This window comes from Physella acuta, unplaced genomic scaffold (genome assembly GCF_028476545.2).
Source record: "Physella acuta isolate Inbredline_101_S28 unplaced genomic scaffold, ASM2847654v3 ptg000453l, whole genome shotgun sequence".
Lineage (NCBI taxonomy): Eukaryota > Metazoa > Mollusca > Gastropoda > Physidae > Physella > Physella acuta.
The window spans coordinates 658,235-946,592 of NW_026731972.1; the positions used below are offsets into that span (position 1 = coordinate 658,235).

Sequence of the window (288,358 nt, forward strand, 5' to 3'; positions counted from 1 at the left end):
GGAGCCAGCTTTGAGAACACCACTTACTTTAGTATGAGGGGTGGAGTGTGACGCCCATAGTGAATGCATGTATGGTAAGTGTTTAAAATTCCATTTTTTGTGGACATTGCAGATGGATAATTCGGGTCTTTTGGCTGATCTGATTCAATAGAGTTTACTTCTCATCTTCTAACTAACATTCAAAAGTTATAACAGAAAATAAACTCTACTTTAGCTACTGTAATTATATTTGAAAAAAAAATGCAAAACTGAATCCATTAGATTTGGATGGATGGAAGTCAAAACTTTGGTTATGGTTTATCAAAAGTAATGTGTATTGCTGGAATTTATGAGATAAAGTTTATGTGCTAGTTCAATATTTTGAAAAAACTTTAAAGACATTCAATTGAGGTTTAAAAAACACTATCCTACATGTAAGAGAGAAGAGTGGAAAACTGCAGGTTTTAGTTTTATAACATTAATTATATAATTCTGGCATTAAAACGAGGACTTTAAATTATACAAGTGACTTATTATCAAACTGAAACTCTAAAAATGAGCTATAAGGTTTTACATGATTATATTTCAATTCAACCATTATAATTGCACAGATATATTAACTTATTTGAAATCAGACAAAAGTGTAACAAATTGATTTGCAAATATTGCAAAAAAAACCATAGTATAATGTAATAAATATCTATTACTTTCACAAAGAGTGAAGAAAATTTAGCTTACGCTCAACACACAGATTAGTTGCAATCAGCTGTTTGTATGTTCACTTATTAAGTGCACAATATCTTCTTTCATTCAATAACTAAAATAACTTTTTAAACATTTTAACATGTTTCTAATATACAGCATATGACATAACTTACACACCCTGATAGTAAATGATAAATATTGACAAATTAATAATGACCAGAATCTTGTGATGCCAATAGTTTTTGCTGTCTTTCCTGTTCTTTGACCTGTTCTTGGGCTTCACGTTGCATTTTTTCCATCTTTTCAAGAGTGACAGATTTGAGGGGTAGAAGTTTGGGTTTACATAATGCAACTGTTGGGGAATCTTCTTGAAATACCATTCCCCTTTTTGGCAACCATTCAGTGAATGTTTCTTGAGACATCACTAGAAAGATGTATTTTAAAAACAGAATTATCACAACAATTACTTTATAACAGCATAGTCATTATAAGATAATTAAAATTGTAGCTAAGAACTTAGAAAATAATATATTGTTGACAGCCATTTTCATGCTTGTATATATTGCTGTTTACAAGGATTGTTAATGTATAACTTACTATAAAAACAATGGTATTTGATATTTTTTATGCATACATGTATATTATAATTAGTTAATGCTGTTTTTGAAGTTTAAATATAATTAACTTGAAATTTTGGAGTTGATAATCAGTAAAGAAATACCACAATACAGTTTATTAATAATAATTAATATCAGCAGTTTTTTTTCTGCCAATAGATAAGATTAAGAATGATATCAATAGGGTAGGATATTGGGTTAGGGCGGAGTTAGCCCATTAGGGTGGCAGAATAATTGGCGTTGATTAGCGTAGAGCACATTCATAAAATTATGTGCAATGCAACCGACTATGTTCTAGACTTGGGTAAAACCTTAGTTTAGCGTTGTAAATTCCAACGAAGCAAATAATGAAGTGTGGAGGTAACTAATAAATATTTCTTTTTCATTTGGCTATATTTATGACATATTTTACATAATATAACAGATAATTGCTATTAATATTAAAATATACGAAAATATAGGCCCTACCGCCCTACTCATAGTTAAAGACTTAAAGACATATTAACACATTCATTAATTCACTCTCCCCCACATTTACATTACTAGTTTTGGCAGAATTTACGACGCTAAACTAAGGTTTTACCTAGATCTAGACCTGTGGCTGTTAGTTGTTACATCTATACTTGTCGTCATTAATCATTTATTTATTAATATTAAATGATTAATGACCTAGTAGTTAGTAGTGCTAGTAGCCTAGAGTCTAAGTCTAACTATATCTATACTAACTAAAGCTAGTCTAGTCTCAGTCTGTCTGTAGTCACCAGTGTCATTTAAAAAATGCTAAAAATACGACGTTGAATTATAAATATTTCTGCTTACGAATTATAGATCTAGTTATGGATCTGTAGAGAAAAATAAGTGTTTCATAAAGTATTCTAAACTTAAGATAGTGCTAGAGTAACAGAATAGGTTGATAATAAATAAATTTGGTTGCAGTGATTGTGAATATCCTGTGGTTGATAGGAAAACAAACGCTTTTAATTTTCGCAGTAGGCTCCCTTGAAAATTCCGGTGTTTTGCATTTTATTTACCTAGGAAATGTTTCTATAAATGAAAATGCGTAGTCAGTAAAAATTAAAATTGAATAAATGAAGCCACACACTACTGAGAGGGGGCGGCTTTTTATGATGTAGGGGGAGGGGGGCTAAGAAAGTGTTATGACACACTTTTGCATTTTAAAAATGTATTTTTTTAATTAAAATTTAGTGGATCTAGATCTAGTGTTTTACTTTTTGTTTTAATTAGGCCTATGTTAATTGACTAATAAACCTAATATTTATGCAGGTTTGTTTGAATTTTAATTATTAAATAGTGAGTAACGATGTGTAAGCTTACATTAAAAAACCCAGTTTGTCTAACTAAGTTATTGAATTTTAGTCGCAAAGGGAAATAACTTCATTAATATTTTCTGCCAAATCAGGATAACTTGGTGTTTTCCCCTTACTGAAACGAAAATACAAAGTTATAACAAAACAAAAATATATTACAATATATATAACAGCTAGGCATGTCATTGTTACGTTTATAAATAATTTGCCATCACTAATTTAACTTCAAAACAACAAAATTTATGATACAGCAATGTAGTTTTAGTACAAGCAATTCATCCATTAGGCTCTATGTTCCATTGAGGGCTTTTGCCATCTTATTTCCATTTGTGCTTTTCTTCTTTTGACTTTCTAAATTATTGTTAAATGCAAAATTTTGCAAAGTTTAGTTCTCGTCAGTTATTCTTTAATTAGGTGTTTATTGTTCAACATGAATAGGTCACACTATGGTTAATGACTAAGGGTTATTGTCCAAGAGCCCTGTTTAGAAACATACATGATTTTTGATGATTTTAATGACAGGATTCATGCATCATCCTTATTTAATTTCTAAACATGAACACTCCTCTATTTAGCACAACAGCCGTACTTATCCTTACCTAACCATACCTCCCCATCAATGTTTTTGTCACCACTCCACACATAATAATGGTATATGTGTTAGCCATTGAAGAAGATTTTCAACAGCTTTAAGCAATGTTAAAATGTTAATTGTTTTAAAAGAGTTTGCAGGTTGTATGGTAAGCTAAAAAAAATTGTCCATAAATGACCTTATGCTATTTAACTGACTCAAACAAACCTACAAGTTTGTTTACAAAAATTCAGATCACATATTCTAAAATTACACTTATTACTATTTACTACTAAAAACAAGCAAATCTTGGTCATGTTTCGATACAAAAGACTAGCAATGTGTGTAAAGCCATTCAACAGTTCTACTTGTGTGTCAAAAAACTATCATGTGTGTATTTATTCCCTTGGTTACTTAAAAAACAAATATCAATACAAACACTTGGGATACACTGCAGTATAGTTATATGTAGGCTATACACTCACTGCATGAATTTACAATTGTAACATTCATTTAAAGAAAGTAAAAACAAAATTTGATAAAATATTCAGTTTTATTAATTACAAGAGATGTTAAAATTTGCCTTGCTGCCATTATATAAGTTAGTTACAACATGGTTTTACTATTTTACAAATATGTAAATGCCAGATGTTCATGTCATTAAAAACTTACATAAAAGGTTATTTCATAAAAATATGCACAAATAATATTTACGAAAACAAAAGCATCAAACTGTTCAAATTCATATTATGGACTAAACTTAAACACCACATTTGCATTTAAATAATAAAGGCACATTAGATATTCAAATACAGAAACATCCTTAGATTCATCCCTAGAAAAAAATAGTGTCTTCTTCTTCTTAAGTATTTTTAAAGTCTTTTTTTTGTTATACATAAAAAAAAACAATGAATAAAACAATTTTAAAGTGGCATAACTTAAAAGATGTAATTATAAACACTTGTTTCACTATGGTCATCTCGTCTTTAGATATCCAACCTAGTGAGACAAAGAATTTTTATTGAAACATTTCTGAGTTGAAATATTTATTACAAGATTTTACAAGACATGGAAAAAGCTAAAAATTGAATAACTATTTGTAAGGCTATCAAAAATGTAAATATTTTATTATCAAGTGCCTTATAAATCATAGCTATTTGGTGGACTTTAAGGAGTTAGGGATAAGATTTTGTATCAACAATTTTTTTAAATTGCCACACAAAAAATGAGCACTTACATGAAAACCATTCAAGTTCCGCTGGGAAAGGGTAAGTTGTTTAGTGCTGGATATCAATAGGCTGACCAATTGCTTACACAGTGGGTAAGGGAGAGAAATGCTGTGGACTGTATTGTCCTTCTGCCAAGCATTGAACACATCTGGGGTTAAACTTTTTCTGAAGACAAGAACATAAAATATTAATTATAAAAACAATTACGTATAAATTATTTACCCTATTAATGGAGCATTTACTAAACTAAATATTACAATTATAAATGTTAAATTGCTTATTAAAAAATCACATTAATTATTCAGATGAAAAAACGTACACAGGTTTTGAATCCTCTATTGGCAAGAATGTTGCTTTATATAATAGCTTCATGCTAGTACAAGGTAAAATATTTGGCACAGAATAATGATCCAGATGGTTATCTCCCTGCAATGAATCAGGTGAAGCTACTGGTGTTTTCTCAAGTGATGATGCTGAGAACACTGCTAGTTCTTGGTCCAATAACCATAGCTGTGAAATAAAAAGTCAAAAAAATACTAGATCATGCAAATTAAACACAACAGGCGTATACGACTACACAATAAAGCATAGCATTAGGAGCCAAATGCCACACCTTAACCACCACATACTGTTATGTAAAAACCACAAAAACACTATATTTAAACTTGGTCATGTGTTCTTGCTTGAATTCTCTTAACTTTTTAAGGTTTGTTTTACAGTTTTAACAAGCTATCAACAGACAGGTTAGACAAATTTTGAAAAACACCAGAGGTTTGCAATCTTACCAGTATCAAAATCATGTTTTTACCATCACCCTGTAACGTTGAGTCTATGATAAATCGGAAGCTGGTAAAAAGACGGCTTTGGTCCTTAAGAAGTGTTGAAATAAAATCTTCTATTGATAGTTCTCTTTCACTGGTGAGAAAATAAGCTCCACAATTTAAAAAAAAAAGATTTTACAGAGCAGCAAATAACAAAAAAAATAAAAACAAATAAATAAATTTTACTCTTTCTGGTTAACAACAGAATCTAATGGGGGAATAAATAATACAGAAATGTGTTTTAATGATTTGTTAAAGCTTTCACTGGAACAATTAGAGTACCTAATAATTTTTATTTACTTAACCAGTTAAAAGTGTTGACAAAAGATTTTAATGGCCTTTCAAAGCTCTATTAAGCCTTACTTATTGCCCAATTTAGAATCTAAGTCACGTGGCACTTGAATTTCACATACAGGGTTTTCAACTTTTGCATCTTGGAAGCTTATTGCATGAAAGTACATTTTGTACACACTATTCAAAGGATCATGAAAAAATGAATGAAGAGTTTGATCTTTGCTACTTGAATCTAAAAAAAAAAAAGTAAAGGAGTTTTATTAATAAAAAAAAAAGATAGTTTTGGAAAAGTATATTATAATAATACATAAAATTAAGTTAAAATATTACATAAATACCTACATGTTTTAATTTACAAATAAATTACCAAACACACCTCATACCTCCAAAATAAATAACTAAAGATTTTAAAATTTATTTTTCACTTACTCCCAAGCTTTACAAATCCCACAAAATTGCCACATCTTTTGCACACCAGTCTGTCTGCTGTACATATGAGTGCACCAGGCTTCACATGCCTGGCACTAACAAGCATGTACAAACTACTGACTAAGCAATCTTCTGGTCGAGGAGTTAGTCCTGTGACTTTAATTTGTTTATACTGTTCAGGCAGAGTGCTCTCCCCTGAGTGGTTATGACAGGAATGATTGGATTCTGTGCCATCTGTGTGATTATGACAAAACCAAATATCTGCAAAATCAGACCAGTTTTCGCTTGGCAGAGGAAGAACTCGCTTAAACTCACTGAAATACAAATGTATTAATTTGCTTTTTTTTTAAAATATTTGCTCTATTATAATGGGTCATCCATTATGTCCACTGAAAAATTAAACAATTCACATGCCACCCAATTACTATTTGCATTTATTAATTCTTTTTTTTTAAAAATAGATTATATGATTCTTTATACCATTTATATTTTTAAAATAAGCCTTGTGTTTAAATTAAGTAATTTTGTTTCCAAGAAATATTTAGCTTTTCTGATTATAAGGATATTGATGTTAAATTTGACAAGTGAATTTCCACATGAAGTCAGAACCTCCCTCCCCACTAATTCCTATATGTGAATGTCATAATGGTCATCCCTATTTGTAAAAAAATATATCCTTTAAACGTAAGGTTAAAATGTTTTGAAAATTACCAAGTAGATTTTAACAGATGAGCATCACAACCAGCGCAGTAACATCTTGATTGTGATGACTTGATCTTGCTGATGAGTCTGTCTTGATTGTAGGACTGAAACTCTTTCTTAGCAGCAAGTATGTTGTCTGCATCACCACTGTTCCCCTGGATGGTTGTCTGGTGTGAAAATGAAATGGTTGCCAGAAATACTATAACTTTTTATACAACTATTCTGATCAGTTATACATATCATATAGGTGACCATGATATATGAGAGAAAATAGATGCACATATCTACATTAGTAAAGAGATGTTGAAGATACTGGCGGAAGCAAGAACTAATACGTTTTAATTATTTTGTTTTCTTGTTGTTCTATCACTGGCGGTTCATTTTCTATTATTTAAAAAAAAACTGTTTAAAATTTAACGCAATATAATTAGCGGAAACAAAACTAATTAAAATACTACTGCCGTTGAATCAGGCTTTATTTATAATGAAACTAATATTGAAAAAGAAAGTAGCTCTTGTAACTATGTTGTACTTTTTCAGCATTTAAAATACATTTTTTATAGAAATAATGTCCCTGACTGTAAAGGGTAAAAAAATTAAGATTTTTTGAAGACCGTTATCTAATGTTTAAGAATAGTCATACAGGAATACGTCTAAATGTCTGAAAACCTTTTTAAACAACATACCCATGCAGCTTGTAAAGTGAGTTGAAGTTCACTTTCACTGTTCCATCTCAATCCTCTACATGATGATGGATTTATTGTTAAGTGAGATATTGGAAACTTCATGTGCCATTCAGTTGTTTCAACTGAAACACTGTGAACTTCTACTGTAACTCTTGGGAACAAGTCAACCACACAGCTTAAACAAATAAAGTGCAGGAATTAATATTGTAAGACTCAGATTTTTTAATCACAAAATGAGTTTATAGTTTCTATAGTACACTTTTAATAGACCAAATCAGTGTATTTTTAATCTTCATAAGACAAATTGGGGGATTGTATTAACTCTCTTCAATCTTTAATTGGAGTACGCTGCTAAAAATATCATTTCTTTAGATCTATTAGAGCCAAGCCAAATTTTGTAATTTAACTTTTTTTAAAATATTTTCATGAACGCCCTGCTGCGGGGCATGAGATGGGTCTACATGTCTGTTTAGTTTACGGTCTAAATAATGGACCCGAAACAAGAATAGTCTTAAATTTAAATTATTTAAAAGGCCCATTAAATATTTTAAAAATCATGTAGGAAGGTATTAAAATATGGTTAGGCCTATAAAAATCCGACTGTCTGATTGTGTTGGATGTAGGCCTATTGGATGTTTTTAGTATTTTTTGTAAATAAACACAACTTTTAAAAAGCCAAAAACAATTTGGTCGTTTACATATCACAGAAAATAATGGCAGAACTAAGTCATGTGGTTTAATAAAATAAGTTTATTTAAAATTTGTATCGAGGCTTTCAGAATATTGATCACAACCAATCAATGTTTGCCTTACAACAGTGAATCTTCAAGCAATAATAAATAGAAATTCAACCCTACAATAAAAAAATAATTTCAAGTTATCTCGATTTGGAAATCTTATAACATTGATTCTAAAAATATTAGGCTAAATTGGCTGAATTATTTTCAGGTCCAAGTTTAAAATTTTTTTTTTGTAAAATCTTAATTAGGCCTAATGAATAATGATAGAAGGATTCTTATCAACTCATTGATGTTCATTCCAACAAGGCAAGCTAAGACTGTTAATCTATCATTTTAGGTAACCATAAGTAAAACTGGCTGAGGCTAGTAATGTGAAAGAAAGGTGACTCATTAAATTTTAGAACTTATTTAACATTTTTAGAATGATTTATGTTTTAACAGTTACAAAAATGTTTCATGTAGGGCCTACCTGTTTTTGAACAATTTTATTTAAAGTTTTATTTATAGGCCTAATAAATAAAGATTAGCGATGTTTTCATCCGATGAAACCAAGCTCGTTTACTTTAGCAGCCATCTCGTTCAAGTTTTGTTTGGTTAAAATATAGTTAGAGACTCAGAGAAACCACTCTAATTTGCAGGTGGCCACTAATTATACTAATTATATAGCAAATCTTGTTCTCAAACACTACTATTTATTTACAAATTTACTGTTTACAGTTAATTTCTGGCCTAGGCCTAATGATTTATTTTGACATTGCTTTTGATTTCTTATTCGATTTTCTTGGCAGCGGCATTGGCTTTGCTAATATTGTCAATTATATTTGACACAAATATATCACAATATTAAAGCAATATTAATGAGTCACCTTTCTTTCACATTACTATTAGTTAGTAAAAACAGTACTATCAGTAGAACTACTGGTAGGCATTTTAATGAAAATCTCAAAATGATTTTTTTATTAAAAATGTATCAATAATAGCTAGCAAACTAGTAAACTAAGCCAATTTAGCATATTTTAACTTTTTGTGCAACATCATTATTACTGAAAAAAAATTCCTAGTCAGGTCAGCCTGTGGCATCCTCCACTGAACTTGACTGAAGGAAAAAATACTTGACCTGTGACCTTCATTAAAACAGAATTTACTTTTTTTTTTATTAGTACTAGTAGTAAAAATGTGCTTAATCTTACCCAAATAAGTAATAAAATTAGAAAATTAATTTCAATTACTGTTGTAAAGTGGGATAAACATCTTAATAAACACGTGCTTTTTGAGGGGGGTGTGACCCGGGTGTGGCACATCGCAATTGGAATTTTATATTTCTGTATTTTATTACTATATTTGTACACAATCAGCATTCTATGCTTTTAAAATTGATAAAGGGTAAGTATACCAAGTTACAAAACCTGCAATCTAACTAATAATTCCAGTTTAAAAAATAAAAAAAACGATCATGAATGAAAAAAGCATAAACATTCTATTTTTAGGTATGACATGACATAAAAAATGGTCATAAATCTAGCCAAATAATTGGATTCTAGCACAGCACAATTTTTTTTTTGTGCGCCTCGTTTTCACCAAACAAGATTATAATAAAATGGCATTGTTGAGGGGTGATCATTTCTCAAAAACACCCTAAATTAGGTCAAAAGTACATCTGACAATTCTTAAATAACAGACTTAAATAGAAATGGATAGATCTAGTTCCAATTTCTAAAATTAACGATGGCTACGTATTCATTAGTTTATCCCTCTACCGCATAGTGAAAGTGAAATTGGCCGCCATTTTAGTAAGCGCATGAGCCGTGAGATGGCACGAAAACAATAAACCGGGAGGATTTGAACTGATGGTCTGCTACTTCCCCAGCCTGCTACTGACTGGTCACTAGTGGTAGATTACCACTTGACCACTACTAGGACCTAAATTCAGTATTTTCAAAAGATTATGCAAGATCTAGACTAAATTTTTGTAGGCCTATGCAATAATAAAGAATATTACCTTGGAAGGTCTAGCAGAATGTTAACTACTGATAAAAGTGGTTTGAACTCAGCACGGATTGTTATCGGACCGCTCGACATGACCGACATAACTTTCCTATTTCCTCAACTTTCCTGTTAGAAAATTCCCTATTTAAAAGTTTCTGACATTGTTAGCATCATATCACAGATCTAGAATTTACATTTAAATAAATACATCAATTTTTTATAATAAATACTGACAGCATTGCAAAATTATTTATTAAATGTATCTTTAAAATGGTAACAATTTGGAGTATTGAGGAAAGTTCTGAAATTTGTACGAATGTCTGCTATTTGTTATTACAACAGTCCTAGCAGTAAAATATTGTTAAGGATTTAACTCGATAAAAGCTGTTTCGCAGTTTTATTTATTGAGTAAATTTGTGTTAAAATCCAATCATTTGCATTAGGTGCCTAGCTTTATAATAGATCGACATAAAGGTTAACTCTAGCCTACTTTTATACCCTTACATGTCCTCAGTTTTCAAATACAAATTTGTCGTTTAAAGTTCAACATTCAAACCGTGAATTCAAAAAATGCACCAAAAAAAAAAAAAATAAGAAGAAGAAGAAGAAGAGGATCTCGTTGTATGTTTTCTTTTCTTTTGTATCCTTTTCTGGATTATTCTTAGACCCAGTGGCGTCACCAGATCGGGTGTCACCCGGTGCGGCACTTCATATATATTTATACATATATATATATATATATATATATATATATATATATATATATATATATATATATATATACATATACATATATATATATATATATATATATATATATATATATATATATATATATATATATATATATATATATATAAATATATATATATATATATATATATATATATATATATATATATATATATATATATATATATATATATATATATATATATATATAAATTGTCGAAGTCCACAAATCTACTTTGTACTTTACTACATACCCCGCCCCCCCCCCCCCACCCCCCTTAGAAAATTTTAAGTGCTACCCCCCCCCCCCCCCCCCCCCCCCCCCACTCCCAGGAGTAAAAAGTCGGAAAAAAAAACACTACAAAATTCTTGTAGTGTTGGGCTCTCTGCAGTCCTCCCAAAGTGAGTTCCAAAGCGGAACTCACCTGTCTGAAGCTTGACTGTCTTTAGTTATAATTGTAAAATGTCTATGTTGTGTGATTATGTAACGATGCTTTTGTTTTTGAAAAATAAAAGGTTATAAATCTTATAGATTCCAGCCCAAAATTGTTATATATGAATCCTTTAGGAGAGGGTGAAAATATGAAAAGACAATTAATTAGATGTTTAATTTACGACTAAGACTGTATGTCTGCTAACATTAAGTATTTCAATTTAAAACGGCTACTGATGTATTTGTTTATCAACTTGCTAATGCTAAAAAAAAAAAAAACTACCAAACTATTTTGTTTATAACTTAATCTCTATATAATTTTTACAATACCAAATAATAACTTAACGTGCACATAAGGTGCAGGAATTTGAAATGAATGTAAAGTTAAGCAACGAATTATCTCCCATTGGAAAATACAAATAACAAAATTGTATTCAAGGGAAAGAGCTTTAACAAGAATTGCTAAATTAACCAAGTGTAACTAAGACATGTTGGGAAAACACAACAAAACGCTCTAAATTTCATTACGTAATAATTATAACATTTTTTATATTAACTATGTAATCTTGAAAAAAATAATATATTTTAACTGATGAATACTTAACTGTAGGTTTTAATTGAAAGTCTAAAAATAGTAGCTTTATTATAACATACTATTATTCAATTTTTATGGCATACATTTATATGTATCTTTCAACCTGTTAACAATACAAAATTTTGGATCCCCAAAATAATGGGACGTCTTTCAAAAAATTAAACACGGGTAACTGTTTTAGACATTGCTCAAATTATTGATTAAAAATTATAATTTAAAAAAAAAACATCAAAGTTTATGACTAGTTATAAATTACATCCTATTTAATATTATATATTAATACTTTAAAGAGTGGGAATATAGATTCCTAAAAAAACTAAAGATTTTTCAATTGGAGAACGCCTACATTTCTTTGTAGTGTGTTCCGTACTGAATTGAAATCATCCTTAATACCACAAGAATCAATACTCCCGAACTCCAGAACTACGATACTTCATCCCCTGCATTCTCATTTCTGTATTACCAATCAGATTCCACTAGACCTTCAACTACAAAATAGCTGAATAAAAAGTATGACATTTTAACACTTCAATACTTTATATCTACGAAACCATATCAGCAACAGCCCTCCGCCGTTACTCCCAAATCTAAACGATTCATCAAAATTTACCAAACAAGTACAATACTTTGAACACACCGTCATTACAAACTCTATACACCAGGACAGATTTCTAATTCAAAGTCAGAGAAAACGAGACGTACAAGACCTATTAAAATGTTCGAATTTTAAATTACGAACTTATGTAATCGTTTTCTACATCAAGTATGTGACACCAAATTAAAAATTAAAAAGGCAAAGTGACTGGTAAAAAGCGCCCCGAATTTTCCAAATTAGGGAGGTGGGGTTGAATTTTCACCAACGTGAACAAATATAGGCCTATATAGGCCTAATTTTGGGATGGGGGCGCAAAATTGATAGTTCGTTCTCGGTGCCGAAATAGATCGCTATTCCTTTATAAAAGTTATTAATTATTAGGTACTTTTTGATAATAGCGATTAAACCTTTTGCGCCCCCCCCCCCAGGAATGGCGTCCTAGGCGACCGCCTAGTTCGCCTTATGGGTAGCGCCGGCCCTGGTTCTTAGACCATTTTGTTTTCTCCATTTAATTACTATAAATGCAATTGTTGTTCATGTCTTTGATGCTGTGTAAAACCATCAAATAAAACCATCAAATAAACCATCGTATATATGAAACTTAGTCAATAAAACTACTGAAACGGTACTCAAATAATCGTGTTCAAAAAGCTTAAGTTGAAAACAAATAAAATGAATAATTTTATTATCTGCAACTCTGTCAAGCATTGTTTTAAAGGCAATAGCTGAGATTACGATAGCGACACAAAACATCACGTGACGTCCCCTGGCGAGAAACGGGTTCAAGTTTCCAATGCTCTATAAAGACCATGGCTCCGAAACAATATTTAAACAGGGATTACATCTGGTCCTGAAAGGCTTACGTCAAATTATTACAAGGCTTCCCTTTTTATTGAGACGTGATCAGGAAAATGCTTTTAATAGAGTGTCACATTTTTTTAAAATTGAACACAATACTATCTAGCAATGTAGGAGCCGACTTTTATACATGTATGGGGATCATTTACAAAATGCATTCAACCATTTTGTGATCATGAAAAACTACTAATGTCATTCTCAAAACGTAGCAAATAACAGATTACCGCTAGCCTCATATTCGTTGAATTGTCAAAGGTAATACACATGTGGACAGTAAATAATGTTCTTGGAATCTTTAGCCTTGTTGACAATAGGTGTGATCCGATACCCCCCCCCCCCCCCCCCCCCCCCGTGTTTGTAACGCTAAAAAGACTAGCAGTATGAAGTATTATGCATAGTTTAATTTTGAAACGTTTACTTGCAAGGGAAATAACTAAATCAAATAACTAACTCAAATACGAATCGAAAAAAAAAATACGCCATAGTTATAAGAGTTTCCAAAAATAAATGTATACAATTGTGCAATAATCCTAATAATGTGATCTAGTTCTAAATTGATAGAAAAAACAATATGTATTTTATTTTCACTTAAAATTAAACACCTTAACTTCTTTTTAATAATCCTTATTTTAGTATTGTTAAATTACACTTAACCAAATCTGATCCCATAATGAATTTTTAAAACTATTTCTGGATCCCTTACAAAAGGGATAAATGTAAATTAAAATATTGGGTGGTGAAGTTTAATTATAGTATGGATTAAGTAAAGAGCCGAAGTGTCAGGATCTCATTAAGTTACCATTATTTTACTAAAGCTAATGGGTCGCTGTCGTTCTGTCAGGGCCCTCTATCAAATCAGACATGTCGAATATGTTTGTGGTGTAGAACTGTCTCATTAGTTAATTATGTGTTTAATGTATAAAGTTCAATTTTTTTTCTTACTGCCCATTCGAGCCAGTGGTTTGCATAAAAATGCATAGAGAAAATAAAAAAGCATTTATACATTAGTACATTATCATATTCCTATTACTAGTATTATTCATATTATTTACTAATCGAACATTTGACAAGTGGGAGTTTTGAATATCTAAGCTTAAAAATGGGTTGATATGTTTTTTCCTGGTGGAAAACTAATGCAAATGGTATAAAAATGAAAGAAAGTTGATTTGTTAGGGCGAAACGTGAGCGTTCATCTTCTAGAGCTCCGCTGTAGAATATTTGTTATGCAGTCTTTGTGGGGTCCTTTGTTTATTCTGTAGTAAATTTCAGCATCGTATGGATACTTGTGCTTTATGTGCAGTTAAATTCATTTGAATTGTGGGCAGTAGCGTAGCCAGGATCGTCTCATGGGGGGGGGGGGGGCAAATTTTTTTCAGCATTATATATATATATATATATATATATATATATTTTTTTTTTTTTTTTTTTTTTTATTGAACACAAAGCCTTAAGATCATTCTCTGCTTGATGAAAAATCACGCGACATTTTTTTTTAAATCGATGCACACAGTACCTTTCTAATGGGTTCACCAAAAAATTTTTTACCTGGGACCATACCAGAATTTTTTACCCGAGACCTACAGAAATGTTTACCTAGGGACTAACCGGATTTTTCCCGGTAGACCGGCGGGCCAGTTCATCCCTGGTCTCTCTCCAGTCTTGTAGCTGGCAATAGCCTACACACATGCGGTAACAGAATGATCTGAACTGGAAAAAAACAATATAATAAAAAAACTATTTTTTTTTTTGTCTTGAGGTCTTATGGCCTGGTAAATAGATACTGGTATATTGGGAGTGGTATATTTGGAGTGGTATATTGGGAGTGTTATAACGAGAGTGGTAGGCCTATATTGGGAGTAGTATATTGAGAGTGGTACATTGGGAGTGGTATATTGAGAGTGGTATATTGGGAGTGGTATTTTGGTAGTGGTGTATTGAGAGTGTTATATTGTGAGTGTTATATTGAGAGTTGTATTGAGAATGTTATATTGGGAGTAATTTATTGGGAGTGTTATATTGAGAGTGTTATATTGAGAGTGTTATATGGAGAGTGTTATATTGAGAGTTATATTGAGAGTGTTATACTGGGAATGTTATATTGAGAGTGTTATATTAGGAGTGTTATATTGAAAGTGTTATATTGTGAGTGGTATATTGTGTTTAGACAATGTAATATCCGCTGATGAAGGTCCTGCATATTCTCGATTATAGCTCCACTTGGTGAGGTCTCCAATTTTGTCGGTCTCTTTTCCTTCATTTCTAGTACTTACACATGTGCCATAAATTATTTTCTCGTTTGTACTGAAAATCACAATGAATACATTTTCATCAATTTGCTCTGGTCGAAATGACTTTCGGAAGTTTCTGGTGTCAATTTGAACAAAGTATTTTTAATGTGAGTAGAACATTATCCAAAAACTTACTCTTAAAAGTATTTAATTTGTGAATTTGCTTTGATTGTTCCAGCTTATACACCTATTGATTGAAACAGGAATATCACAAGAATCAAGTGGTGGTGATGTTTTATTCTTCATAAGTTCTAAAACAAAGGCCGACAGCTCTAAAAACATTAACAAGTCATTCGTTATTCAAAAGTTTCTTTCAAGAGACTTGAAGTCATTTAGTTCTCACTTCAGCCTTTATCGACAATGAAATAGTCAAGTGTTTCAAGTATCCCAAATTACGTATGATATCCGTGGTATTAGGCAATATCAAATATCTTGGAACAGTTGTGAATGAAGGATCTTGTTATTAAGAGGGTTTCAATGTTTTCCTTTATAGGTCCTATATACATAGGTATATATATATATATATATATATATATATATATATATATATATATATATATATATATATATATATATATATATAGGCCTATTTTTACTATCATGTACAACAGCAGATAATTTGAGATACGCTATTAAAACCATTTAGGGATAAAAATGCCTACTTATTATTGACCACTTTTCCTTGTTTAGGGTCTAGTTTAAATAATTTAAAATTTAGAGACAATTTTGTAATCGATATGTAAAGACTTAAACTCTAATTAAGTACATTGAAAGTTGAAGAGCATGAGATGGTCTGCGTAAATTGGTTACATCTCGTAGACTAGCAAAATACTTAAATAGGCCTAGTAGATTTACGCCGATTAACGTTATAGATTTATCAGCAAAATGTAGACCAATTTTAGCTATGATTATACAGCGCAGATTGAAAGTATCCAAGCCTGAAGTTATTTACATACAATTGTAGAACTAGCTAAAAAAAATTCTCAATAGTACACAGAAGAAACTACTAAACTATAAATAATTATTTTGAAAATTATATCAAGTTACATTTTTATTTAGAAAACAAATCTATAACACTTATTTCTTGACAAACTGAGCTTCAATTAAATAATTACAAATAATGGGAACAGCAATTTCGCCATTGGTGACTTTACCACTTTCATGATGGCGCACATATTATATATCACGGTGTGCGTGGGGTTGTCTATTAATGTATAAAGTGTTATATTGTGTTTAACGGCGGCGTTGGTCAAGAGTTGTGTTATAAAAGAAAGTGTATTTTCATTAGCCAGTGTAGTCCAGTGTAGTCCAGTGTATGCCAGTTTAGCCCAGTATAATCCAGTATTTACAAATCTGATTGAAGTCAATAATTCCACACACCGCCTAATTGCCTCGCATTTAATAGCAACATCGGTTCATATACTCTGTCATTTTCTGTAGCTTGGTCTATTTCGAACTTTAAACAATACTGAATGTCTAATAGTGCTACTTCGATAGTTGGAGGCAACTTTTATTTTAAGATTTTTAAGAAAACAATTAATTAGATGTGGCAACACAGTTTTTAATATGATAAAAAGTAAAACACACAATAAAAACAAACAAAAGTGCTGGAGTTTTAAACATTCGGGAAGTTTATTAACTACAGTTTGACTTAAATTAAAAATCTAATAAAATTAGTTCTGGATAAACTTGATTAAATTTTGGAAACTTACTGTTTAAATATTTTAATTATAGCACTGGCAACACTGTACCACTATACAGTTGCAACATTTTTGCAAAGTTGTTGTTTAGTCAAAAGTGGTGTGTTATATCCCTTTAATCTACAATACTTTTCACAAGGGAAACAACACAATGTGTCATTAATTAATTCGTCTTGGTGCATTACCGGATACCTGCTCATTAATTCATTCACCGGCTCACCGTAAGACCACATTAAATAGTTGCATTTTGATTTCATTATACAACTGACTAAAAAATATTCGCTTTAACCTTTTATTTTTAATTATCTTTCCTTGTTTCGTCCTTAAAAGCCGTTCTCCATGTCATTCAATGCGCAGTCTGGCAACACGAATTTGTTCTGTAAACTTGTATCTGGCAGCAATTTGTATCAATCTTAGCTGCTTTATTCTCTTTCAAACAAACGACTTTTACATATCGTAAACAATTTAAGTAACAGAACACCTACATTACACGTTGTGTTACATAATGTGTTATGTATCAACCTACAGATGTGATCATATTTTTTATCTAAACAGTGCGGCTAATTAAAGCAACAATTCAACATATTTTGTATCGTTGCACGTTTTTCTTACAACTTTTAAGATCACAAACTGTCAACAAGGCAACAATCAGGGGTATGGCGGGATGGGTGGGGAGTGGGGGGATCAACCATCAGGATCTTTTTTGTTTAACAGATCTTTGAGGAAGGCGGCGAACTCCTCCAGCTGATAGTACTCGGCCTCCGTGAGCAGCTCTCTCCACATGGTCTCACTCACGGGCAGGGTCCCTTCCTTGATGCAGCCGTCACGCAGGTAGTTGAGCACGTACCGGAAGTACGTCCCGTCTCGGTCGATGAAGTAGCTGCCGTCTGCTTCTGTTTTCAGTTCGTGTCGGCCACTGCAAGAAAAATTTCAACTTTAAAAAAATTAATCACAAAGTAAAAACTAAAGAAATGAACGAAACTGGTTGCAACTGGATATAGCCAGACTGTACTATAAAATGGCTAAACTATCTTGTCGGTTTTTTTATCTGTATGGTATAATTGTTTTGATGAAAACTTCTTATAACAGTATCAAAGCATGTGTTTAAGTTTGAACTATATCCGATGTTTTCTTAGAGAAAAAACAATATCAGTCTAAGTTCGGTAACTCTGAAAGCCTGTTTGTTTTCTCGATTGACAAATCGTGTTTGATCGACCATGGGAGATAACTCGCCCAGGAGCGTCGAACGAAGCCATTGTTAACTTACTTGACGTATTGAACATTTAATTAACTCTAGGTATAATCAACGTTGACACTAATTACACGTGGACGCTTTAGGCAAGGCGACATGTAATTAAGTATTTAAATTTAATTAAAACTTTTTGGGGAGAAATGCAGTGTTGTTTCAAAATTTTAAAAATGAAAAATCAATAATAAAAACTTTAAATTTGGATTTTGATAATTGCTGTGTTTGTATAGCGTATATATAAAAAAAAGCGAATTCAAAATAAAAACCCAAAACAATTCCACTTTAGATAACCTTGGACAAGTGCTTGGAGTGTTTATTATCTTGTACTTTTACAAAAACCTTGAGAAAAAATCATTTTCAGAGCATCATATTTTATAGTCAATTTTAATCAGTCATGGACCGAGAAACGCTAACTTCGAGCATGTTTTTACTGAACAACTCAACAGTTCCCCCAAGTAACCTCACGAATTCTACAACCACAGAAGTGATGGCGTCTAAACCAGACGACAGTGATTTACATTTGTTTCTTGACGTGGTCAAAAGCGTGGCATCGTGCTACACAATGGTGCTCATCTGTGCGGGCTGCGTGTGCAACACACTCTCCATCAGCGTGTTCAGCCGCAGGTGTTTTAGAGAGAGCGCCATGTCGCTCTACCTGAGATTCTTATCTCTCATGGACCTGGGCGCCATCTTGACCGGCCTGACCCGTTTCTTCCAATCGTCCACGTTTAACTACGACGTACGAGAGGAGAGCCTCCTCTCCTGTCACGTGAACTACTGGTTCATGAACCTCTTCCTCTATTCCAGTAGCTGGACACTGGTCATCGTCACGACTGAACGAGTCTTCGCCATATTAAAACCCCACCCCGTCAACTCTACGCGAACCCGGACACGAACCAAACTTTTCATCCTCGCTATCTTCCTCACCGTCGCCGTCATCAACATCCCGGTCTTCTACATCTTCGGCAACTACCAGCTGGTGCTCCAGAAGAGCTCAGGTGATATCTTGGTCAACTCTAGTCTGACCAGGTACTGCACGGTCGCCATAGCCAGGGAACTATCCAGCCCAATTTTCTGGTGGCTAGATGGGATCATCTTCGCCTTCCTCCCTAGCGTCATACTTGCTGTCTGTAACGTCATCATCCTAACCAGCGTCATCAACAGCAGAAATCGTTTAAAGAAAATAGATAAACGTACCCACAGTCAAACTTCAGCTGAGGTTACTTCTCATATAGAAAATAATGTATTTAAAATTGAAAAGAAAAAGTCGAAACGAATTGCAGGATCAGGGAAAGAAACATCGCTGACAGTTTCGCTGTTTTTTATCAACATCGCGTTCGTGGTGTGCAACTTCCCAATATGTTTCTATGACTTGGGCCCGCATCATTTAACAGACAGGGGCCTGGAGCAGCGGGGTGATGCCATAGAGCAGCTTCTGCTGATGCTCATGTACACAAATAACGGTCTCAATTTCGTCCTCTACTGCCTGACCGGGTCCAGGTTCAGACAAGAGATTCGGGGATTGTTGAAAGAAATAGTTCAATGCCGTTTTAACGAAATATTTTGATATTCTTCTACTAAAACGACTGTAAGCTATGTTATTAGGAATGCTTAAATAATGGAAATATGATAATAGTTAACCCTTTGTTGGTCAGTCAATACATTACTAACATTTTTTTCCGCCAGGGACACCACTTTTGATTGTCTAAAATTATGGAAGTATCGAGATAGTTAAACTTTTATTGGCTAGTCAGTACATTACCTAAACATGGCCGCCAGCATAGAGTTGGGGTCTTTAGTTAACGTCAGAAGGGATGTGGTGAACTGGTTCCCGCCAATGTCCAGTTTGATACGGCTCTCCTGTACCTCTCTCAGGTCAGACATGCGCTGTTGAAGTGTATAGTTGTATATTACAGATATGCGTTGGTGGGTTTACAGTATTACATAATAGACACGTTAGAGTTTACAGTAATACATTACACACATGTTAGAGTTTACAATAATACCTTTCAGACATGTGATGTAGAGTTTTACAGTAATACATTACATACATGCGGTGTTTAAATTTACAACAATACATTAAATAAAGCATAACTGGATCTTGATGAACTATTAGCACTAGTTATTTGAGTGAGCTATCCGCAAATGTGTTTTAAAATTGTACTGTGGGTAATCATTCAGTGAATGAAATAGTTACAGTTAAAGAACGAATTTTAATGTACATTTTTGGTCTAATTAAAGTTGGAGTTGCTGCAATAAGCTGGCATTCTCCTCTGTCTTTACTAATTAGTCTAATTACTGTAAGCGGATACATTCTCGAAGCGTTTTTTTATAATTTTAATTGGAAGCCAGGAATCGAACTTTTTTCAAACGTTGTGTGCTGCCAAATTTTGTTACCACACCGCATGTACACCACATGTACACCACATGTACACCACATGTACACCACATGGACACCACAACAGTGGTGTAGCGAGGTCGGGTGTCACCCGGTGCGGCACTTAATGGTGTCACCCCCCAGAGGCGTTGCGACCCTTCCCGGGGACAAACTTTCATGTTTTCGATTTGCACCCCCCCCCCCCTCAAACTATCGATTTGCACCCCCCCCCCCTCAAGTTTTTGATTTGCACCCCCCCCCTCAAACTTTCGATTTGCACCCCCCCCTCAAGTTTTTCTCTATATATTTTGCTATTTTTTGCCTTGGTGTCACCCCCCTAAATGGTGTCACCCGGTGCGGTCCGCACCCCCACCCCCCCCTCGCTACGCCCCTGCACCACAAGGACACCACATGTACATCACATAACACCGAGTCGACGTGGGACAGTGACACATAGACACCGCCGACCGGTCACATAGAAACCACGCAACACAACATAGACATAAGAACACCATATACACACACCATCTAGTTAATTAAGTAGGCCTACTTTAATATTTATGAGAAGTTATATTTTTTTTTTACTTTAAGGATATGAGTAAGTTGTCTTGTCTGAACACCGTTGTAAGCTAATGTATGTATTGCCTCAGTTGGCGTAATGAAACCTATCAGATTCCATCCACAAAGACTGAATGAAATTTTAATGTAACCAATAAACGAATTATGTGATTGTACAGTACACATTTGTTTGATGCTCTCTATAACAGTACATGTACCGTATCTGTAGATACAAATAGATGTAAAATACCTTCAGCTCCTCTTGAAATTGTTCCTTCTCTGCCTGAAGTTCCTCCTGTTGAGTCTTCAGTTCCAGCTGTTTCTCTGCTATTTGTTTCTCTGCCTCTTCTTGCCTCTCTGTGAACTGGCGTTCTAGTTCTATCCGTCTGCTCTCGTATTCCTGTACACAGGTGACATTAAACTTACTCGTTGATCAAACAACGTTTAGATTACATCTTTTATCAACCTAGATTTTTAATAGAGATCTTTTATCAACCTAAATTTTTAATGGAGATCTTTTATCAGCCTAGATTTTTAATGGAGATCTTTTATCAACCTAGATTTTTAATGGAGATCTTTTATCAAACTAGATTTTTAATGGAGATCTTTTATCAACCTAGATTTTGAAGGAGATCTTTTATCAACATAAACTTTTAGATTGATCTAATATTAGCATACAATATTAAACCGTGTTGTTTTTACTTCAGGTTTCGGCACCAGTTCTTATACATTAAATTTGTATTAAAACAAGGCGGTGTGCGTGGTCGAGTCGGTAAAGCTGATGGTTACTAAACTAAAAAGTCTCGAGTTCGACGCCTCACTGGCACATAACCAGTCGACACGTATACGTAATTGTATTCGAGGGGATCAGAATGTAAATCCTAACTCATATGTAACTACTCACTTGCACCCAAAAAGGTATCAATAGAGTTAAGTTACGCTTAAACACACAAAGAATTATTAAGGGCTGTTAAAGAATTAGTTGTTTTTTTTACCGCCAATATAAGGTAGGAGAAAATTTACCTTGATTTTCTCCTGGCACCTGGCCAGTTCCTCGTTCAACCTGTGCTCCTTCAACTCTAGCCTCGTGCCCAAACGTTCCGTCACCGACTCACGCGCACACACTTGACGCTCCCTCTCCCTCAGCTGACACTCACGCGCCTCCATGTAATCTTTGGCTCTCTGGGTCGGGATCAACACAAGTTTGTTAGATGGGGTTCAATCTTGACATTTGTCCAAGTGTTAAAATCAATTTTGTTGTATTGCAGCGCACGCAGATTGTGTATTTTAATGATGTTAGTATAATGTCATAAAGTAGGTGTATGTTTGAAAGGTAAATGTTGTCTGTATGTTATAAGATTTTTATGGTGAATGATTGCTGTGTGTTATAATATTGGTGTATGCTTGTACGTGTATTGAGAGTAGGCCTACACATACTAAAACGTAAACGCTTTTTCCCCATGGATGATTTAAAAAATTGTGTTTGAGGGATTTTTTTTAATGTTACAATTAATACATGTTTAAATAATATTACTATGAGGTAACTTGTCCATCCAGCTTCATATTTGAATTGTTAAGAAATATTAATAGTAATAATAGTAAAGTACGTGTTTTTTTTTTTTTACAAGCTTTTATTTAACTCACTTCCTCTGTCGTCAGTCGTCAGTCTGTCTAGACGGAAACGCAGGAGTGAAAATTCGGACAGTTCTACTTGACCGATACGATTCACAGTTGGCACGTGGGTCAAGACATGAAGACAATGCAATCTGAAACTAAATTTGACTTAATTGGATGCCTAATTAATTTTTTATGAATTAATTAAAATTTGGACCGAATTAGTAGGCATGTCTAGCCAACCACACCACACGCGTCATCAATAGCTGCGCCATCACGACCACGTAATGGCTGCGTTCAAAAACCATTGCGCGCCTACTGAACGTGATATTCTACTGGCGCGCAATGGTTTTTAGTCATGTAACTCTATTGTAGATAAAACATGTAAAGTACTGAAAAAAAATTCATAAAAAACGTTTTAATAACAAGCTTTTATGTAATGATGCACTAAAAAGTAGAAAATAAATTATAGACTACTATTTAAATAACTATAAAGAAAAGCGTGGGTGTCTTCCTTAACATTAGTAAAGGTATCCAATAGATACTAAAGTGACCCACGCTTTTCTTTATAGTTATTTAAATAGTAGTCTATAATTTATTTTCTACTTTTTAGTGCATCATTACATAAAAGCTTGTTATTAAAACGTTTTTTATGAATTTTTTTTTTTTTTTTTTTTTTTTTTTTTTAATCAAATGAAAAAGCGAAAATCTAGCTGGTGATACTAAAGCTGGCTAATTAGGGGAACATATTCATTATATCATTAATTTAAAACGTGTGCCTGACATGCAGTAGAAAAAGAACTTGCAGAGAGAGAAGTTGTCAAACCTACCTGAACGAACACGTTGAAGTTCCCGTGAAGCTTCTCTAGAAACGTCTTCCCGACGTAGTCCAGCTGCTCATGAATGTCCAGCTCCCAGGGGGTCGTCACGTCCTCGAACATGCTGTGCTCTACCAGCTGCCCGTGGGTCTCAGCCTCCTCCGTCAGCTCCATGTTCTCGGGGGCTCCCGTCCACTTCCCTTCATCGTCCATCGTTTCCAAGGCAACCACCGGCCTTGTAAAATCAGAGTCCATATCCAGAACTACGCCGATGGATTTATCGCGGTAAAACAACGGCCTCCATTCGGTGTCTGCCTCTGGTTTTGCCCACATCCGGGACTTCTGATGTGCTGGAATGGAATACAACTGCCGAGCTTTGAACTCAATGTGACCCACCTTCTCCATCTTGCTGAAGCGAACAATGTGAAAGTCCTCTGGTGGTGAACTGCTAAGCATTATTTTAAACGAATTTATATTATGTTCAATTTCAGGTCCTCGTGCATATTTATACACTACAAGCTTCATAGCCTTGTGGCCTTCAGCAAGTCCGTACCACTGTACAAGCATTCGCCAGGCATCTTCATGTACCACATCAACAGTGTGGGCGTAGTCTCGTCTCGTCACTATAGGACCTGGTGGAGACGATGCTCTTTGGCCGTAGTACTTCCTCGAGCTATTGATACCAACGAACTTCTTCAGCTGCTCCAGCCACTCGGCTACGATGACATACCAGAAGTCCCCTTCAACCAAACTCCGATCAAAGAGATGTTCTAGAAGAACCTTCTGAGCCTGGAGGTCCGGCGAGAAGGGAGATCCCGATGGATGAGCGGTGCCGGAGGATGAAGCCGGAGCCGACGTTGGAGACGATGCTCGAACTCCGGCGACGGCTGCCACGGGGACCCCGCTGGAACCACAAGAGGTAGGCGAAGACATCCCGAATCGGCGCTCACTGTGTAACTGGCGATGAAATGACGTCACCGTCGAAGGAAGCATAGATTTTCTGGAGTAAACACATTATATATATACGTTAAAAACGACTCACTACGGACCCGTGTGCAAAACGAGGTTGCGTGCCAAATGCGCAGTGTTTACCTGGGGTCTCGTCTGCGCGCGTGCATGCGTCTGGCAAAGATATAACCACGGGCTCCTGGCATTTGACCTTTGTGGAATGACGTCTTAAAATAGATGAAGTAGACGTTCACGTGTTCTTGTTTGCAAACAAGGTGGTTTTAAACAAAGAGAAAATACTCTTAAGGAATCGAACTCTCAACAGTATAACCGAATTAGAACTTCGCAATTATGGTTCTTAGAGGCTGGTATATTGACTATAACTAATTAAACCTTTAGTTATTAACAATTATTCGATAATTTAAGTTAGGTTTAAAATCTTAACAACTAATCAGATTTAAAAATAATTTATTTAAAAAGATAATATTATAATAATTAAAATGTATATTATTACTAAGAAACACTAAAACAGTATTGGTTTTTATTGCAAACACCTACCTGTGTTTGATATCTGTTTAATATCGGAGCAGGTTCTCCGTTAGAAAAAAAATACGAATGAAAATTGTTAAAGAAAGTTCCTAAATGAAAAGTTTATATACTCGGATCTCCACGTGACGGCGAGACCAAATCGAGGCTGCTTGACAACAAGCCAACTCTTACGTCACGGTTCCAAAGTTCTCGAACTTCGCAGATTGCTACCCTGGTTATTTCCTTTGTTTTACCTGCCAAATCCAGGTGTGGTCTGGCTATTTATAGTTTTTCTCTTGACCAATAATAAAGTCCTGACCAAGGTCATTAATAAAAATAGATTATCCACAACAAAAACAAGCAATAGGAAATTTATTTCATTTTTTTAAACTTAATTCATATTAAAAAACAATAAATAAAAGAAAAACAAAACTTTTCCGTTATCTCCTGCAGACATAATTAATTAATATACTAATTATTTGTTTGCTACCGTGATTGTTTTCATCGCGTGTATTTATGAAAGCGTAAAAAAAATGTAAATATAGTACCAGGTAGGTCTACGGTATACGGGTCTTGTGCTGGAGTTCACCCTGAACTTGGGTTGTCTGGATTCGAGGTGAGCTGGGAGTGACGGCCCTTGTACGTGGCGAGTCACCGAGTTCCCCCTCAACTGCGGGTGTCTGGTGTGTGGTGGGGATGTACCGCCCTTTTTCTTAGGGTTAGGGTAGACATGTAGCTAACGATGTACATGGGTAATGAAGTGTTGATACGGCAATCACGGTTGTAAAAGCCAGAAGAAAAATGGGGGGGGGGGGCAGCCCCACTTTATAATACGTTACTAGGTTCAACCTATGCCGTAATGTAATTCGAGCGGAGGAAAGGGAGTAGGCGTGGGGGGGTGGGGGGGGGTTAGACACCAGTTTGTAATGGAGCTAAGGAGGCGAGGGGTGTTATCAAGAGTTCTGAACGTTACGATGATTTTTACTTTCTCGTATATACGAAGTATAGAGAAAGTATTGTAATCGTGCACAAAAATCACTTGAAATTTTAACAATTTTCACCGTATTACACCTCAGTCTTTCATCACATCCGAAGTATAGAGGACTTATTTTAATCGGGCAAAAATTATCAATCCAGATTTATCAAAAGTAAGAGGTTTTATGCGTAATCCAGTCTGAAAAACTGGGCTTTGCAATTCTGTCCGTATGTCTGTGTGTCTGTCTGTCCGTGTGTAAACACGATAACTTGAGTACCGTTACAGCTAGGTTGATGAAATTGCATATATAAGTATTTTATCAAAATCGTAGATCCTTATCAACTTTTGAGCGATTTCCGATAACCGGAAGTGGTACTTTTCCTACTTTGAATTTTTCAAAAGCCTATAACTTGAGTACTATTTCAGATAGATAAATGAAATTTCACATGTAAGTAAAAGATCTACATCTCTACCTTCTGTTAAATTTTGAGTAATTTCCGTTGACCGGAAGTAGTAATTTACGCTACTTCCGATTTTTTCAAAAAACTAATGTAAATTTTTAAAGTACTAATAATATTGCGCGCTATTGTGCACTTTTTTATTTGGCGTTCACTAGTTCACTTGGTGTGCAATTCTTTTGTCTACGAGATTTTATTCTATTTTTAAAACTTTAAGTATTTAAAATGGATTAAAAATCATGTCTATAGCCCGAGCTCCAATCCCCTGTTATTTTATATAAGAATATTCGAGAAAGTTTTGGGGAGATCACTCCCGGTTTATTTAAAAATCTATATTAGTTTACAGTATAAAGGCAGTGTGCATTTTGATACCTTTACTCTGATATATTTTATCCTTTTGTTGTTTTGTCTGATATATTTTGATATGATAACATGCGTAATGTAGACATACATACATACATATATTTATATAATATATATGTATGTATAATATACATATATATATATATATATATATATATATATATATATATATATATATATGCAGTGGCGTAGCCAGGTTGGTTTCATGGGGGGGGGGTAAATTTGTTCCATCATTAAATATATATATATATATATATATATATATATATATATATATATATATATATATATATATATATATGTATATATATATACTAGCTGTATGTCATTGCTTTGCTATGATGTAAAATAAATTGAAAGCAGTACTCTAAAGAAATAAGAAAAAACACACAATCAAGGCCAACAAAACAAAACAATTTATCACTTTAAACTTTAAACAAACAAAAACAAGCAATATATACACACAATACAACCAAAAAAAAGAAACTAATACAATTTTTACTGAATATATTAATAAGTATTTAAACTAGCGGCCCACGCTTTTATTTATAGTGATATAAATAGTAGTGCATTAATATATTTAAAGAAAGTAATTTTTTATATTTAAAGTAACCGCAGATTTATTATATTTTTAAAAATTATTTTATATTTAATAAAAATTGTATTATTTTCTTCTTTTAAGTGCATTTATAAAAGCTTGTAATTATAAACGTTTTGATGTTTATATTATTTAATTTTTTTTTAATTTAATTTTTTTTTTAAATATTTTTTTTAATTATTAAAAATATTGGATTAAAAGGCAATTTTCTTAATATACAAAAAAACAATCGTCCTGTTTTGTTTCTTTGATTATGACATAAAATCTGCGTTTTGGTATATCTGAAAATGAAAAAATTAGATTATGGTTTTAAAAAGCTGTAAAATTTGAGACATGCTTAATACATTTATATTTTATAATTCTAAAATTGACATTAAAGATAAGTGTATTTAAGTTATATTTATGCTAGTAAACATTTTTATTTTGTTACTGACTACGAACCAAATTTCTTCTTTACTTCCCTTGATTAATAACTTCGTGATAAATTTAAAGGGAAATAATTCTTAGCTTTTCACTAATGTATAACAACCGATTTATTAAGGATCATGCTCATGTCATATAGCACTCGGTGGCTAACTATCTTTTCTAAACAACTATTTTTGATAAATTATGTGCTGAATATATATATATATATATATATATATATATATATATATATATATATATATATATATATATATATATATATATATATATATATATATATATATTTATATATATATATATATATATATATAACAGTTCTACGTATTACTTCGTTCACAAAATAATACGCTTTCACAAGAAAAGAGTAAACTGTATTTTTGGGAAATTACTAACGATTACAGTTTCTTCTATCAAGCATGGCTTAGCAAAACAATGAAATGTGTTTAACAGACTAACTAAATATATATATATAGATATAGGCCTACATTGAATGTAAATTTATGCGACAAGGAAAGTCAAGAAGAAGGTTTACAACTCTGTTACTATATAACTAAAGTCAAACGTCAAAATTTAACACTTCTATAATTAATTAAATAAGAATGAAAGATTATTCAAACTGTGTAGACATGCGATCAACTGCAATCCCCCCCCCCCCCCTCTAAGTCTCCATATCTCTTCAATCCTCTAACAGCTCTACAGAGTTTCGTCTATCAATAGTTACATTACTTGATGCTTCTTGTAATGTTAGGAGACATACACAAGAATAGGTTTAGGAACTTATGCATAAAATAAACCGGCAGATAAAAGGTGTTAAATTTCTTTAAGAAACGATCTATGCAAATTTTGAAAACTGTTATTATGTGGTTAACTGTTAATGTAAGATGTTAACTGGACATTCAACAATATTCATATAAATCTTTGCTGCAATACGACAATGACTAATTACAATTTTACCTAGTAAAACTTTAAAATTAAAAAAGACCTATTAACTTTATCACGAATTATCCGAAACGAATCCAAAAAAAAAAAAAAAAAAAAAAAAAAAAAAAGAAAACAAATAGTCCTAACGAGAATGTTCTTAAACAAGTGCACAATCACATTTTTAATGTGTAACTGATGTCACTCATACGCTCACACCTACACACATGCGCGCACACACACACACACAAACTCCCACCCACACAGACACACACCTCCATATTTGAAAGCTGGGGTGTGTGCTTGATAATAAATTTAACATTGGTCAATCGGATAAATATGGAATATTAAATGATAATTTGGTATTATACATGGTGTGATACATCGTGTGTTTAATTTTCATCAGTAATACAAATGTTAATGTTTGTAATGTAACCAGACACCCCCCCACCTCCCACCCCCATTGTTTTGTCGGATGGTGCCAGAAAACTTGGGCACGAGATAAATATTTTAAACCCAGCCTGATAAAGCACAGTTTCCTTTGTAGAATGAGTAATAGTGTTTAGCGTCACGCATTCTTTCACCTCTCCACCATTGTTGCAGTTTTCCATTTGTGGTTAACTATCAAATTAACTCTCTCAGTTCTAATTCTCAAAGATTTTTTTTTTCATTTTTCTCGAACGAATGTCACATCAAACCTAGTTTAAAGGATGAAGTGTGTTTTTTTTTTAAATAATTAAAAGCTAGCTAGATAATTATTTAATAGGGGAGATAACAAGATTAAAAAATATTTTTTACTACTACCAGCTTAAACCTTAGCAAGGTTACGGTTACATCCAACAATTTTTTAGTGTAATTTTTATTTGTGATTTTTGTGATGTTTATGATTTTTATGTGTCAAGGGTGAATTTAATAGAAGAATTTTTCCGTTAAAAAAGATATTTTATGTGAGAATTATTTCAATTATTGCAACCTCATCCAATTAGCCTTCCTTTGTCTCATGACAACACAGGCTGACCATTATATATATATATATATATATATATATATATATATATATATATATATATATATCATTTAATTCTTGTAAATATTTGCCCATCCGCCTCCTGTATTTTGAATACATTGATAAATTAAGAATTTTGGCGACTGGGAGGAAATATAAGCCGATGAAATTACTAATTGGCGTTGTGATTAAAAGCTTCCATTAAGTTTTAAAAATAGTATTCAGGGGAAGTAATGTGGATTTATTCGACTTGTGTAACAGAAAAAAAAAATACGCATATGGAAAAACTATAATACCGTGAATTTTTTTTTATGAAAACGAGTCAAATTGTAAAGATTTTTAAAAATAAAAATTATTTTTTTTTACAGTACCTGAAAATAAAAAGCAATTATTTTCTTCCGTTATTATTATTAAATATCTTATTTGAAAACAAGTAAATTGAATTACTTTATCTCGTCATCTATATATAAATATATTGTTAATAATAATAAACTCCATTACAATGCAAACTACATACTTTACACTATGCTTAAAATGGTGATAGTAACATTAAAAGAGTTTTTAAAAAAGGATTTTAAGCTAAATTAAATGACATTTGCTTCAAATGTTTCTATTTAACAACGTAAAACTACATTCAGAGAACCTATGTCCGTAGTCTATATACACAATTGAGGTCACACAGCACACGTGATCTATTTTTAGATACGTATACAAGCCCAGGCCCTACCTTTGCGTTTATGCTCACACGAGCACGTCAATAGCGGGGGGGGGGGGAGAGGATGTGTGAGCCGTTAGAACAGGAAATAGGTGGAAGTGTTCTTGTAGCTTCTCTTCATGTCTGCACACTGATGTACCATTGCCGGTCTTTTACTGTGTAAGCATTCCTAAATATTGGTAATTAACTGGGTCTATAGTCTCATTAAGTCGTATTTATGTTGCATTAATTAGGAATCATGTCGAATTTAGTCTTTTTTAGATATATTCTCTTTTATAAAGTCTATTTCAAGTAACATTAAATAGATCTTACTCAGCTATATAGTATATTTATCTTGCATTCAATAATAATTTAATTGGACACATTGTTAGTTAAATGAACTACGACAAATTGGACAAATTGTTAGTTAACTACGACAAATTGGACAAATTGTGTTAAATACAAAAAAATTAATCTTGGCTTATAATAAAAGTTGTGTACTGGTGCCATTCTGCAGTCTGTGTTGGCTGTATTGTTACATATTTGTTGACTAGAGCAAGAACGTGTTTTGTTTTTCTTGAAATTTCCTTTGTTCTAATAACAAATACGTCAATGTATGATAAAAACGGCGGTCAGTTTTTGGTTATTTAAAACTACTTCATTAAGTTACCGCTGCTTAACTACGTAACTAGGCCATATCAAAGGTCAAATTTAGTAAACATTGTGGTGAGTAGACAATCAGCATGTAACGTTTTATACGCCTGTCGTGCAGATATTATAATAATAGAGTTTGGTTATCACAGCGTTGACTTGGGGTGTATATACCACAATGTTATTATTTTTTTTTTAAATTCTAAATTTAGCAAATTTCTAATTTAAAGATTTTGAGTGGATTAACGGATACCTCTGGCTTGTACAATCTTTTGTATACAGTATAAAACTTATTGATCTAATTCACATTTCTTATAGTACCTAATAGCCTTGTTTAAGGGATAGGATTCCGAGAAATGAGCATTGGTGATCAATGAAAATAGTGTAGCTTAAAAGTTCTTAATGGATAAAGTGTCCCATTTTAAAATTTTATAATATCTGTTCGCTAACGTCAATAATAAAGCTAACACTTATCTGAAATGTAATTTCCAGATGTACTGGTTTTATTTTTAAATTTACGTTTTGTTTACATTTCTTTATTTGTGTTTACTTTCTATAAAATAGTGTCAGAAGTCGAACTACTACAATGAAACAATACCACTAACTACTGGTTAAGCTTGTTGTATGATCTATATCTGAGATTGTGAATCAAGATCACACACGTTACCATGGCAAATGAGTATGACATCATCAGACTGTATAACCCTCCACATACGTGTGGGGACGGCAGGTGCGATAACTCGTTCATGGAATTTATTTACTGCGTTGCTGTTCCTGCGGCTGTTGTGTTGCTGTTGCTGATGGTTCTGGCGATAGTCATGTGCTGTAACTCGAAATCATGGTGAGTTGTCGTTCTTGATGGTGTTTCTTTGGTACTAAGGTGTATCAACTCAGACTCCTTGAGTCCACTCAGCTGTGAGGGTTTTCTGATTTGAGTCAGGGATAGGGAGTCCATTTAGGGGTCATCCACTGAGGCAGTGTTTCTTCCACACTTTTTTATCGAGGAGGGGGGGGGGGCACTTGATATTTTCGGGAGAGCAGTCAACATTTGTCGGGTGGGTAGGGGGCGGACACTAGTAAAATTGTATATTTACTGTATAAAATTCATCTCGTTCGGGGATGGGGGGTGGTAGACTATCTGCCCCCCCCCCCTTCCCTGCACTGAGGGGTCATACACTTGTTATGTCCACCAAAAAATGGAATTTTAAACATCGCTTCCTGTGCATAAGTGTTCACTTTGGAATATGACTAACATGTAGCCTATTTTGGCTATGGAATAGTGATCTATTTTCGATAATTTCTGTTAATTAATACGAGCTGACCCGCGACGTAGCATACGCCGCTATCTAGTTGTTTTATTTTCTACTTATCAACAATTCATAATTTGTGAATTCGACATTACCCCCCCCCCCCCCCCCCAACCCTACCCCACCCCACCCAGCCCAGTGAAAGCACCCGTTTACATACGACAATGAAAATATCAAGCGGAACTTATTATCTCCCCTTAGTTTCAAATCGTTTAAAAACTAAATTATCTGCCCCTAATTGCAGTCACCTAAGCTGCGTGGTGTTTTCTATGGTCTCCATGAAGAGAATTATATATGTATGAGCTGACCCGCGACGTAGTATACGCCGCTATCTAGTTGTTTTTTTTTCTTCTTATTAGTAATTCATAATTTGTGAATTCAACACCACCCCCCCCCCCATCTCCCGCCCAGTGAAAGCAGCAGTTTACAAAGAAAAGATCAATCATAAATTGTTACCTCCCCTTCGTTGTAAATCGTTTGATACTAAAGTATCTGCCCCTAATAGCCGTCACTAACCCGGCTCTACTATTGTAAACATTCGGAGTGAACAAGAGCTCACCTGACAGGTGGGGATGAGGGTAGTGGCTAAGCTGCGTGGTGTTTTCTACGGTCTCCATGAAGAGAATTATATATATAGAAGATGAGATAGGTTAAAATTAGACAAAAAAATTAAAATGTATAAAAACAAGAGAGAGTTACACATATGTGTATGATTCATATATTTTTTCATATCAACCAACAGTATTCACATAAAGTTCACTAATTTTTAATGGTGACAAGTGAAGTATAGTTCACTGTTTCTGTGAGCTCGGTGAACTGACTTAAACGCGGATTCGAACTCGAGACTTTCGGGATAGTAGTCCAGTGTTGATATTGTAAACTTTTTCATTGGGTATTTTGGTAAATCATTTTTCCTTCTCTCCGCTCCTTATCCTGAAGACCATCACAAAAGTCAGAGTACCTCAATCATTTATATCAGTGACGTCATTTATAGACACCCCCCTCCCCACTTAAAAAATGAAGAACGTCCGACATTTATCGATAACACTATAGCAACAAGGCAATGTAGATTCTAAAATTTAATTCGAAATTAAAACCATTGTTTAAAACTACTAACTTTAAAATTATACTGCTGTTTTTTTCTCTTCCAATGACAGCAAGTGTAAAACTACGAACTTTAAAATTATACTGTTCTGTTTTTCTCTTCCAATGACAGCAAGTGTAAAAAGAAACAACAGGTCGACGATGGCAAGTGAGTAGCTATTGTGGACGTGGATAGTTTAGAAACGAAATCTCTTCTTAGTACATATCTTATAGTAGCAATATTACTTAGATGTATTTACTATATTTTCTTAATTAAAATAGTCTCTTCTAGGAAATGAAATTTTTTTTAATACTTTTATTTTCCGTTTTAAAATAATAACATAAACATTATTTAAATTTTTACATTGAACGTTTATAATTGTAGCCCGTCTATTGTAAAGAAATGTTTCCAAACCGACAAGTATTGATAGGTTCAAGATCTTTTTACTGTGACTGCACCAATGGTTGTTTCTCTTTGTCTACTCTAACAATGGTAGTCTACCTTAGCCTGCCGTAATAGTGATTACCTTCCTTTGTCTGTTGTAGAAATTACTGTTTTATGCTATTGTCTGCTGTCTCGATGGCTATTTCCTGTTGTTAAAGTGATGCTTTTCCCGCTTTGTCTTTTGTATTTATAGTTGTTTCCCTTTGCCTGCTGTAACCATAGTTGTTTCCCTTTGTCTGCTGTAACGATGGTTGTTTCCCTTACCCTCACACAGTGACATACAGCTGGAGAACTACAACTCTATCCGGCGGGCGTCGGTCAGCCTGCGGTACATGTCACAGCACCGCGAGACGCCCCTGATGGGGAGCAGGGCGTGTTCCATGACCTTGGACAGGTCAAACAGGCGAAACAACAGGGCGCGAGATTCGTGCTACTCGGCGCCAGGAACTTTACAGAGGTAAATGTCTGGTCACGTGACGGTATTTACAGAGGTAACGGGTCACGTGATGGTATTTACAGAGGTAACCGTCTGGTCACGTGAAGGTATTTACAGAGGTAACTGGTCACGTGATGGTATTTACAGAGGTATCGGTCTGGTCACGTGATGGTATTTACAGAGGTAACGGTCTGGTCACGTGATGGTATTTACAGAGGTAACTGGTCACGTGATGGTATTTACAGAGGTAACCGTCTGGTCACGTGAAGGTATTTACAGAGGTAACTGGTTACGTGATGGTATTTACAGAGGTAACGGTCTGGTCACGTGATGGTATTTACAGAGGTAACGGTCTGGTCACGTGATGGTATTTACAGAGGTAACTGGTCACGTGATGGTATTTACAGAGGTAACCGTCTGGTCAATGATGGTATTTACAGAGGTAACTGGTTACGTGATGGTATTTACAGAGGTAACCATCTGGTCATTGACGGTATTTACAGAGGTAACGGTTTGGTCACGTGATGGTATTTACAGAGGTAACGGTTACAATTTTCAATACAGTGGTGACTCCTTCCGGATATAAATTAAAATAAAACTTTTAAGTTCATGCTGTAGTTAAAAAAAAAAGAATAATATAATTTTCTTAAAATACATTTCATTTATTGTTTACTCTATTTTCTGAAAATTATTTGCAATATATCAATTTTTGACGGGAACCTCAGATGCTAGAATTAATATGCAAAAGCTAATGCTAATCAACAACTCATCAACTCAGGAGTGGAGATCAGAAGAAAAAAAAACTCCTGGATTAGCCCAACATTTAGCAATATCAAAAAAGTACCAATAACGTTAAACGCCGACAGCAAATTTTAATGTAAATAACAAAACAGGCAACTGTTTGTTTGTTAAATGCTGTTTTTAATTTATTTTCTTGCTAAAACAACTGAAGGACTTATTTGTGAATCGTAAATCGAATTGTTTATTTTTTATAACTATTTTTTGCTTTTTTTTTATAACTATTCTAAAATCAAATGATAAATAATTCAGTATCCTTCACATATATGCCTATATAACACACAAAATATGCAATCCACTACTCTATGGACATTTTACACAAGAATAAGAAAAATCAATGGACATTGCTTGTTATACAACATAACAAACATTTAGCTTCATCCTTACACGTTATAAAACATACACGATGTCCCTTAAAATAAAATAAAATAAAATAAATTCACCACTCTATGAACATTTTACACAAGAATAGGGTGAAATCAATAGACATTGCTTGCTATACAACATAACAAACATTTAGCCTCATCCTTACACGTTATAAAACATACACGATGTCCCTTAAAATCAAATAAAACTATCTTCTATTTTGTTAATATTCGTTTTATTTTCTACAGACAAGTCCGAAACCGGCCAGTTGACCAATCAGGACTGTCTGGCAGCGATGACCGAAACCGGCCAGTTGACCAATCAGGACTGTCTGGCAGCGATGAAATGGACAACAGGGCTATCACATTACAGTAAGAAACATCACAATTGAGCCAACTATTCATAGTGATAAAAACTTGTATTGTGATATGTGGACCATTGTCATTGTTTAACAGGCATTGACAGTGTAGTTGAATCATGATATAGACGCGTGTATGTATGCAGGGAAGGGAGTATAGCGTAGCCTTCCATTTTAGTGCTTTCGTTATTTTAAACAACGATATTTTCGTTATTTTCATTTTTCTTTCTTTAAAACGTGTTGCTATTTAATTAATATTTTTAGAATGTGCTTTATTTAACTTTGTTGCCCAATTAATTAGTCAAAATTTTTGTTTTCAGTTTTAAGTTATTGTTTGTTTTTTATTTTTAAATTAAAACTTAGCCACCAGAGACGGAGCCAGCTCGCTGATACACCCAACACACCACCTCCCCCCGCCTACAGTACACATTCAGATTTTCCTTTTCTAGGGTAAACGGTTCTTTCTATGTGTGTACATGCTAACAAATAACAAGAGGTGTACTGAAACAATATGCTAATTAAAAAAAATGTGTACAGACAACTTGCTAACAAATAAAATGTGTACAGACAACTTGCTAGCAATTAACAAAATTGTACTAACACAACAGGCTAATAAATTTAAAAAATGTGTACAAACACAACATGCTAACAAATAAAATGTGTACTGACACAACGTACTAACAAATAACATAAAATCTGTACAGACACAGAGTTTCTTCCAGGCAACTCTTCGGGGAGGGGGGGGGGAGAGAGGCTTCGGCCCCCGAAGAAAGTCTACCGCCCCCACCCCCCCCCACCCCGAACGGAATGGAATTTATATAGAAAATATATACTTTTAACAGTGACCGCCCCCCCCCCCCTCCGAAAATTTCAAGTGCCCCCCCCCCCCCCGCCCCAGAGAAAAAAGTCTGGAAGAAACACTGGACACAATATACTGTTTCTTCCTAAATGTCCAACTGTATCTCTTCCTTAATGCCCTATTGAATATCTTCCTGAATGCCCTTCCGAATCTCTTCCTTAATGCCCTATTGAATATCTTCCTGAATGCCCTTCCGAATCTCTTCCTTAATGCCCTATTGAATATCTTCCTGAATGCCCTTCCGAATCTCTTCCTTAATGCCCTATTGAATATCTTCCTGAATGCCCTTCCGAATCTCTTCCTTAATGCCCTATTGAATATCTTCCTGAATGCCCTTCCGAATCTCTTCCTAAATGTCCAACTGTATCTCTTCCTGAATGCCCTTCCGAATCTCTTCCTTAATGCCCTATTGAATTTCTTCCTGAATGCCCTTCCGAATCTCTTCCTTAATGCCCTATTGAATATCTTCCTGAATGCCCTTCCGAATCTCTTCCTTAATGCCCTATTGAATATCTTCCTGAATGCCCTTCCGAATCTCTTCCTTAATGCCCTATTGAATATCTTCCTGATTGCCCTTCCGAATCTCTTCCTTAATGCCCTATTGAATATCTTCCTGAATGCCCTTCCGAATCTCTTCCTTAATGCCCTATTGAATATCTTCCTGAATGCCCTTCCGAATCTCTTCCTTAATGCCCTATTGAATATCTTCCTGATTGCCCTTCCGAATCTCTTCCTTAATGCCCTATTGAATATCTTCCTGAATGCCCTTCCGAATCTCTTCCTTAATGCCCTATTGAATATCTTCCTGAATGCCCTTCCGAATCTCTTCCTTAATGCCCTATTGAATATCTTCCTGAATGCCCTTCCGAATCTCTTCCTTAATGCCCTATTGAATATCTTCCTGATTGCCCTTCCGAATCTCTTCCTTAATGCCCTATTGAATATCTTCCTGAATGCCCTTCCGAATCTCTTCCTTAATGCCCTATTGAATATCTTCCTGAATGCCCTTCCGAATCTCTTCCTTAATGCCCTATTGAATATCTTCCTGATTGCCCTTCCGAATCTCTTCCTTAATGCCCTATTGAATATCTTCCTGAATGCCCTTCCGAATCTCTTCCTTAATGCCCTATTGAATATCTTCCTGAATGCCCTTCCGAATCTCTTCCTTAATGCCCTATTGAATATCTTCCTGAATGCCCTTCCGAATCTCTTCCTTAATGCCCTATTGAATATCTTCCTGATTGCCCTTCCGAATCTCTTCCTTAATGCCCTATTGAATATCTTCCTGAATGCCCTTCCGAATCTCTTCCTTAATGCCCTATTGAATATCTTCCTGAATGCCCTTCCGAATCTCTTCCTTAATGCCCTATTGAATATCTTCCTGAATGCCCTTCCGAATCTCTTCCTTAATGCCCCATTGAATCTCTTCCTGAATGCCCTTCCGAATCTCTTCCTTAATGCCCTATTGAATCTCTTCCTGAATGCCCTTCCGAATCTCTTCCTGAATGTCCCATTGAATATCTTCCTGAATGCCCTTCCGAATCTCTTCCTTAATGCCCTATTGAATATCTTCCTGAATGCCCTTCCGAATCTCTTCCTTAATGCCCTATTGAATATCTTCCTGAATGCCCTTCCGAATCTCTTCCTTAATGCCCTATTGAATATCTTCCTGAATGCCCTTCCGAATCTCTTCCTTAATGCCCTATTGAATATCTTCCTGAATGCCCTTCCGAATCTCTTCCTTAATGCCCTATTGAATCTCTTCCTGAATGCCCTTCCGAATCTCTTCCTTAATGCCCTATTGAATATCTTCCTGATTGCCCTTCCGAATCTCTTCCTTAATGCCCTATTGAATATCTTCCTGAATGCCCTTCCGAATCTCTTCCTTAATGCCCTATTGAATATCTTCCTGAATGCCCTTCCGAATCTCTTCCTTAATGCCCTATTGAATATCTTCCTGAATGCCCTTCCGAATCTCTTCCTTAATGCCCTATTGAATATCTTCCTGATTGCCCTTCCGAATCTCTTCCTTAATGCCCTATTGAATATCTTCCTGAATGCCCTTCCGAATCTCTTCCTTAATGCCCTATTGAATATCTTCCTGAATGCCCTTCCGAATCTCTTCCTTAATGCCCTATTGAATATCTTCCTGAATGCCCTTCCGAATCTCTTCCTTAATGCCCTATTGAATATCTTCCTGAATGCCCTTCCGAATCTCTTCCTTAATGCCCTATTGAATATCTTCCTGAATGCCCTTCCGAATCTCTTCCTTAATGCCCTATTGAATATCTTCCTGAATGCCCTTCCGAATCTCTTCCTTAATGCCCTATTGAATATCTTCCTGAATGCCCTTCCGAATCTCTTCCTTAATGCCCTATTGAATATCTTCCTGAATGCCCTTCCGAATCTCTTCCTTAATGCCCTATTGAATATCTTCCTGAATGCCCTTCCGAATCTCTTCCTTAATGCCCTATTGAATATCTTCCTGAATGCCCTTCCGAATCTCTTCCTTAATGCCCTATTGAATATCTTCCTGAATGCCCTTCCGAATCTCTTCCTTAATGCCCTATTGAATATCTTCCTGATTGCCCTTCCGAATCTCTTCCTTAATGCCCTATTGAATATCTTCCTGAATGCCCTTCCGAATCTCTTCCTTAATGCCCTATTGAATATCTTCCTGAATGCCCTTCCGAATCTCTTCCTTAATGCCCTATTGAATATCTTCCTGAATGCCCTTCCGAATCTCTTCCTTAATGCCCTATTGAATATCTTCCTGAATGCCCTTCCGAATCTCTTCCTTAATGCCCTATTGAATATCTTCCTGAATGCCCTTCCGAATCTCTTCCTTAATGCCCTATTGAATATCTTCCTGAATGCCCTTCCGAATCTCTTCCTTAATGCCCTATTGAATATCTTCCTGAATGCCCTTCCGAATCTCTTCCTTAATGCCCTATTGAATATCTTCCTGAATGCCCTTCCGAATCTCTTCCTTAATGCCCTATTGAATATCTTCCTGAATGCCCTTCCGAATCTCTTCCTTAATGCCCTATTGAATCTCTTCCTGAATGCCCTTCCGAATCTCTTCCTTAATGCCCTATTGAATCTCTTCCTGAATGCCCTTCCGAATCTCTTCCTGAATGTCCCATTGAATCTCTTCCTGAATGTCCCATTGAATCTCTTCCTGAATGCCCTACCAGAGGCGTAGCGACCCTTCCCGGCGCCTGGGGACAAAATTTCGATTTGCACCCCCCCCCTCGAACTTTTCATTTGCACCCCCCTCAAACTTTCGATTTGCACCACCCCCCTCGAACTTTTCATTTGCACCCCCCTCAAACTTTCGATTTGCACCACTCCCCTCGAACTTTTCATTTGCACCCCTCCCATTCAAACTTTCAATTTGGCGCCCCCCCCTAAGGTCGGCGCCCGGGGACATATGTCTCCCCCCCCCCCCCCCCCCCCGCTACGCCTCTGTGCCCTACTGAATACCTTCCTGAATGTCCAACTGAATCTCTTCCTGAATATTTGTTTTTTAACTGAATATTTTTCCCAATGCCGCACTGAGTCAAACCTTAAGGATTTTTGTGTTAATAACAAACGTTGGACATCAACGTACGACTAAGAATTATACGGGATTTAAAACTAACAATCAATATTAAGCAAACTATTAGCCAATAAGTGTATTGATGATTTATTACCATTACCGCTATCATTTTTTAAATACCTAATTGTTATTTTAAACCCACAAGATGTAGTCAAACTAGCAGACTGCCTCTGAGTCTGTGTAACATTATTAAACGTAAATGTTCTCTAACTGCCTGCATATTTAAAATTAATTTGGATTTTCTTGCTTTAAAATTAAAAATGTTATTGTTTTTCCCCTCAGAACGGATCTAAGTTCAAATCGACCAGCAAGTTCTCAATATGACGAGAGCCCAGTCCACGATTACAATGGGACGCAACCGCTCCTGTTTCACCGTACCAACGAGCAATAAGTCCTAGAACTAGATCTAATTATTTTTAAATAAAAATTGTATTTTTCAGATATATTATTATTATCTCACAATTTATTATTATTTACTTTGTGCAAGAAAACTATATTTGGTTGTGTTTTACTGTATGAGTTCACCCAACAGACACGTTACTGAAATAGAATAAGGTAACAACACATAATCTATAGATTTTAGAGTAGTTACTACTGATGTGGACTGTGGAGTGGGGGAGGGTATTATTTCATGCAAACATTCTGCTCCAGAGGGAGAGGGACGTCAATGGTACATCATTTTCCATTTAAACTTTAGTATCTATTCCATGTGTAAAAGGGGGGTAGAGGGTGGAGCATGCTCCGACAATGCCCCCCCCCCCCCACCTCTGGAGAGACGACTGTATTACAGGAGGTAGGGATGCCTCCTTATTGAGCCTCACACATTAAATAATAGCTACCATATAGGCCCACTCGCAGTTTATACACACACACAAGTTTTAATATAGCCTGCAAACAAAATGTATTACTTAATATTAAAGCAACTGTGTTCATGTTTAAAATAAAAAGTTAAAAAGCTAATTAAAATTACTTGTCCTCGGCTTATGTTTAAAACATCATTTGTTTCATAATTTTAAATTTTATAAACATAGTCCTAATTATTGTTCAAAACTAATTAGAGTGTTGAGTAGGTTGCCTCTTGTGCTGACTTGATTCATTTAATTTGTGCTTTTTCTAAAACCAGCCACATTTTTAAAATGATAAACGTCTGTTATATTATAACGCAGTGTGTGACTCAACAGGACTAAATAACTGTAACACTGTCTCATCGTTTATCTATTCACCGGTACATTTTTAAAATTCATTTTCGTTTTTAATATTTTTTTAATTAAAAGATCAATAAAATTATCCTGGTGTTTGTCTTTAATAATAAGCTGACTGAGAACTATTTAGTAACAATGTGAGAATAAGACTCGTGCTTGAGTACGTAACATAAGTATTAAAACAGAAAAATGAACCAAGATGGCCGAAAAACAGGTAAGTAATGGGTAATAGACTGTCTCCACACACATAGAGAGTAAACCTAGGCGCCTCCATAAACCTACTGGTAAATGCAGACACTGAACTCCTCCCCTCCCTCCAGTGTTTCTTCCAGACTTTTTTTCTCCGGGGGGGGGGGGGGCACTTGATATTTCCGGGGGGGGGCGGACACTAGTAAAAGTATATGTATAATAGATTGACAAACACTGACGAGGAGCCACATTGGTTGTTAACAGTCTTTATTTACAGCCATGAGGAAAGAGGAAGAGGAAGTACGATGCACAAGGGACATCACTCATAATAATAACAACATTATAAATATAACTAATACAAGAAGAGTGAGTTCCCTTGACCTCACAATTATCTCAATCTATTACATCCCTTTACCCTTAGAACACAATAACACATCTCTCAATAGAACAATTGATAGTATCCTAAAATCACCAATTATATTGTAACATGAACACTATGGTAGATTACATCCTTACAAACAATGCACAATATGTTACAACACAATTAAAATACAAACAATGATGTCAAAGTCCTTTTGACCTTTAAAATCATAGGTCTAACTTATTTGGGACTTTGATTGTCCTGTTTGACCTTCTCAGTGGCCTTTGATTTGGTGACTCAATATTCTGACCATTTGGATTCTCTATCTCAGGAGGTCTAGGATTTAAATCATTAACTCCAGAATTTACATTTTCTGACTCCAGACAACTTGGTTCACTCATATCAACAGAACTTGGTTGTGGAACAAACTGAGTTGGTGTGAACTGTTCAGATTTGGTGGGATTGACAGATTCACACTTATTATCTGCACAAGTTATTTTTAACTTTATAAGACACAGGTCCTGTACATTGAACAATTTGACCTGGTATCCATTTTTCCTTTCTCCCATAATTTCTTAGATACACATTCTTATTAACACCAAATTCTCTTTCAATGCATGTGTTGTCATGATTTAATGGAACTATTTTTGAATTGGCATCTGAAAGTATTAAATGGCAAAAATCTTTTTCTTTCTTTTGATGTTACCCTTTTAGTTTCTTTAAGTGCTAATGATGTTAGCAAGGTTGTTTGATGATCACATTCCTTCTTACTAATGTATTTGAAATTGCCATATCACCATAATCATTTATTAAGTTACAAATACTTTGTTTAGGCAACTCTGACTGATAATGGACTGTATCTTCTCCATCTTTTATATTATCTTCACAAAGGTTTTATTTCTTATTTAATATGGCCTTAAGTCATCATTCACAGACTCTTCAGGCCAACCATTCTTACAGTACTCATATACTTTTATTAAGCACTCATCTTTTTGTGTTTCTCTTTTAATATCATTCACATTTATATTGGAGTTATCCATGATAGTGAAGAGAACAAATACATCTTCTGGTACATAGCTCAGGCTTTGGTTTTTTAAAGGTAATCTACTAAGACTATCTGCACTATTCTCAGATCCAGGTTTGTATTTCAATTCATAATTGTATGCAGTTAGTGTGATAGCCCATCTTTGAATTCTTGGTGAGGCATGTTCAGGTAGGGTTTTGTTTTCTCCAAATAAACCTAGCAATGGTTTATGATCTGTAAAGATGGTGAACTTCCTACCAAACAGAAACTTATGAAATTTCTTAACACCAAAAATGATGCCTAAGCCTTCCCTATCTAACTGAGAATAATTTTTCTCAGCCTGGTTCAAAGATCTACTGGCAAAAGCAATGGGTCTGTCACCCTTCTCATCCATGTGGGACAAGACTGCTCCTACACCATCTGGTGAAGCATCACATGTTAATATAAGTCTTTTCCCTGGGTCATAGTGAGTTAGTAAGGTGTCAGAAGACAAAGCCTCTTTTGCTGTATTAAAAGCAGTATCTTGTTGTTTATCCCAGTGCCAAGTTGCATTTTTCTGTAGCAGCTTGTACAGTGGTGATAGTTTATCAGACAGATTCCCTATGAACTTTGCATAGTAATTTATCAAGCCCAAAAAAGCTCTTAGTTGTTGGGTATTTTCAGGTTTGGGTGCTTCTTTAATGGCTTTTGTTTTCTCAGGTTGAGGTCTGATGCCTTGTTTGCTCAATATATAACCAAGAAAACTAATTTCTGTCAACATGAATTGACATTTATCTTTGTTTATCTTTAAACCTTTTTCACCAACAATTTTCAATACTTTATCAAGTGTTTTAAGATGTTCAGTGTCATTCTTACCAGTTATGTACACATTGTCAAAGTACACACAAACATTTGGAATGTCCTTAAAAATACTGTCCATGACAGCTTGGAAAATTCCAGGGCTGGATGATATGCCAAAACATAGTCTTTCATATTGGTAGAGTCCTTTATGTGTGTTTATTGTCGTATAGACTTTTGAATCTGGATGCAGTTCTAGTTGAGTGTAAGCATGACTAAAGTCTAATTCAGTGAATTTGTCTCCTCCTGCCAAATTCAAAGAAATTTCCTCAATGTTAGGTATAGGGTACCTATTTAGCTCTATTTGCTTATTCAGTGTAGTTTTATAATCTCCACAAATTCTTATAGAACCATCCTTCTTTAACACTGGCACAATGGGCGACGCCCAATCGGAATAGTCTACCTTCTTTATGATGCCATTAGATTCCAATCTACTTAGCTCATTTTCAATTTTATTCCTCATTGCATAAGGTGGAACTCTAGCTTTGCAGTATCTTGGATTTGTGTCTTTAATGCTTAACTTCACTGTTCTATCATTTAGTAAACCTGAATTGCCAAAAACACTTTTATTTTCAGATATAACTTTATCTAGTGAAGTAAGACTAGATTCTTTTGCATTGGTCAATAAACAAATACTCTCCCAATTTAACTTAAGATTACTTAACCAGTTCCTACCTAGTAATGGTGGTCCATTTCCTTCAACCACAAGAAGAGGAAGTTTAACACTTTGACCATTATAACTTACATGAACCATACACTCTCCTATTACCGGAACATTGTCACCAGTGTATGTTGTTAGACACTTGTGACATGGCTGTAGAGGCACTGATCCTCCTGTGACAGCGTCAAAATCTTTCTTTGTGATGACTGTTAGAGATGCTCCAGTGTCAAGTTGGAAGCTGATGCTCTTACTGTTGATATTAACTAGTACATTGATGGGAGCATGACTTATTGATTTCACAGAGAACAGGTTGAAATCCGGCTGCGAATCAGTTTGAGCATTTTCACAGGTAGAGTGGTTCATTGGTTGGGTTAGGTAGTCTTGGTGAGAGTTAACATAGTGCTGCCTTTGGTTGCGGTACTGTCTTGACTGGCTAGATTTAGCAACAGACGAAGACTTTGCAAAGCAGGCCTTGGCAATGTGACCTTGCTTACTGCACTTATAACAAGTTGCTAACTTGAACTTGCACCGATGAGATGCATGGGGACCTTTGCATCGATGACATTTTTGATAATTATTACTAGATTTAGATCTAGGATTTGAACGAGCAGGCTGTTTAGCATAAGTTGAAATGCTCTGATGGGGTTGATGTTTGTTGACTAACCTGCTGTTTACTGCATGGATCCCTGAAGGCGTTAGAGATTTCGCCGCATCTGATGACTGCTGGATTGAAGTTGCGAGTTGTATTGCTTTTTCTAATGTTAGATCTGACTCGAGCAGCAACTTTCTTTGAATATCAGGGCTGTTTACACCTGTCACAAACTTTTCACATAGTCTGTCAGACAGCGTATCGCCGAATTCACAAAATTCACTTAAATGACGTAAAGCAGCAACATATTCTGATATTGACTCGTTTGGTTGACGAGTCCTACTGTCAAATCTAGCTCGACATAGAAACTTTGATGGGGTAGGCGCATGGTGGTCTGTTAGCAATTTGCTCAGCTCGTTAAAGCTCTTGGTAGTTAGACTAGCTGGTGCGCATAAGTCTTTTAGTAGCCTAAATTGTTGAGGCCCTATGACTGTTAACAAAACAGCTCTCTTTTTGGCTTCTATCGTCACGTCGTTTGCTTCAAGGTAAAAGCTTAACCTATCTAGGTAATCTTGAATGATTTCATCATTCGAATCAAATTCTTTTATTTGGCCATACAGCGCCATTATTCTAGAAATACTTAGCTAATATGCTCTAGCAAACCTCTTTTTTGCGTAAGTAGGTGCTCTTTCTAGTGGATTATTTATCCTTCGTCGCCAATGTGATCGATTGGCAAACACTGACGAGGAGCCACATTGGTTGTTAACAGTCTTTATTTACAGCCATGAAGGGAAAAGGAAGAGGAAGTACGATATACAAGGGACATCACTCAAGATAACAATATAAATATAATACTAATACAAGAAGAGTGAGTTCCCTTGACCTCACAATTATCTCAATCTATTACAATATGTTTACTATATAAATTCCATCTTGTTATGTTAAGAGATGCCTAGAAGAAACTCTGCCTCCCACTCCCCTAAATGTGCATTATTTACACCTTGATTGTTTTAGTTACTCTTCACGGTCTGATCATGTTGTTGTTTTTCTGTTGTTTTTTTTTTAATTTTACGCCAAATGTGCCACTGTCCTAGAAATGCTTGCAGGCTGCGCCCCATTCCCTGCCCCTTGGATATGCCTCTACCTCACCTGTCCCAGTGTTTCTTCCAGACTTTTTTCTCCGGGGGGGCACTTGAAATCTTCGGGGGGGCGGTAAACTTTCTTCGGGGGGGCGGACACTGTTAAAAGTATATATTTTCTATATAAATTATATAAATTTCATTTCGTTCGGGGGGGCGGTAAAAATTTTTCGGGGGGGCTTCGCCCCCCCGAAGAGATGCCTGGAAGAAACTCTGCCTGTCCCCTTCTTTAATAAAGCCGGAACCTCCACTCTCCATAGGCCGCCACAATTGGCGTCACCTTTTTTTTCTTTGGACATGTATCCCCTCCCTTATTCACAAAAAGACTCCACCCACCTTCCCAAAAATAAAATACAAGATCATAGTTCTTAAGTCTTATAGTCCACTACCTCCACCCCTATTTTGTTTTATTTCCGCGAATTAGCAAAAAATTATTATCTTTTCCCTTTGGTTAAAAATACGTGTTTAAAATATAAAATAACTGCTTCTTATGTCCAGTTGTGGGGAAAGTTGTTTTTTTAAAAATATATTTCAAGGGATCCATCATTATAAAACAAAAATGTGGAGTAATGATTGTTTTTAAATACAGGAGTAGGCCCATCCATAACTTAACTGTACAACTCAACATAGTAACAGTCATAAAATAAATTTAATAAGGGACTGTATTTAAAAGCTTTCGTTTGGGATTTTCAATAAATTGAATTTTGATACTAGATCTAGGTTTATTGGTTTTTAACGAAATTGTGTTATCTTTATATTATAGTCTTGGACCTTAGTCACTGTTTCAGTATTACTGCCTACAATAATCGGACAGCTTTCCTTGAATTGCTCTATTTCTATTCTGGTCAAATTCAGATCTATCCACAAAAGAGTTCTGTTGATATGAAGCACTCGTTGCCTTGATTTTAGTATTTTTAAATCTAGAGTACGTTCCCTTGCGGTTTAGTCATTCAGTAAAATTACATACAGGCATTATCACAGCTGATTATCAACTGGTGATGCAATGGCTATAACATGATTTAGTATAAAAAGTATTACAGTTAGAACTTCTAGATATCAATTTTTAATCATTCGTATTAGAATTACTCAATTATATCTAGACCTAGATCTAGATTTAATTTACTGCTAAGCTTTGATTTCATTTGTAAGCCTACACACTACACAATTAATTAATAATTAGCCTAGGCCTAGAAATTATTAGTAAGATTATTTTGTAGGCCTAATTTAAATTTTTATTTAAAACTTTAAAACTGATAATTAATACAGTAGTAACTATACATTTTAAGTTTGAGGAGCCAGTTATAGCAGTATCAACATGAGAGGACCTAGGTCACCACAAAGGCAAGCTCTTGATGGCTATTCTTGTCACTTATTGTTTGATGCCGAAGGAAGCAAAAAATTGCAGGAAATTTCAATTCCCGATGGCAATCCTAGTGTCAGTTTAAATCTTGAGAGAGCAGAAAGGGAGACAAGAACTGAAGGTATTGTTCAGTTTAGTTGCTTTGTTTTATTGTTAACTAGGCCCTTATTTCAATTTTTTAAAGTTTATCTAAAAATGAATACATTTTCAGATTTTAAAAAATAATTTCATTTTATGTGTTTGTATTTAAAAAGAAAATAAATTACTGTACGCATACTCTGCCTTAAAAAGTTTGTTTTTTTTACTTTCCATTCCCTTACTAGATGTTGCAGCTGATCTTCAACTTAAACTTGTGACCTCTGACACTTTGTTTTGTAATTGTTGCCAGACAAAATTTGCTAACAGAGAAGATCAGGTAGATAAACACGGATTTACATTTTTTATTTTTTATTTCTTAAAATTAAATTTAATTAATCAGATTTTACTGTTAACTTTGATTTATTACATATTATAGAAAGAACATATTAATGGTTAACTGTACTATAAAATTGCTCTTATTTTATTTTTGATAGCTTGAACACTACAAATGTGACTGGCATAGATACAATCTTCATCTGCGATTAAGAAATATGACTTCTATTTCTGAAGAAGAATTTGAGAAAATTTCCGGTAACATTTTGTATTATTGATCAAATAAAACAGTTTATCTTTTGCTTTATAAATATAACAAAACTCAATTTTTTTGTTACTTTTATTTTCTTTACTTTGAAAAGGTGACGTTTCAAGTATATCAGGCTCTGATGAGGATGATGATGATGATGAAGACAATGAAAGGGAACAGGTTCCGGTAGCAACAAATGATTTCGAAGAAGAAACTCCCAAGGAACACAAATACCATAAAGTTTTCTTTAAAAATAAAGATGACGAGCTTTTATCAGTGTACAGATGCCTCTTGCATCACAAGAAGGTAATAAAATTGTCAATATGAGCTGACCCCCGACGTAGCATACGCCGCTATTTTATTGTTTTGTTTCCTTTTTTTATATTTTGTGAATTCTGCGACTGAAAATATTTTGCTTTAAAACATTCTCAATAGCTAGAGAAGGACGATTATCCTCACCTTCACTTTCCACTCCTCTCCCCCTCCCCAGTGAAAGCAGAAACCCGTGACGACAGTTTACAGACGACAATGAAAAGATCAAGCAGAACGTGTTATTACCTCCCCTTAGTTTCAAATCGTTTAAAAACTAAATTATCTGCCCCTAATAGCCGTCACTAATTCGACATGATAGTAAACAGCTCACCAGACTGGTGGGGGGTGGTAGCGTGGTGTCTCGCATGGTCCCCATGAAGAAAATTATATATATTGATCCTTATCAATTTAAATAATTTTTGTCATTGTCTACATATTAGCTGTTTATTGCTTTTTAATTCCTTAGAACCCTTTAGAAAACCATGAAGATCTTGTCACTGCAATTAATCAACTACCAAAAAAATTCAAATGGATTGTTTTGATGGTGTCATCTGGCCACTTTGCTGGTGCAGTGTTTTATGGGTAAGTTGCCAGTTTTAATTTTAGCCCTTTACTATTTAGGTTTCAAGACTATTCTTTTTAAACCTAATCTATTGGATTACATTGTTTTACTGTAGGAATGAAGTAATAGAGCACAAAACCTTCCATCGTTACACAATTAGAGCTAAACGAGGCACTGCCCAGTCTAGCAAGGACAGTCAAGGCAACGCACCAAAAAGTGCAGGTGCCTCATTAAGAAGATACAATGAATCAGCATTAGTTCTTGTAAGTAGTGACATATTTATTGAAAATATAAATATTGCTTTAAAGACATTGAATAATATTTAAAATTTCTACTAAATAATAATTAAGATTTTTAGGTTAAGTTTCATGAGAGATTTTATTTTGACCAATCAAAAGGAGGTACAAGAACTGATGTCCAGCTGGTCAGAGCACATTAGACAGTGCGACCTGGTGTTGATGAGGGTGCCAGTGGCCAACAGGGCCATGTTTTTTGGAGGTAAAGATCCAGGGCTCAAGAAAGATGATCACAGAATTCGGGTTATTCCAGTCACAACAAGAAGACCAACATTTAAAGAAATCAAGAGAGTTCACCAACTACTGGCTACTGTAGAATGTTATGGTTAGTTTGACATCAACAATTGAACAGATTTTCTAAACTTTTTAATTATCCTGTACTATTGGATATTTAGATATAATCAATCAAATTAAATTTACAATTTTTAATATATTATAGGCTAATTTCGATGCATTTTTACAATTTTAATGGCCGTATTTTTGTTATTTTCAAGTTAAAGATTATGTTTTGTTTACTTCATACACCAATATCTTTAAATCTTATAGGAAAGAATGCAGAAATCGCTGATTTGATCCCTAAAGCCTTCCAGACTAAAAAACATGCTGAGCAGTCACATGAAAAAGTTTCACAAGACAATAAAGAGAAACAAAAGAAAATACCACAAGGTCTATATTTTAGCCTGTATTTATGTATTTACTTCAGAAATTTTTAAGTGTATTTAAAATGTAGAAATTCTAAAAGAACGTTGACATTTCATATTTTGCAGTAGACAGCTTTGTGAATGACCATGAAAATATGTGTGATACAAAATTAGACGAGGAAACAGATCACAAACCTCGGGAGGCAGAGATTAAAAAAAAGTCAAAGAAAAAATCCAAGAATGTTTTAGTGACAACTGAAACCTCAGAAGAATCTAAAGAAACTGGTACAGAACTTTACTTCCATTTTTTAAAAGTTGCTAGTTAAGGTACATTGTAAATCATTATTAAACTTACAAGTCTGAATTACTGTTTAAGAAAATAATTTTTTAATTTCAAGATGAGGAGACAACTCGTGTGAGAAACTTGCTATTCACTGCTTGTAAAACAGGGGATTCACAACTCCTAGAAAAAACTTTAACAGAGTTTGACAATTCTACAACACAACCACCAGCAGATGTCAGTCAAACAGAGGTAAATCTTTGCCATCAAACCGAGGAAAAGCAAGTTCAGGAAACAGCAAGTAATAATTCAGTTGAAACAACAGATCAGAACAAGCCGACATTAGGAGAACCGAACTCAGTAGAGACAGACTCTTCTATGGCTACTGGTGACAGTACAAACCTCAGACAGTACTCTGCTGCTGTTGTCTCCCTTTTAAACATGCCAGTCTATGAGAGTGGGACAACATTTTTACATATTGCCTCTAAAGAAGGTCACCATGACACAGTCAGGATTTTGTTGGAAGCGGGATCAGACCCCTCTATAAAGTAAGCTACAATACCATACTATGATACAAGTAAGCTACAATACCATAATATGATAAAAGTAACCTACAATACCATAATATGATAAAAGTAAGCTACAATACCATGATTTGATTCTAAATACTTCAGCTTCTACTTGTTCAAATATTGAATACATCAAAATGTGTTACCCATTAGATTCTGACTTTCATAATTTATTGCAGAGACAAAGGTGGTAAAACACCTTATAATTTTGGAGATTCAGAAGTCAGGAATACCTACAGACGTTTCATGGCAATGTACCCTGACAGATATGACTATACCAAAGCTCAGGTATGGTGGCTACTCTAGTTATGCTGCATCTAAGTATTTGAAACTATTTATGTTTTGATAAACCAGTTACCAACCTAAAATCTGAAACTGTTACTCCAGCTCACAAATTTTATTTTTTTAAATTGCCAAAAACAAGAAAAAAAGTTCATACTTTATGTCTATCTGTGTTTTTATAAAAAAATTTTTTTTACATATCTTCACTTGCAGTTATCATTGTTTTCTGCAAGCCATTTGACAAAGAAATTATTTTTATGCCTTCTGTTGTGTAGGTTCCAAGTCCTCTCACAGCAGAAATGGAAGCTGAGAAAAAACAAAAAGCAGCAGAAAAAAGAAAAGCTAAGAAAAAAGCACTCAATGAGAAAAACAAGGTTGGGAGATTACATGACCATTATGTACATTTTTTTCTTAAACATGTATATTTTAAATTTTACCATGTGTTGTTTTTTAAATAGTTTATTTGTAAAATTTATTTATAAAATTTGTAGGAGAAAAAAGCTGCAGAGGCAGTGATGAGGCAAGAAAATCAGGAGAAGGAGAGGTTTCTGTCTTTATCAGACAGGGAGAAGGTCAGTCCTTTCTAATTCCAAGGCTTGTTTTTTTAAGCAATTAATTTTTAAAGTTTAAAATTATCTGTTAAATTCGAGTACCAAGTGGAAAACTTTTTTTCTCAGCTATTTTGTTTCATTCTTTAAGGTTTGTATAAAACATGAATCTATTTGGTGTGAGATCATCTTGCTTAAGTCTCCTTGGTTCAATACATCTGTCACCTCTGTTTCAAATGTTTATCAGAACTTTTTTTTCCACCATCAGATCTTTCAATGCATTCCCTCTTAATAATTGATTATTTCCCCTACAAGCTCCCTAAATTACCTTGTAATTAAAAAGTTATTTTGAATAATTAGCATTGAGAAATAATAAATGCAATAAGTTTAATATTAGAGTAGTTATTCAATTTTCAATTCATTTGTATATTCATAATTAAAAATTATAATTGTTTCAAACCTAACTAATTGTTTACTTTTACTTTATCAAATTGAAAACAATGTTTGAATGTAGGCCTACATTTTAATATTCTAGTTTTTTAAAGTTAGTATTTCAATTTAAAAGAAAGTAGATAGGTTATTTATATTTTATGTGTTTTTTTTTTAAAGTTTAATTTATCATCTATTTTCATTAAATTTACAGTGTTAGGTTTATATATATTTTAATTTTTAACATTTCTCAACATTGGACAAAACATGTTTTTACAGAGCTAATTAAAGTCAGATAAACAACATTCCAATGAACTTAAACATATTTTTTCAGCTACAATTGGCTTTGAATTTTACATAATTTGGCACTTTTGTATTGTGATAATAAATGTTAATCATTAGTTAGAAATTCTAAAAAATTAATTTTGAATTTTAGCGAGCATTGGCTGCTGAAAGAAGGCTTTTACAGCAAAGTATTAATCAAGGGTGTGTAAAGCCAGTTCTCAGGTGCAGTAGTTATCTAACTTTGTTTTTTTTAATCTTTTTTGTTGCCTCCTTTATTGAGCAGAAAATATTTAGAATTGCTTTTTTTTTTTTGTAAATGTTGGCATTTATTATAAATAAATTTATTATTTAAAATTACTATATAGTAATTATACCTTTAAAATTTTTAATCAACATAAAAACAAAACAAGTAGCATTACATTTTTTGACTAAGTAAAGTAGCCTACTGAAATTTTTACAATTTTTTTTTAATAAAAGTGCATTTTTTAAAAATGTTGCTTTTAAAAACTGTTCTTGTACTAATATTTAGCTTGCCTTTCAAATTATTATTTATTGAAATAGTTTAATTTATGTTTGAAATAGAATTATTAAATTTGTTTCAGTCGGTGTTGGCAATGCGGAACAGACATCACAGGAAAAGTACCCTTTGAATATTCAGACTACAAATTTTGTACAACAAAATGTTTAAGGGAACACAGATCTAAGCCATCCAGCTGATAATTTTTTTTTATTTTTTGTTCAAATGACACAGAGATTATTGGAAATAATTTACAATCAATATTTAATTAGTCATTTTAAGCAATAATATATAATTTAAAAAATATGTAAGATTTAACATATGATAATTTTGAGAACTAAATCAAATAAACACAACACTTGTAATGGTATTGGTGTGTTAAAAATCTGGTAAATGGGATGGAAAGTATAACACAGAATTTATTACAACCCTGGTGATGGAAGTATGTGATAGTTTGTTTTAAATTCTCCTAAATTGCATCTAAAAAGGAAATTTTAAAACAGGTTAATGGAAAAAGTGTGTAATAAATATTGAAAATCAAACTTACATAAGCTAATAAATAAATTATAAACTAATATACCATTTTTCTAACCAATCCATTGGTAAACAATGTTTAAAACATAATTAAATTTTCATTATTGTTGTGTATATTGTTTTAAAACAAATGCTTTCCTTGTAAACAAATTTATTTGTCTAAGCTAGAAAAATAAAAATGAACTGTGTGATGGTCTTTTTACTTTTTATCTCTCATAGTAGCTGTTCTAATTCAGACTCTTGTGTCAGAGTTTGTTTGTTGATCCAAAAGACATAAAATTTCAAACTTAATTTTGTGACATAGGTTGCTCCCCTGAATGAACTCTCCCCCCCCCCCCCTTCATCCCCACCCAATCCAAACAGGGTGTTGTGATGCACTGTGGGTAGGATGTAAAAGCCTAGTTCAAGCAGCTGGAAATGTTGGTGCCAGAAATACCCATTCTACATCCTGTAGCATTCACCCAAGGGGTCGTCCATAAATGACGTCACACTCGTAGGGGAGGGGGGTCCGTATTTTTGAGGGGGGGGGGGGCGGGGTTCAGACACACTTTTACATTATAAAGAAGCAATGTTAGAAAACGAATTTTAGACGTTATTTCGCGTTTTAGAAAACTGTTTTAATAAATTTATTAAAATAATCTATTTTGACAGAGTTCAGACAAGATTTTGGAAAAATATCGATGTTTAAAAAAAAATTCAACTGCAATTTTGAGTGGGGTTGTAGGCTGATGTGTGACGTCATTTTAGGGGGAGGGGTCTGGCTTTTAGTGACGATGTGTGGGGGAGGGGGGGGGGGGGGGTAAAAGTAAAAAAAAGCGTGACGTCATTTATGGATGATCCCCAACCGTGTGACCTATTAAAAGAAATTGTTATTTTTAACTGTTGGTGTTTTTTTTTAACCCCATAAAATCATAGTAAGAAAGATATCCCGCCTGATGTTTCAGTTAAAATAAACATTGAATCAACTTTCAACTTGAGTTTACACAAAAGTATTTAGAGGCAATACAAAATAAGTTTTGACACATTCTAAAAACACTCCAATATCATATTTATTGATCTAGTAATATGATTAACGGAATATTTCGTCATGTTATTAGCATAGTTTATGAGTATAAAGATAGAAGATTGTAATGTAAAGTAAAATACTGTATACATAGGTGTATACAAGGGTAGGGAGTAGTGAACAAGACTAACATTAATTTAAGTCCCAGATGTCACACATAGTAAAAGATGTAATGTTTTTTTTTAGATTTTTTTATTCACTTTTCTCCATTGTTGCACTAGTTGCAAAAAAACAGACTATATACCCCCCCCCCCCTAAAATACAAAACACCTTAAACCAAAAACCAGTCATCACCCCATCCCCCTATGAGCTCCAAAAAAGCACGGAGGACAGGACGACCCCTGCATGTTTATTTTCTTTACCATGTCCCTATTCATGCACACTAAATAAACAAAATCCTCTCCCTCGTTTCTATCAAAACCAACTCTTCTACTCTCACTCGCTATACTATTTAAAATCTCTGTTTCTTGCTGATCTGTCCTTTAGTGCTTTAGTCTTGCACGCAAATTGCTGACATCTTTTGGTGCAATTGTAATGTTCTGATTTTTTTTTTTAAATGACAACACGCACATCTGCGTTACTGATAGAAACAGAAGTGCACTGGAGGGGGGGGGGGTCTCGCGTAAATCACCGGGGTCATGGCAACACGCCGTCTTTCTGGTAGAGCATCTGCCATTGTAAAAGAAGTAAGAGACCTTATGAAAATTAGCAATGCGAAAGCTAAAATAGCCCTGATCGGAAAACAACCCCCCCCCCTCAAAATTGCAGTTGAATTTTTCTTAAAAAACGATATTTTTCCAAAATCTTGTCTGAACTCAGTTAACATAGAGTATTTTACAATTTATTAAACAGTTTTCTTTAAAAAAAAACGCAAAAAAAATCGTTTTCTAACATTGCTTTTTTTAAATAATGCAAAAGTGTGACGTAACGCCATCTGACCCCACCCCCCCCCCCCCATCCCCTCCCCCTCATCACACACCGTCACAAAATTACAGACCCCGACCCCGCCTCACCCCTACGAGTGTGACGTCATTTATGGACGACCCCCCTCCAGATTTTCTTCCAGGCATCTCTTCGGGGGGGGGGGGGTGTTGACCCCCCCCCCCGGAGAAAAAAAGTCTGGAAGAAACACTGCCCCCTCCCCTTAGGAACCTTTTATAAAAGGCAAAAAATAATGCTGCGGCTATTCGTACTTCACCACGAATAATTTTAAGGTGTGTCTAACTCTGAGGTCTATTTTATAATGTGACGTCCAGAGGCGTATCCAGGTTTTCGTTGTAGGGGGAGCGGAAATAGCAAAAAAAGGCGCCGAATTTGTAATATTTTACTATATAAGTATATATAAGTATATAAGTATATATATATATATATATATATATATATATATATATATATATATATATATATATATATATATATATATATATATATAAAATATATATATACATTAGCTGTATGTTATTGCTTCGATGTGATGTAAAATAAATTTAAATTAGCACTCTGAAGAAATTTAAAAAAAAAACACACAATGTAGGCCGACGAAACAAAAAAATATGGTATCACTCTAAACAATATATATATATATATATATATATATATATATATATATATATATATATATATATATATATATATATATAAACACTACAACCAAAAACAATGAACGCGGCATAATCTGTTTCGTAATTCTTGTAAAAAAAATACATAATAATTCTTGGGACATCTATTTAAGACTAGCGAAAAGGGGAAATAATCAATATCTTAGTATAAATATGAATATGTCTACACATTTTATTATAAATATCAAAGCAAATCAATAATTACTTTAGAATCTAATAAAGTAGCTTAACTCTATTCGCTTTTACAAAAATATTTTGTCTACAATCAGAATTAAATATATTGTCATTATAAATGCTAACGTGTTAAATCATAATGAAAGTTTTTTTAAAACAGAGTTGATATAAAAGCCAGCTTATCAAGATAGTAGAAAACGTTCAGAATGATATCCTATAACGAAAATATTGATCTTAAGTTACATTTCAGATTATGCATTTTTTAATTAGCTACTGACTTTTTGTGTTCTTTAAAGATACTTTTAACATAATGAGAAGGTATGGGTTAGATCACTGTATTGCTCACACACCTTTTACTGGTAATTGAAAAAACAATATTCACAGAGATTTACGTTTCAAATGTGCCGACCAAAGATAATTTTTTAACAAATATCAATGTTTAAAACTTTGAGTTTAAAAAGTTTCCAGAAAGGCGCCACTTTGCTAAAAATGGCCAGAGGGGGAGCGGCCGCTCCCCCTGCTCCCACCCTGCGTACGCTACTGGTGACGTCGTAATGTCATTTACTGCCATCCCTAAATAATGTTATGTAGTTTCCTGAGTTTTTTTTATTGGGGAGGGGGGTAGGGGGTAGAGATAGAACTTGGATAGAAAATTTAAATGTAATCAATTAAGATGGTCAAAAGTTTGTGCAAATTTAAAAACAACAGGTTCCCAAATAGAAGTGTTCAATTCAGGAATTGTATACTTTATTGATTTCAGTACTAAAGAGTGCCCTAAGACGTGTCCGTAAACATAGTATTTTGTAATTTTAGTTTGGCTTACTGTGTTTCATGGTCTCCTAATTGTTATACACAATAATGTTTCTCAGAAGTTAGCCATATTTGAGTGGGACATCAGTGTTAAAATTTAATTTATAATGTTCAAAAATTTAAAAAAGAAACTTGAGCAGGGAGTTGCTCAATCTAAAGCTGCAGTGTCCGGTTTGGCTGCAGCTGCAAAGGTAGACAGAAAATAGAAAAAATTAATATTTTAAGTAAAATAAAAGTAAAAAACAATAACAAAATAAAACAAAAATATAGGCCTAGATCTAGATCTAGGCCTAAATTACTAACTATGGCTATAGCTCAGGCCTAAATATTATTATTAAATTAGGCTAAAGTAGGGCCTAAATAATATAAATATATTATTATTAGGCATTATTAGTAATTTATTAGTTAGGGCCTAGGCCTAAAACTAAATATTAATGAATAATGATACTGATAGGCTAGGCCTCAACAGTAACACTACAATTTATTAGGCTAATTAAATTTTTAATTATTAAAGTAGTTAGGCCTAGATCTAGTACTAGTTAGTTAGTTAGTAGACCTCTAGACTCAGCCTCTAGCCTATAATAGTTAGACCAGTCTTTCTAGGATCCTAGACTAGTTACTAAAAAAAGTAGATTCTACCATCCATAACTTATAACTACTAGGATAGACTTTACGACACATTCGTCAAAAATTATCTGGGAATGTTTGTTGATGTTAGTAAACAATAGAAACTGTAGGCCTTTAACTTATGGTTTATTTGCGTGTTGAAATATAATTAAAGTTGAGTGTACTAATTAGGCCTAATTGGTAACTTTAATAAAACATTCGGCTAATGTTTTAGGTTTAAAGTTTAATTAAGGAAACATAAATAAAAACAATGTGTAGAAAAGTAGAAAATCATTAGATCTAAAAAAAATTTTAAACACAGAAATAAAGCACCACATCTGAAACAAAGGTCATAAGCACATCCAACAATTCTTCATTAACATTCTACAAAGTGCTTCCACAAAACAAACCCAGAAGTTAAATACATAATAGCCTTTAACTTTAGTGTGATCCTTCATAAGAGCAGCTTATTATCATTATGACATTGAATTAGCAATATGATTCCACGTGGTACTTAATAATAATTATTTCAATAAGTATTGTTCAATCTCTTTATTTTATTAAAAGCCTTCTGAAAGTGTATGAATTAAATCTAGTGTAAAATTTCAGAAACACTATTGGAGCTGTTAAGTTAGATAATAATCTATCTAATTGCTAGATACACAATGGCTGATAAATCATTATAAAACAGGCTTGTAATGTGACAATAGTGACTGTTAATTCTTACATTATTGCTTGAAATCTGCCATCTTCTAATTTATTCTGTAAGTGGTGATCTATGCCTTTGGTTTAGTGGACTGTGACTTTGAGCAGAAAATAAACACAATCCAAAACAACATGTGCTTTAAAAAGCTTATTTAAAAATAAATGCTTGATACATTCATTTATTACAATATTTAAAAGCGATTGGTATTTAGCTTTTTTATTTTTAATTGATATGATTTATATATAAAACATTCATTATATTCTCCAGGGGGATGAGAAAAACACATCAACTGAGTCTTTAGGCAGACCTCTGGCTGAAAGCACACCGAATAAAGATGGGGGCCAAGCTAGAAGCAATGAGCATACAAATGGTTCCAGTACCTCCAATGTTCCAACTGGTCAGCTGGTTGACATCCCATTGTTTGAGGGCTCTGACTCTACTTATTATGAGGTACAGATGTCAAGTAGATGTCAATCTCTGATGTCATTTTTGTAATGTAGTGGGTCAGATGTTGAACTGTTTTGCATTTGGTTAATTAAATATTGGGTTGAGAGTAATCTTTACAAGAACTATGTGTATAGATTTGCAATCAATGCTATAACAACAATAAAAACAAATTATACTACTTATCCAACTTTTTAAAAAACAAAACATTATTTCTGTCACCAAGTTTATTAAAATATTCAACACTCTATTAATGAAGAAAATACTTAAACTCATTGCATTAATTTTTGGGTTGCAGTTCTTGTTAAACTTGTACTCTTTTTTTCATTAGCTTCCATCGTCAGAATGCCTTACATGTAGGAGTTTCATTCTCTTTATTTAACTTTTAAGTTGCCTTAGCCTTTAGCATCATATTCTCTAACTTTCAGACTGCCTCAGATATCAGCTCTGTCCAAGGAGACAGGACCCCAACTAGATCTAGAACTTCCTCTATCAGTTCTATGACCAGTGAAAATTCCTTCTTCCCAAATGTCAGCTTCTCCCACAGCTACTACATGCCATCAGACGCAGAAAGTGAAGTGGAGGAAACATCTGTGAACCTTTCTTCTATCTCTAAAGAAGATCTTTATGCTTGTGTTAAAAGAGTTGAAAGAAGAGCTTTTAAATACAAATCCAAATTCATGGAAGTTAGTGATAGTATATTTTACATTTAATTTGGTAACAAATTTTACTGTACATTTAACAAAGCCTAACAGTTATTTTTATATATAAATTTGAATTAGACATTTTGAAACTGTGTAGTTAACACTATTAATATTTATGTGCAATTATATTTTTTTTAAGCTTGCATCTGCTTACAAAGATATGTTACAAGAAAGAGAGAAGTTGAAGGTATAGCTTGTTTAAATATAGTTAAATAAACTATTATTGAGCACTGTAAAATGAAAATGATTTAAACATAATATCACTTTATCATTAGTTTCAGCTAAATGTGTTGTAATTTTTTTTTTACTGCTGTTCTAGACCACCATGGCTCAGTGTCAGGACAGGGCCTTCCGTAGAATGTCTGAACTCAGGGAACAGATTCAGCTTGACCAGCTAGCCAAGAGGGACCTGGAGGTGAATTACAAGCTGTTGCTGGACGAGAAGGATGAATACGTTAAAGTTCTCAACACTCAGGTTTGTCTCACTACAATAGTTTTTATAAACTCTTGTTTGACATTATCTTTGCGTTTATGCTAGTATGTAATTAAAAATGTAAACATTAAGTTACATAGTATTAGTTTAACTCTTTCTATGACCTCACTATAAGAAGGGATATATTGTGGTAAGCACTATGGCCAGCCACTACAATCCCTCCCCCTGACTATAGTAGCCCCATCAGAACTGTGTGGACTTAATGATGTCTAATGAAATTAACTTGCATGAACCTAACTAATCTAAATAAAACTAATTTGGCTGTTTGTTTTGGTTAGATTAAGCTGCTAAAGGAAGGGAAAGACATTCCAGAAGAACTTTTAACCAAGCTGTCAGTCACACAAGCCAAAGCTGAAGCTCCTCCCCCATCAGCTGGAGGGGACAACAAAGGAAAGATAACTCAAAATGAAGAAATTGAATTGTTAAAATCCAAGGTAAAACTGGCTAAGATAAGTTTACTATTTTGATGTCATTTTAAAAATATTATAATGTCCAAGGTTTATTGAAAAAATGTTTTGGCTACTTTGTAAACAAAGTGGTAAATTACTACATAAATTTTGTTTTAGATAAAAAGACAAGATGGACTTTTACAGAAGTGTAAAGAAACAATAACAAGTTACAAAGAGAAAGTAACTCAGTTGTCACATGATAAACAAGAACTATTAGGGAAATTAGAGTTGTCTTCCAAGGTTTGTTTAAAATAAATTTTTAATCTGTTTTGACAAAATTTAATTTAATCTCCTTTTAAGAGTGAAGTTTAAAAGTTGGACATCTTGAAGTTTAGTTAATTGCTTTAATCTTTATCTTTTAATATTTAAATAATTTGAGAAATTTTGACCATCCAGGGTAGCATTCCAACCAATTCACAAGAAGCCACTGAGCAAGTGACCAAGTTACAAAATCAAATAAAAGAAGCAAAGAAAGTGATTGAACAGCTTGAGACTGACAGAGAAGTGGCTATAGCAGGGGTCAAACAGCAGGTAAACAATGGTTTTCATAGTTCATAATATTCATACAATTTTAAAAAAATTACCAAATTGTTTTTTATCGTTATATTCATTTACTAAATCCTAAGTATTTATTTTGATAAATACTTACAGTATTAAGTCTTACAGTATTAAGTTTTTTAACTGTTTTGTCTCTTCTTTCTCTCCCCACCTCACACACTCCCATTGTATTTTAACTTTTCTCTTAGATGCACGAGGAGATGGAGAAGAGAGATGCTGAGGTTGAGAATGTCAAAATACAAAATCAAAATCTCTTGTCAGAAAACAACTCACTCAAGCTGGAAGCTGAGAAAAACTTGAATCAAATTGAAGACTTGACAAAAACTAGTATGTCTTGCTTTGTTTATCACTAGCTGTGTGATTCACACCTTCAACATATATACTTTTTGTTTTGTGCATCACTAGCTCTGTGGCTCACACCTTCAACATACATACGTCTTGCTTTGTGTATCACTAGCTCTGTGGCTCACACCTTTAACATACATACATCTTGCTTTGTGCATCACTAGCTCTGTGGCTCACACCTTCAACATACATACATCTTGCTTTGTGTATCTGTGCTTTGTGGCTCACACCTTCAATATACATACGTCTTGCTTTGTGTATCACTAGCTCTGTGGCTCACACCTTTAACATACATACATCTTGCTTTGTGCATCACTAGCTCTGTGGCTCACACCTTCAACATACATACATCTTGCTTTGTGTATCTGTGCTTTGTGGCTCACACCTTCAATATACATACGTCTTGCTTAGTGTATCACTAGCTCTGTGGCTCACACCTTTAACATACATACGTCTTGCTTTGTGTATCACTAGCTCTGTGGCTCACACCTTTAACATACATACATCTTGCTTTGTTTATCACTAGCTCTGTGATGCACTAATTTAAAATCAACACTTATTTTTACAATTAAAGTTAAATTTTCAGCAGTTTCTAAAATTATAATTAATGTATGATTGTAATGATGAGCTAGTAATTAACCAAATTGATTTGAGTGCATGATGTCCATCCCCAGACAAAGAGCAGCTGGAGAAGGCCAGGGAAATCATGAAGAGACTGAAAGAAGAAAAACAACAGGTGATGGAGCAGGCAGAGGCCAAGATCAAACAGGCTGAGCTCAGCATGGAGGAGGAGAAGGAAAAGATGCTCAAGGATTTAAAGAGAGGAAAGTCTGAAGCCTTTTCTGTCATGCAAGTAAGTTGCAAGTAGCTAATGCCTAAGTAATAAGTTACCTCAGAAATAAGTTGCAAGTAGCTAATGCCTAAGTAATAAGTTACCTCAGAAATAAGTTGCAAGTAGCTAATGCCTAAGTAATTAGTCACCTTAGAAATAAGTTGCTAGTAGTTAATGCCAAAGTAGTTAATCACCTCTGAAGTAAGTTTCAAGTAACTAATGCAAAAAGTAGTTAGTTACCCTGGAAGTAAGCTTCAAGTGTAGTTATTGTCAAAAGTAATTAGTCACCTCAAGTCAGTTACAAGAGGTTAATACCAAAAGTAATCCATCTGCTAAATTTATGACACTTACTATTTCCACTGATAACTTAACATAAACATCTGCTTCAGTACCTAGAAGAACAGTTATATAAAGTAGAAATTAAACAGAAATAAAAAGACAAAGTTTTGACTCAGCACTTGTGAAAACACTGACATTTAACTCCACTGCTAATTTAATCAAATGTTAAAGTTGTAGACTTAGTTAATAAAGAATTTTGCATAGCTTTATTGTTACTTCTTGTGCCATTGCAGCAAGAATCAGAAAAAGCTTTTTCCGAAAAGTTGGCTCTTGCGCTAGAGGAATGTGATATCAAATGGAATGAAAAGATGGCTACCCAACAACAAGCTCACAATGAAGAGGTGGCACTAAAAGTAAGCAGGATATTGAGGCTCAAACATTAAAGTTTTGTTGAAATACTTAAGTAAAACTATTTTCTTTTAACACTTAACATCAAGTAATTGATATTCTTTAAGCTGTAATCTTTTGACTGGATCATAGCAAAATATGAAAATCATGTTATGTTTTTGAGTTTGACTAAAATAAATGTATTGTTTTTGTGTTTGGTGGAATTGAATGTAATTTTTTCTAACCAGGAAAAAGAAAAAGAGCTGGCTCTGAATACCATGCAGATGGAGGTGCGTCAAAAACTGCAGGAGAAAGAAGAGGAAGTCAGGCTGGCACTGGAGGAGAGAGAGCTCCAGAAAATGGCTGCCGTGTCAGGGCTGGATGAACAGAAGGATGAACTGCTGAGACGAATTGAAGATTTGAACTCGGTATGTTGCAAGCTTTGTTTTAGTTATTTGGTAGATAATATCTGTATTGTGTTTGATCATTGAACATGGGGTGGCATGGTCAGATTGTAGAGTGTTCAACTGCTAACCTGAAAGTTTTGTAGGATGTCCATTAATCTACCCAGCTCTGACAGATACCTGACTAACATTAAGGAAAGTAAAGAGGGCTAAGCATAGGGCTGACCACCCTACATATGTTGAGGTCACACAAATGGATGAACTCTACTTTATTTACCCCATGGACTGTCAGGTTTGAAATGGTAACTTAAGTGGGGATTTTTTCTACTATTAGACCATTGAAAAGTTCATCCTTTGATGGTTCTACAAGAAGATTTACCAGAACATTTATGTCAAGTTAAAATAAAACGTTTTATTTAACCATCCCTAATTTCATCAAAGCATAAAACGTTTTATTTAACCATCCCTAATTTCTCATCAAAGCATAATTTTAATTTTCAAACTGCTAATTATCTTTAAATCAATATATGGGTTTATAATTACAATAAAAGAAACATGTCCAAATTATGCCAGGAAAAAGTGGAGCTGAGTAACAGGATAGCCAAGCTCCAGGAAGACATGAAGCAGGAGTTGTCTGAGCTGGCTGACAAGCTGAGCAGGGCAGAGCAGGAGCACCAGCAGCTGGTAGACAACCTGACAGCCAGTCACCAGGTGGCGCTAGAGGATGTCAGGACACAGCTGACACAGAGACACACGGAGGAGATGGAGATGTTGAAGCAGAGACACACGGAGGAGATGCAGTCATTGAGTGACAGACTGGACAAAAGCATACAGGTCAGTGGCTGACATTTTCTTGCTGTTATCTGTGCTGAATTATATACACATATTTATAGTGAGAAGAATGTAAGAATATTTTGTAATATTTACCATCATATGGGATGGTGTGGCCTAACAGTAAGGAGCTAGACTGCTAACCCGAAATCTCAAGTTTGAATCTGGGTTTAATTCAGTAGAATGACTCTGAATACACCCAGCTCTGATCAGTATCTAACTCATGTTAGGGAAAACAAAGGCAGCTAGGCATAGTGCTGACCACACCATCCCTTCATATACCAAATTCTCTGAAGCAGACAAACTCTACTTCATCTGCCCCATGTGTCTTGTGGATGAACGGGAAAAGATGATGATTTACCATCATGAACCTCCAAATATCCATATAAATTATGTTATTCTGATTTAGATCTAATCCTTTTTTCTTAATTTACTTCTTGAAGTTTTTAATATTCCTTGTTTAGAGTATGTTTTTGGTTTGAATCTAGGACAGTACCAAAGACAATGAAGCGTATTACAGCTCTCAGCTAGACGCTGTCAAATCTGAGATGGACAAAGCTTTGAGTGAGGCAACTGGTCAGCTGGAACTGACCAGGAACTCTCTAACTGAAGCCTTGACCAAGTTGTCTGAAACAGAGAGCAGCCTGTTGACAACCAGGGATGAGCTGGCTACCAAAGTTAGAGAACACGAGGCTCAAGTGGAGGTATTTGTACATTTGGTTCAACTTGACTGGACTAGACACATTTCTTGAAATTACTTTAGTCTTTTTTTTAAAAGTTTTTGTGAGCTCATTTTTTGCCATATAGTTAGTTGATCCTTGGCTCATTCATAAAAACCAAGAACTAAATGAAATAAAACATTCTTGGGTATTTTCGATGTTGGTTTACATTTTTGCCAGTTGAAGCCTCTTACACAAAACTTCATTGTATCCCACAGGAACTTTACGCAGCCATCAATGGTAAAGGAGAACAAAATGATGAACTAGTTAAAAATTTAGCAACCCTGAAATCACTCTTGCAAGAAAAGGAGCAGGAAAAAAGTGAATTAATTCAGAGACTTGATACACTGCAGGAAGAATGTTCTAGATTAAAACAACAGGTAAAATGTCTACCACACAGCAGGCATAGCATGATGTAATAATTTTTTAGTTGATGTAATATCTTCTTGAAAATGTGCTCATCATTATTGATCATTAAATATTTTAATCTAATTCATAATTTCAATGTATCTATTTAGTTTCTGTCTACCTTAAAACTTACCAATCAGAGCATTCTTTATCATACATCTTTAGAATATTCAGTTTGATTTACTGAGTTTTTCTATGGCAGGGGGAGACTACAGAAGGTGAAGCTAAAAATAGACTGGAAGATTTGTATAAGGAAAAGGAAAAATTACAAGATCAGGTAGAAATGTTGACGACGCAGCAATCAGAGCATGAGGCAAAACAACAATCACTAGAACAGGCAAATAGTGAGTTGACCAATCAAAACACAGAACTGGTCAGTCAGGGCCAGATTTTATCAGATGAGTTGAGTTCAGTGCGAGATGAGCTGACCACTACACTCAACCAGGTGCGGACATTAGCCGCAGAGAAGAGCAGACTTGAAGTGGAGTTCCAGCAGAAGTTAACACAAGCTGAGCAAGATAAGGATGCCGTCGACTCCAGTCTTGTGATGGTGAAAGAGGAGAGGATTAAACAGTTAGAAACTGAACAAGAAAGTCAGATTAAAACTTTAGAAACCAACCAGATGAAATTAGAAGAATTAGAAAAATATTTCAATTCTTACAAGGAAGAAACAAGTAATGAGAAAAGGGAGTTAACTTCCAAATTAGAACAGGCAGAGTTGGAGTTGACGCAGTTTAAAGAGGTTATTAGAAGTTTGGAGACGTGTCAGGGAGTGGTGGAGAGAGAGAAGGCCCATCTGGAGGAGAAGCTGACCAACCTGGAGGACATTGTGGAGGATTTGAAACACTCCAAGGAGGAGCTGAGCCAAGGACAAGCAGCATTCATGGAGAAGACAACAGCAGAAAAACAGAGCCTGGAAACTATGGCTGACGAACTGGCGACTCAGCTTAATATTTGTAAGGAAGAAATTCAAGAGCTAAACAAGACAATCATCTCCAAGAATGATGAGATTCTGGCTCTTCGGTCCGTGTTAGATGACAATTCAGAGTTCATCAAAAGTTTAGAAAGCAAAAATGAGACATTGTCAGCTGAGTTGCAGGCCAAGGTTGTCACACTGGGGGATGCTGAGGAAAAACTCTCAAGCAGTATGGCCAAGTTTGAGAAACTAAAAACAGAGGCCAATGTCAAGGTTAAAAGTTTAAAAGAAATGAAAGATTCCTTGATGGCACAGTTGGAGTTGCAACAAAAGGAGTTTGAAGAACTGTCAGCTGCTAATGCTGCTGAGAAAAAACTGCTGGAGACAAACTGTGAGGAAAAGGTGAAAAACTTGCAGGAAGAAATGAAAGCTCTGGAACTTTCTTTCAAGGAACAGTTTGAACAGAAGCAGGTCAAGTTTAAAGAGATGATGACCAAGATTAAAGAGCATTATGAAGAGAAGCTCAAAGAAAAAGATTCCCAGTTTGAGGATCGCCTCAAGGAGTTGACCTCCCAGAAGGACCTTGGCCTTGAGGACATGACCAAGCAGTTTGAGGCTGTGAGAGAGGAACAGCTGAGGAACACAGAACAAAAGTACCAAACAACCATCACAGAACTGACTGCAGAGTGGGAGGCTCGGTGCAAGAATCTCTCTGATGATCACAGTGACAAGCTCAACTCCTTGGCTGCTGACCATCAGAAGACAGTCAGTGAGTTGCAGCAGAGACAAGCAGACGCAGAGAGCCAGGTGGTTCAGCTACAAGAGCAGCTCAAGTCTGCTGAGGCTGAGCTGGACATGTTGAAGTCTCAGATCAAAGAACTCTGTGAGAAACACGCCCAGGAAATAGAAAATGCCATTAAGTTCAAGAAGGATGTGGAAAATCTGAATTCACAACTGGCCGACCAGGAGAATGTATTACAAGAAGTGAGAACCAGTTTTGAGAGTGTGACCAAAGAGAAATCAGAGCTTGGTGTGGAGGCAGAGTCCCTGAGACAGCAGCTGAAGAGCTGTGAGAACAGGCTGGAGACCATGGCTGGAACCATCTCAGCTGAGCAGGAGCACCTACAGAAACAGTTGAACCTGGAGGTGGAGCAGAACCAGGACCTGACCAGACAGAACGCCTCCCTCCTGCAGCAGCTGAGCCAGGTGGAGGAGAAGTTCCAGACAGAGCTGCAGGAAAAAGATGTGTTGCTGCTGGATGCCAACCAGAAGCTCTCCCAGCTGCAGGTGGAGCACACGTCCATGGAGGAGATGCTCAGGGCCATCAATGATGCAGCTCAGCAGAAAGACTCAGCTTTAAATAACTTACAAGAAAGTTTACAGTCTGTTACTGGAGAAAAAGAATCTGTCATTAAAAAACTGGAAGAAGAACTTCAAGTTAAATCTGATAAAATTTTAAAGCTACAGGAAGAAATAACTGTCAAATGTAATGAGATTTCCAAGTTGCAGGAAGAATTATCAGTTAAAGAGCAAGCAGTAAATGAAGTGAAACTAAGTCACGCAAACGAGATGGACGAACTTAAACAAAGGTTTGAGTCCCAGATAGCTCAGCTGACATCAGAGACCCAGGCCTTAGAGAAACAGGTTCAAGAGGTCACAGAGAGAGAGCAGGAGGCTGCCAGCAGACTGGAGGAACAAAGGCTGGCATCAGAGCGCCAGGAATCTTCTTTAGCAGAGCAGGTCAACGTCCTGAAGCAGCAGCTCCATGAGAGCCAGAGACAGGCTGAGCTGTCCTCCACTGAGCTGCAGGCTAGTCTGCAGCAGAGGGTGTCAGAAGGCGAGGAGAAGCTGTTCTCCCAGCTCAAGCTTCACCAGGAGGAGCTGGAGAGTGCCAGACTAGCAGCAGAGCAGAAGTTGAAGGACCTCAAGCAGAAGTATGTCATCAAGCTAAAGGAGATCCAGGGCCAGGCCAAGTCAACCATTGAAGATTTAGAAAGTACGTTGAGGGCAGAGAAAACTGCCAAGGATGAGATCCACTCTGAGCTGACCAGAGCCAACACACGACTCCTACAGCTGGAGGAGAACTCTGGACTCTCACATGACACCATTGTTGATCTGGAGCGAAAGGTGGAGGAAATGAAAAGAGATATTTCTGACAAGGATAGAGAGTTAGCCAAATTGAATACAGATATAAAAGAAAATGAAAAAAATATGCAGGAAATTTTAGATGAAACACAGACAAGTTATCAGCAGTTGAATGAAAAGTTGATGCACACTGAAGCCAAACTAAATGAACGTGAGTCACAGTTGGAGAAAGTTGAAACAGAGTTGAAAGAAAAATCTAATTCACTTGTAGAGAGTAGTTTAAGTGTGGAAAATTTAGAGAAGAAAATTAGTGAGTTGACAACAGAACATTTGCTAGAAAAAGAGAAACTAGAACTAAATCTACAAGAGACCAACAAAAAACTGTCAGAATTGGAACAAGAACTAAAGGACAGAGATGGCAGAATTGTAGAACTCGAGACATCAATCCAAGTACACAGTAACAGATGTGCTGAGATAGAAGCACTGCTAGACAAGACACAGAGACTGCTGGAAGAGTCTGAGAACAGACACGTCGAACTGGAGACCAAAGTCCAGTCTGCTGACACAGCTTACTCACAAGTACAAGAAAATATCAAGCAGGAATACGAATCCCAGTTGCAGAAATTAAAAGAATCCCACGAGGCTGAGGTGTCAGAGCTGACGTCTAAGATGGAGGCCCAGAGTAGTGCTAAAGTAGCAGAATATAAAAAGAAAGCAGAGGCTTACATTTCTCAGGTAAAAAAACAACTTCAGGATGAGAAGAGTTCCACTACTGGACAACAGCAAGAAATCATTAACAACTTGGAGAGTACAGTGTCCACTTTAAACTCCGAGATTGAAAATTTGAAGCTGTTAAAAGACAAGCTTATAGTTGATCATGAGAGCGAAATTAAAAATTTGAAGACTTTACACAATGAAGAGCTCCAGTCTAAAGAAGCAGTGATTAGTAAATATGTTGATAATGAAAACAACTCTCATCAATCAGAATCAAATCTTAAAGAAGAAATTGATAAGTTGCTGTCTGAAAAATCCTCTCTTTTAGAAAAACTCAGTGATAATGAACGTGATAAAGACAATGCTAATAAACAACACCTAATAGACTTGAAGAACTGGGAGGATAAATATTCTCTACTTGAGAAAGAGTTAGAGTCCCTTAAAATAGAAAAAGACGAGGAGTTGTCAGCCCTTGAAAAATCAGTGTCAGAAAAGATGGAGCAGCTTGAAAAGAAACATGAAGCTGCTCTTGAAGAGCAGGCGAGTGACCATTCCTCTAAGTTGAAGCAACTGGTCAAGGACCTTAATCAACAGCTGAGTGAAAAGGAAAGGGAGTTTGAAGCCACACTAAGGGAGGCGATAGGTGAGCTGAACTTTAAAATTAGTTAATTAACAGATGAGAATTTTCTTTTCACTATTGTTTATTGTATTACACCATCTGAAAATTGTTTCTTTAAATGGGACTGTTGTATTCCTACATTTTATTTTAGAAAAGAGTGAAAGGGGAGAGCAGGGCTTGATGAAGGAGCACCAGGATGACCTGACTGAGTTGAGGAAAGAAATTTTAGAGAGAGATGAGCGTATTCAGGATCTTCATGTGGAATATAAGGCTAAACTTGAGGCAAGTTTATTGATGATTCTAATTTAATAAATCCTTTTTTTTTGGGCTTTTTAAAATTTATTTTCCTTTTACTTAGAATAGAGGTCAGCAACTGTAAAGAGACATTATTTTGATTATATATGCAATAAATAGATTTAGGTAAACACACAGGAAATAATATTCATTTTTGTGACTTAAAATTGCCCAAACTGGTTGTATTTAAAAGCTTTGTTTAATGACACATTTTTCACCATTTGAAAAAAGCTGTTTTTAGTCATGCAAAGGTTAGTGACCCTGACCTAGAAAAAGAGGTCAAATTATTTTTAAACTTATTAGTACTGCTTTGTTCTCTCCTTAACTTTTCGTGCTTTCCCCTTTATTTAAAATGTGTTGACTTAACTTCACAGGCCCTTGAGGAATCTCTTACACGCAAAATAAAAGAACTTCAGGCAGAATTAGTTTCTGCTAGGCAAGAACATCAACAGGTAATTGTTGCTTTAGAACAGAAATTGAAATCAGAGCACCAAAAGTTACTTCAAGCTAAAGAGAGCTCCCATCAGGAGGAAGTAACTGCTCTGACTAAAGAGTGGAATAATGAAAGGAAGGTTGGTTAAAACCTGCATGCTGACACACTGTCACTGCTAATTGGTTGTGTCCCAATTTTTCCTTTTAACTCAATGAAAAAGTTAATTGGAAAAAAAATTATCCATTGTGTCTGCACTGTTGTTGAACCAAAAGTATTAAAATCACCAGAAAAAATTAGATGAGAGGTGATAAGTTTGGTGTACATGTTCTGCATGATTTAGTGCTGGCCATATATTGATTTAAAATAGCATTGATAAAGCCAATAAATACCTGGCCACATTTCACTGTTCATGCAATTTTTAAATTTATTATTAGATGTGTATGTTAAATTATTTTTCATAACATTCTTCTTTCACCATTAATAATTATTTCAAAATGATTATAATTTAATTTGTTTCTTTGATAAAGTACACATATACCAATTTTAAGAATATTTTAACTTCTCATATATTTAAAGTAAACTTGAATTCATTCATTTAATACAAAATTCCTCTCCTTACATGAGATTTATTGTTGTACACTGCTGCTTATGTTCCAGTGGTGTCAATATTTTCCTGTATCTACCTATGGTGACATGTAAATTATAATTTGATTACCAGCTAATGTTTTAAATTTTTAATATAATAGCATATTTTGTAGCACTTGTCATCCATCTTTCTATTGTTAAACCATGTCTTGCTTCTGGTAAAATGTCTGCCTCTGTGAACCACTTTGTCTGCCTCTGTGAACCACTATCTGCTAAATGTTCACTGCACTGTTGATTGTATTCTCTCCCATGTCTTATGTTAGATGGGCATGCAGCACCGGCTAATTGATGAGCAAAGACATGATAAATTAGAGGTATTGTTTCTCTGTCACGTCTCACATGCTATGCTATACTTAAACATAAAATAGCACTCAAATTAGTTTGGCATGGATGTTAATTATTTTCTTAACTTCACTAATTGTTTAAAAAAAAATAAAGCCATTGAATTAAATCTAGTTAATTAAATATAATAAATTTTAAACATTAACCAAAATAATTAATGGATAAAGCTACAGTCCAATCTATTTTTATGTAGATCAACCATTACATAGATAAATCATTAATAATAGATAGTTTTGTAATGTACAAACAGTAGCGGAGTGTACTCACTGTGTTGATTAAGTTTGGTAATGAACAGATCTTAGGCCAGCTAAAAATGTTGATTGTAATTTTTTTGTAGGAGATGGTTCAGCAGAATCAGGTTGCTCTGATGGCATTTCAGAAAAATGACCAAACATCTCTGCAGAAGCAGGTCATCCATCTGACTCAGCAGCTGGAGCAGTTGAAGCAGAAGCATAAGTATGTATGTGTAGTATATACACACAGCATATGCATGCACAGCACATATACATACACTGCAATATACACACAGCAATATACATCAACTGCACATACACATAATTTTCCATTTTTATAATAAAAAAAATAAGTTTTAACATTAGAATGTAATTAGTTTCATAGTTTTCACCAGCTAATGTGGCCCTTATATTCCCATTGTGTTAACTTAGACTGGAACTTGCTGAAGCTTTCAGCAGAGCTGAGATGGTGCAAGGCTCTTTAGTGCAGCCCCTGGTGGCAGCCCCTGTGTCACTGTCTATGGAGGCATCCAACACAGACTTCTCTGTGGAGCTGCAAGACCTAGAGCTCCACAACATTGACTTGCAGGTACTGGCCAGATTTTTTAAACACTAGTTGGACATTTTGGTCCTGCCAGAAAAAAATTGTTAATGGTCAGAATAAAATAATTTTACAGCCAGTTATTGCTAGATGAAAAATTGATGTTTACTTGAATGTAAAAAATGAAGCATGATAAATGCATCTTAAAATATTTATAATACAATGTACATATTGTAGTGGATATTTTGTTAAATCATACAATTTTAAATTTTTATGGTTTCTAAAAACAAAGTTACAAAGAAAACTTCAATTGACATCTGAGTTGAAAATGCTGAAAGAAAATAGATTGTATTTAAGAGAAAAAAAACTTGTGTATGATTTAATTGCAGGCACAAGTGTCACACTTAAATGGGGAATTAAGTCAATATAAAATTAAGGAGAGGGACTTGTTAAGAAAGGTGATACAAATTGTTGTGCTTTACAAATTTAATAGGCCTATATTTATCTTTTAAATAAATCTTAAATTACTCTACTGGTGATAAATAATCAGCTATGGGAGTAAGTTTATCTATTTTTAAGACGAAAATATTTTATTTTTGCTACTTCAGTTGGAAAAGATGGAAAGATCAAACAAAGGTATACCAGATGATGATGATCCCCCATTAAATCTTGATGGCTCCTATCTAAACCATGATGACTCGGCTGTGTTTAGAGAACCTACAGAGTTTGAGGTAAATGGCTTTAGGTGGTCTACAGTGCATCTGGTTTGACACCTTTCTTTACATGACTAGCGAACAAAATATTATTCTAGCTGGGATTTTGCTGAGCTATAAAAGTAATAAGTTATTTAAAGAATGTTACTAATTCTTTTTTCTTCCAGTTTTTTAGTTTACTTTATTTATTGGTTTCAGTATCTGAAGAATATATTATACGAGTACATGATGGGTAGAGAAACAAAGGTTCGTATAGTTTTCTCATAAGGTTTTTTTATTGTAGTGTTTATATTTTTATTTAGTTCATGTATTTGGAACTGCATGAAAAACTGTTCCCATTTATTATTCCAGACCCTGGCTAAAGTCATAGCCACAGTTGTAAGATTTTCTGATGAGCAAACAAAGAACGTCATAACTAAAGCTGAATCAAGATTGGTAATACAACTTTAACACTTGTTTTCTTCAAAGATTAGAACGGATATCTCAGATATCTTTTGAATGCATCAGCTGTCTTTTATTTATTTTTTTCATATGATGGCTAGTCAGGAGAGTCTCTGAAATAAGCCTTCCCTTGGTGTGAAAACTTTACTTATTTCCTTTGATGTATTCATCTATTTTACTGTGGTGGAAGTTTTCCCCTCTCTTTGAGTTTACTCCCATTTTATTTTGGTGAATGGGAAATTGTTATAATTGTCCATCATTTGTTACAGATATGATGTGCATCTCACAACAAATTGGGTATTTTAGTTTTCACACACAAATTCTGAATATTGTCCCTTTTAATAACCAATCCTAGTTTTGCACGCTGTCATGAAAAAAAACATAACTCATATGTCTTATTGCAAATATTTTTTTTTCTTGTTGCTTGGGTATTTTCAATTCTCTTTTGGTTATTACTTATCATTGAATGGCTTTTTAAAAAATAAGTACTTGCACAAATCTTTATTACAAATAAAAGCATGGATATTTTCAAATACAAACTAACATATAAATATGGTAGTGAATGTTGTGGTTTGACTTCAGTTACTGGAGGGTTAAATCATTGTATCTTTTGGCATTCTGTTTGGAAATTACATTATATACATTAAACCTAAACATAATCAGCCTTTAAGGGTTACTGCATCATGTTTGGTTCTTTGAATAACTACATATGACTACATGTTGTTGTCTCTAAAATATGGTTGATTAGATTGGATTAAAATTTCAACGTCATGGGGAAATTTTAATTTTCTATTCAGCCTTCTTTCTTTTTTCTCCTATCATTGTTTATTACTATACCCACCTACCTTAAATGTAAAAAGATTTAAGTATTTATAAACTATATCAGCACATTGATTCCTGATTGTTAAAATTAATATATGCTTACAGCAAAACAAATCATTTATAGAAAGTTTCTCAACTGTAAATATATTATAATACTTGTTAAAGAGTTGATTGGTAATTCTTTTTTATCTATTAAATTCTTTACTGATAATAAACATAATCATAAACACCTAAACATTTGTTAGAACAACTGTTTCAACTTTGCAAACAGCTTTATTTATCAACTGAGCAAAATGTTTATTAAACCCATGAAAAAAAATCATTTTATATTTCAGTACATTTGTGTATTCTAGTGCTTGTATTTTATAAGTGTTATTAACATTTTACACTTTTAGGCTGTTCTACAAAAGTGTGATGTTTATCTTTTTCACCTAATGCTAGTCTAGTTTTAGATTGATTGTTAGCTTTTAATATGCGTTCAATTGATTTTATTAAATTTAAGAAAATAAATGAATGTGAATTAACATTTTTTTTAAGAATCTTAAAAAAAATGTAATATTTATTTTTTGCTTTGCTCCGTCTTTGAATCTTCACAGACTTTAAGTTAAGGCCTGCATATTTTATTACAAGAAAATATTATATTATTGTTAAAAAATGTTTTTAACCATTTTAATTTAATAGAGCACTAAAAACTATTTTAGTCTGTGTAATAGTTACAACTTTGTTGTTAAGTGTATTGTTTTCCTTACCTGCTTGACATAATAACATGACATCAAACCTTATTTGATAATTTTCTAATAGCATTTATCCCAGTTTAACCATACTTTATCTCAATATATTTCTAACATTTTTTATTCGACATTTACTCTTAATTCCTAAGAATGAAGACGTTTTAAAGAACAAAGAAGCATTTCTACTACTAGAGTCTTTCTTAACAATTGTTGACCTACCATCTATTTCAGAAGTGGCTACATTCATCATGATTGATGGGGAAATTCAACTTAATTATAACATTCCATTCCATGAAGACATCACCAATCCCTGAACTGTGAAACGTGTAACAGCCTTGAAAAGAAATGTTTGAAACACATGCATGACACAGCAGAATGTTCCTGCTCTTGTGACGTTGTCTCCCTTATTTATGCATTGTATAGAGTTTCTATAAAAAGTGTTTGGGTACTTGTACATGACAATACTTGGGATCTGCTTACTATATTTAATAATATAAAGTAGGAGCACTTTATTTCTAGAAAATACAGTTTATGTGATTATCAATACCATATTTCATATGTACAATTGTATCTAAGCATAGTTTGTAATCTTTTTTTTTTATCTATTTAAAATTGTGATATTATGTCTATATTTTCTTATCTGCTCAGTATATTTGGAATTTTAATCTTTATTCAAAGTTTCAATGGAATTTGAACATATACAGCAAACATTCATCATGTAAATATTATATTCTTTGAGAAAAGTTGTCATTTTACAGAAGGTAAAAAGATCTTGACATAATTTTTTAAAAGCGATAGAAAAGATAAAAGTTCTTTTCAAACTAGTTAACAGGGTTTTTATTTCATAAATATTTGTTTTATATTTAAAAATTTCTTTAACAAATTCATACATGACACAATTCAAAAAATCATAAGCATAATAAATTACTGAATTTATGATTAATAAATTTGTGATGTACATTTTGGGGACTATATAAAAGAGTAGATAAGCTCTTATTAGTTTCTGACAAGTTGTCTACACTCAACATAGAGTGGCATTTACTCTGTTTTAAGGCACCAATTAATGCAGTTTTAAGTATCGCTAAAACAAAGCATGTTAACTTTATACTGCAGTCTTAAGACTCCCTAATTCAGTATGTGAACCCCACACAGCAGTCTAAAATCTCCCTAATTCAGTATGTGAACCCCACACAGCAGTCTAAAATCTCCCTAACTCAGTATGTGAACCCCACACAGCAGTCTAAAATCTCCCTAATTCAGTATGTGAACCCCACACAGCAGTCTAAAATCTCCCTAATTCAGTATGTGAACCCCACACAGCAGTCTAAAATCTCCCTAATTCAGTATGTGAACCCAACACAGCAGTTTAAAATCTCCCTAACTTATATCATGCAAACTTGACTCTTGTTGTGTGTTTGTTGCAATCCTGGTGTTGTTGTTTCTTTTGTGTGCCTATTATATTGTTACTAACCCAAACTGTGTTTTGCTTGAACCAGTCACATAGCTATTAAACTGTGGTATTTGGTGTGTATCAGTCACATTGCTATTAAACTGACATATTTCTATTAAACTGATATATTTGGTTTGTATCAGTCACATTAGTATCTTTATGTTTGTTTTAATGTTGACATATTATATGTGTGACTGTGAAAGCTGAATGTAACTGTATATCAAGGGAAAGCTTCATCTCTTAAGTGTTGTCTGGTGATTCCTTTGTTTGGTGCTGTTTCATGTTCCTAGGTCATGATAACCTGGGCCCCTCCCTGACCACTGCTTAAAACCAAATGTGCAATTTTGTTGGAATCGTATGTACCAGTTTGTAATTATCTTTTTCCTTGAAATTTCTTACTTTTTTAATTAAGTTGTTTTAAGTTTTTTTTAAACAAATTGTCCTTATAGTAACCTCAGATGAATGTTTTTTAAAAAGTTTAATCATGTTTTTTATAGTTATGGAAACACTACCTAATTCTTATGCAAAATGTCTGATCCATTATTGTTCCAAGCAAATATTCAAGTCTGTAGATTTTCTTTTTTCAATTTATTTTATGCCAGATTGTACAAACTATAATTTGATTGATTTTGTTAATTAAGTAATTGTTTCAGCCAATTTTTTGCTTGGGTATTTATAATTACCATTAGCAATTGTTTGTTTTAAAAACCATCAGTCTGGTTAAACATTGTGTTCAATTATCAACACAATGCCTTTTACTTGACTCTAAATAGGTTTATAACATTTATTTATTATAAAGATATAAATTGATTTTCAATTATAACATGAAGCTACAGCTTAGACTGTGTAAACTTGCCAATTTTGGGGATTAACTTGACAGTATACTTGGTTTGTAAATTCTAGTATGTCTGTTGTAAACTTGCCAGCATGTGTTTGGTAAACTTGCCAGATTGTTTGGTGTAAACTTGCCAGTGTGTTTGGTGTTCACATGCCAGTGTGTTTGGTGTAAACTTGCCAGTGTGTTTGGTGTGTTTGCCAGTTTGGTGTAAACTTGCCAGTGTATTTGGTGTTAACTTGCCAGTTTGGTGTAAACTTGAGGTTGTGTAAATATTGTGATGTCTGCTAGCAGCCTGTGATTAATGTACTTGTGAATATAATTAAAAAATATAGCATTATTTTATATTGATTTTGTTTTTATAGTATTCACCTTTGACCATTTCTGCTTAATTAAGTTGTGCTAAATATAGAAATCCTGTCTTTCTATTGAAAGTAAAGTGGGAGGGGGGGGGGAGAATTTAGGGTGCTGTGGTCTTGCATATACCATATAGTCTATGTACTTAGTTGATCTACTGTCCATCTATATCTATCTATATATATAATTCTCCTCTGGGAGACGCTAGAAAACAAGCTGTAAGCGCGCTCCCTACCACCCCACCCCTACATGGTCTGGTGAGCTGTGGTTCACGCTAAATGTTTACATTCGTAGAGTCGGGATTAGTGACGGCTATTAGGGGCAGATAGTTTAGTTTGAAACGATTTTAAACTTAGGGGAGGTAACTAAGAGGAGGCTGCTTTCGCGGGGGGGGGGGGGTGTAGGGTAGGGGTTGGGGAAAAGGAGGGTGGGGGTAGTATCGTTCTTAACGACCTACTGATAGTGTTTTAAAGCAAATATTTTCAGTGGCAGCATTGGTACTGTCGAATTCACAAATTATGAATTACTGAAAAGTAGAAAATAAAACAACTAAATAGCGGCGTATGATATGCCGCGGGTCGGCTCGTATATATATAATTCTCTTCTGGGAGACGCTAGAAAACAAGCTGTAAACGCGCTCCCTACCACCCCCACCCCTACATGGTCTTAGTGAGCTGTGTTCACTCTAAATGTTTACAAGCAGAGCCGGGTTTAGTGACGACTATTAGGGGCAGATTATTTAGTTTGAAACGATTTTAAACGGGGGGGGGGGGGGGGGGGGGTTATGGTCCTTAACGAGCTACTTATAGTGATTTAAAGAAATATTTTCAGTGGCAGCGTTGGTATTGTCGAATTCACAAATTATGAATTACTGAAAAGTAGAAAAAAACAACTAAATAGCGGCGTATGTTATGCCGCGGGCCGGCTCGTAGTCTATAATTTACTAAGAATAGTATTTTACAGAGCCGGCGTTTGGGGGGGGGGGGGCGGACGCCCCAGGCCCCGCGCCTGAAGGGACCCCGCGCTTCAGCACTGTTATTGTTATCTGAATTAGTTTGTAAACTGATATAATTTTTGCTGAATTCGCTTGGGAAAATCGAAATGGTTGAATGCCGACGTTGTTGATTGTTATAACTGAGGCCCTGGTTGATGCTAGTGAGTTATCACCCACCTAAACTGGGACAGGCCGTAAATTATAGTGTCACACACCTCCATGTGTGAAGGGTACGGTCGCCTCGCATTTGACCTGAGGTGACTGGGGATGGGTGGACTCGAATTAGCGCCCGACCAGAGCAGGGAGGAACATTTGGAAAACACGTAATCAGATACCCTATTGTATGCGGCCCGATGAATACGTTTTGTAGTGAACAGACGGGATGCTTGTAGTAGACAGTTAGTCAACGCTAGTCCTGACTTTCTTGTTGTAGTTGCCATATATGTAGGCCTACTTGTCTTGGTATAACAAAATTAACATTCATTGGCTGGCATAGGGGGTGGGAGGAGGGCATAGGGGCGGGGTGGGCGATCCACATCAGGGGAGGGGGACATCCAACAGAGTGATTTTTTTTTTTTGGAAGAAAGTAAAAATGTTGTGTTGTGTCATCTTAAACATTCATCCGTTCCCAAACAGAATTATTAATTTACCGAATTCATTCAAATTGTTATATACAATCGTTTCCAATGGTGCTGACATATTATAGTCATCGAATTGTCCGCGTCGCACAACGTTTTTGGAGGAATGGGCATCGTTGAGGGGCTGTGATATAGTCATTAATAAACGTACATTTTTTTAACTGCAGGATATCCTAGTATTTTACTATGGACATTGGATCAGCCTCCAACTATTTTAGCGTGAATCGTGTATGAAGCTAACTTGTGAATTTAAGAGTTTGACTCAAAGCTTTCTCGTTTAAAATATACAAATCAAACAAGGAAACAAATACTTTTGAATATGAATCTTCCTGAATCTCCACACATTGAAAACATTTGTTTAAAAAATCAGACAGGAAGCACGTGTGTTCCCATTAACAGAAGGAAATGTATCTGTAGTGATAATGGATTTCATACACCGGTTTACTAAAACTTAATTACTATACTAGAGTTAGGCCTAGATCTACGTTGATCTTTTTATTTTAGTATTGGATGTTAAACGAAGATCCACGTTGTTTTTAAAATGTCAACATTAGTTTATAATTAGGTTATATTAACTTGTGAAAATCTCAGGATCTTGTCTACATCCTTCTGGTGAAATCTAATCTAGAAGATCTATAGGCGACTGCATGGTGAAAAATTCCTGCTAGGATATTTATAACTAGATCTATAACCGACCTTGATTCACTATAATCAGAGTTTATTCCAGGCCTCTGCCCCCCCCCCCCCCGAACAAAGTCTACCGCCCCCCCGAACGAAATTATACTTTTAACAGTTTTCCGCCCCCCCCCCCCCCGGGGGGAAAAAAGTCTGGAACAAACACTGACCGTAATTAACCAAGTTAATGTGGGTCATTCGTGGTCGTCTAGGACTCAGCCACATTTTATTTTCCCCGGTGTATACAATAACAGATATAGCCTCTAACCTAGATCTAAATAATGTCAAGGACACTTGTAAAGGACATCGACATAATGAAGATGTTTAAATCAGTATTTTCCAGCTTGCGAAATTGGACAGTTATTTCATAATGACAGGGCCTATGTATTACTGCCTGTAGGAAAGTCCTTCAGGGTTTGAAGCAAACATAGCACGGCCTAACGGCTAACAGACTGACTCCACCTGTCACGGCGTGTGAAAGTTCCTGGTCGTCTGCATACCGTGCGTGCACGCACTAGCTCGCGTCGTGTTTATAGGGCATAAATACGACACCGTCGTCCTTTGTTTGTTGTTTTTGTACAGGTAATTTATCACGAGGGGCTTCGGATTTAGAATAGGCTAACAAAAACCTAGCATTAGAACTAGTGAGGTTTAACGCAGAAGTGGGCGCGTCTGTATGCTATTTTGCCATAATATTGCAATGGCTGAGTGACTTTGCCTGTTTCATAAGGAACGATAACTCGAATAGGGGTTTCTCCGGTTCCATTTATAGTTGTAGGGTAGGTTAAACAAAAAAAAAAGAATGGTGGATTGGGGGGGGGGGGTCTAAATATATACGTTTATTGCTTAAGATATCTTTTTCTGTGTTTGCAATCAGTTGCGCAAACAGAAAGGGGACGCTTGAAGTATCAAAGTTGAATTTATTACCTGCAGTTTAAAGATAGGGTGGCGTACCTTTGATTTCTGTTTTTGATCTTTTCTAGATAAGCTTGACAGTTAACCCCCGCCACCAAAATAAATCTTCAAAAAAAGAGGATATTAAACTTTAATTTAGTTTTTAATGAAGAGGGTGAAATTATGACATGTGAATAATAGTTTGCATTTCAGTACCCTTGTCTCCAAACGAACTCACATAAGTAGCTGTACACTAAAGATTTATGAAGCTTATACTTATAGTTTTTATTGAAGATGGTGAAATAGGGAATATCTTAAATAATTTGCATGAAAAAGTCTGTATTTTGGTAACTTTGCCTCCAAACGAACTCACATAAGTAGTGTCAACTATCGGTGTGTGATGTATTGAGCTTATTCTGCATCTTGTAGACGTGCCAGAAAGATTCGATAGTATCCATGAGAGCTCCGGCCGTTGGATCCAGTGTTTTTTCCAGACTTTTTTCTCCGGGGGGGGGGGGGGGCGGACAATCGTAAAAGTATATGTTTACTATTATAAATTCCATCTCGTTGGGGGGGGGGGGGGGGCGGTAGACTTTCTTCGGCTCTCCCCCCCCCCCCTCCCGAAGAGACGTCTGGAAGAAAGTCTGGTTGGATCCACAGCTTTCGGTACGATGAGCTGTTTGATAAGTAAAATACGTGCTCAGCATCGTCTCATTTCCTTGGTACGATGCCCACATATCTGAAATAATGATAGAACCGGGAGCGATGCAGACCCGGATTGTGTCCAGCAGAGGCCGCAGTTCGATCTGGCACTGCACACGTTAACACTTCTTTAGTCTCCCCGTAAATCCCTCAGAAAATCCACTGCTTGGGAGGAACTCGCCCTGTGTGTTTTTTACGGCGAGATATTAGCGTTTCATCGATCTCGATGTAGAACTGGACCGCCGACAATTGTTGGAATCTGCAAAATCCACCAGACGTTTGTTTGGGGAGGTGGGGGTGGGGGCTCTAGCTCTAGCCCCCCCCCCCCCCCCCCCCCCCCCGAAGAGATGCCTGGAAGAAACGCTGGTTAATTGTAGCCTATGTGGTCGCCCAAAAAAAAAACGTAACACGCTTAGGTGTTATGTTAGTAAGATGTATACTGTGTAATTTTAAAATGCAGAAAAAATGAAAACCAAGTTAGTTTCCAACAGCCTAATGATATAACTAAATAGATTTAGATCTATATGGCATTGGAAAGCTACTATTGTGCGACGTGAGTCTGACTCACTTTTTTTTTACAGTTTACAAACATAGCCTTAAAAAATTTCACAAAATCCCCCCCACCCCCATTTTTTTCTCCAAGAGTGTGAGGTCAATTTATAATATATTAATTCTTATGCAGGATCTTTTAGGCCTTATGCCTTATACTAAATGACTTTTAAGCGCAAAACCGAGAGTTCTTCCTAGGCGCTCGACGCAACAGTTTTTAACTGTCCGACAGTTGTTTTTTTTCCGAATAACACAGCGTAAATGACGATACTAAACGTTCTGTTGTTTTCTTTGAGCAGGTGAATATTTTTCACTACAGTAGTCTACTGAGTAGGCCTATCGTGACACTGGGTCAAGGTTCAAAGGCTATGAATACACAAATTTCGCCTCTCAACTCCCTTCTCCCTTCATCTACTCCCAGCCTAACTAGATTAGCGAGCTGGCGTACCAACAACCAGGAACTTTAAAAAAATAGGATATTATTTATTTTAGTCGGATGTTTACCAAACGTATTTACTATTTTGCAACAATTGTGTGTAGCCTTTATTGTCGTTAACTCGTGTTTTCAAGATCTCAATTTTCAGGTAAAACAAGTCTTGATAAATTGATATTTGATATGTGATAAGTTTGTAGAATTATTTATAAAATATAGATCTAGGAAATCTATATATTAATTATTGTATAAATAATTACGACCACATTCATTAGGGCCTATTTTTTTTAATTAGTTATTAGTTATTTATTAGGGTAATCTATCGTTTTGGGTACGTAAAATCGCCCGCGGCTATTTATGTACGAAAACGTTACCTCATTGTCAAGGCTTTAATAGACGTATATTGTCATACTTTTGTGTCAAATATTATAGATAAATGAATAATAAACCTAAATCAATGGCTAAATATATCGATATAGGCCAGAAATTAACTTTAAACAGCAGTGTCTGAGAGCAAGATTTGCTATATAAACAGCAGCCATTTGTAAAATAGAGTGGCTTCCCCCTGAATCTGGCGCTAAAAGCTTATAAAAATAAAACTTAGACAAGATGGCTGCTATAGTAGATGAGCATGGTTGCATCTGTTGGAAACATCGCTAGTCTTCATTTATTACGGAATAGTTTTAATTCAATTGTTTAAAAACAGGTACATAAATGAATCAAGGAAACATTTTTGAATTTTTTAAAACATAAATCCTCCTCAAAATGTGAAATAATTATTAAAACTTAAGGAGTCACCTGTTTTTCACATTACAAATCGCGGGCGATTTTACGTACCCAAAACGATAGATTACCTTTATTAGTAATATTAGACTATACTGTCACTATATACTATATACTATAGTGTCACTATAGGCCTAGATCTATATTTTAATATTATAATAATTATATATAGCCTAATAATTAGTAATTAGTAATAATTAATAATTATTATTATAATATATAATTTAATAGGCCCATATATATATAGATCTAGTATTAGTCCTTAGGGGCCTATAGGCCTACTTTTTTCTTTATAGGAATATAATATACTGTAGTAAAGGCATATGTAATATGTAATGTAGATCTATAGAATACTATAGATATTCTATATATAAAAATTATATATCATATAATATTATAGACTACTTATTATGTCTATGACTCTATAATTAGTATAGAGTCTATACTAGTCTATACTATATTACTATACACATAATGATGTCTACTTCACTTGTTTTAGTAATTGTTTAAAAATCAAACTTGACTTCATACTTTATATACATCTAGGCTACTTTTTATTTATATCTTAGAGTTGGGTGATACAGAAGTCAGTGTTGCATGCTAGTGATAGTGCAAAGCTACTATCATCACTATGCCCTCTGACAATCCTGAAGATGTTGAGTGCTGGCAAAAGAAATGTGCTGAGCTTGAGAATATTATTAAAACTTTGTCTACGCACTGCATAAAAGGTATTGTTTTAGAATAGGCCTAATTTATTTTTAAAAAAAATAATGACTTAATAAATAAACTGGGAGTGATCTCCCCTAAACTCTCTCGAATATTCTTATATGAAACAACAGGGGATGTGAACTCGGGATATAGTTATGATTTTTAATCCATTTTAAATACTTAAATTAAACTTTTTAAAATAGAATAGAATCTCATAGAAAAAAGAATTGCGCACAAAGCGAACGCCGAATAAAGATGTGTATAATAGTGCGGGATATTATTAGTACTTTATAAATTCACATTTTACTTACATGTGAAATTTTATTTATTTATCTGAAATAGTACTCAAGTTATAGGCTTTTGAAAAATTCAAAGTAGAAAAAGTTCCACTTCTGGATATCAGAAATCGCTCAAAAGTTGATTCGGATCTACGATTTTGATACAATACTTATATATGAAATTTCAACAACCTAGCTGTAACGGTACTCAAGTTATCGTGTTTACACACACACACATACACACACACACAGAGACATACGGACAAGATTGCAAAACTATGTTTTTCCAACTCAGGGAGGTGTAAAAAGTCCCGATTTTTTTTTTTTGCACGATTACAATATTTTCTCTATACTTGGTATATAAGAGAAAGTAAAAATGATAAAGAATAAGTAATTCATACTAATATTATTTGGGAAGGTTTTTTGTGGTTTTGGTTCATGCCCTAATAAACAATATGGCTATTGACAGTTATATATTTACTTCAGATATGGGGGCTTAAGCCCATAAGTTATAGCATATTGGCTCCCATTAAAATGAACCCTGATGATTCAGCTCTGGACAAATGTGCAGTTTCTTACAGGTATCTCTTCACCGCCTCTGTGGTGGGAGAGGTGAGCACATAGGCCTACACTCCTCCTCCCCCCCCCCCCCCAACAAAAGAGAAAAAAAATTTTTTTTAGAAAATATTTTTAACCAGTGTCCATCCCCCTGAAATCTAAGTGTGCTCCTCACCCCCTGAGAGTTGCCCCCCCCCCTCCCACACACACCTTGGAGAGGGAGCAGTATAGACTGGAGCCTTTATGTTGGGTACATTATTGTCAGTAGCCATATTGACACAATGGCAAGGTTCTTTGGGTTAAGGTTAATATACCAGCTAGTAGAATAATAAAATTACATTATTTGGAAAAAATGTTAGTTTTTAATTAGACTGCATTAAGTTTTATTGTTAAGAATCCATTGTTGTATATACCAAGAGCTCTATAGACTGGTTCCAAAAACTAAAAGTAGGCTACCAAAGGTTCAAATAAGTAACTCTGCTTATCATTTTGTGAGATTCTCCCCCCTGAATAAAAAACATTGAGCCATCACATTACTCACTATACAATAGTAGTGCTGCTTTTGTTATCATTAAACCACTTAAATCGTAAAATTAAAAATACATCTCCCATTTGCTTAGGAATTAAAAAAAACAAATGATAATATGCGATTCGATTTATCATTTAAGTTTTATAATGCTTTATCTTAATAATATTTTTAAAAATGTTACAGTTGTAGAAAAACACGAAGAGCTGTTAGTAAATTACAAGAAAAACCAAGATCAGGTATTAGTGCTGCTTACTTTGTTAATTCATATTGTTTATTTTATTTTGTTATTTGGTGTTATATATTCTGGAAAATTTTAAAAAAAGAAGATAAGAACAGAATTTAGAAAGTTTGAGTTGCTTTTATTATTTATAGATGGCAGAAATTTAGGCTATGCATCTAGCTAACACTGGTACATTGAAACAAGTTGTGTTTACTATGTACTCACTTAATTTCTTTTTTCAGTATAACATCATAGTTCAAAAACTGAAAGAAAAGGGAGATCAAATTAAAAAAGCTAAAGATGGTAATTACTATGAATATACTTAGTTGTTATATTTTTTGGTTGTTTTTTTCCTGACCCCTCCCTCTTTCATCTTCATAAAGTGACGTCAGTACTCTCTGGGGAATATTGTTATGATTTTGTCATCGAATGCTAAAATTAATATTTTTAACAGTTCTGGGCCCAGTAACTCAAGAATATGAGGCTCTTAGAGAAAAATATGAGATTGCTGTTCGCTGCCAGTATGAAGCAGAAAATTTTGCATCAAAGGTAGTTGTTTAAATAATCTTTTATAAAATAATCTTTTATGATTATATTACTCTTGTTTAAATTGTGCTGTTGTCTCATTTCTGTATTTCTTCACAGTTAAGTTTTATATTTTTGAAGTCGTAACAGTTGAATTTTATAGGATGATTCATATTTGCAAGATACATATGTTGTATGAATTCTATTTATAATCATGTATGTTTTTTAGAAATATTTGATCATACTATTTATTTTGATCATACTAAGTAGCATTATAAAATGATTATCTTGGAATCTTAAAAATTATTTATTTATATTGACTAAAAGATAGTCTAAAGTAACATTATTTTTGTCAGGTGAATAACAAAAACAAAGTCTTGAAACGCCAGAGCCAAATGCTGCTGGATAAAGTCAGTGGTTTAAACGTTGTAGAGATGAACTTTGAAGATGAAACTGATAACGTTGAAGAAAATGAGTATATCAAAAAGCTAGATCAGCAAATTGAAGGTAATTTCATCAAGAGTTAATGAACCTTAATTTTTAAATTTTTTTTTTTTCTGAAAAAAAATTTCAGGTTTAAATTTTAAATATTTTTATGTTTGTTTGATGCCCATCCTTAGATCTTGAGGATCAGAAAAGTTCCTTGAGTGTAGAGCTGAAAGTTCTGAAGGAAGATTATGAAATAGAACGAAGTGCTAATGAAAAGCTTAGAGAGCAAGTAGAGTCTTTAAGAGGAGAATTGAGCCATGCCAAGAAAAACCTTGTCATGCAAGAGAAGACACTGCAGCAACTGGCTAAAACTTCTGAAGCTGCTTACAGTGAATACCAAAGTCTGCAGGATCAGTTTGAAAAAGAGATAACAAGCCGCACAACAGTTGAAAAATTGGCTCATAGTGTATGTGATTCACAATTTTTATCATGTTTTCTGTCATTTTCATTACTTTTTTCCATGTGTTGATAGTACGGTATGCAGAACTTCTATGGCTACATGCTTACCTAATTTGACAATATCTAACGCAATAAAAGAAAATTATTAAATTTTATCACAGGGAACCCTAATACTGTTAATAAAAAAGTCATCAAGTTGTGAGCAGCAGAAATAATCCAACAAAAAAACCCTTTTTTTAAGCTTGTGTAGTATAAAACAACTGTATATCTTAAAACCAAAAGAGTGTGAAATTGCAAATACATTGCACAAAAAGCTAAAATGTGATTTAAAAACTTGTAGTTGTATGCAGAAAGAGAGGCTGCTAGACGCCAAAGTGCCATGCTGATGAAGGACATTGGCAACCAACACAAGCTGATGGAAGCTTTGATCCAGGTGGAAGAGCTGACAACAACAATGGAAACTATAAAAGCTGATTTAAATTACAAAGTATGTTTTATGTTTGGTTGATTTTTTTATAAGTTAGTTTTAGAAATCATTTTTAAAAGAGTTGATTAGGTTTGATTCAAATGATGGTTGCATACATTGAACTAATATTTTAAAATGGTACAGATTCAACTTTTGGAATCAGAGCTCCAGTCTCAAAAAGAAAGTTCAGGACAAACCAGTTTAGAAGAAGAAAACAATAACCTAATACAGGAGAGAGATTTACTTCAACAGAGACTAGAGGAAACAGAGAAGTTATGTGAACAGCAAAGGTCACAATATGACATGATGATGAAGAAATGTAAATTACTTCTTTTATTATGGAGTTTAAAATATTAAAATTCTTTTAAGTGGCACTAATGTATTTGTAATAAGATTAGCAAATCATTTTTTTTGGTCCTTGTATACTTCCATCTTTATAGTTTTAAAAAAAGTTATTGTTCACCCTGAAGCCACACGGCTCTGATAGGTACCTGACTCACATTAGAGAAAGTAAAGTAAATAGACCATAAGGTTTGATAGTGCATTTAAAAAAGAAACTGCATTGTTCACTCAAATTTAATTTCAGATGCGGAACTTGAAAATAAATACAACTATGCAGTGGCTCCTCCCCCACCTCCTCCTCCTCCACCTCCACCAATGAGCAAGGCTGGCGGGTAACCAACTTTATATATTATACAGTTTGGTATAGTTAATGGAAAATATTTACATTTACTGACACCTAGTTCACACCTAGTCTTTACTTAGTATTTAAGCTTTATCCAACATTTTTGTATGTTTGACTTTGTATTTTCAGTTTCCTTTCCAAAATTACTGGTGGTGGAAGGAAAAAGCAAAGGGAATTAGCCCAAAAAAGACGTGAGCAAAATCTCTTTAATTCCTTTATTTGCTATATTACAGGTTGAATTAAGTGTAAGTTTGTCTTAGACTGCTCCTCATAATATTGATATAAATGTTAGTTTAATTATTGAATGTTGTTAAATAGAATATTTTAACTCATTTTAGTACAATTAGGAGGTGCACCTGTCAATGCTGACTATAATAAAGCAGTTGAGGAAATGATGAAACGTATTCAGCAAGGAAATATTGGATTAAGGCCTGTTTTGAAAAAAAGAACGGTAATTTAAATATTCCAAAATTTATAGATACAATTATAGTAAAATAACATTTCTTTTATATATTTATAAATTGTTTTCTATGATGTTGAAATTGTTGTTTTAAGAATTGCAGTACATTTAACCTCAACTTTTCCTTAAGCATCTCAACTTATATAGTTGAATAAAAAACAAAATTTATCTTTTGAAATTTATAATTGTAATAAGAATACCATAGCTTTTTTTTTGGGCAATGTTTTACCAAAAACAAAACTATTTAAAAACATTACATAACTTTACTATTAAAAATTTTGATTTTACAAAGGCTTTTGCTTGAGGTAAGTAATTTTTCAGTGTAACCAGCATCAAAGATTGTGTCATTAGTTTTTTATAATTTTTAATTTAATAACACTTTTGAAATAAGAAACTATTGTCAATGTTGTGATATTGTTTTCATTTTAAGGCACAAGAAACTACTTCTTTGGTATATCATGAGTTTATTTGGCATGAACTTTTACAATTATTTTTTAGATTTGCTTTTCTCAGCTTTAAGTTCGTGCATGTAATCACAATGTTAAAAATATATGTTGCAGCCTTTTTGAAAAAAATTTTTTATTTAAATTATTATTCTAAAGTTGTGGTAAAATTTTGACTGAGATAGTGAAGCATGTTTAAAAAGAGCAACTTTTTTCTTTAAAACTTTAATTAACTCATCAAAATGATGCATCCAGTGATAGTTTTCTGCAATGGCGTTTCAGTAAAAGAGAACTAAAGAGCTAAACTTAATTTATAAGTAGGGGCATAGGTGCACTTGACAGAATAGGCTTTTTAATCATTGTAAATTTCTTTTATAACTACATAAGAGTGGTTTATGTTCATTGATTATTTACGTTAATTAGCTTACTTGTGTTTTTTTTTTATGCACGCAGAGACATTTTATTTTAAGCATTTTAAAATTGATTGAATTTCTAATACAAAATACTTTCTTAAAAATATACTATTTGCTTGGATAAGTCACTATTTGCTGCACAATTTTGCTGTAAGATCAAACATGTTTTTAGATTGTTAAAGCAGAAACAGTTATAAAATTCATATTTTATATTCCATATTAGTTTATTCAGTGATGGTTATCCTACTCTAAAATATAGTTACAAGAATTATATTTAAATCACTATTGGTAATAATGCATTTTTAATAAAATAGTCTATATCTTTAGCATATGCAGCATTGTATCTTAATTGAATATTATTAATATTGATTGTATTATTTTTACAACACAGCAATCCTGTCCTGAAGAGGATGAAGGAAGTGCTATGAAAGAGCTCCAAGGCATACTTGTAAGTTTGGTTTGATTTGTTTTGAACTTTTTTTAAAATGATCTGACAGAGTTTTCTAAGTACCTTTTTAATACTCCTTTTAATTACTTCTTCAAAGTTCCAATAACTTTCATTTTGCTAACATTTAACAGACTAAAATGAAGAAATCAAGAAGTGAAGAAGACCTTTTGGTTTTTGATACACCAACAGTTGATGAAAAATCAGAATTGGGACAGGCTTTCCTAAAGATACAAGCAAAACAAAGTAATTGATCATTTTTATTTCAATAAAACTGCCCTTATAATTATTTAAGCTTTAACTAAATATAATGTAAACTCTTTCTGGCAAACATTTATTTTCAGTGTGAACAGCTTTATTTTATTTGTGCAAAGTAAACTTTTTTTTTCCATTTGTTAAAATTTCATATTTTGATTGTTACTTAATTTATGCAGACAGTTTTTTTCACATCTATAAATATCTTCAGGTGCTCCAGGAAGTGATAAACCGAGACCAGCTCCTCGTAAGCTATCTGTAATAAAAGATGAAGAAGAACAGTAAATTATTTGTTAGTAAGTTAGCTGCTACGTAATATTTTTAGGTGTAGAATATTTAAATCTTCTTGTTTTCATAGTTAATAAATCAGTGCACTCTGTGGAAATACTCAATTACTAACTCTGAAGTCCTTGAGTTTGGTTCATGTACTGGTCCAAAAGGGTTCCTGACTGTAGTAAACACTGAAAAGCATAGTGCTGACCAAATAGTCCATTATATACCTAGGTCTAAGAAACAAACTATACATCATCTGCCATATGGACCATCAGGTCTGAGGAAATTTGAGTTATCATTTACGTCTCATTTAGGTTTTATACATATTTTTAGTACGTTACATTTTGGTTTGTTTTTGCTGGCCACACAAATATTTAAAACTCCTTTCTATGCTATTATTAGTTTAATTAATAATTTGTTTTTTTTCCCCCAGAAAGCATTTCTTTTTCATGAGTTGTGTTGTGATGAGAGAAAACTACAACTTCGATTCTAAACATTTTTCATTACTTTTCACTGAAATTAAATAAATATTTTTCTAAACCACTGGCTGTTGTCTTTTTTTATAAGCTAATTTTGTACAAAATTTTACAAAACCACATTGCTATAAGTGTTGTTTTTAATAATGTACTTGATGTAAGGATTTCAGAAAAACAAAACAAATACTAATATAATATTTCAGAAAACAAAATTGTCACCAGTTTTTAAAAGCTAACAAGATATCTATTAAAATTTCTTAATAAAATTATCTTTTCCAATTTTTAAGCTATAAATTGTGTTACAACAAGTAGCCTGTAAGTCTTTTTTTTTAAAAAATAAAGTATGCTTATCAGTACAGTATGAAATAAAATCATAAGCCAAATTTTTTTTACTTTGAGTTCTTGTAGCATAAAAAATGGTTTAAGAACTTGGTCATAGAGCTATCACCTCTTAATGTATTTCTCAATAATATAGAGAAATTTTTAACAGAAATAATAGGACTACTTTTTAAAAAATGCTAAGAACTGTCAGAATCCAACTTTAAAACAGTTAAAATCATATATCCTTAAATCAGTTATAAAATCTTGATCTCAAATGATTTACAGCATCTGACTCTACTGTTGTTGAAAACTTGTTAAACCATTTGCTATAGTCCATAGTAGCTTTATAATTTCTATAAATGTTCTTTTAACAAACGTTTCCCAATTGTTTGCTAACAATTAAAAACAAAAAAGCATCTGAAAGACCTTAAAGAGATTTAGTGGAATCACTCAATCCCTTCAAAAGCAAAGGTCAAGAAACAACTCTCATTTCATCTACCCTATGGATTGCTGTATTTTTTAAATCTAATATGGATCCAGGCCATGGAACTGAGGTCATTACGCAACACCTTGGGATCTCATACATACAAAACAAAAAATGAATAAATCAGTGAATGGGTTATTAATGTGATTGATCCCTTTGAGAACTTCTTGAGATTGTAAAGGCATGTCACATGAGCCAACTATCAAAAACAATGCAGGGAGAGAACTGGGAAGACAAAGACTACATTGGTTGGAGGACAACCAGAGTTTCTCCCAGGCCCCCCCCCCCCCCCCCCCGAACGAAATGGAATTTTTATAGAAAATATATACTTTTAACATTGTTGTCCGTTCCCCGGAAATTTTACACCCTTCGGCGACCGCACAAGTGTCAGGGGCGCTCTGGGGAGCCTTGGTTACACCGTAACACTACAGCACGGGCGCCAGGTACGGCCCTGATTTGGCTTATCGTATTGTTCCTATCGTATTGTGCTGTTTAAAAAAAATGTAGGCGCCATAGTGCTCGCGGGGGACCCTGGGGCGTCTAATTGCCGACCCTTCGAAATTTACTTTTTTCCGCAGAAACCTCCCAAGGAGTATTCTCATCATCATCCCAAAGGCTGTAATGCATAAAAGTCAAACACGTAGACAGACTTTCATTTTTATAAGCACAGATAGATTACCAATAGCTATTTTTAGAAATGTAACTTTCTGACGAAACTCAAGATTTGTGCTAAAAGGTATTACGAATCACTTTTTTTTTAGAACGGTAAACCCATCTCACGCAATGTTTGTTATAGAACTTTTATCGTCAAAGGGAAACAACAAAGTTAATATTCTATGCAGAATAATCTGAGCCTGATTACTTCCTTTTAATTTTCAAAATTCAATGATATCTATTATTTTTATTCAGGGGATGTCGGGGGCGTTTTTGAGCCTTCTGTCTGGGGGTCGTGATTTTGTTTTTCTCCCCGCAAAAACCTTTTCAAAGTTTAACGGTGAAGTGATGAAAGGCACATATCAATACATCTAAGGTCTTTTAATTTTTTTAAAACAGTAGAGCCTAACGAAATTTTTTATTTATTTTGCTTTTTATGTTTAATTTAAATTCGGGTCGATTAACTTTTTGAAACATTTAAATAGTACTTTAACAACAATGACAACAAATTTATGGGATAAATAATTTAAAATGAAAATTAGGGCCTAGATCTAGATTCTATATTGTTGTAATAATTTTTGTTTCGTAAACGTCGCTTATTTCCGGGAACATATTTTCTATTTAGCATCAGGGGCGGTAGAAAATAAACAAGAAAATAAAAATTCGCCGGTGTAAAAATACTTAAAACTTTTAAAACTCCACAATAATCTACCTCTAGAATCTAGATTGAGCTAACGAATTGAGGTAAATTAAGATGATATTTATCTATTTCCCCCATTTAGTTCTAGATCTAGACTCTATATTAAGTAAAACTATAGTTTTTTAGACTCTAGGCCTAGTTAATTTTATTAAATATTAAACTCAGAAACTGGCCTGGTACTTTGCAGCTTTTGTGATGATTTGATGACGTTTTTATTTTTTAACGATTTTTTTTTTACTTAGGCTTCTAGAGTATTCTAGACTAGATCTAGATCAGATCTAGAGATCTAGATAGATAGAAATAGAGTCTAGATCTAGATCTACTCTAGCTAGATCTTGATTTTGTACTTAGATCTAAGTATAGTTAGTATAGTATAAGGGCTATAATACTCAGCCCACTGTGAATAGTGAATACTGAATAGCAACGGCAATTCCCACTCAGCCCACTGCTATCAGCAGCTCTGTTTATGAACTTTTGGGGAGTTTACTGAGTTTAGTAACTTAGGCCTAAATCTAGATTTCTATTTATTTAGGCCTACTATTAATATTATTTAGTAATATTTGGGCCTATCATATCAGTATTTTAGTATTTTTAATTTTTAGTATTATTATCAATCAGCAGACCTAGGCCTAAACTAAAGTCGAAATTCTTATTTAGTTTCATGCAGAGGCCTTCTAAAATAGGCTAAGTAAAAGTAAAATAGGACTGGGAATATCTTGCAATTAGAGATCTATAATAACAAAACCCCTAGGATTCCATTGAACCTAGAAATCTAGGTTAAAGATCACTGATCTAGATTTGAGTTCTATAAAATCTAGATCTCTAGGCCTCTAGTATAGACATAGTACTTGATCTAGTATAGTTTAGTTGTGTACTAGTTATAGTATCTAATCATCTAGATCTAGAATCTAAAATTTGATTCTAACTAAACTCACTAGAATCTAGTGTGTAACGTCCCCTATCTATCAGCCAGATAGAAGGTGAACGTCCCCGGATTCTTTTTTCGGGGTCATATGCAAATGCCTTACGGCCTAAATGGATGAACACTAACACAACGACACACTAGGGCTCGAATTCGATGTCTAGGGAAAACTAGTGATACTATTGTAATTAACACTCATCCAATCTACATACAACCTTTAATAAGCGAACACAGTTGTGGCAGAACACAAGGTTAAACTAGATAAAATATTTAATGTATAAAATATCAAAACCCAACTTACAGAGTGTAGGAAAAAACACTATCACAGATTTCTACACTGCCTAAAAAAATAGCCACAGGCCACACAACACTGCTATAGCTTCAAGAATTACTTGGCGACAAGTAATATTATACTAGAAGACTAAATCAACTTAAGAAAGCGTAGCACACACAGGACTCAAGTTCTCTCACGTTCAAATGGTCAGAATCTATTGCCGGACAATATGGACGGCCTGGTATAGACTGTTTGATCAAGGTAGACGGCCCGATCAAGGTAAACTGCCTGCGACAAGTCTCAAATGGAGACTCACAGATCACTCAAGGCCACTTGAGCTACTGTTCTCGTGCTGGTTGTGTTTCCTATGGTGTGACACTTTACGTGGTTCTAACCACTAGGCCACTAGTGGTGTTCCTAACCACTATGCCACATTACTCGGCAGCAAGCCGAGTTTCTAAGCCACTAGACACCATAGACTCTACTCAGTTTCTCACCGAGTATTCGACCCTCGGCCGCCGCCGTGGCGCGCCGAGATCCTAGCCATTGAGCTATGGGGTAGTCATCTGACCAGAATCATTCAATCAGATCTTAATGGAAAATTTCTATGTCTTAGACCCCTTAATAAGTCAGTGGAAAAACCCCGGTTGTTGCACAATCACTCCATATAAGGTATTATACAATGTCAAAATAAAAATAGAACCTGACTCGACCTAAGTAGGTCACATCCCCTCCCTTTTTGGAAGTGACAGATAGGTTCCACAAAAACATACATAAGGAACCAATCTGGCAATGAAATAAAAAAAAATGTTTTACAAATGTAGGCAATCAAAATCATAATTCCAGATGAAAATATCCCTGAACATAAAAGGGAAGTAACTCAAACTTTTACAATTAGTGAAAGGGAAGTAACCCTTCAAAAGGTAATTATACATCAAAATCCCTCAGAAAAGGGTATTACAAATATTTCCATGTGGATATTAAAAGTGGTAAACCCGCCAGGGTAAGACCTTTATTTCAATGACTAGCTACAATATCAATTGAGTCATCTGAGACATTTTATTATAAAAGATTACATAGAATCAAAAACCACCTTTAATTAAGGTTCACCTGAAAATAAACAAAATATTCAATAGAATTGGAATTTTGTAAAAATCAAAAATCATACCACTCATTTTCATGTGAAAACACAACACCAGTGCATGGTCCCAATGAACCACAAAACATGTCACATGATCAATGTGTGCAACAAGATTTTACATCCTTGACAAACAATCAGCCACAACATTATCACTACCCTTAATGTGTGAAATTTCCAGATTAAAATTTTGGAAATATAAACACCATCTCAATATTCTTTGATTTGTCTGTCCTAACTTAGAGGTAAATTTCAGGGGATCATGGTCAGAAAACACTCTGACTGGATTGGTTGAAGAAGAGACATAGACTTCAAAATGTTGTAATGACAAAACCAAAGCTAAAGCTTCTTTTTCAATAGTAGAGTAATTCTTTTGGTTCTCATTTAACTTCCTGGAAAAAAAGGCAATGGGATGGTCAATTCCCATGTTGTCTTCTTGAAATAGGACTGAGCCAATGGCTAAGTTGCTAGCATCAATGGCAAGTTTAAAGGGCTTGCTGAAATTTGGTGCAGCCATAACAGGAGCATTAGATAAAAATGACTTAATGGTTAAAAAAGCTTCTTGACATTTATTTGACCATTCAAACTCAACACCCTTTTTCAATAATGCAGTAAGAGGTTCAGCAATAGCTGAAAAGTTTTGACAGAACCGCCTATAGTAACCAGCCATCCCAAGGAACTTCTTGATCTCTTTACAATTTTTGGGAGGTGGTAACCTTACAATAGCCTCTACTTTAGCTTCAATGGGCCGAACTTGGTTTGTTCCCACTTGGTAACCCAAATAGGTAATTGAAGCTTTACAGAAATCACTTTTATGTAAGTTTACAGTAAAATTCACTTCAGACAATTTTCTAAAAAGGTTAGTCAACTGAACAATATGTTCTTCAAAAGTATTAGAAAATACAACTATATCATCTATGTAGGCCTCACATTGGTCTATGTCAGCAATGACAGAGTTAATGACCCTCTGGAAAGTTTGACCAGCATTTCGCATACCAAAGGGCATACGTTTGTATCTATAAAAACCATTAGGGGTTACAAAAGCAGATATTTCTTTTGCACGGTCAGATAAGGGGATTTGCCAGTATCCTGAAAGTAAATCAATTTTGGAAATTATCTTAGCCTGACCAACTTTATCAATAACGTCTTCTATCCGAGGTAATGGATAGGAATCAGCTTTGGTGAGCGCATTTACCTTCCTAAAGTCGGTCACAAACCTGAAAGATCCACCGTCTTTCGGTACTAGGAGACATGGGGAACTCCAGTTGCTGAAACTGGGCTCAATGATATCATTCTTGAGCATATAATCAATTTCATCTTTTATCAAAGCAGCTTTTTCCGGGTTAACTCTATAGGGGTGTTGTTTGATGGGTTTTGCGTCACCTACGTCTACATCATGAGGTGGAACCTTCGCTTCTTTGGGGACATCCCCAAAAATAGAGGGAAATGTCTCAAATAACTGAGACAATCTATGGCTTTCCTCTGTGGACAAATGCATAAGGTGGACATTCAAATTATCTAAAAAGGAAGAATTTACCAATTTTGGGGGTTTCAATTTATCATGTATCACATCATCAGAAACATTTGAACATACAGGTAAAGTAATTTTAGCTGTGGAATGAAAATTGTTACAATTATCATAATACTTTTTCAGTGAATTAACATGATACACTGTCTGTTTCTTTCTTCTGTCGGGCGTATTGACAACATAGTTCAAATCACTTAATTTTGAATGCACAGTAAAGGGTCCACAATATCTCAAGGATAACGCATTGTTCAGATTAGGCACTAGCACAAGAACTTTGTCGCCTGGATTGAATGTTCGTTTACAAGAACTCTTATCATACAGTCCTTTCATTCTCACTTGGGCCCTTCTTAAGTTCTTGTGAGCCATTTCGCACACGGCTTTCAGTCGAACGTGAAAATCATCAAAGTTTTCCACAGGATGAACGCTGGTACCTGTCCACTGTTCGTGGATCAGCTTCAGGGGACCTCGGACAGAATGTCCAAACACAAGTTGAAAAGGAGAGTAGCCTAAAGAGTCCTGGACACAGTCCCTCGCAGCGAAAATAATCCAAGGAACAGTCTCATCCCATTGGGTGTTACTGTTAGCGAACGTTCTTAGCATGGTTTTGAGGGTTTGGTGGAACCTCTCAAGTACGCCTTGAGACTGAGGGTGGTAGGCTGAGCTGGTGATGTGGGTAACGCCTAGCTTGGCTAGTGCTTCCTGAAAATGGTGACTGGTGAAGTTGCTGCCTTGATCTGTTTGCACGATTCTAGGTAATCCAAAGGTAGTGAAGAACCGGGTCATGGCTCTGACTACAGTCTTTGCCTTAATGTTCCGTATGGGAATCGCCTCGGGAAAACGGGTACTTGAACACATAAAGGTAAGTAGGTACTCGTTGCCCGCCTTGGTTTTAGGCAAGGGACCTACACAGTCCATGACGATTTTAGAAAAAGGTTCTTCTAATACAGGAATCGGACTCAAAGGGGCCTTAGGAATTGTCTGGTTTGGCTTTCCGGCCAACTGACAGTTTGTGCAACTTTTACAGTAACGCGACACATCATTTCTCATTTTGGGCCAAAAGAACAGTTCTTTGATCTTCGCCGTCGTTTTAGAGACTCCTGGGTGCGCTGACATTGGATGGTCATGTGCCAGCTTAAGTATTTCATGCCGATAAGGTGGAGGGACCCACAGCTGGTTTTTACCCAACCATGGTTCGGCTGGTGAGGCATTCACTGGTATAGCGCGACGAAAGAAGAGGCCGTTCTCGGAGAAATATTCTCCATCGTCAGATGAGAGAGATTTTTCGACCGTTGCTTTGAGTTCCGCGTCGACTTGTTGAGCTTTAATGATGTCTTCCTGAGATATTCTCAGGGGTAAGCCCAGGCTTGTGTTTTCTGGAAGCATAGACTCCAGTTTGGGAGTTGAATTTCTTGACGATGATGGTAGGTGTGGTTCAGACGTTGTGTCAGCCAATTGTTTGGTTTGGCTTCTTGTCACCGCGCATGCAGGATACAGTTCATTATCATTATCTGGAACTGTTGACAAAGGGTCTGAAACCGTACAGGGGTATACTTTGCTTCCCGCAAGGTCATTCCCTAGAAGTAGGTGTACTCCTGGGACTGGAATACTATCTATCACACCTAAAATGACCTCACCTTCGACGAGATGATGTTTCAGGGCAAACTTGTGTAGAGGGACTACAGTAGATTTTGTCCCTACTCCCTGGATAATGGAAATCCTTCCAGTGTTCGTTTCGGGTGTAATGTCCATTGAACTTTTCAAAAGAAGTGATTGTGACGCTCCTGTGTCTCTTAGGACGGTGATATTCCGCTGAGACAACGGATCACCTGGTTTGCTAATGATGGCTTCGGCAATAAAAGATGAAAAGTCAACTTTTCTCGATCCCTCGAGATCGGTAGACTCGGAAGAAACTGGATGGTGGCGAGAACAGTCAAAATGTGACTGCACATAATGTGTGGGGATTTGACTACCTTCTTGCGGACACTTAGGGTTAGAGTCCTTTAGAATTCTAGAGTTCATAGTTAAACTGGCTGCTTGAGGGGATAGAGTATAGTGCGCAGAAGTACGCACCACCTCTCTGTTATATTGACGACGTTTGTAACAGTCCTTAACAAGATGACCAGGTCTTTTGCAGAACTGGCATACCGCTCGACGATTGAGAGTTGATCTTGGGTTCTCTCTGGACTGTGATGCCTTCAAGTGTTGGCCAACAGGAGGATTGCTGCCAAAAAGGGGAAGCACGGGGTTGAGGCGGTTTCCTGACACTGGTGGTTTCTTATGCACCAACATATATGTGTCAGCCGACTCAGCAGCCTTCCGGATGTCAATTATCTTGTTATCCAGTATGTGTAGTCGTATCTCTTCAGGCAGGGACGTTAGGAATTCTTCCCTTAGGATAAGTGACCTGAGTTTCTCAAACTCAGAAACTTCCTCAGAGTGTAGCCACCTTGAGAATATTTTCTCCTTTTCAAAGAGAAATTCCACATATGATTGAGTGGGTAACTTGCGGAGTGTTCGGAATTTTATCCGATAGGCCTCGGGCGTCAGTGCGTAGGCCTTCAAAATGGCAGTCTTGACCAAACTATAGTTATTTTGAACGTCGTGAGAGAGTGCCTGGTATGTTTTTGCAGCTTTCCCAGTAAGGACCGAGCTCAATAAAGCAGTAATGGAAGTTTCGGGCCATTCACATGTCTTCGCTAAACTCTCAAATGAGTTAAAGAAAACGACCAAATCTGTTTCATCAAATTTAGGAACTAATTTCCCAAATTTGGCAATCACTTGCCCTACCGACAACTTTTTTGGATCTACCAGAGAAGTGACATCACTAACTTGACCAAATTCTGATTCCAACCTCCTCCTATCTAAAGCAATTTTAACCTCTAACTCCTGTTCTTTTAATGCCTTCTCTAAAGCAACTTTCTCCTCACGGAGTAACACACCAGCCAACAAACTTTCATCAAATACCCCTTCATTAATAAAATGAACAACAATTTTATCCCTCAACACCTCTGACTTCTGCGTAACAGAATAATCCAATTTCAATTCCTTAACAAGACTAATCAAAACTTTTCTACTCAACTTCTCGACCTCCTCAAAAGTGGGATTAGCCAAAAAAGACTCCATAACACTAACTTTCAAAAACACAACAAGCCTAGATTCACTAACTTAACACTGAGCGTTGGGCCGTGTACTTGACCTCTTATCGTGACACGTCTGGCTGTTGACCTAGATACCTCTAGGCTTGCGCGCGCTGTAAGAACACGGCGCACTGGATAGAAAAACAACCAAATCAAACTAAACTTAGTGCTTACTGATATAACCAACAACTGGAACGACAGATTAAATCCCGGACGAGCCCCCACTTTGTAACGTCCCCTATCTATCAGCCAGATAGAAGGTGAACGTCCCCAGATTCTTTTTTCGGGGTCATATGCAAATGCCTTACGGCCTAAATGGATGAACACTAACACAACGACACACTAGGGCTCGAATTCGATGTCTAGGGAAAACTAGTGATACTATTGTAATTAACACTCATCCAATCTACATACAACCTTTAATAAGCGAACACAGTTGTGGCAGAACACAAGGTTAAACTAGATAAAATATTTAATGTATAAAATATCAAAACCCAACTTACAGAGTGTAGGAAAAAACACTATCACAGATTTCTACACTGCCTAAAAAAATAGCCACAGGCCACACAACACTGCTATAGCTTCAAGAATTACTTGGCGACAAGTAATATTATACTAGAAGACTAAATCAACTTAAGAAAGCGTAGCACACACAGGACTCAAGTTCTCTCACGTTCAAATGGTCAGAATCTATTGCCGGACAATATGGACGGCCTGGTATAGACTGTTTGATCAAGGTAGACGGCCCGATCAAGGTAAACTGCCTGCGACAAGTCTCAAATGGAGACTCACAGATCACTCAAGGCCACTTGAGCTACTGTTCTCGTGCTGGTTGTGTTTCCTATGGTGTGACACTTTACGTGGTTCTAACCACTAGGCCACTAGTGGTGTTCCTAACCACTATGCCACATTACTCGGCAGCAAGCCGAGTTTCTAAGCCACTAGACACCATAGACTCTACTCAGTTTCTCACCGAGTATTCGACCCTCGGCCGCCGCCGTGGCGCGCCGAGATCCTAGCCATTGAGCTATGGGGTAGTCATCTGACCAGAATCATTCAATCAGATCTTAATGGAAAATTTCTATGTCTTAGACCCCTTAATAAGTCAGTGGAAAAACCCCGGTTGTTGCACAATCACTCCATATAAGGTATTATACAATGTCAAAATAAAAATAGAACCTGACTCGACCTAAGTAGGTCACATCCCCTCCCTTTTTGGAAGTGACAGATAGGTTCCACAAAAACATACATAAGGAACCAATCTGGCAATGAAATAAAAAAAAATGTTTTACAAATGTAGGCAATCAAAATCATAATTCCAGATGAAAATATCCCTGAACATAAAAGGGAAGTAACTCAAACTTTTACAATTAGTGAAAGGGAAGTAACCCTTCAAAAGGTAATTATACATCAAAATCCCTCAGAAAAGGGTATTACAAATATTTCCATGTGGATATTAAAAGTGGTAAACCCGCCAGGGTAAGACCTTTATTTCAATGACTAGCTACAATATCAATTGAGTCATCTGAGACATTTTATTATAAAAGATTACATAGAATCAAAAACCACCTTTAATTAAGGTTCACCTGAAAATAAACAAAATATTCAATAGAATTGGAATTTTGTAAAAATCAAAAATCATACCACTCATTTTCATGTGAAAACACAACACCAGTGCATGGTCCCAATGAACCACAAAACATGTCACATGATCAATGTGTGCAACAAGATTTTACATCCTTGACAAACAATCAGCCACAACATTATCACTACCCTTAATGTGTGAAATTTCCAGATTAAAATTTTGGAAATATAAACACCATCTCAATATTCTTTGATTTGTCTGTCCTAACTTAGAGGTAAATTTCAGGGGATCATGGTCAGAAAACACTCTGACTGGATTGGTTGAAGAAGAGACATAGACTTCAAAATGTTGTAATGACAAAACCAAAGCTAAAGCTTCTTTTTCAATAGTAGAGTAATTCTTTTGGTTCTCATTTAACTTCCTGGAAAAAAAGGCAATGGGATGGTCAATTCCCATGTTGTCTTCTTGAAATAGGACTGAGCCAATGGCTAAGTTGCTAGCATCAATGGCAAGTTTAAAGGGCTTGCTGAAATTTGGTGCAGCCATAACAGGAGCATTAGATAAAAATGACTTAATGGTTAAAAAAGCTTCTTGACATTTATTTGACCATTCAAACTCAACACCCTTTTTCAATAATGCAGTAAGAGGTTCAGCAATAGCTGAAAAGTTTTGACAGAACCGCCTATAGTAACCAGCCATCCCAAGGAACTTCTTGATCTCTTTACAATTTTTGGGAGGTGGTAACCTTACAATAGCCTCTACTTTAGCTTCAATGGGCCGAACTTGGTTTGTTCCCACTTGGTAACCCAAATAGGTAATTGAAGCTTTACAGAAATCACTTTTATGTAAGTTTACAGTAAAATTCACTTCAGACAATTTTCTAAAAAGGTTAGTCAACTGAACAATATGTTCTTCAAAAGTATTAGAAAATACAACTATATCATCTATGTAGGCCTCACATTGGTCTATGTCAGCAATGACAGAGTTAATGACCCTCTGGAAAGTTTGACCAGCATTTCGCATACCAAAGGGCATACGTTTGTATCTATAAAAACCATTAGGGGTTACAAAAGCAGATATTTCTTTTGCACGGTCAGATAAGGGGATTTGCCAGTATCCTGAAAGTAAATCAATTTTGGAAATTATCTTAGCCTGACCAACTTTATCAATAACGTCTTCTATCCGAGGTAATGGATAGGAATCAGCTTTGGTGAGCGCATTTACCTTCCTAAAGTCGGTCACAAACCTGAAAGATCCACCGTCTTTCGGTACTAGGAGACATGGGGAACTCCAGTTGCTGAAACTGGGCTCAATGATATCATTCTTGAGCATATAATCAATTTCATCTTTTATCAAAGCAGCTTTTTCCGGGTTAACTCTATAGGGGTGTTGTTTGATGGGTTTTGCGTCACCTACGTCTACATCATGAGGTGGAACCTTCGCTTCTTTGGGGACATCCCCAAAAATAGAGGGAAATGTCTCAAATAACTGAGACAATCTATGGCTTTCCTCTGTGGACAAATGCATAAGGTGGACATTCAAATTATCTAAAAAGGAAGAATTTACCAATTTTGGGGGTTTCAATTTATCATGTATCACATCATCAGAAACATTTGAACATACAGGTAAAGTAATTTTAGCTGTGGAATGAAAATTGTTACAATTATCATAATACTTTTTCAGTGAATTAACATGATACACTGTCTGTTTCTTTCTTCTGTCGGGCGTATTGACAACATAGTTCAAATCACTTAATTTTGAATGCACAGTAAAGGGTCCACAATATCTCAAGGATAACGCATTGTTCAGATTAGGCACTAGCACAAGAACTTTGTCGCCTGGATTGAATGTTCGTTTACAAGAACTCTTATCATACAGTCCTTTCATTCTCACTTGGGCCCTTCTTAAGTTCTTGTGAGCCATTTCGCACACGGCTTTCAGTCGAACGTGAAAATCATCAAAGTTTTCCACAGGATGAACGCTGGTACCTGTCCACTGTTCGTGGATCAGCTTCAGGGGACCTCGGACAGAATGTCCAAACACAAGTTGAAAAGGAGAGTAGCCTAAAGAGTCCTGGACACAGTCCCTCGCAGCGAAAATAATCCAAGGAACAGTCTCATCCCATTGGGTGTTACTGTTAGCGAACGTTCTTAGCATGGTTTTGAGGGTTTGGTGGAACCTCTCAAGTACGCCTTGAGACTGAGGGTGGTAGGCTGAGCTGGTGATGTGGGTAACGCCTAGCTTGGCTAGTGCTTCCTGAAAATGGTGACTGGTGAAGTTGCTGCCTTGATCTGTTTGCACGATTCTAGGTAATCCAAAGGTAGTGAAGAACCGGGTCATGGCTCTGACTACAGTCTTTGCCTTAATGTTCCGTATGGGAATCGCCTCGGGAAAACGGGTACTTGAACACATAAAGGTAAGTAGGTACTCGTTGCCCGCCTTGGTTTTAGGCAAGGGACCTACACAGTCCATGACGATTTTAGAAAAAGGTTCTTCTAATACAGGAATCGGACTCAAAGGGGCCTTAGGAATTGTCTGGTTTGGCTTTCCGGCCAACTGACAGTTTGTGCAACTTTTACAGTAACGCGACACATCATTTCTCATTTTGGGCCAAAAGAACAGTTCTTTGATCTTCGCCGTCGTTTTAGAGACTCCTGGGTGCGCTGACATTGGATGGTCATGTGCCAGCTTAAGTATTTCATGCCGATAAGGTGGAGGGACCCACAGCTGGTTTTTACCCAACCATGGTTCGGCTGGTGAGGCATTCACTGGTATAGCGCGACGAAAGAAGAGGCCGTTCTCGGAGAAATATTCTCCATCGTCAGATGAGAGAGATTTTTCGACCGTTGCTTTGAGTTCCGCGTCGACTTGTTGAGCTTTAATGATGTCTTCCTGAGATATTCTCAGGGGTAAGCCCAGGCTTGTGTTTTCTGGAAGCATAGACTCCAGTTTGGGAGTTGAATTTCTTGACGATGATGGTAGGTGTGGTTCAGACGTTGTGTCAGCCAATTGTTTGGTTTGGCTTCTTGTCACCGCGCATGCAGGATACAGTTCATTATCATTATCTGGAACTGTTGACAAAGGGTCTGAAACCGTACAGGGGTATACTTTGCTTCCCGCAAGGTCATTCCCTAGAAGTAGGTGTACTCCTGGGACTGGAATACTATCTATCACACCTAAAATGACCTCACCTTCGACGAGATGATGTTTCAGGGCAAACTTGTGTAGAGGGACTACAGTAGATTTTGTCCCTACTCCCTGGATAATGGAAATCCTTCCAGTGTTCGTTTCGGGTGTAATGTCCATTGAACTTTTCAAAAGAAGTGATTGTGACGCTCCTGTGTCTCTTAGGACGGTGATATTCCGCTGAGACAACGGATCACCTGGTTTGCTAATGATGGCTTCGGCAATAAAAGATGAAAAGTCAACTTTTCTCGATCCCTCGAGATCGGTAGACTCGGAAGAAACTGGATGGTGGCGAGAACAGTCAAAATGTGACTGCACATAATGTGTGGGGATTTGACTACCTTCTTGCGGACACTTAGGGTTAGAGTCCTTTAGAATTCTAGAGTTCATAGTTAAACTGGCTGCTTGAGGGGATAGAGTATAGTGCGCAGAAGTACGCACCACCTCTCTGTTATATTGACGACGTTTGTAACAGTCCTTAACAAGATGACCAGGTCTTTTGCAGAACTGGCATACCGCTCGACGATTGAGAGTTGATCTTGGGTTCTCTCTGGACTGTGATGCCTTCAAGTGTTGGCCAACAGGAGGATTGCTGCCAAAAAGGGGAAGCACGGGGTTGAGGCGGTTTCCTGACACTGGTGGTTTCTTATGCACCAACATATATGTGTCAGCCGACTCAGCAGCCTTCCGGATGTCAATTATCTTGTTATCCAGTATGTGTAGTCGTATCTCTTCAGGCAGGGACGTTAGGAATTCTTCCCTTAGGATAAGTGACCTGAGTTTCTCAAACTCAGAAACTTCCTCAGAGTGTAGCCACCTTGAGAATATTTTCTCCTTTTCAAAGAGAAATTCCACATATGATTGAGTGGGTAACTTGCGGAGTGTTCGGAATTTTATCCGATAGGCCTCGGGCGTCAGTGCGTAGGCCTTCAAAATGGCAGTCTTGACCAAACTATAGTTATTTTGAACGTCGTGAGAGAGTGCCTGGTATGTTTTTGCAGCTTTCCCAGTAAGGACCGAGCTCAATAAAGCAGTAATGGAAGTTTCGGGCCATTCACATGTCTTCGCTAAACTCTCAAATGAGTTAAAGAAAACGACCAAATCTGTTTCATCAAATTTAGGAACTAATTTCCCAAATTTGGCAATCACTTGCCCTACCGACAACTTTTTTGGATCTACCAGAGAAGTGACATCACTAACTTGACCAAATTCTGATTCCAACCTCCTCCTATCTAAAGCAATTTTAACCTCTAACTCCTGTTCTTTTAATGCCTTCTCTAAAGCAACTTTCTCCTCACGGAGTAACACACCAGCCAACAAACTTTCATCAAATACCCCTTCATTAATAAAATGAACAACAATTTTATCCCTCAACACCTCTGACTTCTGCGTAACAGAATAATCCAATTTCAATTCCTTAACAAGACTAATCAAAACTTTTCTACTCAACTTCTCGACCTCCTCAAAAGTGGGATTAGCCAAAAAAGACTCCATAACACTAACTTTCAAAAACACAACAAGCCTAGATTCACTAACTTAACACTGAGCGTTGGGCCGTGTACTTGACCTCTTATCGTGACACGTCTGGCTGTTGACCTAGATACCTCTAGGCTTGCGCGCGCTGTAAGAACACGGCGCACTGGATAGAAAAACAACCAAATCAAACTAAACTTAGTGCTTACTGATATAACCAACAACTGGAACGACAGATTAAATCCCGGACGAGCCCCCACTTTGTAACGTCCCCTATCTATCAGCCAGATAGAAGGTGAACGTCCCCAGATTCTTTTTTCGGGGTCATATGCAAATGCCTTACGGCCTAAATGGATGAACACTAACACAACGACACACTAGGGCTCGAATTCGATGTCTAGGGAAAACTAGTGATACTATTGTAATTAACACTCATCCAATCTACATACAACCTTTAATAAGCGAACACAGTTGTGGCAGAACACAAGGTTAAACTAGATAAAATATTTAATGTATAAAATATCAAAACCCAACTTACAGAGTGTAGGAAAAAACACTATCACAGATTTCTACACTGCCTAAAAAAATAGCCACAGGCCACACAACACTGCTATAGCTTCAAGAATTACTTGGCGACAAGTAATATTATACTAGAAGACTAAATCAACTTAAGAAAGCGTAGCACACACAGGACTCAAGTTCTCTCACGTTCAAATGGTCAGAATCTATTGCCGGACAATATGGACGGCCTGGTATAGACTGTTTGATCAAGGTAGACGGCCCGATCAAGGTAAACTGCCTGCGACAAGTCTCAAATGGAGACTCACAGATCACTCAAGGCCACTTGAGCTACTGTTCTCGTGCTGGTTGTGTTTCCTATGGTGTGACACTTTACGTGGTTCTAACCACTAGGCCACTAGTGGTGTTCCTAACCACTATGCCACATTACTCGGCAGCAAGCCGAGTTTCTAAGCCACTAGACCACTAGACACCATAGACTCTACTCAGTTTCTCACCGAGTATTCGACCCTCGGCCGCCGCCGTGGCACGCCGAGATCCTAGCCATTGAGCTATGGGGTAGTCATCTGACCAGAATCATTCAATCAGATCTTAATGGAAAATTTCTATGTCTTAGACCCCTTAATAAGTCAGTGGAAAAACCCCGGTTGTTGCACAATCACTCCATATAAGGTATTATACAATGTCAAAATAAAAATAGAACCTGACTCCACCTAAGTAGGTCACAAGTGTAACTGAATTACTAGACTAGATTTAGATTCTAGACTGATTTACTGAGTAGATGATGTTTGGAAATTTTATTTAAAAAAAAGAATCACAAGTCATGTTTCAATATAAAAAAAAAATAAAATGTAAAAAAGACACTAGTACCGGTTGTGCTAACCCCGGGTTCAAACTCGGCGCTCCAGGTCTATGAACTACAGTCTACAGCTGGTACATTGTTGACACCGAATGTGTTGAGGATAGGAAAAATAAGCATTTTCATTGATTTTCAATCACAAGATGAAAAATTCAACCTGCGATACGCATAGTCACTTCATTACGGGCCACGCTCTGCGAGACTTGTAGTCACTTCGAATAATAACTAGTTACATCTATGATGATTAGGTAGTGTATTAAATCTAATGTAATATAGACCTACTAGGCCTAAATATTAATTACTAAATATAGTGTGAGACAGATAATCTACTAACTTAGTAAATTACTGAGTACTAAAAGTAACATAGACATCTAGATCTAGAGCCTAATCCCCCAAAAGTGATGACTAACAGAATAACACTTCTAAATACAAACTAATGAAACTTAAGAGAAAGTATTTATCTATTTTAAGTAATTTAAGAGACACATAGAAATGAAAGTCCCAAAATGCAACCCCCCCCCCATTATTGCATAGTTCCACCCACCCCTTGAAATAACAACCATTTGTTTTATATTTTCACCATTTAATGCAAAAAAATATATGATGCTTCACATTCATTTCATGACCCCCTCAGACACACACACATACCTACACCATTTACTTTATCACGACTTAGCACACAAAAAAATATGGATGACGCGAAGGGCTAGTTTTGTTCTTAGGGGTCATCCATAAATGACGTCACACTCGTAGGGGGGAGGGGGGTCTGTAATTTTGTGACGATGTGTGATGAGGGGGGGGGGGGGATCAGATGTTGCGACGTCACATTTTTGCATTATAAAAAAGCAATGTTAGAAAACGAATTTTAGACGTTATTTCGCGTTTTAGATAACTGTTTTAATAAATTGTAATAGTTTAGACAAGATTTTGGAAAAATATTGATGTTTAAAAAAAATTCAACTGCAATTTTGAGGGGGGTTGTAGGTTGAGGTGTGACATCATTTGAGGGGGGGGGGGGGGGGGGTCTGGCTTTTTGTGACGACGTGTGACGGAGGGGAGGGGGGAGGTAAAAATCGTCCATAAAAGTGTGACGTCATTTATGGATGACCCCTTATATCATAATCAGCATCTACTTATCAAGTATAAAATAAAATATTAGTATATTTGCCATTTTTAATTAAGGATTTACTTGAAAAGAAAGTATCCTGTTTTATGAAGCATAATTAGACCTAGTTTTAAAAAAACTTTTAAATCTTCATTATACAAATAATTAACTTGCTTTAAAGTACTTGCAAAAATATGATTTAAAAAAAATGTTTTTGCAAAGCTATTTTATTAAACTTCTGTTTATTTCTCTGACTTCATTTCTCTTGTTGGTGTTTAACCAAAACTATAGACTATAAGTAAGATTTTAAGTTTATTTAGTTATTTATATTTTAATTTCAGATTGGTAAATTGAGTGCAACATATTTAAGCACAATGTCTAAAGCAACATTCAAAGGGTAAGTTTTAACAAAACCTAGCATAGCAAATGCCATTATTTTATGTACTTTAGCTCAAGTAGAAGCTGTACACTTGACTATTTCTAATATTTCTCATGGAAATGGTTTATCGCTTAGAATCTAAATCACTAAACAAAAATCATGATACTAAATCAAAAGCTAAACCTGAGGTGAACCAACAGACTGACATTGCTAGTTTAATATGGTTCAAAGTACCACAACATTCAACAATTAGCTCCAACAAGTTTTACTGTTTTTTGTTACCTGTAAAGACTCTTCCAGGTAAATATTAATAAGCAGTTACTAAAAGTTTCTTGCTAAAACACAATACTTCTTCTTACAACTGACTTAAAAAATATTTATTTCTGGTTGACTTTTGTATTTCCAATAGCTTTACTAACTCAACAACTGACTTAAATATATTCATCTTTGATTGTCTTCATTTTTTCAATAGCTTTACTACTCTTACAACTGACTCAAACATATAGATCTATGATTGACTTTCATATTTCTAACAGATTTACTTTTAAGAAGCTGCAACCTGGAGCCAGTCCTTCACCTTTGCCATTGTCAAGACCTAATGTTTCTGGGGTTATAACCCCTGCTCCTATCTTTCAGACAAGTTCTATAAATAAAGTTTCCTCTCAAACTCCAGTAATTCCTAAGGTATTTCATTAATATATTCTTTCGTGACCTTCTATTTTTTGTTTAAAACTGTTAATTTGCTAACTTTGTTATCATATAAATTAATAAATAGAGATTTATTTAAAATATCTTTATTTGCGATAGAATGAATTAGTTCAAACTCCAGTTTCATCTTTTGTAAAGAATAGACCAGTCGCTGTGGCAGCCATTAAGCCTCAAAGGTAAGTTTGTTTTCATTTGAATATTTGTTAAATTACTTAAATAAAAGCTGTTTAGCTAGTAAACAGAGCTGCCTGTCAAAGTCTAAAAATGTCTTTAGCTATTATAGTAAAATGTTCAAAGTGTTGTAAATATATTATTACTACTACTAGATTTATAACACCTGTAGAAGATTGTTCATTTTCTTATTTATAATGCATTTAAAAGCTTGTTATTATTAAGTTCTTTTAAAAAATATATTTTACTATTAAGCCATGCTAATATTTTACTAAGCAATTTTTTAAATTTGCTAGGCCAAAAAATAGTACTGAATCATCTCAGAGTAAAATTGTCTCGAAAAAAATATTGGATGACATACCCATAGAGATATTTGATGATGATGATGACTTTGAACCTCCTTTATTTTCACAAAGTAAGCAAACTTTAAGCTCAATAAACATAGTTTTTGTTGAAATTTCATTTATTTAATTTTTAGGTCAGTTTTTTTAGCTGGATGGTTGTATATAGTTTATTAGAATTAATTGGTACAATCTGAAGACTGTACTATTATGTTGAAAGAGAAAACAATAAATAAATAATTTACCATTTTTATGCATTATATGTTATGTTTTTCTTTGTAATGTTTTGGTATACTCATACAATTTTTGTTCTGATGTATCAATTAGAAACTCCAAAATCCTATTCAACTCCTGTGTCAGCTAAATCTCCAAAACAGGTAAACACATTTATTTTCTTTCCCCTAATTTCCTGTTGGTTTTTAATGACTGGCTAAAAATTTCATTCTTCTTTTAAAAAATGCTTTTTATTTATTTATTTTTTATTTGTCTATTAAGTTTTTTACTAGTTTTTTTAAAAATTATTAACTAGAAGTTATTTTCTCCCAATTAGAAATTAGGGGCATTAAATATTGCTGAAGTTATTCCAGCCACACCAGAAAAAAAGGATAGTTTACCATATGTATGTTTTTTATTATTTAATTTGTTTGAATCAGAGTACATTTAAAAACATCTTTAAAAGAGACAGATGTTTCTAATTGAACTTAACTTATGAGATATATTACCCAAACCTTTAAGATTTATACTACAACAGTTGCAATACAATTTAAAATTTTTCAATTAAAATTTAGGCTGAATCTGATGAAGAACTTTGGCCTAAAGCAAAAAGACACCGTCCAAATAAAATAATAGATAGTGATGAAGAAGATGATCCTCCCAGTCAACCAACTTATCAGTTATCACGCCCAGGTGATTTTCCTCATATTATTTTTATTTTTATTTTTTTCCTTTATTGTTTTGGCTATTTTGAGACATTTGGCTTATACTACTTATAGCATCATATTATACATAAAATTGTCACATTTTAATTTTGTGCAGAACAAGTGAATCAGCTTTCTGTAGCAGAATCAGCAAAACCACTTTTAGACATTTGTCAACATCCTTTGCTTAAAAAAATAAACTCTTCCATGGTATGTTATGAAAATATTTGTAATAATTTTTCTTAGAAAAAGTTACAGTAAGCAGGGGAATAAAATTTTGTAACATGAGATTGTTGTATCAATGAATAAGGTAGTATAAGCTGTATAACTTCTGTCAATAGGGTCATTCTGTTTCTACATCGATGTAATTCAATGCTTAGTTTTATTACATTTTATATTTTTCAGCTCACTGAAAATGAAATTTTTCAACTAAGAGACATTCTTTTACAAGTAGTTGACGAAGTCTGTGAGATTGTCTGTCAAATCAAGACGGGTGACCTGATGAAGTTTGTTTCCTCAAATCATGAGAGGCTTCAAAAGCTTCTTTTTGTGCGGTGAGAAAAATATTTAAGTTTTTTTTTTACAGATTTTCCAAGCAAACTTAGTTTGCTGATGTCCTCTTCTGGTCATGTCAAACATTCTTAATTCTCTCTTGCCTGATCTTTTTCATGTAATTTGTTCTTTTACTTGTTGCCTCTACTATTTTATTTTACACCCCTATATATTGATATATATATATTTTCCCTCTAGATTTTTATGGTAATGTTAAGCTTCCCCTTCAAACTTTACTATCTATCTATCAAAATACATATGGTAGTTCATATGTAATAAAACCTATGTGTCATTTATAATTATGGCTAAAAGTTCTATTACTTAGTAATAACCTAGAGCCTTGTAACCTTTTACGTAGATATTTTCATTTAAAAAATTGAATTACACACCTTGGCATACCACAATAAAAAAAAATTACCTCTGAGTTCTTTGATGGTGTTTCAGATTGCAGAAATGTGTAAACTGTCTTTGTGGTAATTTTGTATTTAACCATTATTAAAAAATAACTATTTACTGTGGAAAAATTAGCTTTTCTTCTAAGTAAAGTAAGTAAAAAAATTCAGAACTAACATATTATAGGTCAGATAAAGTGGAGCTCATCTATCTCAATAACCTCAGCATGTGAAGGGATTGTGTGGTCAGCACTAGCCATGTCAACCATACTATACTTAACTAAAGCCAGGTAGTCTCAATGATGTCCTACTGACCTAGGAACCAAACTAGAGACTTGTTGATGTTTGTTCAGCCACTGCATCCCTAGATCTGTATCTAATATACACTTGTATCATGCACCCTACCTTCTGCCTGTTGTTTTTTTTTATTGTCATATTACCCCTCCTTCATCTTTCTATGCAAAATGTTTTCAAGGAAATTTCAACTGCATTAGTTATTTATATTTTTTTTCAATATCTCTCCACTGTTTTGTTAAGTTTTATAATACTATTTTTAAATGATTTTATTCTCCAGAAAGCAGATAAAAGATCTTGGAACTGTTGATGTGGAGAAAGCTCTAAAAGAAGCCAACAAATCCCACCCAAAAGTTTCATCACAAGGCAGCCATTCTGTAACCAGAACAGATCAAAGTATAAAAACTGGCACAGAATTGAGACCCCCCATCACACCTTTCAAGTTTCTGAACACTCGAGTAGAAGTGAAATCAGACAACACAAACAGACAAGGGAAAACTTCCTCCACTCCTAGGGTCCCATGTGGTGATAGCTTTTTTGAAAACCAGTTTGATTTTTCTGCATCTTTCAAAAATGAGTCTTCTAATCTGAGCTTAAATACATCTCAGTCTTCCTGTGGGGTGAAATCTATGCAAGACATGAACCAAAGCATAGATCTCTATGAGCGGGACTATGAAGATGAAATGGAAGCTGCAAACATGATAGATAGGAACTTGTCCCAGAACAAAACTAACAGTAACAATATGATGGAGAGGAACTTGTCTCAGAACAAAACTAACAGTAACAATATGATGGAGAGGAACTTGTACCAGAACAAAACTAACAGTAACAATATGATGGAGAGGAACTTGTCTCAGAACAAAACTAACAGTAACAATATGATGGAGAGGAACTTGTCCCAGAACAAAACTAACAGTAACAATATGATGGAGAGGAACTTGTCCCAGAACAAAAGTAACAGTAACAATATGATAGATAGGAACTTGTCCCCGAAAAAAGCACACAACAGTGATAGTAGGCCCTCAGTTGGGCAGAAAGAAAAATCAACTCCGTCAAAAAGCAATATGGTCATTAAAAAGTCAGTAACGGACTGTGTTTCAATTACATCTAATGAGGATTTTAGTGATTACTTAGAGACATCTTTCAAACAAAATGCTGAAGGTTAGTACATGTTTAATGTCAATGTCAAAAATAGCAACATGTTTTTGTTTTCAAATTGTTTTTTTATTGACATCTCATTATTTATTCCCCTAATTCACTAAAACTGATCATGGTCATTGTGAAATTGACAATGATTCTCATTCTTTATATATGGACTATGTCCCTGAGTTCACTTAAACTAATCATATTATGGTGAAATTGACAATGTTTCTCATGTTATGGTGATATTGACAATGTTTCTCATGTTATGGTGATATTGACAATGTTTCTCATGTTATGGTGATATTGACAATGTTTCTCATTCTTTAGATATGGACTATGTCCCTCAATTCACTAAAACTGACCATGATGATGGGGAATCTCCAGAGTTTTCAGGCATGAACTTTGACCACAGTTCCACCTTGTTGAACATGTTTCATCAAGTCTTTGGATTGAAAGAGTTCAGACACAACCAGCTAGCCGCCATTAATGCTGCGCTTTTAGGGCATGATTGCTTTATTCTAATGCCAACAGGTCAGATTCTAGAGCTTCTTACTTTTTTCATATTAGTTTTTTTTTTTTTTTGGTTTGAACAAAAAATTTTTTAGTTTGTCAAACTATTTATTTTGAGAGTTATTGCCCCTTGCTTGTATTGATATGTATCCACCTGTTGTTGTAAATGATTGCAGGAGGAGGAAAAAGTTTGTGCTATCAGCTTCCTGCTCTAGTTACAAATGGTGTGTCTATCATCATCTCTCCATTGAAAGCCCTCATTCAAGACCAGACACAACGACTCTTATCTCTGGATGTAAGTTGATCGTTTCATGTGTCATCTCTATCAGACTAAAATAGCAGAGCTAAAGCTTAGTTATTTATGTTGTTTAATCTGACAGACATATATTTTATAATTTGGTAAATATCAGCTTTATTAAAATATTATGATTAAAAAAAAATTAATCTTAACATATTTGCATATGTATTTATTTAAAAATGTTTTTACTGTAATGTCTTAGATACCAGCAGCATATTTATCTAGTGACGCTGACACCTGCCAAGCTCAGTCTGTTTACAATGGGTTGTTTCAGAGAAGCCCTGCCTACAAGTTACTTTATGTTACTCCTGAAAAGGTAACCGTTTTTTAACAGGAGTCAGTTAGTAAAACTTATTTTATTTTTTATTACATTATTGATACAATATGCTTTTGTTTTTGCATTCTGATGTTTTATCAATGTAGAAACAAAACACTTGCAATCACTACTATGTTTTTCAGGAAGTTTTTATTTTTACTTTAGTAAACAATGAAATTATCAATTGATCCTCAGCTTTCAGCCAGTGAAAAACTTCTAAATTGCCTTGACAATCTGTTCTGTCGCAAACTTCTAACACGTTTTGTCATAGACGAAGCCCACTGTGTTAGTCAGGTTAGTAGAGTCTGACTGGTCAATGTAATGTTTTTAGTGTTAAAATAAAGTTTTAAAAAAGGCGAAACCACTTTTCAAAATAAATATCCTTAGTGAGGATTTGACTGATAAAAATGTACATCTGTAGTGGGGGCATGACTTTCGTCCTGACTACAAAAAACTGAATGTACTGCGCCAGAGATTCCCAGGAGTTCCCATGATGGCACTTACTGCCACAGCTACACCAAGAGTTCGGCAAGACATCATCCATCAACTGGCTATGACCAGTCCCAAGTGGTAAACCTCTTCTATTTCCTCTACCAGTTTTTTAATTAGTGTGTTATTTTATGATATCACTGATGTACAAGTCTCAGCTGTTTTAACATCTTAAAAAAACATTTTGTTTAATAAATATACTAGAGTTTTAAAATACTATTGCTTATTAATTGTATTTAACATTTCTACTCTCAGAAACCTCTTGAGGTTGTTAATGTAATAAATGTGTGTGTAGCTCTTGTCATTACATTACAACAAAATATAGTGTTGATTCAGACCTTTGGTTTTTCCTCTAATTGCTCAGGTTTATGCAGAGTTTTAACAGGCCAAACTTGAAGTATACTTTACAAAATAAAAAGCCATCAAATGCTACAGCTGATGTCATAGAAATAGTCAAATCTAAATTTCCTAAAGATAGTGGCATCATTTATTGTCTTTCAAGGTAGGCCAAACCTTTAGCTCTCACTTTCAACACCCATTACACAAGACAAGTATAAATTATAAAATCATTAAGTGGTGTAGCTACTCTGACGTAACCTAAATGTATCCTGCCAGGAATGAATGTGACAACGTGGCAAGTGAGCTGAGGAAAGCTGGCCTGCAAGCCGCTGCCTACCATGCTGGTCTAGATGACAATGTCAGGGCCATGGTCCAGGAGAAATGGTTGAATGATGACAACTGCAAGGTACTCAGACAACATCATCCTTCTTTGTTGCTTCAGCAAGACCACACACATGTTCATTGTTATTATAATTTCAACAATCATTATATTAATTTTTATTATGAATTCTACAATCATTTTATTAATTATTATTATTAATTCTACAGTATTTTTATTCATTGTTGTGATAATTTCTACAGTGATTTTATTCATTTTTTATAATAAATTCTTCAGTCATTTCTACATATCCTCTGCCTCAGATCATCTGTGCAACTATAGCGTTTGGTATGGGTATTGACAAAGCTGATGTGAGATATGTCATCCACTACTCGCTGCCCAAGTCAGTGGAGGGCTACTACCAGGAGGCTGGGAGGGCAGGCAGGGATGGCATACTCTCATACTGTATCCTCTTCTACACCTACCAAGATGTCAAGCGATTACGGAGGATTATAGAAAGTATTTTTTTTATATTTATCTGTGTTTAGAACTTTCTGCCTTTTAAATATTTTTTACTTATAAAACTGTTCAAAACTATTTTAAAAAATAACTAAGTAAACATAATTGTCTTCTCATATTGAATAAAACAAATAGGAAAAACTAGAAATTGTAAATTAAAAAAATATTATTTATATTTCCAGTGGATCAAAGTGCAAACTTTGAATCCAAGAGAGTCCACAATGACAACTTGTTTCGAATGGTGAGCTACTGTGAGAATGTGACAGACTGCAGGAGGTGTCAAATCTTACAGTACTTTGGTGAATGCAGCTTTGATCGCAACATGTGCGCCAGCATCAAAGGAGCTCTTTGTGATAATTGTGATAACAAGGTAATTCAGTGTCAGCATCTTTTCAATTGTACAGGCCAATTTTTTAATAAAAAATTGACTATTATCCAAGTTTAATTAAATTCCCTAATTTAAAAAAATGTAACTCATAGTTTTTTATATTCTTGCCATTGAAGTTGACAAAATTAAAAATATTTGAAATATACTTATTGGTAATATAACTGAATTTGGACCATATTTTTGTTGGCAGGATTCATTTGTTCAGCGTGACGTAACAGCAGATGCCAAAGAAATTGTCAAGTGTGTGAAAGAACTCAACTCAAACGGACGGTCAAACTACACGCTCATCCATTTTGTGGAGATTTTTAAAGGTCATTTGAAACAAAAATTACTTTTTTCTTTTTTTTCTGCACTTATTTCTTTTTATTCAGTCTAATTACTTCTTCACTAATTACTTTTTATAATTATGAAAATAACTTATTATTCTGCACAAATTACTATTTATTATACACTATACTATTCAAGACTGCGCTGTTTAAAAAAAACTTGTACTCTTTACCAAGGCTCCAACAACACAAAAATCCAAAACCTAGGACATGCCAAGCTGGCACTACACGGCAGGGGTAAAGACTGGGCCAGAACTGATGTGGAGAGACTGTGTCGCAAGATGGTCATAGAGGGCATTTTAAAGGAAGACATTCATTACACTGCCCAGGAGCACGCAGTCAGCTACGTCAAACTTGGGCCACGGGCTATTGACTTGATGCAAAATAAATTAAAGGCATGATTACTAAACAATTTTCATATCCCTTAAAAAAACTTTAAGAACATTTTACAGGCTTTATTATCAATAGTTTCATAATGATATTGATTTTAGCAATGTCTGGGTTTCAATAACTTCATAATTAGAATGATTTTAAAAATATGCAAAATTCAGTAACTTCATAATTATACTTAGTTAAACATTTTTTAAGCCTCTTTAGCTTTATAATTATATTGATTTTAAAAAATGTCTAGGCTTAAATTGCTTCATATTGGGAATGATTTTAACAATAGAAGTTTAGAGTATTCTAGTTGTTAATATAAAAAATGGAATTGATTTTTAAAATAATTGTATCTCTTACTAGGTGGAGATAGCCATACAAGGAGGACGGCGTCGTATGGATGTTGCTAAAGTTGGATCTGAACCAAAGAACAGTCGGGAGAAATTAGAAATGGAGTGCCTCACTGAGCTCAGAGCTAAAGCCAAAGAAATAGGCAAGTCACTCTTAATGTTGTACAGGCCCATTGCAGTGTTTATGGAGTGATCACTCTTTAAGTTTTCATACATCTGAGAAACAAAGTATTTCCCCTTTCAAGATCAGTCTTCCTTATTGTAATTGCTACCTGTAGGGTACTTATTTAAGTTCAATGGGCTCACAGGCATCAAAAAGATCATTCCTTGCTATTTAATCCCAGAGCAAGTTCCTAGCTACACCAGCTTTTAATCCCAGAACAAGTTCCATGCTATACCAGGGCATTAGATCTAACTTTTCACCTCTGTCACCTTTCAGCTGCTGAACACAACATAAAGAACTATGCAGTCATCTTCCCAGAGAGCGCTCTCAAGCAACTGGCCCAGCGCACTCCCATCACACGGGAGGAGATGATAGAACAGATTGACCACTTCAACGCCACCATCATAGACAAATACCAGGCTGAAAGACTGCTGGAGATAACTCTCAAATACAGCATTGAACTTTCAGGTAGTTATTACCTTATGGTTTAAGCCAGGATGTGATTGCTTGGTTAGATAGATCAAAGTTTTCATCTTTTTATGGCCATGTTTCAGCACTTATTGAAGATGATAGTGAGGACGACACTAATACAAAAGGAGGTGGTGGGGAGTGGACGTCCAGCTATTTTGAAGAAACTTCGACTTCCAAAAGAGGGAAGGGACAAGGCAGAGGGAAGTTTGGGAAGAAGCAGTTTTGGAAGAAGGGCAAAGGTGGCACAAAAGTATGTCATTTTTATCTCACTGATTAAATTTTAATTTAAGTAAAGATAACTGTTTCATTCTAAATTATGATACAAATTGTTATTTATCTAGAGTGGTAAAGCTAAAAGCAGAAAGTCAACAGTGACTAGTGGGAAGGAAAGCCAAAAGAAAAAAGTTGACCTGTAAGTTTATATGTACTTTATTTTTTACAACTCATAAATTCTCTGTTTAAACTAATACGGTTTTTTATTTTTTAAGTACAAAGGTTTGTTAACATTGTTTTAAAAATTCTGATTTGTATTTGTGAAGCTAGGCTAACTTTATGGTGCATACAATTTTGAGTTTTTTAATGGTTGTAGCTCCAGCATGAAACAGTTTCACTACAACAAGGCAGCAACTGCAGGCAGCAGTTCCTCGGTCCCAAGAAAAGCTCAGCCAGTCACTAAGTCAACCCTTGGCCTGATGCCAGCGCCCAAAGCTAGATCCTTTTTGTCAGGCTCGTTTATGGTTGGATAATTAACCTAATCTCTTTTAATAGTGAAGGAAGAATTACAATAATGTGAAGCTCCCAATTTATAACACACACACATGGGCATTTTTTTCCTTCGGTTGAATTATTTTGCATTTAAATGGGTATTCAATTTGTTATTTTTGTAATTATATATGGATTTTACTGTGAAAAAATAATCTTTTATTGTTGATTGTACAATAAATATTTTAAACTTCGTTGTATTTTAATGCAAAGGTTCCAGCAATTTTAGCTGAAATGAGTTAGACTTGTTATATGCATTTATAATTGTTGATTTTTAAACTTTCAATTTGTTTGTAAAAACAATGCAATAAATTTACTATTAATTATCTCCAAGCTTTGTTCTGTTAATGCATGCTTCAGTTGGGTGAGGTAAAGACAGAGGCTCCTGTCTTGTTGGTCAACTAAATATTACAAGAGTTATCTGCTGGCCTTGATGGTCAACTAAATATTATTAGAGGACTCATCGTTAGTCTGTTTCCCACGCGAATACTTGTAAACTCCATACAGTGTAAATAATTTATAATGCACTCCGTTATTCCCCTACACGTGCCAACACTCTTCTATTGCAATGTATCAGCTCATTTAAAAAAACAAACAATCATTGCTTATCTTTCTCATAGAACCTCTTTTGAGAAAGACGGAAATGGTAGAGCTTGGCAAAGAAAAGGGGATAATGAGTAACAGTAATCCAAATAACTCTATCAAACTTAACCTACATATGGAACAAGGGAGATAATATTTATTAACAGTTGTCTTTCTATGCTGAATTCCATGCAATGAATTTGTTCATTGTTCTTTTATTTATTTTTTTACGATTCGTTGTTATAGTTTAGTTTTGTAAAACTTGTAAACCTGATCATGTAATAATATAAAGTTAGTGTTAAAGTTGTATGATATAAGAATGCGAATAATAATCACAGTTTATTTTATTTGCGCATCACACGGTACCGAAAACAGCGCACTCGATCGGTGTAAAACGTCACCAAAATCTGTGCATCGGACGCACCATTTGTTTTTGTTCAACATGCTCTTCGCAGGGCTGCAGAAACATCTTGCCCTAAAACCACCAACCCAGCTCAAGATCGTAGGGCGAGCGATATGACTTCGCGCGCCCTTTCGTGTTTCATTTTAATTCTTAGAATGGGTTAGCTGTTTCTACTAGCACCCATTCAAGCAGTTTCGAAATCAAGAATTGTTTTCAAATTAGGCACTTGGGTTAAAGATTACCAACAGGCTAAGTACTAACACGGCAATGGAGTATTTCGGATTCGGTCCGGCTAATGCTACAATGGAAGCGAATTTCCCCCACTTTACGGAAGCCGTACTGAAAGATTATACACCGGATGTCCTGGACATCAGCTCGCCTTTACCGGCCTCGTCTGGCAATGCGTACCTGGCCAGTCTCCTTCAAATCTCTAGCTGGCCCCAGTTTCCGAATATGTCCGGAATTAAGATCTTGGACTATGATTTGTCGGCTATGCTGCAGAAGATAGTCGACCTGCTCATGGGTAATACGCAAAAGCCGGTCAACCGCCAGATTTTCGTAGGATTCGTCGCAACTGTGTTGATTTATGGTTTTTGGAGATACCGTCATTCTTGGAGCGGTTACGTTGACTTGGTACTTAACTCTTAAAGCTGTTTGCCGGTTCTTTGAAACTGCGGCACAACAGTACTGTATTGTTGTTTTTTTTAATTTTCTTGCTGTTGTTGTTAAGAATAGGGCCAGTGCTAAGGTCAGGATTTCGGGTCATTGATAGACCGCTAGGATTTGGTTGCCTCGAATCTATAATCAGGCTGGATAAAGCCTATAGGAGGGGTGAGGGTAGCGTAATAACCGGCTAAATTATTGCGTGACGTCATGTATGGACGACCCCCATAGAGATTGTGGTTTGGTTTAGGTTGAAGTGCCTTATTGGGCATAAACATATGTATCTATTGGCTAAAAGACGAATCACATGTCATGCATAATTGCTCATTTTAGTGACCAACTAATTTATTAGTCGCAAACACATACTTTCAGCCAGTGGCTAATGCAGGATTTTTGTTATACGGGTTGTTTCCAAAGTTCAATATATATATATATATATATATATATATATATATATATATATATATATATATATATATATATATATATATATATTAAATTGAAATACTTGCAGTTTTATGACTTTCTAAATTTTGACATTGAAAGCATTGAAAACGACATGAAAGACTTTCAGTTTAGAGTTTCGTCGGACGAGGTGTTAGTTCTAAACCTATTTTTATTCCCAACCTGGTTTCATGGAGTGAGGTGTAGTTCTAAACCTATCTGTAATCCCAACCTAGTTTCGTGGGGTAAGGTGTTGGTTCTAAACCTTTGTATTCCCAACTTGGTTTCATGGGGTGAGGTGTTAGTTCTAAACCTTTGTATTCCCAACCTGGTTTCATGAAGTGAGGTGTAAGTTCTAAACCTATCTGTAATCCCAACCTGGTTTCATGAAGTGAGGTGTAAGTTCTAAACCTATCTGTAATCCCAACCTAGCATAACTAAGATCTGCATCTAGGCTAACACGCAAGTTATGCGACTGATGGAAGTAGAAATTCGAACACATTCAACTGTGCTAATTCAGTAATACGTAGTTGATAAACCGCTCTAGTCTTCTGTAGATCATTGATGATCTATTAAAGCTCATTCTTCAGCTATCTATAATCTATGATACATAATAAGGTCGTAAAATACTGCGTCAAAACGCCTAGATGAAGGGGTTCTTTTATCACTTTAATATATAGGGGTAGACAATTCATTTTCAATTTTTAGAAATAAAAACATGTTGAGTTTTGTTACAATACTAAATCTAGCAATCAAATATTTTAAAATAAATGGTTAATTAAATAAGTTAGTAAATCTCTCCTCTAATATAAAGCTTATTAATGGCCAGTAATATTTGTTTTCTCAAGTAAACTTTAACTAATGTCCAAAGCGCGGATTACTATAAAGTTTTCCCGTTTTTCAGGACAAAAGGCGACCTTTTGATTTAGAACTTCTTGGCCAATCAAAACCGAAGAGAAAAAAAATCCACTTCGAAAAGGAGGATCCGTGTGAAGGATGTTCTTTATATGTGATGCCTATGGTAGGGAAGGCCACAGCGCCATCGCAACATCTGGAAACATCAGTACATAGTATCGGCATGCCCAAGGTGCCTGTTTCCTATGTCAACACTGTAGCCACGGACTCCAAGAGGTCAGAATCGTTTCAGCTCATCTCCATGGAAACTATCGTCAATTCTACCGAAAAGTTTCAAAGGTAATTGAAAAGTTTCAAAGGTATCTGAAAACTTTCAAATGTAACTGAAAAGTTTCAACGGTAATTGAAAAGTTTCAAAGGTAACTGAAAAGTTTCAAAGGTAACTGAAAAGTTTCAAAGGTAACTGAAAAGTTTCAAAGGTAACTGAAAAGTTTCAAAGGTAACTGAAAAGTTTCAAAGGTAACTGAAAAGTTTCAAAGGTAACTGAAAAGTTTCAAAGGTAACTGAAAAGTTTCAAAGGTAACTGAAAAGTTTCAAAGGTAACTGAAAAGTTTCAAAGGTAACTGAAAAGTTTCAAAGGTAACTGAAAAGTTTCAAAGGTAACTGAAAAGTTTCATAGGTAACTGAAAAGTTTCAAAGGTAACTGAAAAGTTTCAAAGGTAACTGTGAATCACGAGGCGGGGGCGGAAGGCTGATGAGGTCCGCATGGGGTGACAACATCCAAGGGGGGTGACATCAAAATCAAAAAGTTTCTCATTTTAATGAGAAAACATTTTTTCTAGTTAATTTACTAGTCTATTAAAGCTTTGTACATCAACAATATATAGCGTGACACTTTACGGGATAAGGGGGTGGGGGAAGGCACCTACTCGCCCTAGGTTTAAATATGTTGTCGTGAACGAAAGGGGTGTCACTCTAGGTAAATGCACCGTGTGTCACCCGACCTAGTGACGCCACTGTAGATGTTTCAAACATAATCAAAATGTTAACGTAACGAATTGACCGCTGTCACACCCTCTTCTGTCCAATAGCTGCATTAAATAGGCTCATACCCTCTTCTGTCAAATAGCTGCATTAAATAGGCTCATACCCTCTTCTGTCAAATAGCTGCATTAAATAGGCTCATACCCTCTTCTGTCAAATAGCGGCATTAAATAGGCTCATACCCTCTTCTGTCAAATAGCTGCATTAAATAGGCTCATACCCTCTTCTGTCAAATAGCTGCATTAAATAGGCTCATACCCTCTTCTGTCAAATAGCCACATTAAATAGGCTCATACCCTCTTCTGTCAAATAGCCACATTAAATAGGCTCATACCCTCTTCTGACAAATAGCCGCATTAAATAGGCTCATACCCTCTTCTGTCAAATAGCCACATTAAATAGGCTCATACCCTCTTCTGTCAAATAGCCACATTAAATAGGCTCATACCCTCTTCTGTCAAATAGCCACATTAACTAGGCTGTCCCACTCTCTTCCCCAGGCAACTGATTGAAGCCCTCTCTAGGCTTGATGACGTCAGAGTACGGCTGAAAGAGCTAGAGAGCGAGAAGGAACTTCTGAGCGCGGAGATCGAGCTGCGCAAGAAAATGATCCAAAAACTGCAGGGCGAGAATACAGAGGAGAGGGATCGTCGACAGCAGATCGAGTTAAGGTTAGAGGTAGGTGATCGAGTTAAGGTTAGAGGTAGGTGATCGAGTTAAGGTTAGAGGTAGGTGGTAGGTGATCGAGTTAAGGTTAGAGGTAGGTGGTAGGTGATCGAGTTAAGGTTAGAGGTAGGTGGTAGGTGATCGAGTTAAGGTTAGAGGTAGGTGGTAGGTGATCGAGTTAAGGTTAGAGGTAGGTGGTAGGTGATCGAGTTAAGGTTAGAGGTAGGTGATCGAGTTAAGGTTAGAATTAGGTGGTAGGTGATCGAGTTAAGGTTAGAGGTAGGTGGTAGGTGATCGAGTTAAGGTTAGAGGTAGGTGGTAGGTGATCGAGTTAAGGTTAGAGGTAGGTGATAGGTGATTGAGTTAAGGTTAAAGGTAGGTGATAGGTGATCGAGTTAAGGTAAGAGGTAGGTGGTTGGTGATCGAGTTAAGGTTAGAGGTAGGTGGTAGGTGATTGAGTTAAGGTTAGAGGTAGGTGGTAGGTGATCGAGTTAAGGTTAGAGGTAGGTGATCGAGTTAAGGTTAGAGGTAAGTGGTAGGTGATCGACTTAAGGTTAGAGGTAGGTGGTAGGTGATCGAGTTAAGGTTAGAGGTAGGTGGTAGGTGATCGAGTTAAGGTTAGAGGTAGGTGGTAGGTGATCGAGTTAAGGTTAGAGGTAGGTGATAGGTGATCGAGTTAAGGTTAGAGGTAGGTGGTAGGTGATCGAGTTAAGGTTAGAGGCAGGTGGTAGGTGATCGAGTTAAGGTTAGAGGTAGGTGGTAGGTGATCGAGTTAAGGTTAGAGGTAGGTGGTAGGTGATCGAGTTAAGGTTAGAGGTAGGTGGTAGGTGATCGAGTTAAGGTAAGAGGTAGGTGGTTGGTGATCGAGTTAAGGTTAGAGGTAGGTGGTAGGTGATAGAGTTAAGGTTAGAGGTAGGTGGTTGGTGATCGAGTTAAGGTTAGAGGTAGGAGATAGGTGATCGAGTTAAGGTTAGAGGTAGGTGGTAGGTGATCGAGTTAGAGGTAGGTGGTAGGTGATCGAGTTAAGGTTAGAGGTAGGTGGTAGGTGATCGAGTTAGAGGTAGGTGGTAGGTGATCGAGTTAAGGTTAGAGGTAGGTGATAGGTGATCGAGTTAAGGTTAGAGGTAGGTGGTAGGTGATCGAGTTAGAGGTAGGTGGTAGGTGATCGAGTTAAGGTTAGAGGTAGGTGGTAGGTGATCGAGTTAAGGTTAGAGGTAGGTGGTAGGTGATCGAGTTAAGGTTAGAGGTAGGTGGATAGTTTTAAAGTCAATGTCAGGGAGGTGTGGCTGATAACAATGTGGCATTAGTTAAGACAGACAATAATCCCAACCTACCTTGTATAATGTAACAAACTCCCGTATTTTGCGCCCCCCCCCCCCCCACACACAGATGCTGGAGATGGAGAACTCCCAACTTAGAAACCTGAGAAAGGAGCTGCTATTGAGGAAAAATCAGGTGGAGCGTCTAGACAAGTGTCTCAAGGAGAAGGAGGAGCAGCAGGAGACTTTGTTTGAGAAGGTTCAACTTTGTTACATTACACCCCAACTTTGTTACATTACACACTAACGGTTAAACTTTGTTATATCACACCCTAACGGTTAAACTTTATTACATTACACCCTAACGGTTAAACTTTGTTACATTACACCCTAACGGTTAAACTTTGTTACATCACACCCTCACGATTAAACTCTGTTATATTACATCCTAACGGTTAAACTCTGTGTTGTTACACCCTATTGGTTAAACTTTGTCACACTAAAGAACGAACAAAAGAACTAACGCAAAGCATCCCTAACAAATCACACCACACCGATACGGCCTGTAAATGTACAAGAAACAAATAGATGGTATTCTAGCAGCTAAACAAACCATTGGGCTAATTGGGAAGGGGCATAGATTTAATATGGTGGGGTTTGGGGTTGGGGATTATGGTTAATGCGACTGTTTTAAAAATACCGTAGTTATACTAGGGTGGACTCCGATGTGTACACTTCTGTTGTCTCAACGTTCTACGCGAAGTTCTACGTGTTTCTCCTAAGTGTCCAGTTGCATGCCTTCAACACAGTTCATACCACATGTTCTCGACATAGTACAGAGCTGTTCTGTACACGTCTTCAATGTCAACTGATACCCCCTTCACTACTCGAGTATCCAATAAAACCTGATTCTCTATGTCAATAACGAATAGGAAAAACACTGTCATTATGTAACAGCGTGCGAACAATTTATTGGTTCGTACACAAAAGTTGTGCAACACATTTCTCTTGTACAAGACTGGCGTGTACCCAATATTTGTACAACACATTTCTCTTGTACAAGATTGGCGTGTACACAATATTTGTACAACAAATTTCTCATGCCACAGAACATCGTCCTACCTAGAGGTATCGCCCAGATCCGTGCCAAAGAGTTTTCTGAGCTACAGTCTCGGATCTACAGCTTGGAGTCTGAGCTCAACAAGACGGAGCTAAACGTCAATAAAAGGTATCTGCTGTTTCTTTAGCCACGTTTTTGGTGCTTCACGGTACTTTAATTTTAGCTTTTTTGGTTTTCACAAAATTTTGTTTCGTGTTTCACGGAACTTTGTTTTTAGCTTTTTTGGTTTTTACAAAATTTTGTTTCGTGTTTCACAGGACTTTGTTTTTTTATAGCTTTTTGGCTTTTACATCTTGTTTAATGCTTCTCACACCTTTATTTGGTCTTTCACATACATTTATTTGGTGTTTACAGAAAGAAAAAATCAAAATAATTAATATCTACAAAATGTTAAACGAAATAAACAAATAAAATATATACAAATACTAAATAGAAAAAAATGCGTATACATTTTGTAAACTTCTTTGTGATAAAGGAAATATGATCCTCCGAATTCTTGCTATATATTCTTAGTAAAATGATTAAACAAGTTAAAATCTGAAAGTACCAAATCTGGAATTACAAAATGCATGACTACTATTAGATGTGTGCCCTGTTTTACCATCCTATGTCACCTTTGTCACCCGAAGATTTCATATTGTAAGGAGACTAGTTAAACCAATACACTCGTTAACTGTGAGGTTAAACAATAGGCTTACAGTATTGCTTATGTTTCATAATAGCTGTAAGGTTACCCATTTTCGTTTGCTACCTATAGCTACTGTTCTCGCTATTGAATCTTTCCTTACTGTTGATTTCCTTGCAGAAATCAGATAATTATAAACGGGAACGCAATGGGTGACACAAAGACAAGCTTGAACGTACATCAGCTTTTCGCATCCAACTCTGGCGAAACTTTAAATAGCGTTGGCATTTTATCACTAGCATCCAACGACTGCAACAGTACCGCCATGACGGAATCTTGCAGCAAAACATTTAAAATGGCCATGTCAAAAATGATGGTAGACGGCAAGATTCAAAACGCGTCCATTGAAAAAATAACCAAAGAGACAATTAATTTAAACGAACCACGGCCAAAACCTCGTCATGAGTTACAGTCTTGCACAGAAAATCAAGAGCATACTTTTGGGTCTCTTTCAGAGCAGACACAGCCCCAAACAAACAACAACAGCAAAGGCGTCATCGCCCAGATCAAGGCACTTATTTCTGGCAACAAAAGCACTGAGTCGGATTACGACATGGGGCCGGCATCAGAAACACAGCCAGCGCTGGAAGGTTTTGTGAACGAGACTAGCATGATTGGTAACTGTTTGTCCCAGGGAGAGGAGAACTTCGACCTATCAGATGACCAGAGCAGCGTGTTCATGTCTGCGTCGGGAGGCTCCGTGTCGTCTGATAGCCCGAACTCCCCAGAGAAGAGCAGCAGCAGAACCACGCACAAGAGGGCGCCATCGGTGAAACGGTTGACTAGGGCGGAGAGGGACAAACTGAGAGAAAGGGATACGAATGTTTCAAAGTGTCAGGACAGTTGCCATCTCATGTGTGATACGAATGTTTCAAAGTGTCTGGACAGTTGCCATCACATGTGTGATACCAATTTTTCAAAGTGTCAGGACAGTTGCCACGATCTGTATGATGCGAATGTTGATGAGAACAGTACCTCAGTGGACGTGAGTTTTCCCAGCGAGTTCCAGAATGTCACGCTGATCTCTGTCTCGCAGCATCAGATGAATGGGTCAGAGAGTGCTAGACTCTCCAGCGATCTCTCGGCTAGGGGGAAGCGAGAGGAGAGGGATTCGGATAGTGAGGATTCGTGGATTGTGATTACACCAACCATAGGATAGATGGTCTCATTACATCGGCAGTAGTATAAATGTGATATTAATTGTTATAAATGCTTAGGTTTCTTTTAACAATCTAAAAATAAAAAAAAATACCAATGATCGTAGATACTAATGTTAAAACATACATATCGATTAAAGTACTAATTAATGTCAATCAACCATTGCTAGAAAATAAAATAAAACATGACAACATAGAACTCCCTCTCGTTGGAGTTTAATGCAATTAATTAATTTATTGAATGAAATGTTTGCATGTAATTATTAAATGCCTCGATTGGCTCAAGATTTTTTTTTATCGTGGCCTGGTCTGCTCTAGTAAATAACAAACTTACAAAACAAATTTGTCTTTGGTTTTTTTACACCAGAAAATGTGTGAGTTTGTCTGTGTTTAATGAATGCGTGGCTGCTGGCTGTAGAAATAACAACAGACGGTGTTTTCTCCCGTCTGCCGCGACACACGATAAGTTCGGCTCAACTAACTGCAACCTTTGAGTTTGCTAGCCAGTTGCTCGGTATAAATGGCAGTTACAAAAATAATAGAGTAACCGAAGTCTTATGTGACCGTAGCCTTAAATATCGCTTCATATATCGGTGCTTTGATTTATTCAGTTTCCAGACAAATGTAAAATATTGAATATATATATAAATATATAAATATATATATATATATATATATATATATATATATATATATATATATATATATATATATATATATATATATATATATATATATATATATATATATATATATATATATATATATATATATATATAGTGAGGGGGCGGGTGCGGACCGCACCGGGTGACACAAAAAATAGCAAAATATATAGAGAAGAATAATAATTTCACTTAAATAAGTGATTAATTCGAGTGTTAAATACTGTTTTAAGAGGTGCAAATCGAAAGGATGAGAAGGGGGGGTGCAAATCGAAAGTTTGAATAGGGGGTGTGTGCAAATCGAAAATTGAAAGTTTGTCCCCGAGAAGGGTCGCTACGCCTCTGGGGGGTGACACCATTAAGTGCCACACCGGGTGACACCCGACTTCGCTACGCCACTGTATATATATATATATATATATATATATATATATATATATATATATATATATATATATATATATATATATATATATATATATATATATATATATGTTCTTTAATGAAACTTGAAATAGCGGTGTGTTGAAAAGTTGATCCTAATCTTAATACACATGAAACTGTGGCTGGATGAATAAACAGTGCAAGTTGAGCTTTTATTTTCGACACAAGACACTGCCACATCACCATGATGTCAGACACAAGACACAAGACACTGCCACGTCACAATGATGTCAGACACAAGACACTGCCACGTCACAATGATGTCAGACACAAGACACTGCCACGTCACAATGATGTCAGACACAAGACACTGCCACGTCACAATGATGTTAGACACAAGACAGTTTCAGTTCACCACGGTGTTCAGACTTTAAAATATAAGACGCAATACACAGTTTAATTTCTTAAGAATTATTTAAGGAAAACTACGCTTGCATATGACAACGGTGTGTATGTGTGTGTGTGTTTGGGGGGGGGGGAGAGAAGGGAGGATCGCCCTAAATTGCGTGACCTCTTTTATCGCCGACCCTATTGAAATATGAAAAAAAGGCTAACTGTGAATTTCCCGTTTGAAATGGAGAGCCCTCCTTTAATCAGATCCTTGTGTGAGCCGGACTTGATAATCATGGGCCCGTGTTTTAAGTGATGGTTTAAAGACAACACGAAGAAAACAATCATTTCCGGTGGTCGGCTGGAGGCGGTTGGAACTGGGCAAACGGATCAACAGACGATCAGCCTTAATCGACATGCCATTAAGTTTGATTTGGCTTTCTTTCACGTATTTATTACTTGATTAATAATTAATTCGAACGGGACTTGAGCACGTGCAAAATTCACGTGACGTCAGAAGACAGCTGCGTTAAAGACGTCTGCTCTGGTTGTGTTGGATTGATTCAAACTTTCTAATTATTGCCGGCTCGCCCGCGGCCATTTCTCCCCCCCCCCCCCCTGCCCGTCCGGTGTCGTGTGGCGTTCTGTGTTACCCCATCGGATTCGTCACTTGAACATTTCCGCTCTTCTTCCGCCTTTTGCCTGCCCGTGTCCCACGGGGGCGCCCGAAATCAAGCAGACACTATTACAGAAGCTCCCCGGTGGGGCGGTAGGGATCATGTCGGGGGCGCTTCACGCAATCGTAAGCGTCAATGTTCGTGCCGTACCAGTTAGCGAAAAGACCGGGCTATTTGTAAGTCAATAAGAAAAACAGAGGGGGAATAATTGGGAAGTCACTGCCTCTCCTATTACCCATATGAGATGTTAGGAGCGGCGCGCCAACGAAAGCCGTGCACCGCGAGCGAGAAAGTAATCAATCGTGAAACAAGCGCGTGTCCCCACAATAATCGCCACTCCCGGAACCCGCTCCCTGGGACCCCGGCTTGCCAGTGGAGGGGCGATACATGATAGGGCCCCATAGACCGACAAACTCCCTCAACGAGACGATGACTAAATTAGCTATTTATTGTCGTTTTCTTTGACAGTTCTCTACGTCCATTTTGATGAGCCATTTTTCTAATGCCACACAGGGGAATGTTCCATCGTTTAGTCCGGCTAAACAAACTGTATCTATCCATCTATCTAAACTATATTTCTATATTTATCTCATGTACAGAGTAGGATTGGACTGTGTACACATGTATGCCAATATGTAGGACAAATACATTCAAATTTCTATTTCCATAAACGGACTGCCATTAATTAAATTGAAATAGAATTTTTTTTTATGGCAATCCTTTTAAGTTGGACTAGTAATATTGTTTAAAAAAAAACCCCACATGATTTAAAAGTTTGTAATATGCAGGAATATAATTATTCTAGTCAATAATATACATATCTATTTTATGAGGTGTAAGATCTAGATATTATAAATATCCTAGTATATATTGTCTAATGCTTAAAGCAAATTCAATATTCTTGAAATTATTGTACATAAATTGGTATATAACAGCATGCAACAGTGCAGATTTAAGAATAAGTTGCAGAATATTTTTTACTTCAATTTAAACTTGAGCATGTGAACCCACCCCAGGCGTCTATGTGTCCCCACCCCAGGCGTATGTGTCCCCCCACCCCAAGCAGTGTACGTGTCCCCCCACCCCAGGCGTCTATGTGTCCCCCCACCCCCAGGCGTCTAAGTGTCCCCTACCCTAGGCGTCTATGTGCCCCCCCCCCACCCCAGGAGTGCACGAGTCGTTACCACACGTGTTTATTTCCCCCTACCCCGAGATTTACAATTGTCCCCCACCCTAGGTTTTCCCCTACCCCAGATCTTCATGTGTTTATTTTCCCTCACCCCAGTTATCTACAACGTATCCATTTCACTTATAATGTATAAAATGATCTAGGTCACAAAACAATGTAAGCCCCTCATGCATACAAAATGAATTAATTTAAACAGCAGTATTCGTATCTAAATGGCATCCCTACTGATAATTAAATCACGCCATTTGTGTTGGTAAAAATGAGCAGCGCTTTTCCAGCTAGGATGGAAACTAAAAATAGGTTCTGATTTTCATGCTCTTGAATGTGGCTCTATGTGAAAAATCGCTGGATGCTGCTTTACGCTAAATCAAACATTATCTCACTTTTCCTTTCAAATAAAAATAAAATAGGTCTACTACACTGGATCAGTTGTGGTTTGATTCAGAAAAAGATAAAAAGAATAAAAATACAACAGCTGTTATTGTAGGCGTTTTTGGGTTGTGGTGGATTAAAAAAAATATTTGGAATTTATAAATGGACTTTTAAGCCAGTAAGTCATAACAGCAACACATAAGAGACCCGCATCAACAAGTTGTATTACTTTTAGTATGTAGCTGAGAAAAATTTGTACGTACCAGTGGAGTCACAATGTATGATGGTGTTCGATGCGTCATGCTACCTTTTAATGCTAGTGACGCAACTAGAGCCGAAGTATTTTAGTATTGTCGAAAAACGTAGGAACGACGTGGCCGGGCGAGAGCACGCATGATTACTGACTCCAAAAGTTCCGAGTTCAGATCCCCAGCAGATAAAGTCAGTTAGTCGAAGACAGCAACCCATCTAGGAGAGAAAACTCCAAAATCAAACAACCGCTGCCTTGTAGTTTGTTCTTTACAAAAGCTATAGAAGAAAATCCAGAGAAAACATCAGGCATTAGTTGGAGTCATCGGGTCGTATGGCGAATAACATGTTGTCACGCTATACTTAATTGTGTTGCAGAATATAACCCTCAAGATTGCAATTAAGAACGAAGAAGGTGAAAAAAGTGAGACCTTGTCGTGTCAAGCTGTACACAAATGCAGATTGTAGAACGTATCTATTGTTTTGTATAAGTATTCTCACCATCATCACAAGAAAGACATGAAAAAAGGGGAGGATAAAAATACAAAGGAATAGAAGGACAAAGTTGGCTAACTAAAACATAAAATAATTACAACCAAGGGAGGTAGCTCATAATTAAGAGAACAAAGGGAGGCAACAAAGCACACAAGGGCGGATAATTAAAGGGAGGCTAGAAAATGTAAACGTGTTACACCCCTTTACACATAGCAAAAAGAACTAAGCTAATTAATTCCCTCTACACATCATATAGACAGGCAGAGCTGATCGTTCAGTGTATAGCATCGTGTACTGGATGTCAGTCTGTAGAGGGTTTGCTTGAGGGTTGTGTCCCCTGGGTAATGTTCTGTCAGGGTTAACGAGTCTCACTCCCCGACCCGCCCCCGTAGTCGAACACTGGACGAGAATACATTGATCGACTCGAGTACCGAATTACAGGGCAACATTGACTCGAGAACCGAAATACAGGGCAACATTGACTTGAGTACAGAATAATATGACAACATATTCGCGAATTGTAGGCAACATTGACTCGAGAACCGAATTACAGGGCAACATTGAATCGAGTCCCGAATAACGGCCAGCTTTTGTAACTTATTTATTGTATTAGATTGTAATTGGCTTGGTCTTTTGGTTCGTTGCTTGCAGAGGCGTAGCGACCCTTCCCGGCGCCCGGGGACATACTTTCAATTTGGCGCCCCCCTCGGGAGCAAATTTTTGATTTGCACCCCCCCCCCTCGAACTTTTCATTTGCACCCCCCTTCAAACTTTCGATTTGCACCCCCCCCCCCCTCGAACTTTTCATTTGCACCCCCCCTTTCCATTTTTCGATTTGCACCTCCCCCCTCGAACTATTCATTTGCACCCCCCCCTCAAACTTTCAATTTGGCGCCCCCCTAAGGTCGGCGCCCGGGGACATATGTCCCCCCCCCCCCCGCCCCCCCCCCCTCGCTACGCCTCTGGTTGCTTGTAACGTTAATTAGTCATCTTAGCGTAGTGTATTGGCGACTAAATTATACATCTAATTAGAAGATTCACAGACTGTGTTTTATTGCGTAGAAACTTTTGCTTTATTTCTTTTGTAGCATAATAGTAGTTTTAGTATTATTTTTGTAACCGAATTATATGTGTTGTGCTTTTTGTGTGACATAATATTAAGTTTGATGTTTTTTTTTTGTTGTTGTATAAATGTAGTTTTTCGGGCTGTTTTTGTAATAGAAAATTATATTTTTTGTAGTATTTTTCTTCGTAAAAATAATGTAGTTTTTGTGTTCTTTTTGTAACTGAATTGTAGCTTTTGTGATATTTTTGTAACTGAATTGTAGTTTTTGTAATATTTTTAAACTGAATTGTAGTTTTTGTAATATTTTAAAAATTGAATTGCAGTATGTGTGATATTTTGTAACATTTTTTGTAACTAAATTGTAGTTGTTGTGATATTTTTGCCTAATGAATAGGAAATTTTGCAGCAGAGCTTTATATAAGGATTTAGTTTCTAGTTAATGAATGGAAATAACAAAAGACCAACATCGCTAAGAGAATGATTACACAATGACGTCACACATGGATTTTCTACAGCCCGGCCAGGGGAGATAATCGAATAGTCACATTTCCCCCGACACCTCCCCAGTGCATGCGAGCGCTGGCCGGCGCTATGCGAGTTGCCTCGATGGTCAATTGGATGGCCAGGGCCAACTAAACGATTCCAATGCTCATGCATGGCCCTTTGCCTTTGGGAAGGGGCCACATTGAATTACCAGTCCTCGACGGTACAATTGAGAAAAGTTGAAGCGAAGCTGAAATGAATTGTTCACACTCGGCAAGGACCGCCATTTGCCATCACACACCAGAAACCAAATCTTGGCCGCGGAGGCGAGGGAAGACGAGGTCGATACTTAAAGAGGTATCGATATTTCAACACAGTAGGAGGTGAGTACGTGGCGCCTACCGGAAATTGACGATAAATAATAAATCGGGAGGGTAACTCCCATCTCTTAACCCTTTCTGTAATCTTAACCCTAACCCTAACTTGTGCAGTATTTATAACTGAACTCAATTGTAACGACTAATTGACCAAAATGGATTTTAAGTATTTGACACGCGTCCTGTTCTGTCTAAAGCGATGAGAACTATTTACAGTGCCGGATGGTATAAATAGCTATCAGTTAATGGACTACATTAATTATTTGATCGAATTAGCTTGCGCATATGGGAACGGCTGCGATGGACATTTATAATTAGTTCGGTATCAATTTCTTTTAGATTTGTATTGATTGAAACCCTCAGAATAAAAAAAAAAGAGATACATTAAATTATCATTCAAACACTGTAATAACGTGGAAAGTGGTTAGTGGTGAAATCAGATTCTGGTGGAAAAGCAAAAGAAAAAAACAGCGGTGGAAGAATTGTTTTAACTCGGCTACTTTGTCCCAGAAATATATAGAAAATTTAAATAGATTGGATGGGGGGGGGGGGGGGTGAAGAAGTCAAGGAAATCAGACCTAACCTGCCCCCCCCCCCCTCCCCCCAGTGTTTCTTCCAGACTTCCCAGTGTTTCTTCCAGACTTTTTTCTCCGGGGGGCACTTGAAATTTTCGGGGGGGGGGGGGGGGGGGGGCGGTAAACTTTCTTTGGGGGGGGGGGGGGGGGGGGCGGACACTGTTGAGATAATGAAAGTCATCAGTCTAAAAGTTCACTATTTCCCGATGTTGTGGATGTGAGTGTTAAATGAATCTATGACGTAGTGTTGTTTGACGTCATACGATTGTGACGTGGTGTTGTAAATGCGATTTTAATACCAGTAGAAAATATTTCTAAGAATATATAGATCTATATAGTTTTTTTCCGGTAGAAAATCGATTGGATTAAACTACTCTCAACCAGCCAAACATTTTTTTTTAAAATATACAAATTATTTGGATCATTAACTTTAAAACCATCCATCATTGTGATGTAAAAAAAGAACTGAAGCACAAAAAGCATTATCTAACCCTCTAAAAATCCACCCCAGTATAGAACTCGTAACACTAAACCTCTGTCCCAATAGTTGAACCCTTTTGATTAGGGTTGATCACGCTAAAACTGTTTGTGCCTTATATTTCATGCGACAAGTCCCCCTAAAAGAAACATCACAAAAGCCTATACATAAATACACCGATAACATCACAAAATGTACCCTCCCCTCTCCAACAAACACAACCTCTGTTTAAACTAATATCTAAACTCTCATCTAAAAGTTTTCACTAACCATTACCACACTTAACCACCGACTCAAAATTTTTAACTAAATCATAACATACTTGAACATCACACTTTCTGCTTTGCTCACCTAACTACAACCCAAACCAATGAGTTCAATTAACATTTAAAACGATTCACTAAATCTTCACACTCTCAACCACCTAAATGCTACAAATTAGCCAAAACATTTCTAATTACAAGGAAACTTTTTAAAAGTGAAAATGTATACTTCAAGCACCCATCTACAATACCCATGACCCTTAGCCCTATTTATATTCTCTCCTACATTTATTTGGACCCTTCCAAGCTCACCCCTCCCCCAAATATCAACCCGACCCATACCATATACCATATACCACTAGCACACCCCAACTATCAACCCCACCCATACATCTACCATATACCAGTAGCACACCCCAACTATCAACCCCACCCATACATCTACCATATACCACCAGCACACCCCAACTATCAACCCCACCCATACATCTACAATATACCACCAGCACACCCCAACTATCAACCCCACCCATACATCTACCATATAACACCAGCACACCCCAGCTATCAACCCCACCCATACATCTACCATATACCACCAGCACACCCCAGCTATCAACCCCACCCATACATCTACCATATACCACCAGCACACCCCAGCTATCAACCCCACCCATACATTTTCCATATACCACCAGCACACCCCAGCTATCAACCCCACCCATACATCTACCATATACCACCAGCACACCCCACTACCAAAATTAAAATTATATTCTTATACATCTGCCTTATCAATATAGACTGACAAACCCAACACCAAAACACCATTTTAACATATACCTCTGCCTTATGCCCCAATCAATATAGACTACCGAACCTACAAGTAAATTACCATGTTGTACTTATATCTATCCATTACCCCAAGCAAATTCTACCAAAATTACCATTACATTATCATTATATAGTTATACATCTGCCCTATAGTAACCCTACCAAATCTACCAGTAAATTACGATTAAATACCCGTACATCTTCCCTACACCCCTAGTACCCCCAACCCCCACCCTACCCCCACCCCCACCCAGAGCCCTTAGTGTAGTATAGATAATCTCTTTTGTTTGTCTCGCTCCCATGAAAATCATAGCCTATTTAAAGAAGACGAACAGTTCTTCGCTAACTCCCGGTCTGTCACGTCCACTTGCCGAGAATCAACAAAGATACACAACAGCGCACAGCGATTAAATTTCCCTTTCTCCGCTTGCTAGCCGGTGACCCCGGGGTCGAACCTTAGGGGACCGGTTATAAACCGGCTCATGTTTATCCTAACCATCTTCATATTCACTTAGCAAGGGCATCCAGCAAAGAACAAAATGGCGTCACCGAAAAATAAAATCATTATTTTACAAGCTAGGATCCCAATGGGGCTATTCTGTTTTCTGGTACTTGACGCTTGGAGAGGGGAGGGGATCGGAGAACTAATGACCGCGTGCATTGTGCCGGCTCTAACAAACACAACGCGTTGTTGACTTCATAATCGTTTTAAGGGCAGTCGATAATAGGAATTGGGCAAGTTTTTAATTAACTAAAATGGCAGAAAGACGGGCTGTTAGGCATTTGTTTAAAATGTGATTCATGCAGTTAAGTTAAATATTTGATTTAACTTTTACATTGCATTTCATCAGGGGCGACTACCCATTTAACATGAACTTGGTTATATTTCCTGGCATGCCACACGATTTTCTATAATTGAGGTATACTTTGTATCTGGTACACTACTTGTATAATACAATGCTCCTCAACTTATTTTTGTATTCTGGGAAAATAAAAATGTATTCTGCTATTTTTCTGTTAACGTACTTAAACATGATATAGATCTATGGTATGCATGTATGTATGTATGTATGTATGTATGTATGTATGTATGTATGTATGTATACGTGTGTGAGTGTGCTTGCGTGCGTGCGTCTGTGTGCGCGCGTTATATACAATATATATATATATATATATATATATATATATATATATATATATATATATATATATATATAAACCTCGCTTGGTTGCTGGGCCTATGGCCGTCTTGCTCGACATATGGCTGTATGCTGGGCATATGGCTGTCTTTCTGGACCTATGGCTGCCTAGCTGGGCTTATGCCTGACATAAGAGCTTTACCACCTACAGTCCAGTCTCTCCACCTACACCTCAGTGAAACCAACGAACCTTTTATTATTGTTGTCTCTTTTTTTTAAGTTCCTCTTTTTAATCGGCGTTAATCAGAGTTGTTCACATTACAAGGATCCTTATTCAACATTGTATATGGGACTATATCGTCTTTTAGTCCTAAATTTTAAGAATGGACGATACACCATATTAAATGTGACCAGTGTTTCTTCCAGACATTTTTCTCCGGAAGGGCACTTGAAATTTTGGGGGGGGGGGGGGGGGGAAGGGGGGTGGACACTGTTTAAACTATATATTTTCTATATAAATACCATTTCGTTCGGGGGGGGGGGGGAAGAAACTCTGAATGTGACAGTCTTTCATCGTAAGCCCCAAATTTTAAGATACACCATATTTAATGTGACTAAAAAGTCTTTCATTGTAAGCCCTAGTTTTGAGTTTGGACCATATTAAATGTGACTATAAAATCCTTCACTGTAAGTCCTAATGTTTTGAGATTGGACCATATTAAATGTGACTATAAAATCCTTCACTGTAAGTTCCAATGTTTTGAGATTGGACCATATTAGTTGTGACTATAAAATCCTTCACTCTAAGCCCTCTAGTTTAAGACAGACCACTTAGGTATCTGTGTTGCGTGTCATTAATCATCACCGATTAGCGGCCCATCTAAGCAGAGGGCCACGAAATAGTTGGCCATTAAGTCATTAGCAACCTACAGAGTTATGGCCAACTTTGTAATGGCCTTAAGGACCATTATTGTTCAGAAACTGATACATGTGTAACGGCTTGGTGTTTTATAAATATAGTGGCTGACTCTGAAAGTAGTTTTAAGTTTCAGGTTTTAAAGCCCTTTGGTTGATGTGGGGTAGTTTCAGAATTTCTTGGTTTAAAGTATTTTGAAACCGTTTCCCTTCTTTACTTTTAGTCCGCGACAACCTTCATTTTATTTCATTCGACTCTCCATATACGTACGCAGACATGTAGTGTTTAGTGAGAAATAATCAGTTTCTGATCTTACAAGCAGAACGTAACGAGACAGAAAGTTGGGCTTTTCAAAGATTTTCTGTTTAAGGGTTCATGACATGGAACTGCAGGGAGAAGTACGATTTTGTTGAAAATTAAGTAAAGTCATTTCTTATCCAGAATATCCAGACTTTTTAATAGGAGGGAGGGGTAGGGGGGATGGGAGTTACATGAAACGATCAGGTGGGGCACTTAAATTTAGGGATGTGGGTGGGTGGGTGCCGGCCACAGAAACTGGTTAAAGTATATTTTCTCTATACTTTTTTTTTCTCAATTTCTTCAAGGAAAGGTGGGGGGGGGGGGGGGGAGGTCGGACGTGCTGGAAGAGGGAGTAAGTGCCTTCCCAAAACGAAGCCAAAAAGAAACTTTGCCTACACCAGGAGTTTTGTCAAACAGTCTAAACTACAGTCGCACATGTGATCTGTGTACTCAGCTGATGTGGGATGTTACCATCTCAAAAGGACGTCCAGAGCGTGGACAATTCATTGAAAGTAAAATGGATAAGTTAGGTTAGGGAAAGAAAAGGCAGTTGGGCATAGTGCTGACCACACTGTCCCTTCATATGCCGAGGTCACACAAACAGGTGAGCTCTACTTCACGTGCATCATGGACCGTCAGGTTTGGAAAGGGATCTTTTAATCTTTATATATTGTGTATTCGAAATTAGTATTTGTTCGCGAAACTCGGCACATCAAAACTAATCCTCCATTATCTACTTTGTTTGGCCATTCTTAATCATAACCTGATCTTAACCTCAGTCTAAGACAAGATTCCCAATAACCACTTTATTCCTACCTGTAGGGACACTTGGCTGAATCATTTGTAATAGAGACATTTGTAATTAGAGACAACATGTAATCTTGATACTTAACTGATTGATTCAGTAATTCAACAATAATTCAATAACCCCCCTCACCCAAAAAAAAACCACCTCTGCTTTACGGAGTTAACTATTTAAACGCTTGATGTTATAAAATGTAAAAATTTTAAAAGATTAAAATAAAGTAGAATTACTTGCATATCTTAATTTTGATGCGTCATTTCAGATGTACAACTGACAATATTCGTGAGCCGTAGATCTATTTATAGCCTACAAGTGGGCCGTATATAATTGTATGTAGCCTAGAGCTATTATGTGGTTAGATCTAGGTTAGATATTGTACTAACATTATAAGTGAGTCACATATGTAACATACAGATAACATTATTAGTTTATCACGTATCTATATGTAGCATACAGATAACATTATTAGTGTACCATGTATCTATATGTAGCATACATATAACATTATTAGTGTGCCACATATTTATATGTATCATACTTATAAACTTATAACTGTACGACGTACCTATATGTAATATACATTTAACATTTTTAGTGTATCACGTATCTATAAGTAGCATACAGATAACAAATCTGGGTGCCGTATGTTGTTTTTGAACATTAAAAAATGTATACAAGCTACCTAAAGTACACAAACTTATACATGTATTACAAACAGTAATCAAAACAAGAATGAAAAAAAAAAAGAATTGCACGTTTATTCCTCTAGTATTCTCTTAACATAAACATTTGCTCCGGAAATACACATGATAGCTAACAATGGGAGCCGTGACGTGTTGACGTCACATGACTTGTTCAACCAATAGTTCCGGCTCACAAGAGTCTTGAAATAGAATGGTTTTTTAAATAATAGTCTCACAAACATTGTAGCATATCGTCTAATAAGAGCATAATATATCTGGCAAATGTTTATCGATGAAGTAGACTGACCGTTTGACCACTGGTCTACAGCCAGATACAAGATTACCAGTTGCCCACACAATACATCAGGGAGAAATAGATCCTTTCGCGAATCCCAATCGTAGGAACCTTTAAGGATCCCTAACTGTTTTAGGTTCTTGTTTAGGATCCCTAATTGCTTTAGGGACTTTATAGGATCCCTAACTGCAGGAGACTCTTCAGGAACCCTTAAAACACTGCCAGCAATGTGCGTGGTTTCTCTGGTAGTCTGTGTACAATTGTTTTAGAAACGATTCTGCAGATTCTAAGTTGATGCACTGGACTGGCGTCACTCACGTGAGTACAGTTGCCTTGCAGAAATGACGCACGTGTATGAGTACGCTATAGGTACAAATAGAAGGTACTGAATGTCTGGGTACGCAATACGTACAAATAGAAGATGTAAAATGTCTGGGTACGTAATGCGTACAAATAGACAAAGTTAACTGTTGAAGCATAGTGTAGCCTTATCAACACACGGGAGCTGAAACGTGGACGATAAACCAGCTTCACTTCATGTTTGTTTGTATGTTTGTATGTTTGTTGTTTGATATGTTTGGGGAGGTGTCCTCGTTAGTCGTTTTTGTGTCTATGTTCGTTCAGCCAAACTATGTTTGTCGTGATATTTGAATATTGTGGTGTCTATGTTCGTTCAATCCGACTATGTTTGTCGTGATATTTGAATATTGTGGAAATTATATTTCGTTATTCCGATAGCTTTATTTGGATATTGTAGAAATTATATTTAATTATTCTGATGTGTATATTTGGTCATTGTGGAAATTATATTTCATTATTCTCATGTGTATATTTGGTCATTGTGGAAATTATATTTCATTATTCTTATGTGTATATGTGGTCATTGTGGAAATTATATTTCTCCGATGTCTATATATGGTAATATGTATGAAAATTGTGCTGTTTGTCTACGTGAAGTTTGTGTTTGATCCCTATGACGTCTTCCCTCGAGCTTTGCTTTATATCTTCTTGCTGACTGACTTGTGCCAACGAATCCATGATTTCTGACCTTCGTCTGACCTTTGACCTGGCGTGTCACGTGTCAGGTCAGTGTGTCGCAGGTTCGGTGCCGCAGCAGACCGGCCGGCTGGAATCTTCTGGACGGAGGCTGAGCAGAAACTTGTGGGCGGCTTGTCTCTCAATTTCTCGTTCTTCTGCAGTCTGTCGTCTGGTAAACAAAAGGTGAAGGTCATCAGACATTGTGCTTTACATAATATAACCTTTACATACCATTATCTTTTACATAACATTACCTTAACTAAAATGCTATTCTAAAGCGTAAAACTGCATGCATTCGTTAAATTAATGCTAACACTTGGCCAATAAAAAGCTTAAATCTAATGTAAATATTTAAACGCTGATAAAAACTGACCACCCCATACATTTACCACTTTCCACCCCATGCATTTACCACTGACCACCCCATACATTTTTACCACCAACCACCCCATACATTTACCACTTTCCACCCCATGCATTTACCACTGAACACCCCATACATTTACCACCAACCACCCCATATATTTTACCACTGAACACCCCATACATTTACCACCAACCACCCCATATATTTTACCACTGAACACCCCATACATTTACCACCAACCACCCCTACATTTACCACCAACCGCCCCATACATTTACCACCAACCGCCCCATACATTTACCTCTGACCACACGACCTACTTAACGTCCTACCTCCACCAACCACACCATACATCTACCACCAACCACACAACCTACATAACGTCCTACCTCCACCAACCACCCCATACATTTACCACTGACCACACGACCTACTTAACTTCCTACCTCCATCAACAACCCCATATATTTACCACTGACCACCCATACATTTACCACTGACCACCCCATACATTTACCACTGACCACCCCATACATTTACCACTGACCACACGACCTACTTAACGTCCTACCTCCACCAACCACCCCATACATTTACCACTGACCACACGACCTACTTAACGTCCTACCTCCACCAACCACCCCATACATTTACCACTGACCACACGACCTACTTAACGTCCTACCTCCATCAACAACCCCATATATTTACCACTGACCACCCCATACATTTACCACTGACCACCCCATACATTTACCACTGACCACCCCATACATTTACCACTGACCACACGACCTACTTAACGTCCTACCTCCACCAACCACCCCATACATTTACCACTGACCACACGACCTACTTAACGTCCTACCTCCATCAATCACCCCATATATTTTACCACTGAACACCCCATACATTTACCACCAACCACCCCATATATTTTACCACTGAACACCCCATACATTTACCACCAACCACCCCTACATTTACCACCAACCGCCCCATACATTTACCACCAACCGCCCCATACATTTACCTCTGACCACACGACCTACTTAACGTCCTACCTCCACCAACCACACCATACATCTACCACCAACCACACAACCTACATAACGTCCTACCTCCACCAACCACCCCATACATTTACCACTGACCACACGACCTACTTAACTTCCTACCTCCATCAACAACCCCATATATTTACCACTGACCACCCCATACATTTACCACTGACCACCCCATACATTTACCACTGACCACCCCATACATTTACCACTGACCACACGACCTACTTAACGTCCTACCTCCACCAACCACCCCATACATTTACCACTGACCACACGACCTACTTAACGTCCTACCTCCACCAACCACCCCATACATTTACCACTGACCACACGACCTACTTAACGTCCTACCTCCATCAACAACCCCATATATTTACCACTGACCACCCCATACATTTACCACTGACCACCCCATACATTTACCACTGACCACCCCATACATTTACCACTGACCACACGACCTACTTAACGTCCTACCTCCACCAACCACCCCATACATTTACCACTGACCACACGACCTACTTAACGTCCTACCTCCATCAACAACCCCATATATTTACCACTGACCACCCCATACATTTACCACTGACCACCCCATACATTTACCACTGACCACCCCATCCATTTACCACTGACCACCCCATACATTTACCACTGACCACACGACCTACTTAACGTCCTACCTCCACCAACCACCCCATAGATTTACCACTGACCACCCCATACATTTACCACTGACCACACGACCTACTTAACGTCCTACCTCCACTTAGTGCGACGATTCTGGAACCATGTTTTCACCTGAGCGTCCGTCATGCTCAAAGTTTTGGCCAGCGCCGAACGTTCAGCAGACGCCAGATACTTCTGTCTGGTGAATCTTTTCTCCAGCTCCAGAACTTGCTGACGTGTGAATGCCGTTCTTGGCTTCTTCCGTTTGGGCGGAGTTCGGTTCTGGTATGGGTGACCGACCCTTCGTACCACTGGGATACATAAAATAAAGTAAATGAAAATATTTTTTAAAAATTATCATAAATGGTTTAAATTAAATGTAAAAAAAAATAATTTAAAAAAATATTTTTTTTTTTTTACAAAAAAACAAACTATTATATTTACTATGTTATAAAGATTATTGTATCAAATATTATGTAATTTTTATAACATTAATTATTAAATAGCATAGTTTTTATTTTTTATTTTTATAGTAACAAACTCCTAATTATTTACAATTTTATTGAAAGAAGTACGATGTATAAAACACTATTGTTATCTGATAGTCAGAGCGATGTGACCGGGCACATCTTTTACCCCTAAGGAGCAACCACGGAAAAGGGGATTCAAGAAAAGAAATTATGGCGAAGACGACACGGATATAAACTTTACTTTTGAATCAAAACCAATTTGAGCGCTAAACTAATGGTCTCTTTTTTAAACTTCTCAACTAGCTTAACCAGACAGAGATATTCACAGATGCGTACGAATCATAGGCTAATCCCAATCAGTATAGTACAGTGTGTGGAGACTTAAAAAACTGACCTCTCTAACAATGACGCTTATGTTAACACTAAGCTACAGATCTAATAATTTAATTGAAACTAGACTACAGATAAAATAATTTAATTACAACTAAACTAATTGTCATCTTAAAGCCACCTAAACATGTTCTACACATCAGTCATACAACATGAGGTTTAGTTACACTGTTAGATTAACACACACAGATTAGGTTAGCATACAGATTTAACTTAAAACCAATCTGTAACATCCACTTTAAGATAAAATAAAAACTGTCCGCTAACCTTAACCTCAACTTAACAGTAAAAAAAAACTAAATTCAGTACACAAACCTAACCCACACTTTATGTTTGTTCATGAACCGTACAAAAACCGTATTACACTCCTGATACTAACGCACGCAATAACTAACGCCACCCTTAAAAATGAACTTACAATAACACTCACACACCTCTAACACTAACCCATCCACACTAACCGACCCATAACACTAACCGACCCATAACACTAACCCAACACCCTAACACTAACCCACCCTAACACTAACCCACCCCTAACACCAACAAACTCCCAACACCAAGCCCCATAGGCGTAGCGACCCCTCCCGGGGATAAACTTTCAATTAGGCGCCCCCCCCCCCCCTCATATATATTTTTTATATTTATAATTCAAAATAGCAGCTAAAATGAGCTTATTTTGGCGCCCCTAGGGTCGGCGCCCGGGGACAAATGTACCCCCACCCCCCCACCCCCGTCGCTATGCCTCTGCCAAGCCCCTAACCCAGAAGTGATCTCACAAACCTCCAAACCGGTCTCTCTGCATCCCCGTCCACGGACACACGAACACATCCGGCCACAGGGGTCGTGACGTCACCATGTCTATACTAGAACAGAGAAAACAACATCGTATAATAAAGGTTGACATACTGTTAGTAGATAAGGTGTTGTCAAACATAACATACAGGCATCAGATTTGTTGTAGTGTACAAGTTTTACTTTTAACCTTGCTAACCACCATATTTCGGTGTGAGTGGGGGTGGATGGAGGGTGTGTGTGGGTAGGAGGGGGCAAGGGGTGGGAGAGAGTTGGGGTGGACTGTTGAGCGAGGGTGTTAAACTAACAACGAATTTTTGACTAAGCAATATGATCCAGAATTACCTCTATATTTTATATATAGACCAGAGAAAATGCGGCACGGATAAACCAGCGAATATAATAGCACCTCTAGACCAGATTTGGATGTTCCGAACTAAGCGACGTCTTTCTGCAAATGTTGACTGACTGGTCTGGTTCTAAGGGCACTGTTAAACAATGCTCAGAAATTATGTGGGCCTATTCTTTTACGAAAATAATAATTTTTTTTCAGGGATATCGTTAATCTATTGTAAAAACATGTTGTAACATTTTGTTTTCTGAACTAGCCTTTCTTGCCAATACATAATTCTAAATTTTAGGTTTAGTCAACGTTTGTTTTCACAACCCAATGACCTAACTTATTTAAATTAATCTTGATACTTGTTTTTTACGTTCTCTAAACATTACTACAAAGAAAAAGGTGTAGGAATATTATTTGTTTCCGAAAATGTACTTGATTTGGTTAAACGCTCACAAAATGTACTTGATTGGGTTAAATTTTCACAAAATGTACCTGATTGGGTTAAACCAGTGGTTCCCAAACTTTTTCGAGTGGCGACCCCCTTTTACAAAAAGTAAGTGACCCGCGACCCCCATAGAATTAAAAAGCCGATATTAGTATGGAAATTAATAAGCACTAAAATAAGATTTTCTAGACTTTCAATATGAACTACTCTTGATAACTGCTTTAATACGATGAGTAAAATTTAATGCTATTTACTAAACATTCGCGGTTAAGTTTTTGTAAACGCCAACCTATGTCATTATCAACATTCAATTTATTGTTTAGTTTTGTTTTTAATCGGAGAATAGTGTTGACAATCTATTTTAGATAAGTCAATCAATTTTACGTTTGGGTATGAATGGTGAATGCTACACCAAAATTGTGTCTGCAGTTTTTCATCTTACGCGGAATCATTCTGCAAATCAAAGAATTCATCTTGTAATTCATCGGGAATGCTGGCAACTTCAAGGGAAGAAGAGAATGGGTAATGCGTCAATGCAGATTCTTCTTCTTTCAGCTCAGAGAAATAGCGCCTCAGTTTGTTTTCAAGAGATTCAAGATGCCCAGAAATCGCTTCTTTCTCACAATCAGATTCATCTACCACATTGCAGAGTTTTTCAAATTTTCAATATTTCCAAGATTTATTTTCTTCGCCAATTTTGCAGCTTGGATAAAAATGCCACGAGATTATCATTGAAAGCGATAATATTCATTCATTTTCCGTGAAGCTTCAGGTTAAGCCGATGTTGATGTTCGAATATATCTGCTAGGTATGATTTTCCAATCACTCTATGTCTTTTTAAGTATACCAAAAGGTCTTGTTTCCTTTGGACTTCCAAGAACAATTTGATTTCAGATTTCAATCCAAAAACACGATTCACAACATTTCGTTTGACAGCCAGCGTACTGTAATGTAGAAAAGCAGAACCTCGTGATCTATATTAATGTCGTTGCTCAGTTTATTGAAGGCTCCAGATTTAACATAATTTACGACTTTTACTAGCTAGCGTCTTGATGGCGAGGGCATACTGGTGAATCATGCAGTGTTTAGGGAGCTAAATCTTTTATGTTTTCTGAAAGCACGATTTTGACCTAAACATAGATGGCGCACCATCCGTACAAACCCCCATAGCCGTTTTAACCCATTCTAATTATCCAGTTTTAAAAAACGTATTTATTTTCCCCATGCTATCTTCACAAAACAGCAACTCTTCTTTGCTATTATCTGAATGATTATAGAAAAAGACAAGCAACTGCAAACATTAACTCACGTCTGTTTATTTATCAACTTAAAAAAAAAACTTTAAAAAAAAAACATTAAAAATTTGTTATTTAAAATCTACGGACATGTCTGCTATAAGCCGCTGAATAGTATTATTGGACAGAGATATTTGTTGCATCTTTACTGCCCTGGAATCTCCAAGAATTAATTTCACCATCTTCAACATGCAGCGTTTGATGAGATTTTCTTCTATTGTTGTGTTGTTTTGCTTGGCATTTTCTATCGCGACTACATTTAATGCTTGCACTAATGCTGCGTTTCCTTGGTGAAAACTTCCTGTTCGATCAAGTCTCTGACGTTGGCAACTAGCTTCATGCCGACGAAAGAACTCCATATCTTTTTTTGGTGTGTTCCGAATGACTCGTCTCAAATGACGTTTCAGTTTTGAAGATTTCGTAAATTCTTGACTGAGAATAACTTTGTACAGTACGCATGGCTTCTTCTCTATTCCATTTCCAGTGATGTTACTAAAGCCGAATTTCAGATATTCTTCAAACTATTTATGTTTTGTTTCTCATTGCTAAGGTTTAGTATACCAGTTGGCGACCCCAGATTGGGAACCCGTGGGTTAAACGCTCACAAAATGTACTTGACTGGGTTAAACGCTCACAAAATGCAGTTGATTGGGTTAAAGGCTGACAAGACATTGGGGAAATCACGTGACAGAAAGCTCAACAACCGAAATAGTCACTGACTCTTCTTTAAAGAAAGTTTTGCTGGATAGAAAATTCTATAGAAATAAGGTGCCAATACAACCGGAGTGCCAGGGGAAGGGAAAATATACAAAACATGTCTGCACGAAATGAGAATTTCACTCGCGGTCAATTTTTTAGCTCTCGACGAGGGTTTGAGTCGAACCGACAGTTTTCCCATAGCGAGAAGTAATTTTAAGAAACAAGTCAAGAGACAATGCCCCTGCCTAGTTAGCTACAAGGAATTTATTATAAACAAACCAGGGACAAGGGTGTTAGATGCCCTAGCTGGGCATAAGGGGAGGCACCAGGTCTACCAATTTATTTCTGCTCAGTTTGTGGCAGCAATGACAGTGTCTAGAAAAAAGAATTAACTGGATTTGATAATCCCCCGCTCATTGATCCCAAATGTCTGATAATGAATTTTTATAATCCATTCTGAAATATTTATATACAATTTAAATAAAATCTACACATACTATACTAGGTACAGTCAGCACACGGCATTGTTGATGTGAAATCTACTCATACAATGTTGGCTAAACATAACTAACACACGAGCTGGCCGAAGAAAATTAATTCCCTTGTCCTGTTTGCAAAACTAAAATCACTAACACGTACGTAGATCTATATATTTTATATTTTAAAACAATAGCAATTCGCGCACGTCAAATTTAATATCAATTATAGAAATTAATTTCTAAATTTTAATCTAAAGCTCAAAGTTTTGAAGTAAGCTAAATAACACTGAGATTTTAAAAATCCAACAGAAAAAAAACCACTTAATTTGAATGAGAATATTAATAGCCTACTATTTTAGAATTCAAATTATAAAAAAGTTAGGGCTATATTTTAAAAAAATAAATCAAAGGTGAAATTTCTCTCAGTAACAAAACAAGATATTTAACCTCAACTTTCTTTGACCGATTCAAATAAGCCCAAGATCATTACTTGCCTTAATCCTTCACGAAATTACTTTGAGCGAAGTCAAAGCAGCGAACTTTAAAATATCTCAGTAAACACATAACACACTTTTTACGAACTAACTTTCTTAAGTATGCTTTTACGAACTAACTTTCTTAAGTATGCTTTTGCGAACTAACTTTCTTAAGTACGCTTTTCTGAACTAACTTTCTTAAGTATGCTTTTTTGATCTAACTTTCTTAAGTATGCTTTTCTGATCTAACTTTCTTAAGTATGCTTTTACGAACTAACTTTCTTAAGTATGCTTTTCTGATCTAACTTTCTTAAGTATGCTTTTACGAACTAACTTTCTTAAGTATGCTTTTCTGATCTAACTTTCTTAAGTATGCTTTTACGAATTAACTTTCTTAAGTTAGACAATATAAACCTTGACTGTAGGTTCCACCAACAGCAGTGATAAGGCACTAGATTATTTTAGTATCAGGGCCGACGTCTTTATTTACATGGGAAAAACTTCAGTCACGGATGAGTAGTTCCAACATTTGCATTGAAGTTTAAAAAATTAAATAAAATGAAAGTTAATATTTTAGGAAAGGCGGCTGGCCATTGTGCTGACCTCACTATCCCTTCATATGCTGAGGTCACAGAAACAGGGTAACTCTACTTCACTTGCCCCATGGACCGTAAGATTTGAAAATGGAACTTGTCTATGTGATCAAGTGTCTATGTTGGCTAGTTTATTTAACTAGATGGATGTATGTGTTGACGTAACGTGTGTGTCGACACGACTTTGTGTGTGTATGAGTGTGTTTGTTGATGGACTGTGTGGTATAAAGCTGTGATGCGAGTTTTCTCAGGTATCATTGGTTTGTGTTTGTTGTGGTGTTGTTATTAGAAGAAGTGTGCTGTTGTGATGTTGTCGGAATGAGTGTGTTGTTTAATGTATTGTTGTTGGAATGAGTGTGCTGTTTAATGTGTTGTTGTTGGAATGAGTGTGTTGTTTAATGTGTTGTTCTTGGAATGAGTGTGATATTTGCGTTGTTTTTGTTGGAATGAGTGTGCTGTTTGTGGTGTTGTTGTTGGAATGAGTGTGCTGTTTGCGATGTTGTTTGTTACGCTGTTGTTTGGAAGGAGTGTGCTGTTGTGTTGTTGTCGGAGCAATGTGTTGTTTTTTTGTGTTGTCGAAAGGAGTATGTTGTTGAGGAAATATTTTGTTGTAAAAAGCTTAAATTTAAAAAAAATATTTAAGCTTGAGTTGGTCATCGCACTTACACTGCTGTGCAAATGTAATGTTCCATTCTTCATTCTGCTCTCGTGGCTTGGATTATTTATAATACAGACTGGATTAACCAACCATTATAATATTTTAATGTGGAATTTCTGAAAGGTGTGTGTGTTTGTGTGTGTGGGCCCTACCATTGCTATTGTATTGTTCGACAGTGTGGAGTCGGGGTTTGTTGATGTATCTGTTGTTGTACGGAGTTAACGAGTGTGTCAAGGGAAGCGACTGGTCGAGCGACAGCGTGTGTGTTGTGAGCAGTGTTTCTTCCATATTTTTCCCCGGGGGTTGGCGGGGGACACTTGATTTTTTTTGGGGGGGGGGGGGGGGGTGGAGGACACTGGTAAAAGTATGTTTTCTATATAAATTCCATTTCGTTCGGGGGGGGGGGGGTAGACTTTTCTCGTCGGGGGTAACCCCCCCCCCCCCGAAGAAATGCCTGGAGGAAACTCTGGTTGTGGGTGTAAGAAGGGGAGTGAACGGTGGATGGCAGTCAGTGGTTGTGCTTGTTGATGGGGGAATAAGACAATGGAAATAAGAGATAAGTGATGATGATGCTGTTATTTGAAAGAATTCGTTATTAAAATTTTCTTCCACTCTAACTCCCCGTGTTTAAGTCAAATCTCGTCCAAACTCGCGAACTACGCCCACACAACGAGATGGACACAAGATCATTTGATCACAAATATTTACCGTGATAGGATATACCCTTTGACCCCGCACGTAACATAACTTTTTGATCAACATCTTTTCCCGTTTGTGCACAAGACACGTGAGGCAGATCAAGTAGAGTTTATCTGTTTCACTTACCTCGGTATACATGGGGATAATGTGGCCTGGCAGTAGAGCGCTAAACTGCTAATTCAAATGGTTCGAGTTCGAATCCGCGTTCAAACCAGTAGTTGTTTACGTCTCTCATTAAAGAGATTATCATTAACCCGAACGGAAAGGATTATGGTTTGTGTGTTAGGTCACAAGCAGAGGGTTACGTCACATCCGGGTGTTGATGACCTAAAGGGGTCGACGTGGTCGGACGATAGAGCGCAAGCAACAAGTCTTGAAAACATAGGATGTCACGAGTCCACCCAGCTCAGAAGAGTACCTGGCTCACGTTTGGAAAGGTACTCGAAAACATAGGATGTTCTGAATCCACCCAGCTCAGAAGAGTACCTGGCTCATACCTATATAGCTGAGAACTTGAATGAAGGTATTACAGAAACAGATAAACTATACTTCATCTGCGTTCTTGACTGTTAGGTCCGAAAAATGAATACTTGGATGTAAAAGCTGTTTGTGGGGATTCGAAAGTTCTAATTGAACAGCCGGGCACTCATCAGATGAGCTGTTATATTGTCCATACAACAGGTTAGTTTTGCTATGGTTCACAGGTCCAAATCATTTTATCAAGACAATATCAAAATATAAACAGATTATATGTTCTAACAAGATCAAAATGTAAACAGATGACATGAAACAACTAAATCGAAATGTAAACAAAAGAGAATGACGAAGAGAAGTTGATATTTTAAAAAAAAAGAGAATTTAAACCTCAATGAAAAAGATAAACTTGAAGAAGAGAGGATGACTGACTAAAGCAAGGACTGCCAAAATGATGATGTCTACCATACCAGGACCTCCACATCAAGCTCTGACATAAAATTATCCGCATCATGACCAGGGGCGTGGCAAGCATGTGATGTGGGTTAAGCTTTTGGTGGGGCATCGTTTTTGGTGGGGCGTCGGTTTTGGTGGGGCGTCGGTTTTGGTGGGGCGTCGTTTTTGGTGAGGCGTTAAGTTTTTGGACGGGCGTCGTTTTTGGTGGGGCGTCGTTTTTAATGGGGCGTTGTTTTTGGTGGGGTTTCAAGTTTTTGCTGGGGTGTAAAGTTTTAGCGTGGCTTCAATTTTTGGTGGGGCGTTAAGATTTGTTGTGGCGTCAAGTTTTAGTGGGGCGTCAAGATTTGGTGGGGCGTCAAGATTTGGTAGGGCGTCAAGTTTTGCTAGTCATTACCTGGATTAACTTGACATTACCAAACGTTGATATGTTAAAGTAATCTAATTCTATAGAAAATTATATATATATATATATATATATATATATATATATATATATATATATATATATATAGGTTAGGGTTAGTATCTTATCCATTAGCTATATCCATGCTTTAGCAGGAAAAATTGTTACAGATTCATCAATTTTATAATAAATAGTAATAATTGCGGGCTAAACTTATTCAAACCGCCGTCCGGCATCGTCATAAGCACAATCAATCCCTACAGTTATAACGTTAATAGCATGTCCTTACGTACACATAGGTTTTTTTTTACAAGCTATTTCTTAGGTCACAATGTCGGTTTGTTTGTGTTTTTGTGGCAAATCTTGTAACTCAATTTTGACCCCTTTCTAATGCAGCGATTTTAGATAAACCTTTTAGATAAAATTTTCACCAAAGACTATACATGAAAATCAATTTAAAAAAAATTTAATTAGAGATAATTTAATTTAAAAACTACTAGATCTATATTCAAATTAAAAGGGGAGATAACAAGATTAAATACTAGCTAGCGATCGCATGATGTGAGGGCCGTCGTGGGTGAACTGTCACTTCACGATTGGCTGATTTCAGGCCGTGCGTTGACTATGAACTAAGTAGGTGCAGTCAACTATCTTTTAGATATCACAAAATACTGATCGCAAATATTTTTAGTTGTACTGTCATCTTCATATTTAACGAATGATTAAAAAGTGGAAAATAAAATAAATTTATCCTTTTTTTTATTATAACAAGCGTGTTTTATTTTCTTTTTTTCAGTGAATTTAACACAGAAAATAAGAAAATAAAACAAACCTCATTAATAAAAGCTTTGGTCGCTAAAATATGTAACAGTTCAAATGAGAGACCATAGCTTTTATTAATGAAGTTTGCTTTATTTTCTTATTTTCAGAGCATTTGAAAGCTTGTTTTTATAAAGGTTTTTTATCCCAAACAACTATGTCTGAATTTTTATGATTAAAAAAATAATTTGTAGATGATTATATAGCGGGAATATTCTTTATTTGTGTTGAGAAAACAGAATAACTGTAACGCGTGTGTTTTAGGTCATATGTAAAGTTTGTCAGTTGGTACACAGAGATTGTCTAAAATTCTCAAATTTGTCCGTTGTATCGCAGGTTTTAAAATATGTAAAGCTACGAAAGAAATAAAAGGAACAATTGTATGTGATGGTTCCTTACCTGGGATGTTCCCGGATATCGTTTTGAAGAAACGGAACCTGGTAAGGGTGCTGCAATGTCTGGAATGATTTGGTCAGCTTAATGGGCTCGTTAGCCGGAGAAAACACAAACCTATCTTGTCTGTCATGGACCGTGACGTCACTTCGTACTCTCTCATCCGAATTGCCTGCTGGTAAACATTTCTTGTCTAATATACTCTCGATACTAAACGACAGTTTGAACGATTTTTTCTCCAGATCTTCCTGTTTAAGCTCATAGCTTTGATTTACCTGGCTTAGAGAGTCTGTCTCGACCGTATTTGGACTTTCGTTAGGCCGTTGAGTGACCGTAGGTTGGACGCTGTTGTTGTTATTATCACTGCAGTTTGATAACGGGTGCATTGTGAATCTACCTCAACAAATAATTCATTAAAACAATCCTGGAAATATTTCTTGAATTCTCAAATAAAAATAATTTTTAAAAACATTTTACGTAATAACAGCCGAAATGAGTACCCGATATAAACAGACAAGTTTTCTGTGAAATGACCATGGCACTCAAGAATCTCAAAGCTCTGGTCAGTTGATGAGAACAAGTCAGAGACAATCACAACCTCACGTGCACCAGTGAGCGCTTTAAGTAAACATCCAAACTCAGAGGGGAAAAAAATGAAATGTTCGCACCAAAACTGCGCTTCCAGCCTTTTCAAATCAACCCTGTCTTATGGGGATTCCCCGAAAGCATCAACCAATCAAACGCCTGGATCTGTACAACCGCAATTAGCATTTTGCTCCGAAGAACAATTTCTTCTCTTGATTGGCGCCCGATAATAGCCATTGTTGTAGAACCGCCCATATGGGTTTGTACTGCAATGGCTTGTGACAGGAGAGAGCAGCTGTTTGGTCCCACGTCAAGAGAATCGATACAACTCCGGGAAAGCAAATCACATTACATGCGCTACGCTGGGAAATCATTCAAACACCGCTATTAAAACACTTTCAATTAAAACAGTGCTTCTTTTTATCCCAGAAATTCGCGATTAGCTCGGCCCATTTATCCTGGAGCTCAGATATTATTTGAGTTCATTTTTTTTTCGTGGTCATTTGAGATCATTTGTCGTGGTCATTGGAGGCTATTTACAGCGGTCAACTCAGTTCGTTTATTATGGCCATCGAGTTCGTTTACTGTGGCCATATTGGTGTGGCCAAGTATGCTAGTGTCAGCTCATGTATTGTTGGTGCCGCGTGCAAAGACTTTCTTTTGTTGTACTAGGGAATGTTGGTCTTTTATAAAAAAAATTCTGGGGAATGTTGGTCTTTTATTTTTAAAAATCTGGGGAATTTCGGACTTTTATTAGATTTTCTAGGGAATATTGGTGTTTTTATAATATTTTCTGGGGAATGACGGTCTTATTAAGAATTTCTGGGGAATTGTTGTCTTTTATAAAAATCTCAAGGGAATTTTGTTTTTTTATAAGAATTTCTGGAGAATGTTGGCCTTAATAAGAATTTCTGATAAAGTTGATATTTAATAACAATATGTAGGGAATGTTTAATAAGAATATCTCTAGAAGGTTGGAAAATGTTAAAAGAGATTCTTAGCAATGATCATAAAATATATTGACACCTTTTGCTAAATGCTACTGGTATAGTTTGCTAAATGTATAGTCGGTTAAGAAATGTTGGTATATTTTAAACTATGCTTGAAGAATATCTGGGGAATTTCAGTAAAAGCTGCAAAAATATTTGAAATATTGAGCGTTGATATTCGGTGATGTTGGTCTATGCTTGAAGAATTTCTTGGGAACGTTGGTCTACAAAACTTGCTGGTGAATACTGAACAGCGACTGTAATGCTTCTACAGGGGCTGTAAGACTGGGGCTCAAACCCCGAGTTACCGGCCGTGTTCGTGGTAGTCCTACAAAGATATGAATGGTTCGAGTTACGAGTGCATGACAACACAGGCAAGAATGCTTCGAATTACGAACGCATGACAACCCACATAGCGACTTGGATGCTTTAAGATCGTTAATACGAATGACGAGGATGATGTAAATGACAGGGTATGATACAATTAAAAAAAATGTTATCCTAATCTGATACAGATAGGGCTCGTATGAAGTCCCATAACAGAAGCCGTTTTGTCTGGAGCCAAAATGACGGGGCCATATTTGTCGATAGAATTTTTGACGGTACTCATTTTTGTGATGGGAGCCCTTTTGTCTGGATCCTATTTGACGAGAGCCCATCTGTCAGACACGATAATGACGGGAGCCCTTTTGTAGGGAGCCTAAAGAACGGGAGCCTAAATGACGGGAGCCTAAATGACGGGAGCCTATTCAGAGCCTATATGACGGGGCCCATTTGTCGCTGGCCGTTTGTCACTGCCCCTTTTGACGCCACCAGCCCATACCAACCATGGATAAAGTTAGTGTTGTTCCAGATGGAGCACCAGTCCCTCACTTTTAGAGAAGAAAAAAAAACGAACCAATAGTGACGACTTATGACGTTGCTCATGGTAGCTCTCCAACACCTTGCAGAGACCAAGGATTCATATACCCAAAGAAAAAAAAGCTTGTTTTATTTTATGATTAAATTTTTTTTGGTGATAAATGTCTTATACGTGTTATAATTTTTTTTTACTTTCTCGTATAGGAAGTATAGAGAAAGTATTGTAATTGTGCAAAAAAAAAAATCGAGATTTTTGCATATTACTATATCAACTTTTCAGCGATTTCCGGTAACCGGAAGTGGAGTTTATTCTACTTTCAATTTTCAAAATCCTATAGCTTGAGTACTGTTTCAGATATATTAATGAAATTTCACATGTAAGTATAAGATCTAATTCTCTGCCTTCTGTAAAAGTTTGAATAATTTCCGTTGACAGGAAGTAGCAATTTTCGATTTCTCAAAAAACGCATGTAAATTTATAAAGTACTAATAATATTCCGCAATATTATACACTGATTGGCGTTTACTTGGTGCGCAATCCTTTTTTTCTACGAGATTCTATTATATTTTTAAAAGTTTAGAATATTTAAAAATGGATTTAAAATCTTGTCTATATTCCGAGTTGCCATCCGCCGTTGTGTTATATAAGAATGTTCGAGAAAGTTTAGGGGAGATCACTCCCGGTTTATTAAACCTGTTTTTGTCATTTAAAGAGTGATAACAATAGTTGTCACTGGTTTCCCTGAAGATAACTGTAATTATCACTGGTTTCCGTGAACTAAATTGCCATTGTTAGGTACAGTTTATACAGTAGTTAGTGAATCAGTCAAATTATATACTTTATGTAGTAGTTAATGTATCAGTCGAATTATACAGTATATACGCTGGTTGATGTATTTCTAAAAGATAGATTACAAATATCAGATATTAACATTTGAAAATAAAGTGCATGCGTCGCGTCGTGCCTATTTCGCGTCGTACCTGCGTCGCGTCGTGCCTATTTCGCGTCGTACCTGCGTCGCGTCGTACCTGCGTCGCGTCGTGCCTATTTTGCGTCGTATCTGCGTCGCGTCGTACCTGCGTCGCGTCGTGCCTATTTCGCGTGGTGCTTTCGTCGCGTAGTGCTTTCTCTCTAGTCGAATGTCAAGTTTTTAAAATGTTTCCGTCAATACCTTATAATACACGGCTTAAGTGTCTTTCTACCTTGACATGGTCAGTTCAAAAGATTATTTCAACATTTCTAGATAACTAGAATTTTATTTACAATATATTACTCAGTTCATATGGTTTATTTAGCACATTGTTCGAATTTTAAAATTAATTGAAAGAGTTAGAGCTAATGATGAAGGCAGTTTGTTATTGATAAGGGCTGGTGTTGTAGTGCAGAAAAAACTGCCCCAATTTTATGTGACATCGCATAGCTTAAACAACGTGAGCAGTGCAAAAGCACAAGCAAGTCTATAGGGATGTTAAATGAATTATTGGCGGCTATGTCAGTGTTATCTCAGTGCCATGTCTTGTTGATGTCTGTGAAAATGTCTTGTTGAAGTCAGTGTCATGTTGTTAATGTCATATGAGGTGTCAGTTTTATGTTATCAATACTGTGTTAGTGGTTTTGAGTGTCAATTATGTGGTGTCGTATAATAATTTGTTTTTTAATCTAAGGGACGTAATCCAAGTATTACAAAAATATTTGTTTTTACTTGCTTATTTACCTTTAAAACAGAGATTTTTTTTTATTCAGAATAAATGATCCGCCCCCCCCCCCCAAAAAAAAAACAATCTCTTATTAAAATTTTCAATAGTTCACATAATATAAGTATGCAATTAAATGAATATTTCCAGCTATAATGTAGTTTTGTACAGGAAAGTGTTACAACATATTTAGACAATAAAATGAAAATCAGTTCTTATACACTAAATTAATTTTTTGTTCAAACTGTTTTGTATTTCTTGTAGTGAAAATTGCAGACCCAGCTCAGATGGGACAAGATGAGGAAAAATAATAAATCTGAATACTATATAAAGTCCTTGGGAAAATCCGAAATAATCTTAATTTTTAGTTTCAAAGAATACTTTTGAAATGATGTGACGTCATACCTCTTGAGACCCGTTCCCGGCCTTGTCACACATCGTCACAAAAGTCCCACCCTCCAGCTATATTTCCAGCTATAATGTAGTTTTGTATAGGAAGGTGTTACAACATATTTAGACAATAAAATGAAAATCAGTTCTTATACACTAAATTAATTTTTTGTTCAACCTCTTGAGACCCGTTCCCAGCCTTGTCACACATCGTCACAAAAGTCCCACCCTCCCCCTAAGGTGTGTAACGTCATTTATTGACAACACCTTAAAAATTAAAAAAAAAATCAGAAAAGATAACTAGTATTTGACTAATAAAATAATCAATTGTTTGAGTTATATCCCTTTGCACTGATATCTGTAAAAATGACTGCTGGTAAGTCTCATTAATGATGTCATTGATTCTATTGACCACTAAATATATTTGTCAATAAAAAAATAATAATTTTAGTCACTATATGACTACACACTTCATTTAACGAATCCCCCAGTAAACACAATTTGACATAGTTTTTCGCTTCCACTAAACTACGGGGTCGTCCATAAATGACATCACACTCGTAGGGAGAGCTGGAGTCCGTAATCTGGTGACGGTGTGTGATGAGGGGGAGGAGGGGGGGGGGGGGGGGCTTCGGATGGTGCGACGTCAAACTTTTTCATTATAAAAAAGCTATGTTAGAAAAAAAATTTTAGACGTTATTTTGGGTTTTAGAAAACTGTTTTAATAAATTGTAATAGGAATTGATTAAAATACTCTATATAGACAGAGTTCAGACAAGATTTTGGAAAAAATATCGATGTTTTAAGCTAAATTCAACTGCAATTTTGAGGGGTGGGGTGGAGGGGGGGGGGGGGGTTGTAGGCTGAGTGTGACGTAATTTTAGAGGTGGGGGTCTGGATTTTTGGGACGATGTGTGACGGAGGGGAGGGGGGGGGGGGGGGTAAAAATCGTAAAAAAAGCGTGACGTCATTTATGCATGACTCCCTACCGTGACATTTTGCAGTGAGTGAAACAGGCAACAAACAAAAAACCCTCAGCTATACAAACCGTTATTTTAACAGACAAAATAATAACAGAGAGCTGAATTATTTGGTGGGTGAACTAATAACCAATTATATTTTAAAAATCAAATAAAACTTTATTTTTTTAAAAATGTAACTTCTACACACTTATTATCAACATTTTACTTGTCCTATTCGGCCTCTGGCTATTTTTAATTACAGTACCATGGGTACACTAGTTGATTGGAATTTTAAAATTATATTTTTATTTTCATGCAGTTTTTGGCGTAAGTCGTGAAACTAAAGAGAATTGAGCCTGGTTGTAAAATCTCACATTTTCTATTCTAATCAGGACAGAGAATATACTTTTAAAAAATTAGACGTGCCGTAAAATAGTTATGTTATGTTAAGAATTAAAATGAATTTTTTAAAATGCTAAGAACCATGTTTAACCCAGGATCAATTTTTCTACCAGGATAACTGTGTATTGACTGCGGTGATGTAGGTTTTAGAGTAGATTACGTCCCTTGCCGTGTCTAGTTAAACGAACCGGTGCAAGCGGGTTGTGGTAAAGCTAGATGTAACAGCTGATGGCCGCGCCTAATGATCCGGCTTGTACCGTGATCCTCGTTAGCGCTGGATCGATCTGCTTGGTCTACACTGGTCTACACTGGTCTACACTGGTCTACACTGGTCTATGACGGCTGGTCTACACTGGTCTACACTGGTCTACACTGGTCTACACTGGTCTACACTGGTCTACACTGGTCTACACTGGTCTACACTGGTCTACACTGGTCTACACTGGTCTACACTGGTCTATGACGGCTGGTCTACACTGGTCTACACTGGTCTACACTGGTCTACACTGGTCTACACTGGTCTATGACGGCTGGCTACTGGTCTATGCTGGACTGATGTGGTCTATGACGGTCTACACTAGTCTATGTACTGGTCTATGCTTGTTTGTGCTGGTCTATAAACTGGTCTACGCTGGTTTTTGGTCTATGGTGGTCTATAAACTGGTCTACGCTGGTTGTTGTCTATGGTGGTCTATAAACTGGTCTACGCTGGTTGTTGGTCTATGCTGGTCTATAAACTGGTCTGCGCTGGTTGTTGGTCTATGGTGGTCTATAAACTGGTCTACGCTGGTTGTTGTCTATGGTGGTCTATAAACTGGTCTACGCTGGTTGTTGGTCTATGCTGGTCTATAAACTGGTCTGCGCTGGTTGTTGGTCTATGGTGGTCTATAAACTGGTCTGCACTGGTTGTTGGTCTATGGTGGTCTATAAACTGGTCTACGCTGGTTGTTGGTCTATGGTGGTCTATAAACTGGTCTACGCTGGTCTGTTGGTCTATGGTGGTCTATAAACTGGTCTACGCTGGTCTGTTGGTCTATGGTGGTCTATAAACTGGTCTACGCTGGTTGTTGGTCTATGGTGGTCTATAAACTGGTCTACGCTGGTTGTTGGTCTATGGTGGTCTATAAACTGGTCTACGCTGGTTGTTGTCTATGGTGGTCTATAAACTGGTCTACGCTGGTTTTTGGTCTATGGTGGTCTATAAACTGGTCTACGCTGGTTTTTGGTCTATGGTGGTCTATAAACTGGTCTACGCTGATCTGTTAGCATGTGAGTGTGAAAAATAAAACTAATCTACTGAAGACCAAGTTTTAAAGCTGCATCTTTTAATAGTATCGTGAGGTGGTGGGTGGGGCACACAGCTATAGAGAGCAGTGGTAGAGTCACTTATGGTAGAGTCACTTGTTGTGGCGTCACTTATGGTGGAGTCAGTTGTTGTGGAGTCACGTTTGGTGGAGTCACGTATGGTGGAGTCATGTTTGGTAGAGTTACTTGTTGTGGAGTCACATATGGTGGAGTCTCATATGGGGGAGTCACGTTTGAAGGAGTCACGTATGGTGGAGTACGTATCGTGGAGTTACTAGTTGTGGAGTCACATGTGGTGGCGTCACGTGTGGTGGAGTCAAGTGTAGTACAGCCTTAGGATGGTATAAATAGTATGGTTTGTTTTGACATGTGGTACATGACCTGTTGTTTTATGTGGTAGAGTGACCTGTCGTGACATGTGGTAAAGTGACCTATTGTGCATGTGAGACTATGACCTACAATTCTCTGACCTATGGTGGTACAGTCATTAGCAGTAAGTAATCTGGGCTGTTGTGCAATCGTTTGTGTTTATAAAATCTATAACTATTTCTTGAATCCCAAACATTTAACAGCATTTACTCTAAAGCACTTTCCTATACGTACTTTAACGAGATGTTCTATTTTACACCGACCAATTTCATTGAGTAGTCTTACAAACTTATTTAGTCGTACTTTATGTAATCAATTTCCCCACGTCTTTATTCTTCAGCTACCAACATGTGTAAGACTAGCTCAAAAAAGTAGGGAGAAATGTGATAAGGCTAACAAAAAATGGCTCAACATCGCTACCACGAGTTTACGTTTCTGAGAGTTAACCTACCAGTAGCCTGACGAAAAGCATTTTTCCGTCCCTTGTTTCTGTCTATGTAGACACTATATGGGAGTTACCGGCCCTAGGTTGTCTAGATAAACCCAATCGATCACATGACTTTGCCGGCTACAGACAGGAAGGCGAGCAGCTCCTTGCTGCTGTCAGAGATGGTAGCAGACCTCGCGCGAGCGTTGATTAGGGTTAGGATTACATGTCAAATCCTGGTCAAGTGATATACAACAATCTTTGGTAAATGTAGGTTAGGATTAGATTGGGGGAAATTCTAGAGGAGTATTACAGCAGGGTTGGGAGATATTGAAGACGACTTCATTCATTTCCAGATTGTTCATCAGTTGGTGTACTTGAGAAGTCACAGCACATGACAAGATATCAACACCACGCCACATCCTCACCCCAGCCCACCACTACACAACACCACAACACCACAACACAATACAACACCACACAACACCACAACACAACACCACAACACAACACAACACCACAACACCACAACACCACAACACCACAACACAATAACACAACACCACACCACAACACCACAACACCACAACACAACACCACAACACAAAACCACAACACAACACCACAACACAACACAATACAACATACACACCACCACACCACATCCTACCACACCAGACCTCACCCCACCAAAGCCCAACACCACAACAAAACACAACAGTACAACACAAACTAACACAACACCACAACAAAGACCAGGTCCCAGGGTTTATTTACATTTTCATCTCAACTGCCCCAGTCTGTCAACAATCTGCCCTCTACCCAGTCTGTCAACAATCTGCCCTCTACCCAGTCTGTCAACAATCTGCCCTCTACCCAGTCTGTCAACAATCTGCCCTATTCTCAATCTGTCAACAATCTGCCCTATTCTCAATCTGTCAACAATCTGCCCTCTTCTCAATCTGTAAACAATCTGCCCACTACTCAATCTGTAAACAATCTGCCCTCTACCTAGTCTGCCAACATTCTGCCTTCGGCACAGTCTGTAAACAATCTGCCCTCTACCCAGTCTGTCAACAATCTGCCCTCTACCCAGTCTGTCAACAATCTGCCCTATTCTCAATCTGTCAACAATCTGCCCTATTCTCAATCTGTCAACAATCTGCCCTCTTCTCAATCTGTCAACAATCTGCCCTATTCTCAACCTGTCAACAATCTGCCCTCTTCTCAATCTGTCAACAATCTGCCCTCTACTCAATCTGTAAACAATCTCTCCACTACCTAGTCTGTCAACATTCTGCCTTCGGCACAGTCTGTAAACAATCTCCCCTCTACCCAGTCTGTCAACAATCTGCCCTCTACCCAGTCTGTCAACAATCTGCCCTCTTCTCAATCTGTCAACAATCTGCCCTCTTCTCAATCTGTAAACAATCTGCCCTCTACTCAATCTGTAAATAATCTGCCCACTACCTAGTCTGTCAACATTCTGCCTTCGGCACAGTCTGTCAACAATCTGCCCTTTACCCAGTCTGTTAATGATATTAGAGGCGATGATGGGCGATAAAGCAAGGTCATCTCATTGTTTAGAGGGCATCTCTATGTTTCAAGGTCATCTCTGTTTTCAAGGTCTTCTTTATACGGGCAAGATAATCTCCATATTTTCAAGGTCATCTGTATGTTAACAAGGTCATCGCTAAATTGACAAGGTCATCGTTATGTTGAGACTAGAACATGTCTGTGTTGACAAAGCGTAGATGGTCAGCTATACAAACGCCAAACTAAGATTAAACAGCTATAATATTGTGTGAAGAGATAATCTCTATTAAACTCTAATCCACCCCAGGATTGTGTAAGATTAACTCTAATCTACCCCAGGATTGTGTGTAAGATTAACTCTAATCTACCCCAGGATTGTGTGTAAGATTAACTCAATCTACCCCAGGATTGTGTGTAAGATTAACTCTAATCTACCTCAGGATTGTGTGTAAGATTAACTAATAAACCCCCGGATTGTGTGTAAGATTAACTCTAATCTACCCTAGGATTGTGTGTAAGATTAATTCTAGTCTATCCCAGGATTGTGTAAGATTAACTCTAATCTACCCCTGGATTGTGTGTAAGATTAATTCTAGTCTATCCCAGGATTGTTGCGTAAGATTAACCTTAATCTACCCCAGGATTGTGTGTAAGATTAACTCTAATCTACCCCAGGATTGTGTGTAAGATTAACTCTAATCTACCCTAGGATTGTGTGTAAGATTAATTCTAGTCTATCCCAGGATTGTTGCGTAAGATTAACCTTAATCTACCCCAGGATTGTGTGTAAGATTAACTCTAATCTACCCCAGGATTGTGTGTAAGATTAACTCTAATCTACCCCAGGATTGTGTGTAAGATTAACTCTAATCTACCCCTGGATTGTGTGTAAGATTAACTCTAATCTACCCCAGGATTGTGTGTAAGATTAACTCGAATCTACCCTAGGATTGTGTGTAAGATTAACTCTAATCTACCCCAGGATTGTGTGTAAGATTAACTCAATCTACCCCAGGGTTGTGTGTAAGATTAACTAATAAACCCCCGGATTGTGTGTAAGATTAACTCTAATCTACCCCAGGATTGTGTGTAAGATTAACTCTAATCAACCCTAGGATTGTGTGTAAGATTAACTCTAATCAACCCTAGGATTGTGTAAGATTAACTCTAATCAACCCCAGGATTGTGTGTAAGATTAACTCTAATCTACTCCAGGATTGTGTGTAGGATTAACTCTAATCTACCCAAGGATTGAGTGTAAGATTAACTCTAATCTACCCCAGGATTGTGTGTAAGATTAACTCTAATCTACTCCAGGATTGTGTGTAGGATTAACTCTAATCTACACGAGGGTTGTGTGTAAGATTAACCATAATCTACCCCAGATTGTGTATAAGATTAACCATAATCTACCCCAGGGATTGTATGTAAGATTAACTCTAATCTACCCCAGGATTGTGTGTTAGATTAACTCTAATCAACCCTAGGATTGTGTGTCCTCTGATTAAACGCCCTGGGAATAAGAAAACAATGGCGGGGTGGGGAAACAATGGGGGTGAGGAAATAACAGGGTGGGGGTAGGGGCGAACCAACATGTCGGCGTGGGGTGGGGAACAAAGGCACCGACAGGGAAAATAAAAGCTTGAGGGTGGGGGAAATGTGGAAGAGATAGAAGGCTGGTGTTACATAAACATAATTATTTGTTGTTTGTGTGGGGGTGGGGGAGAGGGATGGAAGCACGATAGAATCAAATAGAAGATTGGAGATATGTAAAAAGAACTTGTGTGTGTGTGCGTGTGTGTGTGTGTCTGTGTGTGTGTGTGTGTCTGTGTCTGTGTGCTGGGGGATAGAGATGGATGGACGTAGCAAGACAGGAAGAAATAGAAGTTTGGTGCTATGAAAATGGTTTGTTGTTTGTGAGGGGTGGAGTGGGGTGGGGAGGTTGATGAAATAAAGGGTTGGGGTATGACAAACGGTATGGAGTTTGTGAAAGGGATATGATAAGGAGGGAAGGGGGGGGGCGGACAAAAAGTTTAGAGGGACTGGGGTATGTGGGGAGGGGGGGGAGGTGTGTAATGAGTGCAGGGGAGACTAGGTGAGGTAGGGAATGTGTAAATTGGGTGTTGTTGGTCCGGGGGTGGGGGGCTGGGTTGTGGGTAAGGTAGACGATACTAGGGTGTGGATGCGACAGGTGTGAGTGGTATGTGGGGGCAGGTGACCAAAAGGCTGATCTTTATGTGAGTTTTGTGTTGGATAATTGTGCTGGGTACTTGTGTTGGGTACTTGTGCTGGGTACTTGTGGTGGGTACTTGTACTGGGTACTTGAGTTGGGTACTTGTGCTGGGTACTTGTGCTATGTACTTGTGGTGGGTACTTGTACTGGGTACTTGAGTTGGGTACTTGTGCTGGGTACTTGTGCTGGGTATTTGTAGTATTGTTTTATTGAAATTCATTGGGTCATTGGAAAAAGTGAGTTGTCAATGTCACTATATACGGTGTAACTCAATGGTCTTTTAAGGACCGTCCAATGTTGTAAGTAATGATGAACCAATGTTATTGAGAGATACATACTGAATGTTTGCTCATATCAAAGGAACATACTTATACTATGTGTTTAATGAAGTATGTCTTTAAGGAATGCAAACTGTACATTTGTCGAAGTGTAAGAACAAAGAAGCTAAGGTATATTTACAAAATATTTATTTTACATTTTCTATAGAATGACATAAGTTTATGACTGAATGGAAGAGACAAATACGATTGACTGAATGAAAGTTTAGCAAAAATATTTAGCAACATTTGAATCAGATAATATATGTAATGAGCATGTATATAAGATCTATTATAAGATCTTTAATTATTTTAAAAAGATACACTTTATGTGGTTTGGTGATCAATTGTTTCACATAACGTCATGATTTCAGTACCATGTTAAAGACTTCGTGTGCTTAAGTTGAAGTGATGCTGTCTTTATGTGCTAAATGCATCATGTCCTGGTGATGTTGTCATGTCCTGGTGATGTCATGTCCTGGTGATGTTGTCATGTCCTGGTGATGTTGTCATTATGTCCTGTTGATGTTGTCATGTACTGTTGATGTTGTCATGTCCTGGTGATGTTGTCATTATGTCCTGGTGATGTTGTCATTATGTCCTGGTGATGTTGTCATTATGTCCTGGTGATGTTGTCATTATGTCCTGGTGATGTTGTCATGTCCTGTTGATGTTGTCATTATGTCCTGGTGATGTTGTCATTATGTCCTGGTCCTGGTGATGTTGTCATTATGTCCTGGTGATGTTGTCATGTCCTGGTGATGTTGTCATTATGTCCTGGTGATGTTGTCATCATTTCCTGTTGATGTTGTCATGTCCTGTTGATGTTGTCATTATGTCCTGTTGATGTTGTCATTATGTCATGGTGATATTGTCATGTCCTGGTGATGTTGTTATGTCCTGTTGATGTTGTCATTATGTCATGGTGATGTTGTCATTATATGCTGGTGATGATGTCATGTACTGGTGATGTTGTCATTATTTCCTGTTTATGTTGTCATGTCCTGTTGATGTTGTCATGTCCTGGTGATGTTGTCATTATGTCCTGGTGATGTTGACATTATGTGCTGGTGATGTTGTGTCCTTGTGATGTTGTCATTATGTCCTGGTGATGTTGTCATGTCCTGTTGATGTTGTCATTATGTCCTGGTGATGTTGTCGTATTCTTGTGACGTTTTCGTGTCCTGTTGATGTTTACGTTTTCTACGTTGAGCTAATAAAGTCATCCCGACATTATCATCTGTATGTTGTCATATTGTCATGTTACATTCTTCATGTCAGGTAAAATGTCATGTAGATGAACACTGGTAAAAGTATAAGTTTTCATGTCACTTAGAATGTCATGTTTTCATGTCACTTAGAATGTCATGTTTTCATGTCACTTAGAATGTCATGTTTTCATGTCACTTAGAATGTCATGTTTTCATGTCATGTAAAATATCATTCTTTTAAAGCCCATGAGAAGCAAAGGGCTGCGGCTACACTTCTCCACTGAGTTTTGGGCAGATCTCTTTAGTTCAGCCCACGTCAGCCCAGTAGCCCTTGCTTCTCCTTTGTAACATTAAGTAATACATAAATATGTCAGGCATTAGGCAAAATCATTCATGTGTGATTTTATATTACAACTGTATTGATAATCTTATAACTGATATCGATGTTACAAATGATATTGATGAAGTTACAAATGATGTCACTAGTTTTTACATTTTTATTCCTGCTTTATCCATTGGATGGATGGTTATTATCCACAGTTCTACTTTATCCACTCACAAGCCTTATCCAAATCACAGATGGTGTATATCACAGTTCATCCTGCCCATTTGTATCCATAAGATGGCGGGTATATATCCACAGTTCTTTATCCAAAGGATGGCTGGTGTATATCCACAGTTCTTCAGCTTTATCCATATGATGATGGTCTATATTCTCGTGTTATCCAACCTTGGAAGCCATATCTTATCCAACTATGGCTTTTTCTTTTCATTTTCTGAACTGTGGATCCTTCACTTTATCACATTTTTCTCACATTTTTTACTCTGTTTATCACATTTTCTGATATACTTCACATCTTACATCGTTAACTTCACATTGTTTGATCACATTTTTCTCATATCTCAGCCTTGTAGTGGTGTCTTGAAGCATTGTGGCCAGCATACATTAACCCTTCACTGTCTAATAGAGACACACCATAGCCTTTGATAAACTTCGTCTTTAACCCTTCACTCTCTGACACAAGGTGCCGTAGCCTTCGATACACTTCGTCTTTAACCCTCCACTGTCTAATAAAGACAGAAGGTGCTGTCGCTTTTCATACACTGTTATTAACCCTCCACTGTCTGATTTAAGACGCGTGGTACTGTAGTCTTTCTTACGCTTTTAATTAACCCTCTACTCTCTGATCACGGATGTAGAAATATGAAACAAATATAAACATTCGGTTTTGGCCATTTGTCACAAACAAGTCACAATTTTACGGATGTACATTATGTTTTTAAATATCTAAAGACAATTTTAATCTCAAACAAATCTATTGTTGTATGTACACACAAGTTTGATCTATGGACCAAGATCTACCAACCAGAGGGGTATGTTAATCAAAGAACAAATACAGTGGAGATCTTAAAGCAACATGGTTTAGGTGTCACCTTGGTAAAACCTTACAGGTGAGTATCTGCAAGGTACAACGTCAATGACGTCACACTGTCCTCGAAATGCCCGCGTGTGTACACTGATGTGTACGATGAATTGTACACGAACCTGTACACTCACACAACAACGTACATCACTTTGAAAACCAACATAGCATGTACAGCATCACAGCAATGGCAATATATTCTTTAAATATGTTAACATCATTCACGTTATAAATGTAAGTATGTATATGAATAAATGTATATTACATATATAAGCTATATATAGGCAATATATACAGGCTATGTATATATATATGCTATATGTATACATATATATATATGTAAGTATACATATAAATGCATATATATATATATATATATATATATATATATATATATATATATATATATATATGTATATATAAATTAAATGTGTATATTTGTGTATAAACACAAATATAGACATATATATGGTACATATTATATATGTATTTTACACATATTTAAATATACATACAATTCTATATAATAAGAAATGAATTTTGTTCTCATAAAGCATATTTTCTTTTTTTTTGGTTGCATAAACCAGACACGAAGACAAAAATATGGTACGACAACAGAAAGTACACCCCCCAACAACAGAAAATACACCCCTCGACAACAGAAATACACCTCATGTAAGTGTAACCAACTATCAATTGATCTCTTGCGAAAAAACTTGAACATTTATATGACTGAGTCATCACATCAGTTTTTAGCCAATGAATGGCTAGTTTGTAGGCGAGATTTCTTCTTTTTTATCTTTGAGCTTAGAGGCTATAGGTTTCACGCCGACCTTTGACCCTTCGAGACTATCAGTCTGGTCCAAGGCCGAGTAACAAGGTCAAGGCCAAAATAGTAACCGTCAACAATTTCGTTATAAATTTGCAGGCCCCCTTTCGGTCATGTTGCGGTTTCCTCCGTGGTCGGACCGACTTTTTTCGTCTCGTTTGATGGGTGTTTGTTGTCGAGACAGTTTCCGGTCACGAGGGGGATTGGCGTCACGTGGTTGCTATTGACGCTGTTGTTAGGCGCCGGGTTAGGGTTAGTCCCCCTGTTGTTAGGCAGCACGTTGAGCCGGACCTTCTCCGAGTCCGTGTCGTAATACGCCTTCACGTCTTTCATCAGCACCGTGTTGTCGCTGCCGTTCTTGATCGGCGAGCGGTTGATGATGACGGAGGGCTGTTGGGTCTCGACGTTGGTGTACTGTGTGTAGCTGCTGGCACCGGCGCCGCTGCCGCGCCCGAAAAACAGGCACGGCAGAACTTGCCGGAACTCTTTCTTGAAGTTGTCGTTCATCCAAGCGTAGAGGAAGGGGTTGTAGATGGTTGAGCTCATGGCGATGACGTGAGCGATGAAAAAGACGAGGGTGAAGTACTGCCACTCAAAGACTGTGCTGTCGGCGTCTCGGGTTAGGTGGACCATGTTGAGAGGCATCCAGCACAAGACGAAGATGACCACCTGTAATTAGAGTGGACGTTGGGTAATTACAATCAAGAAAATAGCGTCTAATTACGTTTTATTTATACATCAATGTAAAAAATATACGTAAAGTTACGCTTTGGGAGTTCAATGTCAATAAGGTAATTAAAGTTCATGTTTGCTTGATATCGGAATATAAGGAGAAAGTATGGAAATTTCTAAGCTGAGTTTACTTTTTTCCGAACATGAGTCCATCAGAGATGAATGGACTCTGGGTCTATCTGATTCTTCTTCTTCGTTCTTAAATGTAATGTTGGAAAAGATTTCCGGATCTTGTCCAGATCAGCCACGCCACTAATGCCCCTCCACTTGCTACCTATTTCTGATGTCCAGACATTTGAATATTTAAACTTACTCCATAAAAACAACTAGGGTTAGGGTTGGGGCTAGAGAGGGTTAGGGGTTAAGGTTGGGGTTAAAGGCACCAAAATACAGATCTTTCATGCAAATTATTAATGACACGTCCCAATTTCATCCATTTAAATAAATTCTAAAAGTACAAGTTTCATATCTTATTTTTAAAAAGAAATCTTTTATTGTTGTTGGCGAGTGTTAACGTTTTGGCGGGGTTTATCTGGACAAGATCCGGATTACCTCCTACACAACTAAATATTACGTCTCAACCTGTTAAGCGCCATTAAGCCGTCGACTCCGATTTCTGCCTGCTTTACTTTTTGGATTTTCTTTCATAACCTTTGTCCATATCATACCCCAGCAATAACATGTAGTAAAACCAAATCCAATCCACGTAACCAAAATAAATAAAAATAGTTTCCCAGAAACAAGAACATATCGCTAGATCAGATTTCTCCCATGAAAACAAGGCCACGTGCTCATATAAAATTAGTTTGACACAATCAAGGAAGCCATGATTTTATCAAATGTGTTTCATACACGAACGAGCACTTCCGGTAATTATATTTTCATTTTTACCCGAACAGGAAATAAAACTAAACAAGAATTAGAAATGGAAAGGTCAAGGCTGAGATGAAGATAAACAAAATATTACAGAACATTTGGAAGGAATAGTTTTAATAAGGCTGCAAGGCTGAACGATTCAGATGGTGTGGACAGAGGGAGGTCGATACGTATCAAATAAAGCGTCATGAATTATTGTGTACCACGTCACAATGAAGTGTATAAGATGTCGTCATGTAATGTCAATCACATAGCCTCGAGAAAGGACGTGGTCTATCGATCGACGCTGGTCACCCAGCCTTTAGCCCACACAGCAAGCGTTGACCTGATACAATTCACACATCAAAACCTGACGTCATAAAACTCACACATCAAGCATTGACCTGATACACCTCACGCATCAAGCATTGACCTGATACAACTCACACACCCAGCGTTGACCTGATACAACTCACACATCAAGTGTTGACCTGATACAACTTACACATCCAGCGTTGACCTGATACAACTCACACATCAAGTGTTGACCTGATACAATTCACACATCCAGTGTTGACCTGATACAACTCACACATCAAGTGTTGACCTGATACAACTCACACATCAAGTGTTGACCTGATACAACTAACACACCCAGCGTTGACCTGATACAATTCACACATCCAGTGTTGACCTGATACAACTAACACACCCAGCGTTGACCTGATACAATTCACACATCAAATGACGTCATAAAACTCACACATCAAGTGTTGACCTGATACAACTCACACATCAAGTGTTGACCTGATACAACTCACACATCAAGTGTTGACCTGATACAACTCACATCAAAAGTTGCCCTGATACAACTCTCACATCAAAAGTTGCCCTGATAAAACCAATAAAAAGATACTTGAGACAGTTTTAGCTATCGACCGGTCCCCTCCTTAGCTCTGCTGTCGGTGTTAGAAATGAAGCTTGTCTTGTACTCTGATCCTAATCCTTCCTAACCCTAAACCTCTCAACCGAGAGAGGAAATACGTGTCTGCGCTGACTCCTCATTGGTGCGTCGAGTCAGTCCTACTGACTCAGTCTTGTATCGGTCTTTTACATTATTCATTTTAAAAAAAAACTTTGGTAAAGAAAACTATAGGCTGATGTGGGGATTATAAGTCTCAATGTAGAATTTAAATAATCTGGTGGGCAACAATTAATCTTGTTGGGCAACAATTAATCTCATTGGGCAACAAATAATCTGGTGGGCAATAAATAATCTGGTGGGTAATAAATAACCTGGTTGGGCTACAAATAATCTGGTGGGTAATAAATAATCTGGTTGGGCAAGAAATAATCTGGTTGGGCAAGAAATAATCTGGTTGGGCTACACATAATCTGGTTGGGCTACAAATAATCTTGTTGGGCTAGAAATTAACTGGTGGGCTAGAAATAATCTGGTGGGCAATAAATAATCTGGTTGGGAAACAAATAATCTGGTTGGGCTACAAATAATCTGGTTGGGCTACAAATAATCTGGTTGGGCTACAAATAATCTGGTTGGGCTACAAATAATCTGGTAGGCATTTAATAATCTGGTGGGCAATAAATAATCTGGTTGGGCTACAAATAATCTGGTTGGGCTACAAATAATCTGGTTGGGCTACAAATAATCTGGTTGGGCAACAAATAATCTGGTGGATCAGCAAAAAAAAAACCCAACAAAAAACCGACGGTCTGTAGTGGATGAAAATGTAAACGAATTATTTAGCAAACATCAAGGTCGCACAGAATAAGAACTATTCACGCTACTAGCGCTGCACATTGATATGATATTATGCATGTAGTCAAGGCCCAGACAATGCTATCTGGCGCTTAAAGTCTGACTCAAGAACTGGAAATTCCGGAATAATTCAATAATTCTGGCATCAAAACGTGTAGCACTGGTGAGATGGGAACTTGAATATGTTGTCGGGTGATGCAGATACGACTGGTCAGACACGTGATGACCTTGACATTGCGCTACCACTGACAAACACATAGGTGGACGGGAAAAAGGTGCCACTGGCAGTCACTGGAACCATCAAGCTCAGAGCTAACAGTACACCTAGCTCTGAGCTAACACTACACCAAGGTATCAGCTAATCTTCCACCAATATCTGAGCCAACATTCCACCTAGCTCTGAGCTAACACTACACTAAGCTCTGAGCTAACACTACACTAAGCTCTGAGCTAACCCGCCACCAATACCTTAACCAAAACTCCTGCTTTGAGCTAACCTTCCATTTAGCTCATATCTAAACTTCTACCAATCTCTGTTGTAATCAACATCACTGGGAACTGAACCCACTGCTAAGCTCTGAGCTAACCCTACATCAAGTTCTGAGCTAAACTTCCACCAATCTGATCTAACACTCCACCACGCTCTGAGCAAACTCCACCAACCTCAGCTAAACTTCCACCAATCTCAGAGCTAACACTCGACTGAGCTCTGATCTAACACTCGACTGAGCGCTCAAAACTGCTGATCAAAATGCAGCAATCTGCAGAATTCCATCCCATCTCTCGCTTAAACTTGTAAAGAGGAGTCGAGACGGGGGGAAAAGAAGTGTCAATCAAAGTGTCCCATCTTGTCAATCAGCATCTGACAGCGTGTGGGAGCTAGGATATTAACACGGCTAAAGTCAAACGATGATGCGCAATGTCAAGCCGGCTAGAGTTGATCAGGCATGCAATTATCTTTAGGGCGCCTGGTGTTAGAAGCCTGATGGGCGTTTAAAGGGCGTTATACTGCGGTGTTGATACTAGACTGTATAGCTCGCTAACAACCCCTTCAATAATGTTATATAATTTTTACCGAAACTTTTGTTAAATCGTGTAGATCTAGAAATCGATCCTGGGTTTCTTTTGATATAAACACTAGGCAGCAAGACTTGAACGACTTGTAAGAGTTCTATCTAATTAAAAATTTAAAACTAAAACGCTAATTCCGGCATGAGAAACTATGAACTACCGTTTACGTTTAATAAAATATAGTAATCAATCAATAAATATAATCGATTACACTCAGAAAAACAACTGGAATTGGTAACAAAGCAGCCACGCGGATATCGAAACAACAGATACACAAAATCCTTAAATAATTAACACACAAACGTAAAATACAACACAACAAGCACACAAACACCCAAACACATACAAATAAGCACACAACCATCACAATAACCAACATTATTACCAACACAACAGAAATATAAACAATATAAACATAAACACCAACATAAACAACTATAAAAACAACAATAAATCTACAATACGCCACCACCACAACAAAAACAAAAACCCCAGTAAAACGTCTGAAAGTAATTCATCAACACAAAAAAGACTAACCCTTACACAACCACCATTATTAACAACGAAACAAACAGCAAACACCAACAAATAAAACCACAAACACGAAAACACAACCACAAACAAAAACAACACAGCTACCAACACAATAACACAACCATCAACACTAAATCACAACCACCAACACAAAAACAACACAACCACCAACACAAAAACAACACGACCATCAACACAGAAACACAACCACCAATATACAAAACACAACCACCAACACAAATACACAACCACCAATATACAAAACACAACAACCAACACAAAAACACAACAACCAACACAAAAACACAACAACCAACACTAAAACACAACCACTAACACAAAAACACAACCACCAACATAAAACAACACAACCACCAACACAAAAACACAACACCCAACAGAAAAACTCAACAACCAACACAAATACACAACCATTAACATAAAAACACAACCACCAACTCTAAAACACAACCACCAACATAAAAAAACAACAACCAACACAAATACACAACAACCAACACAAAAACACAACCACCAACTCTAAAACACAACCACCACCATAAAAAACACAACCACCAACTCTAAAACACAACCACCACCATAAAAAACACAACCACCAACATAAAAAACACAACCACCAATACGAGTAGCATCTACACACAAACTCCACCAGCATCCAAAATCGCGCTGTTATGCAGTAACTATGGCAACATAAATCAATAAATAGCAAGGAAGGCCAAACGCAGCCAATCATTTATTAGGTCAGGCTACGGTTCTAAGGCGCAGCTCCTGGTTGTACTTCGCTGTCATTTCGTTCTACGTTGTCAGTGTCACTTCGCTGTCATTTCATTCTACGTTGTCAGTGTCACTTCGCTGTCATTTCATTCTACGTTGTCAGTATGTCATTTCGGCGTCATTTCGTTCTACGTTGTCAGTGTCACTTCGCTGTCGTTTCGTTCTACGTTGTCAATATGTCATTTCACTGTCATTTCGTTCTACGTTGTCAGTGTCATTTCGCTGTCATTTCGTTCTACGTTGTCAGTCTGTCAATTTGTTCAACGTTTGTCAGTATGTCATTTCGCTGTCATTTCGTTCAAAGTTGTCAGTACGTATTTCGCCCCACGTTTATCTGTTTGTTATTTCACTGTTATTAAGGTCGCAGTTTGTCAGTATGTCATTTCGCTCCACGTTTGCCAGTATGTCATTTCGCGTAACGTCTTTCAGCGTGTCATTTCGTTCAATGTTTGTTAATATGTCATTTCGTCAACCATCTGTCAGATGTCATTTCGCTGGACTTTTGTCCGTATATGAGATGGGAAACTGTTAGAACATCATTTCACATTATATTTGTCCATATTCCATTTTGTTGATATTAATCAGCTTGTCATTAAAAGTATTTATCCTTTCCGTGTATTTGTTGAGTATTTTCCTGTATGCCACTCCGTTAAATGTTAGTATGTCATCTGTCTGTCACCTACTTAAGTACTCAAGAACGTCTGCTGTTGTCATTTTGTCAGAAACCTCAACAGGTTTTATTATTCTGATCGTTTAGCTGATAGGTTTATTTTGTCGTTATGCTAATACATCGTGGGAGGGGGTGGGGCCCTTATGTGTTCTGTGTCCTGTTTATTGAGGGACGGTGTTGTTTTGTCGTTATCACATTTGGCTGGAAACTTGGATTCGACGGCGTTCTGACGGAATAATTCATGCCGCCATTAGATTGCTATTTTATGTTGTTTTTTGTTTTGCAATGGAGACGTTATTTTGTTGGAAGTTTTAATGATCATGTGTTAGTTATTTCACATTTTCATAACCTGTCATTTGTGAGATGTTTCATATTGTCATGAGCAGTAAGATGATCGCAGTGAAATGTTCATAAAAAGAACAAATTGAGTGTGTGTAGGATACGTTAATTGTTTTTTGGCGTTGTTTTTGTCGTGACATAACCTATCACAGTTGTGTCAATTTAATATTGTCCTAAAGTTGTCAATTTAATGTTGTATCTTGTCCTAAAGTTGTCGGTTCAGTGTTGTATATTGTCCTAAAGTTGTCAGTGTAATGTTGTATCTTGTCCTAGAGTTTTCAGTTTAATGTTGTATCTTTTCATAAAGTTGTCAGTGTAATGTTGTATCTTGTTCTAATGATGTCATATTAATCATGTATCTTGTCCTAAAGTTGTCAGTTTAATGTTGTATATTGTCTTAAAGTTGTCAGTTTAATGTTGTATATTATCTTAAAGTTGACAGTTTAATGTTGCATATCGTCTTAAAGTTGTCCTTGTCATGTTTCTCTAAAGTTGTTGTCAGTTTGATGTTGTATGTTGTCCTAAGGATGTCCTTTTGATGTTGTCCTAAATTTGTTGTCAGTTGTATCGTGTCTTTAAGTTGTCAGTTTAAAGTTGTATCTTGTCTTAAAGTTGTCAGTTGGATGTTGTATATTGTCCTAAAGTGTTCAGTTTGATGTTGTATCTTGTCCTTAAGTTGTCAGTTTAAAGTTGTATCTTGTCCTAAAGTTGTCAGTTTAATGTTGTATATTGTTCTAAAGTTGTCAGTTTAATGTTGTATATTGTCCTAAAGTTGTCAGTTTAATGTTGTATATTGTCTTAAAGTTGTCAGTTGGATGTTGTATATTGTCCTAAAGTTGTCAGTTGAATGTTGTATCTTGTCCAAAAGTGTTCAGTTTAATGCCGTATCTTGTCCTAAAATTGTCAGTTTAAAGTTGTATCTTGTCCGAAAATGTTCAGTTTGATGATGTATCTTGTCCTGAAGTTGTCAGTTTAATGTTGTATATTGTCTTAAAGTTGTCAATTTTATGTTGTATATTGTCTTAAGGTTGTCCTTGTTATGTTTCTCTAAAGTTGTTGTCAGTTTGATGATGTATGTTGTCCTAAAGATGCCCTTTTGATGTTGTCCTAAATGTGTTATCAGTTTAATGGTGCCCTATAGTTTTCCATTTGTAGTATATCTTATTCTGAAGTTGTCAGTTCTACGTTGTCTTAAAGTTGTCCGTTTGACTGATGTTGTTAACAATTTAATCGATGTAGTGTAACCTTCTTCCACTGTCCTAATACAACATACAGCCTTATAAACTTACACCCATTATATTCTACGCGTGTGTGTTTATTTCTAATCTTTTAAGCCTGTCTGCTCACTTGATGCTAATGCAAACTCTCTCAATCCCAAATGTGTCGACCTTTAGCTGGAGGCGGTTCCTTAGGATAACGCCATTACAAAAAAAAATCTTTTCATTTTTTAGGTCGGTTTGGCGTATGAAACAGTTCCGTATTTTCTGAAGTTATTGAGACGATAAAAGATAGAATTGCTTTTAAAAATGGTGGAACGCAAAAGTTTCAGAACAATCAACAAAACTAATTTGCAGGTTCAACTTAACTTTACAAAGGAAGATTAAATCGTCAGGAGTTTCAATGAAAAAATGGGGTATAACTAGAAATCTTCAATCCATTTGGGTGAAATTTTACTTCCGGTATGTAAGGTCCATTCATTTTTTGTGATATACTTGATTGTGAGAAAAAATTATTAGGTAAAGTAAAATTTCAATTGTGATAATAATTGTAACTATTCACCATAGCAAACCTTTACATACTGACCAACCTTTTACATCTAGGATCTCACCAAAGCAACCCTTTACCCTACGACCGATCCTTAACGTCTGACTACTTACCACGACAACCCATCACGACAAACTACTCACCACGACAAACCTATACATTGTGACCAACCCTTTATGCCTAACTACTCACCATGACAACCCTATACATTGTGACCAACCCTTTATGCCTAACTACTCACCATGACAACCCATTGCGTCTAACTACTCATTATGGCAACCCTATACATTGTAACCAACCCATTACGATAAAGTGCTCATCATGACAACCCTATACATTGTGACCAATCCTTTACCACAAAGTACTCACCATGTCAACCCATTGTGTCTAACTACTCACCATGACAACCCTATACACTGTGACCAACCCATTACAACAAAGTACTCACCATGGCAATCAACATCTTATTGGTCCGTTTCTTCCTCTTGATCTCCATCTCTTCCCTCTCCCTAGTTCTGGCCCCGCTGCCAATCTTGACCTTCGACCTCTTCTTCAGCGCCAGCGACACCATGGTGTAGCAGAAGGAGATGATGCTACAGGGCACGAGGTACTGCAGCACCAGACTGGTCACCGTGAAGAACTGTCGCGCCTGGGGCTTGGGCCACTGCTCAGAGCACGAGTACAGTGTCGTGTCGTTCCCCTTCTCCACCTCGTGGTAGATCCCCAGGGGTAGGGAGATGGAGATCGAGATGATCCAGATGGCGAAGATCATCAGCACACACATGTAGACTTTCATCCGGGGTTTGAAGGGGTACACGATGACAAAGTACCGGTCGACGGCGATGGCGGTGGAGGTTAGGGTGGAGACGTAGACGGAGATGCAGAGTATCATAGGGACGATGTGACACAAGGCTTTTCCGAAGATCCAAGAGTTGAGGAAAAATGAAATGGGGGTGAAGGGAACGGCCAGTAGACACATGAGGATGTCGGAAATGGCCAGGTTTGTTATGAAAATGTTTGTGATCGTCTGCATGGTTTTGTTGCGCATGACGACGAAGGCCACGAGGCAGTTTCCGGTGAGGCCGAGGAGGAAGATGAGGGAGTAGAGGAAGATGAAGAGGCTCATGACCCAGGGGGTGTGCACGACCTGGGACTGCATGGTGGTGGTTTGTGTCACGTGGGTGCTGACGTCAGGAGGGAGGCTGCTTGACTCACTCATGGCGGCTAGGCTCATCCTTGCCTGGAAAACATTGGCATGTGGTTAATATAGGCGCTAGGCTAAAGTTTGAACACATTAGTAATTTGATTTATTGGTGGGTAGGCTCATCCTTGCCTGGAAGACATTAGGCATGTGGTTAATATAGGCGCTAGGCTAAAGTTTGAACACATAGAATTTTTTTTTGCTATTTCTTTAACAGTGATAGGTTTAATAGATACTTGGAACAAATACACGAAATTATACAGATACATTGAACAAATACCAATAATCTACACAGAATCACGGAACAAACAGAGTTTCTTCCAGGCATTTCTTTGGGTGACCCCTCCCCCCCCCCCGAAGAAACTATATAAAAATATATATATAAATAAATACTTTTAACAGTGTCCGCCCCCCCCCCAAATAAATTTCAAATGCACCCCGGAGAAAAAAGTCTAGAAGAAACTCTGGGAACAAATACAAAGAATGTATACAGAAACACGCAACAAATACGCGAAATGTCTATAGAAACATGGAACAAATACACGAAATGTATACAGGAACATGGAACAAATACGCGAAATGTATACAGAAACATGGAACAAATACACGAAATTTATACAGAAACATGGAACAAATACACGAAATGTATACAGGAACATGAAACAAATACACGAAATGTATACAGAAACATGAAACAAATACACGAAATGTATACAGAAACATGGAACAAATACACGAAATGTATACAGAAACATGAAACAAATACACGCAATGTATTCAGAAACATGGAACAAATACACGAAATGTATACAGAAACATGAAACAAATACACGAAATGTATACAGGAACATGGAACAAAACCTGAAACACAGAAAAATAGATAAAAAATAAACGCTAATCGCTTAAAGTTGCAGTGATATGCAATACAGATTATTAGAATCTATTAATAGCTACCAGACACCACCCACACACCAATTATTTATAAAGAGTAGTATCGTCATCGGCCTAGGCTGTTCCATGTTATTAAATGTATTACACCAATCTATAAACGTCTGCCGTCGACATGCGAGATTGCTCGCTCTCTTATACCATGGATGTAGAGTCAGCTACGTTAGAGTGAATAATAGTGTCGTTTAAATTATTTCCCTTTGTTACACAACGATAAGGTTATCTAAATTACTTCCCTTTGTTACACAGCTAAAGGTCATCTAGATTATTTCCCTTAGTTACACACCGATAAGGTCGTCTAAATTACTTTCCTTAGTTGCACAGCTAAAGGTCATCTAGATTATTTCCCTTAGTTACACAACGATAAGGTCGTCTAAATTACTTCACTTAGTTACACAGCTGAAGGTCACCAAGATTACTTCCCTTAGCTACACAGCGATTAAAAAGTAAGAGATGAGGTATGACAGGTACCCATGAGAGCTGAGCGGTCTCAGGAGCGTCATTCAAACGCAAGTCCAAAACGAGATCCGAACTCGAGTTAGCAGCCAAACGCTCTACCATTCGACCATCCCTATAAAACGATGTGGTCTACTAGATTACTTCCCTTAGCTATATAAGGATAAGGGCAACTAGATCACCTCCCCTGGTTACAAAACGCAGACCAAGTTTTGATTTCTCTCCTTACTAACATAACGAGATAGATATCTAGATTACTCCCTTAGTCGTTAGTCATACAATAAGGTCAACTAGATTACTTCCCTTGGTTTCACTGCGAAAAGTCACATCGATTACTTCCCTTATTTACATTAAGATAACGGCATCTAGATTACTTCCCTTAGTCCTACCATTGCTCAAGTCCTAAAATTTACCAAACTTAAAATTTGGCATCGTATTTACGTGAGTTTTTTTCCCCTTAGGTTACCGGCCGATTAATTAAATTAAAATCATGTTTCAGAGTTAATTAGCAAAGTAGGTCATATACTTTTTTAGAGAATTAATTTGTGCGCTCATTAAATTTATAATTGTACTTTGGATTGAAAAGGCATTTTGTATGTGCTTAAACCATAATATAAAAATAGATATAATATTTTTTTTAACCAATAATCTAAAAAGAATCAAAATGGATGTGTTTAAAAATAACCATTAAAATACATAACATTTATTTCTTTTACAAATTATCTTAAAAGCTTACATAACACATTTGTTTAAAAAGAATCAATAAAAGGTTTTTGTTTTAAAAATAATCTTAAAAAATAAAACAAAATGTATATATTTTAAAAATAATCTCACCAAAAAAATCAATGACTTTAAATATACGTTTGAACTGAGAACAAAACGCATGAGTTGAATTAGCCACTAAAGTAAACAGTGTGTGTCGTCTGCTTTCTGGGTCATGTCAGGACTGTTTTTGTTGTGGGCCGGGCAGCTTCTGGCACTGCCCCAGGGCACTGGCCAGTTGATCCCGTGGACAGGCCCTGGTCAATGTCCATGTCGTGCTAATTAGTGTAACAAGCTGGGTCAGTCACATGACCGGTGGGCATGTTGCAAAAGCCTGGGGTGGGGTCAAGGCTGAAAGGTCAAGGTCGACGCTATTGGCTAGGGTGGGCGGGGGAGGGTCAACGACACAAGGGGTGGGGGTCAATGCCATAGGCAGGGTGGGATTTAACAAAATAAGAGGTGTGTGTGTGGGGGGGTCATAATGACACAAGGGGTGGGGGGGTTATAATGACACAAGGGGTGGGGGGGGGGGCTGTCAATGCCATAGGCAGGGTGGGAGTAATCGATTCAGCCATGAGTAGGGGTCACGACACAAAGATCGGGGGTCAATGAAACAAGGGTGGGAGGGGGAGCCTCGAGGCATTTAGCAGTAGGGGTCACCAACACAGGTGGGGATGAGGTCAACTCCATAGGTCGGGATAGGGGTCATCGAAACAGACCGGGGTGTGGGTTACAGCGAGATTGTCAGAGTCGATTTTGTCCTTAAAGCAGGGTCATACATTTCATTAATACAACATATAGAAAACCTTTTATAATAAGAAAGTTTTAAAACTAATAAAAAAGAAACTAAAACTTTCTATAGTAAAAGCTTTGGTCGCTAAAATCTGTCAGGGATTTCATTATCGACCAACGCTTTTACTAAAGAAAGTTATTAATAAGAAAAATATTATTTTCTTATTTCAGTACATTTAAAATGTTTGTCATTACAACACTTTTATTATTTCTTTTTTTCCCCTACTTTTTAGTAATTAGTGATTCGTAAAATTAAAATAGTAAGCCGATATTTGTTTTTAAATACAATTAGTAGGTCACTAATAACTTTCCATTTTGTTCGTTCTTAATACAGCAGAAACCTTGTTTGAAAACGGTGTTAACTGGAATTTACAATTATCTTCCCCTTATAAACGTCCTTTATAGCTGTCATGCGTGAAAACATTCGTGAACAACAGTTCATCAGTCGCCCAGTGGCGTAGCGGCCCTTCCCGGCGCCCGGGGACAAACTTTCAATTTGGCGCCCCCCCCCCCCCACCCCTTAAACTTTTGATTTGCACCCCCCCCCCCCTCACACTATTTATAATGCAAAAATGCAGCTAAAATGACATTTTAATTTGTTTTTACAACCCATTTTGGCGCCCCCTAAGGTCGGCACCGGGGACATATGCACACCCCCCCATCGCTACGCCTCTGCAGTCGCCTGGCTGGCTCAGTTATACCGAGTGCTTTAACCTGTTATGTTCTTTTGTGTTATTGAATACAAGAATATTTAAACACTAATATCTAATTACGTTTAAAATAAGATATTATTGCGTTGTCGTCGGGAATGACTATTTTTTTGGGAAAGTTAAAGCGAAATCCTGAATTTATTTTATTTTTTTTACATTTTATTGAGATTTGACCACAAACCCCTACCCCCCCCCCCCCTCCATTCACATACAAGGCCAAAGCAAAAACTTGCAAAATGCAACCTTACATCTGTTATAAAAGAACAAGTTTATAATTCATCAAATTTGATCGAGACTGATTAATGGTTTGGAACTTTTTAAAATTATTAGTCTGTTTAAATGTATTTTGTGTTAACTGAGGATTCAACGTGTCTATTTAATGTATGCATTAATTTTGTCCTTAATTAAGCATTACAATTCTCACGCTCGCCGTAGCCCTTAATTATGTCCTAAACTAAACATTACGATTCTGTAGATTGTTAATTATGTCCTAAACTGAACATTACGATTCTGTAGAAAGTTAATTTTGTTCTAAGCTGAACATTACGATTCTGTAGATTGTTAATTATGTCCTAAACTGAACATTACGATTCTGTAGAAAGTTAATTTTGTTCTAAGCTGAACATTACGATTCTGTAGATAGTTAATTTTGTTCTAAGCTGAACATTACGATTCTGTAGATAGTTAATTTTGTTCTAAACTGAACATTACGATTCTGTAGATAGTTAATTTTGTTCTAAGCTGAACATTACGATTCTGTAGATAGTTAATTTTGTTCTAAACTGAACATTACGATTCTGTAGATAGTTAATTTTGTTCTAAACTGAACATTACGATTCTGTAGATAGTTAATTTTGTTCTAAGCTGAACATTACGATTCTGTAGATAGTTAATTTTGTTCTAAGCTGAACATTACGATTCTGTAGATAGTTAATTTTGTTCTAAGCTTAACATTACGATTCTGTAGATTGTTAATTATGTCCTAAACTGAACATTACGATTCTGTAGATTGTTAATTATGTCCTAAACTGAACATTACGATTCTGTAGAAAGTTAATTTTGTTCTAAGCTGAACATTACGATTCTGTAGATTGTTAATTTTGTTCTAAGCTGAACATTACGATTCTGTAGATTGTTAATTATGTCCTAAACTGAACATTACGATTCTGTAGAAAGTTAATTTTGTTCTAAGCTGAACATTACGATTCTGTAGATTGTTAATTATGTCCTAAACTGAACATTACGATTCTGTAGAAAGTTAATTTTGTTCTAAGCTGAACATTACGATTCTGTAGATAGTTAATTTTGTTCTAAGCTGAACATTACGATTCTGTAGATAGTTAATTTTGTTCTAAACTGAACATTACGATTCTGTAGATAGTTAATTTTGTTCTAAGCTGAACATTACGATTCTGTAGATAGTTAATTTTGTTCTAAACTGAACATTACGATTCTGTAGATAGTTAATTTTGTTCTAAACTGAACATTACGATTCTGTAGATAGTTAATTTTGTTCTAAGCTGAACATTACGATTCTGTAGATAGTTAATTTTGTTCTAAGCTGAACATTACGATTCTGTAGATAGTTAATTTTGTTCTAAGCTTAACATTACGATTCTGTAGATTGTTAATTATGTCCTAAACTGAACATTACGATTCTGTAGATTGTTAATTTTGTTCTAAACGAAGCACTTGATTTTTCGTCACTGTTGCCATAAGCTTTCTGTTTTTCTTCATCGTGTGAGTAGTGCCCCTTGTGTTGGTGTAATTTAATCTTTCCTCAAAATGCCAGGAACCGTTGCACAGGTACCACACGTTTCGTTACTCGGTCTTAGATGATACGCCCCCCCCCCGTGTATGGTCAACATCCAGGTAAGAAACAATGTTTACACTAAATGTCGTTCTTCTTCTTCTTTACCTTTCTCAACTCTAAGTGGAACATAAGCTATTTACACTATCTCTCCATGAGGTCCTTTGATTTAAAAAAGAAAATATTCTATCCAATGTCCAATTGTTTTACAATTTTTCTACTAGAAATGTGGTTTTTCTTCTGCTTCGCCTTTCTCAACCCTTCCAAGCTATCCTTTGCTATTTTTCATTTATTTTTAACTGTTTATAACAACTGTTTACAATGTATGTGTCAGGTACCTGTATTTTGAAGCCCCCCCCCCCAACCCCCCCCCCTCCGGTATGTCCTATCTGACAATGCTGTGGACCGGAGTGCTCATCCCCTGACCTATCCATCCCCGCCTCCTTATTGGCGTGTTGATATCAAGCAGCCAAATATTTACATTGAATCTGGGTCTTGTTAAGAGCTAGGAAACCATCCAATTATAATTCTTCATTTAGATCAAAGTGGATTCCCACATCAGCCGTATTCCTAAAATTTCGAACAGAAGGGTATCATTTACTGCTGCGTCTTTGAAGTCTGCATTGATTAGGTCCTAATGCATGAAGTAATGGAATAGAGGCAAGGTCTTAGAAGGATGAAGAAATCAGTCAATCAATGGGCAGTTGGGGGGGGGGAGGGTGGTTAAGGAAATCAAATAAGAGGTAGTGGGGGTTGGTTAAAGAAATCAATTAAGGGGTAGTGGGGTGGGGGGGTGGGGAGGTTAAAGATGGGGTGATGGGGGTGGGTGGTTAAAGAAACCAAATGAGGGGTAGTGGGGTGGGGTGGGGTGGTTAAAGAAATCAAATGAGGGGTAGTGGGGTGGGGTGGGGTGGTTAAAGAAATCAAATGAGGGGTAGTGGGGGTGGGGTGGTTAAAGAAATCAAATAAGGGGTAGTGGGGTGGGGTGGTTAAAGAAATCAAATGAGGGGTAGTGGGGTGGGGTGGGGTGGTTAAAGAAATCAAATGAGGGGTAGTGGGGTGGGGTGGGGTGGTTAAAGAAATCAAATGAGGGGTAGTGGGGTGGGGTGGTTAAAGAAATCAAATGAGGGGTGATGGGGGTGGGTGGTTAAAGAAACCAAATGAGGGGTAGTGGGGTGGGGTGGGGTGGTTAAAGAAATCAAATGAGGGGTAGTGGGGGTGGGGTGGGGTGGTTAAAGAAATCAAATGAGGGTAGTGGGGTGGGGTGGGGTGGTTAAAGAAATCAAATGAGGGGTAGTGGGGTGGGGTGGTTAAAGAAATCAAATGAGGGGTAGTGGGGTGGGGCGGTTAAAGAAACCAAATGAGGGGTAGTGGGGTGGGGCGGTTAAAGAAATCAAATGAGGGGTGATGGGGATGGGTGGTTTAAAGAAATCTAATGAGGGGTAGTGGGGTGGGGCGGTTAAAGAAATCAAATGAGGGGTAGTGGGGGGGTGGGGTGGTTAAAGAAATCAAATGAGGGGTAGTGGGGTGGGGCGGTTAAAGAAATCAAATGAGGGGTAGTGGGGTGGGGTGGGGTGGTTAAAGAAATCAAGTGAGGGGTAGTGGGGTGGGGTGGGGTGGTTAAAGAAATCAAATGAGGGGTAGTGGGGTGGGGTGGGGCGGTTAAAGAAATCAAGTGAGGGGTAGTGGGGTGGGGCGGTTAAAGAAATCAAATGAGGGGTAGTGGGGTGGGGCGGTTAAAGAAATCAAGTGAGGGGTAGTGGGGTGGGGTGGGGCGATTAAAGAAATCAAATGAGGGGTAGTGGGGTGGGGTGGGGTGGTTAAAGAAATCAAATGAGGGGTAGTGGGGGTGGGGCGGTTAAAGAAATCAAATAAGGGGTAGTGGGGTGGGGTGGTTAAAGAAATCAAATGAGGGGTAGTGGGGTGGGGGCGGTTAAAGAAATCAGATAAGGGGTAGTGGGGTGGGGGCGGTTAAAGAAATCAAATGAGGGGTAGTGGGGTGGGGTGGGGTGGTTAAAGAAATCAAATGAGGGGTAGTGGGGTGGGGTGGGGCGGTTAAAGAAATCAAATGAGGGGTAGTGGGGGTGGGGCGGTTAAAGAAATCAAATGAGGGGTAGTGGGGTGGGGCGGTTAAAGAAATCAAGTGAGGGGTAGTGGGGGGGTGGGGCGGTTAAAGAAATCAAATGAGGGGTAGTGGTGGGGTGGGGTGGTTAAAGAAATCAAATGAGGGGTAGTGGGGTGGGGCGGTTAAAGAAATCTAAGAGGGGTAGTGGGGTGGGGCGGTTAAAGAAATCAAGTGAGGGGTAGTGGGGTGGGGTGGGGCGGTTAAAGAAATCAAATGAGGGGTAGTGGGGTGGGGTGGGGCGGTTAAAGAAATCAAATGAGGGGTAGTGGGGGTGGGGCGGTTAAAGAAATCAAATGAGGGGTAGTGGGGTGGGGCGGTTAAAGAAATCAAATGAGGGGTAGTGGGGTGGGGGCGGTTAAAGAAATCAGATAAGGGGTAGTGGGGTGGGGGCGGTTAAAGAAATCAAATGAGGGGTAGTGGGGGGGGTGGGGGGTGGTTAAAGAAATCAAATGCGGGGTAGTGGGGGGGTGGGGCGGTTAAAGAAATCAAATGAGGGGTAGTGGGGTGGGCGGTTAAAGAAATCAAGTGAGGGGTAGTGGGGGGGTGGGGCGGTTAAAGAAATCAAATGAGGGGTAGTGGTGGGGTGGGGTGGTTAAAGAATCAAATGAGGGGTAGTGGGGTGGGGCGGTTAAAGAAATCTAAGAGGGGTAGTGGGGTGGGGCGGTTAAAGAAATCAAGTGAGGGGTAGTGGGGTGGGGTGGGGCGGTTAAAGAAATCAAATGAGGGGTAGTGGGGTGGGGTGGGGCGGTTAAAGAAATCAAATGAGGGGTAGTGGGGGTGGGGCGGTTAAAGAAATCAAATGAGGGGTAGTGGGGTGGGGCGGTTAAAGAAATCAAATGAGGGGTAGTGGGGTGGGGGCGGTTAAAGAAATCAGATAAGGGGTAGTGGGGTGGGGGCGGTTAAGAAATCAAATGAGGGTAGTGGGGGGGTGGGGTGGTTAAAGAAATCAAATGCGGGGTAGTGGGGGGGTGGGGCGGTTAAAGAAATCAAATGAGGGGTAGTGGGGTGGGGCGGTTAAAGAAAACAGATAAGAGGTAGTGGCGGGGGGGGGGGGTCGGATAAAGTCAAAGGAATCAAATGATGGGTAGTGGGGTGGGGCGGTTAAAGAAATCAAATGAGGGTAGTGGGGGGGGGGGGTGGATAAGGAAATCAGACAAGGAGAAATGGGGAGGGGTGGATACCAGAAACCTGACACTGCTCCGATTGTGAGACAACCATTCCAGCCTGAAGCAGAAGGAATGGAATCGGGTCGCAGAAATATGAAGAAACCTGTGCAGTGTGGGAAGAGTCAAGACTAGCAAGTGTTTCACACAGTCCATCATCACTCAATGGCACCACGTTATCATTCAGGATTGTTGGCGCCATTGACCACTAGATAACAACATGCAAACATAGGATGGCTGTAATTGTTTTATTATAGCAGCTACTGTTGGTTGAGAAGATTATTGATAAGATTATTAAGAAGATTATCAAAGTAGTTGCCAAATTTAGTGAATAATTTAGTGAATGAATAGGATTACTTAAATCCAAACTTTGTTTAAGCAATTAAATATACTAATTAAATATACTAATAAATAAAATTTCCATACGTATATTTTTAATTTTTATTATTATTATTTTTTTTTTAAATTTTAATTTTTATTAAACGTGGACCAAGTCATGACTATAAACATATCGGCAATATTAAAGATGAAAATATGTGTTCATATCTAAGCTATGTAGCTAATATAATACAGTTTTTATGTAAAACAAAAAAAAAATAAAAAAAAATTACTAGAATGTTTTTTGTGAAAACTCATCCAAAATTTAAATAAGTAATTTATAAATATTAACTAATGACAAATTAGTCCTATTTTATTTCTATTTAATGTATCTTTATTTTTACGACTGTTTGAAACATTGTTATTAGTTTTTTCCCTTGATATTTAAAGAAGTTTAAATGGGAAGTAACTAACAAATTAAAGTTCAACGTAAAGTTATTACATTGTTCAACAACACAAACTATTGATTACTTAATATATAAACACACACACAAACACACTCATATATATATATATATATATATATATATATATATATATATATATATATATATATATATATATATATATATATATATATATATATATATATATATATATATATATATATATATATATATATATATATATATATATATATATATATATGTATATATGTGTGTGTGTTTGTATGTGTGTATATATATATATATATATATATATATATATATATATATATATATATATATATATATATATATATATATATATGTGTGTGTGTGTGCGTGTGTGTATAGAGTACTTGCAAGAATACTAAAAATGCAAAGATGTTTTAATTAGATTTGTTTGAATCTAATGCAGCAAATAAAGCTCTTTGAGTAGCACTATGATATTATGTAATATACTAACAGCAGCACTAAGTTCGTTCAAAATAAGGTAATATTCGTGTCACAATTTGAACACAATACGCCCTCAAATTTTAGAAAGCTCCAATTTTTCGTCGTATCTTTTTAGCGAAATCAGTCGAGATTTTGACAGTCGAGATTTTGACAGTCGAGATTTTGACAGTCGAGATTTTGACAGTCGAGATTTTGACAGTCGAGATTTTGACAGTCGAGATTTTTCAGTCAAGATTTGACAGTCGAGATTTGTCAGTCGAGATTTTTCAGTCAAGATTTGACAGTCGAGATTTGACAGTCGAGATTTTGACAGTCGAGATTTGTCAGCCGAGATTTGTCAGTTAAGATTTGACAGTCGAGATTTGTCAGCCGAGATTTGTCAGTTAAGATTTGACAGTCGAGATTTGACAGTCGAGATTTTGACAGTCGAAATTTTGACAGTCGAGATTTGACAGTCGAGATTTTGACAGTCGAGATTTTTTCAGTCGAGATTTGTCAATCGAGATTTTGACAAATCTCGAGGTTTTGCACCTCCTTCAGGCGACAGTTTTAGTATATCTGTGTTTGTGTGTGTCTGTCTCTCTGTGTATGTGTATGTCAGTCTCTCTGTGTATGCGTTTGTCTGTCTCTCTGTGCATCTGTGTGTCTGTGAACACGATAACCTCATTACAGTTTCAGTTGTGTTGACGAAATTTCATATGAAAGTATAAGAGCTTATACTTTGAGGGACCTCCGATATCTAGAAGTGGTACTTTACTTTATTTTTGGTTTCTAAAATACCGATAACGTGAGTACCGTTTCGGGTAGGTGGAAGAAATTTCATATACAGGTATAAGATCTTATGTATTGGTTTGTGTGGACTTTAGAGAGACTTCAAATTTTGAGATATGTTTGACTAATATTTGAGCTATCATTGGGTTTAAAGTTAGGGTAAGGTTTAGCAGCAGGTTTACGGTTAGGTTTAGGGTTAGGATTATTTTTTTGCGGTTAGGATTAAGGGTTGGAGTAAAACTGACAAATCTGTCTGTAACTGCAACATCGCTTTGTTTCGAGCACTATAGGCGTGGTTGATTTCATTTTCTCGTGGAGTAAAATCTTGTTAGTCTTTCGTGCATGCTAACAAAGAGTAATGCTTCATCCTTTGTTTGCGCTACCCCTTGTCGAGTGAGAGCGTTAGAACTAACACAGTAGGTCTAATAGTGCGGATTGTTATGGAGAAATTCAGCTGTCTACAATTATATATATATATATATATATATATATATATATATATATATATATATATATATATATATATAATATATATATATATATATATATATATATATATATATATATATATATATATATATATGTATATATATATATATATATATATAAGAGAAAAAGAGAGAGATCGTAAAAAAGGTGTATTGATGTGTGGGGGAGGGGGGCATCATTTATTTGTCTTCTTAAGGCTAATGTAAGCCCATACTCAGCACAAACCCTAGTAAAATATGTTTCTAATATTCATATTTGTTACACCACCAAAACCGCTCATCATAAAACCCCTTAAAGCACATAATTAACTCGATGATTTCAACTCAACCCAATGGTAAATTATTGTTTTTGCTAACAAACATCTTTCTGCTTTATGTACAGTTTTATTATTTATGAAAAAAATGACAAAAACTAGAAAATTACTAAATCGATTTGCCTGTAGGCTGAATGCACTTGGACACACAGCCAGCGAAGAACACGATGTTGTTTTTCTCTGATTCTCCATTCGTAATTTCAAAGCGCTTAAAAAAACATTTCGGTTCCAAAAATCACTGATTTTTTTTCAAGTCCTGCGTATGTTGTAAGTTGTTATTGCGAGATGTCATCATATTCACTGATCATACAACACACGGTATAATAACATCACATAAATATAATAATATACAGGCATAATTTAACTGTGTGTCTGCCTATGTTAGTGTGTTTGTCTTGTTTGAGTCGGTGTGTATGTATAATGTTCATGTTTTTAGTCAGGTAATTACGATGATACAAAGTTAACAATGATACCAGTAAAAATCCATACATAATTATTAGCCTCTAGTATTTGGCTAAGTAAGGTTCTTATAAAATAAATTTGGTGTTAGCGCAATATATTTGCCACTTTCTGGTAATATACCCATTACAGCTTCATCAGAAAGACAAATAGAATAAAAGGTGAAATATTCACTTATGTTCGTTCTGTTTCTCGAATTTCTCTCTCTCTGATACATACATACATATATATATATATATATATATATATATATATATATATATATATATATATATATATATATATATATATATATGCATATATAAAATATACCTATACATATATATATATATATATATATATATATATATATATATATATATATATATATATATATATATATATATAGGCATATATATCTCTACACCATCGCTTATATATTTATAAGAGATGGATGTAGATAAAGTTTGAGAGATAGAGAACGACGAGTTAGGAATGTTAAAGCTTTAGCCACGATGACATAGAAGATATGTATGGGATGATCTGCGTCCTAAAGCTACGCTTTGTTTATCTGAAGAGAATCATGCGCCAGCAAGGCTAGCGGAGCTGGTACTGCTATATGCAGCTGAGACTTTAATTATTGCAGAAAGGGGAGGGGAGGGGGGCGGTGGAGAGAGGAGGTGGAGAGGGGAGGGGGACGGTGGAGAGAGGAGGTGGAGAGGGGTTGGATTATTCTGGGAAAATAGAATTCGTCTAAGACGGATTCTATAGATGACGTCACGCGTGTTTTTGTTGTTGTCTTTTGTCCACGTTCGTCGTTGTTACATGATGCCACAATCTTCCCCCCACCTAATTGTTACATGGTGCCACAATCTCCCCCCCCCCACCTAATTGTTACATGGTGCCACAATCTTCCCCCCAACTAATTGTTACATGGTGCCACAATCTTCCCCCAACCTAATTGTTACATGGTGCCACAATCTGTCCCCCACCCCACACCTAATTGTTACATGGTGCCACAATATGTCCGCACCCCACCCCACCTAATTGTTACATGGTGCCACAATATGTCCGTACCCCACCTAATTGTTACATGGTGCCACAATCTGTCCCCTCCCCCACCTAATTGTTACATGGTGCCACAATCTGTCCTCACCCCCACCTAATTGTTACATGGTGCCACAATCTGTCCTAACCCCCCCCTCCCCACCTAATTGTTACATGGTGCCACAATCTGTCCCCACCCACCCCCCCCCCCCCCCACCTAATTGTTACATGGTGCCACAATCTGTCCACCCACCTAATTGTTACATGGTGCCACAATATGTCCCCCCACCTAATTGTTACATGGTGCCACAATATGTCCCCCCCACACCTAATTGTTACATGGTGCTACGATATGTCCGCCCCCCCCCCCACCTAATTGTTACATGGTGCCACAATCTGTCCCCACCCCCACCTAATTGTTACATGGTGCCACAATATGTCCGTACCCCCCCCCCTAATTGTTACAATATGTCCCCCCCCCCACCTAATTGTTACATGGTGCCACAATCTGTCCCCCCCACCCCCCACCTAATTGTTACATGGTGCCACAATATGTCCGCACCCCACCCCACCTAATTGTTACATGGTGCCACAATCTCCCCCCTCCCCACCTAATTGTTACATGGTGCCACAATCTGTCCCCCCCCCCCACCGAATTGTTACATGTTGCCACAATCTGTCCCCCCCCCACCGAATTGTTACATGGTGCCACAATCTGTCCCCACCCCCACCTAATTGTTACATGGTGCCACAATCTGTCCCCACCCCCACCTAATTGTTACAATATGTCCGCACCCCCCACCTAATTGTTACATGGTGCCACAATCTGTCCCCCCACCTAACTGTTACATGGTGCCACAATCTGTCCCCACCCCCACCTAATTGTTACAATATGTCCGCACCCCCCCACCTAATTGTTACATGGTGCCACAATCTGTCCATACCCCCACCTAATTGTTACATGGTGCCACAATCTGTCCGCACCCCACCCCACCTAATTGTTACATGGTGCCACAATATGTCCGTACCCCACCTAATTGTTACATGGTGCCACAATCTGTCCCCTCCCCCACCTAATTGTTACATGGTGCCACAATCTGTCCCCACCCCCACCTAATTGTTACATGGTGCCACAATCTGTCCCCCCCCCCCCCACCTAACTGTTACATGGTGCCACAATCTGTCCCCACCCCCCACCTAATTGTTACATGGTGCCACAATATGTCCCCACCCCCACCTAATTGTTACATGGTGCCACAATCTGTCCCCACCCCCACCTAATTGTTACATGGTGCCACAATCTGTCCCCACCCCCCACCTAATTGTTACATGATGCCACAATATGTCCCCACCCCCACCTAATTGTTACATGGTGCCACAATCTGTCCCCACCCCCACCTAATTGTTACATGGTGCCACAATCTGTCCCCACCCCCACCTAATTGTTACATGGTGCTAAATTGTTAAATGGCTACATCTCCCAGTCACTGGATTGCCTTCCGTTAATGTTTCAAATAAAAATATTTTCAACAAGTGCTTAAAGTCACGTTTTCACCAAACCCAACCACACAAAATACCCCCCCCACACACACACAACCACACCAGATACCTCCCCTCTCCCCCCACACACACAACCCGTTAAAACAGCCAGCCGTTTCCTTTCTTTACCCTAGACCCGACATCATTTATTTGAAAAGCCTAAAGCTAAGTCCGACATTTTTGTACAATTATTAAATGTTCACGATTTAAAAAAAAAGAGAAGACACGTAATTAGTTTTGAGAAACAATGAGCTAGGCCACCAGCAAATGAAGTGTGAGTTGAACCGTCAGCTGAGCAATATTTTAGGCGCATGCGCACAACGGCTGTTCCGTCCTGTTACTGGTGTTGAAGATTGTAATCAAAAGTCAAGATACCAGCCCAAAACTAATAGCAGCCCCTGACAGTAATGTTTGAACAGCTAGAACTTTTATTCAGAGGTGGGGGGGGGGGGGGGGGGGGGGGGGGGTGAGGGGGGGGGGGGGGGTAATTACCCAGAGAGGGGATGATAGACAGGGGCAACTGTTCCGGGGAGGGGGGTAATGACGGGATGGGGGGGGGGGTAATTGCCCGAAGGGGTAATTGACCGGGGGTAATTGTTCCGGGGGTAATTGTTCCGGGGGAGGGGGTAATGATGGGAGAGGGAGGAGGAAGGAAATTACCCAGAGGGAATAAATAACAGGGGTTAATTGTTCCGGGGGAGGGGGGTAATGACCAAGGATGTCCGGGGAAAGGGTAATTGAAAGAGGGGGGGGGGGGGGTAATTTCCTCCAGCTTCCAAGTTTAGGGCCTACCACACTACCTGAGACTACGTCTAGTGACGTCATAAATGATAAACCAATCTACATAAAGACTAAATTGGAGCGACGATGAACGCTGTAAATTTATTACACAATTTCTAATGACGTCATAAATAGCACATATTTATTATATTAAGTCTACACCCAATGACGTCACAAAGATTACATGTATTAAACCTTGGCGTCACAAGTTTGGAGACTTCTTTCAATTAACATAACAATCTGTATGTGTGAATTTCAGTGTATGATTATAAGTGTACTTACGCTTAATAGTATGTACTGACGCTGAACATGTGTGTACTAGACAGATAGTAGGCCTACTTTACTTTTGCGTGCATGATAGATTATGGTAATTTTTTGTTTGTTTTTGCTAGATTATGCTTGCAAGTGTGTTAAATGATAAATCTGTGTGTACAAGTACAATATACGTTAAGCTAAATACACATGTACACTCTTGGTTACGCTAAATATATGTGTACACTCCTGAGAGAATGAAAAAAAAGATGTACGCTAAACTTATATGTCTACTCGCTAGGTAACGCTAAACTTATATGTACATGCTATACGTATGTGTACACGCTAGGCGAAGTCAAACTTACGGCTTACGCTAAGTTCAAATGTACACGCTAATCTGGAGATTGAACCCTTTGTTTATATGTCAATGTTTCTCTATACTACAATTCTAATCGACCTGTAAAAGGTTTTAATTCTAAAAATCCAATTAATGTCAGACATTAATTAAGTTTAATTACACAACGACTAAGACGACCAGAATGACGTCATACAGGTAGATAGAAGTAAAACTATAAATAACGAAAAAAAATTAATCTACATTATGCCATCACAACTAATAAAGGCGAAGTCACTAATGAGATGACAGTAATTAGTCTATTTTGGTCCGTTAATCGTCTTTTGATGTCGTCATTTTTTATTGTTGGCCAATGGCTACGGGGCTACACGCCACTAATGTAGGCAAACACGCCACTAATGTAGACAAACAACCCACTAATGTAGGCAAACACGCCACTAATGTAGACATACAACCCACTAATGTAGGCATACACACCACTAATGTAGGCATACACACCACTAATGTAGGCATACACGCTACTAATGTAGGCATACACGCCTCTAATCTAGGCATACACGCTACTAATGTAGGCATACACGCCATTAATGTAGGCATAAACGCCACTAATGTAGGCATACACACCACTAATGTAGGCATACACGCTACTAATGTAGGCATACACGCCACTAATGTAGGCATACACGCTACTAATGTAGGCATACACGCCACTAATGTAGACATACACGCTACTAATGTAGGCATACACGCCATTAATGTAGGCATAAACGCCACTAATGTAGGCATACACACCACTAATGTAGGCATACACGCTACTAATGTAGGCATACACGCCACTAATGTAGGCATACACGCTACTAATGTAGGCATACACGCCACTAATGTAGACATACACGCCACTAATGTAGGCATACACGCTACTAATGTAGGCATACACGCCACTAATGTAGACATTCACGCCACTAATGTAGGCATACACGCCACTAATGTAGACATACACGTCACTAATGTAGGCATACACGCTACTAATGTAGGCATACACGCCACTAATGTAGGTATACACGCACTAATGTAGACATACAGGCCACTAATGTAGGTATATACGCCATTAATGTAGGTATACACGCACTAATGTAGACATACACGCCACTAATGTAGGCATACACACCACTATTGTAGGCATACAAGCAACTAATGTAGGCATACACGCCTCTAATGTAGACATACACGCCACTAATGTAGACATAAAGGCCATTAATGTAGGTATACACGCCACTAATGTAGGTATACACGCCTCTAATGTAGACATACACGCCACTAATGTAGGCATACACACCACTATTGTAGGCATACAAGCCACTAATGTAGGCATACACGCCTCTAATGTAGACATACACGCCACTAATGTAGACATAAAGGCCATTAATGTAGGCATACACGCCTCTAATGTAGACATAAAGGCCACTATTGTAGGCATACACGCCACTAATGTAGACATAAAGGCCACTAATGTAGGCATGCACGCCACTAACATAGGCCTACACGCCACTAACATAGGCCTACACGCCACTAACATAGGCCTACATGTCATTAATATAAGCTATATCAACACTCCAACAACTATAGGCATATTCCTATTGTTATTTGCGTGTACGAATATGTCTATAGTTACAAACTATTGGCATATACCTACACGCCTCTTACATAGGCTAATACTTACACGCCACTAACTATAAGCCAATTCTAAACGCCACTAATTGTAGGCTTAGGGGTCATCCATTTATTACGTCCACACGGGGAGGGGGGGTTCCGAAAAAAAAATCGAATTTTGTGGGTGCGTGTGCCCTGGGGGGGGGGGGGGGGTAAATTCAAAATGTTTGTGGACGTCATAAATTGATGCCCCCTTAAAGCAACACGCCATTACATATAGGCACATACCTACTCGCCACTAGGCTAATATAGGCCGACACGCCAGTAACTATAGGCATATAGTATATATATACACGCCAGTAACTATAGGCATATGGTATATACATACCACTAACATAGACCTATACCTACACGCCACTAACTATTAGTCTATACCAGGGGTCTCCAAACTACGGTCCGCGGGCCGGATGCGGCCCGCTATGTCCTCTCATCCGGCCCGCGGAGAACTTTTTGTTCACGGAAATAACGTTTGTTGGTGATGGCTGAGGAACTTTGCTCAGAAAAATCAAAGACATGTCTGGAAAAAACTGGCCCCCGAACTGAAATTTGATAGTTAATGCGGCCCTCGGGCAGAAAAGTTTGGAGACCCCTGGTCTATACCAACGCACCACTAACATAAGCATAAGCACCACTAGCTTGGTCTATACCTACGCGCCACTAACTATGTAAGCCTATACCTACACGCCTCTAACATAGGCCTAAGCACCACTAGCTTGGTATATACCTACGCGCCACTAACTCTGTAGGCCTATACCTACACGCCACTAACATAGCCTAAGCACCACTAGCTTGGTCTATACCTACGCGCCACTAACTACAAGCCTCTACAGATCTGTTTACCCCGCTTCCTAGGCTCGCCTCGTTAAAAACATTTCCCAGGTGTATTCCCATCTCTGTTCCAGGTGTACTCCCATCTCTGGTTCCAGCAGGTGTCTACCCTGAGTCTAACCATAACCTTAACCTGTCCGCGGGTGTCACGCTGTTTATTTAATAGCATCACTAATTTAGATCCATACGTCTTTGATCAACACATTTGAATCAACACTGGATCAAAATTTGATCAACACTCAGATAAGCCCGCCTTTGATTAAAATTCTCTCCTATCAATACTGTCTTGTACTAGTACGCCTGTTATTCCATCAGCTATCAACCCGCGTTATCTACGTGCTAACGTGTCTTCCACATCATACATTTTTAATTTAATTCAACACAGTTAAAATGCGAAAAAAAACTATTTATAGCCACAGTTTAAAGCTAGCTGTGGTGAGGCCTTACAAATCACAGGCCAAGAGAGAAAAAATAGGTCAGTCTTAAACCTACCTGCTCACTAACGTGTGGTGGGTCAATGTGGTGAGTACTGCCTAGCTTCCCTCTATCCCCGGCTTGCACGCTCGGCTAGCCTAGTGTACGTCGCCTAGAAAATATTTCAAGTTGAGTAGAAAACGATGAAGCAATCCTGGCCGCTGACGATGTGGTCGGTAGACGTCTGCAAGCGGGCTATCCTCCCTGATGCTGGAGAAAAAAAACCGTGGCACAAAAATTGTGTTGGCTGACGAATTCAGGGACACGGCCGCTTGTTCCAGCGAGCGGGCGGACGAGGTGGCAGTAAGATCGATGAACAGATTATAAGGACAAGAGATTATTTTATTTTACAAGTGGGAAACCTCGGACATACAACACATTCACGGCCAGCGTATGTCTCCACCAAACATGTTTGTTCATATGTGAATATACATATAGACTTATTTTTTGAAGATATGGGTAAATAAATACGTGTAGAGAAAACAAATCCAATACAAAAATGTCAAACATTGTCTGTTATCTAGATGTGTACAAAGATTAGTTTAAAATAACTATGGGCAGGCATTAGAAGGTGTTTTTAACACGTCCTTCTACACAGTGCCTTGGAATATTCAAATATTTTTTTTTACAGGGGGGGGGGGGGGATTCGAAAAAAAAAAGGTATGGATCACGATCAATATGTATCGTTGAATATTATCCCTCTTTTTAGATTTATAAACAGATTGGGTTTTTTATTTTTAAAAAAGTTAAAAATTAGCCTAATGGATAAGAAAAGATAGCATCCCCCCCCCCTCCCCTCTACTCCTACACAATTCTATGTACTGTTTGAGCCAAGGAATGCACTCGAATAATACCACATAAAGCTGGGACTAAGCCAGGGTGTATGTGGATATTTTATTATGTGCTTGAAGGTGTTGGTCATATGAGGTTAAGCTCAGCAGAATGACGTCATAGCGTATGCTCATGGAGCGGCATCACATATATAAGTGACGTCACAATATTAATGTCGAGATAGATGTGTGACAGTTGGACTTCATGTACGGGAGATCAAGCTTTAGCTCATTTACGTGATGTCATATTTTTCTGCTCACTAAAGTGACGTCACAATTAGCCATAAGAACACTTTGAGCTGATATTTGTGACGTCACAGTCTTAGCTCAAGCGGAGCTCGCCTAGAATTGACAGTTTACCGTCTGGCCGTGAGAATCTAATTCCCAAACATCGGAACCTTGTTTCTGTCGTTAGTATGCGCGGGAGTACTGGGGGGGGGGGGGGGGAGGGCTAAACCTTGTGCGGGAGTACTGTAGGAGGCAGGGATACAAATTTAGCTATACGTACTCTGTGTGTGTGGGGGGGGGGGGGCTGAAACTTTAGTTACAAGTAGAAGGGAGGATGGGTTAAATTTTTAAAAATTGAGCAGTATGGGGGGGGGGGGGTAAATTTATTTTTGAGTAAGCGGGGGGATTTATTTATGAGTAAAGGGGGGGGGGGGGAGTTAAAATGTATTTATGAGTAAGAAGGGGGGGGGTCTAAAGTATAGTAATGAGTAGAAGGGGGAGTCTAAATTAAGTCAGTAATAGAGGTGGGACGGGGGGTTAAAATGTAGTCATGAGTAGAGGGGGGGGGGGGGGGCTAAAATTTAGTCATGAATAGAAGGTGGGGGGGGGGGGGGTAAAATTTAGGTCTGGTTACTTGGGCGAGGCATGGATACATTGGAAATTGTGGTTTGTGGGGGCTGGTGGGATTCACACAATTTCGTTTGTCAGTAATAATGTGAGTAAAAGTGATGAATGATTTACTGACATAAAGGGAACGAGTGCACTTTCGTCTAACATACACACTGATATACTGAATAAAGAGTTGTCCTGTATTTTTCATTTGATAAAAAGTAATCTAAAATTGATTAGGAACTTTAAAACTGTTTTGTGGTGAAACAATAGCAACTGTTCCAAAACATCAATACGCGGCACTTGTTTAGAACATACGTTGTAGCACTTGTGCTAGTGTGTGGCACTTGTTTTGAAAACATCAGTGTGCAACACATGTTCCAAAACATCAATACGCGGCACTTGTTTAGAACAGACGTTGTAGCACGTGTGCTAGTGTGTGGCACTTGTTTTGAAAACATCAGTGTGCAACACATGTTCCAAAACATCAATACGCGGCACTTGTTTAGAACATACGTTGTAGCACTTGTGCTAGTGTGTGGCACTTGTTTTCAAAACATCAGTGTGCAACACATGTTCCAAAACATCAATACGCGGCACTTGTTTAGAACACACGTTATAGCAGTTGTTCTAGTTTGTGGCACTTGTTTTAAAAACATCAGTGTGCAACACATGTTCCAAAACATCAATACGCGGCACTTGTTTAGAACATACGTTGTAGCACTTGTTCTAGTGTGTGGCACTTGTTTTAAAAACATCAGTGTGCAACACATGTTCCAAAAAATCAATGTGCCGTATTAATTTCAAAACACTACCGTATGGCACTTGTTCCACAACATCAATGTGTGGGACTTGTATCAGAAAATCAGAGTGCGATACATGTTCCAAAACGGCAGTATGTATAACATTTTTTTTTCTTTATGCATCTATATGTGATTTTAGTCCGTGTCGTGAGTTAATATGTAAGTTGCACGTGTTGTGTATGTGTTGTTTAACTAACTACAGTAGTAGCTACACACTAGTTACACACTAGCTACACACTAGCTACACAGTAGCACACCTACTGGCTGATGATTGTTTATTAGTTTAACACGAGATTTTTAGGATGACCTTGAAAGCAGTAAACCAGGCTGGTGATTCTATCACCGTTGCCATGGCGACTGTTTATGTTCTGGATGTGTGGCGTGCTACCCGTTTTGTTCCGGTTTAGTTTTTTTTTTTTCCCGGGCGAAGTTTCTTCATTGTATTGACCTCGGCTTTCGCGTTCACCTCAGCTTTTTATTCTTGTATTGACCACTTCCTTTTGTAATGACCTCAGATTTTTATTCTTGTATTGACCACTTCCTTTTGTAATGACCTGAGCTTTTTATTCTTGTAATGACCTCAACTTTTTATTCTGATATTGACCACTTCCTTTTGTAATGACCTCAGCTTTTTATTCTTGTATTGACCACTTACTTTGTAATGACCTTAGCTTTTTATTCTTGTAATGACCTCAACTTTTTATTCTGGTATTAACCACTTCCTTTTGTAATGACCTCAACTTTTGTGTTAAGCTCAACTTTTATTCTCGTATTGACTACTTCCTTTTGTGTTATATTTAGAAATGTATTAAAGTGCTGACCTCTGCCCTTTGTGTTGACCTTTGGTTTTATTGACCCAACTTTATCATTGAGTTAGTACAAGTGTGAAGTGATACAATGGGGTAGGGGGGGGGGGGTGGTGGGGGTGGGGGGGGGGTGGGAGATGTCTGGACAGTCATTTCACAGTGGGGAGCCAAAGAGGGTGTTTGTAGTACCAGATTGTGGTGGTGGTGGGGGCGGGCGGGCGGTCTGAGGTGTCACTAAAGTTTTGGGAATCATGGGATTCATGCTAGATTGTGGAGTCATGCTAGATTATGGAGTCATGCTAGAATGGGGGAGTCATGCTAAATTGGGGAGCCATGCTAGATTGAGCAGTCATGCTAGAATGGGGGAGTCATGCTAGATTGGGGAGTCATGTTGTGGAGTCATGCTAGATTGTGGAGTCATGCTAGACTGGGGAATTATGATAGATTGGGGAGTCATGCTAGATTGGGAGTCATGCTAGAATGGGGGAGTCATGCTAGATTGGGCAGTCATGCTAGATTATGGAGTCATGCTAGATTGTGGAGTCATGCTAGATTTGGGAGTCATGCTAGATTGTGGAGTCATGCTAGATTGTGGAGTCATGCTAGATTGTAGAGTCATGCTAGATTATGGAGTCATGCTAGAATGGGGGAGTCATGCTAAATTGGGGAGCCATCCTAGATTGGGCAGTCATGCTAGAATGGGGGAGTCATGCTAGATTGGGGAGTCATGTTGTGGAGTCATGCTAGATTGTGGAGTCATGCTAGACTGGGGAATTATGATAGATTGGGGAGTCATGCTAGATTGGGAGTCATGCTAGAATGGGGGTCATGCTAGATTGGGCAGTCATGCTAGATTATATGCTAGATTGTGGAGTCATGCTAGATTTGGGAGTCATGCTAGATTGTGGAGTCATGCTAGATTGTGGAGTCATGCTAGATTGTGGAGTCATGCTAGATTTGGGAATCATGCTAGATTGTGGAGTGATGCTAGATTGTGGAGTCATGCTAGATTGTGGAGTCATGCTAGATTGTGGAGTCATGCTAGATTGAGGAGTCATGCTAGATTGGGGAGTCATGCTAGATTGGGGAGTCATGCCACGTTTAAGATGGACTGATATACTTGGTGGATTGATATGTCGAGGTCTATGGTCTATTTTACACTATGTTTGTCTGATGTTTTTATCTGTATTTTGTGCTGTTCTGTGAGGCATGGGTAAATGCTGTTTGGTAGCTGTAGCCACTAGTAGCCTATACATTGTGGTACTATCCAATAAACATACAATATGTTACTCAGAAACACATAAAAAATGTAGGCTATAGGCCTACATCCACTTGTAGATGTATTTCATGATATGGGGCGTTAGTAGATTTATTTTATGATTTGTGGAACGTTAGATATATTTTATAAAATGAGGCACTTGTTGAAATAATTTATGATTTGAGGACAGGTGGATATATTTTGTGATTTACAGCCTTCAGTCTAATGTATTCAAACAGAAACATAGTTTTTCTTAACTAACAAAGAATTCTTATTATCAATAGCATTAACAAATCAGTAATTTAAATAACATGAACAAATCAGTATTTCAAACAACATGAAGAAATCAGTATTTCAAAAAAGATGAATAAATCAGTATTTCTGAGACAAAACAGTCTCACCCTTATCTGAAATATTCACTTAATCTACATACGACCGTTCACTGAGATTAAAGTATAAACGAAAAATAACTATAAGGTATGAGATCAATTGGGCAACAAAAGAGAAAACAATTCCTATCACTTACTTCTTACAGAATATTCACCGTCGACTCGGGTAGGAGTCACTAACCCCTGACTCTGACGCGGATGTCCATGTTTTTCTCCACCAACATACAACAATGAAGATTTGCTTCGGCCACTGATCCATGCGATAAATTCTATTAATAGCGCCGCGAGATCGATATGGCTGCACAAGCGCGGTCATTTGACCTAGTTAAAACGGCGATAACAAAAAAAAACGTTCTAAAACAACAGACTCAAACAGGCTTGCCCAACTCAAACTGGCGGGGGTGGGGGGGGGGGGAGTCTTAGAATCAACAGCCTTTCCCAATTCAAACAGGCGGGGTCTTAGAATCAACAGCCTTTCCCAATTCAAACAGGCGGGGTCTTAGAATCAACAGCCTTGCCTAGGTCAAACAGGCGGGGTCTTAGAATCAACAGCCTTGCCTAGGTCAAACAGACGGGGTCTTAGAATCAACAGCCTTGCCTAGGTCAAACAGGCGGGTTCTTAGAATCAACAGCTTTGCCCAACTCAAACAGGCGGGGTCTTAGAATCAACAGCCTTGCCTAGGTCAAACAAACGGGGTCTTAGAATAAACAGCCTTGCCTAGGTCAAACAGGCGGGGTCTTAGAATCAACAGCCTTGCCTAGGTCAAACAGGCGGGGTCTTAGAATCAACAGCCTTGCCCAATTCAAACAGGCGGGGGGTCTTAGAATCAACAGCCTTGCCCAATTCAAACAGGCGGGGTCTTAGAATCAACAGCCTTGCCCAACAAACAGGCGGGGGTCTTAGAATCAACAGCCTTGCCTAACAAACAGGCGGGGGTCTTAGAATCAACAGCCTTTCCTAACTCAAGCAGGGTGATCTTAAAACTACAGTCCTACTCAAGTTTTGCCAACTAAAACAGCAGGATGTTAAAAACACCAACCTTGCCTAACTAAAACAGCAGGATGTTAAAAACACCAACCTTGCCTAACTAAAACAGCAGGATGTTAAAAACACCAACCTTGCCTAACTAAAACAGCAGGATGTTAAAAACACCAACCTTGCCTAACTAAAACAGCAGGATGTTAAAAACACCAACCTTGCCTAACTAAAACAGCAGAATGTTAAAAACAATGGCCTAGCCAACTAAAACAGCAGGATGTTAACAATAGCCTTGCCTAACTAAAACAGACGAACTGAAATAACGGCACTGTCCAACTAAAACAAATGGGCCTGGAGCGGCTAGCTTCACTAAAACAACAGAAACGTAGACAGCCAAGTCTTGCCCCACTTAAAGAGTGGTTCTTTCGGTTTCCTGAGTCAGACCATTCGTCACGCCAGCACACTCACGACATCACAGACAGAACACACTCACGACATTAAAGACAGAACACACTCACGACATTAAAGACAGAACACACTCACGACATTAAAGACAGAACACACTCACGACATTAAAGACAGAACACACTCACGACATTAAAGACAGAACACACTCACGACATTAAAGACAGAACACACTCACGACATTAAAGACAGAACACACTCACGACATTAAAGACAGAACACACGACATCACATACAGAGCACACGACATTAAAGACAGAATACACGACATTAAAGACATTACACACGCCATTAAAGACAGAGAACACGACATCACAAACAGAACCTATTGGATGTGAAATCTAGAAGACGGTAGAAACAGAGGTAGACACAGAGGTAGACACAGAGGTAGACACAGAGGTAGACACAGAAAGTTACAGTGAGTTGTGGACAGGAGAAATACATCTCCCACTCCCTCTAATCACACAACTGTATATTATCTCCTGCCAAATAAAAATACAGTCGGACATTAACCCCCTCTCCATCAAGCTTTCGACAACTAACGGACCCTAAATAAAATTAAAGTTAAGGTTAGAGATAGGGATATGTTGAGGATAGTTTAGGTACAAGGATTATAATATTTTAAGAAATAAGGGCTACTATTATTTTTGGTTAAGTAGTCGGGCACTTATATGCTTTTTACTTTCTCGTATATACGTAGTATAGAGAAAGTATTGTAATCGTGCAAAAAAAAAAATCGAGATTTTTACAAATCTCGACGTTTTACACCTCACTGATACGGAAAAAAATAATTTTGCAATCTTGTCCGTATGTCTGTGTGTGTGTGTGTCTGTCTGTCTGTCTGTCTGTCCGTGTGTAAACACGATAACTTGAGTACCGTTACAGCTAGGTTGATGAAATTTCATATATAAGTATTTTATCAAAATCGTAGATCCGTATCAACTTTTGAGCGATTTCCGATAACCGGAAGTGGTACTTTTCCTACTTTGAATTTTTCAAAAGCCTATAACTTGAGTACTATTTCAGATAGATAAATGAAATTTCACATGTAAGTAAAAGATCTAATTCTCTACCTTCTGTTAAATTTTGAGTAATTTCCGTTGACTGGAAGTAGTAATTTACGCTACTTCCGATTTCTCAAAAAACTAATGTAAATTTTTAAAGTACTAATAATATTGCGCACTATTATACGCGTTTTTATTCGGCGTTTGCTTGGTGCGCAATGTTTTTTTTATGAGATTCTATTCTATTTTTAAAAGTTTAAGTATTTAAAATGGATTAAAAATCATAACTATATCCCCAGTTACCACCCCCTGTTGTTTTATATAAGAATATTCGAGAAAGTTTAGGGGAGATCACTACCGGTTTATTTACTTAGTAATTACATTTTATCTTTGTGTAACTCTTACATTAGGGCTGATTTAAATATAATTCTACCCAAATGTGATTGATCCAACGTATTGGTTATATTTTTGAGCTACTTTCAATTTATGTGTTTATTTGAGATCAAAGTAGCGGCTTGTAATCTTTGATGTGCAAACTTCCTCCCCGTTTCAACACATTTATTAACTGGGTGTAATTTTTTCTTTCTATTTGTCTTGCTACGTTGTTTTTAAACTAATCTTGAAGCTGTAAACTATAGTTCAGTACCTATACCTGTGGTATACAAGTTTAACGGTCTATGTTTACCTACATCCCCTATCTAACCCCCCACTGCTACGCCTTCTTTAACAGCATCACTCACATGTTTTAGTTTTCCCTAAAATTTAAAATAGTTTAGCCATGACCTCTGTCACATTTGTTTAATTATGCCCCTTCTATAATATACCAATTACAAGTAACATACACATATGAACGATGTAATGCCTTTATAATATTATGTAATTAATTATGTCAAAAGGTTGAGCTGGATAGTGTTGATGAGTTTATAGTGAGCTTGATTGTGATGAAGATGAACCCCCCCCCCCCCCCCACCACAATCACAAAATTGAAATCCCTGCCCTCCAGTGAATTAGAACACCCGAATAAACAATTAGACAAAGTGTAGATGAGGTTAATGATGGATGTTAGCAAGAAGTATAAATTTAACAGAATGTGTAATTTTGTGAAATCTCTTCAATGCAAATTTAGTATAGTTTTTTCATTAATACATGTATTCTTTTCAGACTTTACAGAACTAATGAATTTACTGAACTAATGAATTTACTGAACTAGTGAATTACTGAACTAATGAATTACTGAACTAATGAATTACCGAACTAATGATTTACTGAACTAATGAATTACTGAGCTAATGAATTACTGAACTAATGAATTACTGAACTAATGAATTACTAAACTAATGAATTTACTGAACTAATGAATTTTCTGAACTAATGAATTTACCGAACTAATGAATTTACTGAACTAATGAATTACTGAACTAATGAATTACTGAACTAATGAATTACTGAAATAATGAATTATTGAACTAATTAATTTACCGAACTAATGAATGTACTGAACTTAACTACAATTTTCCTTTGGACGTTTCTCACATTTTGTTTTAAGCATTTTCCAGATGCGGAATTTCCGATGGCGCAATTTTTTATCACGTGCTGTTTGCCAATGCGCAATTTGTTTTTTGTGGAAACTTTTTTTGTTCTATTGTGTGGGTACGGTATTTTTCAAGGGCTAAATATTCTTTACCCAAGTTTCCGTTGCGCAACATTTTTTTTGTATCTCCCAATGTCGCCATGTTTAGTATGTACATTACATCCAATATAAGCTGTAATCTACATGTCTTGTAAACATCCAACATAAACTGCCAAACATACATAGTAAATGTGATTAATCTACAATAAATATAAACACGTACGGTCAGCTTTTACACGAGTAACATGAACGTAAAAATGATATGTTAACTAAGATATTCAACCTTTACCCTAACTCTAGCCCACATCCTCATCCACGCCACCGTAATAAGCGATATTAGCCCTCGGAATACGGATGTACGGCTGACGGATATTCATGACGATCTGCTCAAGCTGCAGTTTTTAAGAGGGCTGGCACGAGAAAAAGTAGCCAACACTCTGGAATTGGGTGGGGGATCAGGGCCGTAGGGCCGGGTCATCGCGAGCCATTGAGTCAGGGAAAAACGTTTACATTTTAATATCGCTCAACACTTGCAGTAAAAACGTGGTCAGCTGATTGCAAAATTGGAAATGTTAGCGCTAAACGTATCGTCGTTAGTCAATGTTAGCGCTAAACGTATCGTCGTTATTCAATGTTAGCGCTAAACATATCGTCGTTATTCAATGTTAGCGCTAAACGTATCGTCGTTATTCAATGTTAGCACTAAACGTATCGTCGTTATTCGATGTTAGCTCTTTAGTTTGATTAAGGTCTCTCTGCGATGTTAGATTAAGGTCATTCTACGAATTTAGGTTAAGATCTTTTTATGATGTTGGATTTAGTCAAAAGATCTTTCTACAATAGCAAATCTAAACATATTATCTTTATACAGTTTTACACTGTCAGTAGGTCTTTCTACAATATTAGATTTATTTGTATATTTTTACGAAATTATTTTTTTTTTTTAAATCAGCTCAATTGGTCTACTGTACTTGAGTCAGCTTAAAGGCTGAAATTTGAAAACTGGATTGAATGTTTCAAGTAAGATATACTTAATATGTTAGAAGTGTAACTTGTGGATTTATCCTGCCCGAACTGGTCCCCCTACTTGTTCTAAAACCCTTAAGCCGATACTTTACTTCAATATAACCAGTTACTGATGATAAAGCATTAACTAGCGCTCTCAGGCAGATGTATCAATAATTTCATAAAATAACCGGATTTCGATTCGCGTTGAAGGCAATACTTTTGTTGATGAAATAAATTCGAGCCGTCTAGTTAACCAGCGAGTGTACGTCACATTCTTCTTGCTGGGTCTGTATCTGGGCAGACGACGGTTCGTGCGTTCTGCTAATGAGCTTAGAAGCAGCAGTAAAATTGTGTTAGAGGGGCTAGCACTCGAGCACTGAACTGTGGCCACCCAGCCTTTCTAGATTCAGATAAAGTTAACACGCGGACATTCGGGCGATCGCGAGAGAAAAAAAACCCAACACAATTTATTAGTCTGAACATTAGATTTGAGGTTAGATACAGGGTTATGGTTAAGGTTTGGGTAATAAACAATGAAGATGATTGGTTTTCTTGAAATGAACGCAAGTGCGAGTGAGTTGTGAATAGAATTTATGTCTCGGGTAGGACATTGGGTTAGTGTACTAAACAAAGTAAACAGAGTTATGTTTTCCTTTCTGAAACATATATGAATAGTGAATAGTTTAGAAAATCGATTATAACTAAGAGCCTGTTTGATTTATTTAAAAAAAAAAAAACTATTTCATACACCATGACACGTTTTTTAATCAAATATTCAATTGCTTTTTTTGCTTTATAAATTCGGTCAGATTTTAAAAGATTTTTTTTTACAGCGTATGACAAGGAAAGAAAAAAGTTTGTAGTTCATATAGGCAACATGTCGAAATAATGTAGTGGACATCTGTGTGGGTGCTGACCGGTAGTGTTGTCTGCTTACCTCTAGAGATGGACAGTCGTGTACATTTGTACTCTGTAAGGAATTGTACACTGTGTATAAAGCATGTACTGTGTACTGTGTTCTGGGTTAGCAGTCCGGCCTTTGGGTCTGTAAAACCTCTTTGAGTCCACCCAGCTCTGATGGGTACCTTACTCATGTTATGGAAAGTAAAGGCGCCTGGGCATAATGCCTACCACACTATCACCCTGTATACAGATGTCATTGAAACCACGCGAAAAGGTGTTGAAGACAGCACAAGACATTGTGAAGAGTGTAACACAGCACTACGTGTTGTGCTAACTGAAGCACAGCACTAGATACTGGACAGGGTTGCGACTCACGGTGTTCCATCTAGCACTCACCACACCAAGGCTGCTGTTGTTTGGTAAAAGGTTGTTGTATGGCGTGGCACCACGACCGCCACACGTTTGTATTAGTGATTATAACACTTGAAAAAATGCAATGCTGATTATAAAATCTATGACTAACTTGGAGGATTATAAAAACTATGACTTACATGCACTGAAAAATTATAAAAACCTATGACTTACAAGAAGTGCTGATTATAAAACCTATGACTTACAAGAAGTGCTGATTATAAAACCTATGACTTACAAGAAGTGCTGATTATAAAACCTATGACTTACAAGAAGTGCTGATTATAAAACCTATGACTTACAAGAAGTGCTGATTATAAAACCTATGACTTACAAGCTGTTGTGTCCCTTACAGAATCACATCGACTACTGCAAGAGCTATGGCTTCTGAATTGGAGGACACAACCAATGCTATCACTAGAGACTAATGTTATAAATTGTCACAATGCTTTCACTAAAAGCTAATGCTATAAATTGTCACAATGCTACCACTAGAGGCTAATGTTATAAATTGTCACAATGCTATCACTAGAGGCTAATGTTATAAATTGTCACAATGCTATCATTAGAGGCTAATGTTATAAATTGTCACAATGCTATCACTAGAGGCTAATTTTATAAATTGTCACAATGCTATCATTAGAGGCTAATGTTATAAATTGTCACAATGCTATCACTAGAGGCTAATGTTATAAATTGTCACAATGCTATCGCTGGAGGCTAATGTTATAAATTGTCACAATACTATCACTAGAGGCTAATGTTATAAATTGTCACAATGCTATCACTAGAGGCTAATGTTATAAATTGTCACAATGCTATCACTAGAGGCTAATGTTATAAATTGTCACAATGCTATCACTAGAGGCTAAAGTTATAAATTGTCACAATGCTATCACTAGAGGCTAATGTTATAAATTGTCACAATGCTATAACTAGAGGCTAATGTTATAAATTGTCACAATGCTATTTCTAGAGGCTATTGTTATAAATTGTCACAATGCTATCACTAGAGGCTAATGTTATAAATTGTCACAATGCTATCATTAAAAGCTAAGGTTATAAATTGTCACAATGCTATCATTAAAAGCTAATGTTATAAATTGTCACAATGCTATCACTAGAGGCTAATGTTATAAATTGCCACAATGCTATCACTAGAGGTTAAGGTTATAAATTGTCACAATGCCATCACTAGAGACTAATGTTATAAATTGTCACAATGCTATCACTAGAAGCTAATGTTATAAATTCTGAAAATGCTACCACTAGAGGCTATTGTTATAAATTGTCACAATGCTATCACTAGAAGCTAATGTTATAAATTGTCACAACGCTATCACTGGAGGCTATTGTTATAAATTGTCACAATGCTATCACTAGAGGCTAAGTTTATAAATTGTCACAATGCTATCATTAGAGGCTAATGTTATAAATTGTCACAATGCTATCACTAGAGACTAATGTTATAAATTGTCACAATGCTATCACTAGAGTTTAATGTTATAAATTGTCACAATGCTATCACTAGAGGCTAATGATATAAATTGCCACAATGCTATCACTAGAGGCTAAGGTTATAAATTGTCACAATGCTATCACTAGAAGCTAATGTTATAAATTGTCACAATGCTATCACTAGAGGCTATTGTTATAAATTGTCACAATGCTATCACTAGAGGCTAATTTTATAAATTGTCACAATGCTATCACTAGAGGTTAAGGTTATAAATTGTCACAATGCTATCACTAGAAGCTAATGTTATAAATTGTCACAATGCTATCACTAGAGGCTAATTTTATAAATTGTCACAATGCTATCACTAGAGGTTAAGTTTATAAATTGTCACAATGCTATCACTAGAGGTTAAGGTTATAAATTGTCACAATGCTATCACTAGAAGCTAATGTTATAAATTGTCACAATGCTATCACTAGAAGTTAAGGTTATAAAATGTCACAATGCTATCACTAGAGTGTAATGTTATAAATTGTCACAATGCTATCACTAGAGGCTAATGTTATAAATTATCACAATGCTATCACTAGAGTGTAATGTTATAAATTGTCACAATGCTATCACTAGAAGCTAATGTTATAAATTGTCACAATGCTATCACTAGAGACTAATGATATAAATTGCCACAATGCTATCACTAGAGGTTAAGGTTATAAATTGTCACAATGCTATCACTGGAGGCTAAGGTTATAAATTCTCACAATGCTATCATTAGAGGCTAATGTTATAAATTGTCACAATGCTATCACTAGAGTGTAATGTTATAAATTGTCACAATGCTATCACTAGAGGCTATTGTTATAAATTGTCACAATGCTATCACTAGAAGCTAATGTTATAAATTGTCACAATGCTATCACTAGAAGCTAATGTTATAAATTATCACAATGCTATCACTAGAGTGTAATGTTATAAATTGTCACAATGCTATCACTAGAAGCTAATGTTATAAATTGTCACAATGCTATCACTAGAGGCTAAAGTTATAAATTGTCACAATGCTATAACTAGAGGCTAAGGTTATAAATTGTCACAATGCTATCACTAGAGGTTAATGTTATAAATTGTCACAATGCTATAACTAGAGGCTAAGGTTATAAATTGTCACAATGCTATCACTAGAGGCTAATGTTATAAATTGTCACAATGCTATAACTAGAGGCTAATGTTATAAATTGTCACAATGCTATCACTAGAGGTTAATGTTATAAATTGTCACAATGCTATCACTAGAAGCTAATGTTATAAATTGTCACAATGCTATCACTAGAGGCTAAAGTTATAAATTGTCACAATGCTATAACTAGAGGCTAAGGTTATAAATTGTCACAATGCTATCACTAGAGGTTAATGTTATAAATTGTCACAATGCTATCACTAGAGGCTAATGTTATAAATTGTCACAATGCTATAACTAGAGGCTAATGTTATAAATTGTCACAATGCTATCACTAGAGGTTAATGTTATAAATTGTCACAATGCTATCACTAGAGGCTAAGGTTATAAATTGTCACAATGCTATCACTAGGGCTAATGTTATAAATTGTCACAATGCTATCACTAGAGGCTAATGTTATAAACTCTGAAAATGCTACCACTAGAGGCTAATGTTATAAATTGCCACAATGCTATCACTAGAAGCTAAAGTTATAAATTGTCACAAAGCTATCACTAGAAGCTAATGTTATAAATTGTCACAATGCTATCATTAAAAGCTAAGGTTATAAATTGTCACAATGCTATCATTAAAAGCTAATGTTATAAATTGTCACAATGCTATCACTAGAGGCTAGTGTTATTAATTGTCACAATGCTTTCACTAGAGGCTTAATTTATAAATTGTCACAATGCTATCATTAGAGGCTAATGTTATAAATTGTCACAATGCTATCACTAGAGACTAATGTTATAAATTGCCACAATGCTATCACTAGAAGCTAATGTTATAAATTGTCACAATGCTATCACTAGAGGCTAATGTTATAAATTGTCACAATGCTATCACTAGAGGCTAATGTTATAAATTGTCACAATGCTATCACTAGAGGCAAAGGTTATAAATTGTCACAATGCTATCACTAGAGGCTAAGGTTATAAATTGTCACAATGCTATCACTAAAAGCTAAGGTTATAAATTGTCACAATGCTATCACTAGAAGCTAATGTTATAAATTGTCACAATACTATCACTAGAGGCTAATGTTATAAATTGTCACAATGCTATCACTAGAGGCTAAGGTTATAAATTGTCACAATGCTATCACTAGAGGTTAAGGTTATAAATTGTCACAATGCTATCACTAGAGGTTAATGTTATAAATTGTCACAATGCTATCACTAAAAGCTAATGCTATAAATTGTCACAATGCTATCACTAGAGGCTAATATAAATTGTCACAATGCTATCACTAGAGGTTAAGGTCATAAATTGTCACAATGCTATCACTAGAGGCTAAAGTTATAAATTGTCACAATGCTATTTCTAGAGGCTAATGATATAAATTGCCACAATGCTATCACTAGAAGCTAATGTTATAAATTGCCACAATGCTATCGCTATAGGCTAATGTTATAAATTGTCACAATGCTATCACTAAAAGCTAATGTATAAATTGTCACAATGCTATCACTAAAGGTTAATGTTATAAATTGTCACAATGCCATCACTAGAGGCTAAGGTTATAAATTGTCATTCTATCGCAGTCTAAACCGCTATGTGTAGACAAGGTGAGAATTGTCCCCCGACCCAGCACTACTTACGGCTGAACTGATCCTACCCCATAAAACCTTGGGTGTTTAAGTCTAGGCCAGGGGTCGGCAACCTGCGGCTCGCGAGCCGCATGCGGCTCTTTTGATATCAAGATGCGGCTCTCCAGCTCCTTGAACAAATACTAATAATCTTAATAAAAAAAAATTAAAAAAAAATGTTAGTGGCTCTTTAAAACCAGGGAAATTTTGAAAATTGTAACTTTTGGCTCTTCCGCTTCAAAAGGTTGCCGACCCCTGGTCTAGGCTATTTGGCTCGCTTTCTCATTTTGTTTTATTTGTATGGATCAAACAACGACAGAGTTATTTTCATTTGTAAATACTCTTCTATCTTATCCCTTATACTTATAGATTATTTTTAAAAAAATTAAATTTTGTTTTACATCAAATGCATAAGTAGATCTCCCTTTTGCGTCGGGGGTGGAGGGGTGGGGGTTGGGAAGAAGTGGATAGATATAAAAAGGCTTATATATTTCTTGGGTGCTCCATATTATTCCGGGAATTTCGCATAGCTATACACATTTATATTAATTTATTAACAACAGAATATACAATTTTATAAAAAATTAGAAATAAACAAATGACTGGGGTGGGGGGGGGGCTAAGGCCATCAATGAGCCACCTCATACATCTGTCTAGGCCTAGGGTTATAGAACTAGACTTTATGTGGATAGATCCTTGCCATAAGTATGTTCCCTAAATACGTTTCAGTTACATTTTTTTACAGAAGTTGTAAATGAGCTTAATGCTCACATTTGACTCCAACCTATAGCATCAATGGCAGCTGTACTCGAGTCATCAAAAGAGTCCACGTGGAGTCACTCACAGACAAACACAACGGACGTATCAAAAGTTTACCAGGATACGGCTGGGCGCGCGTCATTCCCACCCACAAAATGTGTCAAACGTGTCGGGGGACGAGTATAATAGATCGTTGTTTGCTGGGGGGGGGGGGGGGTGGGGGGGGGGGGGGGGGATGAGGACATGACCAGACGAGATCTAATCAACTACCCAAACAAAACAAGTGCATGGAAGCCGTAATGGACGCCTCGACAACGCTACGTACACGGATTTAATGGACGTAATGACAATGTTACATACACGGATTTAATGGACGTAATGACAATGTTACATACACGGATTTAATGGACGTAATGACAATGTTACATACACGGATTTAATGGACGTAATGACAATGTTACATACACGGATTTAATGGACGTAATGACAATGTTACATACACGGATTTAATGGACGTAATGACAATGTTGCGTACACGGATTTAATGGACGTAATGACAATGTTACATACACGGATTTAATGGACGTAATGACAATGTTGCGTACACGGATTTAATGGACGTAATGACAATGTTACATACACGGATTTAATGGACGTAATGACAATGTTACATACACGGATTTAATGGACGTAATGACAATGTTACGTTCACGGATTTAATGGACGTAATGACAATGTTACGTACACGGATTTAATGGACGTAATGACAATGTTACGTACACGGATTTAATAGAGTAATGTAGAGCAACAGTTTTGATGTCAGGAACGACTAAAGCTACAAAACGGTGATAGCTGGAGGAATAAGAATTAACGACTGAAGAAGAGGAGTCAGCAGGCTAGAGTTATTGGTTGGAGGAGTCATTAGAGTTTGTGGCTGGAGTCAGCAAGTTAGATTTACTGGATAGAGGCGTCATTAAGCTAGAGTTTGTGGCTGGAGTCAGCAAGTTAGAGTTACTGGTTAGAGGAGTCATGACGCTAGAGTTTGTGGCTGGAGTCAGCAAGTTAGAGTTACTGGTTAGAGGAGTCATGACGCTAGAGTTTGTGGCTGGAGTCAGCAAGTTAGATTTACTGGTTAGAGGAGTCATTAAGGTAGAGTTTGTGGCCGAAGAACAGAAAGCTAGCTAGAGTTTATGGCTAGATGGGTTAGCTAAAGCTCGTCTGGAGGAGAGAAATCAGCTAGCAAGAATTGATTTTTTGGAGAATAGATATGTTGTGTATACAAACACTGCAGCCTTAGTTTCTTGGTAGAGAAGAAATACTCTATTCAACTACTTTACCGAAACGGATTTGGCGAAATTCTCAAATGGCCTTCATGAAATAAAAAAAAGCTGACATAATTTTAATTAGATTCATTTAATTTAATTACAGTGTCACTTTTAAACATGCACTGTGTAAATGTTTGTTTATTTTTTTTTATATTCTGTGCTCAATCGATTGATGTAATTGGGAAGGTATGTTGGTGTTGGAGCTAATTACGCTTAGACATAAAAAATTAAAATTAATAACAGAACTCAGGTCGAGAGAGGGGGGGGGGGGGGGTGGGGGGCGGAGTATGAGCGTGTCCCCGGGCTGCAATACTTCATCTAAGGAGAGATGGAAACTTTTGTGTTCCATCACATAAACCTTGCTCACATTCAGCCCGCAGCCAGAATATTATTAATGTAATTGATAATTTGCTGGGTAATTACATCTGACCTGTAGATACTCGACAAAGTGAGACAGGAACGAAAAAGCACAGTTAAAAAATCAGTTTTTGGCTTGGAAAAAAGTCACAGAAAAAAAGTCTCAAAAGAAAACTTTTATTGAAAAAAGTCATTGTAAATTATATTATTGTATTTTTACTTATTATTGTTATAAACCATAATGCTTTTAAATTTTATAAATATGCTAACAAATAAAATAAGCAACCCGCGACAATAAAAATCCAAAATTTTACAATTGTCAACAATTAAATCAAAATATTTCTTTAAATATTTTTCTGACTTTTTTCCTGTGACTTTTCTTTTTTTTCCCGTGACTTATTTTGATGTGACTTTTTTTTTTCCTGAAGTACATGAAACCATGTCGCTATGGCCAGCATTAGTTTTGCTCAATAAACTATTCCATGTTTAAATATAGCACCTCAATTTCTGTTGTATACATAGTGAACCATTAACAATGGGTATCTATATTTTAAGATATCAGGGTAATACATGTAAACTTAAAATTTTAAATCTTCCCTATCGTTTCTAGAATATCAAATGTTTTAACGAACCGTGTATTAGAAAATTTTGCAAGCTAGCTGATCCTGACGAGGTCTTGTAAACTAACTGGTCAATAGATATTCTCAGAAACAAACTCATCATTTGGAAAACATTTGGCACGAAATTAATGTTTTTAAATCTCGTGTGCGAAAATTTGGAAATCTCGTCAACGAACTCATCATTTGAAAATCTTGTGAACGAGATTACTATTATGAAATCTCGTCAATGAACTCATCATTTGGAAATCTCGTCAACGAACTCAACATTTGGAAATCTCGTCAACGAACTCATCATTTGGAAATATCGTCAACGAACTCATCATTTGGAAATCTCGTCAACGAACTCATCATTTGGAAATATCGTCAACGAACTCATCATTTGGAAATCTCGTCAACGAACTCATCATTTGGAAATATCGTCAACGAACTCATCATTTGGAAATCTCGTCAACGAACTCATCATTTGGAAATCTCGTGAATGAACTCATCATTTGGAAATCTCGTGAATGAACTCGTCATTTGGAAATCTCGCGAGTTCTTGGTGCTGCTACACAAACTCCAATGATAGAATGGTGCTGCTTTAAACCATCGGCTTGACCAGCATCGACTTCATCATAGAAACATCAGACTCACTAGCGCGGGCGCTATCACCCGTGACGGAAAATCAATTTGTTTTAATTCAGAAAATCTTTCAAATCAGGGCCCGGTATTTTCAGCTCATCTCCGTGGACTATCTTGTTAACTCCCTTCATTCATTCAGCACTTTCAGCACTTTATGGCTGCTACTATTATATTGCTCTCTTTGTACACAGCTGAGGGCAGAGTGTATTCAAATTGGAATAAGTTTGTAAATCATATATATATATATATATATATATATATATATATATATATATATATATATATATATATATATATATATATATATACATATATATATATATATTTATATATATATATATATATATTTATATATATATATATATATTTATATATATATATATATATTTATATATATTTATTATTTATTTATAATTTATTATTTATAGAAATCTCAATGTCTGCCCACCCGTAAATGGGGGAGTGTATTTATAACGGAAACCGTTCATGCTAGAACCGACACCTCGCCTATTGTACGGCACCCAACGACGCCTGAATTCTTACAAATATCTAGTTTTTGTTTATAATGAAGCGTAGTGAAGTAAGGGTAAGTTGTTTTTATAATCTCTACCCCTTATAAATTATCCCATTACGTAAGGGGTTTTATTTTGAAATCTCCAACCCAGTGATATATTTCTTGTGTGTTGGGAGTTAAATGGTCGAGTTTATGGCGAGTTACACAGGAAGTCATTTTTCTCTTCAGCTCCCATTTGTACGCGAGTGTTTATAGCTTGACTTGCGAGGGTGCTTGATGTATTTTATAGAGCCAGAGTCACCCGGCCCAGATCTAGATGCTGGCTCTGACACGTGTCTAGACGGCCCAGACCACGCGAGACACGGCGATGGCCAAGGTGGCGATTTATGGCCACTTCCGGGAGTCAGCTCGCCAAAAGTGTGTCGGGGTTATTTAAGGTGGAGCGTTAATTTATTCCTGGGTGAGCTCATCTGAGCTGTGTTCGTGTGAGCTTAGAGTTAAGGGTTGTGTTCGTGTGAGCTTAAAGTTAAGGGTTGTGTTCGTGTGAGCTTAAAGTTAAGGGTTGTGTTTGCTTGAGCTTAGAGTTTGGGGTTGTGTTCGTGTGAGCTAAGAGTTTGTGTTCGTGTGAGCTTAGAGTTAAGGGCTGTGTTCGAGTGAGCTTAAAGTTAAGGGTTGTGTTCGTGTGAGCTTAAAGTTAAGGGTTGTGTTTGCTTGAGCTTAGAGTTTGGGGTTGTGTTCGTGTGAGCTAAGAGTTTGTGTTCGTGTGAGCTTAGATACGGGTTGTGTTTGTGTGAGCTTAGAGCTAAGGGCTGTGTTTGTGTGAGCTTAGAGTTTGGGGTTGTGTTTGTGTGAGCTTAGAGTTTGAGGTTGTATTTGTGTGAGCTTAGAGTGTAGGGTTGTGTTTGTGTGAGCTTAGAGTTTGAGGTTGTGTTTGTGTGAGCTTAGAGTTTGAGGTTGTGTTCGTGCGAGCTTAGATACGGGTTGTGTTCGTGTTGAGTAGCTCTGATGGTTTATGTGAAGCGGTGGTCTGTGTTATGGGGCGATTTGGTCTTTGTGTGTCCACTAAGGTATAGCCTTTCAGGTTGTGTATGTATGAATGTATGTGTGAAGATTCAGTCTGTGTGTCTTTATTTATTGGAATGTTAGGTCTTTTAGTGTGTGTGTATGTATGTCTTTGTCTGTATGTATGTGTGTGAAGATTCTGTCTTTAGAGTGTGTGTCCGTATGTTTGTGACACTTTATTTTTCGAAGTTATATTAGTTTAGTTTGGAATTTAAAAGAATGTCAGTTTCCAAAAGTCTTTTTCCAGTTTGTCCAAAAAACAATTGCTCAAATATCAAATTTCCGAAACTTTTGAAAAATTATGAATGTCCACGTATTTTAGCCACCAAACTGAATGTCCACGTATTTTGACCACCACCAAACTGTATGAATCTCCACTTATTTTCGCCACCAACAAACTGTATGAATGTCCACTTATTTTGGCCACCACCAAACTGAATGTCCACGTATTTTGGCCACCACCAAACTGTATGAATGTCCACTTATTTTGGCCACCACCAAACTGAATGTCCACGTATTTTGGCCACCACCAAACTGTATGAATGTCCACTTATTTTGGCCACCACCAAACTGTATGAATGTCCACTTATTTTGGCCACCACCAAACTGAATGTCCACTTATATTTTCCACCACCAAACTGTATGAATGTCCACGTATTTTGGCCACCACTAGGTTGTATGAATGTCCACGTATTTTGGCCACCAAACTGTATGAATGTCCACATATTTTGGCCACCAAACTGTATGAATGTCCACGTATTTTGGCCAGCAAACTGTATGAATGTCCACGTATTTGGCCATCACTAGGTTGTATGAATGTCCACATATTTTGGCCACCAAACTGTATGAATGTCCACATATTTTGGCCACCAAACTGTATGAATGTCCACGTATTTTGGCCATCAAACTGTATGAATGTCCACGTATTTGGCCACCAAACTGTATGAATGTCCATGTATTTTGGCCACCACTAGGTTGTATGAATGTCCACGTATTTTGGCCACCGCTACATTGTATGAATGCCCACGTATTTTGGCCATCAAACTGTATGAATGCCCACGTATTTTGGCCATCAAACTGTATGAATGTCCACGTATTTTGGCCACCGCTACGTTGTATGAATGCCCACGTACCCTGGCCACTTGACTAGACCTCTCGAGTGAGTTCATTACGTGCCCGGGCACATGGAATGTATTGGCCCCTGTATCGCCACTCGATCATCTGTTTTCTCATTCGACTCCCGGAGCAACTATTTGGGCGTCTACAATTCTTTTTACCACATTATTCGCTTTCACTACAATGTTATACATTTTAGGATGTTCAAATGAACAAAAAATTGCAAAAATGTGATCTTTTCAAATGAATTGTATTTTAGTTTTGAATATTGAACATTTGTTCCCTGAAATTTGGAGCATTTTTTATGTTGAAAATATTTTCAGTTCTTTACCTCTAGACCTAGAGTTAGTTCTTTACCTCTACACCTGGAGTTAGCTCTTTACCTCTACACCTGGAGTTAGCTCTTTACCTCTACACCTGGAGTTAGCTCTTTACCTCTACACCTGGAGTTAGCTCTTTACCTCTACACCTGGAGTTAGCTCTTTACCTCTACACCTGGAGTTAGCTCTTTACCTCTACACCTGGAGTTAGCTCTTTACCTCTACACCTGGAGTTAGCTCTTTACCTCTACACCTGGAGTTAGCTCTTTACCTCTACACCTGGAGTTAGCTCTTTACCTCTAGACCTAGAGTTTTGATCGCACCTTGTCACGTGATATGTTGGTCTTTCTCCCTGGAACACGGGCCAGCAGTAGTGGTTTGTGTTTGTTCTCTACTGGTTGGTTGCCATGGCGACGGGGTTTTTAAAAGGTGCGGCGGTGCTGATTGGGAGAGCAGGTCATTCTGATGGCCACACAAATAGATGGCCCCATCAGACTTGGCCATGTACAGTTAGTGGGTGGCCCCGTTAGACTTGGCCATGTTGAGATAATGATCCGGAGGCCATACAACTTACAAAATTGGCATTTACAGATAATATTGTAATGGCCACATAAGATTAGACCTGGTACAGTTCTAATGGCCAACCAAGACTTGGCCAAGTACAAGTATTGTCTTGGTGGCCATATTCACTTGTCCTATTACAAATATTGTTGTGATGGCCATATACATTTGACCACGTAAATATATTATTGTGATGGCCATACAAGACTTGGCCATGTACATACATTGCCGTGATGGCCATATACAATTTGCCACGTACATATAATTTTGTGTTGCCCACGTACATATATCGTTGTGATGGCCATACAAGACTTGCCCATGTACATATATTGTTGTGATAGCTACATGCACTTGGCCATGTACATACAATGTTGTGATGACCATGTACAATTTGCCTCATTCATATAATTACATACATATAATTGTGTTGGCCACGTACATATATTGTTATGATGGCCGTATACACTTGGCCATGTACAGACCTAGTTCCAAAGGCCTCAACAATCCCTTACAATTAGCACAGACTTCCCGACTTCAATTTTCTCTTATTTCCTCAATCGATACCTGTTTTTATACTAATCATTAAATGTATGATGATTACATGTAATAAAAGACCTCCCAGCAAGCTCTAGCTCTGGCCACATAAAAACTGTTACAAAAATTGTGAATGAAAAAAAACGAAACAAAGATCCTTAGATTTGTGAATGTTAGTTGTACTTATTTTCATGACGTTGTTCATATCGTCGTATTCATAGGTATTTTCTTCTACTAGTCTACCTCAAGCATAGTTAAGTTAGGATGAAATAGAATACAAACATAGATGTTCGTAAAGCTGGTTTAATTTTTCGTGGTACACTAACCAACCCATACCCCGTACATTCAATAACATTAACCCTAAACCTACCACTAATTAAACCATTATGGTTCTGCATGTTCTACATAGAATCAGTGCTCAATCATCGACTAACAATTCAGCTTTATTCTGATACCGTATTATCTTTCCATTTAGATCAGAATTAGTATCTTGACATTTGTTTGTATCATTTAATGAAGAAGTTCACTATAGTTGTATCATTTACCTGTATTCGCTATAGTTGCATCTTTTGACTTATTTTATTAATTTTGGCTTCTTTAATGTACTTCTGCTATTTACCATAGCTTGTATCTTTGTAGTTAATGAAACTATTCATAATTTTTGGACCAGTTACTTGAGATTTTTTATTTTACTTGTAACTGGTATCTTGTCTTAATGATATTCACTTTTACCTGTAAAATGTCCTAAAGATCTCAAACCCCCTACAACATCCATAGATCTGACCTCATGCCCACAACATCCATGGATCTATTCTTTCTTCTTCTTCGTTCTTAATTTTAGTGTTGTAAGGGATCCCCTCCAAAACAATTAAGTATACGTGTCAACTGGTTATGCGCCATTGAGGCCATTGACTCCGATTTCAGCCTGCTTTTCTTTTTGTATTTGCTTCCATAGCCTTTGTCCAACCAAGAACAAACTACAAGGCAGCAGTTGTTTGATTTTGGAGTTGTCTCTTTTAGAAGAGTGGCTGTCCCCAGCTAACGAGCCTCATCTCCCCGAGAATTCAAACTGGATCTGACCTCATGCCCACAATATCCATGGATGTGATCTCATACCTCCCACAACATCCATGGATCTGACCTTACACCTCCTACAACATCCATGGATTCGATCTCATGCCTTCAACAACATTGTCTAGCCGGGGAAAATCTCTTTACATTTTTCATGTACGTTTCTCATACAACCCTGGCTATTGCTGGCATTTCCGTTTCTTCTAATTTGGCCTTTCCCCAATATATTTTCCTTCTGCATAAATTCGATACTTTTTTTGTTACAGAATACAATCTACCTCGGCCCAGAAAAAAACTATGTACGTGTCGAAACCAGCCGAAATTTTGTTAGTGCATGTTTATTTGTTTTGTTATCGTGAGGTTTGCTTTTGCTGGCGTCTTGGCTTTTACTCGGCTTAAAAAAATAAAACGTGTGTTTTAAAGCCTAACTTTGTAATGTCGTAATGACGTATATACATTTTCACTGCAGGTGTGGGGCTAATTAGCGTACAAGTTATTTTATATCGTCTTGTGCCTCCCCCTCCCATCCCCACCCACACCCCACCCCCTCCATCTTCACCAGCCATTTAAAAGGTTTCTAGTTGTGTAAATGCGGCAACATGTGTTTTCATGTTCGATAGACACTGAGTGATTGAGTAAAGGCTAGAGCTAGAGCTAGGGCTAGGGCTAGGGCTAGGGCTAGGGCTAGGGCTAGGGCTAGGGCTAGGGCTAGGGCTAGGGCTAGGGCTGGGGCTAGGGCTAGGGCTAGGGCTAGGGCTAGGGCTAGGGCTGGGGCTGGGGCTGGGGCTGGGGCTGGGGCTAGAGCTAGGGCTAGGGCTAGGGCTAGGGCTAGGGCTAGGGCTGGGGCTAGGGCTGGGGCTAGGGCTAGGGCTAGGGCTAGGGCTGGGGCTGGGGCTGGGGCTAGGGCTAGGGCTAGGGCTGGGGCTAGGGCTAGGGCTAGGGCTAGGGCTAGGGCTAGGGCTAGGGCTAGGGCTAGGGCTAGGGCTGGGGCTAGGGCTAGGGCTAGGGCTAGGGCTAGGGCTGGGGCTGGGGCTGGGGCTGGGGCTAGGGCTGGGGCTGGGGCTGGGGCTGGGGCTGGGGCTGGGGCTGGGGCTGGGGCTAGGGCTGGGGCTAGGGTAAGCACGAAATACGATTTAATCTTACTTTGGATGTAAATGTATAATATACATGCTCGTGACGGGATAATATTCACGGGGGAGTGAGAGGGTAATTAATAGGGGGGGGGGGGGCTATTGATTGATAGGGGTAAATGGCAGGTGTTAATGACCCGTGAGTAAGTTCATAGACTCGGGGCATCTCGTGCAATTATGATAATTCACAGACAATATAATAAAGGTAATAAGATGCACCCGAAGTACAAATAGCGAATAATGATGTACCCATAAATACCATTAGAATGTATTATTATGTATTAAGAACTACATATGGAGTGCATTCAGGTACATTTGCAATGTAAATGTAATGTATCAGGAAAAAGCTGAAACATGCACCTAATATGTTGGTTCAAGTGTCGGTGTAATGTCCATGTCAATAATAACAGCACTGAGCGCAGTGTTAGGGCCGTGTATAAGAACACAGCTAAGTTATTGCCCTGATGCCTATTCATTCCTTGAGCCGTAGATTGAATATCAGTGATAAATGCGACAATACTCAACCCCCCCCCCACACACACACCCTAGCCGCACTGTCTAGCGGCTATAGATGCGCCCAACGCCTCTCCGTGGCTCTAAGATTCATGATAACCTTGATTTAAACGAGATGGGGCAGGGGAGGGGTCTTTACTTTAAACTGGCTATCTGGGATGGAAATAAATACGTCAAAAGATTCTCATCGTCTTGACGTCTTGACGTTGTGTCTAGCATGACGTGGAAAATTCGGCCTTAACACGGGCACAGGTTACGTGAATCTGGGGTGTAAGGATTGGATTAAGTGGAGTCGAGAGATGAGGGTCATCTAGGGGAAAATGTTAATATATGAGGGTCAGCTAGGGGCAAATGTTAACTACTTGAGGGTCATCTAGGGGAAAATGTTAATATATGAGGGTCAGCTAGGGGCAAATGTTAACTACATGAGGGTCATCTAGGGGCAAATGTTAACTACATGAGGGTCATCTAGGGGCAAATGTTAACTACATGAGGGTCATCTAGGGGAAAATGTTAACTACTTGAGGGTCAGCTGGGGAAAATGTTAACTACATGAGGGTCAGCTGGGGAAAATGTTGAGGGTCATCTAGGGGCAAATGTTAATATATGAGGGTCAGCTAGGGGCAAATGTTAACTACATGAGGGTCAGCTAGGGGCAAATGTTGAGGGTCATCTAGGGGCAAATGTTAAGGGTCATCTAGGGGCAAATGTTAACTACATGAGGGTCATCTTGGGGAATATGTTAACTACATAAGGGCCATCTAGGGGCTGCAGCTGTACCAAGTGTGCTACAGCTAAACCATGGAAATAAAATCATTTATTTTGGGCCACCATCTACTGACAGTTATTGCACAAAACAGAGCATGTAAAACTCAGATAGTGAGCCAACACTTATTCAGTGGCCTGCATACATAATTTACTTTCATAACTGTAAGTGCTTTGTAACACTTTAGCAATTAATAATTAATACATTGAAATGAAAAATCAATTCAATATATAAAAGTCCATGTGAGGACTTCTCTCTCTGTCTGTCACATTTTGTTCGAGACTGAGAGATCAGAATCTTCAAAGATTTGTGAAGAACTAAAGATAATTAGTTTTGTTGATAAAGATTTGGTGGTTATACTGATTGGATAAACTTGATTCAGTTTAAAGATGGTAATAAAACATAAATAGATATTTGAATGTGTAAACACACATTTAATTAAGCAAAGGGAGAAGCAATGCTTTATAGTTCAACATTTCTGGAAATAGTTGTCTTCAAAACAAACATGGGGTCTAATCAGACATTAGACACAACTAAAGCTGCTGATTCAAAAGTTTTCTGCGTTGTATCACATTTTTATGTTTCGGCTATAGCTCTAACGATACATGTATTTATTATTCCTATAATGCTCTACCAATGCTCTAACTTTTCAAATAAGATTTCCTTGATAGAAGAAATCAATACAACGGACGACCAAGAGGTAAATTTTTGTCGACCAAAAAAAAAATGATAAAAATTAATTCAAAACTAATAAAACAAAAATAAAAATGGATAACCGTTTTTCTAACTAAATTATTTACGGCCATTCCATTGGGCATTCGATAAGATGTTTGTTTCCATGTTTGTTTGCATGTTTGTTTACATGTTGTTATTTCTTTTTAGATCGCAGCAACGAGCGACAAGTACGTCGGTTAACTCTTATAAACCCAGTTTGGTTTTAATTATTCCATCTTTTACGGGGCAACGCACCCCCTGCACTCCCTAGAACCGCCCAAGATCTCCGAATAGCTAAGGCCTCTGCAATAAACTCCCCAGAGACAACTTGCTACTCGGAGAGCGAGTAACCCAATTAATCCTGCCCATAGAAGACCCTGTCTCAGGTAAAACGCTTCATCGCGTCTGCGCGCCGTGGACGTGATAGCAGATAGGCCAGTGCCAGATCTCTAGCAGATCTCATTAAGGCGAATTTGGGCGGATCTGGCTGGCCTGCTGCCAACACATTCAATACCTAGTCGTCTGCCCTTGTGATGTCATTTTAAATGTATTTATTTTTGTATCGTGTTTAAATTTCGACAAAATTAACGGGTTTTTAATGAAAAGTAATTTTTAAATTGATAGGACCAACACTACACCTGCTAAATGGGAAGAGAGTGGGTGGGGGGGGGGTTGTTCATGGGAACTTCGGCTAGTTGTGAAGCTGGTTGAACTGAATCAATAGTTGGGTTCAAATCTGGCGCACTGACCACTGGCTATCTCACGCACAGGGGAGTCCAAAAACCTGGCAACATACGGGCTGGTCAAGTTGGTAACACAAGACTGAAGTCTCGTGAACAACACGGAAATCATGAACAGGTAAATCTTTTTCTTCTTCGTTCTAAATTATATTTACGTCGGAGGATTCAGACGAGCCCAACTTTGTGGATGAACTGGACTGTGGACTCCGGATCTTCGGGCACCCAATACAGTTTTTCATTGAGTGTGTGTGTGTGTGGGGGGGGGGGGGGTATTGGGACCAGAGTTTAGACCTCGCCTGGTTGTACAAGCAGCAGTCTTGTAGGACGTGCTCAGCATTCTCCGGTGCCATACCACGATGAAAAGGTAAATGCATTGAGGCCATTTTACAAATAAACAAATACATTTATTTAAAGGATGTATGTCGGATTTTTTACTCCCCCACAGGTATTTGTTTGGTTGATGCTTAAATAAGATTAAATTAAACAAGAATTATACACACAACATTAATACTACAGCTTTAATTCATTAATTTCATAGATATTGAGATCTGAAATGTAAAAAAAAACATCAACTTATCATTACAAGTACAGAGAAAGTTGCTCGCCAACACCTTTGTCTTCTGTGTGAAACTACATTCGTATGTTTTTATGTGAACCTGTATTCGTGTATTATGGCAAACTATACTAGTGTGTTGTGTTTAACTGTTTAGTGTATTACCGCAAACTGTGTTAGTGTATTATGTAAAAATGTGTTAGTTTGATATTTATAGTGTGTTAATTTGTCTGAATATAATTATAAAATGGTAGGCGAACAGAAACAAATGCTGCAATAATGGATTTTAATTATCATGCTGCTAATATTTATTTATTTATTTCTTCAGCTAGTCCAAAACTTACCTTTTGCTTCATGTTATTTTATAATGAATTTCTGTAATAACTTTATAAGGTCTCCAAGCCATCAAGTATTGTCACATAAAGCTAGACACCCCCCCCCCTAATATGACGTCAAACCAGCCTACAAACCAACAACCCCATCTCCCTCAAAATTGCAGTTGTATTTTTGTAAACATCGATATTTTTTTCTAAAATATTTTCTGAGCTCGGTAAACATAACGTATTTTAATCAATTTCTTATTCAATGTACTAAAACAGTTTTCAAAATGTGAAATAACGGCTAAAATTAAGTTACAAACATTTCTTTTTTAAAATGAAAAAAAAATGTGACGTCACACTATCTGAACCCATATTTCCCTCATCACATATCGTCACAAAATTACAGACCCCCCTCCCCCTCTCTCCCTACGAGTATGACGTCATTTATAGACGACCCATGATTAGAAATCTATATATAATTCAGTTTGTATTCCTACACCATCAAAGTAGCAACCCAAGTATTATGAATCACTCTTAGGGTAAGAACTTTAAGGCTGTCTTTTTTTTTTTTTGTCCTTTAAAAAAATCTAATACGGTCTTGTATTTAATAAAATCTTCATCTTAAAAGAAAAAGTTGAAAAATGATCCAACGAAAGGCCCAATCTTGTGTCGTCTTAGAGTTTTACGCAGCGGTCGTCTCTCTTTAAAAGAGATGAGTGATTTCCCCTGGTCTAGAGGGGTGTATGCACGATTCTAAACAATGGCGTCCTTCATCTTGTGGCTTTTCATAGTTGGACGCCTTCTCTCTCGATTCATTACCCACATTCTGTGGGAGCACAACCACACTTTGGCAGACAATCTCATCCACGCACAAGTCAAGATAACCACACGAACCCACACGAACTCGCACAACTACGCACAACTACACTTTGGCAGACAATCTCATCCACGCTCGCACAACTACGCACAACTACGCACAACTACACTTTGGCAGACAATCTCATCCACGCACAAGTCAAGATAACCACACGAACCCACACGAACTCGTCCAACTACGCACAACCCAGCACAACCACACTGACGCACAAATAGGTGCACAAGAGCGAGTGGGCTTGCACATTTCCACACAACCCACATCTGCTACTTCACCAGTCTGTCGGAATCAAGACTTATAACACCCCATCAACATACTTGAATCAAGACTTATAACACCCCATCAACATACTTGAATCAAGACTTATAACACCCCATCAAGATACTTGAATCAAGACTTATAACACCCGTTTCTAAAAAAATGCCTGAGGAAAGACCGATGTTACCCCATCAAACTGCCTAAATAAAGACCCCCCCCCCCTTCACTAATCCCATCAACCAGCCCAAAAAGACCCCGTTTTCGCTCAATCTGCCTGAATAAAGACCCTCTTTACCCCTGTTACCCCATCAACCTGCCTCAATAAAGACCCCTTGTTACCCTATCAATGTATCTTACACAATCAATTAACCTGAATGACCCCCCCCCCAATACCCCATCAATGTATCTTAATAAACACCCCCTTTACCCATCAACCTACCTCAATAAAGACCCTCCCTGTTACCCATCAATGTATCTTAATAAAGACCCTCCCCCCCCCCCCTTTAACCCCATCAAAGACCCACCCTGTTACCCCATCAATGTATCTCAATAAAGACCCCCTTCTCCCCCATCACCGTGCCGGTATGAAGCGTCTCTATGTAGTTTGCTTGTATTGGCGCTCTAGCCAAACCTCCCAATGATTAGGTTACAAAAGGTATCTTTGCCGTCGTCATTTGGTTGTCGGCTGTTTATTTTCTGCTCCATCCCACCAAGGCTTAACCAAACGATGGGGCGGATCAAGGAGGGGGGGGGGGGTACGCAGATTGACCGCCCATGAAGAAATTGTTATAAGCACGCTACGTTACGGATATACAACTCGTTAAGATTCTGCGTTTCATTATCAAAAAATTCGTGTGAACACTATTATAAAATTATTTTCTTGAAACACTTATCATTAGCGCTCATTTTCCAGGTGATTTTTTTTTTGGTTTCAAGAACGACAAGCCATCTTGGAATATTCTCGCAACTTGCGCTCAACTTAGACTTAGGCCCAGTTTTGTCAACAGCTTTAGACCTAATCTTATTACAACCATCAGGCTGAAATTTAAGGCGTCTTTTCAAACGTGCGAAACAATGTATTGATTTTTTTCTATCATAAAACGTATTGATTTTTTAATCATTGGTAGATGTGGTTAGGTTTATGGCTTGGTGAAGGTTTTCTATGGGGAATGGTTAGATGTCTGTTTAGGTTCTATTTGTGTTAAGGTTTAATGTCGGTTTAGTTTTATATGACTTAAGGTTTAAGGTTTGTTTAGGTTTTATAAGTGTTAAGGCTTAGACTCTGTTTTATATGTGTAAAGGTTTAAGGTCTATTTAGCTTTTATATGAGTTAAGGTTAAAGGTCTGGTGTTAAGGTTTTATTTGAGTTAAGGTTTAAGTTCTGTTTAGGTTTTAAATGCTTTATATTTTATATTGGTTTATGTCTTTGATGTAGATTTAAAGCGTAGATTAAAATGTAGATTTAAATGGTTTTTAAGTTGTATGTGTTCAGCTTTGTTTATTTATTTTGAGGTTTTTTTTTGTATTTTATGTTCAATGTGATTATGTTTCAGATGAGTTTATCTTTTATTTATGTAAATTAATGTTGTGTTAGGTATGTTAGGTTTACGCTTTAGTGCTTGTGATGAGTAACAAAAGTAATTGACGTCACACGCTAGGAATGAAAGGGAAGGGCGAGGGGGGGGGGGGGTCAGATATCTCATGTAACCCTTGCCAGGGGTTAGGGTGGTTAAGTAAGGTGACGTCACAGCAAAGGTCAGAGTTACTCGCGCGCTGGCTGGAATAAAAATAAAGCGGTCTCACTAGCTGACAGGGTTCTGTTCAGTTGTAGGGAGGGGGGCTGTTTAGTCTGGGGGGAGGGGGTGTAGGGGGGTCTGAGTGTTTAGTCTGGGGGGTGTAAGGTGTCTGAGTGTTTAGACTGGTGCGAGGTAGTGTAGGGGCGTCTGTGTGTTTAGTCTGGAGGGAGGGGGTGTAGGGGCGTCTTATTTTTTATTGGTGGGTTTAAGGGCGTCTGAGTGTTTAGTCTTGGGGGAGGGGGTGTAGGGGCGTCTGAGTGTTTAGTCTGGGGGAGGGGGTTTAGGGGCGTCTGAGTGTTTAGTCTGGGGGGAGGGGGTTTAGGGGCGTCTGAGTGTTTAGTCTGGGGGGAGTGGGTGCAGGGGCGTCTGATGTTTAGTTTGGGGTGGGCGGTTAGGGGCGTCTGGTGTTTGGTTGGGGGGGGGCGGTTAGGGGCGTCTGAACGTTTAGTCTGTGGGTGTAGGAGCGTGTGAATGCTTCGTCTTGGGGTGGGGGTTGCAGGGGCGTCTGCGTGTTTAGCCTGGGTGTGTATGGGCGTCTGTGTGTTTTGTCTAGTGGGGTGTAGGGGCGTCTGATTATCTTTGGAGGAGGCTGCAGATCGTTTAAATAATTAGTCTGTGGGTCAGTGAGAATCCTGATTTGGCGTGAATTCATGTACACGCCTCAATCAGCAACGTAATCTACAACCCACGTCTTATAAAATTAGAAAAACCAGAAATGTATGAGACAATTAGTCTTGCTATGATAAGGACTATCGGCAGTTGCAAGCAACATATACACGGACAGGTAAGTGCAGTAATTAGTGTTGGACTTCATTCGCCGGTCATCGCCGTGACCTGCTCAAATGGTGGCTGCCATGTCTTGCACTCTGGTGCAGAAAACATAATTAGTTTAGTTTAATATTAAAACCCAGCATAAGAGAAATCTCATGAGTCAAACAATTGTTGCCTTGTAGATTGTTCTGGGTGGACAAAGGTTATGAACGCAAAGCATAAAACAATAGCAAGCAAAGGCGGAGTTAACGGGCCATATGGTGAAAAACTATTGAGACTAAAATGCTTAATTTTAATGGGGAAGTGTCGTTCAATAATTGCAATTTTTAGAACGAAGAACAAGAAGATTATTATTTTATTAAAATACATTGTTTATAATCACACGTTAACACAATCAGATACAAACACCCCCACACATTTTATATAAAAATACCCACACATTCTCATATAAACGTATAAGCATACTGATACATTTTATATAAACATATACATTCTCATATAAACATACTGACACATTTTATTTAAACATACACATTCTCATATAAACCCCCCCCCCCACACATTTTATATAAACATACCCACACATTCTCATATAAACATAACAATTCTCATATAAACATACTGACATATTTTATATAAACATACCCATACATTCTCATATAAACATACCCACAAGTTCTCACATACATACCCAACATTCTCGTATAAACATACCAATTCTCAATTCTCATATAAACATAGCCACACATAAACACCCACCCAAGGTAATACAAACATCACACCTACCATTCAGTGAAACAAACCACAGACACGCAAACACCCCCACACATTCCCACACTAACCGGCATTAGTCAAAAATATAACAAAGCAATGAAACCGATACAAAACAACTATAAATAGATCAAATGGGAGCTAACCCCACATATTTGTGTACAAATCTACCTAAGTAAGACAACTCTACTGATATTCACTACACGCCTTAGTAACACAACGAATCATACTTTATCTCAACAAACCGAACATCTCGTCCCAAATTTTTATACCAGCTGAATCTGTCTAACTTGGCCTAAATAAAGGTGTGGGAATGAAAACATCTCGTGTGTTGTGCCAGGTGTGTAGCTGATGTGCTGGCCGGGTGTGCTGCAGTGTAGAAATTGTGTCATGCTCTACCAACAATCTAACTGCACTACACTGCAGAGACCGGTGCACATTCATGCGTGTCTGTCGTGGTGTAGTGTGCACGCGTACCCGGTGACAGACAGACAGACATACAGATAGACAGAAAGACATAGAGAGCACAGCTGTGTGGTGTAGTGGGTAGACACGGATTAAGTTGCGAGCTAAAAATGTTTGGGCTCAACATCTGACTCAAGTGAAGGTAAGCTACAGTAGATAAGTTAATGTCACCTGTTCCAATTATAGATAAACGTACACACATAGGTGTTATATATATATATATATATATATATATATATATATATATATATATATATATATATATATATATATATATATATATAGGCATAAATCTTAAATATACACGTACCTCTATTTATTATACATGTATGCATTAATTGTGTTGGTTTATGCACATTTTGACACTTTAACAAATGACAGGCTAGTATGATGATAACCTCTCTAGCCGAAATTACATGTTAGATTGATGACAAACCACCCCTAGTCCAAATGACAGGCTAATTAATGATAAACCACCCCTTGCCGAAATGACAGATTAGATTAATGATAAACCACCCCTAGTCCAAAAAAAAAACAGATTAGATTAATGATAAACCACCCCTAGCCCAAAAAACAGATTAGATTAATGATAAACCACCCCTAGCCCAAAAAACAGATTAGATTAATGATAAACCACCCCTAGTCCAAATGACAGATTAGATTAATAATAAACCACCCCTAGCCCAAAAAACAGATTAGATTAATGATAAACCACCCTCTTGAAACTTCGTGTATCAATATATTCCCTCAGTAAAGATGACTGAAGCCTTTATAGCCCATGTATTCAAACAAACATTTGAACTTAGAACATTATATAGACAAGTATATTGCATTAAGCTGCTGGACATCTCTTTTCATAACCCTAAACATTAACTGACTTAATCGTTAGTCTAACCCAGACCCTAAACGTATAATAATTTTGGTACTTTTATAAGACCCTAAAAGTATAAGTAATGTTGGTACATTGATAAGACCCTAAAAATGTCATTAAAAAATCACCGCCCCCCCCCCCCTCCACGCCTTCTTGCCTAAGTAGCATATGATATGTGTTTATCTAAGAGCAATATCCTGCAATAATCACACACTACCTAGGACATTCCAACATTATCTAGGACCCGAACAGTCCCACATTACATAGGACCCGGACAGTCCCACATTACATAGGACCCGGACAAAGATTGACCGTGCTAAAAATATAGTTCCTGGAAAAAAAACAAAAATAAAAGGTTGAAAAAAAAACCAGCTTTAATGATTTGTTACGTGTTTTCATCAAAGAACACCGAGTGACACCCATTTCAAGTTTAAATAATTAAAAATCTCTGGGTTAAAAACTTAATGTACTGGGTATTTTTTTAGGGTGGGATGGGGAAATCGTTTTACACTTCGTTGTTGTAACAAACCTTCGTGAAAAGTTTCAAATGCAGACATAAGTTAGAAGTGCAGAAGTGCATGTTTGCTAGTAGTAGAAGTCTGTATGCTGGTCTCTGCTGGTTGCAGGTTCTGTCTTATGCTTGTCTATACTTTTTAAGGGTACTTCCTGCATACTGATACTTTCTGTATACTTGTCTATACTTTCTACTGTTGCTGTCTGTATACTTGTCTATACTTTCTACTGTTGCTGTCTGTATACGTGTCTATACTTTCTACTATTGCTGTCTGTATACTTGTCTATACTTTCTACTGTTGCTGTCTGTATACGTGTCTATACTTTCTATTGTTCCTGTATGTATACGTGTCTATACTTTCTATTGTTGCTGTCTGTATACGTGTCTATACTTTCTACTGTTGCTGTCTGTATACTTGTCTATACTTGTCACCACTACATAAAAAATACAACACCAACAAAGTCATAAATAAAATCAACAGGGGCTTCCTGGGAAAGGTATGGGAAGGAGCTCTACACCCCCCCCACCCCATAGCACAGCAATCACACATAGAACCATCTAGAACCATCTAGAACCCTAGTCCCTTTCACGCCTTAAATAGGTGCCCCTCCCTGTATACACTGTGACGTCACGGGCACGCTTGAATGAACCAGACAGATATTACTTCCCTAAGTTCGACATAACCACCGTTTCTTCTCGAACTTTCTCCCCCAGCACCATGGGCAACCGACTGTGCAGGAGACGCAAGAAGGAAACCACCGAGAGCCAAAACCCTTCACTGCTCCTCATCAAGCAGGCGCAGGAAAAATATTTTCACAGCCATGTGGAGAGCGACACCGACGACAGTGACGTCATGGAAGAATCCATCGATGCCATGTCTACCTCCCAAGACAGCTTGGATAATTTGGATATCGAATCCGGGGAGGCTGAACGATGGATCGAAGATCGATCTAACCCGCTGGAGAGTGCGTGCACACTAAATCAAATCTCCACAATAGGTGCACAAAATGACGAGTCGAACAAATCTCTTGATACAACCAGCGAACAAAACCCCGTGGAAAATCGAAAAGGGAAAAAGGGACGTAGAGCTAAGTATATCCGGCTCAGTAGGAGAGAGAATTTCTTTTCTATTTTCAATGAGGAAGATAAGAAAGCTAGAAGTGTGGACCCTAGGTTGTACGCTTATCCATTCGAAAACATTGTCTTTGAAGGGGGAGGTAACAAAGGAATAGCTTACTGTGGCGCGGTCAGGGTAAGTTGCTCTTGACATTAGGGAAATATATGAACGCTTCAAGCGTAATTGTTTGACAAGTTCAATTGTCGTTTGACATTTTATGAAGTTGGTGTTCGAGTTGTTTGATACAGGAAATTAGTTGCCCGTTTCAAATAAAACAGGCCATGTAATTATAACAGAGAAATGGTGGGTTCGATTCAAATAACATTGAGCCAAATGGAAAGCAAAATGTGTCATGGTTTGTTACTTTCGTTTATATAAACCATGTTTAAGAAAATGATAGCGTCAAGATTAGTTAGTACTTTTGACATAAAATAAATTAAGACATAATTTCGATCAATTTCAGGCTCGATTTAGAAAATAGCTATATTGTGTATAATATCTATCGAGATACACAGATTGTAATTGTTAGCACTTTTTTCTTGTACTAAAATAGCTCTAAATTCAGTGAAATTGGTGGGTAGGCAAGATAATTGATGTTCGTCGGGGTTACAGTTTGAAAGTTTAATTGGCTGCTCAATCATGAGATCGATATTTGCAATGCAAGATATTGGAGGTTATTGTTGGCAGGTATAGTGCAGACACCACCACCATGTTGGTGGGTATAGTGCAGACACCACCATGTTGGTGGGTATAGTGCAGACACCACCATGTTGGTGGGTATAGTGCAGACACCACCATGTTGGTGGGTATAGTGCAGACACCACCACCATGTTGGTGGGTATAGTGCAGACACCACCACCATGTTGGTGGGTATAGTGCAGACACCACCACCATGTTGGTGGGTATAGTGCAGACACCACCACCATGTTGGTGGGTATAGTGTAGACACCACCACCATGTTGGTGGGTATAGTGCAGACACCACCATGTTGGTGGGTATAGAGCAGACACCACCACCACCACTATGTTGGTGGGTATAGAGCAGACACCACCATGTTGGTGGGTATAGTGCAGACACCACCATGTTGGTGGGTATAGAGCAGACACCACCACCATGTTAGTGGGTATAGTGCAGACACCATCATGTTGGTGGGTATAGTGTAGACACCACCATGTTGGTGTGTATAGTGTAGACACCACCATGTTGGTGGGTATAGTGCAGACACCACCATGTTGGTGGGTATAGTGTAGACACCACCATGTTGGTGTGTATAGTGTAGACACCACCATGTTGGTGGGTATAGTGCAGACACCACCACCATGTTGGTGGGTATAGTGCAGACACCACCATGTTGGTGGGTATAGTGCAGACACCACCATGTTGGTGGGTATAGTGCAGACACCACCACCATATTGGTGGGTATAGTGCAGACACCACCACCATGTTGGTGGGTATAGTGCAGACACCACCATGTTGGTGGGTATAGTGTAGACACCACAATGTTGGTGGGTATAGTGTAGACACCATCATGTTGGTGGGTATAGTGCAGACACCACCACCATGATGGTGGGTATAGTGCAGACACCACCATGTTGGTGGGTATAGTGTAGACACCACCATGTTGGTGGGTATAGTGCAGACACCACCATGTTGGTGGGTATAGTGCAGACACCACCACCACCACCATGTTGGTGGGTATAGTGCAGACACCACCACCATGTTGGTGGGTATAGTGCAGACACCACCATGTTGGTGGGTATAGTGCAGACACCACCATGTTGGTGGGTATAGTGTAGACACCACCATGTTGGTGGGTATAGTGCAGACACCACCATGTTGGTGGGTATAGTGCAGACACCACCACCACCACCATGTTGGTGGGTATAGTGCAGACACCACCACCATGTTGGTGGGTATAGTGCAGACACCACCATGTTGGTGGGTATAGTGCAGACACCACCATGTTGGTGGGTATAGTGCAGACACCACCATGTTGGTGGGTATAGTGCAGACACCATGTTGGTGGGTATAGTGCAGACACCACCACCATGTTAGTGGGTATAGTGCAGACACCACCATGTTGGTGGGTATAGTGCAGACACCACCATGTTGGTGGGTATAGTGCAGACACCACCACCATGTTGGTGGGTATAGTGCAGACACCACCATGTTGGTGGGTATAGTGCAGACACCACCACCATGTTGGTGGGTATAGTGCAGACACCACCATGTTGGTGGGTATAGTGCAGACACCACCATGTTGGTGGGTATAGTGCAGACACCACCATGTTGGTGGGTATAGTGCAGACACCACCATGTTGGTGGGTATAGTGCAGACACCACCACCATGTTAGTGGGTATAGTGCAGACACCACCATGTTGGTGGGTATAGTGCAGACACCACCACCATGTTGGTGGGTATAGTGCAGACACCACCATGTTGGTGGGTATAGTGCAGACATCACCATATTGGTGGGTATAGTGCAGACACCACCATGTTGGTGGGTATAGTGCAAACACCACCATGTTGGTGGGTATAGTGCAAACACCACCACCATGTTGGTGGGTATAGTGCAGACACCACCGAGTTGGTGGGTATAGTGCAGACACCACCATGTTGGTGTGTATAGTGCAGACACCACCATGTTGGTGGGTATAGTGCAGACACCACCATTTTGGTGGGTATAGTGCAGACACCACCACCATGTTAGTGGGTATAGTGCAGACACCACCATGTTGGTGGGTATAGTGCAGACACCACCACCATGTTGGTGGGTATAGTGCAGACACCACCATGTTGGTGGGTATAGTGCAGACACCACCATGTTGGTGGGTATAGTGCAGACACCATCACCATGTTGGTGGGTATAGTGCAGACACCACCATGTGGGTGGGTATAGTGCAGACACCACCACCATGTTAGTGGGTATAGTGCAGACACCACCATGTTGGTGGGTATAGTGCAGACACCATCACCATGTTGGTGGGTATAGTGCAGACACCACCATGTGGGTGGGTATAGTGCAGACACCACCACCATGTTAGTGGGTATAGTGCAGACACCACCATGTTGGTGGGTATAGTGCAGACACCACCATGTTGGTGGGTATAGTGCAGACACCACCACCATGTTGGTGGGTATAGTGCAGACACCACCATGTTGGTGGGTATAGTGCAGACACCACCATGTTGGTGGGTATAGTGCAGACACCACCATGTTGGTGGGTATAGTGCAGACACCACCATGTTGGTGGGTATTGTGTAGACACCACCATGTTGGTGGGTATAGTGCAGACACCACCACCATGTTGGTGGGTATAGTGCAGACACCACCATGTTGGTGGGTATAGTGCAGACACCACCATGTTGGTGGGTATAGTGCAGACACCACCATGTTGGTGGGTATAGTGTAGACACCACCATGTTGGTGGGTATAGTGCAGACACCACCACCATGTTGGTGGGTATAGTGCAGACACCACCATGTTGGTGGGTATAGTGCAGACACCACCACCATGTTGGTGGGTATAGTGTAGACACCACCATGTTGGTGGGTATAGTGTAGACACCACCATGTTGGTGGGTATAGTGCAGACACCACCATGTTGGTGGGTATAGTGCAGACACCACCACCATATTGGTGGGTATAGTGCAGACACCACCAGCATGTTGGTGGGTATAGTGCAGACACCACCATGTTGGTGGGTATAGTGCAGACACCACCACCATGTTGGTGGGTATAGTGCAGACACCACCATGTTGGTGGGTATAGTGCAGACACCACCACCATGTTGGTGGGTATAGTGCAGACACCACCATGTTGGTGGGTATAGTGCAGACACCACCACCATGTTGGTGGGTATAGTGCAGACACCACCATGTTGGTGGGTATAGTGCAGACACCACCATGTTGGTGGGTATAGTGCAGACACCACCACCATGTTGGTGGGTATAGTGCAGACACAACCATGTTGGTGGGTATAGTGTAGACACCACCATGTTGGTGGGTATAGTGCAGACACCACCACCATGTTAGTGGGTATAGTGCAGACACCACCATGTTGGTGGGTATAGTGCAGACACCACCATGTTGGTGGGTATAGTGCAGACACCACCACCATGTTGGTGGGTATAGTGCAGACACCACCATGTTGGTGGGTATAGTGCAGACACCACCACCATGTTGGTGGGTATAGTGCAGACACCACCATGTTGGTGGATATAGTGCAGACACCACCACCATGTTAGTGGGTATAGTGCACCCACCACCATGTTGGTGGGTATAGTGCAGACACCACCACCATGTTGGTGGGTATAGTGCAGACACCACCATGTTGGTGGGTATAGTGCAGACATCACCATATTGGTGGGTATAGTGCAGACACCACCATGTTGGTGGGTATAGTGCAAACACCACCATGTTGGTGGGTATAGTGCAAACACCACCACCATGTTGGTGGGTATAGTGCAGACACCACCATGTTGGTGGGTATAGTGCAGACACCACCATGTTGGTGTGTATAGTGCAGACACCACCATGTTGGTGGGTATAGTGCAGACACCACCATTTTGGTGGGTATAGTGCAGACACCACCACCATGTTAGTGGGTATAGTGCAGACACCACCATGTTGGTGGGTATAGTGCAGACACCACCACCATGTTGGTGGGTATAGTGCAGACACCACCATGTTGGTGGGTATAGTGCAGACACCACCACCATGTTACTGGGTATAGTGCAGACACCACCATGTTGGTGGGTATAGTGCAGACACCATCACCATGTTGGTGGGTATAGTGCAGACACCACCATGTGGGTGGGTATAGTGCAGACACCACCACCATGTTAGTGGGTATAGTGCAGACACCACCATGTTGGTGGGTATAGTGCAGACACCACCACCATGTTGGTGGGTATAGTGCAGACACCACCACCATGTTGGTGGGTATAGTGCAGACACCACCATGTTGGTGGGTATAGTGCAGACACCACCACCATGTTGGTGGGTATAGTGCAGACACCACCATGTTGGTGGGTATTGTGTAGACACCACCATGTTGGTGGGTATAGTGCAGACACCACCACCATGTTGGTGGGTATAGTGCAGACACCACCATGTTGGTGGGTATAGTGCAGACACCACCATGTTGGTGGGTATAGTGCAGACACCACCATGTTGGTGGGTATAGTGCAGACACCACCATGTTGGTGGGTATAGTGCAGACACCACCACCATGTTGGTGGGTATAGTGTAGACACCACCACCATGTTGGTGGGTATAGTGTAGACACCACCATGTTGGTGGGTATAGTGTAGACACCACCATGTTGGTGGGTATAGTGCAGACACCACCACCATGTTGGTGGGTATAGTGCAGACACCACCATGTTGGTGGGTATAGTGCAGACACCACCACCATATTGGTGGGTATAGTGTAGACACCACCATGTTGGTGGGTATAGTGTAGACACCACCATGTTGGTGGGTATAGTGCAGACACCACCATGTTGGTGGGTATAGTGCAGACACCACCACCATATTGGTGGGTATAGTGCAGACACCACCACCATGTTGGTGGGTATAGTGTAGACACCACCATGTTGGTGGGTATAGTGCAGACACCACCACCATGTTGGTGGGTATAGTGCAGACACCACCACCATGTTGGTGGGTATAGTGTAGACACCACCATGTTGGTGGGTATAGTGCAGACACCACCATGTTGGTGGGTATAGTGCAGACACCACCATGTTGGTGGGTATAGTGCAGACACCACCACCACCACCATGTTGGTGGGTATAGTGCAGACACAACCATGTTGGTGGGTATAGTGTAGACACCACCATGTTGGTGGGTATAGTGCAGACACCACCACCATGTTGGTGGGTATAGTGCAGACACCACCACCATGTTGGTGGGTATAGTGCAGACACCACCACCATGTTGGTGGGTATAGTGCAGACACCACCATGTTGGTGGGTATAGTGCAGACACCACCATGTTGGTGGGTATAGTGCAGACACCACCATGTTGGTGTGTATAGTGCAGACACCACCATGTTGGTGGGTATAGTGTAGACACCACCATACTGGTGGGTATAGTGCAGACACCACCATGTTGGTGGGTATAGTGCAGACACCACCACCATGTTGGCGGGTATAGTGCAGACACCACCACCATGTTGGTGGGTGTAGTGCAGACACCACCATGTTGGTGGGTATAGTGCAGACACCACCATGTTGGTGGGTATAGTGTAGACACCACCATGTTTGTGGGTATAGTGCAGACACCATGTTGGTGGGTATAGTGCAGACACCACCATGTTGGTGGGTATAGTGCAGACACCACCATGTTGGTGGGTATAGTGCAGACACCACCATGTTGGTGGGTATAGTGCAGACACCACCATGTTGGTGGGTATAGTGCAGACACCACCACCATGTTGGTGGGTATAGTGCAGACACCACCATGTTGGTGGGTATAGTGCAGACACCACCATGTTGGTGGGTATAGTGCAGACACCACCACCATGTTGGTGGGTATAGTGCAGACACCACCATGTTGGTGGGTATAGTGCAAACACCACCATGTTGGTGGGTATAGTGCAGACACCACCATGTTGGTGGGTATAGTGCAGACACCACCATGTTGGTGGGTATAGTGCAGACACCACCATGTTGGTGGGTATAGTGCAGACACCACCATGTTGGTGGGTATAGTGCAGACACCACCACCATGTTGGTGGGTATAGTGCAGACACCACCATGTTGGTGGGTATAGTGCAAACACCACCATGTTGGTGGGTATAGTGCATACACCACCATGTTGGTGGGTATAGTGCAGACACCACCATGTTGGTGGGTATAGTGCAGACACCACCATGTTGGTGGGTATAGTGCAGACACCATCACCATGTTGGTGGGTATAGTGCAGACACCACCACAATGTTGGTGGGTATAGTGCAGACACCACCATGTTGGTGGGTATAGTGCAGACACCACCATGTTGGTGGGTATAGTGCAGACACCACCACCATGTTGGTGGGTATAGTGCAGACACCACCACCATGTTGGTGGGTATAGTGCAGACACCACCATGTTGGTGGGTATAGGGCAGACACCACCATGTTGGTGGGTATAGTGCAGACACCACCATGTTGGTGGGTATAGTGCAGACACCACCATGTTGGTGGGTATAGTGCAGACACCACCATGTTGGTGGGTATAGTGCAGACACCACCATGTTGGTGGGTATAGTGCAGACACCACCACAATGTTGGTGGGTATAGTGCAGACACCACCACCATGTTGGTGGGTATAGTGCAGACACCACCATGTTGGTGGGTATAGTGCAGACACCACCACCATGTTGGTGGGTATAGTGTAGACACCACCATGTTGGTGGGTATAGTGCAGACACCACCATGTTGGTGGGTATAGTGCAGACACCACCATGTTGGTGGGTATAGTGTAGACACTACCATGTTGGTGGGTATAGTGCAGACACCACCATGTTGGTGGGTATGACACCACCATGTTGGTGGGTATAGTGTAGACACCACCATGTTGGTGGGTATAGTGCAGACACCACCATGTTGGTGGGTATAGTGCAGACACCACCATGTTGGTGGGTATAGTGCAGACACCACCATGTTGGTGGGTATAGTGCAGACACCACCATGTTGGTGGGTATAGTAAAGACACCACCACCATGTTGGTGGGTATAGTGCAGACACCACCATGTTGGTGGGTATAGTGCAGACACCACCATGTTGGTGGGTATAGTGCAGACACCACCATGTTGGTGGGTATAGTGCAGACACCACCATGTTGGTGGGTATAGTGCAGACACCACCATGTTGGTGGGTATAGTGCAGACACCACCATGTTGGTGGGTATAGTGCAGACACCACCATGTTGGTGGGTATAGTGCAGACACCACCACCATGTTGGTGGGTATAGTGCAGACACCACCATGTTGGTGGGTATAGTGCAGACACCACCATGTTGGTGGGTATAGTGCAGACACCACCATGTTGGTGGGTATAGTGCAGACACCACCACCATGTTGGTGGGTATAGTGCAGACACCACCATGTTGGTGGGTATAGTGTAGACACCACCACAATGTTGGTGGGTATAGTGCAGACACCACCACCATGTTGGTGGGTATAGTGCAGACACCACCACCATGTTGGTGGGTATAGTGCAGACACCACTATGTTGGTGGGTATAGTGCAGACACCACCACCATGTTGGTGGGTATAGTGCAGACACCACCACCATGTTGGTGGGTATAGTGCAGACACCACCATGTTGGTGGGTATAGTGCAGACACCACCACCATGTTGGTGGGTATAGTGCAGACACCATGTTGGTGGGTATAGTGCAGACACCACCACCATGTTGGTGGGTATAGTGCAGACACAACCATGTTGGTGGGTATAGTGCAGACACCACCATGTTGGTGGGTATAGTACAGACACCATCACCATGTTGGTGGGTATAGTGCAGACACCACCATGTTGGTGGGTATAGTGCAGACACCACCACCATGTTGGTGGGTATAGTGCAGACACCACCATGTTGGTGGGTATATTGCAGACACCACCATGTTGGTGGGTATAGTGCAGACACCACCATGTTGGTGGGTATAGTGCAGACACCACCATGTTGGTGGGTATAGTGCAGACACCACCACCATGTTGGTGGGTATAGTGCAGACACCACCATGTTGGTGGGTATAGTGCAGACACCACCATGTTGGTTGGTATAGTGCAGACACCACCATGTTGGTGGGTATAGTGCAGACACCACCACCATGTTGGTGGGTATAGTGCAGACACCACCATGTTGGTGGGTATAGTGCAGACACCACCATGTTGGTGGGTATAGTGCAGACACCACCACCATGTTGGTGGGTATAGTGCAGACACCACCATGTTGGTGGGTATAGTGTAGACACCACCACCATGTTGGTGGGTATAGTGCAGACACCACCACAATGTTGGTGGGTATAGTGCAGACACCACCATGTTGGTGGGTATAGTGCAGACACCACCATGTTGGTGGGTATAGTGCAGACACCACCATGTTGGTGGGTATAGTGCAGACACCACCACCATGTTGGTGGGTATAGTGCAGACACAACCATGTTGGTGGGTATAGTGTAGACACCACCATGTTGGTGGGTATAGTGCAGACACCACCACCATGTTAGTGGGTATAGTGCAGACACCACCATGTTGGTGGGTATAGTGCAGACACCACCATGTTGGTGGGTATAGTGCAGACACCACCACCATGTTGGTGGGTATAGTGCAGACACCACCATGTTGGTGGGTATAGTGCAGACACCACCATGTTGGTGGGTATAGTGCAGACACCACCACCATGTTGGTGGGTATAGTGCAGACACCACCACCATGTTGGTGGGTATAGTGCAGACACCACCATGTTGGTGGGTATAGTGCAGACACCACCATGTTGGTGGGTATAGTGCAGACACCACCATGTTGGTGGGTATAGTGCAGACACCACCACCATGTTGGTGGGTATAGTGCAGACACCACCATGTTGGTGGGTATAGTGCAGACACCACCACCATGTTGGTGGGTATAGTGCAGACACCACCATGTTGGTGGGTATAGTGCAGACACCACCATGTTGGTGGGTATAGTGCAGACACCACCATGTTGGTGGGTATAGTGCAGACACCACCATGTTGGTGGGTATAGTGCAGACACCACCATGTTGGTGGGTATAGTGCAGACACCACCATGTTGGTGGGTATAGTGCAGACACCACCACCATGTTGGTGGGTATAGTGCAGACACCACCACCATGTTGGTGGGTATGGTGCAGACACCACTATGTTGGTGGGTATAGTGCAGACACCACCACCATGTTGGTGGGTATAGTGCAGACACCACCACCATGTTGGTGGGTATAGTGCAGACACCACCACCATGTTGGTGGGTATGGTGCAGACACCACCATGTTGGTGGGTATAGTGCAGACACCACCACCATGTTGGTGGGTATAGTGCAGACACCACCACCATGTTGGTGGGTATAGTGCAGACACCACCACCATGTTGGTGGGTATAGTGCAGACACCACCACCATGTTGGTGGGTATAGTGCAGACACCACCACCATGTTGGTGGGTATAGTGCAGACACCACCATGTTGGTGGGTATAGTGCAGACACCACTATGTTGGTGGGTATAGTGCAGACACCACCATGTTGGTGGGTATAGTGCAGACACCACCACAATGTTGGTGGGTATAGTGCAGACACCACCATGTTGGTGGGTATAGTGCAGACACCACCATGTTGGTGGGTATAGTGCAGACACCACCATGTTGGTGGGTATAGTGTAGACACCACCACCATGTTGGTGGGTATAGTGTAGACACCACCATGTTGGTGGGTATAGTAAAGACACCACCACCATGTTGGTGGGTATAGTGCAGACACCACCACAATGTTGGTGGGTATAGTGCAGACACCACCATGTTGGTGGGTATAGTGCAGACACCACCATGTTGGTGGGTATAGTGCAGACACCACCATGTTGGTGGGTATAGTGCAGACACCACCACCATGTTGGTGGGTATAGTGCAGACACCACTATGTTGGTGGGTATAGTGTAGCTACCACTACCTAGTATATTAGTATAGAGATCACTAAACCTATCGCACACCGACTTATATTTAGTCTTATCGGTTTATTTACCGAAATCAATAAATCATTTGATAAAAATCATTTAAGAGTGGCGTTTATTGTAGCTTCAAAGCTATTTTTTTTCACATTATGGAGAACAACTGCTTGCATCTAAAGTCTAATAGTTTTGTGATCGGTCTGTCTAGTCTTGCTACGTTTTAGGTCAGAATTCAAACCGTATCAGATAGCATTTGTAGGGTTTAAGCGTGATTTTGGGATAAGCTAGCCTTACAAATATATTATGGTAATGGTTTCGGGATAAGTTAGGTTTAAACGGGTTTTGGATAGAGAAAAAATAAACAAAGTGGTATTGAGGATAAAACATGTATTAGAACCAGAATACCATAAAACATGGTTCTGGGATATGAAGGCATGATAACATCATTTGGGATTTAGGGATAAGAAGTTTAAAAAATGATTCCGGGATGAGAAGGCTTAGAAAAAGAAAAAGATATTATTTAGGGATGTAGAGTGTTACAGAAATGATTTTTATCTTGATCAGAACTGTCAAGTGGCGCTATAACAGCCACCCGTCGTAAAACAAATTTATTTCTCCGTTATTACGTGAACTGGAGATGTAAACACTCAGAGAAAAAATACAGCAATTTTATTATGTTAATTTCTGACAAAATTGTTTTTTTAGTGATATTCGAACACAGACCTATGGCATGTTTACAATGCCAGAATTACGTAGGTTAATATATACATAGATATCATAATTATATACACATACTCATATATATATATATATATATATATATATATATATATATATATATATATATATATATATATATATATATATATATATGTAAATATATATATATATATATATATATATATATATATATATATATATATATATATATATATATATATTTAAATATTTAAATATATATATGCATATGCATATGCACACATATCTATCTATATATATATATATATATATATATATATATATATATATATATATATATATTCATTCTTACTTTAAGTATAAATAATTATAAACATAATGTAGGAATTAATGTATGCATATGATATATACCAGCGTATATACCATAATTCCTCATCTATTACTGCCCAGAATATGCATGCTAGTTTTCATTTTAAAGTGGTGATTGTCAGAATTCAGATAGTTTTTTTAATTGTTTATTTGTATACACAAGACGTTGAGTATATAGACTATTTTTAGCACCGTGTAAAATGTAACTAAAGACTACTAGGAAAGTGTACTGAGGTGTGGACCTAATGGCAGTTAATGAGATCTGTAGGTTATCAAATGAAACTTCAACTCGGAAAGAATACTGAGTAAGGTATTTTAGTCAGTGGGACATGCATGAGAGATCTTACAGCTTGTCAGACCATGGCGGGTGATATAAGGGGACAAGTAAATTGATCACGTGATCTTATCTTGTTTATAAACACTGAATAAAAAAACATTTGAAGCGCTTTATATCCCACAACTTCCTGTGCTATTTAGACACACAAGGATGTATTGTTTTGTGCTCAAATGAGATTTATTTAAATGCCATTTTCCCACCTGTGAGCCATACACATGATGTACTCACCTTTCAAATGATGTACTCACCTTTCAAATGATGCACTCACCTTTCGAATGTTGTACTCACCTTTAGCTGCTGGAGGAGCTGGAACTCTGGCCCCAGGTGAAACGTTTGGCTGGCACCAGTGCCGGGGCGATGACGGCGGCGCTGCTAGCTGTGGGCTACGACTCGCATCATCTGGAGGAGTTCTTCAGTCTCAACCTCAACCAGATCTTTCTAGGTCAGTCTCAACCTCAACCAGATCTTTCTAGGTCAGTCTCAAGGTCAAACAGATATTTTTAGGTCAGTCTCAACCAGATCTTTCTAGGTCAGTCTCAACCTCAACCAGATATTTTTAGGTCAGCCTCAACCTCAACCAGATCTTTCTAGGTCAGTCTCAACCAGATCTTTTTAGGTCAGTCTCATGCTCAACCAGATTTTTCTAGGTCAGTCTCAAGGTCAAACAGATCTTTCTAGGTCAGTCTCAACCTCAACCAGATATTTTTAGGTCAGTCTCAACCTCAACCAGATATATTTAGGTCAGTCACAAGCTCAAACAGATATTTTTAGGTCAGTCTCATGCTCAACCAGATCTTTTTAGGTCAGTCTCAACCTCAACCAGATCTTTTTAGGTCAGTCACAACCTCAACCAGATATATTTAGGTCAGTCTCAACCTCAACCAGATCTTTTTAGGTCAGTCTCAACCTCAACCAGATATATTTAGGTCAGTCTCAACCTCAACCAGATATATTTAGGTCAGTCACAAGCTCAAACAGATATTCTAGGTCAGTCTCAAGGTCAAACAGATATTTAGGTCAGTCTCAAGGTCACGCAGATATTTTAGGCCAGTCTCAAGGTCAAACAGATATTTTTAGGTCAGCCTCAAGGTCAAACAGACATTTTTAGGTCAACCTCAACCAGATATTTTTATGTCAGACTCAAGCTCAAACAAAATTTTAAGGTCAATCTCAAGGTCAAATAGATATTTTTAGGTCAGACACAACCTCAATCAGATCTTTATAGGTCAGTCACAACCAGATGTTTTTAGGTCACAACCAGATATTTTGAGTTAGATGACTGATAGAGTTAATTTTTTTTGCAGAAATAATAGCCGAAAAATAGATTGTCCAAAATAGATTATCCTTGACCTTGTGAACATTGTCCAATAGATCTAGACATGATATCCTTGACCTTATGAACATTGTCCAATAGATCTAGACATGATATCCTTGACCTTGTGAACATTGTCCAATAGATCTAGACATGATATCCTTGACCTTGTGAACATTGTCCAATAGATCTAGACATGATATCCTTGACCTTGTGAACATTGTCCGATAGTTCTAGACATGATATCCTTGACCTTGTGAATACTAGATTATGCAGAGAAGCCGCGTATTGTTTTTTCAAAGAAAATTATTCAAAGATAACACATCTGATAAATAACAGCACACGACACAACACACGGTTTAGCACACAACACATTAGATTAACTTGAACACCTACACAAAACACATCTTAACACACAACACATCACATAAACCTCAGCACTACACTCGTTGCGCATAACCTCTTTAAAATATTCTCTTTTCAAATAAGATTTTTGTACCTAGATTTTTACTTTGTTTCGTAACACATTTTAAAGCTTATTTTGCTAATGTAATTCAACGACGCTAAAAACTCTCCATTGATATGCATGCGCAAATTAAATCCCCGCTAAACGACCCCCCCTTTTTTTTCTCTTTCCACACACTCACACACACACACACACAGCAGATTAAAGTAAAGCCTTCTTGTCATCAAACATCCAATTGTGACAAAACAAAAACACAGCCTGAAATAACAACGGAACACTCTAGAGAAGCGACAAATTAGAGCTCAATAAAAGCGTTAGAACAGGCATTGGGAGGTTGACAATCCGGACAATTACTGGCACCATGCTGTTAAATGCAATCACATTATCTACATCATTATACACTTACCACTTGCACACTACCCCACCAGACAACACGTCCACATTACTATACCAAAACACCCCCACACTACTACACCACACAACACACCAACACAACACGCCCACACCACTACACCACACAACACACCCACACTACTACACCACACAACACACCAACACAACACGCCCACACCACTACACCACACAACACACCCACACTACTACACCACACAACACGCCCACACTACTACACCACACAACACCCCCACACTACAACACTGACAACACCACACAACACACCAACACAGCACACCCACACAACACACCCACACTACTACACCACACAACACGCCCACACCACCAAAGTACACCCATCACTAACTGACTACCAAAGTACCCCCAATACTAGCTATCTACCAAGGCACACCCTCACACCATCACTAGCACCAGCACCATCACTAGCACCAGCACCATCTACCTACTTGTCCTGCTATGTTCCACAGACCACAAGTGTGGCTACCTCAGCCTCATCCCCAACCTGCTCCGCTACTACGGCTGGAATCCAGGCAAAAAGATCTACGAGTGGATGGGAGAAAAGATAGCAGCACAGACAGGAAACCCAGACTCGACGTTTAAACAGGTCAGAGGTTAATGTCAGTGTACAGATAGTCAGGGAAGTCAATGTCATTGTACAGGTAGTCAGGGTAGTCAATGTCATTGTACAGATATTAAAGTCAATGTCATTGTACAGATAGTCAGAGAAGTCAATGTTATTGTACATATAGTAAAGTCAATGTCAGTGTACAGATAGTAAAGTCAATGTTATTGTACAGATAGTAAAGTCAATGTCATTCTACAGATAGTCAGAGAAGTCAATGTCATTATACAGATAGTAAAGTCAATGTCATTGTACAGATAGTAAAGTCAATGTCATTGTACAGATAGTAAAGTCAATGTCATTCTAAAGACAGTTAGGGAAGTCAATGTCATTATACAGATAGTAAAGTCAATGTCATTGTACAGATAGTAAAGTCAATGTCATTATACAGATAGTAAAGTCAATGTCATTGTACAGATAGTCAGAGAAGTCAATGCCATTGTACAGATAGTCAGAGAGGCAATGTTATTGTACAGATATTCAGAGAAGTCAATGTCATTCTACAGATAGTCAGAGAAGTCAATGTCATTGTACAGATAGTAAAGTCAATGTCATTGTACAGATAGTAAGAGAAGTCAATGTCATTGTACAGATAGTCAGAGAGGCAATGTTATTGTACAGATATTCAGAGAAGTCAATGTCATTCTACAGATAGTCAGAGAAGTCAATGTCATTGTACAGATAGTAAAGTCAATGTCATTGTACAGATAGTAAGAGAAGTCAATGTCATTGTACAGAGAGTAAAGTCAATGTCATTGTACAGATAGTAAAGTCAATGTCATTGTACAGATAGTTAGAGAAGTCAATGTCATTGTACAGATAGTCAGAGGAGTCAATGTTATTGTACAGATAGTAAGAGAAGTCAATGTCATTGTACAAATAGTCAAGTCAATGTTATTGTACAGATAGTAAAGTCAATGTCATTGTATAGATAGTCAGAGAAGTCAATGTCATTGTACAGATAGTCAGAGAAGTCAATGTTATTGTACAGATAGTAAAGTCAATGTCATTCTACAGATAGTCAGAGAAGTCAATGTCATTATACAGATAGTAAAGTCAATGTCATTGTACAGATAGTCAGAGAAGTCAATGTCATTGTACAGATAGTAAAGTCAATGTCATTCTACAGATAGTCAGAGAAGTCAATGTCATTCTACAGATAGTAAAGTCAATGTTATTGTACAGATAGTCAGAGAAGTCAAAGTTATTGTACAGATAGTCACAGAAGTCGATGTCATTGCACAGATATGTACCAAATAATTGTATCGTGCCGGTATATTGCCAGTTGTACCAAGTAAATGTATTGTGCTGGTATATTGCCAGTTGTACCAAATACATGTATTTTTCTGGTATATTGCCAGGTTTACCAGACTTTTAATCGTGAGCTGTGTGTCGTGGTTACAAACCTGAACCAGATGACGTCACTATACTGCCATCCTAAGACAACACCGGATATGCCAGTGCGGCTGGCAGTGCGCATGTCAATAAGTATTCCAGGTAACAACATAGTGAATTGTACTTTAATCTTTTTTTAGACATTTGACTTCTATTTTTTTTTTAATTTTATTCGGTTTCAAAAGTAAAAATATTGTTAATAAACTGTATAATTTGCAACAAGTACATTTATTTTCAACGTGATACATTTTGAGACAAGTATATTTAGAATTCCTTTATTTTATTTTTTTTTTGTTGAAGCATTAGATGTTCCATGTTTAAACATTGTTTACAATGATTAAACCGTTACATTTACTTAAATTTTAATTTATTTACTTGACTTACGTTAGTTGAACTAATATTCAATTTACTCTCTATTTTAAATATTTGAAATTATATTTCAAGTATCATAATTACAAACATCATAATTAGCACTATACGCCGACCATAATAATTGTATCTAATACCGTTTACAATTTTCGATTAAAATTCTGATTATATTCATTTCGCTAGGAATTGGCATATGCAGTGGGGTGGTAAGAACTGTGTAGTTTTCTTTGTTAATTTTCCGGGGGTTGGGGGGAGGCATACTCTGGTTAAAGTATACATCTTGTATATAAATATATAAATTATATTTCGTTCGGTCGTTCGGGGGGGGGGGGGGGGGGTACACCTTCTTGCCCCCAACCCCACCCCGACGAGTTACCTGAATAAACTCTGAAAGTGGGTATGTAGGTCTTGTTTGTTTAACCCAACCATCATTGAAGTTTTTTTTTTATTGTGTTTGAAATCTAAGCCAGGTATCTAGCCCTAAAACTTGCTTCTAAACACGTGCGTTCACGTGAGATTGTGTGTTCACGTGAGTTCATGTGTTCACGTGAGATCATGTGTTCACGTGAGTTCATGTGTTCACATCAGTTCATTTCGAGGCTGAGTGACACCCGGCAAACCAACAGCCGTAGGGCCCGTCAGTCGCCCGATCAAACCCACCTTTTGCCTGCCACAAACCACCTTTTCTCTGCCTTAACTTCCCTCAACCACTTACACCTGTCACAGGCGACGTGAAGCCCAAACTTCACCTGTCAACCTGTCTGCAGGGAGCCAACGTTGAGCCAGGCACGATGTTCGGCTCTGTGGCTCACAGTGTCCGATTGTCTGCTGACCCAGCCCGTGGGTCTCACTGATCTTCAAGTGATCAACGCTAGGGGGGGGCGGCCTGTTGTCTCTGCTGATATATATATATATATATATATATATATATATATATATATATATATATATATATATATATATATATATATATATATATATATATATATATATACATACAGAACTCGTCTACAGATGCTGAAAATAACTCCAGACTTTTCTGGCACCAGGTTGATAGAATCTTTTCCAGTTTTTTTTTTTTCATCACTGGCGTTAAATTCAATTGGCATGCGTATACACACATATACATATATATATATATATATATATATATATATATATATATATATATATAAGGCAAAGTGGTCGGGTGCCCGATAGGGCACTTCCCGGCGCCGCAGGCGCGTCAAATTTGGCACGATGGTGCCTTGGGGCGATAGAACACGAGGGCCGGTGACGGTTGGCCGAAAAGTCTACGGAGAGGGGGTCAAAACTGACCTCGACTGACCGGCGCCTTATATGGGCTATATTACGAAAAAAAAATTCCTCCGACGGTTACACTCAAAGCCCTCGACGAGGGCTAAAAAGTGACCGCGAGTGAAATTCTCTTTATATGAGCTTTATTACGAAAAAATTTTTCCTCCGACGACCCCCCTTGATATTTTGTGAGGTGGTAGAAGAACACCTAGGGGTGTCACAAAAAACTCGGCATATCTGGGAAAACTTCGTAAAGGGGTCAAAACTGACCAGTTGTATTTCCCTATATAATCTTAGTATTTTATGGGAAAAACAGAGGGTCATTTCAACGCAGACTTTAGGGTACTTAAACTCAGTATATCTGGCTAATTTTTTGCATACTCTTAGGTCAATGGCTTGACCTTTAGGGAAAACTGTTGGTTACACTCAAAGCCCTCGACGAGGGCTAAAAAGTGACCGCGAGTGAAATTCTCTTTATATGAGCTCTATTACGAAAAAAAATTTCCTCCGACGACCCCCCTTGATATTTTGTGAGGTGGTAGAAGAACACCTAGGGGTGTCACAAAAAACTCGGCATATCTGGGAAAACTTCGTAAAGGGGTCAAAACTGACCAGTTGTATTTCCCTATATAATCTTTGTATTTTATGGGAAAAACAGAGGGTCATTTCAAGTATATTGTTGAATGTTTACAAAGGTAAATTTGGTTAAAGACTGACTTTTGTGAACATCCTAGGGATGTTTAGGGCAGTCAAACACAGAACATACGGCCACACAGATGTGTTTGTTGACGGGGGAGTCCTGTGTAACTATCCCATACATTGCTATGATGGTGAGTACACATCCATGAACAGCAGTAAACCTACAACACAAAAGTAAACCTACAGCACACAAGTAAACCTACAACATACCAGTAAATCTACAACACACAAGTAAACCTACAGCATACAAGTAAACCTACAACACACAAGTAAACCTACAGCACACAAGTAAACCTACAACACACAAGGAAACCTACAACACACAAGGAAACCTACAGCACACAAGTAAACTCACAACATACAAGTAAACTTACAACACTCAAGTAAACTTAACTTAAAGTAAACTTACCGGAAAACTTAGTTTGTTACTGCTGAAAGAACAATCAGCAACTGTGTGATTGACGTCATTAAAAGATGATCAGATAACATTTATTGGAGTTCGATTTCTCGGTCAGTGAGAAAAGTCTACAAATATCTTTCAGCTTAGCCAAGATTTTTTTTTCTCAAATGGCGCAACAATGTCTTTAGTTGCCTCGTGGGAATTGTTTTCTTTTTAAGTTGGTGGCGCTTTGACGTCTTAAGCGCGGGGATGGGCTGGGGAGGGGAGGGGGTGAAAGTAGAATAAGTCAACTATGGTCACGTGCACTTAAAGTAGAATAACTTCCGATATTTGTTTTAGTGTGTTTTGGTTTGATATTTCACATTGTTGGCTATTTATTAATGTGAGGCAATACCTAAAAAAAACGTGTTGTTACAATGTCCGTTTGCCGATCTTATTCAGGAAAATTTAGTCGCTTCATCTGTTAGACTCAAACATCCTCTTGTAAAACAAAGTTTTAGGCAGAGGAAATAGTCACTTTTAAAACAATATCAGCAGAGGAAGAGATTGTATGGTCAGCATTTGACCAGCTGACGTGGCCTCGCCTTAGTCTATTAGTGGTGGGATGTCCAAAATACAAGCTTTCAACTAAATTCGATTCTTCCCAGTAGACACCCATGGACTCGCGCCCGCGATGTTAGCGATAAAATTAGCATTAAACCCCCAATGGCACCAGAAGATTGATGTCAATGTGCTTGCCGCAGGTTGGTGGCTGTCTATGGAGCCCGAGGACAACTTCCTGGAGAGGCTGCAGCCCTTAGAAGATGTTCCTCGGCTGCTGGAGAGATCTGAGCGGTTTGGGACTTACAACGAGAAGACGCTGGGCATGCAGTTGGTGATTACACACACACATACACACACACACACACACATATATATATATATATATATATATATATATATATATATATATATATATATATATATATATATATATATATATATATATATATATATATATATATATATATATATATATATATATATATATATATCGTTTAGGAGTCAACATACGTTAGTAAGTAAAGTACCTTTAGAAACAGACTGTCCATATGGCAGGTAAAGTATGAGTTCACTTGTTTCTGTATCCTGGACACTTGATGGGATAGTCTGGTCAGCACTATTCCCAGCCGCCTTTGCTTTCCCAAACGTGAGTCAGTTACCCATCTGTGATGAGTGGACTCAGGGACGACCAATGATGCAAGCCTGGGGTCCGAACCCGGGACTTTTGTGTTAGTAGTCGAACGCTCTACGCCGTCCTTACATCCCATAAAGCCTCCTGACATCCCATAAAGCCTCCTGACATCCCATAAAGCCTCCTGACATCCCATAAAGCCTCCTGACATCCCATAAAGCCTCCTGACATCCCATAAAGCCTCCTGACATCCCATAAAGCCTCCTTACATCCCATAAAGCCTCCTGACATCCCATAAAGCCTCCTGACATCCCATAAAGCCTCCTGACATCCCATAAAGCCTCCTGACATCCCATAAAGCCTCCTGACATCCCATAAAGCCTCCTGACATCCCTGACTTGTTGCAGTATTCCGACAACGAGCAGGATCTACTCAAGTACCAGCTGGAGAACTTAAGACACGGCGTCCAGCTCCAGGACCTGCCCAACACCAAACTGGCTAGGTGGGTTCGTCTCTTGTGGTCCAGAGTGTGGCAAGTGTGTTGTGTATAGGGTGTGTCGTGGCTCTCTCACGCTGTTTAATGTGTCATCTCTCTCATGCTTGGTCCTATGTCGTTATGTGTATTGACTCTCATTCTGTATGATGTGTCATCTCTCTCTCTCTCTCTCTCTCTCTTTCTCTCTCACATGCTGTGTTGTACGGCATAATCACGATAACAATTGAAATATTAAACTTTAAAAAAACAATTGATGTTTTAATTTTAACAAATATTTAGTATTGATTCCTGTATTTGATCTGATTTTATACCAGTGGTTTATTTTGATCACCTTCTATTACGTCTGTAATTAAAGTATTTTAAAGTCTATTTAATGGCTCATACAGTCGATTTTTATGAAACCCAAAACAATTTAAAATAATTTTTTTATTTGATTACCAGATACTAACAAAAGTTAATTAATTGCAAAGTGTTGACCAACATTTCGACAATCCACTTTTATATTTTGATTAAATAAGACCAAAAATCAAGTTTTTGTTGACCAATGAAATCATCAGTTTATATTTTGATCTAATACGACCAAATGTGTATTTATATTCGTTGATCAATGACGCCTAGTAATTATTTTTTTTTAAACTCGTAAAGACTTCATCCATCCATTTTTTATCTGGCTATATCACACAAGCAAAAAACTCGAAAGTTTATTTGTTGACGTGATGTGCCATAATCCATGAATTTGTGGATTTAATTCGGCCAACTAAAAACGTGCCTAATCTAAAGATGCGGAACAAAATCAATAAGACTTACAGTGTCGACATGAGCAATCTGCTGCCTGCACCTAAATGACCTTCTTAAGTTATCGATGTGTTGGGGGTGGGGTGTGCAGGCATGCAGTGTGGAGTTGTAGAGCGTTTACAGAGACCTAAATGGCCAAACAGTATTGCTTTACGCATGCCCGTGTGGCCAAACATAGTCACCTTACATAGATCTATGTGGCCAAATATTATTGCTTTACACATGCCGGTCAAACTTGGTCCCTTTACACATGTCCATGTGGACCAACATAGTCGCTTTACACATGTCAATGTGGCCACACATAGTTGCTTTACACATGCCTGTGCGGTCAAACTTGGTCCCTTTACACATGTCAATGTGGCCAAACATTGCTTTACACATACAAATGTGGCTAAACATAGTCACCTTACATAGATCTAAGTGGCCAACCATTACTTTACACATGCCAATGTGGCCAACCATTGCCTTACACATGCCCATGTGGCCACACATGGTCGCTTTACACATGCCCATGTGCCCAAACACTTGCTTTACACACGTCCGTGTGGCCAAACATAGCCTCATACATTCCAATATGGCCAAATATTCTCTAGCACTGCAGCGTTGATTGAATCAAATTTTAGCCATCAAGTAAAAAAAACTGCAATCCGCTTGCAACTTTCCTTTTTTTTCCTTTTTTTTTCTTTCCATTATCTTTCTGTGCTGCAATCTGACTTGAGCAAATATTTGTTAGCGACAGTTCTCTCTCCCGTCACATCCAATCCGTCTAAATTTAAACACTAAACGTATTGTCTCCCTTATTCAAATCTCTACAGGAAGGATAACTCGTAATGCTTCGTTGCTACTCTCCCCTTTTCTAAACCCGAAATCCTAACTTAAAAAAATAAATCTGGAGACGGAGCATAAAGCAATACACACACATAAAGGGGCACAACTGCTGCTGTAGGGGCGATAATTTAGAAATTACGTGTCGTTACACACATTTTGATTTTAGTGTTGAGTATCGTTAATGATAAATCTGAATGTAATTTGTGTTTATTTCTTACTTTATTTTTACAAAATATGTGCACAATTTTTATAATGTTTCAATCTTCTATTACTGCTTTAAAAAAAAAAATAATTTGATTTTTAGGGCTAAGATTAGGAAGAAAAAATTGCAGCTAAAAACAGATCGTGAACACAGGCGTCTAGTGAACGCCATGAACGCATTTCTCCGGGTATGTTTTTGTAATTACATCAAGTGTTTAGATGTGTTTGCTTACACTTTTCATTAGATCAAGTGTTTAATGTGTTTGTTTACACTTAAATGTGTTTAATGTGTTTGTTTACACATGTAATCATGTGTTTAATGTGTTTGTTTACACATGTAATCATGTGTTTAATGTGTTTGCTTAAACTGTGCTGGCCAATCCTTTAGGATATTACTTACTAGCCTATGTTGGCTTGAAAACTTGAGATAGATTTGGCTACTGACTGTTAAAGGGTTAATTTGGTCGAACTGTTTGGCCTGAAGACCTAAATTGGTTGGATTTCTATCAACTCATAAATGAAGAAAATTTTTACTTATTTCACGAATACAAAATGACTAATGCGATTTATTCTCTTAGCACGATAATTAAGTCAGATATTTACAAACTTTTGGTATTGGCCCTAACATGAATGTCCAAACATCGATGGCCCAAATCTGATCCTAACAAACATCGATGGCCCAAATCTGATCCTAACAAACATCGATGGCCCAAATATGACTCTAACACAAAATTCACGCATCGATGGCCCAAATATGACTCTAACACAATATTCACGCATCGATGGCCCAAATATGACCCTAACAAACATCGATGGCCCAAATATGACTCTAACACAATATTCACGCATCGATGGCCCAAATATGACCCTAACAAACATCGATGGCCCAAATATGACTCTAACACAATATTCACGCATCGATGGCCCAAATATGACCCTAACAAACATCGATGGCCCAAATATGACTCTAACACAATATTCACGCATCGATGGCCCAAATCTGATCCTTACAGAATATTCAAACATTGATGGCCCAAATATGACCCTAACAAAATATCCAAACATCGATTGCTCAAATCTCAACGAAATCGAGAATTTCGTCGATTCTATTTCCTAAACACTCGAAAATTACGACCTTCAGAAGCTGAATAAATAATTCAATTAATACAAGCGACAAAAACAGGAATGTGTCTGCGAGGCTGTGGGTCACCGGAAACAGATTCGTAGAATGGCTGACAGCCAATGGATGTACATCCGGGCTCGAGTTCTGATAACGTCACCGGCACACGTGACGTGTTGTGCTGTATTCATCACACTGTGCTGTTTATAGCTTCACTGCTCAAACCCTAGCCTTATCCCTAGTTCTGTCAAATCCTAATCCTAACAACGATACGTCATAACGCATAGTGCAATACTGTATTGCCTTCCAACGAAGACAGACACATTACGATAAGTTGTCTCCCATCTTTGCAAAGATGGGCAAAATACGATAGGTTGCTTCCCATCCTTACACAGATGAACAAAATACGATAAGTTGTCTCCCATTCTTACAACGGCAAATAGGATAATCAGAAATATGACCCGAGCGATGAATGACTTGTGATGGCAGATATGCAAGAATGTCCAACATTGATTAAACAAACTCCAGCAGATTATCATTCGTATCTAAATGTAATATTTCTGGTTAGCCTAGGAAAAAATAAATTTGGCTTTCAATTTATTTTATTACATTTTTATGTTCGTGCATAATTCATTGTGAAAATAACAACAATAATGTGAATGATTATAAAGAAAATAACATGAATATTTAAAGGACCAAACGTATTATTAATGAAAAGGGTGGTCGTGCATTCACTGGGTCGCTGTGTTCAGTCAGTGAATCTCGATAACAGATGAAAAGTCGAGCAAATTTAACGTTATCTAGTTATCAGTCCTATCACTCTTTACGTTGTGAATATATATATATATATATATATATATATATATATATATATATATATATATATATATATATATATAAAATTATGAGCTATGTATGTGTTCTTGCATGTGTGCGCGTGTTTTTGAGGTGGCTGGGCCCATAGATATGTGGCCTGCCATGAAGATTTGGACATAAATCCATATAATCCATATTGTCTACAATCTTCCAGTCTCTAAGACACCACGCAGGCGGTGGAGATTCGATTGACCACAATGAGCTGAAGGAGGCGTTACAGGATGTAAGGATCATTTTTTTTTTATCTTACACCGGGCAGATTTGGGAGTTGCTTTTTTTTTTATGTATCACCGGCATATTTAGAAGACATTTTTTAATCTTACACCGGACAGATTTCGGAGACTTTTTTATATACTACATCTGGCAGATTTTGGAGACTTTTTTTTATCTCACACCGTGAAGATTAAGGAGACTTTTGGAGATTTCTTTTTATCTTGAAACGGACAGACTTTTGCCTTTCTGTAATTCTTATTACACCGGGAAGAGTTTTTTTTTCAAACCCAAACAGATTTCGAACGGTTTTTTTGTGTTAAAATTTACACCGGAAAGATGTGTGATATTTTTTTTTAAACTTAAAAAAAATCTTTATTAGCGAACATTTTTCATCCTACACCGGTCCGACTTTAATTGACTTTAGTGACTAACCCCGGATCTTTTCTCTATCCTTATTACATTAGTGAGGCCGTAATTTGCAGGAGTAAATAGCTTTATTAACTAGCAGATTGCAACTGAACTACGTGAACGGCTGTTCTAAAAAGTTCCCCTGGTGTCATCTTGAGCACTCAGGTTGACGTTGAGAAGGGGGGGGGGGTTCATTTTCTTTTTAAATTTGTTACAATGTTTTTTATGTTAAAACGTAATTAGGCCTGTATCATTCACCCATATCATAAACTTTAACATATGATGAAAGATTCAATACAGACATGTACGAAATGAAATTAAAAAAACGATTACTGTGCTAAGTTTCATAGTTCATTGTTTAAGTTTTGATGCGTCTCCTTTGTTTTAGTTCTGTCATTGATTCCTTTTACTTACAGGAGCGACGCTTCTCCAACGCGAAAAGATTAATTTTGTTTGGTGACGTCAGCTTTGACGTCATCCTGGATTATTTGGATAGCGACCACGACGGACAGGTATCAAAAGAGAATTTCTTTGTTTAGTTATAAGGGGGGGGGGGGGTTACAAGAGAATTTCTTTTAGTTGTCCTGGGAAAATTTCTTTGTTTAGTTGTCCCGGGGTGGGGGGGGGGGATTACAAGAGAATTTTTGTCCCGGGGAGGGGGTACAAGAGTGAATTTCATTGTTTAGTTGTCCGGGGGGGGGGGGGGGGTTACAAGAGAGTTGTTCCGGGGAGAATTTCTTTTTCCGAGAGAATGGAGTGTCGTATGTAGAGAGAATGGAGTGTCGTGTGTAGAGAGAATGGAGTGTCGTGTGTAGAGAGAATGGAGTGTCGTGTGTAGAGAGAATGGAGTAGCGTGTATAAAGAGAATGGAGTGTCGTGTGTAGAGAATGGAGTATGAAGAGAAAACTGTGTTTTCCTGTAACTGGAGAGAACGATTCCCCGGCTGGTTGCTTAAAGCTAGCCCTGAATTCTGGACACGAGTATCCCATGATGCAAGTTGCGCTCTAGGGAGGATCACATATAAACTCTGTCACTTCACTCTGTTAGAGGGTGGGGGGGTGGGGGGTGGGGGCAATTACAGGGGGCTACTCGAAGGGGAAATAGATTTCGCCGTATAGAACTGCCCATTTTTTGCCTAGCTTTAAACAAGCAGCAACAGAGATGTTATTGAGGGTCCAAATGCGTTGATCGTTTTGTTTGGTTCAGCTGAGAGTATAGCAATTACAGCTCTTTCTTTTTAATGTTGTCTGTTTATATCAGTGAAATTGATTTTCTTTCATTTTTGTTTTGTGTATATTTCAGTGAGATTGATTCTCTTAGATTTTTGTTTTGTGTATGTATCACTATCAGTGAGATTGATTTTCTTTGAATTTATTTTTGTGTATGTATCACTATCAGTGAGATTGATTTTCTTTGAATTTTTTTTTTGTGTATGTATCACTATCAGTGAGATTGATTTTCTTTGAATTTATTTTTGTGTATGTATCACTATCAGTGAGATTGATTTTCTTTGAATTTTGTTTTGTGTATGTATCACTATCAGTGAGATTGATTTTCTTTGAATTTATTTTTGTGTATGTATCACTATCAGTGAGATTGATTTTCTTTGAATTTTGTTTTGTGTATGTATCACTATCAGTGAGATTGATTCTCTTAGATTTTTGTTTTGTGCAGTAGCGTAGCGAGGGGGGGGGGGGCGGGGGGGGGGGGGCTTATGTCCCCGGGCGCCGAGCTTAGGGGGCGCCAAAATGGGTTGGAAAAATAAATTGAAAGGTTGAGGGGGGTGCAAATTGAAAGTTTGAGGGGAGTGCAAATCAAAATCTCGAGGGGGGGTGCAAATCGAAAGTTTGAGGGGGGGGGGGGGGGGGGGGTGCAAATCGAAATCTCGAGGGGGGTGCAAATCGAAAAGTTTGTCCCCGGGCGCCGGGAAGGGTCGCTACGCCTCTGGTTTTGTGTATGTATCACTATCAGTGAGATTGATTCTCTTTCATTTTTGTTTTGTGTATGTATCAGGTACATCAAATCACATTTGTTTTGTCCTGTGTATAGATCATTAACAATAAACCACATTTGTTTTGTTCTGTGTGTAGATCATTAACAATAAACCACACTAGGTTGTTTTGTCCTGTGTATAGATCATTAACAATAAACCACATTAGGTTCTGTTGTCCTGTAGATAAGCTACAATGAGTTGCTCAACTTTATGGAAGACACTGGTATCAGCATGCAAAACCGTTTCCTTGGTTACCAGAGGCGTCAAATCAAAAATTTGCCATCGTTCTTAGATACACTCCAGGCAACGCTTCTGACAAACGTGAAGAGGGTGTATGTGGAGGTGAGTTAATACTTTAGCTCAGGTGAGGTTATGTCTTAAATCAGGTTAAGTTATACCTCAGCTCAGGTGAGGTGATACCTTAGCTCAGGTTGTTATATCTCAGCTCAGGTGAGGTGATACCTTAGCTCAGGTTAAGTTATATCTCAGCTCAGGTGAGGTGATACCTTAGCTCGGGTTAAGTTATATCTCAGCTCAGGTGAGGTGATACCTTAGCTCAGGTTAAGTTATATCTCAGCCCAGGTGAGGTTATACCTTAGCTCAGGTAAGAGGAATGTGAGTTTATAGTATTTATACTAGCTCAGCTGAAGGTGGATTTATACGTAGGCTTACTATTTACACCAGGTAATTAAAAAAATAATGTTGAGTTTCTGACTCAAATGGCCTACCTCAAATTCTCTTTTAACTTTGACTTCACGATATCTAACTGCCCACATTTGAATGGGATGTGGGGGAATTTGTTCCAACTGACTGTCCTATAAACACGCTTTAGCCCTTGACACCATCACGTCTTAAGGTGGTCTGTTGACCCCATTAAATCTTGCACGGCTACAACTTCTGCTTTAGACCCCATCAAATCTTGCACAGCTCGAGCTATTGACCCATCAAATCTTGCACTACCCTAGCTATTGACCCATCAAATCTTGCAATGGTCTAGCTATTGACCCATCAAATCTTGCACAGCTCGAGCTATTGACCCATCAAATCTTGCACTACCCTAGCTATTGACCCATCAAATCTTGCACTGGTCTAGCTATTGACCCATCAAATCTTGCACTGGTCTAGCTATTGACCTATTAAATCTTGCACTGGTCTAGCTTTTGACCACATCAAAAATCTTGCACTGGTCTAGCTTTTGACCACATCAAAAATCTTGCACTGGTCTAGCTATTGACCTATTAAATCTTGCACTGGTCTAGCTTTTGACCACATCAAAAATCTTGCACTGGTCTAGCTATTGACCCATCAAATCTTGCATTGGTCTAGCTCTTGACCCATCAAATCTTGCACTGGTCTAGCTATTGACCCATCAAATCTTGCACTGGTCTAGCTAATGACCACATCAAATCTTGCACTGGTCTAGCTCTCGACCCATCAAATCTTGCACCGCTACAGCTTGTCCTGTTGACCGTATACGTTAGACAGCCTCTAGTTTCACCGGACTCTGGAATTATCTCCAAATTGTAACCGCAGGACATATATCTTTAATATCTCGTCCCCGTGTGACACCCCCACCCTCTCGCCTCGACCCCTGGGGCATATGCCCATCTAACGGCACTCCTACTACTCATTCAGACAGAGCTACTATCGATCCTATCCTACGTATTCATCAAAAATCGTGGTTTTTCTGTTTTTCCACATAATTACTCATTTACTGATGTAGATACAATCGCGCTTGTCTGACTGATACTTGGAGTGTGTTAATGTGTTTCATTTCGGTGCTTGGCTGTGCTTTGGCGCAGACTGACACAAGAACATATAGACGTCCTCAGGCATGAATATCTCTTGTTCACTTGTGTGGTTGTTGATGAGTCAAAGTTTCCTTTGTATCTAGTACCTACATCAAACAGTTTGGGTCTAACGGGTAGAGGAAAAACATACAAATATACTCCACAGATAGATGGAAATGGTTAGACCTGATCAGGTCAAATGATAAGTTTAAGATTAAATGATTTAGAATTCAATTTAGATTTAGATTAAGACAACCCTATTTTTTTGTGAAATAAATGTGCCAAGACGAACATCATTAGTTTTTTTTAATTACAGTATATATATATATATATATATATATATATATATATATATATATATATATATATATATTATTTAGTGAATGTAACCAAAGTTGTAGCAATGCCCTAATGTCGTGAAGTTTATTTAGCGAATGTAACCAAGGTCAAGGCTGTAACCATGCCCTAATGTCGTGTGTTCTATTTCCCCTGAAGGAACGAGATTTAAAGCGGACGGTGGGTATCAATACAGGTCATGTGGGCACATCAGACTTTGTTCTCGAACAAGATGATATCGATTTTTTGATTGAACGGGGCAGGCGATCTTTAGAGGCCTTCTTGAAATACTACGTGGCCAGCAATCACTTAAAAAAGAGAAGGCAGAGATTTCCCGGGGAGGGGAGGAAAAACTCCCAGGCATCCTTGTTGTCCACAGGATCTGCTCCTAGTCTGGACAGCGTGGAGACCCGCTCGGTGCCAGAGTCTGAGGCATCGGCACCCGTGCAAGGGCATGGCAAGAAGTCCATCCTGACCAACAAATCGGTGGTCATTTCTGATGTGGTCAACTACATCGGGCACAGCAATAGCCAGGGAGATATTAGTGAAGAGTCTAACCTTTCCAATAGTGAAACGTCGACCCTTTTAGACAGTGAGACTCCTAACCCTTTGATTAGTGAACAGTTGAATTTCTCCAATGATGATCGGTCTCACCTTTTAAAAAGTGAACATTCGAATACATCTAAAGGTGAAGAAATTGAACTCGCAACAAATTCTACTGGTACTTAAAAGGGTTGCTGTTGTTTCTTAGCACATATAATTATTTGTATTATAAAATTTATACATGAAAATATATTAAAAGATTTATTTAAAACACATGTATTTTTGTTGTTTTTTTTTTTGTTGCAATAAAGCCACATCTCGTGTATGGTATCTAGCATCTATCGTCTGGCATATATTGAGGCTTAGGTACTCTGTTATCATGTTTTATGATCTTCATATTTAAAATAACTCTAGGTCTACTTGTGACTCTGACTCCACCAGTGACTCTAGATCTGCCGGGATTGTGTGCTAGTGACTCCACTAGTGACTAGACTTGTGTTGTGTGACTCCAATAGTGACTCTTGTCTACCTATGGCTCTTCTAGTGATTGGTTTTGTACCAGTGACTCATGTGTACCTGTGACTCATTGTACCAGTGACTTATGCGTACCAGTGACTCATGTGAACCAGTGACGCATGTGTACCCGTGAGTCATTGTACCAGTGACAGTCTAGACAGAGAATCAGATACCTCGAACCAAGAAGCTTCTATGTTTTATGTTTTCCTGCCGGCTATTTCCAGTTGCTATGTTTGGGATATAGTGGCAAATATCCAGGCTACACAGAAAATATATTAAATAATTTTATTTAAAATGTTTGAGCACAAAATACTTGAACGAATCTAACGATGAAAATGTTTTTCATTCAGAGGAAAATTAGTTTAAATATATAAATAAGAAAAGTATTTATGAAAGTGCAAACATTTAATTGCTAAAGAGAATTATCACATTTCGTAAAACATTATTCATTTGGTGATAATACTGAATTTCTTAAGATACAAGATACAAATGAATTTTGCGAATCCCTAATGTCACTACCATACACAATCCTTTACATCTGAGCAGTCTAAAATAGACAACTTTAACACACAAATACGACAACACGTAAAAATTGTCCATACAGACATTTATGAGGGGTCAAACATTGACATAATGACACATAGCTACATCTACATTTCATCAAACTTGTTGTATATAGCCGTAATGCCCCCCCCCCCCTATATTCTTTAAGCTCTCCATACAACCCACTCCAAGGTCTTAACAACCACCTCACCACTTCTATACCTTCACTCCCCCCCCCCATACAACTAGAGTTCATTATCAAACGTTCCCTAGACGCCAAGTATTAACGCCCCCCCCCCCAATACAACTAGAGCTCATCATCAAACTTGTTGTCCGTAGACGCCAAGTCCATGGTCTTAACCCCCCCCCCCCACCCAATACAACTAGAGCTCATCATCAAACTTGTTGTCCGTAGACGCCAAGTCCATGGTCTTGACGTCCCCCCCCCCCCCCAATACAACTAGAGTTCATCATCAAACTTGTTGTCCATGGTCCTAACGCCCCCCCCCCCATACAACTAGAGCTCATCATCAAACTTGTTGTCCGTAGACGCCAATTCCATGGTCTTGACGTCCCCTCCCCACCCAATACAACTAGAGCTCATCATCAAACTTGTTGTCCATGGTCCTAACGCCCCCCCCCCCCCCCCAATACAACTAGAGCTCATCATCAAACTTGTTGTCTGTAGACGCCAAGTCCATGGTCTTGACGTCCTGCCTGTACTCCTTCATCTCAGCGGCCGTGCAGAAGGTCTCACACATGGTCTCTGAGAGCTGCCTGTCGCCCCTGGTCTTGTACATGTCGTAGATGGTCACCTCGTCCAGCAACCCCACAACTTCCTGGCAGATTCCCTGCATCCTGGGGGTCAAAGTTCACCAGGGTTCAACCAGGGGTTAACCACAATTTAACAATAGAACAATAAAGCAAAAAGTCAGTTACGATACATTTATAAGAATTTAAATTTCATCTAAAAATCAAAATCTTAGAATGTAGAATAGAAAAAAATCAAAATTATTCTATAGTTAGCGTCGCAAAAATATTGAAAGTACATTTTTTAAATTAAAATTACAGGTGGGGTAGGGAAAAAAACAGTAATTAAAATGTTTTTATTTTTAAAAATGCATAATTGCTGCCAATTTTCAACGGTTGGAGAATATTTTTATAATGTTCATTAAATTTCTAATTAATAGCTATAAATATTGCTGTTACACTTTTAAACGATTTTTGTAGAGTGTAGGTTTTACGCAGTTGTGTCTCCTTAATGAGTTATCTGTTCGCACCGTGTGTAGGGTATGTGGCTTAATGCGTAAGAAAAGACGAGAAATACTGAGAGTATTAAAAAAAAAAGGTGACCTTTGAACCCAGCCAGGTCCTATGCCTGTCATTCCGTACTCGTAAAACGCCTTCAAGCCTTCTCCAGACAAGCGAGTTCTTCCGTCCAAGGTTTTGGCACCGTATCTGAAGAAGCAACATCCCAGTCTTAAGAAAAGGCACATTTTAATTGGATGAAAACTAATTACTGTTCCCATTTGTTCCCTACAAATCAAATGAAAATGCCCACAATTTTATTATGTGTATATTGATTAGATTTTCATTTCTTCAATAGCTGGGGCTCTCCGCCAGCGGCCAAAAATGGGATGCATACATTTAGGGCTGTCTCCATCTTAAGATGATTCAATTTACACCTTTTTTAGTCTCAAACCTCAGACTGCACGTGATTAGCAGGTGTTAGAGCTACCCGACCATCCTGGCAACTATCACCCCCCCCCCCCACCCCCCCCCCCCCACACACACACACATACTCCCCACCGCACACACACGCACACACACTCTATTTCTGGTCTCACATTAATAGGATTACTGGGCAGGGATAGCTTAGTAAAAACAGTGCTCACTTTCAGCTAACATAATTAAACACGTTACTGCACTAAATAACATGTCCCCACATTACTGCAGTAAACAAAATGTCCTCACATTACTGCAGTAAACAAAATGTCCTCACATTACTGCAGTAAACAAAATGTCCCCACATTACTGCAGTAAACAAAATGTCCCCACATTACTGCAGTAAACAACATGTCCCCCACATTACTGCAGTAAACAACATGTCCCACGTTACTGCAGTAAACAAAATGTCCCCACATTACTGCAGTAAACAAAATGTCCCCACGTTACTGCAGTAAACAAAATGTCCCCACATTACTGCAGTAAACAACGTCCCCACATTACTTCAGTAAAAAAAACATGTCCCCACGTTACTGCAGTAAAAAAAATGTCCCCACGTTACTGCAGTAAACAAAATGTCCCCACGTTACTGCAGTAAACAAAATGTCCCCACGTTACTGCAGTAAACAAAATGTCCCCACGTTACTGCAGTAAACAAAATGTCCCCACATTACTGCAGTAAACAACGTCCCCACATTACTGCAGTAAAAAAAACATGTCCCCACGTTACTGCAGTAAAAAAAAATGTCCCCACATTACTGCAGTAAACAAAATGTCCCCACGTTACTGCAGTAAACAAAATGTCCCCACGTTACTGCAGTAAACAAAATGTCCCCACATTACTGCCGTAAACAAAAAGTCCCCCACATTACTGCAGTAAACAACATGTCCCCACATTACTGCAGTAAACAACATGTCCCCACATTACTGCAGTAAAACAACATGTCCCCACATTACTGCAGTAAACAACATGTCCCCACGTTACTTCTTAAAGCCCTTGCTACACAGCCTGTCTGTGACGTCAAGTATTTGAGACTCCACTAAATCAGCTCCTTTCTTCGATCGTTTCTCCTCCTCTAAGCGAAAATGTTTCTGAAACTAACATAAAGCAGATATATATAAATATATATATATATATATATATATATATATATATATATATATATATATATATATATATATATATATATATATATATATATATATATATATATATATAACGCACAGAAACGATCTCTAACAGACATGATAATTCTACTCATACGACGTGAAACTGTTACAAAGTCTGACAACAAATAAGTTCTAACTGTCTAACTGTAAATTGACAAGCTATTTCCAATCAGTCTTCCGAACATATTTTGTAAACAAGTCCTAAGTAACTTTAAATCTATACTTAAAGGACTAACATCTTACCATAGGCTTACTGACCTAGAAGCGATCTGAAATAACCTAAATGGTTGGGCCACTTAAACGGGCCAATTTCTTTCATACTTGGTACGTGGCTCAAGATCCGATGACAATACAATGTGACAACAAATTTGACATGGATCCACGTATTAACCCTAACCCACCTGATAACCCTAGTGTATACGAACTTAGAATGAACCCTAACCCACCTGATAACCCTAGTGTATACGAACTTAGATTTAACCCTAACCCACCTGATAACCCTAGTGTATACGAACTTAGAATTAACCCTAACCCACCTGATAACCCTAGTGTATACGAACTTAGAATTAACCCTAACCCACCTGAAAACCCTAGTGTATACGAACTTAGATTTAACCCTAACCCACCTGATAACCCTAGTGTATACGAACTTAGAATTAACCTTAACCCACCTGAAAACCCTAGTGTATACGAACTTAGATTTAACCCTAACCCACCTGATAACCCTAGTGTATACGAACTTAGATTTAACCCTAACCCACCTGATAACCCTAGTGTATACGAACTTAGAATTAACCCTAACCCACCTGAAAACCCTAGTGTATACGAACTTAGATTTAACCCTAACCCACCTGATAACCCTAGTGTATACGAACTTAGATTTAACCCTAACCCACCTGATAACCCTAGTGTATACGAACTTAGATTGAACCCTAACCCACCTGATAACCCTAGTGTATACGAACTTAGAATTAACCCTAACCCACCTGATAACCCTAGTGTATACGAATTTAGAATTAACCCTAACCCACCTGAAAACCCTAGTGTATACGAATTTAGAATGAACCCTAACCCACCTGAAAACCCTAGTGTATACGAACTTAGAATGAACCCTAACCCACCTGAAAACCCTAGTGTATACGAATTTAGAATGAACCCTAACCCACCTGAAAACCCTAGTGTATACGAACTTAGAATGAACCCTAACCCACCTGAAAACCCTAGTGTATACGAACTTAGAATTAACCCTAACCCACCTGATAACCCTAGTGTATACGAACTTAGAATTAACCCTAACCCACCTGATAACCCTAGTGTATACGAACTTAGAATTAACCCTAACGCACCTGATAACCCTAGTGTATACGAACTTAGAATGAACCCTAACCCACCTGATTACCCTATTGTATATGAACTTAGAATTAACCCTAACCCACCTGATAACCCACGTGTATACGAACTTAGAATGAACCCTAACCCACCTGATAACCCTATTGTATATGAACTTAGAATTAACCCTAACCCACCTGATAACCCACGTGTGTACGAAGTATTAACCCTAACCCACCTGATAACCCTATTGTATACGAACTTAGAATGAACCCTAACCCACCTGTAAACCCTAGTGTATACGAACTTAGAATGAACCCTAACCCACCTGGTAACCCTAGTGTATACGAAGTATTAACCCTAACCCACCTGATAACCCTAGTGTATACGAACTTAGAGTTAACCGTAACCCACCTGATAACCCTAGTGTATACGAACTTAGTATTAACCCTAACCCACCTGATAACCCTAGTGTATACGAACTTAGTATTAACCCTAACCCACCTGATAACCCTAGTGTATACGAACTTAGAGTTAACCCTAACCCACCTGATAACCCTAGTGTATACGAACTTAGAGTTAACCCTAACCCACCTGATAACCCTAGTGTATACGAACTTAGAGTTAACCCTAACCCACCTGATAACCCTAGTGTATACGAACTTAGAATTAACCCTAACCCACCTGATAACCCTAGTGTATACGAACTTAGATTTAACCCTAACCCACCTGAAAACCCTAGTGTATACGAACTTAGAATGAACCCTAACCCACCTGATAACCCTAGTGTATACGAACTTAGAATGAACCCTAACCCACCTGATAACCCTAGTGTATACGAACTTAGAATGAACCCTAACCCACCTGAAAACCCTAGTGTATACGAACTTAGAATTAACCCTAACCCACCTGGTAACCCTAGTGTATACGAAGTATTAACCCTAACCCACCTGATAACCCTAGTGTATACGAACTTAGAATGAACCCTAACCCACCTGATAACCCTAGTGTATACGAACTTAGAGTTAACCCTAACCCACCTGATAGCCCACGTGTATACGAAGTGTTAACCCTAACCCACCTGATAACCCTAGTGTATACGAACTTAGAATTAACCCTAACCCACCTGATAACCCTAGTGTATACGAACTTAGAGTTAACCCTAACCCACCTGATAGCCCACGTGTATACGAAGTGTTAACCCTAACCCACCTGATAACCCTAGTGTATACGAACTTAGAATTAACCCTAACCCACCTGATAACCCTAGTGTATACGAACTTAGAATGAACCCTAACCCACCTGATAACCCTAGTGTATACGAACTTAGAATTAACCCTAACCCACCTGATAACCCTAGTGTATACGAACTTAGAATGAACCCTAACCCACCTGATAACCCTAGTGTATACGAACGTAGAATGAACCCTAACCCACCTGATAGCCTACGCCTATACAAGCCTCACATCTGAACTTTGGTGGCATGGTCCATGAGCCCTTGTCGGCCACGTCTATGTTGGGCGCCGAATAGAAATAGGAGGTTTTCTCCTTGTTGCCGATCAGCGATTCGATGTCAAAGTCTGGCATGTCTTGGGCCAAACTCCCAGTCACCATCAGCAACACAAAGCAAAGTCTTATGCACAATCTAAATACAAACAAAAGTCTTGTGCACAATCTAAATACAAACTAAAGTCTTATGCACAATGCAACTAAAAGCAAAGGTCATGAGCACAATATGGAGCCTGGATCCAAAAATAATTAAATAAAGCATAAAACAAAGTAAAATAAAAATTAAATCATTTAACTGGATCTAGAATCTTACTATAAAAACAAAGCTTTAGAGCTTCCTAATATTAATAAAAGCCATTGTAATAAATTGTGTACCCTAAACTTGTATTTAGTGACTAAATCCATTCGCCAAAGTTTAAAAAAGAACAAACCGCCATTTATTTCAGGTTTTAAAACTAAACGTTTAGATTAAATTTCAGATTCAAGACTTTTTCTTTCAAATTTGAAAATCAATACACTGAAAGGGGATGGGGGGAGGGAGGGGGGCAAGCATTGGGTGAGACACTGTCCCCGTGCCACGGTGTTGCCACGTCATAAATCACGTGACACTCCGGAAGTAGGGAAAATCTCATTTAATCTTACCGTAGAGAGGTTATTGAGTAAAACGTTTCTCCCCTTTGGCGCGGCGTTAACTCGTCATAAATCACGTGACATCCAGGGCGTTTGGGTGAAACCCCGTGCTGTCAGCCCCACATTGTGGTGGGTTAAAGCCCCACACAGTCCCACATTGTGGGGAGTTAAAACTCCGTGTTGTCAGCCCCACACAGACCCACATTGTGGGGAGTTAAAACTCCGTGTTGTCAGCCCCACACAGTCCCACACAGCGCCACACAGTCCCACACAACCCCACATTGTGTTGAGTTAAAGCCCCGTGTTGTCAGCCCCACACAGTCCCACACAGCGCCACACAGTCCCACACAACCCCACATTGTGTTGAGTTAAAGCCCCGTATTGTCAGCCCCACACAGTCCCACACAGCGCCACACAGTCCCACACAACCCCACATTGTGTTGAGTTAAAACTCCGTATTGTCAGCCCCACACAGCCCCACACATCACCACATAACCCCACACAGCCCAACATTGTGGGGAGTTAAAGCCCCGTTTGCCAGCCCACACAGCTCCACACGGTGATGTGTAAAGCCCAATATTCTATTCAGATATATTTTCTAGACTAAACTTTCTCAGGATTTTGGACATTGTGGAGCACCAGAACGGTATTAACGTTGAGACGACAGAAAGATTGTGATCTACATGGAACAACATAGAGCAATGTAAAACCACAGACATACTGTGATCTTCATGGAACAACATAGAGCAATGTAAAACCGCAGAATGAAATTGCACATCAGGTAGTAGCATAAACAAGTTTAAGACCACTGAAAGGTTTTGGAAATCATTGTCATCATTGAGAAACGTAAAACCACAGAATGATGTTTGACATCACGGAACATTACAGAAAAATCTAAACTGTTTATATGCTGGACATCGATGAATATCAGACAATCGGAGGGTAGTGTGAAACATAAAAACATCATCATTGTTAGTTTCTATACTAAAATAAAATTTTGGAAGGAACAGACTGACCGAAACATCAAGAAAACTGTGGCGTTGATCTCATATTACAACAACAACTTTTTGTCATTTAATTAACTTTTTTTTTATCCAAGTGCGATCAAGCAAATGTTAAAATCTTCTACTATTTCCAGAGGCAATCATTTTGAAGTTTTCTTATAGTTGTAATTAACGTTTAAATTTAGTTCGGTTGAACGAGCCTTTAAAAAACTTCAAGTGGACGGAGTTTAAAGAAAACAGACATTGGACGGGGATTATAGAAACCACTCGGTGGGTGGGGCTTATAAATAGTGGGCAGGGCTTAAAGAAAACTTACAGTAGGTGGGGGCTTAAAATAAAGGATAACTTCACTGGGTGTGGCTTATTTTTTTTTAATAGTTGGTGGGGCTTAAGAAAACATAGAGCGGGTGGGGGCTTAAACTAAAGAAAACATATAGTAGATGGGGCTTAAAAAACATACAGTGTGGGTGGGAGTAAGAAAATATACATTAGGTGGAGCTTAAGAAAAAATGCATTGGGTGGAGCTTAAGAAAATATGCAATGGGTGGAGTTTAAGAAAATATACACTGGGTGGGACGTAAATAAAGCATATACTAGATGAGGCTTAAGACAACATACATTAGGTGGAGGGGGTAGACGTAAAAAAAACACAGTGGGGGGGGGGGGGAGCATAAAGAAAACATACAATTTGTGGCTTTAAAGGACACAGGTTTTAAGGTCTACTTTTCAACCCCAGCCCCAAACGTGTCTGTCCCGCCCCCAGTGTGTCACCAATCGAATCAACTTCGTTTTTTTGTGGGGGGGCATAAATTTACTTTTGTCATCGGTCAGTGTGTCTGTCTACTGCCTCCAGCAATAACCTAATGGAATAATGTGGGAATTTGCAACCAAGAAGGAAGAAAAGCTGAGGGTAGCGTCTTCACTTTGGGGGGGGGGGGGGGGGGAGGCCAACACCCAGGCCGACAGGCACATGGAGAAATATAACCAACAGCAACACAATCTCAAGGGCAAGAAAAAAAAGGAAAGTAACACCAGTGTAATAGGGTAAAAGAGGTGAAATTTGAGATCACCAGTGGAGCAGAGGAGAATAACACGATCAAGTAGGGGGAGGTGGTGGAAGATTGCTAGGATAAATAAAGGAAGATTCTGGTAAATATAAAGGAAGATACTAGAAACGTGAGGAATAAGATGGAAATTGTGAGAAGCAGCAAAAAGTATCACGATCAGAAAAATCGGAAATGCGAATGGTAACAAGAGCATCAAGGGAAACTACTAAGAATAACACGAGCATTAAGGGAAGCAACAAAGAATGTCCATCAAGGGAAGGAACTAAGAATGTCCATCAGGGGAAGCAACTCAGAATAACATGCCCATTATATAAGCAGCTAAGAATAACATGATCATAAGGGAAGCAGCTAAGAATAACTAGGTAATGAAGTGAAGCAACTAAAATAACAAGACCATCAATAGATGTCGCTAATAATAACACGAGCATTTGGGGAATCAGCTAATAATAACACGGACATCAAGGGAAACGGCTAATAATAACACGGGCATATAGGAAAGCAACTAAGAATCTCGCGAGCATTAAAGGAAACAGCTAAGACAGCCATCAAGGGAAGCAAGTTAAAATAACACGGCCATCAGGGGAAGCAACTTGGAACAACACGTCCCGCTTTGACCGGCTTCCCCAGCCTAAACCGCCGCTATCAACGCCGCGAGCCCCGCTGATCGAGATTTCCTCAGGTGTGAGCTTCGGCTGTCTCTAGAGACATGCCGGTGCCAGCCGCAATAATTGTCTGCCCATAACACTGCTCGCGTCGATTCTGTTAACTTTATGCATTTATTCCTTGTCTGGCAGCTTCCAGAAATGATGACACATGTTTACATACATGATCGCATATTAGCAAGTAATTTAAGGGTGTTGGCGGGCGAGCTAGAGGACTTTAAAGAATTAAATATTTGTGATATGTAGGCGTTAGGGGAGGCCGATCGGGTCTATGTGACTAGGGGAATTGTTACAGATGGAAATTGTAAGCTGTGGGGATGTTAACGATGGAAATTGTAACGGGTGGGAATTGTTAAGGATGGGAATTGTTACAGATGGGGAAAGTTAACTATGGAAATTGCTAACTATGAGAATGTAATGGATGGGAATTTTTGACTAGGATTAGTATTTTCAAAGATGGAATCTGTCATTTTGAAAATATTAGAGTGCCGATGTTGACGTCATTAATATTTCTTATTAACATTAGAATTTAACATTGTATTCACAATGCAATTAACCATGCAAGTAGTGGATGCATTAAAGATGCATCAACTGAGCCCTTTATTAAAACATGTATAACACGTTAAGAGGTCGATTCTCGTTCTAATCGATTAGCCGTACCCTGATATTCTAAGTTATCGTAATTCGTGTAAGGCTAGGAATATGATGTGTGAAACGATTATCGTTGTTAAAAATATTTCTATTTGAATATGCAGGTAAGCCTTTCATATAGACTACTCGGTTTAAAAGAAAACTGTCCTAAGTTCGAACGATCAAATTTCTGATTTAGAAATCTGATATCGTGTTATTTAAATTACAGATACTATAACCTCTAGTCAACCTTCTATGATTAGGGTAGGGTTATTATTTTTGGGTAGATATCTGGTACAGTTATCCGTGATACTAACTCTATACTTTGAGTCTGGAACTAACCCATGAAAGCTCGGTATAATTTGATTAACTTGTTACACAATTATATATCAAAAGTCAGGATGGGCGGTGAAAAAAATCAAAGTAGGATCGTTATAGGCGAGACAGCGCTACCTATACGAATGTGTGGATATGGGTAATCGATAGAGATATTTTTTAAAGATAAGTCAGTCGCACAATTCGGCCGATTCGAAGAATCCATTGGCTGATTCACTCAGGAATTATTATTCCCCCCTAACCCGCGTCCTAACCCTTAATCCTAACAAAAATATTTTCTCGAAATAGTGTAGACTCGCTATATTAAAGTCTTGACTTAGCTGATACATTCTACTCCTACTGAATAATTAACACAAGAATCGTGCAGTGCATAGACTACAGAGGTTCTTACCCCAATACAAACACTGCTGTTAATACCTCTAACTTTGGCAGGAAAAACACTGAAATATTGGTATGTATTTCTTTATTTATTACTTTAATTATTCATTTATTACCTCCAAAGAAAGCGTTATTGTGTTACAATATAGCGGGAGTGATCTCACCTAAACTTTCTCGAATGTTCTTATATAACACTACGGGAGATGGCAACTAGGGATATAGACATGATGTTTAATCAGTATTTACACACTTAAACTTTTTAAAATAGAATAGAATCTCGTAGGAAAAAAATAATTGCGCACCAACTGAACTGCAGAGTAATCGGAAATGGTATATAAAGTACTACTTCCGGTCACCGGAAATTATTCAAAATTTGAAATAAAACAGGGTATTAGATATTTCACCTATATGTAAACTATCGTCTATCTGAAACAGTACTCAAGTTATAGGCATTTGAAAAACCAATAGTGGAGTAAGTTCCACTTCCGGTTACCGAAAATGGGTGAAAAGTTGATACAGAACTACAAATTTGATATAATAATCGTATGTGAAATTTCATCAACCTAGATGTAACGGTACTCAAGTTATCGCCACACTCACATTCACACATCCACACATCCACACAGACAGACAGAGAGAGAGAGAGAGAGAGAGAGAGAGAGAGAGAGAGAGAGAGAGAGAGAGAGATAAGGACAAAATTGCGAAACTATGTTGTTCCGACTCAGGGATATGTAAAACGTCGAGATTTGTGAAAATCTCGATTTCGATTTTTGCACGATTAGAATAAAAATTGACGATAAACATATCCTCAAGACTCTAGAACCGCTCTGTCATGCCTTAGCTGGAACCTTACAAACACCAGCCTAACTGTGAAATCATTGACTTGGCCTTTAAACCTTAGTCCTGACCTTAACCCCAACTCAATTCCTATCTTCATATTGACCCCAGCACTGAACCTAGCCTATCCCTCACCCATACAATAGCAGCAGGAAAACACGTCAGTTAGTAGAGATCTAGAATCTAGATCTAGGATAAATGCCCTGCCAGCAAACACAAAATCCACTTTAATCCAGATTATTTAATCCATGTCTAATTAGAATGAAATCTAATTAATATATCTAGTTAATGTGACACGTACGACTTTTTATAGGAACCCTGGTGGAAGGCGATATAACGGGCGCCCAAGACAGACCTGGAGTCTTCTTGAAGAACTGAAGACAGCAGGGATGTCTTGGGAGATTGTAAAATCAACAACCGGGGACCGGACAAAATGGAAGCCGGAAAGTTATGGTTGAGGCCCTTTGCTCCACAAGAAGTAAAGAGGATTCATCATTAAGTCTAATCAATGTGTCTAGACTAGTTCATGTCTCCCCGCTACTTTTGTTGCAAGACTAAAAGAATATAAAATATTAGCATTACATACATCTAAAATATGGTATAAGTTTTACTTACATTTCAACCATTATGAAATGCAGACAAGTTTCTATAACAGATAACGCAGAAATAGATCTATGTTGCCCCGAAAATTGTGACGTCGAAAGTGGCTAAAAATTGATGACGCAATAATTATAAGTGGAAAAAAATGTGGCGGTCCTTATAGGTCTACATGCAGAATAAATAATTAAAAGAAATAGATCTATTGTGTTACAGCGATTAAGGTAGTTTTCGGAACTAAAAATATAATTTAGCTTTAAAAATAGTAACGGATTCGGTGAATTCAAGAATATAATTTGGATCAGAAACTAAAATGCTGTGAATCATAACGTTATAGATTATATACCTTTTTAAACTGACAGACTTCCTCATTTATCGCAAGAAATTTCAACGCAGATTCTGTTGTCAGCTCTATGTGTTAGCTTGTCTATAGATCACGCAAATAATTAGTAGTCTACAGTTAGAGATTCAGTGTTTTTTTTTCAGACTTTTTTTTCTCCGCAGCGGGGGGGGGGGGGGGGGGGGGGTATACACATTTTCCGGTGGGGGGGGGGGGGCAGACACTGATAAAAGTACATATTTTCTTTCTTAATTCCATTCCGTATTTTTTTTTGGAGGGGGGGGGGCTGCAGACTTTCTTCGGGACCCACCTACAACTCTGGTCTATGCTCCATCTACAGTTCTGGTCTATGCTCCACCTACAGCTCTGGTCTATGCTCCATCTACAGTTCTGGTCTATGCTCCACCTACAGCTCTGGTCTATGCTCCACCTACAGCTCTGGTCTATGCTCCACCTACAGCTCTGGTCTATGCTCCACCTACAGCTCTGGTCTATGCTCCACCTACAGCTCTGGTCTATGCTCCACCTACAGCTCTGGTCTATGCTCCACCTACAGCTCTGGTCTATGCTCCACCTACAGCTCTGGTCTATGATTCACCTACAGCTCTGCTCCACCTACAGTTCTGGTCTATGCTCCACCTACAGCTCTACTCCACCTACAGTTCTGGTCTATGCTCCACCTACAGCTCTGGTCTATGCTCCACCTACAGCTATGGTCTATGCTCCACCTACAGCTCTACTCCACCTACAGTTCTGGTCTATGCTCCACCTACAGCTCTACTCCACCTACAGCTCTGGTCTATGCTCCACCTACAGCTCTGGTCTATGCTCCACCTACAGCTCTTGTCTATGCTCCACCTACAGCTCTGGTCTATGCTCCACCTACAGCTCTGGTCTATGCTCCACCTACAGCTCTACACCACCTACAGCTCTGGTCTATGCTCCACCTACAGCTCTGGTCTATGCTCCACCTACAGCTCTGGTCTATGCCCCACCTACAGCTCTGCTCCACCTACAGCTCTGGTCTATGCTCCACCTACAGCTCTGCTCCACCTACAGCTCTGGTCTATGCTCCACCTACAGCTCTGGTCTATACTCCACCTACAGCTCTGGTCTATGCTCCACCTACAGCTCTGGTCTATGCTCCACCTACAGCTCTACTCCACCTACAGTTCTGGTCTATGCTCCACCTACAGCTCTGGTCTATGCTCCATCTACAGCTCTGGTCTATGCTCCACCTACAGCTCTGGTCTATGCTCCACCTACAGCTCTGGTCTATGCTCCACCTACAGCTCTGCTCCACCTACAGCTCTGGTCTATGCTCCACCTACAGCTCTGGTCTATGCTCCACCTACAGCTCTGCTCCACCTACAGCTCTTGTCTATGCTCCACCTACAGCTCTGGTCTATGCTCCACCTACAGCTCTGCTCCACCTACAGCTCTGGTCTATGCTCCACCTACAGCTCTGCTCCACCTACAGCTCTGGTCTATGCTCCACCTACAGCTCTGCTCCACCCACAGCTCTGGTCTCTGCTCCACCTACAGCTCTGGTCTATGCTCCACCTACAGCTCTGCTCCACCTACAGCTCTGATCTATGCTCCACCTACAGCTCTGGTCTATGCTCCACCTACAGCTCTGGTCTATGCTCCACCTACAGCTCTGGTCTATGCTCCACCTACAGCTCTGGTCTATGCTCCACCTACAGCTCTGCTCCACCTACAGCTCTGGTCTATGCTCCACCTACAGCTCTGCCCCACCTACAGCTCTGCTCCACCTACAGCTCTGGTCTATGCTCCACCTACAGCTCTGCTCCACCTACAGTTGGTCTATGCTCCACCTACAGCTCTGGTCTATGCTCCACCTACAGCTCTGGTCTATGCTCCACCTACAGCTCTGCTCCACCTACAGCTCTGGTCTATGCTCCACCTACAGCTCTGCCCCACCTACAGCTCTGCTCCACCTACAGCTCTGGTCTATGCTCCACCTACAGCTCTGCTCCACCTACAGCTCTGGTCTATGCTCCACCTACAGCTCTGGTCTATGCTCCACCTACAGCTCTGGTCTATGCTCCACCTACAAGTCTGGTCTATGCTCCACCTACAGCTCTGCTCCACCTACAGCTCTGGTCTATGCTCCACCTACAGCTCTGGTCTATGCTTCACCTACAGCTCTGGTCTATGCTCCACCTACAGCTCGGGTCTATGCTCCACCTACAGCTCTGGTCTATGCTCCACCTACAACTCTGGTCTATGCTCCACCTACAACTCTGGTCTATGCTCCACCTACAACTCTTGTCTATGCTCCACCTACAGCTCGGGTCTATGCTCCACCTACAGTTCTGGTCTATGCTCCACCTACAGCTCTGGTCTATGCTCCACCTACAGCTCTGGTCTATGCTTCACCTACAGCTCTGCTCCACCTACAGCTCTGGTCTATGCTCAACCTACAGCTCTGGTCTATGCTCCACCTACAGCTCTGCTCCACCTACAGCTCTGGTCTATGCTCCACCTACAGCTCTGGTCTATGCTCCACCTACAGCTCTGGTCTATGCTCCACCTACAGCTGTGCTCCACCTACAGCTCTGGTCTATGCTCCACCTACAGCTCTGGTCTATGCTTCACCTACAACTCTGGTCTATGCTCCACCTACAGCTATGCTCCACCTACAGCTCTGGTCTATGCTCCACCTACAGCTCTGGTCTATGCTCCACCTACAGCTCTGCTCCACATACAACTCTGGTCTATGCTCCACCTACAGCTCTGGTCTATGCTCCACTTACAGCTCTGCTCCACATACAACTCTGGTCTATGCTCCACCTACAACTCTGGTCTATGCTCCACCTACAGCTCTGGTCTATGCTCCACCTACAGCTGTGCTCCACCTACAGCTCTGGTCTATGCTCCACCTACAGCTCTGCTCTTTGCTCCACCTACAGCTCTGGTCTATGCTCCACCTACAGCTCTGGTCTATGCTCCACCTACAGCTATGCTCCACCTACAGCTCTTGTCTATGCTCCACCTACAGCTCTGGTCTATGCTCCACCTACAGCTCTGCTCCACCTACAGCTCTGGTCTATGCTCCACCTACAGCTCTGCTCCACCTACAGCTCTGGTCTATGCTCCACCTACAGCTCTGCTCCACCCACAGCTCTGGTCTCTGCTCCACCTACAGCTCTGGTCTATGCTCCACCTACAGCTCTGCTCCACCTACAGCTCTGATCTATGCTCCACCTACAGCTCTGGTCTATGCTCCACCTACAGCTCTGGTCTATGCTCCACCTACAGCTCTGGTCTATGCTCCACCTACAGCTCTGGTCTATGCTCCACCTACAGCTCTGCTCCACCTACAGCTCTGGTCTATGCTCCACCTACAGCTCTGCCAAACCTACAGCTCTGCTCCACCTACAGCTCTGGTCTATGCTCCACCTACAGCTCTGCTCCACCTACAGTTGGTCTATGCTCCACCTACAGCTCTGGTCTATGCTCCACCTACAGCTCTGGTCTATGCTCCACCTACAGCTCTGCTCCACCTACAGCTCTGGTCTATGCTCCACCTACAGCTCTGCCCCACCTACAGCTCTGCTCCACCTACAGCTCTGGTCTATGCTCCACCTACAGCTCTGCTCCACCTACAGCTCTGGTCTATGCTCCACCTACAGCTCTGGTCTATGCTCCACCTACAGCTCTGGTCTATGCTCCACCTACAGCTCTGGTCTATGCTTCACCTACAGCTCTGGTCTATGCTCCACCTACAGCTCGGGTCTATGCTCCACCTACAGCTCTGGTCTATGCTCCACCTACAACTCTGGTCTATGCTCCACCTACAACTCTGGTCTATGCTCCACCTACAACTCTTGTCTATGCTCCACCTACAGCTCGGGTCTATGCTCCACCTACAGTTCTGGTCTATGCTCCACCTACAGCTCTGGTCTATGCTCCACCTACAGCTCTGGTCTATGCTTCACCTACAGCTCTGCTCCACCTACAGCTCTGGTCTATGCTCAACCTACAGCTCTGGTCTATGCTCCACCTACATCTCTGCTCCACCTACAGCTCTGGTCTATGCTCCACCTACAGCTCTGGTCTATGCTCCACCTACAGCTCTGGTCTATGCTCCACCTACAGCTGTGCTCCACCTACAGCTCTGGTCTATGCTCCACCTACAGCTCTGGTCTATGCTTCACCTACAACTCTGGTCTATGCTCCACCTACAGCTATGCTCCACCTACAGCTCTGGTCTATGCTCCACCTACAGCTCTGGTCTATGCTCCACCTACAGCTCTGCTCCACATACAACTCTGGTCTATGCTCCACCTACAGCTCTGGTCTATGCTCCACTTACAGCTCTGCTCCACATACAACTCTGGTCTATGCTCCACCTACAACTCTGGTCTATGCTCCACCTACAGCTCTGGTCTATGCTCCACCTACAGCTGTGCTCCACCTACAGCTCTGGTCTATGCTCCACCTACAGCTCTGCTCTTTGCTCCACCTACAGCTCTGGTCTATGCTCCACCTACAGCTCTGGTCTATGCTCCACCTACAGCTATGCTCCACCTACAGCTCTTGTCTATGCTCCACCTACAGCTCTGGTCTATGCTCCACCTACAGCTCTGGTCTATGCTCCACCTACAGCTCTGGTCTATGCTCCACCTACAGCTCTGGTCTATGCTCCACCTACAGCTATGCTCCACCTACAGCTCTGGTCTATGCTCCACCTACAGCTCTGGTCTATGCTCCACCTACAGCTCTGGTCTATGCTCCACCTACAGCTCTGCTCCACATACAACTCTGGTCTATGCTCCACCTACAGCTATGCTCCACCTACAGCTCTGGTCTATGCTCCACCTACAGCTCTGGTCTATGCTCCACCTACAGCTCTGCTCCACATACAACTCTGGTCTATGCTCCACCTACAGCTCTGGTCTATGCTCCACTTACAGCTCTGCTCCACATACAACTCTGGTCTATGCTCCACCTGCAACTCTGGTCTATGCTCCACCTACAGCTCTGGTCTATGCTCCACCTACAGCTCTGCTCCACCTACAGCTCTGGTCTATGCTCCACCTACAGCTCTGCTCTATGCTCCACCTACAGCTCTGGTCTATGCTCCACCTACAGCTCTGCTCCACATACAACTCTGGTCTATGCTCCACCTACAGTTCTGGTCTCTGCTCCACCAACAGCTCTGGTCTATGCTCCACCTACAGCTCTGGTCTATGCTCCACCTACAACTCTGGTCTATGCTCCACCTACAGCTCTGCTCCACCTACAGCTCTGGTTTATGCTCCACCTACAGCTCTGGTCTATGCTCCACCTACAGCTCTGGTCTATGCTCCACCCACAGCTCTGGTCTATGCTCCACCTTCAGCTCTGGTCTATGCTCCACCTACTGCTCTGGTCTATGCTCCACCTACAGCTCACATCCACCTACAGCTCTGGTCTATGCTCCACCTACAGCTCTGGTCTATGCTCCACCTACAGCTCTGGTCTATGCTCCACCTACAGCTCTGGTCTATGCTCCACCTACAGCTCTGGTCTATGCTCCACTTACAACTCTGGTCTATGCTCCACCTAAAGCTCTGGTCTATGCTCAACCTACACCTCTGGTCTATGCTCCACCTACAGCTCTGCTCCACCTACAGTTCTGGTCTCTGCTCCACCTACAACTCTGGTCTATGCTCCACCTACAGCTCTGGTCTATGCTCCACCTACAGCTCTGGTCTATGCTCAACCTACAGCTCTGGTCTATGCTCCACCTACAGCTCTGCTCCACCTACAGCTCTGGTCTATGCTCCACCTACAGCTCTGGTCTATGCTCCACCTACAGCTCTGGTCTATGCTCCACCTACAGCTCTGGTCTATGCTCAACCTACAGCTCTGGTCTATGCTCCACCTACAGCTCTGGTCTATGCTCCACCTACAGCTCTGCTCCACCTACAGCTCGGGTCTATGCTCCACCTACAGTTCTGGTCTATGCTCCACCTACAGCTCTGGTCTATGCTCCACCTACAGCTGTGCTCCACCTACAGCTCTGGTCTATGCTCCACCTACAGCTCTGGTCTATGCTTCACCTACAACTCTGGTCTATGCTCCACCTACAGCTATGCTCCACCTACAGCTCTGGTCTATGCTCCACCTACAGCTCTGGTCTATGCTCCACCTACAGCTCTGCTCCACATACAACTCTGGTCTATGCTCCACCTACAGCTCTGGTCTATGCTCCACTTACAGCTCTGCTCCACATTCAACTCTGGTCTATGCTCCACCTACAACTCTGGTCTATGCTCCACCTACAGCTCTGGTCTATGCTCCACCTACAGCTGTGCTCCACCTACAGCTCTGGTCTATGCTCCACCTACAGCTCTGCTCTTTGCTCCACCTACAGCTCTGGTCTATGCTCCACCTACAGCTCTGGTCTATGCTCCACCTACAGCTATGCTCCACCTACAGCTCTTGTCTATGCTCCACCTACAGCTCTGGTCTATGCTCCACCTACAGCTCTGGTCTATGCTCCACCTACAGCTCTGGTCTATGCTCCACCTACAGCTCTGGTCTATGCTCCACCTACAGCTATGCTCCACCTACAGCTCTGGTCTATGCTCCACCTACAGCTCTGGTCTATGCTCCACCTACAGCTCTGGTCTATGCTCCACCTACAGCTCTGCTCCACATACAACTCTGGTCTATGCTCCACCTACAGCTATGCTCCACCTACAGCTCTGGTCTATGCTCCACCTACAGCTCTGGTCTATGCTCCACCTACAGCTCTGCTCCACATACAACTCTGGTCTATGCTCCACCTACAGCTCTGGTCTATGCTCCACTTACAGCTCTGCTCCACATACAACTCTGGTCTATGCTCCACCTGCAACTCTGGTCTATGCTCCACCTACAGCTCTGGTCTATGCTCCACCTACAGCTCTGCTCCACCTACAGCTCTGGTCTATGCTCCACCTACAGCTCTGCTCTATGCTCCACCTACAGCTCTGGTCTATGCTCCACCTACAGCTCTGCTCCACATACAACTCTGGTCTATGCTCCACCTACAGTTCTGGTCTCTGCTCCACCAACAGCTCTGGTCTATGCTCCACCTACAGCTCTGGTCTATGCTCCACCTACAACTCTGGTCTATGCTCCACCTACAGCTCTGCTCCACCTACAGCTCTGGTCTATGCTCCACCTACAGCTCTGGTCTATGCTCCACCTACAGCTCTGGTCTATGCTCCACCCACAGCTCTGGTCTATGCTCCACCTACAGCTCTGGTCTATGCTCCACCTACTGCTCTGGTCTATGCTCCACCTACAGCTCACATCCACCTACAGCTCTGGTCTATGCTCCACCTACAGCTCTGGTCTATGCTCCACCTACAGCTCTGGTCTATGCTCCACCTACAGCTCTGGTCTATGCTCCACCTACAGCTCTGGTCTATGCTCCACTTACAACTCTGGTCTATGCTCCACCTAAAGCTCTGGTCTATGCTCAACCTACACCTCTGGTCTATGCTCCACCTACAGCTCTGCTCCACCTACAGTTCTGGTCTCTGCTCCACCTACAACTCTGGTCTATGCTCCACCTACAGCTCTGGTCTATGCTCCACCTACAGCTCTGGTCTATGCTCAACCTACAGCTCTGGTCTATGCTCCACCTACAGCTCTGCTCCACCTACAGCTCTGGTCTATGCTCCACCTACAGCTCTGGTCTATGCTCCACCTACAGCTCTGGTCTATGCTCCACCTACAGCTCTGGTCTATGCTCAACCTACAGCTCTGGTCTATGCTCCACCTACAGCTCTGCTCCACCTACAGTTCTGGTCTATGCTCCACCTACAGCTCTGGTCTATGCTCCACCTACAGCTCTTGTCTATGCTCCACCTACAGCTCTGTTCTATGCTCAACCTACAGCTCTGGTCTATGCTCCACCTACAGCTCTGCTCCACCTACAGTTCTGGTCTCTGCTCCACCTACAACTCTGGTCTATGCTCCACCTACAGTTCTGGTCTCTGCTCCACCAACAGCTCTGGTCTATGCTCCACCTACAGCTCTGGTCTATGCTCCACCTACAACTCTGGTCTATGCTCCACCTACAGCTCTGCTCCACCTACAGCTCTGGTCTATGCTCCACCTACAGCTCTGGTCTATGCTCCACCTACAGCTCTGGTCTATGCTCCACCCACAGCTCTGGTATATGCTCCACCTACAGCTCTGGTCTATGCTCCACCTACAGTTCTGGTCTATGCTCCACCTACAGCTCTGGTCTATGCTCCACCTACAACTCTGGTCTATGCTCCACCTACAGGTCTGGTCTATGCTCCACCTACAGCTCTGGTCTATGCTCCACCTACAGCTCTGGTCTATGCTCCACCTACAGCTCTGCTCCACCTACAGCTCTGGTCTATGCTCCACCTACAGCTCTGCCCCACCTACAGCTCTGCTCCACCTACAGCTCTGGTCTATGCTCCACCTACAGCTCTGCTCCACCTACAGCTCTGGTCTATGCTCCACCTACAGCTCTGGTCTATGCTCCACCTACAGCTCTGCTCCACCTACAGCTCTGGTCTATGCTCCACCTACAGCTCTGGTCTATGCTCCACCTACAGCTCTGCTCCACCTACAGCTCTTGTCTATGCTCCACCTACAGCTCTGGTCTATGCTCCACCTACAGCTCTGCTCCACCTACAGCTCTGGTCTATGCTCCACCTACAGCTCTGCTCTATGCTCCACCTACAGCTCTGGTCTATGCTCCACCTACAGCTCTGCTCCACATACAACTCTGGTCTATGCTCCACCTACAGTTCTGGTCTCTGCTCCACCAACAGCTCTGGTCTATGCTCCACCTACAGCTCTGGTCTATGCTCCACCTACAACTCTGGTCTATGCTCCACCTACAGCTCTGCTCCACCTACAGCTCTGGTTTATGCTCCACCTACAGCTCTGGTCTATGCTCCACCTACAGCTCTGGTCTATGCTCCACCCACAGCTCTGGTCTATGCTCCACCTTCAGCTCTGGTCTATGCTCCACCTACTGCTCTGGTCTATGCTCCACCTACAGCTCACATCCACCTACAGCTCTGGTCTATGCTCCACCTACAGCTCTGGTCTATGCTCCACCTACAGCTCTGGTCTATGCTCCACCTACAGCTCTGGTCTATGCTCCACCTACAGCTCTGGTCTATGCTCCACTTACAACTCTGGTCTATGCTCCACCTAAAGCTCTGGTCTATGCTCAACCTACACCTCTGGTCTATGCTCCACCTACAGCTCTGCTCCACCTACAGTTCTGGTCTCTGCTCCACCTACAACTCTGGTCTATGCTCCACCTACAGCTCTGGTCTATGCTCCACCTACAGCTCTGGTCTATGCTCAACCTACAGCTCTGGTCTATGCTCCACCTACAGCTCTGCTCCACCTACAGCTCTGGTCTATGCTCCACCTACAGCTCTGGTCTATGCTCCACCTACAGCTCTGGTCTATGCTCCACCTACAGCTCTGGTCTATGCTCAACCTACAGCTCTGGTCTATGCTCCACCTACAGCTCTGGTCTATGCTCCACCTACAGCTCTGCTCCACCTACAGCTCTGGTCTATGCTCCACCTACAGCTCTGGTATATGCTCCACCTACAGCTCTGGTCTATGCTCCACCTACAGCTGTGCTCCACCTACAGCTCTGGTCTATGCTCCACCTACAGCTCTGGTCTATGCTTCACCTACAACTCTGGTCTATGCTCCACCTACAGCTATGCTCCACCTACAGCTCTGGTCTATGCTCCACCTACAGCTCTGGTCTATGCTCCACCTACAGCTCTGCTCCACATACAACTCTGGTCTATGCTCCACCTACAGCTCTGGTCTATGCTCCACTTACAGCTCTGCTCCACATACAACTCTGGTCTATGCTCCACCTACAACTCTGGTCTATGCTCCACCTACAGCTCTGGTCTATGCTCCACCTACAGCTGTGCTCCACCTACAGCTCTGGTCTATGCTCCACCTACAGCTCTGCTCTTTGCTCCACCTACAGCTCTGGTCTATGCTCCACCTACAGCTCTGGTCTATGCTCCACCTACAGCTATGCTCCACCTACAGCTCTTGTCTATGCTCCACCTACAGCTC

General features: G+C 38.3%; 13 protein-coding genes across 29 annotated transcripts; 7 read left to right on the plus strand and 6 right to left on the minus strand.

Annotated features, from left to right (window-relative positions):
* Positions 1 to 3,751: 3,751 nt before the first annotated feature.
* Positions 3,752 to 10,407, minus strand: LOC131943336 (E3 ubiquitin-protein ligase E3D). Its single transcript, XM_059303398.1, has 9 exons — positions 10,101 to 10,407; positions 7,362 to 7,536; positions 6,685 to 6,842; positions 5,974 to 6,287; positions 5,614 to 5,776; positions 5,215 to 5,344; positions 4,749 to 4,939; positions 4,438 to 4,594; positions 3,752 to 4,199 (listed from the first exon to the last, which is right to left on the minus strand). The coding sequence occupies exons 1-9, from the start codon at positions 10,187 to 10,189 to the stop codon at positions 4,176 to 4,178; spliced, it is 1,401 nt and encodes a 466-aa protein (XP_059159381.1). The 5' UTR covers positions 10,190 to 10,407; the 3' UTR covers positions 3,752 to 4,175.
* Positions 10,408 to 17,198: 6,791 nt separating this feature from the next.
* LOC131943333 (uncharacterized) lies at positions 17,199 to 25,565 on the minus strand. Its single transcript, XM_059303390.1, has 6 exons — positions 25,411 to 25,565; positions 23,917 to 24,904; positions 22,496 to 22,654; positions 21,723 to 21,872; positions 20,300 to 20,424; positions 17,199 to 18,204 (listed from the first exon to the last, which is right to left on the minus strand). The coding sequence occupies exons 2-6, from the start codon at positions 24,895 to 24,897 to the stop codon at positions 17,973 to 17,975; spliced, it is 1,647 nt and encodes a 548-aa protein (XP_059159373.1). The 5' UTR covers positions 24,898 to 24,904; positions 25,411 to 25,565; the 3' UTR covers positions 17,199 to 17,972.
* LOC131943337 (uncharacterized) lies at positions 25,063 to 41,164 on the plus strand. Of its 4 annotated transcripts, none has more exons than XM_059303399.1 (7): positions 25,063 to 25,220; positions 32,035 to 32,311; positions 33,994 to 34,029; positions 34,580 to 34,762; positions 36,154 to 36,276; positions 36,627 to 36,713; positions 41,006 to 41,164. In XM_059303399.1, exons 2-7 carry the CDS (start codon positions 32,139 to 32,141, stop codon positions 41,112 to 41,114), a joined length of 711 nt encoding a protein of 236 aa, XP_059159382.1. In that variant the 5' UTR covers positions 25,063 to 25,220; positions 32,035 to 32,138; the 3' UTR covers positions 41,115 to 41,164. The 4 variants fall into 4 exon arrangements, with proteins under 4 accessions (XP_059159382.1, XP_059159385.1, XP_059159383.1 ...); XM_059303400.1 differs by lacking the exon at positions 25,063 to 25,220 and adding an exon at positions 30,896 to 30,999; XM_059303401.1 differs by lacking the exon at positions 25,063 to 25,220 and adding an exon at positions 30,902 to 31,019.
* Positions 41,165 to 47,637: 6,473 nt separating this feature from the next.
* On the plus strand, positions 47,638 to 54,183 carry LOC131943331 (tRNA endonuclease ANKZF1). 4 transcript variants are annotated; one of them, XM_059303380.1, is made up of 16 exons: positions 47,638 to 47,756; positions 48,012 to 48,206; positions 48,409 to 48,500; positions 48,658 to 48,754; positions 48,859 to 49,052; positions 49,525 to 49,640; positions 49,736 to 49,883; positions 50,019 to 50,241; positions 50,463 to 50,582; positions 50,684 to 50,842; positions 50,956 to 51,385; positions 51,586 to 51,694; positions 51,964 to 52,062; positions 52,180 to 52,260; positions 53,102 to 53,172; positions 53,553 to 54,183. In XM_059303380.1, the coding sequence occupies exons 2-16, from the start codon at positions 48,041 to 48,043 to the stop codon at positions 53,665 to 53,667; spliced, it is 2,220 nt and encodes a 739-aa protein (XP_059159363.1). In that variant the 5' UTR covers positions 47,638 to 47,756; positions 48,012 to 48,040; the 3' UTR covers positions 53,668 to 54,183. The 4 variants fall into 4 exon arrangements, with proteins under 4 accessions (XP_059159363.1, XP_059159367.1, XP_059159365.1 ...); XM_059303384.1 differs by having other exon boundaries at positions 50,687 to 50,842; XM_059303382.1 differs by having other exon boundaries at positions 47,643 to 47,720.
* Positions 54,184 to 57,612: 3,429 nt separating this feature from the next.
* On the plus strand, positions 57,613 to 76,589 carry LOC131943329 (golgin subfamily A member 4). Of its 5 annotated transcripts, none has more exons than XM_059303374.1 (26): positions 57,613 to 57,858; positions 59,247 to 59,429; positions 59,852 to 60,109; positions 60,267 to 60,314; positions 60,447 to 60,602; positions 60,899 to 61,054; positions 61,187 to 61,309; positions 61,466 to 61,600; positions 61,816 to 61,954; positions 62,647 to 62,825; positions 63,377 to 63,496; positions 63,719 to 63,898; positions 64,448 to 64,708; positions 65,194 to 65,409; positions 65,643 to 65,804; positions 66,035 to 70,190; positions 70,318 to 70,448; positions 70,835 to 71,032; positions 72,218 to 72,336; positions 72,546 to 72,702; positions 73,044 to 73,112; positions 73,263 to 73,385; positions 73,566 to 73,613; positions 73,719 to 73,802; positions 73,910 to 73,941; positions 75,593 to 76,589. In XM_059303374.1, the coding sequence occupies exons 1-25, from the start codon at positions 57,775 to 57,777 to the stop codon at positions 73,928 to 73,930; spliced, it is 7,506 nt and encodes a 2,501-aa protein (XP_059159357.1). In that variant the 5' UTR covers positions 57,613 to 57,774; the 3' UTR covers positions 73,931 to 73,941; positions 75,593 to 76,589. The 5 variants fall into 5 exon arrangements, with proteins under 5 accessions (XP_059159357.1, XP_059159358.1, XP_059159359.1 ...); XM_059303375.1 differs by lacking the exon at positions 73,910 to 73,941 and adding an exon at positions 74,078 to 74,105; XM_059303376.1 differs by lacking the exon at positions 73,910 to 73,941 and adding an exon at positions 71,802 to 71,852 and having other exon boundaries at positions 70,835 to 70,912.
* A 6,204-nt stretch (positions 76,590 to 82,793) lies between these two features.
* Positions 82,794 to 91,359, plus strand: LOC131943334 (shootin-1). Of its 6 annotated transcripts, none has more exons than XM_059303394.1 (17): positions 82,794 to 83,039; positions 84,241 to 84,399; positions 85,928 to 85,980; positions 86,207 to 86,267; positions 86,419 to 86,513; positions 86,846 to 86,996; positions 87,110 to 87,384; positions 87,718 to 87,864; positions 87,988 to 88,162; positions 88,430 to 88,517; positions 88,658 to 88,719; positions 88,876 to 88,979; positions 89,419 to 89,439; positions 90,236 to 90,292; positions 90,424 to 90,535; positions 90,756 to 90,840; positions 91,251 to 91,359. In XM_059303394.1, the coding sequence occupies exons 2-16, from the start codon at positions 84,303 to 84,305 to the stop codon at positions 90,827 to 90,829; spliced, it is 1,572 nt and encodes a 523-aa protein (XP_059159377.1). In that variant the 5' UTR covers positions 82,794 to 83,039; positions 84,241 to 84,302; the 3' UTR covers positions 90,830 to 90,840; positions 91,251 to 91,359. The 6 variants fall into 6 exon arrangements, with proteins under 6 accessions (XP_059159377.1, XP_059159374.1, XP_059159375.1 ...); XM_059303391.1 differs by having other exon boundaries at positions 82,796 to 83,039; positions 88,867 to 88,979; XM_059303392.1 differs by having other exon boundaries at positions 82,796 to 83,039; positions 88,867 to 88,979; positions 90,756 to 90,836.
* Positions 91,360 to 93,388: 2,029 nt separating this feature from the next.
* On the plus strand, positions 93,389 to 119,932 carry LOC131943330 (recQ-like DNA helicase BLM). Of its 2 annotated transcripts, XM_059303378.1 has the most exons (27): positions 93,389 to 93,496; positions 109,520 to 109,575; positions 110,094 to 110,241; positions 110,365 to 110,441; positions 110,733 to 110,851; positions 111,105 to 111,154; positions 111,328 to 111,396; positions 111,566 to 111,683; positions 111,813 to 111,904; positions 112,100 to 112,248; positions 113,213 to 114,093; positions 114,403 to 114,606; positions 114,762 to 114,880; positions 115,086 to 115,199; positions 115,395 to 115,493; positions 115,621 to 115,769; positions 116,053 to 116,190; positions 116,304 to 116,433; positions 116,670 to 116,865; positions 117,048 to 117,235; positions 117,444 to 117,564; positions 117,757 to 117,974; positions 118,321 to 118,450; positions 118,747 to 118,938; positions 119,025 to 119,191; positions 119,283 to 119,353; positions 119,531 to 119,932. In XM_059303378.1, the coding sequence occupies exons 2-27, from the start codon at positions 109,553 to 109,555 to the stop codon at positions 119,685 to 119,687; spliced, it is 4,119 nt and encodes a 1,372-aa protein (XP_059159361.1). In that variant the 5' UTR covers positions 93,389 to 93,496; positions 109,520 to 109,552; the 3' UTR covers positions 119,688 to 119,932. The 2 variants fall into 2 exon arrangements, with proteins under 2 accessions (XP_059159361.1, XP_059159362.1); XM_059303379.1 differs by lacking the exon at positions 111,328 to 111,396.
* A 779-nt stretch (positions 119,933 to 120,711) lies between these two features.
* On the plus strand, positions 120,712 to 128,876 carry LOC131943348 (putative leucine-rich repeat-containing protein DDB_G0290503). The gene is made up of 6 exons (XM_059303422.1): positions 120,712 to 121,321; positions 122,700 to 122,989; positions 124,195 to 124,372; positions 125,750 to 125,878; positions 126,729 to 126,847; positions 127,545 to 128,876. The coding sequence occupies exons 1-6, from the start codon at positions 120,956 to 120,958 to the stop codon at positions 128,581 to 128,583; spliced, it is 2,121 nt and encodes a 706-aa protein (XP_059159405.1). The 5' UTR covers positions 120,712 to 120,955; the 3' UTR covers positions 128,584 to 128,876.
* A 13,335-nt stretch (positions 128,877 to 142,211) lies between these two features.
* LOC131943320 (homeobox protein Hox-D4-like) lies at positions 142,212 to 146,073 on the minus strand. The gene is made up of 3 exons (XM_059303359.1): positions 145,998 to 146,073; positions 144,487 to 144,665; positions 142,212 to 142,472 (listed from the first exon to the last, which is right to left on the minus strand). Exons 1-3 carry the CDS (start codon positions 146,071 to 146,073, stop codon positions 142,212 to 142,214), a joined length of 516 nt encoding a protein of 171 aa, XP_059159342.1.
* Positions 146,074 to 169,424: 23,351 nt separating this feature from the next.
* LOC131943359 (prolactin-releasing peptide receptor) lies at positions 169,425 to 203,702 on the minus strand. Its single transcript, XM_059303442.1, has 4 exons — positions 203,596 to 203,702; positions 198,554 to 198,745; positions 178,765 to 179,556; positions 169,425 to 170,445 (listed from the first exon to the last, which is right to left on the minus strand). Exons 3-4 carry the CDS (start codon positions 179,548 to 179,550, stop codon positions 169,888 to 169,890), a joined length of 1,344 nt encoding a protein of 447 aa, XP_059159425.1. The 5' UTR covers positions 179,551 to 179,556; positions 198,554 to 198,745; positions 203,596 to 203,702; the 3' UTR covers positions 169,425 to 169,887.
* LOC131943321 (uncharacterized) lies at positions 196,071 to 198,425 on the minus strand. Its single transcript, XM_059303360.1, has 3 exons — positions 198,406 to 198,425; positions 196,835 to 196,924; positions 196,071 to 196,506 (listed from the first exon to the last, which is right to left on the minus strand). The coding sequence occupies exons 1-3, from the start codon at positions 198,423 to 198,425 to the stop codon at positions 196,071 to 196,073; spliced, it is 546 nt and encodes a 181-aa protein (XP_059159343.1).
* A 28,807-nt stretch (positions 203,703 to 232,509) lies between the features above and the next one.
* On the plus strand, positions 232,510 to 265,205 carry LOC131943353 (uncharacterized). The gene is made up of 13 exons (XM_059303428.1): positions 232,510 to 232,799; positions 234,757 to 235,294; positions 247,521 to 247,668; positions 249,886 to 250,022; positions 251,402 to 251,537; positions 253,835 to 253,930; positions 254,943 to 255,073; positions 255,781 to 255,875; positions 257,797 to 257,881; positions 259,844 to 259,912; positions 260,727 to 260,822; positions 262,487 to 262,645; positions 264,589 to 265,205. Exons 2-13 carry the CDS (start codon positions 234,761 to 234,763, stop codon positions 265,156 to 265,158), a joined length of 2,256 nt encoding a protein of 751 aa, XP_059159411.1. The 5' UTR covers positions 232,510 to 232,799; positions 234,757 to 234,760; the 3' UTR covers positions 265,159 to 265,205.
* A 1,482-nt stretch (positions 265,206 to 266,687) lies between these two features.
* LOC131943322 (marginal zone B- and B1-cell-specific protein) lies at positions 266,688 to 277,971 on the minus strand. The gene is made up of 5 exons (XM_059303361.1): positions 277,924 to 277,971; positions 271,693 to 271,900; positions 268,742 to 268,854; positions 267,385 to 267,489; positions 266,688 to 266,889 (listed from the first exon to the last, which is right to left on the minus strand). The coding sequence occupies exons 1-5, from the start codon at positions 277,932 to 277,934 to the stop codon at positions 266,688 to 266,690; spliced, it is 639 nt and encodes a 212-aa protein (XP_059159344.1). The 5' UTR covers positions 277,935 to 277,971.
* Between the last annotated feature and the right edge of the window lie 10,387 nt (positions 277,972 to 288,358).

What these genes read in the sequence shown, in the direction of transcription:
- LOC131943336 (XM_059303398.1), bottom strand. Translation starts at nt 10,189, where the DNA reads ATGTCGGTCATGTCGAGCGGTCCGATAACAATCCGTGCTGAGTTCAAA. An exon ending in TCACTTTACAAGCTGCATGG is followed by an intron (nt 6,843 to 7,361) that starts GTATGTTGTTTA and finishes TTTTCACACCAG; the next exon opens with ACAACCATCCAGGGGAACAG. An exon ending in CATCTGTTAAAATCTACTTG is followed by an intron (nt 6,288 to 6,684) that starts GTAATTTTCAAA and finishes TTTGTATTTCAG; the next exon opens with TGAGTTTAAGCGAGTTCTTC.
- LOC131943348 (XM_059303422.1), top strand. Translation starts at nt 120,956, where the DNA reads ATGGAGTATTTCGGATTCGGTCCGGCTAATGCTACAATGGAAGCGAAT. An exon ending in GGAGCGGTTACGTTGACTTG is followed by an intron (nt 121,322 to 122,699) that starts GTACTTAACTCT and finishes CCCGTTTTTCAG; the next exon opens with GACAAAAGGCGACCTTTTGA. An exon ending in AGATCGAGTTAAGGTTAGAG is followed by an intron (nt 124,373 to 125,749) that starts GTAGGTGATCGA and finishes CCCCACACACAG; the next exon opens with ATGCTGGAGATGGAGAACTC.
- LOC131943321 (XM_059303360.1), bottom strand. Translation starts at nt 198,425, where the DNA reads ATGTATGATGTGGAAGACAC. An exon ending in ATGTATGATGTGGAAGACAC is followed by an intron (nt 196,925 to 198,405) that starts GTTAGCACGTAG and finishes TGTCTACATTAG; the next exon opens with TGGCGTGTATGTCTACATTA. An exon ending in TATGCCTACATTAGTGGCGT is followed by an intron (nt 196,507 to 196,834) that starts GTATGTCTACAT and finishes TGTCTACATTAG; the next exon opens with TGGCGTGTATGCCTACATTA.
- LOC131943330 (XM_059303378.1), top strand. Translation starts at nt 109,553, where the DNA reads ATGTCTAAAGCAACATTCAAAGG. An exon ending in GCAGCCATTAAGCCTCAAAG is followed by an intron (nt 110,442 to 110,732) that starts GTAAGTTTGTTT and finishes TAAATTTGCTAG; the next exon opens with GCCAAAAAATAGTACTGAAT. An exon ending in TTTTGTGGAGATTTTTAAAG is followed by an intron (nt 117,565 to 117,756) that starts GTCATTTGAAAC and finishes CTCTTTACCAAG; the next exon opens with GCTCCAACAACACAAAAATC.
- LOC131943320 (XM_059303359.1), bottom strand. Translation starts at nt 146,073, where the DNA reads ATGGTGACGTCACGACCCCTGTGGCCGGATGTGTTCGTGTGTCCGTGG. An exon ending in GCAGAGAGACCGGTTTGGAG is followed by an intron (nt 144,666 to 145,997) that starts GTTTGTGAGATC and finishes TATGTATCCCAG; the next exon opens with TGGTACGAAGGGTCGGTCAC. An exon ending in TGAGCATGACGGACGCTCAG is followed by an intron (nt 142,473 to 144,486) that starts GTGAAAACATGG and finishes TGGTATGTAAAG; the next exon opens with GTTATATTATGTAAAGCACA.
- LOC131943322 (XM_059303361.1), bottom strand. An exon ending in GTATAGGCGTAGGCTATCAG is followed by an intron (nt 268,855 to 271,692) that starts GTGGGTTAGGGT and finishes GCTTTATGTTAG; the next exon opens with TTTCAGAAACATTTTCGCTT. An exon ending in GGACCTGGCTGGGTTCAAAG is followed by an intron (nt 266,890 to 267,384) that starts GTCACCTTTTTT and finishes TTTGACCCCCAG; the next exon opens with GATGCAGGGAATCTGCCAGG.
- LOC131943329 (XM_059303374.1), top strand. Translation starts at nt 57,775, where the DNA reads ATGTTCAAAAATTTAAAAAAGAAACTTGAGCAGGGAGTTGCTCAATCT. An exon ending in AAGAAAGAGAGAAGTTGAAG is followed by an intron (nt 60,315 to 60,446) that starts GTATAGCTTGTT and finishes CTGCTGTTCTAG; the next exon opens with ACCACCATGGCTCAGTGTCA. An exon ending in ATGAAGAGGTGGCACTAAAA is followed by an intron (nt 63,497 to 63,718) that starts GTAAGCAGGATA and finishes TTTTCTAACCAG; the next exon opens with GAAAAAGAAAAAGAGCTGGC.
- LOC131943337 (XM_059303399.1), top strand. Translation starts at nt 32,139, where the DNA reads ATGGCAAATGAGTATGACATCATCAGACTGTATAACCCTCCACATACG. An exon ending in CAACAGGTCGACGATGGCAA is followed by an intron (nt 34,030 to 34,579) that starts GTGAGTAGCTAT and finishes ACCCTCACACAG; the next exon opens with TGACATACAGCTGGAGAACT. An exon ending in AACAGGGCTATCACATTACA is followed by an intron (nt 36,277 to 36,626) that starts GTAAGAAACATC and finishes ATTAAAACTTAG; the next exon opens with CCACCAGAGACGGAGCCAGC.
- LOC131943334 (XM_059303391.1), top strand. Translation starts at nt 84,303, where the DNA reads ATGCCCTCTGACAATCCTGAAGATGTTGAGTGCTGGCAAAAGAAATGT. An exon ending in AATTAAAAAAGCTAAAGATG is followed by an intron (nt 86,268 to 86,418) that starts GTAATTACTATG and finishes TATTTTTAACAG; the next exon opens with TTCTGGGCCCAGTAACTCAA. An exon ending in CAGAAAATTTTGCATCAAAG is followed by an intron (nt 86,514 to 86,845) that starts GTAGTTGTTTAA and finishes TATTTTTGTCAG; the next exon opens with GTGAATAACAAAAACAAAGT.
- LOC131943331 (XM_059303380.1), top strand. Translation starts at nt 48,041, where the DNA reads ATGAGAGGACCTAGGTCACCACAAAGGCAAGCTCTTGATGGCTATTCT. An exon ending in GGATCAGACCCCTCTATAAA is followed by an intron (nt 51,386 to 51,585) that starts GTAAGCTACAAT and finishes AATTTATTGCAG; the next exon opens with AGACAAAGGTGGTAAAACAC. An exon ending in TGTGTAAAGCCAGTTCTCAG is followed by an intron (nt 53,173 to 53,552) that starts GTGCAGTAGTTA and finishes AATTTGTTTCAG; the next exon opens with TCGGTGTTGGCAATGCGGAA.
- LOC131943333 (XM_059303390.1), bottom strand. Translation starts at nt 24,897, where the DNA reads ATGCTTCCTTCGACGGTGACGTCATTTCATCGCCAGTTACACAGTGAG. An exon ending in AATTTCAAGAGGAGCTGAAG is followed by an intron (nt 20,425 to 21,722) that starts GTATTTTACATC and finishes ACACTTCAACAG; the next exon opens with CGCATGTCTGACCTGAGAGA. An exon ending in ATGCTGGCGGCCATGTTTAG is followed by an intron (nt 18,205 to 20,299) that starts GTAATGTACTGA and finishes TTTTTCTTGCAG; the next exon opens with TGGCCGACACGAACTGAAAA.
- LOC131943359 (XM_059303442.1), bottom strand. Translation starts at nt 179,550, where the DNA reads ATGAGCCTAGCCGCCATGAGTGAGTCAAGCAGCCTCCCTCCTGACGTC. An exon ending in ATAAGATGTTGATTGCCATG is followed by an intron (nt 170,446 to 178,764) that starts GTGAGTACTTTG and finishes CTCTAATTACAG; the next exon opens with GTGGTCATCTTCGTCTTGTG.
- LOC131943353 (XM_059303428.1), top strand. Translation starts at nt 234,761, where the DNA reads ATGGGCAACCGACTGTGCAGGAGACGCAAGAAGGAAACCACCGAGAGC. An exon ending in CAGACTCGACGTTTAAACAG is followed by an intron (nt 250,023 to 251,401) that starts GTCAGAGGTTAA and finishes GTATATTGCCAG; the next exon opens with GTTTACCAGACTTTTAATCG. An exon ending in TCCCATACATTGCTATGATG is followed by an intron (nt 253,931 to 254,942) that starts GTGAGTACACAT and finishes TGCTTGCCGCAG; the next exon opens with GTTGGTGGCTGTCTATGGAG.